The 254158-nt window shown below is 39.6% G+C and overlaps 5 protein-coding genes across 14 annotated transcripts in view; 3 read left to right on the top strand and 2 right to left on the bottom strand.

The window, feature by feature from the left end:
• The window catches only part of scn4bb (sodium channel, voltage-gated, type IV, beta b), a 32307-nt gene extending 24227 nt beyond the window's left edge, over positions 1 to 8080 (top strand). For all 3 annotated transcript variants that reach the window (XM_061962183.2, XM_061962182.2, XM_061962184.1), the window contains 2 exons: positions 1844 to 1973; positions 2112 to 8080. In XM_061962183.2, the coding sequence (XP_061818167.1) occupies positions 1844 to 1973; positions 2112 to 2223 (242 nt within the window). In that variant the 3' untranslated portion in view covers positions 2224 to 8080. The remainder of the gene's footprint in view (positions 1 to 1843; positions 1974 to 2111) is intronic.
• A 10821-nt stretch (positions 8081 to 18901) lies between these two features.
• LOC133607068 (cell adhesion molecule DSCAML1-like) lies at positions 18902 to 154036 on the top strand. 2 transcript variants are annotated; one of them, XM_061961527.2, is made up of 33 exons: positions 18902 to 19084; positions 32797 to 33117; positions 50514 to 50660; positions 102153 to 102299; positions 106479 to 106757; positions 108849 to 109124; positions 109192 to 109488; positions 112472 to 112744; positions 115990 to 116274; positions 116407 to 116526; positions 116806 to 116982; positions 117533 to 117732; positions 119147 to 119243; positions 119340 to 119468; positions 119546 to 119713; positions 119782 to 119852; positions 126558 to 126798; positions 127659 to 127844; positions 132240 to 132395; positions 133861 to 134000; positions 136119 to 136272; positions 136741 to 136858; positions 138191 to 138354; positions 138427 to 138525; positions 138743 to 138931; positions 140111 to 140398; positions 140473 to 140628; positions 140703 to 140733; positions 143611 to 143729; positions 145788 to 145940; positions 146042 to 146242; positions 146465 to 146776; positions 149079 to 154036. In XM_061961527.2, the coding sequence occupies exons 1-33, from the start codon at positions 19042 to 19044 to the stop codon at positions 149504 to 149506; spliced, it is 6165 nt and encodes a 2054-aa protein (XP_061817511.2). In that variant the 5' UTR covers positions 18902 to 19041; the 3' UTR covers positions 149507 to 154036. The 2 variants fall into 2 exon arrangements, with proteins under 2 accessions (XP_061817511.2, XP_072769916.1); XM_072913815.1 differs by lacking the exons at positions 18902 to 19084; positions 32797 to 33117; positions 50514 to 50660; positions 102153 to 102299; positions 106479 to 106757 and having other exon boundaries at positions 108936 to 109124; positions 109192 to 109481.
• Positions 154037 to 155666: 1630 nt separating this feature from the next.
• arhgap35b (Rho GTPase activating protein 35b) lies at positions 155667 to 171227 on the bottom strand. Of its 2 annotated transcripts, none has more exons than XM_061962197.2 (7): positions 170708 to 171227; positions 162020 to 165908; positions 161771 to 161912; positions 159884 to 159961; positions 159677 to 159808; positions 159407 to 159512; positions 155667 to 157389 (listed from the first exon to the last, which is right to left on the bottom strand). In XM_061962197.2, the coding sequence occupies exons 2-7, from the start codon at positions 165737 to 165739 to the stop codon at positions 156975 to 156977; spliced, it is 4593 nt and encodes a 1530-aa protein (XP_061818181.1). In that variant the 5' UTR covers positions 165740 to 165908; positions 170708 to 171227; the 3' UTR covers positions 155667 to 156974. The 2 variants fall into 2 exon arrangements, with proteins under 2 accessions (XP_061818181.1, XP_061818180.1); XM_061962196.2 differs by having other exon boundaries at positions 170718 to 171227.
• Positions 171228 to 179304: 8077 nt separating this feature from the next.
• LOC133607502 (unconventional myosin-Ic-like) lies at positions 179305 to 241500 on the top strand. Of its 6 annotated transcripts, none has more exons than XM_072913813.1 (35): positions 179305 to 179429; positions 196800 to 197010; positions 203562 to 203720; positions 203801 to 203916; positions 211484 to 211682; positions 211780 to 211860; positions 213289 to 213468; positions 213541 to 213639; positions 213728 to 213841; positions 213914 to 213985; positions 214060 to 214179; positions 214261 to 214343; positions 214421 to 214526; positions 215608 to 215688; positions 215761 to 215852; positions 215941 to 216035; positions 221003 to 221049; positions 221099 to 221194; positions 221592 to 221697; positions 225198 to 225315; positions 225400 to 225513; positions 225595 to 225671; positions 225760 to 225828; positions 226951 to 227035; positions 227172 to 227331; positions 228966 to 229049; positions 229141 to 229234; positions 229300 to 229355; positions 229424 to 229559; positions 231549 to 231619; positions 231695 to 231792; positions 231863 to 231962; positions 232067 to 237975; positions 240304 to 240515; positions 240608 to 241500. In XM_072913813.1, the coding sequence occupies exons 2-33, from the start codon at positions 196993 to 196995 to the stop codon at positions 232091 to 232093; spliced, it is 3153 nt and encodes a 1050-aa protein (XP_072769914.1). In that variant the 5' UTR covers positions 179305 to 179429; positions 196800 to 196992; the 3' UTR covers positions 232094 to 237975; positions 240304 to 240515; positions 240608 to 241500. The 6 variants fall into 6 exon arrangements, with proteins under 6 accessions (XP_072769914.1, XP_072769915.1, XP_061818170.1 ...); XM_072913814.1 differs by lacking the exon at positions 179305 to 179429 and adding an exon at positions 184055 to 184166; XM_061962186.2 differs by lacking the exon at positions 179305 to 179429 and having other exon boundaries at positions 196533 to 197010; positions 232067 to 237563; positions 237814 to 237975.
• Positions 237113 to 237956, bottom strand: LOC133607069 (uncharacterized). Its single transcript, XM_061961529.1, has 4 exons — positions 237799 to 237956; positions 237617 to 237718; positions 237366 to 237545; positions 237113 to 237286 (listed from the first exon to the last, which is right to left on the bottom strand). The coding sequence occupies exons 1-4, from the start codon at positions 237916 to 237918 to the stop codon at positions 237113 to 237115; spliced, it is 576 nt and encodes a 191-aa protein (XP_061817513.1). The 5' UTR covers positions 237919 to 237956.
• Positions 241501 to 254158: the final 12658 nt, after the last annotated feature.

The raw sequence follows: 254158 nt of genomic DNA, 5'->3' as shown, positions 1-254158 counted from the left end.
TGTTTCTACCTGAGTTGTAGGGAGAGTCATGGTCATAGTCATGGTCGGACACCATGGCAATGAGATGACTGCCATCTGCCTGGGCTGTAAGGTCTGGAACGTCTTTAGTAGCTGAAGGTATTGTCATAGCGGCGAGATGGAGATGATGGGAGTGTTGGTGAGTGTTGGAGATCACGGTGGTCAGGCAAACGTCTGGCATAGCTGTAGTCACCATTAAAGTCATCGTTACAATAACCACGAATATAAAGTAAAGTGTTTTTCTGACACGTAGTAATCAGTTGTGGACAGACGAAGCCCCAGTACTGCAGGTTTCGCGAGCGTGCTCGCTCATGCGGCAGCGGAAATAATAGATTTAACTTACAGTTGTGTAGATATCACGATTGATGACTTGCCTGCTGAAGGCATCAATGTGATACCAGTAAGAATTAAATGTGTCCTCTTCACTTTATCGCAACATATTACGATGTGGAACATGATTTACGTTTACATTTTGGTTTTGGTTTTTGCAGTGACTTCCTTATCTCAAAAAGATAAGCATTGATTGGCTGTGCTTCATAACTAATTGCCACCTCTCTTTCTTAACTACGCTGTTAAAGAGCTTTGATTGGAGATATTCCAAACTTGTCCCACCCATCGACAAGACAAGAGTTTTCGTTTCTGTCAACATGTTCGTCTCTTTTTTACCCTTAACTAAAATGTCAGTTAATTGTTTTAGCGTCTTAGTCAACGTGCCTTTGTTTTGATTAAATATTGTATTATTTTTACCTGCTCAGATTTAAAAATAAATAAATTAAATTAAACAGCTTTCAGCCCAGGGCGGACACGGCTGACTCTGTGGGCGGGGATGGCAACAACAACAACAACAACAACAAAAAAAACAGACTTATGTCAGCAAGTATGAAAAATACAAATATGATAACAAAACGTTTAAAGAAGAGCCAGTTACTAAAGTAGATAACACCAAAATGACAATTAACATCAGTGCACTACAAATGGAACTGGGGGTGGGGGAGGACAAGTTAATATATGTTTGATGACGTGTAATTGCATGCATGAGTGTATGTATGTATGTATGTATAGTATATGTGTATGTATGTATGCAGGTATGTATGTATGTATGTATGTATGTTTACAGTGAATTATGAAAAAACTATATAATAAGTGTCAATGTTGTCAGCCTTAGAGGGGCCCTTTAAGGGGGAGCGCTGCAGATTGTGAAAATAAAGAAAACACAATGAATTTTCAGTTTTTACGTTGTGAATAAACACGAGAAACCACGCTAAAAATACTGAATGCTAAAAATACTGCTTTTAGTGAGTAGGGGAGCCCCCAGCTTTATCATGTTGTGTGACGGGCTACTCACTATGCCACAAAAATAGATATCAGAATAATTTTCCACAAAATGTGAACTATTTTTGTACATAAAGTGTAATCCAACACTTAAAAACTCTTATTTGCATAATACATATATTGTGGTAAATAACTGTTGGCCAGTTGATGCTTAAAAAGTATTCCAATAGTACAATCAGTAATATTATTCGTATTCTTAATATTAACCTTATTTACATGGCCACTTGTTGCCAGTAAGAATTTGTAGGGCTCAACAAAATTACCCCATAGATCAATGACAAGTGTACCAACTATTAGGGGCAGAGACAGGAAGTCAGAAAAACACTAGAAAATTACTAAGAATTATCACTATAAAGATAATGAGACACATTTTATACATTGTAATACATAGAAAGTAGCAGGCCCCACGAAGGCTTCTTGTGACACAATCCAGAACATGTCATTAATTTTGTTAAGGATGTTGCCTGTGCAGTGACTCCTGTGTTGTTTTCAGTGAGGGAGGTGGACAACACGCTGACCATCATCATTGCCTCAGCAGTGGGCGGAGCCATCGCACTGCTCATGGGCTTCATGCTGCTGAAGAACTTCACTCTCTTTGTTCTTTCCAAGCTTGAGGAGAAAAAGTGAGTGGTCGCCAAACATTTACGTCATTTCCTGACAAGGTATGACGTAAGCCAAGTTCCTGAAGTTAGAGATACTGCTAATGGGTTTTTTTCTGCATCCTTTTACCTCTTTATCCTCCTCCTTAAACCCGCGAGAAGTAAGGAGTGCCTTGTAACTTCATCAGGGATCGACAACACAGACAACGGCCTCTCAGGATCCAAAGTGGATTCGAAACCCAAAACACCAAAACAACCAAACACCAAGAAATGAGGACGCGCACGTATTCTAAACCATAGGAGTGCTTTTATTTATGCGCCTTCATCAATAGAATTCTACTGTACAAGCCCACCAGGTATGCACAGGAATAATGTCATAGTGTTTGAAAAACATGCTTTTGTCTTATGCGCACTAAAAAAATAACCAAAGACACTTAACTTACTATTTTTCACCTTTAATATTTAATTCTATTAGCAATTATCCTACTTTTATTATACACAAATGTATTTAATTTTTTACACACATTTAATTGATACCATGAGCACCAAAGTGCATCTTTGATTTGTGCCTTTTCTGTGTGCGGCACAAATCAAATCAAATCATTTTGGTTCCATTTTTCTCCCCAAAAATTACTATATTGACCCAAATAGGAGACGACAGTTAATATAAGATGTTTTTCAAAATAATATTCATAAAGACACAAATAATGCAACAAGATTATTCGTGCAAGCAATAGCCAAGTAGAAACTTGATAACGTACTCAAAGACAAACTTGTCACAGAGTGAAATTAACTGGGTGGGTCACTAAACAGAACACTAACTTGACTTACGGTGTGAACAAGAATGACACAACACAACGTGTAACAGGTAAGTTGAACACACAAAAGGCCTGATCTACTAAGATCCCAAATAACAAGTGCTACAAAATTGAGCGTACTATTAGTGGCCGTGTTTGGGGTGATCTACTCAGACTGCATGTACAATTGATAACAAGAGCAAAGGTGGTGCAGACCGCTTTGTCACCATGGAGACACTAATTTCCTGTATGAGCTGGTATTGTGCTCCAACTTGTGATATTTTTCTATGCTGCGGAAAATTTAGCACACAAATATATGTTCTACCTTTTCTGGCAATATAGAAGTGCAATCGAGACAACAGAACCTATTTTTAGCATGCCGAGGGTGTCCTCTGGTGCTGTGCCCAAAACACCGCCAAGTGATGCAGATGCAAGAAAATACATGTTTTAAGAGATTATTTCATTTTCATATAAAACGAACGCCATTTATTTGACAAAATGCCAGTAGGCCCCAAAGCAAATCAATTTAATTTTGTTTGGTGTGTACTGGCTCCCATCAGCCCCTGAAGTCATTGAGCCGTTAAAAAATGATATTGCTAAATAGACAGTATGTTTGATACTGTAAGTTCTGACAGTCCAAATATGTCAGCACGCATACAGATGGATTCTCTCTTCATCGTCTGTTATTGCAGCCCAATCTCTTCCTTTCTCACAGCCATTTGTGCGTAACTGTGCCAGTTTGCACGTACCTTCCAAAAAATAAAGACATAACAGTGTCCGCAAACACTTTAAGGCTTGATAAATCACACTGATAGCGCTAAATGATTATGTTTGCATCACCTCCTGTGTTCTGATAATCAGCACATACATGAAGACAGACACGCTAAATGGATTGCACTCTCTATTTTGTTCATTTAACAAACACAATCCTCGGCGCAGAAGCTTAGTAGATCAGCTTTGCGTGTGCTATCAAGTTTGCACGTCTTTTAGTACATCTAAACCATTAGTAGATCAAGCCCACGGAGAAACTACTACTACCATGGGGAATAACAAGCAACAACTTAGCACAACAATCCTGTTATTTACTAAAGCTGTGCTACTTGTGCTTTCATCCTTTAGTCTGGTCAAACAAATATACATAAATTAATCAGACTAAGGCTTCACGGTGGCAGAGGGGTTAGTGCATCTGCCTCACAATACGAAGGTCCTGAGTAGTCTTGGGTTCAATCCCGGGCTCGGGATCTTTCTGTGTGGAGTTTGCATTTTCTCCCCGTGACTGCGTGGGTTCCCTCCGGGTACTCCGGCTTCCTCCCACCTCCAAAGACATACACCTGGGGATAAGTTGATTGGCAACACTAAATTGGCCCTAGTGTGTGGATGTGAGTGTGAATGTTGTCTGTCTATCTGTGTTGGCCCTGCGATGAGGTGGCGACTTGTCCAGGGTGTACCCCGCCTTCCGCCCGATTGTAGCTGAGATAGGCTCCAGCGCCCCCCGCAACCCCAAAGGGAATAAGCGGTAGAAAATGGATGGATGGATGGATAATCAGACTAAAGGCTGCACAGGGAAAACCATATGCGTAAAGTAAGGACATGATCGAATGACAGAATGTCTGCAAGGTTGAATACATTGATTATTTTTATTTTCTACTATTTTAACCAGCTCAGATTTAAGGAAAAGCCTCTAAAACATAGTTTTAAAGAGCAAGTTGACTGCAAGGCACCCATTTTTGAATGCTACACAAACTGAAGACACTGGCCAGCATTAAAATTACAACAAAAAGCCTACTGAAATTTTAAATATATAAACAAATTGTTTCTGAAGGGCTGTCTCTGCGCCACTCACTCTCTGTTAGTGTGACTGATTTATTCATACACTATGGAAACTTATTGGTTTGAACTGTATAAACCTGTATAGACCTGTCTTTTTCAGAGGACTTTTCAAGGGAAACATTTTGAGGTTAATATACCATCTAAAATTCAGGTCAATATGGAACTTCAGTAGCTTAATATGAACACTGAGTGATTCCCCCTGTCAAAAACTATTTAATCAGTCTTTTATTGTGTGAGCTATCACATTGTCTAAATTCTTGTTGTACAGTTAATGGGCCATTCCAACAAATCACTTCAATTTGCTTGTTGGGACTTTCAAAATAATCAGATTTTGTCTTTTATGACCTCTAAATGTAATAATACTCATATTGAATTACTTAAATATGTATTTGCCCATCTAAAGCAACTTTACTTCATTTTTTTGCAAGGTTCCTAAGCTCAAAATGACTCATTTGTGTAACAGGACTGAAAGTAACAAGAGTGAGTTTTTAACTTAGAATTTGCAAATACATGAAATATAGCTACACGGCATTTATGCAATTAGCTTGTTGACACTAAATAACATTAGTATTGGTTTATGCAGATTATATTAATTCTAAAAAAAAAAGTATTTCAAAAATTAACTAATAAAAGTAATGTAGGTAACAGGACTGGGCTAATATATTAACCCCCAGTCGTAGTGAAATATAACTGAATATACAGAGAGATGAATGAGTGAACTATACTTTTGGCCGTCTCATGGCCTGTTGAGCATAGGTGTTTTTTGAGGGCCACATCACAATTATGGCTGCCCTTAGAGGGCCATCAATGATGTGGCAGACCATTGACTACATTGAATGATGTGACGGCCACGTTAAATGATGTGGAAGACCACTTTATATGATATAGAAGACCAAATTAATTGATGTGGCGCACCACATTAAATCATGTGGAAGACTACTTTAAATGATGTAGAAGACCACTTCAAATGACCCGGAAGACCACATTGAATGATGTCACGGCCACATTAAATAACATGGCGGACCACGTTAAATGATGTGCAAGTAGACCACCTTAAATGATGTGGCAGACATGTCCCGTGTACCATGTGACTTGTTTTTTTTTATTTGGGAAAGTTGAGATAAAGAATAACACAGATTTGTAAAAGACAGATATACATACTTCGTAGTAAAGTGTAATATTTTATTGAGTGGGGACAAGCCACACATGCTAGTTTAATTATATTTATTAAATATGCATTCAGATCAATGAACAGTTATTTTTTAATGCATTAATACATTTTATTTCCTGGAATGAATGATTCTGTGGAATGGCCCCTAAACATAAATAATTCACAGTCCTTGAAAGAGAACAAAAACAAAACAATGTAGTGTGGCTACAGCTTGGCTGAATCTTCCTTCTTTATAATCGTTTGTGTACATCTTCACACACAAAATAACCTAAATTACAACATAGCAGTCATTTTTGTACAAAGTGATATTTATAGCTCACCTCTAAACACATTCATTGTTCTTGTCTTTGCTTGATATAAAACATAAACGCTTGCTGTTACATCCGAGTTCCTCCGTAAGTGAGGTCGCAGTCCATGCAGTAAAACATGACAAAGATAATGATAATATATGAAGCTTCTCAAATGAAAAAGACAATCTTTCTTATCCATACAGAAAAAATATTGCTGCTTCAATGGAAAATAACCAATGCAATTTACGCATGAGCCAACAATTCGACAACGTTTTGAAATAAGGATGAGAGATTTTATATATATATATATATATATATATATATATATATATATATATATATATATATATATATTCTATGACTCTATGACGTAAGAAGCAACTGCTTTAGCTTGTAACCAATGTGTATGTGAATCATATTATATTTCTATATTATATACAGTATATTGTCTGTGCCCACTATATCATTCCATGCATAAAATAGGGATGCTAAAAATATGCTTTGTCCTCCCCATGAATTAGAACATGATTCTCGATCCATAACCATGTGACTAGGTCTTATATTACAGTGTTCAAGGAATCTACTGATCGTGCCAAGCAAGGATAATCATAAACTATCACGTCAGGAAATGAATGTATATGACATTTATAGTTTTGCACCTTCAAAATAATACCTCTGTGGAGTGGGACAAATGTGAATGTACATGCCTGCAACAGGTGTTCAACATACCATAGTAGTATTGTATGTCGTCGTGCCTCCATTCTTTAACCACTGACTAAGCAATACTGCGACTCTACTAATAGAGATTGTGTTCCGTTGCAGGTTTATCAATGTATTGATTGAAGTTGAGGTCAGGTTATCTTTGTAGCAGCACAACAAGCGATGTGATAAGGGTGGGTATAGCTGAAAACAATGCCAAGAGGCTGGAGTGGTACTGCAGAAAGTGGGTAATGACTTTATAATCTTATGTCAGGGTTCAGATTTTCAGGCACAGTATCTCACAAAAGTCAGTGAACCTCTTGCATTTCAGCTACCTTAAAGGGACAATACTGTAGAAGTGTAGATGAGTCATATTCAGGTCACAAGATGTCAATAGAGTATTGTTGGCAGTTTTTGGATGGTTATTTAAAGGGCTTTGTGGGCGGAATAGAGGAGCTCCCATTAACTTCATTGTTAGCTTACTTTTGCTAAGTTTTATTTACAATTTAAAATCCATAAGACAAAGAAAAATATGTGTTCTGGCCTGCCATAGTGATTTGGAATGATGGGAACCTTTCCAAAAAGCTGCAGTTCCCCTTTAAGAAACACTGCTTTAAGTTATTTCCAAGTTTACTTTCTGCAATATTGTCCCATGAGAAGATTGAATAAAATGGTAGCTAAAAATGCGGCCAATGGTGGAAAAAGTATCCTGTACAACAGCATAAAAAATTTAAATATATTGATGCTATTTACTGTATTAAAATGAAGAAACTGCAAGAATTTGATCTTTATTGACGCACCACGGAATATGCAAGTGGAACTAACATCTTAAATGAGAGGTAATCAACATGCACTAAGGATGACAAAATGAATGAATTGATTTGATTTGAATTTATTTTGCAGCACTGCTGTCTTATTGTACTGTAGGTGGAGTCCATGAAAGCAGGAGTGTTTTGTTGTTTGTGAATTTACTAAATAGATTTGGTTTTTGTGGTGAATGAGCAGGTGAGGGCAGCGTGATGATAACCAGTTCTATGCAAACGATAAATATAATTGCATGCTCTGACTAATTGTAACAATGATCCTCTGAGTCACTGTGATGATATTGCAAGCAATACAATTCAGTATGTTCCGTTTCCGGATGTTGGGATGCAGGGAGAATAAAGACAGAAGCATCTGGTGCGATTGGACCCCTTGTTTAGACTGCTGACTGAACAAGTCATTCTCCTCCTCTGCACGCTAGTATTCAGCTGTACTGTACATGCCTAGAGGTTCTCCCTCTATGTCAGCTCTTTATCTGTTTATTAATGAAACAATAAAAATAAAATCAAGTTTGGAGCAAAACGTGTCGTGTGTTGCTTCATGGATGCTCAATAAAATGCTGACTTTAATTACACTGTTTTCCTGTTAACTTGATCCATCATATTTTGTTAGTTGAACCCAAAAATATGAATTTAAACATACAAAATGAAGTTGTTGTGTGGAACTAAGAAGCAATGTGAGAATTGCCAACCAAGTCATTTCAAATATCATTGATACCAAAGGTGTTATCCGTATCGAATCAATATTGGCATGATGAGATATTTTTAAATTATCTTCTGTTTACCACAAAGATCTGTGTTTTTTGTTGTGTTCATATTGTTACAGTGCTGCTAAAGTTATATTGATTTATTGCAATATTCTTGATAAACTAGGAATATATATACATATACAGTATATATATATATATATATATATATATATATATATATATATATATATATACACACACATATGTTTCAGCAAAACAAAGTTAGTGCAAAATAAGTAAACAAAAGCAATATATATATATATATATACATATATATATATATATATATATATATATGACTTTGCTTTTGGCCTGCCAACTCCCCTGACCTGAACCCCACAGAGAATTTGTGGGGTATTGTGACGAAGAAGCTGAAAGACACCAGACCCAATAATGCAAATGAGCTAAAGGCCGCTATATATTGAAGCATCCTGGACATCCATAACACCTCAGTAATGCCACAGGCTGATTGCCTCCATGCCACGCCGCATTGATGCAGTAATCCGTGCAAAAGGATTCCCAACCAAGTACTGAGTGCATTAATTGACATTTTCAAATGTTTGATTTTGTTTTGCTGTTATAAATCTTTTTTTTTTTACTTGGTCTGAGGAAATATTCAAATTTTTTGAGATGCAATTTTTGAGTTTTCTTAAGCTGTATGCCATAATCGGCAATATTAAAATAATAAAAGGCTTGCAATATTTCAGTTGATGTGTAATGAATCCAGAATGTATGATATTTTTGTTTTTTTAATTGCATTACAGAAAATAAAGAACTTTATCACAATATTCTAATTTTCTGAGACAGTCTGCTATATATATATATATATATATATATATATATATATATATATATATATATATGTGACTTTGCTTTTATTTTGCACAAACTTTGATTTGCTGAAAGGGAGTCTGTCAATCTGTGTTGGCCCTACGATGAGGTGGCGACTTGTCTAAGATGTACACTGCCTTCTGCCCGAGTACATCCGGGATAGGCTCCGGCACCCCTTGCGACCCCGAAAGGGACAAGCGATAGAAAATGGATGGAGTACTTTAATTATTTTGATGATATTGTAACATTGTCTTGTATTGCGCTATGAAGTTTGCGGTTTCACTCCATTGTATATTATTCATGTTTTGGTCGGAATTAAGTGTTTTTAGGCATAAAAAATGCTACATGAACGAAAAATATCAATACTACAATCCTATTGGCCACGAAATGAGACTAAACCAATCAGAGGGTGTTGTTCAGTATTGTGGCCACTGATTTGCTTAGCCTCTGGCAGAATTCCTATATTGGTTTAAACATTATAAAGGGGATGCTGTTGTTGTTATCGCATGTCTGGATATGAGAAGCCGTTACAGACATTATTCAGAATTACTTCCTACACACAATACTGAAATGTTTTTACATAAACAACAGAAAAATTATTCTCACGCAGTACTGAAATCCTCTCATCCACACTACTGAAACGTTTTTCTCTCATTCTCACTACTGAAATCCTCTTACATACACTACTGAAATCCTCATATTAAGTAGCGTACTGCACGTTGTGTAAACAATACTCAAAATGCCGGACATTTGAGGCATTTAAGAAACTACGCCCGGACAGCTCCGCAAAAGAGGACATGTCCGGTGAAAAGAGGACGTATGGTCAGTCTATCGTAGCCCGTTAGCTGCTACCATACTAGCAAAAGAGGACATGTCCGGTGAAACCATGCTAGCAGCGACCGGGCTAGGATAGACTGACCATACGTCCTCTTTTTACCGGACATGTCCTCTTTTGCGGAGCTGTCCAGGCGGAGTTTCTTAAATGCCTCAAATGTCCGGCATTTTGAGTATTGTTTACACAACGTGCAGTACGCTACTTAATATGAGGATTTCAGTAGTGTATGTAAGAAGATTTCAGTAGTGTGAATGAGAGAAAAATGTTTCAGTAGTGTGGATGAGAGGATTTCAGTACTGCGTGAGAATAATTTTTCTGTTATTTATGTAAAAACATTTCAGTATTGTGTGTTGAGTTATGGTTGCGTGTATTAACAATGTACATTCAGGGTTAAGAACAAAACAAATTGTGCGCGCAGCAGCATTCGTGAGGGAGGGGCAGAGACAGAGAGAGCGAGAGAGTTATGATAAACGTGCATGCGTCGCCAGGCTCTGCTTTTTATCCATAGATTTATCAGATTTAATTTTTTATTATCTATAGCAGGGGTGTCAAAAGTGTGCCCCGAAGGCCATTTGCGGCCCACAGCTAATGTTTTAAAGGCCCACGGCACATTCTAAAAATACTATTAAAATAAACAAAAACATAACAAAAGTGAAATAAAAAAGCTTTAAGGTATAATGTAATTTAGAAAAAGTTGCAATGTTGACTAATAAAACAAAGCTGTTTTTTTTTTCTTTCAAACTGTCATTGCTCAAAACATAATATTGAATCAAAATCAATGTTATTAGGAATTATTGACCTATCCAAGGTTCCGATTACTTCACATCAAATATTCCACTAAGAAAAATATTTTTGGTGGAAGATTTTGCAAATTTGGTAAATAAATAACCCAAAACTTTATATTTTGTTGTTTTCGTACTGTACCGAAAATGAACCGAACCGTGACCTCTAAACTGAGGTATGTACCGAACCGAAATTTTTGTGTACCGTTACACCCCTAATATATATATATATATATATATATATATATATATATATATATATATATATATATATATATATATGAAGTGAATTATATTTATATAGCGCTTTTTCTCTACTGACTCAAAGCGCTTTACATAGTGAAACCCATTATCTAAGTTAGATTTAAACCAGTGTGGGTGGCACTGGGAGCAGGTGGGTAAAGTGTCTTGCCCAAGGACACAACGGCAGTGACTAGGATGGCGGAAGCGGGGATCGAACCTGGAAGCCTCAAGTTGCTGGCACGGCCGCTCTACCAACTGAGCCACGCCGCTCCAAAATATTAGCTTTTGCTAACTTTGTGTTAAATTATTTTTAAATATTTGAGAAATGTTCCGGTTTTCTCCCTGACAAAAACTTGGTATTTACATTGTTTGAATTGAAAAGTGTCTTCACAGCTGCAAAACTAGCAAGTGTATCCGACTCCTTAGTGTGTTTCAAAATATACAGTATAAACACATTCATATGTGTTATATTTTTGTTTGTAAATATATAAATAACTTTGTACAGCATTTAGTGTTTGAAAAACGCTTTGGTATTTACAGTTAGCTATATGGATACATTAGTCTCTTCCTGTATTTAGCGTCTACTTCCGGGTTACCAGTTTTTGTTATTTGTAACTCACCTGCTGGTTCCTGAAGTAACACAGTAAGCCTACTGGTAAGAAAACCACATTAGCTTTTTCTAACTTTGTGTTAAATTATTTTCAAATGTTTGAGGAATGGTCCGGTTTTCTCCCTGACATAAACTTGGTATTTACATTGTTCAAATGACAAAGTGTCTTCACACTCTGTTAGCATCGTCATGTAGCCTAGCTGCAAAACTAGCAACGGTGTTCTTGGTGTGTTTTAAATTGTATAAACATATTCATAGGTGTCTTATTTCTCTTTCAGTACAGAAAATGTAAATAACTTTGTACAGCATTCAATGTTTGAAATGTGCTTTGGAATTTACAGTTTGTTTAAACAGATAAGTAGGACACACTGTGAAGCATTTTATCCTCTTACTAGTTTTGAACTAGTAAGTAATACTGAACCGCTGCACACAAAATCATGAACATTTTGCTAAACATACACCCATATGTTACCTTTGCTATTATTTTTCAGACGAGAACATTTTCCCTTCTGTTCCTTTTTTTTAATGTTTATGTAATTTACTCAATATGAAATCAAAGTAATTTATACAAAAGTAAATTGTTAATGGAAAGGAGCAGAAAGAAGTCTAAACTTGATATCTTACACCTAAACGCCACACGGTGGAGCTGTTGTCAAACCCATCCATCCATCCAATTCCTACCGCTTGTCCCGTTCGGAGTCGCGGGGGTGCTGGAGCCTATCTCAGCTGCATTCGGGCGGAAGGCGGGGTACACCCTGGACAAGTCGCTACCTCATCACAGGGCCAACACAGATAGACAGACAACATTCACACTCACATTCACACAATAGGGCCAATTTAGTGTTGCCAATCAACCTATCCCCAGGTGCATGTTTTTGGAGGTGGGAGGAAGCCGGAGTACCCGGAGAGAACCCACGCAGTCACAGGGAGAACATGCAAACTCCACACAGAAAGATCCCGAGCGCAGGATCGAACACAGGACCTTAGTATTGTGATGCAGACGCACTAACCCCTCTTCCACCGTGCTGCCCCTGTTGTCAAACCAATAAGCGTTACTCCTGTTAGAACAGGGGTGTCCAAAGTTTGACCCTGGACCCAGGCGCCATTTTCAGCCAAAAGCTCAATTTTGATTGTCCCTCGGCATATTCTAAAAATAACTTTCATACATTATTGCTTATTATACCAATTTGCTTGTACCTACAACACAATTCTAAACATGTTCATATTTTGTTATATACACTATTTTGCCAAAAGTATTTGGCCACCCATCCAAATGATAAGAATCAGGTGTCCTAATCACTTGGCCCGGCCACAGGTGTATAAAATCAAGCACTTAGGCATGGAGACTGTTTCTACAAACATTTGTGAAAGAATGGGCCGCGCTTAGGAGCTCAGTGATTTCCAGCGTGCAACTGTCATAGGATGCCACCTGTGCAACAAATCCAGTCGTGAAATTTCCTCACTACTAAATATTCCAAAGTCAACTGTCGGCTTTATTATAAGAAAATGGAAGAGTTTGGGAACAACAGAAACTCAGCCATGAAGTGGTAGGCCAAGTAAACTGACAGAGAAGTGTCAGCGGATGCTGAAGTGCATCGTGCAAAGACTTTCTGCACAGTCAGTTGCTACAGAGCTCCAAACTTCATGTGACCTTCCAATTAGCCCACGTACAGTGCGCACAGAGCTTCATGGAATGGGTTTCTATGGCCGCGCAGCTGCATCTAAGCCAGTGGTTCTTAACCTTGTAACCCCACCAGTTTCATATGCGCATTCACCGAACCCTTCTTTAGTGAAAAATATATATATATATATATTTTTTTCAAATTCAAGACAAAGTTATATGTTTTTGGTAACACTTTAGTATGGGGAACATATTCTAAGTAACACAAACTTAATTTAGAGTTATTTGGACACTAGGGGAACATATTCTAAGTAATAAAGACTTAATTTAGAGTTATTTGGTTAGGGTTAGGGTCAGGGTTAGAGGGTTAGGGTTATAATAAGGCCATGCCGAATAAGGCATTAATAAGTACTTAATAATGACTAGTTAAGAGCCAATATGTTACTAATTTGCATGTTAATAAGCAACTAATTAATGGTGAATATGTTCCCCATACTAAAGTGTTACCATGTTTTTTTACTGGTGCATAAAATTAACCGTGCATGAACATCACCTTGTTCAAACAACAAAACCAACACAGTGCATAAACTCACAACAAATTACACACCTGCAAATCAGTCAGCTGTTGCCATATCCGTAATACGCCTATAGGGAGAAGTTTGTATTTACACGATGAGTCGATGTGTTTTGACCTCCGCCGAACCCCTGACCCCGACTCACCGAACCCCTAGGGTTCGATCAAACCCAGGTTAAGAACCACTGATCTAAGCCATTCATCACCAAGTCCAATGCAAAGTGTCGGTTGCAGTGGTGTAAAGCACTGGACTCTAGAGCAGTGGAGACGCGTTCTCTGGAGTGATGAATCACACTTTTCCATCTGGCAATCTGATGGACCAGTCTGGGTTTGGAGGTTGCCAGGAGAAAGGTACATTTTGGACTGCATTGTGCCGAGTGTGAAATTTGGTAAAGGAGGAATTATGGTGTGGGGTTGTTTTTCAGGAGTTGGGCTTGGCCCCTTAGTTCCAGTGAAAGGAACTTTGCATGCTCCAGGATACCAAAACATTTTGGACAATTCCATGCTCCCAACCTTGTGGGAACAGTTTGGAGCGGGCCCCTTCCTCTTCCAACATGACTGTGCACCAGTGCACAAAGCAAGGTCCATAAAAACATAGATGACAGAGTCTGGTGTGGATTAACCTGACTGGCCTGCACAGAATTCTGACCTGAACCCGATAGAACACCTTTGGGATGAATTAGAACAGAGACTGAGAGCCAGGCCTTCTCGACCAACATCAGCGTGTGACCTCACCAATGCGCTTTTGGAAGAATGGTCGAAAATTCCTATAAACACACTCCGCAACCTTGTGGACAGCCTTCCCAGAATAGTTGAAGCTGTATTTGCTGCAAAAGGTGGACCGACATCATATTGAACCCTATGATTTAGGAATGGGATGGCACTTCAAGTTCATATGTGAGTCAAGGCAGGTGGCCAAATATTTTTGGCAATATAGTGTATATTGACCTACATTGACTGGTTTTAGTGTTTTATTTTTTTTTATGCACAGAATGTATTAAATTTGCTGTTGCATTGTTTCCCAAAGGACTTCAATCCATCTGTGGCGTTGGTTTGGGAGAGTGTGTGTGAGACACTGTTGACTAATTTGCATAATTGGCCATGAACTTTGCGTGCTTTCATGTTAGTCTCTAAAAGTGTCCATCAAGACCAGAAAATGTTGCTATGTCGCTTTTTGTTGTTGTTGTTAAAAAAGACAATCTATAGAGGTCTAAAGAGTTTCAAGATTCTTTATTGTAAAATCACCATGGGTCCAAGCACATCGAGCATCAAAATGATGTTTCCCTCTCCCTCTTGCTCTTACAATGAAACAGTGTTAAAAAAGGCATCAGAGACATAGGCATTTATAATTATGCATTGATATAAACACCGATACGCCATTGTGGGTTTTGCCTCCAGCCATAACATTAGCAAGTTAGTTATTGTAAGCCATGTTTCAGAAAATATTTAAACACCACATTCTCCAACAGTCCAGTGTTTTCCATACATTCATTTAGTTGTAGTGTCCCAGTTGGTAAACAAACTTTTTAAACCATCTTTATCATGTTGTTAACATTTTTACATTGTGAGACCAAGACAACACCTAACAACTAATCAACAGTACCACATCATTGTAAGGCTTCAAACGGGAAGTACTCAGAGGAAGGTGGCCACTGAGTTTAGAGCTGGGCGATTATGGCAAAAATCTAAATCACGATTTATTAGGGGTGTAACGGTACGTGTATTTGTATTGAACCGTTTTGGTACGGGGGTTTCGGTTAGGTTCGAAGGTGTACCGAACAAGTTTCCACACGGACATATTAAGTAGCGTACCGCACGTTGTGTAAACAATGCACACCGAGGCACAACACACGGCATGCTAGCAGCGACCGGGCTACGACAACATGTAAAAGCCAGAGCTGGAAGACCCTCCTGCCTCGTTAAGATCTCCCGTTTGGGAACAGTTTGGCTGCGCGATACAACAATGGAGGACGGAGGTTTGCCGACATTGTTCAGCAGCTGCTTCTGACAACACGTCAAACATGCTAACCCATTTGAAGCGTCACCACTGCATTCAAGCAGCCTCTCCTCGGCGAGTCAGGCAGGGCTAAAGCAATAACAAATGTTTTTATAGCAGCAGATTTAAGACCATATTGCATTAAAAACTAGATTTTGACCCACTTCCTGGGTGGAAGAACAATGAGCCCATATATCCTCTTACTGCCAAGTTAGCCAGGATGGGGGGGGGGGAAAGAAAAGTTAATCTGAGGCTGAGTTGACTTGAAACTGTTTAATGTTGCACTTTTTATATGTAGAAGAAAAGTTTTGTCATTTTATTTAATCTGAGCAACAACTTGAGGCAGTTTAATGTTGATTAACGTGGACCCCGACTTAAACCAGTTGAAAAACTTATTCGGGTGTTACCATTTAGTGGTCAATTGTACGGAATATGTACTGTACTGTGCAATCTACTAATAAAAGTCTCAATCAATCAATCAAAAAAAGCACTTTATACGTAGAAAGGTTTTGTTAAGGACGGCGTGGCGCAGTGGGTGAGTGGCCGTGCGCAACCCGAGGGTCCCTGGTTCAATCCCCACCTAGTACCAACCTCGTCATGTCCGTTGTGTCCTGAGCAAGACACTTCACCCTTGCTCCTGATGGCTGCTGGTTAGCGCCTTGCATGGCAGCTCCCGCCATCAGTGTGTGAATGTGTGTGTGAATGGGTAAATGTGGAAGTAGTGTCAAAGCGCTTTGAGTACCTTGAAGGTAGAAAAGCGCTATACAAGTACAACCCATGTTAAGAAACCATTCTGAGCCTTATTTTATTTAGTTTTTATTTTATATATGTCGACCACATTAACCTTGGCAATGGACCCTGTGTGTATATGTATGTTATGCCATTGTTTACAAATTTGGTAAGTAAATAACCAAAAAATGTATATTTTGTTGTTTTCTTACTGTACCAAAAATTAACCGAACCGTGACCTCTAAACCGAGGTACGTACCGAACCGAAATTTTTGTGTACCGTTACACCCCTACGATTTATTGATCCTTCTACCTCGATTTGGATTAATGTGTAATTATACCACTATCAACAACTACTCTACTTTTAGGTTGACGTCATCCTTTTTGTAGTCCAAGTGCACCCAGACAACTAACACAAAATTAACTTCAGGTACAAGCTGCTCCCGTTGTGCTGTTGGATCTGTTTAAGTTTTCAATTTTCCCGGCACCTGAGAATCGGCAACGGTACTCAACGATACCAATGGGAGCCAATGAGAGGTCCTCTATTCCACCCATTAAATCCACTAAATAACCATCCAAAAAATGCCAATAATACTCCATTTACATTTTGTGACTTGAACATTAACCAAGTATTAGTGATATTGTTTTTATAAGCGCTAACGCAGACAAACTATTTATAGCTGCGCTGTGATAACAAGCTTGTGTACAACTTCAACATGATCGAATGGCAAGGTGTTTTCTGGCTTCCTTGCTCCCTGGAAGTGTATTGTAGATCATAAATCATGCCTTTTACCTGGAAAGTAGATGGCTGGGGACATACTTTGACAAGTTGGTAGACTTTGACAGCCATTTATGACCCGGAAATGGCGAGAACGACAGGAAAAACTCTTTAATTGTTTTAAATATTAGTTTGTACTGTAGCACTTTAAGATTTAGTTAAATGGAAAGTGTGTAAAAAATAAAATCTATTATTATTATCTATTATTTCTGGCGGGCTTTGTGGCGTCCTGCTCTGTTCAGCGGTCCTTAAACGCTCAGTAAAAACACCTCGGTATCATATTCCTCTGAGTACAGAACGATCAATCCGTTCTAACTTAAGAGAGTACAGGTTGTAGGTTCAATGTGCACCATTGAATAGCTTATTTGCTCAGACAGCAATGTGTACGTATATGTATATGTATGTGTGTGTGTGTGTGTGTGCGTGTGTGTTTGTGTGGGGTCATGCTTATAGGATAACTTTCATTAGCAATTCCGTCAACTAAATGTATAATTAGAGCGACAGAAAACCTCACCATGTCAATGTTGAAAAGTAATGAGAGAACTATGCATTTTAAAGAAGGCTTAGTATGGTCTAGTTTATACACTTTATCTGGAAGCCTGTCTGTATGAGAGGTGTGTAGAAAATGCTCACCCTCATGCTCTGTTGATCATTACTAAAGGCCTGTATGCATGTACAAATTCAACCAGCAGATGTCAGCAGTGAGCTTCATTTGACACCGTAGTGTCAATTGATCTTAAAGTTGTCCAACATAAAAGGCATATATTCCATAGATACACTGATAAGTAAGCACTGTAATACACTATAATACACATCAGCAATAATATAAAACTGTATATAAATTGGGCGCTTTTGAGAGGTTACAGGGTTTATTCAGTATTTTTGGCCAATTATTAGCTACATGAATTAAGACAAAGCACACTTCATATAAAGTATTTCATTGCAAATACCAGCATGTAAATGAAAAACAACCTCATCAATAACACAGTGGTATAGGATCCAATCATCTTTGAGCGCGTCATTGCACTTCCAGCTGAACGTTTGAGGATCATATTTCATACTGCATGCAGCAACTTTTTAATATGTATCAAGCGCCTTCACTTTAAATATTCAATGAGCTGCATGGGAGTGTCCTTGCATGTTGCTATGCATAAATGTATGCATGCAGACGCAGTGGACCATTTGGATTCAATTGAATGATTGTTTAAAAATGAATATTGGTTTTGGTTTACCATGCTTTATTTCCTCCAGTGCACACATATCCACTCATTTTGGGTTGTAGACAATGAAAAGTATTGTATATATCTGTAATTTATGTTTGATTGGCAAAAGTGTAGCGTTAGAGCCTCCGCGCGCCTTCCCTTGGTCCAGTGCGCAGAGACGCGGTCATTCCTGCCCTCACAGGTGGCTGCTGACCAAAAAAAAGAGCACCATGAAATGAACCCCCTTATACCGTGTTGGGTCCACTCTCTGTGGTGCGTATTGGGTGAGGGGATGTTGGATTTGTATACGCTCTAGTCCCGGGTAGAGAGGAGGGACATGGGCGGGGCTGAGGCTCTTCTCCTTTCCCCTCCATTCTTAGAGGGGCGGCAGGGCTGAAGAGACCTCCGGGGAGCACAGTCGCCAGTCCAGCACGGAGACCCACCTGGTGGAGGGGAAAAAAAAAAAAAAAAGCTGCCCCTCACACTTGCCAGGATTGTCAAATATTTCCGAAAAATATACCTGCTATTTATGGCATGTGGCTTGTAACTTTACTCCTGCTGTACTCTCTCCAAGAAGGTAAGACAAATGAAACATTGTCATTTTAGTGCGTGTTCTAGTGATAGTTTCCAACTTGATACATAATGACATTTTTCCAAAAAGAATTGAGGCTTCGACGCGTCGTCATGTGTTTTCTAATTGAGCGATACATGTCGCTTTATTTGTGCCTAAATATAAATGACTGATGAAAATATGGATCGTTTCAAGAAAGTGTGCATGAAAAGTATTTTTGTGGGTGTGTGTGATTGTGTGTGCGTTCAATCTTAAAGGCCACTGCAACGCCTGGATTGTTTTTCGCATTACCAGATATGAATATGTAAAATGGCTGAATGGGGAGAATGAGGTGCAAATACAGCGAGAGGCTGAGGGAGAAGTGAAAACATGCACATGATGCAAATGTATCAATGCATCCTCTTCTTTTGCAACGAATTTACTCCAAATGTGGCACTCTTTAAAGTTTTGAGCCTTTTGTGATTTTTAATGATTATTCCCCCTCTCGTGCACGTTTTGCTAATTGCAGCTGTTGTGATAGGAACCGTGTTGAAACGCTCCACCGCAAAGCCTGTCATTTTCAACATGATTATTTTAGATGGTTTTATATTTGTGACATTAGCGGCAATTTGTAACGAGTAGTAATTTGCTGGAAAACAATCGGCCTTTCTCTGACAACGGCCCCGTTCGTTAAATAGGTCTAAAGCTGCATAAAGGCCCTAATTGCTGCAATTAGTCGCTTCGACATTGCAGGGTTAAAATTGATGCATAAATGCAAAGGACGATGCGCTTGTTTTGAATACAATTTTCTTTCATATATCTGAGCCTGTTGAGTTGCCTTTTTAATAACCCTGCATCGAAAATGACAGAAATTAAACTCAGCAGCCAGGCCTATGAAATGAAAATTTAAAAAAGCCAGTTTGCTCCCTTTGCAAACGAAAAAAACATGTATTGAATTCACACAATTATTTCCTGCCTGCTTTTTTTAATTTTGTATATTTCTTCAAGCCACCGTGCAAAATGTCCCCTTTATTCATTTATACACTAAAAGGAGGAATTAATGAAGCCATGGTGTGTCTATGTGCATGTTTAATATATGCAAATGAGGGCGTCCAAAGGCGAGGGGGGCCAGATTGCAGACTTGCCCGGTCATGTTCCTCACTAATGGCGCACCTGGACCCCTCAGACGTGTTCGCGCCCTTGCCGGGACGTGCGCCTCTCGCTGGGTGCGCGCGCGCGTGCGTTATGAGGGAGGAGGATGGGTGGGTGGGGGACGCCCCATGCTTGTTATAAACACTTGGCTACAACACATTTGTAAACAGCAGAAGTAAGTTTGTGTCTCTCTTTTTGTCTTCATTGGCCTGTTTAATCGGAAACAACTATGGGAAAATGGCGGAAGCATGCACGAGAGGGAGCAATTAGCGGACAATTGGTTAAAAGGGCCTGGTCAATTACAACACAATGCACTCTAATTTGAAATATCCCACCAAACTGAATGTTTTTATAATGTCAAAGCATGGGAACGAATCAGAGGCAGTTTAACGTATAGAGAGAGGCCCGCTGAGCGCGCACCCTATTAAAATGTGATGCGTTCAAGTTAAAGGGAAATGTGCAGCTTGTGAAGCAATAAGGTGATCCTTCACCCTGGCACATTCGTATCTTCCACATATGCCGCTCAACCTCCACAAATAGAAATATGCTAAATTCGCCCTCCCTTCCCGCAATCCAATTCCCAGTGCTGTCTTTGCAAGGCTGCACAATTAAAGCTGCAATGTGAGCAGTAGGCACCGCTCAATGACAGAGCTGTGCAGGGGCTCCACTGGGGCAACATTATTAAGGCAGGCCTCAAATCCGTCAGCTTCTCCCTTTTTAAGTAGCAAATGTAATTGATATTGATCCAAAATCAGACCAGTCAACGATGAATTTACTCTGATAAATGATTCTCGCATAACTTTGAAGAAGTTACACATTGTTGCCTCTTGGCAAACAAAATGCTGTACTTTTAATGCTGCAAAGTTGGATGTGGCAGACTGTGTTGTGTCACATGCATCACCCTCCAGTCCATTAGTAATTAGACGTGAAGTAAAAATGAGCTCTTCATGCATATTTTGGGAGGATGCATTCGACAAATGTCAAATCTCGGAAGCAAGTGGTTGTTTTTGTTCAATCTCCCTCTCCATCGCTCCCTCCCGCCATCGCTTCCTCCTCTCTCAGCAACTCCCCTCCCTCTCTTTCCCTCATCACTAGGCAGAATTAAAGGCTGGGGGGGAGGGGCAGTTTATGCAGACTGTGCTGGGACTTGTGATCCACAGATTTGATATTCACATTAGGAGAGAAACTGGCTGCTTTGATGTGTCTGTGTGTGTGTGTGTGTGTGTGTGTGTGTGTGTGTGTGGGGATGGGGAGGGTGGGGGTATTGCAGGTCCCAGGGGACTGCTGAAGTAGCACACTTTTTTTTAACTGACACAGCACAAGCCGGAGGAGAGGAGGTTGGGTGGGTGGGGCCACGAGCAGATTGTTGGGGACAGGGTGTATAGGACTAGGTGGGGACCCCGTACCCCGCCGTTGATTAGATCTAACCCCAACCACCTACCCCTCCTACTCTCCACCTACTTACACGGACCCCTGAGGATTATGTACAAGCTTACACCTACCTTTATCTCCCTACATCCCGCCAATATTCAATTCACACCCCTATTCACTTTGCCCTCCTGCTGCAGCTTTTCACACAGGAGCTATCCTCTAAAGTCAACCCCCAACATTTTAGAGATGGCATACAGGACATCAGGGTATACACTTGACATCAAGCTAGAGACTTTGAATGTTTGAGAAATTCCATGCAATACACATAATAGCACTCAAAATGACACAGGCCTGCAAAAGAGACAACGTCCTCTGCAGTGGACATTTTAGTTTTGCCTCTGGCTTCCTCCCACCTCCAAAGACATGCACCTGGGGATAGACTGATTGGCATAAATGTGAGTGTGAATGTCCCAAATGCAGCTGAGCGAGGCTCCAGCACCCCCCGCAACCCCGTAAGGGACAAGCGGTATAAAATGGATGGATGGATGGATAGATAACAATAACATGGCAGTTTATTTTGAAACTTTGCAACTCTGACAAAAGAAACAGACCACAAACAAATGTCCACTGCAGAGGACACTGGTTCTTAGGAGACATATGCATGTCATTTCAGGAGTTTTTTGATGCACACCAACGCCTTGGCCCCTAATTAATTATCAATCATTTATTTAAATCAGTGGTCTCAAACTTGCAGCCCGCGAGGTATTTGCGGCTCGCCGACCCTTATTGTGTGGCCCGCTACCTAACGTCATAGTTTAGTGCTAAGGTATAGGCAGGGTACCCGCAGGGTCTTAAAGGGACCCTATTATGCAAAACCCTCGTTTCTTACCTATACCTGTTGGGTATTTGGGATCTGCACAAGTCCCCAAAAATTGAATAAAACCATGGAGGCATGGTGGAGATATTTACAAAATAATCCTGCCTTCCTTCATACTACCGCTGAACAATCCATTTGGAATTTGCCCCATTCGTGACGTTTTTCCCATTGGTGACTTCAGGGGATTTTCCATACATGGTAAAGTTTTACCTGAAGAGCTACCTGAAGTCCACCATTGTAGTCCGACGATGTAGTCGATAAGCATCTTCTTATATCCTCTTGTTTTGAGGCAGACTGGCTCGTAAATGCACATGCATCCTCTGCTGTTGCCATTTCTAATACAAAGTAGTGTATATTCTAACTTAAATCTGTCAATAGACTTGCAATGGAAACTCTAAAAACAACAACAAAATGGCGGGGAGAAGACGTTGTCAAAGTGGAGCAAAGTAAATAAGAGATGGTCAGAAAGCAGCTTAGCTTGAAAAAGGTCTGTAAAAATGTTTTTGCATTTTTTACATGTTATGTAGACCACAACAAAGTGTTTTAAATATAGAAAAAAAAATCACATGACCCCTTTAAAAAGTCTTAAAAAGTGTAACTCTAATTGTTTAAATTTTAGGACTTAAAATATCTTAGATTCTATTAAAATCTCATAGAAGGTTAGAAATGTAATTACGTTATGTCAGGTCAGTACCAGGATGTGGAGCCATCATCACAGAGGACAGTGTTTGTAAACCTTGTGGTAAAAGTGAAAGGGAGATAATGGAAAAAGAAGAAAATTCAGGAAGAGTCTGTTTCAAAGGTTGCTAAAACCCCTACACAGTTGTACAGGGATTGACTTGTACTGTTTGTCAGTACGGATGTGTTAATGGAAATTATTTTCATTATGATCTTAATAATGTCTTAAAAAGTCTTACATTTGACGTGTTGAAACTTGCACAAACCATGGGTAGGGAACCTGTAACCCAGGAGGCAGATTTGGCTCTTGTGATGACTGCATCTGTCTGGCAGATACATTTTAGTGCCTTAAAACAGGGTCTGCATCCAGCTACCTGCAAGGCAATCACAGCTACACGTGTTGTGAGGTCTAGAAGTTATCAAATATTCATCTCAATAGTTTATGTAGATAATACCCTTTTGAAAAGAAGATGGCGGAAAGAAAAAAAATGAACGGTACCGTACATTTTAGGACGACTGGACAGAGGAATTTGCCTTTGTGGAGAGAGCAGGTTCTGCAGTGTGTCTACTATGCAATGATAACATTTCCTCAATGACATGGTCAAATGTGAAGCGGCACTTTGACACACGTTGTATTAAAGGTAAGAAGTATTTATTCTTGGTCCGCTTCAGTATAACAACAATTTGTAAAAAATAAATTCAGACTTATAATGCTCTAAAATTGTTTGTCTTAAAACTGCAGGCATTTATTTGCATTCAGTGTTAAAGATAATCGTATGGCTCTCAAGGAAATACATTTAAAAATATTTGGGTTTCATGGCTCTGTCAGGCAAAAATGTTCCTTTGCCCCCAGCATTAGTGCAATGTGGCCCGCGCACTCTAGGCAGCTTATGACAGCAAACAAACGCTTGTTGGGCGACAAGGAGCAACTTCCTTTAACTCATGGAAATGTTCGTGACCATCTCCTGGGGAACGCAACAGTTTCAACAGTTTTTAAAATACAGTCGTTCCTCGTTTATTGCTGCTTATTGGTGGACATGACCACGATAAATGAATTCCCGCTAAGTAAGAATAATTCATTATAAATCAAATATTTGCAAAGCTAGAGCATAAAACTGTTTAGGACCGTCTGAATACTTTTTTCAACATTATGAGACCCCTCTGGACATGAATCACCACCGTTAAGTCACCTTTACACTCTCAATCCAATGCAGTGATGCTGCCTGAGGCTTAGCCAATCAGTGGCCAGGATACTGAACAGCCCACTCTGATTGGTCTTCTCTAGTGGCCAATACTACTTTACTTGAGATATTTTTAGTTTATTTGACATGTTTATGCTTGAAAAAGTGTAGAATATGCCTGAAAAACATGTATCTAGAGATGTCTGATAATATCGGCCTATCGGCCGATAAATGAGTTAATATGTAATATCGGAAATTATCGGTATCGTTTTTTTTATTATCGGTATCGGGTTTTTTTTTTGTTTGTTTTTTTTTAAAATTAAATCAACATAAAAAACACAAGATACACTTACAATTAGTGCAGCAACCCAAACAACCTTCCTCCCCCATTCACACTCATTCACACTCATTCACACAAAAGGGTTGTTTCTTTCTGTTATTAATATTCTGGTTCCTACATTATATATCAATATATATCAATACAGTCTGCAAGGGATACAGTCCGTAAGCACACATGATTGTGCGTGCTGCTGGTCCACTAATAGTACTAACCTTTAACAGTTAATTTTACTAATTTAGTAAAATTAGTTTCTATGTAACTGTTTTTATATTGTTTTACTTTCTTTTTTATTCAAGAAAATGTTTTAAATTTATTTATCTTATTTTATTTATTTATAAAAGTACCTTATCTTCACCATACCTGGTTGTCCAAATTAGGCATAATAATGTGTTAATTCCACGACTGTATATATCGGTTGATATCAGAATCGGTTGATATCGGTATCGGTAATTAAAGAGTTGGACAATATCGGAATATCGGATATCGGCAAAAAGCCATTATCGGACATCCCTACATGTATCCCCATAAAATTTGCAATGCGATGAACACGAACCGCAATATTTGAAGTGCGATGTGGCAAGGGACGGTTGTAAACAATTTTTACATAAAATTTTACATTTATAATGACTTAAAGCATACTAGAGCGCAGGGTCACTACTGTAGCTGCTTGTAGGAATAGTTTACAAATGTAATCTTTTGGGTAAAACGTGATTCTGAAGTAACCAGACTGTGCGTCCAGTGGCCCCCAGCTAAATTGAGTTTGAGACCACTGATTTAAATGTGCCAGGTTAAAAAATGCTGTTAAGTAAACACACCAACACAATTTCTGTTTTTACTTGAAATAAACAATCTAACGTAAACAACCTCTAAATTATTTCGAAATTAAGTTGTTTCAAAAAAGAGGGGATACGCATACATTGTGAAGGACGGCTACACCTGGCTTCCTGCATAAAACATCTCAATCAAGTTGGGTTGTGCCCGCTCTCCCTAGCCACCTCTATCGTCAACTCAAATGAAATATGCTGTGAAAATCACTTGTGGTTGGGTATTGGGGTGCGAGAATGTATGTATGTTGAAACATTGGTGGCTCTGGGGTTTGTTTATCTCGTCATCCCTGTTACAATTAAGTGTCGTGTGTGTGCATGCACACACATCCTGGAAAGGCGTAAATCAGCTGCATTATGCATGATGAAACCTTGCATAGGTTATGACTTCTACCTCTACGACATACATATTCATGCAGTGTTCTGGCACAATGTATAAAATAGTAGCTGGAGCTCTGATAGACCAAGCGGTAGCACAAGATTCTGTTAGTGATGTGAGGTGGGGTATATGCAGAGGTACCATGTCTGATAACAAATGGACAGTGTATAGGTATATAGGTGTTCATATCTGATTCAATTTGCCCCTGCCACCAGGTAAGGCGGCCGGCCAAAAATAATTTGGACCCCCACAAATAGATTTGGCACTACCTGTTCTCCCTCCCTCATAAACATATAATTACAATTCTGTATATGTAACATGTCTGCCAGGGAATACGAATACGTAGCAGGAGGGATCAGTGTTGCCAACTTAGTAACTTTGTCACTATATGTCGCGAATATTCAGACTCGTTAATAGACTCTTTTTCAAAAACGGGGGTACTTCACACCTGAAGTACCTGACAAATACAAAAAAGTTAGACAAATCCTGCTCAGTGGCCTTGGGGTTAGAGTGTCCGCCCTGAGATCGGTAGGTCATGGGTTCAAACCCCAGCTGAGTCATACCAAAGACTATAAAAATTACCTGGAATTGGGGGTTAAATCACCAAAATAATTCCCTTCTTACTGCTCCTCCTAGGGGGGTGAAACAAGGGGATAGGTCAAATGCAGAGGTTAATTTTGTGTTTGTGTGACTATCAGTGCTACTTTAACTTTAAGTTCAGCTGGTGGACTTTGACTAAAATGATAGTTAAATATATTTTTCACACACTTGTTAGCTGGCTAGCAAGGTACTGTATCAAGCTAGCTATTTTACCGAGTTGAGATTGCATCCTTCAGATGTCTGACATAGTGCCTCCGCTTCAAATGCTCCCATAACAAAGATGCACTGCCATAAAAAACAAGGTTTGATTTGCAAAATGAGCAAGGTATTCATGTTTTTAGGAAGACAAAGGTAAAAAGTACTCACACTTTGCATGTTTTCACCTGCAATGTTGTGGCGATTGGCTGCGCTGAACTGCTTCCGTCTGGAAAAAAACAAGTGATAACGTCACCGACTACTGTCGACAAATGAATTTGTCAGCAAAAATTTTTATTGCCGATATTTCTCAAATAAATTGATTAGTTTGATTAGAAAAAAGCTTTGATTTATATTCTGTTGCTTCGATTAATTGTTTAAGTGTATACAATTTGATCAAAAATATGCAACGCTGCAATAGAGCGTACATGAGAGCAGAAGTGTGTGGGTGCAGTGATCTGTGTGGCAAAAAGCGGAGATTTTTAAAAGGATTGTTTTTTTTGCACAAATGTTAAAAGTGCAATTTCAACAATAATGGTATGTATTATTGTTATTATATGGACTGGACTCTCACAATATTATGTCAGACCCACTCGACATCCATTGCTTTCGGTCTCCCCTAGAGGGGGGGGGGGGTTACCCACATATGCGGTCCTCTCCAAGGTTTCTCATAGTCATTCACATCGACGTCCCACTGGGGTGAGTTTTTCCTTGCCCTTATGTGGGCTTTGTACCGAGGATGTCGTTGTGGCTTGTGCAGCCCTTTGAGACACTTGTGATTTAGGGCTATATAAATAAACATTGATTGATTGATTGATTGATTTACTATAAAAATGGATAAAGGTTATGTCAAGCAGAAAAATATTTTCCCCTGAAATGCGCATTGAGACTATAAAGTGTGTTTTAGCAGATTACTCAATTAATCGAACACAATAATCGATAGATTACTCGATTGCTAAAATAATCGATCGGTGCAATGTATAAATTATACTTTATAAAGATAATAATGTTTGATTTTGATTGACATGGATTGATTTAACATTTAATGTTTGTTTTTGATCATATTTGTACTTTGCAGTGGTATATAATTCCACTATATCATTCTGAATGGTGTCTATGGATGTTCTGATTAATCCAGGTCATTGTATTCTCAGGGCATTCAAATAATGGCAACTGGACTGTTCAGTTTGTCTGAGAAGACATTTTGCCCCTAGTCTGAGCAGACTTCATCAATTCATGTTTATAGACATAGCTAAGTGACCAAGCTAAGTCACTTAGCTTGGTCAAAGTCTAGAATGAACTGCTGAAGCCTGTTTGGATGAGAGGCCAAATGTCTTCTAAGACAAACTGAACAGTCCAAAGAGTGAATGCCCTGAAATTCTGAATGCTGTTTCTTTTAGGGCAAAAAATTATGACGGATATATTTTTGTATTATCCGATCTTTGAAAATTTCACAATTTTTTATACTGTTTTTAACCTACCAGTTTTAAAGCATCTGTACAAAAATGTAAAAAAAAAAAAACAGAGATAAGTTATACTTTTTATTAACATACTGAGTAACTATCCAAGCAAACTAAATAAGATGAACATAGAAACATTTTTTTTTACTCAATAGTAAAAGAAATATAAAAAGATATATAAAATAACAGTGACAGATATATAAAATAAAAGCCTAAACGGCTAGCTAAACGGCTAATGTTACGTGTGCTGGCAGCAATAGCAAGCCTTGCAGACTCTGCTCGCATTTACATGCTTTCTGTATAATCACTTGGATGGTACTTTTTTAAAGGATTAAACAAATGTGTTCTGTTGTTGTTTGTGTTGTACACACAGCACACACAGCCGATGTTCAGTTCGCTATTTTCTACACAATAACCTCATCTTCGGAAGATAACTCCAAAATCACGGATGTCATTTTTTTACTGCTGTCAGCTGCGTGTTTAGCTCCAAGTTGGCTCACTCTCTTTACTTCTGCTGTAAACTGCAACCGGAAGTGGAGAGGGAAAATGCCAGCTCTGATTGGCTGTTGTCACGGACATTTCCACCATGTTTGATCAAGTTAATCACCGGGGTAATTTTGGTCACAATAACTGTGATGTGATATTTTCATACTGTTACACATGTAACAATCTGGTGTTTGTCTGGACTCCGAGATGCAGAAATGTCAGGCAAGTGCAGAAAACAAGGACTTGTTTTTAATAGAAAAAACACAGGTAACACAAAAAACTAAGATTTTCAGACAGGAGGCACAAAGACTTGTCTAAAGCACAAAGCAAACAAAGAAAAATGATCCAGCCCCGTCCTCTTAGCAACCAGGGACACAGGTGACCAGGGACCTGTCCCTGATTTGCAATCAGGAACAGGTGAGGGAGCCAATGCTTAGACCCGAGCTGTGGTAGCAAAGGTAGGAAAACAGGAAGTGGAACGAAATATAAAAGCGCTAGACAGGAAATAATACAAAATACCAGAAACTAGGGCTGCAACTAACGATTAATTTGATAATCGATTAATCTGTCGATTATTACTTCGATTAATCAAATAATAATCGGATAAAAGAGACAAACTACATTTCTATCCTTTCCAGTATTTTATTGAAAAAAAAACAGCATACTGGCACCATGTTCTGGACATTGGGGGTGCCGCATACACCAATAATAACACAGAAATGTAACTCATCAGATCAGAACTGAATCAGATATTGTATTGATTGATTGAGACTTTTATTAGTAGGTTGCACAGTGAAGTCCATTTTCCGTACAATTAACCACTAAATGGTAACACCCGAATACGTTTTTCAACTTGTTTAAGTCGGGGTCCATTTAAATTGATTCATGATGCAGATATATACTATCATATATACTATCATCATAATACAGTCATCACACAAGATAATCATCAGGGTGTATACATTGAATTATTTACATTATTTATACGTTTCTGTTGTGAATAATAAAGGATTCATTTTAGGCTGCCTCTGAATAATAGCATGAAATATTCCAGCACCTTCATAACGTTTAGTTATACTAAAGCGTCACTCAAATCAAAATATATTTATATAGCTTTATCGGGCCCGGCTACATTGATCCATTATGAAACCAACCTGAGATATTTCTGTCCGTTACGTTTATTTCCAAATTGGTAACCGTGCGTTTTCTCTCTCAAAACGGAGTCAAATGTGCCGGAGACACATTATCAGCCCCGCGTTGCAACAAAAGCATAACGTTAACGTTACTCACAAAAAAGCTGAACTCATGAATGCTTGTTGCGACTATGGACTTAAAAAGTTACGTACTGTGAGTTCTTCCCTTCATCCATGGCTCCAACATGTTTCCCTTTCAGGTGTTCCTGAAGCAATGTTGTACTTCCGTGCCATTTTGCAGGAAACGGTCTTCTTTGAAGTCTTTAAAATGAAGTGTTACCACACTTTTGACGACTTAGGTCGTACACTTTTCTCCATTGAAGCAATAACCTCAAGATGTTTTTCCGCTGAACTATCCGAACTGTTTTCCTGCGCCATTTTTTGAAAGTTTCTGCAAAGGAGACGACATCGTCACGTGAGCTGTACATGACACATCATTGGCTAGCTTACCTGCACTTCATGAGACATAGCCTCAGCACCGCCTTGGTGCTGTTTTGTACTGTTTTTGTACTTATTTTGATTATTGTTTCTCAGCTGTTTGTAAATGTTGCAGTTTATAAATAAAGGTTTATTTAAAAAAAAAAAATAATAATAATAAAAATAAAAAAATAAAAAAAAGCCTCCGCGCATGCGCATAGCATAGTTCCAAGGAATAGATGACTAAATTAATCGGCAACTATTTTTATAATCGATTAGTTGTTGCAGCCCTACCAGAAACTAATAATAACTGTCATGGAGCTCAAGAGAACATCCCTATACACAGTGCGGAAACTGAAATGAACAAGGACTTCTGCACACAGTACATAGAGAACGTCTCACATGCAACATTGTCATCCTGCACTCAATGTGATTGTTACAAGGTGCACTTTGACCTTCACTGACACCTGCTGTTCAAGTAAGGTCAACTTAATGACAGCTCACTGACATAATCTAGGAATAATAATGTAATTGTGAACTCTCACTGAATAGGCACCCGAGATGCTGTGTTACCTTTCTAAGTCATTTAAGCATTGTATAATGTGTAGGTTTGCACTTTGCAGATATGTGAGAGTGAGACACTGTGGCCCAATGTGCATGTTAGGGACTATAAGTACCTAAATTTAGAATTTTCACCCAGCTACTGTTTTCTTTCATGTTGCTGCTCTATTGTTTAGTTGGTTTTTGTAGTATGGTTTTTGGCACAGTCGATGCCAGCGCCATTATGACAACACACTGTCCCCTTGGATTGTGTATGCGTGTGTATAGCATGTTACACGTCTGTGGTGAGTGCATGCTTGCGTCACCTGCTTTTGACAGTGGTGGGAGTTTGCTCCGATGCCGCTTCTCTTCCACAGCCTGCTCCATCAGTCCCTGGTGCTCCCTCCCACCCCCCTTGTGCCCAGACCCCCAGGGCATATAATCTACTGTCAGAACCCTGCCCTCCCCCAAGCTCTCAGGGTGACCCCCACACTCCTCCACTTTAGTCCTGTCCCCCCATTGGGAGATTATAGATATTGCAATCTTTAATATGGGCTTTATGCTCAGGGGCCATTATCAGTAATCTGCAGTGGGGAGGGAGTCTGACCTGGATTTTTCAGCCCACCACTGGACTGCCAGACACATTTCATATACCATCTGTAACATTCTGCACAGCATTATCAGTCTCAAGCTTAGGGACACTCTCACTTCTTATGTATACTTCTCACTTAAAACGTTTACCCCCAGATAGAAAAAGTTGGACATCTTTGTGCTCCCCAGTGAGAGTTTCATACCAGCAGTATTGAAGATATATATATGCTTCACTTGTGTTGAGCGGGTGTTTAACCCATTTTGTTATAGTACATCCATTTTTAGCTTCCATGGATTTATTTGGGTTAAATCATAACCGAGCGGACATTTTTACTGCAACTACCTTCAACTTTTATGTTCCTCACATTAATCTCACACAGACAGACTTTTATGTATCCAGAATAGATGAAAGTGTCTGGTATAAAAACACTGTTAGACTATATTAACTGTAGTATACTGTGAGAATGAAGTGATTATATTATTATATACAAAACAAGCAGTATATAGCGGTTATGTCAGCAATGGATTGTCTGCCAACAGTGAGGATTACTGAGAGCTCGACCAACCAACATAACTGATTCATTTGAATTATGTAAACCTTTTTAAAAATATATATTAGTGTATCACATGTCAGGACAATCAGTTAAGTTAAAGTTAAAGTACCAATGATTGTCACACACACACTAGGTGTGATGAAATGTGTCCTCTGCATTTGACCCATCCCCTTGTTCACCCCCTGGGAGGTGAGGGGAGCAGTGAGCAGCAGCGGTGGCCGCGTCCGGTAATCATTTTTGGTGATTTAACCCCCAATTCCAACCCTTGTTGCTGAGTGCCAAGCAGGGAGGTAATGGGTCCCATTTTCATAGTCTTTGGTATGACTTGGCCGGGGTTTGAACTCACAACCTACCGATCTCAGGGCGGACACTCTAACCACTAGGCCACTGAGTAGTCCATGCTCTTACTTTTCTTGTCCAATCTTGACTATGATGACCCCAAATTACCAAAGCCACCCCTTCCACCCTTTCCTGTCTTCCCTCTCGCTCTGTTTTCTCTGTATGTGTTTAATCTGTGAGCCAATGAGGAGTATTCCTGTGTATCTGTCCTTGTGTGTGTCCGTGCGTGTGTGTGTTAAATATGTAAGGAGATTAAAAAGATTTAAATCTCTGCGTCTGGCATAGAAATTCCAATCACATAACCTATCATCAGTGTTCTCTCTCTTCCTCTTTGTTTGTGTATGTGTACAACTGTACGGAGGATGCAGGCTCCTCCCCCAGCGATCCACCTAAACCACCACAGGCTTTAGCCCAAATCCCTGGGTTTTTTGCGTCACATGACCGATGTGTGCAGCTGGACATTTGACATATATTTGTTATGATTATTTTTGCAATACATTTGAAGGACAGCTACACTCTTAGTGACCTCGGCCTGATGTTGTGTTGTGTTTGCCCCTTGCAGTACACAGTGAGGATGTGGGCTCTACCAGGCTGTACTTTGTGAACGCCTCCCTGCAGAGGGTAACCTACTCCAGCTCGGTGGGGGTGTCCCTACCCTGTCCAGCAGGGGGCACCCCCAGTGCCATTCTACGCTGGTACCTGGCCACCGGCGACGACATCTATGACGTGCCACACATCCGCCACGTGTATGCCAATGGCACCCTGCAACTGTACCCCTTCTCGCCCTCCGCCTACAACAGCTACATCCACGACAACGACTACTTCTGCACTGCCGAGAACCAGGCTGGCAAAATCCGCAGCCCCAACATCCGCATCAAAGCTGGTGAGTTGTGGGGGATGAGTCATATTACAAAGTAAGACAGAAGATCTGCAAAACAACTCAAAGGTCAAAATGAGACTGCATGATGAGGACTGGAGCAGACGTGATTGGCAGCTGAAAAAAGGCCAACCCGCACTGAGGATCGCCCGCCCTAAAATAGCTCGTCTGAGCCTGATCAGCAATTGACCTGGAAGACTCATATTTGACTGAACTGCGGCACATTATACAGTTATAACCTCTTTAACTCCATCTGCACTGCTGAGTGGCACCTTGCTGTCTAAGGCATAAAAGCACATAACACAACACAGCCCGCAGCACATAACATAACAAGTAGCACCTCGAGTGTGCTTTTTCGATGATTCACATCAGCTGTGGAAAAAAAAGTGTCACAACAGATCTAAGTGTACTAGCAAAAAATAACTGTTTTGTTTTTGGTGTTTGTGGGAAATATTTATTGCCGGTCACAGTGTGAATCAATGAGCAGAGATACTGTAGGAAGTTGTCTATTTTTGGAAAATCTGACCAGAAGATGTTTCTATTACCTCCATTTCTGTTTTCCCTCTCCGCCCATGTTCTGCAAACTGTCCTCCTGTGTCAGACTAAATATAGCCACAACACACTTCTTTAATTATCTCTCATTAACAACCCTAATTGGTGCTTTTCATTGATTAGACTGTGTGATGCTGCTCTAATAAGCCAGACCTCATCTCCTGCAAAATAGTGCATTTGGGGGTTTAGAGTCCTCCAGTTGGAGAACAAGCTGAGATACAAACGTTTGTACATGAGACTGAAATTACTAAACAAATAGTAGCCTTAGATCACCGCCAGAGTAAATCTGGATGATACAGTGGTTGCACTTTGTCTGTTCTCTGCGGTTCATTCAGTCCAGTCGGTACCCCCCCCGCCCCCTCCCCTTCCCCCCTGCCGTCAACATCTGCTTTCATATTCTGCCTCCCAACACCGACCTGAACTAATACTCATATTCATTCTAATACTAATACTAGCGCCAAGTTGCGGATTTGAGCCAGGACCCTGAGCTGCATGCCAGCCGGATGCTGCCTTCATTCCCACATGACCCAAAAGCCTGGCGGCAGGAGAGGAGGGATTAGCGTGAACCTAACATCCTGTAGCCAGCGGCCTCTGTTGGGCCCTGGCGTCTCTTGGAGTTTTTGCAAATGTTGATGAGGTTTCAGTTTTGGGTATAGACCACTAGGGCACTTTGGCCTACACAGCTGCATGAATCTGCGAAAAATGTGAATCTCCATTTTCTTGCTTTGAATTGAGATCACCATTCTCACACACATATGCATGCATACAGAAACAGGCTTTCATTTTTAATAATTTTTTTTAAAGAAAACACACAATTTTTATTATTGTTAAAACTGTCAGTGTCTTAAAAATGTCTAAGTAATTTCAAGAAACTTCCAGTTATTTTTCTTTATGGAAATTCCTGCAAGAACAGTTAACGGGGGACGTTTTTAAAAATGGAAATGAATAAAATAACAAAACAATCTCAAATTCGAAAAATGGTACGCTGGCTCACTCCACAATACAGTACAGTCGTCTCTCATTTATCGCATTTAATTTACCGTATTTTTCGGAGTATAAGTCGCACCGGAGTATAAGTCGCACCTGCCGAAAATGCTTAATAAAGAAGGAAAAGAACATATATAAGTCGCACTGGAGCCCCGGCCAAACTATGAAAAAAACTGCGACTTATAGTCCGAAAAATACGGTAGACCAGACATGACACCGTAAACCAAGGGTGTCAAACTAATTTTAGTTCATGGGCCACATGGGGGAAAATCTATTCCCACGTGAGCCGGACGGGTAAAATCATGGCATAATAATTTAAGAATATAACTACGGCAACTTCAAATTGTTTTCTTTGTTTTACTTTGGCCCAAGATAGAACAGGTACATTCTGAAAATGTACATACCACAAATACTGTAATACTCTTGACAAAAATCGGTGTAGTTTCAGAAACATCAGAACGGACATAAAGAATTTAGACTTAATGTCAGTGTATCTACAAAGCAATTAAACTTTCAGTCACAGCCAATCCAAGATTAAACAAGAAAACAAAATAAAGTATAAATAAAAACTCTTCTATGTATCAACTACCTAATTTGTCATTTTCACGTATTATTCCTGTGCTAACTCAACAAACCATACAAACTGAAGTAGAAACTATTCAAGAGGGTTGAGTTACTCCTTTCCTTCTGGGCATCAGTGTGTATTGATGGAAAAATAAAAGCTGTGCGAAGCGTGAACAATTTCAACAAATCAAAACTTAAAAGACTGACAGTGTTGCAGTAAATCACACACCGTTCACTTTCTTTAAATTTGACCATTTTTTACAGAACTATATCAATGTGCAGTGTCTCATGCAGCATCTTGAGTGGGGTTACCAATTTTTATTATACTCCTGTTTGTTTTACATTGCGTCGAGGGGGAGGAGTCGCAGCCCCGCTTAACCGTGTACCTCTTGCTTAGTGTACTTCCTCGGCCCTGTAAAAACTATTTGCTTGCCTAACAGAATTGCTATTGCGACACCCAGTGAACACATTTAGAACAGCAGTTTCAGTAATTAAAAAAATGCAGTTAAATTTTACACTTAGCAAACTCCTCTTGCGTGCCGGATTGAACCTGCTGGCGGGCCTGATCCGGCCCACGGGCCGCATGTTTGACATCACTGCCGTACACAAATTTCCGCGAAGTAGGATTATAGGTAAAAAAAAAAATATTTTCATAGTTAAAGCATAGAAAAACAGTTAACAACCTTCTGAATATATTTTTTTACATTATTAGAGCCCTCTACAGTATACATTAAAGGTTTTATTTGTTTATTTATATAAACAGTACAAAAGGTCACATTGGTAAAATACATAGAGACAAGAAATGAGTAATGAGAAATACATACAGTAATAAGAAATAAGTGCGAAAAGGGCTTTTGCAAGGTTCTCACCTAAAGCAGTAAATTAACAAACACTATTAAACATAGTATATAAAAAATAAGACAACGGCAAGTAGTCTACCTTGTGCGGATTGAGTATGTGTGTGTGTGTGTGTGTGTGTGTGTGTGTGTGTGTGTGTGTGTGTGTGTGTGTGTGAGGAAGTATAGGGCCACATTATAAGGTAGGAACAAATGGAGAATGTTGATTCACCAGGCTGGCCCTTAATCTATGTTTAAAGTTACTGAGTGAAGATGAGGAGTTTGCAATACATAAGTTCCATAGGTTACATAGATTCCAGAGTAAAGGACCTCTGTGTTTAATGGAAAACTGGCTAAGAGTGATACGACCAAAGATAGAACGGAGATTATCAGTTTGTCTGGTATTATGATCATGGACTTGCGAATTGGTCTTAAAATAATATTTGAAAGGTGTAGGAAGCGTATTAGGGAGGTAAGTACATTTATAGATAAAAGAAGAGGACTGAACTGTGTTGATATCATAAATAGATAGTACATTTACTTTCCTAAAAAGAGGAGAAGATGGAGCCAAATATTTAGAGGTACCTATTCTTACACATTTCTTATGCATAATGAGTAATTTGTGTAAATTTGATGGATATGTACTAGCCCAGATAATATTGCAGAAGATAAGATATGGATAAATTAAAGTGTAATAAAGAGTTAAGAAGCATGCCTGATGAACCAAACCCCTGATTATTCTGATGATACCAAGAGATCTTGACACTTTGTTGGTTACTGAACCTACAGTCGTGGTCAAAAGTTTACGTACACTTGTAAAGAACATAATGTCATGGCTGTCTTGAGTTTCCAATAATTTCTACAACTCTTATTTTTTTGTGATAGAGTGATTGGAGCACATACTTGTTTGTCACAAAAAAACATTCATGAAGTTTGGTTCTTTTATGAATTTATTATGGGTCTACTGAAAATGTGACCAAATCTGCTGGGTCAAAAGTATACATACAGCAATGTTAATATTTGGTTGCATGTCCCTTGGCAAGTTTCACTGCAATAAGGCGATTTTGGTAGCCATCCACAAGCTTCTGACAAGATTCTGGTTGAATTTTTGACCACTCCTCTTGACAAAATAAGTGCAGTTCAGCTAATATTGTTGGTTTTCTGACATGGACTTGTTTTTTCAGCATTGTCCACACGTTTAAGTCAGGACTTTGGGAAGGCCATTCTAAAACCTTAATTTTAGCCTGATTTAGCCATTCCTTTACAACTTTTGACATACACACACACGCACATATATATATATATATATATATATATATATATATATATATATATATAGACACACATACATATACTGTACATATACAGTACGGTCCGTCTCGCGTCTTGCCTTTTACTATCGCTCACGTCAAAGGCTCACCACTGTGGATGCATGTTACTGATTAGGCAGGCATTAAAGAGGAAGTCCATCAAAAAGTTGTTCTGCTAAGAGTTCCTCAATTTTAAATCGTAACGGTGAAGAGTAGCGCCAAGATAGCCGCCTGTTGTTTTTAGCTGTGTAACCCTTGAAAGGGAAGTCCCACCACATCATCACCACAATGGAATTCATAGACAATAAGACAATACTTCACTGTAATACATATAATATATAATTTAACACTTAGATTAGGCCAAAACATGGAGAATATGCTTTAAAAAAGTTATTTTTTTAAATTTGCAATGTTGTAGTAGTAGTGTAGTAGTAGAGTGCGATGTAGAGAGGGACGACTGAACATTTCGGCATGTAATATAGACACGTAATAAAGAAAAGTCAATTAATTAATGCGATCGCTTCTCCCGTGAGCTAATGAATTATAGCCGGAGCGCCTCGCTGGCCAGGGGTATGATCTAGTGCAGTGGTTCTCAAACTTTTTTTGTCATCCCCCACTTTGGACAAGGGGGAGTTTTCAAGCCCCACCTGCCCCCATCGCCACAACAGAACGCTAATGCCAAGCTTAACATTTTCAAATTTATTGAACATCAAGTAACATCAAGTTGTATACATTCAAACTCAATAACATAAAATAACATCAAGTTCAATAATGAATAAAATAACTGTGCAGCTGTGGTATAACTTGCATCAAGTTCAATAAGAAATAAAATAACTTGCATAAAGTTCAATAATAAATAAAACAAAAGTGTTATAACTTGCATCAAGTTCAATAATAAATCAAATACAAGTGTTATAACTTGCATCAAGTTCAATAATAAATCAAATAAAAGTGTTATAACTTGCATCAAGTTCAATAATAAATCAAATACAAGTGTTATAACTTGCATCAAGTTCAATAATAAATCAAAAACAGTGTTATAAATTGCATCAAGTTCAATAATAAATCAAATAAAAGTGTTATAACTTGCATCAAGTTCAATAATAAATCAAATAAAAGTGTTATAACTTGCATCAAGTTCAATAATAAATCAAATAACTTGCATCAAGTTCAATAATAAATCAAATAAAAGTGCCACTTTGCAATCTTTGCAAAAAAAAGAGGAGCTATGCATTTGGCAAGACAGGGCAAGTGACAGCACTTTGCCCCGGGAGAGCCACTTTGATTCACTGTGAAACAGCACGGCCGTATGATCAGCTCCCATTTCCTCACACAGTGCAGAGAACAGTCACGCTTTCAGTGGTCGTGTTTTGACGGAAAATTTACCGCGCTCACAACATGTTAAAACCTCATTGAGTTCGGGGCTGAGCTGCCTTGACGCGAGTGCTTCCCGGTGAATGACGCAGTGTGTCCAATGCGCATTTGGCGCAACCCTCTTTATTAAAGCCTACAGCCTGTTTTTTGACCCTGCCATGGTCTGTGCGCCATCAGAGCAAAAGCCCACACAGTTTTCCCATTTAAGGTCGTGTTCTTTGAGGAAACTGTCCATTATCTTGAACAGCTCATCAGCAGTGGCTCTATTTTTTATGTATTTGCAAAACAGCAAATCCTCGCACAGTGACTTGCCATTCACAAAGCGGACGTATGCGATGAACAGGCAGTCTTTATTGCTGTCAGTAGCTTCGTCCACTTGTAAAGCAAAACGACTTTCTTTTAATTTGTCTACGAGTTGTTCCTCAAGATCACTTGCAATGTCGCATATACGTCTCGTCACTGCGTCGTTTGACAGTGGGACAGCTTTTCATTTTGCTGCGCTTGTCTCGTCAAGTTTGTTCCGCTTAGCCCCGCCCCCATTAGTTACTGTTGCTATGTCTGTCAAACTTTCGCTCCTCCAGAAATGTAAAGCCTACAGGAAAAATAAGTAATTTACATGTATTTATATAGCAGATTTCACAGACAGAATCACAAAGTGATTTACAGTGTGTATAGAAAATGAAAGCATAGTAAAAAAAAAAATCTAAGAATATAATTAAAAAAAAAAATTAAAGTGAAATTTCCTCCCGTTCCTCGCGCCCCACCTGTCATGTCTCTATTCCCCACCAGTGGGGCGCGCCCCACACTTTGAGAAACGCTGATCTAGTGGATTGAGGGAGTGACAAAGGAAGTGTGGTGTGAGTCCTTGTGTAAAATGACACCATTAAAAAACAAAAAACGTTGCTATATAGAAATTAGATTGCAAGTTGTTATTATTTTTGTGCAGCCCTAGCTGTACCACCTATTTTGAATTTCCATTACTGTACATCATGAACATATCCCTTTCTGTGATCGTCAAGAAGGAAACGGCAGTTCCTTAGCAACCTTCAGACACATCCAAGATCATGGGACTTTACTAATGAGCTCATTGTCATTCAACACTTTGTTAAAAACTACATCACCTGCAAAAAAAGGAGCCTCAAAGTCTCAAATATATTTAAACCAATCTGTTGCCCTTACAAAGTTTGGGACAACGTGATTGCATCCCATTGCTTTAAAAACAATTCCTTGATTGTCTTGTCTAATGGCGGCTTGCTTAATTAATGTGAAGAGCAGGCAGGGATTAGACCCGTTCAAACAAAGTTCAAGAGCAGGTACATCATGTCTAGTAAATACAGCATATGCAGAGTGCAGTGGTGATTGATGAATAAACTGTATTTATTGTGGGCGGCGAAGCTCGGTTGGTAGAGCGGCCATGCCAATAACTTGAGGGTCCCGGGTTTGAGACCCAGCTTACGCCATCCTTGTCACTGCAAAAAAAATATATATTTTCACCAACATTTTCATAGATTTTGTCCTTGGGCAAGATACTTTACCCACCTGCTCCCAGTTACACCCACATTGTTTTAAAATGAACTTAGATAATGGGTTTCACTATGTAAAGCGCTTTGAGTGACGAGAGAAAAGCGCTATATAAATATAATTCAGTTCACATCTAAAGTACCATCTTGGTGTATTATGAAGTGAAATTTGCCAGCAGTCAAAGTCTTCTCACTCAGGGGTCGGCAACCCAAAATGTTGAAAGAGCCATACTGGACCAAAAAAACAAAAATCGAATCTGTCTGGAGCCGGAAAAAAATTAAAGCTTTATATTTAAGCCTTATAATTAAGGCGACACATTTTGAAGCGGAATGGTCTACCTCCTCTGCCAGCTGGTCCTCCTGCGATGTGCGCTTACTAGTAATGTGCGAATCGATACCAAAAAATCAATACGGTCCATACCATATCCTTATGCTATAATATCGATTCTCAAATTAAAATATCCATACTTTTTATACTCTAGGTATTTGAGATAATGTATCACCAACAGAAACACAGTGTAAAGTAACTTAAACTGAAACATGATTGGTGGGAACTACTTTTTCGTCCGCCTAGGTAAGTACGTAATGCGCAAGCATGAAAACAATTGACAATCAGAATGAGTCACTCAGTATTATAAAACATGTGTATCTTTACTTTTATTGGAGACACTACATACAGAGTTGAATTTGAATAAGACAACATTCAAAATAACGCCATTATTTTTTTTTCCCTCTGGTTTTTTTTTAGCGTTTGAAGATAATTCCCTAAGAGCAGCAACACTTGAAATACACTATTTTTTCAAATTTACCAGACACATTAGGTATATTTATACAAAGTATCGGTATCGGATTGCGGATACCAGCCTGAATTTTACTCGGTATAGGATCGGAAAGAAAATCTGTGGTATCTGTGGGACGATCCCAGGTGCCGAGAGGTCGCAATTTCAGGACCACTTCCTCCTGGCTTCTCCCGTGCAGCGAGATCAACGGGAGAACTCCTGCCAATGCCGACAAAACGGCCTTTACAGCCGCTCGCGATGGTCGCACCGGACTTGCACATTTTCCCGCGCTTTCCTTCCTGCTGCAGACGACGACATCTTTTGGACAGTGTTTCCTTTTAGTAAAGTACAAAAATTAAATTGTGAATATTATTTTATTTTTAGTAAAGTTTCTTGTTGTTTGAAGTGCAGCACTAACAGTTTTTGTTTTGTAGTATTATTGTTATGATCCGGTGCCGGATTATAGTTTATTTTGGGTTTTGATTCACCTGTTGTTTATGATCTGTTTCAGCACCCCTGTTTTGTGTTTTCTTGGTTGTCATGGGTACTGATTATGTTAGGCTGACCAAATTCTGAAATCCCAAAAAGAGGACACATACTGTATATGCGTGCCAAGGCGGGCAGCACGCCAAGGTCCGGACTAGGTGAAAATTTGCCAATGATACTCGAACTTGCTTTATAAATAATATATTTATTTAAATAAAGCATTTTTTCTCCCCTGTCGACAGCAGTGTTGGCGCTAGGAATTTTCAAAATGAGGTCCCAGGGACCCCATCAAGTCATAAAAATGGGGTCCCACAGTAAATTTTTGGGGTCCCACTTTTTTGTAAGCGTTTTGAAAACAAATGACAAATGTATGCATTATCCTGTTATATCTCACATTCTATATTGTGTTTTGGAAAACGGTTGTCATAAACGTTACTTAATTCATTAAAAAAATAATACAAAAGAAAACAAATGTGTAAGCATATGTAAATGTATTCAGTTATAAACATTCATTCACTTTCTTTCCTTCATGGATCTAAACTTTACCGCCGCTGGTAGTTTTTTCTATGTTTTTATTTAATAAGTTGTAGGTGTATTTATTTCAGTATAAAAGTGTAAAAAGTGTTTTGCTTCGGTCATGAAATGATGATAATGGTGTGCCAGGGCATACATACATTTTATATTTAACGCTTAAATCTCTAGAGTCTACATCAACTTCAGATCAATTCCTCATTTCAAAATATTTAATAAGTTTTTTAATGTTTTTTTTTTGTTTATTTTCCACCCTTTTTTGTCAAACAAAACTATATTTTTTATGGCAAACACACAAAATATGCAAAATCTTCCACCAAAAATAGTTTTCAAAGTGGAATATTTGATGTGAAGTAATTGACCTTTGATAGGTTTGATAGGTTGATAGAGCAATGACCGTTTGAAAAAAAAAAAAACAGCTTTGTTTTATTAGTCAACATTGCAACTGTTTCTAAATTACATTGTAATTTACATTGTAACTGTAAGCTTTTTTATTTAACTTTTGTTATGTTTTTGTTTATTTTAATAGTATTTTTAGAATGTGCCGTGGGCCTTTAAAACATTAGCTGTGGGACGCAAATGGTAAAAAAAAATCTGCGTCCTTTCTGATTTCAATGCGTTAAAAAGACACAAAAAGTGCGTTAAAGGGGAACATTATCACAATTTCAGAATTGTTAAAACCATTAAAAATCAGTTCCCAGTGACTTATTATATTTTTCGAAGTTTTTTTCAAAATTTTACCCATCATATTTAGCAATATCCCTAAAAAAAGCTTCAAAGTGCCTGATTTTAACCACCCGTCCATTTTCCTGTGACGTCACATAGTAAAGCCAACACAAACAAACATGGCGGAAAGAACAGCAAGCTATAGCGACATTAGCTCGGATTCAGACTCGGATTTCAGCGGCTTAAGCGATTCAACAGATTACGAATGTATTGAAACGGATGGTTGTAGTGTGGAGGCAGGTAGCGAAAACGAAATTGAAGAAGAAACTGAAGAAGAAACTGAAGCTATTGAGCCATATCGGTTTGAAACGTATGCAAGCGAAAACGACACGACAGCCAGCGACACGGGAGAAAGCGAGGACGAATTCGGCGATCGCCTTCTAACCAACGATTGCTATGTGTTTGTTTGGCATTAAAGGAAACTAACAACTATGAACTAGGTTTACAGCATATGAAATACATTTGGCAACAACATGCACTTTGAGAGTGCAGACAGCCCAGTTTTCATCAATTAATATATTCTGGAGACATACCCTCATGTCAGCAGGCCAGAGAAGCTAGGGTCGATATTCTTCTCTTGATCATCTTCGGGACGGTGTGAGCCAAGACATCCAGGGGGTTTAGCTCGCTCGTCTGCGGGAACAAACTGCCGCCATTGCTTGCCGTGCTACCGAGGCCCTTTGTCCCTGAATTGCTCACACACTCCGGCAGATTCAATGGGGGTCTGGCGGCAGATTTCTTTGACTTTATCGTTGGAAATGCATCTGCTTTGAGTGTCGCAGGATATCCACATATTCTTGCCATCTCTGTCGTAGCATAGCTTTCGTCGGTAAAGTGTGCGGAACAAACGTCCAATTTCTTGCCACTTTCGCATCTTTGGGCCACTGGTGCAACTTGAATTCATCCCTTTTCGTGTTGTTACACCCTCCGACACACCGACAAGGCATGATGTCTCCAAGGTACGGAAAACAGTCGAAAAAACGGAAAATAACAGAGCTGATTTGACTCAGTGTTTGAGAAAATGGCGGATTGCTTCCCGATCGCTCCGAGAGCGAATATTAGAAAGGCGTTTATTTCGCCAAAATTCACCCATTTAGAGTTCGGAAATCGGTTAAAAAAATATATGGTCTTTTTTCTGCAACATCAAGGTATATATTGACGCTTACATAGGTCTGGTGATAATGTTCCCCTTTAACGCCAACACTAGTTGACAGTCAGAGGTGGGTAGTAACGCGCTACATTTACTCCGTTACATCTACTTGAGTAACTTTTGGGATAAATTGTACTTCTAAGAGTAGTTTTAATGCAACATACTTTTACTTTTACTTAAGTATATTTATAGAGAAGGAACGCTACTTTTACTCCGCTACTTTTATCTACATTCAGCTCGCTACTCGCTACAAATTTTTATCGATCTGTTAATGCACGCTTTGTTTGTTTTGGTTTGTCAGACAGACCGTCAAAGTGCCTGCCTTACTGGTGACGTTTCACTTCGTTCCACCAATCAGATGCAGTCACTGGTGACGTTGGACCAATCAAACAGAGCCAGGTGGTCACATGACCTGACTTAAACAAGTTGAAAAACTTATTCGGGTGTTACCATTTAGTGGTCAATTGTACGGAATGTGTACTGTACTGTGCAATCTAATAATAAAAGTTCCAATCAATCAATCAAAAGTGTGAAGGAAAAAAGATACTTTTTTATTTCAACCGCACGAGGACGTTCCTGTCTTCACAATAAAAGTGCCGCTCCATCGCGCCTGCGCTTTCAAAACAAGAGTCTTCGAAAGCCAGCGCAAACAAGCTAGCAAGCTACGGAGTTTGACGCCAATATATTTCTTGTAAAGTGTATAAAAACGAATATGGAAGCTGGACAAATAAGATGCCAAAAACCCACCACTTTCATGTGGTATTAGACAGAAAGGAGGAACTTTTCTTCTCCTCCATTTGAAAACGTGGACGTTATCATCACAACTGTCTGATTACAATCAACGCAAGTCATCAGAATCAGGTAATACACCAACTTATATTGTCTTCATGAAAGAAAGGAATCTATATGTTAAACATGCATGTATATTCATTAAAACACCTTTAACATGTAAACAAAAACAGCAAAATAAATACATATAAATTATATACTGTATATATCAATGTATATGTATGTATGTATGTATATATATATATATATGATATGAGTGTGTATGTTACTCATCAGTTACTCAGTACTTGAGTAGTTTTTTCACAACATACTTTTTACTTTTACTCAAGTAAATATTTGGGTGACTACTCCTTACTTTTACTTGAGTAATAAATCTCTAAAGTAACAGTACTCTTACTTGAGTACAATTTCTGGCTACTCTACCCACCTCTGTTGACAGTATAAGAAAATACGGTAAGTGACACTTATATTCTGTAATATTCACAGTTTTGGAAAAAAGTGCAGAGGTAGAAATTATAAAATAACATTTTTGTATATAATCTAAACATAAATAATGCCTCAAAACAAGTTAATTAAATTTAAACAAAAAACAGCAGACGAGCTCTCGCCCTGCACAGCCGTTTTGTGCTTTGTAGTGTCGATATGGGCTTGTAGATCTTTGGCCCCTTTATTTGCCACATATATATACGTTCCTGCTTTGCACACAGTGCATTCTGCTTCCATGTGTCACGGCCAGGACGAAAACAAGAATACTTTTTCCGCAAATCATCCGTGAAGTTGCATTTACGTTTCGGCATTTCTTGTTTTCATGTCCATCTCTCCACTCACTAGATCTCTCGCTTTCTGTCTCGGCCCCTCCCTCACGAATGTTTCTGCGTGCGCACACCTTCACAGTTTGTTTTGTTTAACCACTTCTTAACCCTGGACGTACATTGAAAATACATGCAAACCTAACTCAAAATGCCGGACATTTGAGGCATTTAAGAAACTCCGCTCGGACACCCCGCACAGTTCCGCAAAAGTGTACATGTCGGGGGAAAAGAGGACGTATGGTCAGCCTAGATTATGTTCACCTGCCTCTGATTAGTGTTCGGGACACTCACCAATTCCCAAGCACTAATTAGAGAGCTATTGAGTCCTGCCTTTGCCCGTCACTCAGTCTGGTGCATTTGTTTGCTCAAATGCAACTGTCACGTTGGTTCCCTGTGGTCTTTTGTACGCTAAGTCCTGTCTTAGTATTTCCTGGTGAGCTATTCCGTTAGCTTCCCGTGTGCAGTCGGCACGCTCTCCTTGCGTTTACTTTTTTTTTTTTAATGATTTATGCAAAATAAATCATTGTCTTACCTACACGCTGTCTCCGGAGTTACGTCTGTAATCTTAGAAGATCATCATGCCTCCTCGTCCACGTTACAATTATGACTCTTTCCTGAACACACTATTTTTGTCCACCTGGATTTGTCTGTTTACATATTTCACAAGGAAGCGAAGTGTATTAGAACAGGAGATTTTAATGATGGAACATGGTGTCTATGATATTTTTCTTTGAAACTGGCTCTAGCCATGATTATCGCTGAACAAAGGCTGTCTTTGTCCGCCAAGAACTCTGCTTGCCTCACGTTTGCAACAGCTTTTAGGCACACTACTACCTGTGCTTGTGAAGGTGTGCAGCATCAAATGTACACTTCTTGTCCCTTTCTTCAAATGTGTACCGTGTGGAAATTCTGTACACAGTTGTATCAGTGGCCTAGTGGTTAGAGTGTCCGCCCTGAGATCGGTAGGTTGTGAGTTCAAACCCCGGCCGAGTCATACCAAAGACTATAAAAATGGGACCCATTACCTCCCTGCTTGGCACTCAGCATCAAGGGTTGGAATTGGGGGTTAAATCACCAAAATGATTCCCGGGCGCGGCCACCGCTGCTGCCCACTGCTCCCCTCACCTCCCAGGGGGTGATCAAGGGTGATGGGTCAAATGCAGAGAATAATCTCGCCACACCTAGTGTGTGTGTGACAATCATTGGTACTTTAACTTTAACTTTTTAAACCTAAGGCTTCATACTGATAAATCCAAGTACGCACACATGCATGGTTACACTACAAAAATAGCTGACAAAATACAAGATAAAAAGACAAGATTTTAGGGAAAACAATACTAAAAACCTGTGAAATTATGTGTCTATTCAGCTAGTTAATTTTACTTGATCAGACATCCTAAATTAAGATTTGTATACCGTATTTTTCAGACTATAAGTCGCAGTTTTTTTCATAGTTTGGCCGGGGGTGCGACTTATACTCAGGAGCGACCTATGTGTGAAATTATTAACACATTATCGTAAAATATCAAATAATATTATTTAGCTCATTCACGTAAGAGACTAGACATATAAGATTTCATGGGATTTAGCGATTAGGAGTGACAGATTGTTTGGTAAACGTATAGCATGTTCTATATGTTATAGTTATTTGAATGACTCTTACCATCAATGTTCCCTCTAATTTTTCATGTGTCTGAGCAAACGCTCAAATTCCCTGAGCATTCCTTGGACGACATGTGAGCAACATCAGACATGCACGCTGTCGCCACCCCAGCATCACACCTGTCCCAAAGCTGACATCATAACAAGTTCAATGTTTTATTAATCAAATAACAGCAGTTATTTCCATTATACTATTTTCTAATCTAAATGATTAATTAATCTAAATGGAAATTTAAAAAAAAGTTTTCAGGAGCTGTATGTTGTATGTCTTGGGGGTTGCTGTAAAATAATTTAAGACATGTACCCCTTCAGAGATCACGATTTGTTCCCCTTGAAATATTCACATTTAGCACAATGAGATGTGGGCTGTAGTACAAACATGGGATATAATGGATAACATTGTGTCTGTAAAATATATCATTACATACTTTTTATCAGCATTTATCTAATCTGGTAACTGCATTTTATGATTACTATGCTTAAATTAACATTCTTAATACAAAACCCAAAACCTGTGAAGTTTGCACGTTGTGTAAATGGTCAATAAAAACAGAATACAATGATTTGCAAATCTTTTTCAACCTATATTCAATTGAATAGATTGCAAAGACAAGATACTTAATGTTCGAACTGGAAAACGTTATTTTTTTGCAAATATTAGCTCATTTGGAATTTGATGCCTGCAACATGTTTAAAAAAAAGTGGCAAAAAAGACTGAGAAAGTTGAGGAATGCTCATCAAACACTTATTTGGAACATCCCACAGGTGAACAGGCTAATTGAAAACAGGTGGGTGTCATGATTGGGTATAAAAGCAGCTTCCATGAAATGCTCAGTCATTCACAAACAAGGATGAGGCAAGGATCACCACTTTGTCAACAAATGCGTGAGCAAATTGTCCAACAGTTATTGTCAGTTGTATCAGAAAACAAAGACTAAAACAAACTACAACCAACGCTAGCAATGGTTAAGCTGGTGAAAATAAGTAGATCATGCTTAGCAGCCTAATGTACGCCCAAAACTAAAGAGGAGACATTTTACCAAGGTATGCCTATTGGCAATGTTCCCTATAATTTTTCATGTGTGTGAGAAAACACACAAACACTCTGAGCATTCAGTGGAATACAGACGTGCACACTGTGGTCATACCAGCAGCATATTTGTCTCAAACCTGACATAACAATTTAAATGTCTTATTATTATAATCAAGTGACAGTAGTCTTTTTCAAGAGATTATTTTCTAATAAATGTGATTTGGCCCACTTAGATATAGTTTTTTTTTAATCAGCTATGCACTATAGTATTTTATGCCTGGGTGGGGGTCCTGCTTTGGAAAGATTGTGCACCCCTTTCAGAGATCACATTTAGTTCCCCTTAAAACATTCACATGTTGCATGAGATGAATTGTTTATTAACTTTCTGTCCGTAAAATAAATATTTTTATTAGCAATTCTGTAGTGCTGTAACATCATTTCATGATTAATATTAAAAAAATAACATTCTTAACAAATGACAGTAGAATAAGCACACTGATTGAGGAGTCATAGTAAAACGACTTGAAATTTACACTTAACGTGTAGTGTTGGAGTTGTCCAACATTGTGTGTGGCCATAAACGCACCAGTGGCTAATTGCCATAGTGTATGTGTTGGTGCAGGCGAGAGAGAGAGAGAGAGAGCAAGCGGCTGCTGTTCATATAACAGATGACAAAGAGTTGCTTTTGGCTTGGTTTGTACGGTAGACAATGACCAGTTTTGCTAGATAGAAGTATTTTACGCATTGTTTTGGTGTAGTTATGGCCGACAAACAATTTCGCTAAATAAAGGGACTGATGGAATTCCTGTCCTACTTAAAGTGTCTCCACAGACGTTATAATAATTTAACCGTGTTGACAAACATTGTTTATCTGTTGTGGCCGCCTTTCGTCACATGTTACTCACAGTTGCATTGATATATCATACAAAACAAATTATTTGTTTATTTTGCTTAGAGTGGGATTTGATTTTGTGCGTGGCATAGATTTGCTGTGCGCAGAGCGCAATTGCGCAGGTGCGCACCTTAGTTACGTTAACATACCAGGCACGTTCTCAGTTGGTTATTTATGCGTCATATAACGTACACTTATTCAGCCTGTTGTTCACTATTCTTTATTTATTTTAAATTGCCTTTCAAATGTCTATTCTTGGTGTTGGGTTTTATCAAATAAATGTCCCCAAAAAATGCGACTTATACTCCATTGCGACTTATATATGTTTTTTTCTTTCTTTGTTATGCATTTTCGGCCTGTGCGACTTATACTCCGGAGCGACTTATACTCCGAAAAATACAGTATTTAGAAATTATCAAGACTTTTAAACTATGTAGAAATAAGATACCTTATTCTGAAAACAACCATTTTCAAACTTGCAATTCTTAAATTATCAATCAATCAATCAATCAATCTTTATTTATATAGCCCTAAATCACAAGTGTCTCAAAGGGCTGCACAAGCCACAACGACATCCTCGGTACAAAGCCCACATACGGGCAAGGAAAAACTCACCCCAGTGGGACGTCGATGTGAATGACTATGAGAAACCTTGGAGAGGACCGCATATGTGGGTAACCCCCCCCCTCTAGGGGAGACCGAAAGCAATGGATGTCGAGTGGGTCTGACATAATATTGTGAGAGTCCAGTCCATAGTGGATCCAACATAATAGTAAGAGTCCAGTCCATAGTGGGGCCAGCAGGACACCATCCCGAGCGGAGACGGGTCAGCAGCGCAGAGATGTTCCCAGCCGATGCACAGGCGAGCGGTCCACCCCGGGTCCCGACTCTGGACAGCCAGCACTTCATCCATGGCCACCGGACCTGTGCCCCCCCCCCCCCTCAAGGAAAAGGGGAGCAGAGGAGAAAAGAAAAGAAACGGCAGATCAACTGGTCTAACAGGGGGGCTATTTAAAGGCTAGAGTATACAAATGAGTTTTAAGATGGGACTTAAATGCTTCTACTAAATTAAGCATCCTCGGGCTGTTGCAGTAAGTTTAAAAAATATTTTCTATGTCAGGAAAACCAAAATATCTTATTTGAATCAATATTTTCTCTGTTTTCACATTTTAAAACTAGAATGGACAAAATATAATTATTCATGCTCAAATTAAGGATTTGATGTAAAGACTGACTAAAATAGGTAAATAGCTCTTACAACAAGGGAACTTTCTAGAAATACAATTTTAAATCTTGGCAAGTAGCAATTAATTTGCATTTTACACTCACACTAATTAGTGTTTTTTGCTAATTGTGAAACAATTTTTAGTTACCGTAAGTATGGTATGTCTGTGTGTAGTTTTCAGGGAGCCCTACACCGTGCGGGTGGCGGACCAGCGCTCGATGCGGGGCAACGTAGCTGTGTTCAAGTGCCTCATCCCCACAGCTGTGCAGGAGTATGTCAGCGTTGTGTCCTGGGAGAGAGACACTGTCTCCATCGTCCCAGGTAAGACATATCAAATGATGGATGTGTGGCATGCCATGTTAAGGAATTGGGATTGTCTTTATCTAGTTTGTGTGTGAAAATGGTTGCTGTGTTTGACCAAATTATTCACTTGTTCTGTCCTTCTGTCTGCTCACTGTTCTGGATCACTGATCTGGCCTTCCTTCTCCTTTTAGCTCACCCTCCCTCCCTTACTCATCCTCGGTTTTGCCCTCCTTTGGGCAGATTATTCCATTTCTGAGATATCTCTCTGTTTATAGTACATATGTTACAAATGTCAAATCCTGACATTAACTGTAATTGACATCACATTGCGACCCACGGATGTCTTCATCAGGTCTCATAGGTTTACATTGGTGTACTTAAAGACAGAAGATGTCAATAGCAAAGTGTTCCCACATTCATCTTAATTAACCTAATTTGTGTGTGTGCACATGGAGGTGTCAACTTAGTATTATGTCTTTTGTACTCTCATTATGTGCGTTTTATTACGTGGTCACTGCTGTATGCGTGTGCTGTAGCTCTTGAAAAATGTTGGAGATATATGAGGGAAGGATAGGGAAAATTAAGCAAGGAGGGTAGTAGGGCAAGAATGGCCTCAGGTTCTGACAGATGGTGTTTTATATCTTATGTATGCAAAACAGTCAGACATTGTATCACACATACACAGGCATCAAGGTTGCAATCATTTATTCTGTGGCACTGCAGCAATGTTTACACATTCCATAAAAATGTTTAGGATTTTTTTTTTCTATCAACCTGTAGCCTGAGATGTTCGGTTGACGTTATTAAATTGACGTCACACAGTTCTCGATCACGAATACTTCAGGTTCATAAATGCAAGACTTTGTTGAGTTTATTTATGCTTTCCGTGTGTAGGTCGTTGCTGGGTATGCCGTCACAAGGTCGATGTGTGTAATTATGGATATATAGGTCACTTGATGAGCAGTGAGTGTGAAGATCAGATGCTGGACATGATGATCTGCTCACTGAACTCTGCAATCGTCTCGGTACGAACAGTAGATTGCTCGACGCTACAAGCCCTGACAGTGAAGTCTGCATCAACCTTGACCCTCTTTATCCTTGTGTGCCAGTCAAATCTTTACATATATGCAGCAAGTCACCTGTCAGCAAGACAACAACACTGCAATGACCTTGCTACGTGGCCCTACATAATAAGCAAACTAATAAGAAAGATTTTTTTTAATTGAAAAACAAATTTATGGTTGTATCCGTGTTGAAATACAATGACATTGGTACATTGCCCCATGAGCCAGATGTTCTGGAAGGGTGTAATAATGATCTGAAGCTTTAAATAGATTTTGTGACCAATAACTCGCTATGCGTGATTGAGTAGATGGTCTCTTGGTTTGCGTGTGCATTTTCTCCTGCTATCACACTCAAAAAAGGAGCTATAAGTGCACACATGCACAGGTATCCCAGGTGGATATTATTTACATCTGTATTCATTGCTGTCGTTTTTAAATTGGTGGCCAAGATCCAGGTAGCTTTGTACAACGAATGCCTAGTTTGGCTGTGCTGTAGCACGCTGTTAACCATCACTTTGCAACACATTAAATGACCAATAGTGTCCAGATGAACACAATTTCACTTGGAAGTTGTATTTTTTGCCCTTGTAAATTAATTTGGCAGTAATTTCCCAGAGTATCAATTAGTTTTTGAGTAATGGGTAGATAATTAACTGTACTTGGAGCACCTCCTTTCCATCGCCAGACTCGATATGTTGCCCCCTCTTGGTATGACGTCATCTACAGAACTGAAGCCCATTTCCCAGCATAGACAGTGTGGATAAAGGCTCGTAAAACTCATCACTTAATTGCAAGTTCCTGTTCTATGATTACTTCAAAACGGATTTGGTTAACATTATGAGCAAAAAATATATAAAATATAATGTATTATTGAATTTGTTTAAACAAACATGACTTGTTTGCAAGATAGATCTGATTCGAGTGCTGAGTCCGATATTTTACATTCGGATTCTTCCAAAGAAGAAGATGAAGAACGCCATAATTAGCCCACAATCACAGACTTCCACCAGAGGGCTGGGCCGATAAAACAATAACAGCATATATTCGACTATGTATATATATATATATATGTATATATATGTATATATATATATATATATATATATGTATATATATATATATATGTATATGTATATATATATATATATATATATATATATATATATATATATATATATATATATATATATGTATGTATATATATATATATATATATACATATATATATATATATATATATATATATATATGTGTGTGTGTGTGTGTGTGTATATATATATATGGTATATATATACATATATATATGTGTGCGTGCGTGTGTGTGTGTGTGTGTGTGTATATATATATATCTATCTGTGTGTGTGTATATATATATATGTGTGTATATATATATATATATATATATATATATATATATATATGTATGTATGTATGTGTGTGTGTGTGTATATATGTACATTTATATACAGTATATGTATATATACATATGTGTATATGTATATATATATATATGTGTGTGTGTAAATATGTATATACATGTAAATATATATATGTGTATGTAAAAGTGTATATGTATATATATATGTGTGTGTGTGTGTGTGTAAATATGTATATACATGTAAATACATATATATGTGCATGTATATATGTATATACATGTAATTTTATATATATGTATATGTGTATGCATATATGTATATACATGTAAATATGTATATGTGTATATGTATATATATATATATGTGTATATGTTTATACATATGTGTGTGTGTGTGTGTGTGTGTGTGTGTGTGTGTGTGTGTGTGTGTGTGTGTGTGTGTGTGTGTGTTTGCGTGTGTGTGTGTGTATGTATATGATAGATTAAATTTGTTTTTTTCCTCAAAATTCTATGGACAATACCCCATGTGAAAAGTAAATGTACAAAGACATCCCGGATGGAAACCAACACTTCCCATCCAGCCTGATGGTGCTTGAGAGGTGCTGCAAAGAGGAATGGGCAAAACTGCCCAAAGATAGGTGTGCCAAGCTGGTGGCCTCGTATTCAAAATGACTTGAGGCAGTAATTGCTGCCAAAGGTGCATCAACAAAGTATTAAGCAAAGGCTGTGAATACTTAAGTACATTCATCCATTTTCTACCGCTTATTCCCTTCGGGGTTGCGGGGGGCGCTGGAGCCTATCTCAGCTACAATCGGACAAGTCGCCTCCTCATCGCAGGGCCAACACAGATAGACAGTACATGTGATTATTATTATTATTATCATGTGATATATATATATATTTTTTATATCTTTGCAAAATTAAAAACATTTTTTTTTTTACATTGTCATTATGGAGTATTGTCTGTAGAATTTAGAGGACAAAAATTAACTAACTCCGTTCTGGAATAAGGCAATAACATAATAAAATGTGTAAAAAGTGAAGCGCTGTGTATACTTTCCGGATGCACTGTATGTATATATGTATATATATATATATATATATATATATATATATATATATATATATATATATATTGTGTATATATATATATATGTATATATATATATATATATACAGTGTTGGGACTAACGCGTTACTGTAACGCCGTTAGTTTCGGCGGTAACTAGTAATCTAACGCGTTATTTTTTATATTCAGTAACTCAGTTACCGTTACTACATGATACGTTACTGCGTTATTTTACGTTACTTTTGATGTAGTATCGGCTAGAAACAGAAGCGCTGCGGTGTCGTTCTTCTGAATCTTCCTCTGTCACAAGCCGGAGAGAAGAAAAGAGGCGCGGTCTATGTGTGTGTCTGGGTGTGGGGAGGAGAGGTACACACGTGATCCGCGGTTTGATATATGAAACAAACAAAAAAAAAGTTGGTGGTCATGGCAAGCGGAGTAACGGAGGAGCTTGAACGCCCCGCGCCATTGAATCAGTGTGTTTATTGGTGCAGACTCGGTTGTGCAAAACCAGGGTTTTAAACACATGCTGAACGTGCTTGAGCCACGTTACGACATCCCGTCGCGCACCCACTTCAGCGATAAGATTGTGCCAGATCTTTATGAGCAGGAGAAGAAAAAAGTTGTGGATGAACTATCCCGATCATCATCTGTTGCGCTCATGACAGACGGGTGGACGTCCAGGGGAACTATAAGCGCTCACTTCATCACAGCAGACTGGGAGATGAGAAGACACGCCCCCTCTACGAGAGTCACCTTGCGCAGGTACTGACACAAGCAGTGGAGGACTGGAAGATAAAGATATCCCAGTCACACGTGATAATGCCAACAATCAAATAATTACAGTGAATGAGGCAGGACTGGGACCACAGATAGGTGCTTTGCACATGTAGTGAATTTGGCATCACAGAAGGGAATCTCAGTCAATAGGATGGAGCGCCTCCTTGGGAGGATCAGGAAGGAGGTTTCCTACTTCCATCCAAGCACAACAGCTGCTCATGTGCTTAAGACAAAGCAAGAAATGCTAAAGCTGCCTACTCATAAGCTCATACATGATGTCCCAACGAGGTGGAACTCCACTTATGATATGTTGGAGCAGCAGGCAGCTATATACTCAGCATTGACCCACAACACCCTGAAGACAAATGTCACCCTGTCTGATGATGATGTGAGAGTGGCAGATGAGGTCCTCCAGGTGCTTAAACCCCTCAAAAGTGTTCCATCCCTACTGAGCACTGAAACTTCACCATCTGTGTCAATGATCCTGCCACTGAAAACAAGGATTCTGCAATCCATGGCTCCAAGTGTGGAAGACAGCAGCATCACTCCAGATGTCAGGCTTTATTTCACTACCTATGTTTCAAGGAAGATGATGTGCCTTCTTATGTTGCACTTTAACTTGTTTTTTATTAATGGTCATTGGTCCAAGTTTAAAGAAAGGAGGAATGCCTTTTTATGTTGCACTGTTTTTCATTAATTATGTTAAAAGGAAAATAAAAATGCATGTCAAGTTGATCAACAGATTGTATTATTCTCCAGTGCAATAACAGTATTGAAATGAAGGCTAAAAGGGCATTAATGGGAGCTTTAAAAAAAAAAGTTTAAAAAAAAAAGTAACTAAATAGTTACTTTTCACAGTAACGCATTGCTTTTTGGTGTAAGTAACTGAGTTAGTAACTGAGTGACTTTTGAAATAAAGTAACTAGTAACTGTAACTAGTTACTGGTTTTCAGTAACTAACCCAACACTGTATATATATATATATATATATATATATATATATATATATATATATATATATATATATATATATATATATATATATATATATATATATATATGTATATATATATAGTTATCAGGTTTCTCTGTTTACATTTTCACTCTTTGCACTATTTTGTTACACTTCATTAAGCATTTTTAAATATTCCTTATTTTTGCACCTTCATTTAAAGAGGTTATTGTTAAGTGTTTATTGTGATTTTAAAATGTTGTTTCCATTGATTGTTTGAGTGTTTTCAGGTTGTATACATATATATATATATATATATATATATATATATATATATATATATATATATATATATATATATATATATATATATATATATATATATATATATATATATATAAAACCTGAAAACAATCAATGGAAACAACATTTTAAAATCACAATATATATATATATATATATATATATATATATATATATATATATATTTTTTTTTTTATATATATATATATATATATATATATATATATATATATATATATATTTTATATATATGTATATATATATATACATATATATATATTTTTCGGACTATAAGTCGCAATTTTTTTCATAGTTTGGCCTGGCTCCAGTGCGACTTATTATTATTTTTTCTCCTTTTTTTATTATGCATTTTTGGCAGGTGCGACTTATACTCCGGTGCGACTTATACTCCGAAAAATACGGTGTGTATATTTATATATATATATATATATATATATATATATATAAAGAATGTTGAAAGATGGCACCTGATGGCCATAATATGTAACTGCGCTTTTTGTCTCTATAGAAAAATAGTGTTCATGTATGAGATATAGGGCTGCCAGTTATGGCCAAAGTAATAATTAAGATTATTTGTATCAATATTGAAATCATGAATACTGATTGTTAGGTAAAGCAGTGTTGGGGTGTGAACGTAGTACCATCATGTCATTTGTAATGTCTAATTAAAAGACATAGATAAACGTTATCCATACATCTAAAGACGCATATTAGTTTTTACTCTTCAATAATATCAACTTGTCAGCTTTGTGCCATTACATGATGCCTTTATCTCTATTTTTAAATTTTTAGAAGGGAGTTGTTTTTTTTAAGTTACATGCTGTATCGGGACAGATCCATTAAGAGTTTGAGCATAAATATGTTGTATAGGAATTAGGGATTTCTGATAATGGCTTTTTGCCGATATCCGATATTCCGATATTGTCCAACTCTTTAACTACCGATACCGATATCAACCGATATATACAGTCGTGGAATTAACACATTATTATGCCTAATTTGGACAACCAGTTATGGTGAAGATAAGGTACTTTAAAAAAAAATAAAATAATAAAAAATAAGATAAATAAATTAAAAACATTTTCTTGAATAAAAAAGAAAGTAAAACAATATAAAAACAGTTACATTGAAACTAGTAATTAATAAAAATGAGTACAATTAACTGTTAAAGGTTAGTACTATTAGTGGACCAGCAGCACGCACAATCATGTGTGCTTACGGATTGTATCCCTTGCAGACTGTATTGATATATATTGATATATAATGTGGGAACCAGAATATTAATAACAGAAAGAAACAACCCTTTTGTGTGAATGAGTGGAGGAAGGTTTTTTGGGTTGGTGCACTAATTGTAAGTGTATCTTGTGTTTTTTATGTTGATTTAATAAAAAAAATAAAAAATAAAAAAAACGATACCAATAATAAAAAAAACGATACCGATAATTTCCGATATTACATTTTAACGCATTTATCGGCAGGCCGATATTATCGGACATCTCTAATAATAGGAGAATGTGCCTGGTATGTTAACGTAACATATTATGGTAAGAGTCATTCAAATAACTATAACATATAGAACATGCTAAATGTTTTCCAAACAATCTGTCACTCCTGATCGCTAAATCCGATGAAATCTCCCTCCTCGGTGTCGCTCCTGGTATGCACCGCTAGCGTCCTTTCTTTCTGCTGCTCGATCGCCGTTTTCTGCTGCATATTTCACTTCGTCCAGCTTGTAATCTGCAGTATATGATTTCCTTTTCGGTGCCATTTTTGTTCAGCCCTTCTCAGTTTTTTTTAAATGATCCATTTTAATAGCTACGGCAGTAGCATATAGCATATAGCAGCTAGCATCCCATGACCCACAATGCACTTCTGCCATGACCCTGCCCCACCGAATTCTTATTGGTTGACGTGTGTGTGACGATTGTTGACATTTGCTTCGTCTCTTCCGTGAATTAGATAAATAATATTATTTGATATTTTACGGTAATGTGTTAATAATTTCACACATAAGTCGCTCCGGAGTATATGTCGCACCCACGGCCAAACTATGAAAAAAACTGCGATTTATAATCCGAAAAATACGGTAAGTCCTGCTGCTGTTTCATTCTTTTTTCTTTTTCCCCCCCGCTATCTGGAAGGGGATGGCAAAACATTTTAGCGAGTGTTGTTTTTACCTGAGAACACTGACACAGTTAGAAATGAAATAATGGACAAGTGACCATGCCAGAAATAAGATGACTTAACACTAAAGACATGGTTTCTAAATATGAAAATAACAAAACAGTATGACATTATAAACAAGCAATATTCATGGCACCGTTCTCAACAGACCTGTAGCCTTCAAGCCTGCTCGCGCTCTCTTTCTCCCGCCCCCACACTCAGAGTTGGTGAAGGAAGTCACATGATGCTATTGCGCTTTCAAAATAAAATGTATATATTTTTTGAGTGGGACAAATGCGTTTTTCTCCAATATTGGGGAGGATTCTGATCTCCCTGTTTCCTACGCTCCTGTTCCTGTGGGCTCAGCGTAGATTGTAGTTAGTGACTGAATGGGTGACTGGTATGCTTTAACTGTGTTTATGGTGTAGTAAATAAGGGTGTCACAATTCGGTATCGATGTTGGATATCAGTGTTAACAGTGTCTGCCAATAAGCACAGAAGTTTGATCTTTTATTTTATTTGAGTCAAGTCATTTATACAAAGGTAAACATGGTAAGCTATAAGCTACTAGGAGCTAGCAGCTACACAACAGCCAAGCACACATAATATACAAGGTAAAGATACGCAATTAGTGTCCTTAAATCAGTGCTTTTGTCGGGTTCTGTTGGTCTTGAATCCCAAGGTGCAGAGATAGCAGGCGTAGCGCAGGTAAACATGACTTTCATGTCAGAAAGGAAAGAGTGCCACTGGTAAGTGCACATGCAGGAAACACAGGAAACAGCAAACAGGCAACAGGAAACAATCATCGAGCTCTGACTGGAGGGCGAGGCAGGCATAAATAGCAGAAATAAATAATTGTCTCCAACATTGAAATTATCGAAGTGAAAACTTAAAATTCTATCTTAAATAAAGTACTTCTGTAAATAAAATTAATATACATTGTATGCACATAAATTATCAAGTAAAATATTGAGAAGACTATAGTTTCTGTAAGTCAAGTAGATAAACACAGGCTTTTTCATTCACACATCTTGGCGGTGTGCAGACCAACTGCTTCAGTGATCGTTCCCCACTCTGCTCCTTTGTCATCACACATGGTATCATTATCAGTGTTCAGAAAATTACTTAAAAAAAGTAATTCATTATTGTTCCTTGTTACTTTACCGAAGAAGTAATTTAATAACTAAAGGAGTTACTCTTTCATAAATGTAATTCATTACTAGGGAAAGTAATTAATGCAGTACTTTAAAAAAACAAACTTCTGTCTTATGCAGTTGAGAGGTGTTTCGTATTAGACCAGAGAGTGCATGTGTGCCTTTAAAATGCAGTGCCTATTGCCAAGTGACATGTGACGTCAGCGCCCAGACAGAGCAGCATTAGCTCAGTTGTGTTTGTTAGCTTAGCAGTGGAAGTTTGTCGGCAGTTACAGCAGCTCTGTTGAATGTTTCCACTTGATTGCGTTACTTCTGGATTTAATGTGCTTCCATGGCTTTTGGTCCAAAGAGGGTATTGTTTGGATAGCAGGCTGAAGCTTGTCACAAAAGCAACTATGCTCCGAGGGCGTCTGCTACTCTTCACCTATTGCTCCGAAGACAGCAAGAACTCGACTTGGTGAAAGAAACAACTTAGCAGAGGTGGGTAGAGTAGCCAGAAATTGTACTCAAGTAAGAGTACTGTTACTTTAGAGATTTATTACTCAAGTAAAAGTAAGGAGTAGTCACCCAAATATTTACTTGAGTAAAAGTAAAAAGTATGTTGTGAAAAAACTACTCAAGTACTGAGTAACTGATGAGTAACATACACACACATATCATATATATATATATATATATATATATATATATATATATATATATATATATATATATATATATATATATATATATATATATATATATATATATATATATGTATATACATATATACATATATATATACATATACATATACATATACATATATATACACACACATATATATATATACAGTATATAATTTATATTTATTTATTTTGCCGTTTTTGTTTACATGTTAAAGGTGTTTTAATGAATATACATGCATGTTTAACACATATAGATTCCTTTCTTTCATGAAGACAAGAATATAATTTGGTGTATTACCTGATTCTGATGACTTGCATTGATTGTAATCAGACCGTATTGCTGATAGCGTGCACGTTTTCAAATGGAGGAGAAAAAAAGTTCCTCCTTTCTGTCTACCGGTAATACCACATGAAAGTGGTTGGTTTTTGGCACCTTATTTGTCCAGCTTCCATATTCGTTTTTATACACTTTACAAGAAATACATTGGCGGCAAACTCCGTAGCTTGATAGCTTGTTTGCGCTGGCTTTCGGAGACTCTTGTTTTGAAAGCGCAGGCGCGATGGAGCGGCACTTTTATTGTGAAGACAGGAACTGTGCAGTCAGTCTTTATGCTTTTGACAGGATGTACGATTGAAATAAAAAAGGGTCTTTTTTCCTTCACACTTTTGATTGATTGATTGAAACTTTTATTAGTAGATTGCACAGTACAGTATATATTCCGTACAATTGACCACTAAATGGTAACACCCGAATAAGTTTTTCAACTTGTTTAAGTCAGGTCATGTGACCGCCTGGCTCTGTTTGATTGGTCCAACGTCACCAGTGACTGCATCTGATTGGTGGAACGGAGTGAACGTCACCAGTGACTGTATTTGTTGAAACGCAGGCACTATGACAGACCAAAACAAACAAAGCGTGCATTAACAGATCGATAAAAATTAGTAGCGAGTAGCGAGCTGAATGTAGATAAAAGTAGCGGAGTAAAAGTAGCGTTTCTTCTCTATAAATATACTCAAGTAAAAGTAAAAGTATGTTGCATTAAAACTACTCTTAGAAGTACAATTTATCCCAAAAGTTACTCAAGTAGATGTAACGGAGTAAATGTAGCGCGTTACTACCCACCTCTGCAACTTAGCTAGCTGCTAAGCTAACGAAGCTAAGCTCGTCGCAGTTGAAAGCAACTACGCTCCGAAGACATCTGCTCCCTTACGCTGCGGCCACTTCTCCGAAGACAGCAAGAACTCGACTCAGTGAACAAAACAACTAGGGCTGCGAATCTTTGGGTGTCCCACGATTCGATTCAATATCGATTCTTGGGGTCACGATTCGATTCAAAATCGATTTTTTTCGATTCAACGCGATTCTCGATTCAAAAACTATATTTTTCCGATTCAAAACGATTCTCTATTCATTCATTACATAGGATTTCAGCAGGATCTACCCCAGTCTGCTGACATGCAAGCAGAGTAGTAGATTTTTGTAAAAAGCTTTTATAATTGTAAAGGACAATGTTTTATCAACTGATTGCAATAATGTAAATTTGTTTTAACTATTAAATGAAACAAAAATATGACTTATTTTATCTTTGTGAAAATATTGGACACAGTGTGTTGTCAAGCTTATGAGATGTGATGCAAGTGTAAGCCACTGTGACACTATTGTTCTTTTTTTTTTTTTTTTGTATGAATGTCTAATGATAATGTCAATGAGGGATTTTCAATCACTTCTATGTTGAAATTGTAACTAATATTGATACTGTTGTTGATAATATTCATTTTTGTTTCACTACTTTTGGTTTGTTCTGTGTCGTGTTTGTGTCTCCTCTCAATTGCTCTGTTTATTGCAGTTCTGAGTGTTGCTGGGTCGGGTTTGGTTTTGGAATTTGATTGCATTGTTATGGTATTGCTGTGGATTGTTTTGTTGGATTGATTAATAAAAATAAAAAAATGAAAAAAATAAATACATTTAAAAAAATAGATTTTTGAAAAATGAGAATCAATTCTGAATCGCACAACGTGAGAATCGCGATTCGAATCGATTTTTTCCCACACCCCTTGAAACAACGTGAGTATGGCTCCCTGCTCTTCGTGCACCGTTCTCATGGATAGGTTGGCCCTACTGGAGGACCGTGTCCGTCAGTTAGAGCAGAGTAATTTTGTAACTTTAGACGCTGCAGACACATTTGCTAGCGTTAGCTGTAGAGAGCTGACAAGCCCAGCTTGATGCAGCCCTAAGCAGCCTACAAGCCACGGTGAACCAGTTGAGACGCATAATTGATTTAGCCCTTTCGCTAGTCCTACACCGCAGTCTACCAGGCACCACACCTTAGTTATAGGGGACTTCATCACCCGGAACATACAGTTTAGTAAATCAGCCCGAGCACCTAACATTGAAGCTAATCTTAGGGAGCTAATTTTCAACAGGTCTAGTAAACACATACGACAGGCTAATTGCACTACTAGCTACGCAAACAAAGTTGTACATGTCGGCTTCAATGGCACTAGGATGAGACAGTCAGAGACTACAAAGAGGAACATAGCTCGGACTTGTAATCTCGCTAGAAAGATTTCCCGGCATCGAGTACTTGTCTCTGGCCCCCTGCCTGCAAGAGGCAATGATGAGCGGTATTGCAGATTAGTCTCGCTTAACAAGTGGCTGGCTAGTTTTTGTAGAGAACAGGAACCAACGTTTATTGAAAATTGGCCCTCTTTCTGGGGCAAACTGGGCTTGCTGTGGAGGGAAGGCGCCATCTCTCTCTCCAGAAATATAGACCACTATTTGAGTCAAGCTTGACTAACTACACGAGAGCAAGCTCGGACACAGGCAATTACAGTGTCTGTTGGTCCGAGTGAGGAGTCAGTTAAGCTAGAACTAACCAGCGGCAGGCTCGAAAATTCCTGCACACAGCATCTCTCGTAGAATAATACACAACTCACATAATGTTTTTTCTGTAGTGACTGTGCCAGAGGTGAAGATGCATTCTACTGAGGTGGCAAATTATGACGCGTTCAATCTATCGCAGCACCAAGCAAATAATTTTAAGATCCCCACCATATCCATACCGACATGTGATCAAAATTATTTAAGGTGCACTACACAAAATAAACGTAACGTTATTAATGTCAGTACTACAGATACTTACCTTTGAAGGTTCTCATTCATCCAGGTTGTTGTCATCTCAGGGCGTTCAATCGTTCGCAACTGGACTACTTGGTTTGTCTTGGAAGACGTTTTGCCGCTCATCCAAGTAAGCTTCATCAGTTCTTTGATTGATTGATTGAAACTTTTATTAGTAGATTGCACAGTGAAGTACATATTCCGTACAATTGACCACTAAACTCCTGTTATTTGTTGGAGGCTAAATTGCAGAGTGTTTTAGGAATGGTTGAAAGGACGGTGTTGTATGTGGGAGACACCACCTCTCTCTGATTAAGGGCTGTATAAGAAAACTTTGATTGATTGTTTGATTGTCTTCATTCATTGATTTATTCCCTGGATAGTAGTAGTGTGTATGTGTGCGTGTTTGTTGTCTGCTGCGTGGGATTTTGCCTCTTTCAATTTGATATCAAGTTAATTTTTGTGTTTTGTGCTGATCCATCCATCCATTTTCTACCGCTTATTCCCTTCGGGGTTCCGGGGGGTGCTGGAGCCTATCTCAGCTACAATCAGGCGAAAGGCGGGGTACACCCTGGACAAGTCGCCACCTCATCGCAGGGCCAACACAGATAGACAGACGACATTCACACACTAGGGCCAATTTAGTTCTGCCAATCAACCTATCCTCAGGTGCATGTCTTTGGAGGTGGGAGGAAGCCAGAGTACCCGGAGGGAACCCACGCAGTCACGGGGAGAACATGCAAATTCCACACAGAAAGATCCCGAGGCCGGGATTGAACTCACGACTACTTAGGACCTTTGTATTGTGAGGCAGACACACTAGCCCCTCTTCCACCGTGCTGCCTGTTTTGTGCTGATTGTTAATTTAATTAGTAAAATGATATTACCTGCATTGAATTTGCTGTACTTCTGACGCTGTCATGTTTACTTAAAACCACATCAAATGTAGCGTGCCACATTACACCAGAACACTGATCATCATACATACCTAGTGTAAATGATTCCACCACAGTAAGCTGTTTTTAGCGGGAGTTTGTTTGTTGTTGCAGTCTTTTCGCCTCAATAACAGTTGTATTTCCCGCATTCCACTGGAAGTTTCGGTTTCAGATGCAGGAATTATATTTTTATAGCGCTTTTCTCTAGTCACTCAAAGCGCTTTACATAGTGAAACCCATTATCGAAGGTACATTTTTAAACCAGTGTGGGTGGTACTAGGAGCAGGTGGGTGAAGTGTCCTGCCCAAGGACACAACAGCTGTGACTAGGATGGCAGAAGCGAGGATCGAATCTAGAACCCTCAGGTACTGGCACGGCCGCTCTACCAACCGTGTACTGCTGCCTTTTTTAAACAGTTTGGCATGTGCAGTCATTTGTTCAACGCTTGTTGCCACAACACCAAAAACTGAAAACACTTTTCTTTTCTTTGGAGCAAACGTCTCGCTCTCATTAGCGTTAGCATTAACCATGTTTTGCTAGGTATGCCGTTAAGGAAGTAAGATGGATGACAGAAGCTCCTGAGGACAAAAAGTATGCGAGAGCAAGTGGAGAAAAAAAATATAATTTCTTTTAAATTGTCTGTGACAAAAAACGTGAATATATTGATAAAATCAACCAGGCATAATTGAACAATGAGCACAGTCTAACAAGTCAAATTCCTTGTGTGTTGAACATACTTGGCCATTAAATCTGATTCTGATTTTGAGTGCCTGATAATATTTATCTATTTTTTGGTACAAAAAACTCACCGGCACCTACATGCCACCAAGATAAAGAACTGTGTATTGTTTCCTCATGCCCCTCCTCTGCTTATATCAGTGGTTCTCAATTATTTTCAGTCATCCCTCAAGGAGACAAAAAATGTTTTCATACAACCCCTGGTTTGAAATCTTAATAAGAACCTGACAATATTTACTTATTTAAATATATCCTTATTACCAGTAAACTGTATCATACCTGGTAATTTTTTCGGATTGAGCCTGTTGATTAATTTGAGCAGTGCTGCCACCTACCTGGAGGCTTGTGTATCGTTCAAGAATGAAAAAAGACGGTAACACTGTAAGTCCCTTGCCTCTCAGGCCCCCCCAACACCTCACCATGCCCCTCCAGGGGGTTCCATCCCACTATTTGAGAAGGACCGACTTAATTGAACAATATTGTAGTCTAAAACACCAGATTTGTCAATATAAAGTGGTGTCAAAGAGTAGTAGCATATTACTTACAAATACAAAGTCAAAGGCTGAAGGGGATTAGAAAGTATCCAGCAACAAATGTGTCCGTATCATTCAACTTACTGTGTCATGATTTTGACTTAATTAATTATTGTTTGTGACCATTAGGTGTTGCCAGAAAACAATTACCACTCTACCTTCACTTAAAGACAGTACAAGTCCATTCCTGATGGTTAATGATAAATAGGTTAGTGTTTTCATACCTACCATTGTGCTCTGAGGACTTTCACTTGATCAAGCCTTTTCTAACACTCCACACTACATAATTTAAGTATGATTTGTGCTGATATCACATCGGTATTGGCCAGTACTCAAGGTTTCAATATCCGTATTGTATTGTAAGTGAACAATTCGTATTAGGACACCCATAGTAGCAAGTGAACAGCGCCCCGTTGTCCCATTGATGTTTGTTTAGATTCTTGCTGAACTGTCCTTTGTATGCACTGATTTAACTGCAAAAATAAATACATTGTCTTCTTTTCACTACTTGTGCCTTTGGAGGGACACTTCAATTACTAGTAGGACAATCACATGTTGGTCGAAAGTTAGGTTGAAGACATAACATCATGCTGCTGTGCCCTCTTAAGTCCAACAGGTTCCATTCTGACAGTCGAATGTTTTCCATCTGTGTGTGTGTGTGTGTGTGTGTGTGTGAGTGTGTGTGTATATAATATTATAAGTGTGAGTGTTTTAATATGTGTGCGTGTCCCCTTGTCTGCCCCACTTTCCTGTCCAGCCAGGACAGTGAGGGGGTTTTAAGTGGGGAGGGGTGCAGGCAGACAGACCTATTTCCCTCTCACTTGCCTGTCCTGTACCGTCCTTGTAGTGTGAATGCGTGCATGCCCGAGTAAATATGCGATCTGACGTGGGAGTGTTGGAGTAGTGACAGAGAGACGGGGAGTTTGTGGACAGCTATTAAAAAAACACCATGAACACAGATTTAAGCTGTCAGTGTAACCAGCAGAGAGCTAATGAGTGGCACCGATGCATGCAGACTGGACCAGCAGATGGCTGCGGCCAAATGGATGGCCCACAAAAGATTCCCAACTATGCTCCACCTGCCACACAGTTTGCCTTTGTTTGTTTACTGGCACACTCATTTTACGCACATCATAATGAAAACGACTTTAAAATATTAGTAGCATGAAGAAAACAACATTTATTGTAATTAAAGTTATTAGCTGGGTGCAATTGAGCAAATCAAAACGGTTGCTGGTGAACTAGTGTATATTTATTTTGTTAACGAATAATGTTCAATATGATAACCTATGAAAATGTAATCTATCAGATTATAAATCTGATTTACCAAGTGTGGATACTAATGGATGTCACTGAGTGGCAAGGTCACTTACAGGCTACATTATTGATCAATTCTCTGCCCCTGGCATCCTTGTTGGAGTCAGGCAGTTCAACACGCACACACACTTACACACGCGCACACACACAAACACAATTTGAGAACAGCTAGATATTGCAGTTACGGTCCCTTTGCAAGCTTACCAAGTTATTGTATGAAATCTAGACATATTTGTTTTGCAGAGTTTTGTCAGTTTGATGATAATCTCAGCTATATCATTTGGTCACTATACATCCATCCATTTTCTACCGCTTGTCCCTTTCGGGGTCGCGGGGGGGGGGGGGGGGGGGGGGGGGGTTTGTCTCTGTGCGATATAGAAAATGACTATATCATGATATTCGAGTATACGTACTCACGCAGTTACTTTTAGCTGCGGGCATTACACTACAGGCGTTTCTCACTCTTTCTTGTCTCTGCTTCTTACGGAGAATTCAAACAAGCGCACCTTCTTACATACGTCACATACTGTCGCGCGTGCAATGTCACATGCCCTCACCGAGCAGAGAGGTAGCGACACGGGTAACGTTAGCAGTGGTGCTAACGGAGCGGTGCGAGTGGTAATACGAGAGAAAGAAGGTGCAAATCTGGTAACAAATGAAGGAATAATTAATTCCCAAGAACAACAGCACGAGGTCCATCAATGTGACATCATCATGAAATTTGCATAATTGACAATGACAGATGTATTTTTTGTAAAAAAGCTAAAAAAAATTATAAATAGATTTAAAGACGAATCTTTATCTTGTCCCGCTAGCTTAATGCTAACATACAATAGACAAGCCAATGACACGCTAACAAACATTAGCATTGCGATAATTTTAAACTTGTACAAATGTATAACAAATGAGATTTTAACAGAACAAAATTGACATGAATCAGCAAGTACGTTTTTACACACAGGTATACTGTCACCAAACTCTTTGGAAACAAATATTGATGCTAACTTTGTACTACTACTAGGCCTGTCTGCTCCTCATTGTACTCTGCGCACTGTGCATGTGTGCGTGGTCAGCTATGGAATCCTGTTGCTCAAATCTCAAACTCTAATTTTAAACACATAACGTAGCCACATTTACTATGTAACCTGGATTGTCAAGTGCTACTTTCCTGTATTGCAAAATATAAAAAAAATTAAGAAAATACATTTGATTTTGTTGTTTTTTAATTTCGTCTTTGCGGCCCTAAATTTACTTGTGGCAGCCTGCCACAAGTAAATGAATGTATTGGAAACACTGCCTACTATAGTTATTGCCTAGGTTGCTAAAAATCTCATACTGCTTTCCTAAGATCCAAATTATGGGGATGATCAGTGAGTGCGGACACACACGCACACACACACACACACACACACACACACACACACACACACACACACACACACACACACACACACACACACACACACACACACACACACACGTAGCGTGTTGGTAAATCTGTTGCCTGTGCACGCAGAACAAGAATACATTAATAGAAACACTTGTCTAGGACGCCGCATACTCATGTAAACACCGGTCTTACAAAGGCACTCACTTCTAGGGAGAACAAATGTTCAAGCCAGCCAGCGCACAATCTAACACAATAAAGCCATTTCCAGATTTCACATGAACCTGCTTGAATAGGGAGAAGTCATTAAACATTAACTCGGGGTACATTAAGGCTGCTCTCGGTTCTGCGGCAGCAAACCGCCCTGGTGCAGGACGTGGTGTGACAGGGGAGGCCGGGGAGCACATGCGGTCCCCCAAGGCTCATGGGACACAACCCCTGATATCACATGTTCCCTCCAAAGCCCCTGTCCCATGTGGCACACAGCAGGCATGGCATGTGTGTGTGTGTGTGTGTGTGTGTGTGTGTGTGTGTGTGTGTGTGTGTGTGTGTGTGTGTGTGTGTGTGTGTGTGTGTGTGTGTGTGCGTGCTGCAATTGTGCAGCTGATATCATGTATGCAAGCACACGCAGCAAAACCTAATCTCAGTCTTTAAAAAAATCGATTTGTACCTACCATAATATTCCACTTGCTGTGCAACTGCATAATATTTTGCATCGTGTTCGCCTGACAGTGTGTGCGCTTCCTTCCCTGATTGCGTCTCTCTCATTTGCCTCTGTGTGCTAAGACCCAGTGAGAGCGAGGCAGAAACAGATGGGGTGCTGGCAGCCATCTTTTACTCAGGTTGAGTAGGCACGAGGTAGAGTGTGTTAATTAGCACGAACAAGCGTGTGTGTGTGCGCGCGTGCATGTCGTCTGTGTGTGCGCACGAGCCACAATAGGCATAATTATTTCTGCTTGAGAGGCCAGTTTGGGGCGGGTGAGGTGGGCATTGACAGGCGGAGTACAACAATAGTCCAAGCACAGGCTTTGTGTGTACGGAGTAGAGGGCTGACAAGTGTCTGCTATTATTGACTATTTACACACCACCCCACACGCCCGCTCGCGTGCACTTAACACAGAACCCTCCGCTTTCCCCCACTCTTGTGTCTGCATCAAGCACACACCCTAAAGACACACACACACAGTGAGTAACACACATGCAGCACAAGCCTGTTTTGTCGCGCGTCAGTGTATCAGTGTCAATCAGTGTAAGAGGGAGAGATGGGAAAGTCCCTGCGAGCACATCACTCTGACACAAATCTGGCCACCACCTCGCCCTTCAAGCCAGGCTTAGTGACAGTACAACTGACACAGAGGGAGACCTACCTCACACTGCTTCTCATATGCAGAGTTAGAAAACAACATTTCAATTAATAATTGAAACTATTATCAAAAAATTCGAACAAACCAAAACTAACTAGAAATGTAACAAGATGGCTAGCTTCCATTTGGTTTTAAAGTATAATTGTATACTGCAGCTATTATTTATTACAATGAATTATCTTCGATTTTAGGTGATGTTTACATTCCTATATACTTGTGGTTTTTCTACTTTATATTTATACTCCATTTTATTCAATGAATTTTATTTTTTAGTTTAAATTAAATAGATTTTGACCTTAAAGGACCCATAGCGTCCAAATGACTAAAATTTCACTACTTCTTCATCTATATTTTGCTCCTGTAAATGAATCTGGCAGCCATTTCCCATAATGTCTATTAGTTTTTGATAGTAATGTGTAGATAACTAACTGTACTTGGAACGCCCCCTTTACATCACCAGACTCAATATACTCTATCGATGTGATGCCATCTACAGAACTGGAGCCCCTTTCCCCTCACAGACAGTGTGGACATAAGCATGTGAAACTATTATTATGACCACGTAATTGCAAGTTTTTGTCGCCCTGGTCCATGATTACTTCAACATTGATATGGTTAACAATATGAGCAAAAAATACATCTAAAATAACCTGGAAATATAATGTGTGTGCCTATGTTTACATCATCTGCTGGTGAGCTGCTTTCTCGCGTCAGAGCTTGTGCAAGTTTAATCTACAGATCATAAATAATGCATCTTACCTTGGTAGTAGAAGGACAAGGACATAATCCGACAAGTTAGTACACTTTGACTGCCAATTTAGAACAGGAAATGGTGAGAAAGACACGAAATGACGCTTGTTTCCACCCCTCTATTCTTTGCAAGGATTATGAGGTTTTTTTTTCATCCAAACGGGACTTTATACATCTAATTATACATGTGCCTGTAAATACTTTACATATATACTTACATTGTATATATAAAACCTTAATCGAGGTGTTTGGATGTTTTTAAGGGCTTTTAAAGGCAGAATAGAGCGACTCCCATAGGCTCCATTGTAAGTGGACTTTCAATAGCATTTTGTTAATATTTAGAATGCATGAAAATTATAAATATATGTGTTCTTGTCCCAACTAAGGATTGTGAATGATAGGCAAAATTCCAGTTCCCCTTTAAGTTCAAAGTTGACAAACTAAAAGACGTAGAAACCCTAGGGGCTAGTACCACATACCCCACATAGTACCTTTATATTGTAGAACAAAAGCATTTTGTTCATGGTAAAAAAAAAATCTGGGCCAGGTCTATATTACGGTTCTTTGGTCTTAACCTTACGATATACTTTAAACACTTACTAATACTGACTTTCACCTAAGCTATTTCCATCACTGCGTTTATTAATGTTTGTCATGTCTGTGTAATCATGTTTTTGTTTTAAGTCATGTTTTTGTTTAGTTATAGGAATCTTTGGTTTCTGGCTTTTCACTCCCTTGTCTTGTTTGCATGATTACCCATTAGTTTCACCTGTTCCACGTTTGGACTCATTGTGCACTCTTGATTGTCACCATAGCAACCCATTAGTTTTCACCTGTCACGTCACGCACCTGTTTCACGTCTTGAGTCACGCACCTGTTTTCGTTAATCATGTCTGTAGTATTTAAGTTCAGTGTTTTTCAGTTTGTCTTTCTGACGACCTCGCACCACATTTATGCTCTGTCCATTCCTCTATGATCCTGCTTCATGTCCCTTGTCAAAGTAAGTTTTGGTTCCATGTTTATAGTCTTTTTGTTTTTCATAGTTTATTCTCCGCCACTGTGCGCGCTTTCATTTATTCCTTTTTTTTTATATAAATAAATCATGTACCTTAATTCCCGTCTCGCCCGTGCCAACTTTCCGTTGCATCCTGGAAAAGCACACACCCCGGACCAAGTCATGACAGTAGGTCGTCAGCAGACTCGCTTTTCCGCACGAGAGTTGGACATTTTTGACGAGGCTTCTTGGGCGGTCCTGTGCGCGATGGAGGAGGAAACTCGGCGCTACTCCTCCGTGGAGTACAGAAACTCCATTTGGTCCCAGGAATGGGAGGACGCAGCGCAGCAGTGCCGGAAGCGCCGCTCCCGACGAAGGACGTCGGGTAGAACTTCCGCGAGCCTGCAGGACACGCCGCTCCCACATGCCCCTCCCCCTCCGGGCGGAAGCAAGCAGCAGCCCTAATGACGTCAAAAATCATGATTTTTTTTTTCTGAATTCTTTTTCTTTTGATTCCCCGCCCCCCAAGACTCATGCTCCGCCCCCCAAGACTCAAGTCCCGCCCCCGTCACAATTTTTTTATTTTTTCCCGCCCACACAACCCCAGGTGGGGGATAAAAAACAAAAACATTGTGGACAACTTAAAGGGGAAATTTCAGCCCCCCTCCAGACCTCCCTCCGCCCACCCCTAGAGGGAGTTCCAGACCGCAGGGAGCGCGTCTGGTATCCGCCCCTTGAGGGGGGGGCTGGGGTCGGGAGCTGTGTTGGTGGGGTGGCTCGGCATCACCATGTCAAGCCACAGCCTCCCTCACGGCCGCCACCACCAGTCTACCGACCTGTCAAGCCACAGCCTCCAGCACGACCGCCCTCACCAGTCTTCCGACCTGCCAAGCCGCAACCCCCAGCTAGGTCACCTCCACCTGCTCCAAAGCTAGCACTACGGCTAGCTGCTCCAAGGCTAGTACCACGGCTAGCTGCTCCAAGGCTATCTCCATGGCTAGCACCTGTCGCCGCACCAAGGCTAGCACCAGCTCCTCCACTTCAAGACCAAGACCCTCCACGCCAAGACCAAGACCCTCCACGCCAAGTCCAAGACCAAGACCCTCCACGCCAAGTCCAAGACCAAGACCCTCCACGCCAAGTCCAAGACCAAGACCCTCCACGCCAAGTCCAAGACCAAGACCCTCCACGCCAAGCCCAAGACCAAGACCCTCCACGCCAAGCCCAAGACCAAGACCCTCCACGCCAAGCCCAAGACCAAGACCCTCCACGCCAAGCCCAAGACCAAGACCCTCCACGCCAAGCTCCGGTACCAGCTCCACGACGCCAAGTGCCGCCAGTCGCAGCTCCACGACGCCAAGTGCCGCCAGTCGCAGCTCCACGACGTCAAGTGCCGCCAGTCGCAGCTTCACGACGCCAAGACCCGCCATGCCAAGACCAAGACCCACCATGCCAAGACCAAGATCCGCCATGCCAAGACCAAGACCCGCCATGCCAAGACCCGCCATGCCAAGACCCGCCATGCCAAGACCCGCCATGCCAAGACCAAGACCAAGACCAAGACCCGCCATGCCAAGACCAAGACCGGCCATGCCAAGACCAAGACCCGCCATGCCAAGACCAAGACCCACGCCGAGCTTCGCCGCCTGACGCGCCACGCCGAGCTTCGCCGCCTGACGCGCCACGCCAAGCTTCGCCGCCTGACTCACCACGCCGAGCTTCCACGCCTGCCACGATGACGACGCGCCCTCCTCCTCGTCGGCCACGGATATGGCCGCTACCTGGTCGCCCGCCACGCCAAGTGTGCCCACCTCCCAGTCGGCCACGAATGTGGCCATTCCCTGGGCGTCCGCCTCGCCTGCTGCAGCGGCGTTCCACTCGCCGCCGCCACCTAACTCTGCCCCGATGGATACGGGGACACGTGGTCTGGCGACCCACCGCCATGTCCCCCTCCCGCCCTCCCATGACTCTTGTTAATTTTTTTTATGGACATCTGGTATCTGTCCTTAAGGGAGGGGCTCTGTCATGTCTGTGTAATCATGTTTTTGTTTTAAGTCATGTTTTTGTTTAGTTATAGGAATCTTTGGTTTCTGGCTTTTCACTCCCTTGTCTTGTTTGCATGATTACCCATTAGTTTCACCTGTTCCACGTTTGGACTCATTGTGCACTCTTGATTGTCACCATAGCAACCCATTAGTTTTCACCTGTCACGTCACGCACCTGTTTCACGTCTTGAGTCACGCACCTGTTTTCGTTAATCATGTCTGTAGTATTTAAGTTCAGTGTTTTTCAGTTTGTCTTTCTGACGACCTCGCACCACATTTATGCTCTGTCCATTCCTCTATGATCCTGCTTCATGTCCCTTGTCAAAGTAAGTTTTGGTTCCATGTTTATAGTCTTTTTGTTTTTCATAGTTTATTCTCCGCCACTGTGCGCGCTTTCATTTATTCCTTTTTTTTTATATAAATAAATCATGTACCTTAATTCCCGTCTCGCCCGTGCCAACTTTCCGTTGCATCCTGGAAAAGCACACACCCCGGACCAAGTCATGACAATGTTAAGTTACACGTCTCATTTTCCAAGTCATCTGATTCACTTAAGACAAGTGAAAGCAACGAGGCTTGTGCCAAGCCTTAGTGAAAATAAGTGAAGTAGTTATCTGGCCTGGATTGGGTTAAGAAATAGGATTTAAGTAAAGAGGTTTTACCCCCTTTTCTCCTGCTTTTCATCCATTGTGTTGTTTAGACCAGTTGAAGATGGATTAGAGCATGGGGATTACGGCACGCGTTACCAAGAAATTGTCTTTAAGGAAACACTTGTTAAGAAGTTTGGTGCTGATTTGCTTCTCCGTCTTTGTTGGGGCCCATTTCTGTCTGACTTCTTATTGACAGCAATCATTTTCCTTTTAATCCATGCTTATCCTTTCATAACAGCTTTTTACTTGTTACTAGTCGGTTTAACTCTGCTGAGATGAGGGCGCAAAATTATCTACATGTTAGGAGTTTTATGACCTTGTTTTATGTTTGAAGTGATTGTTACAAATGATTAACATGTCACATGGTCTTGTGGCAGAATTGATTATGATGGAGTGTGCAAGCAGAAGTTTCTCTCGGGTTTATAATAGAATCTGGGTAAAAGATTTGCTATATGCCTCTGAGAACGAGTGTCCTCTACAGTGGACATTTGTTTTTAGTCTTATTTCTAAAATAAAATAAAAAATAGCCCTGAAATGTAAAATGGTGAAATGGTTTTCAAGGGGTTTTAGAAATATGTTTCTCTACTTCATTGTATTGACAACACAATTTCCCTTGTTGTAGATAACAAAAATAAAGCATGGAGAGAATACAATTAAATTCCACTATACGTAACAATTAATAGATTTATTGCACCAGCCTATTTTATGATGAACAGTACTAGTCATACAAGGCCCAGTGGGGTCATGAGGAGACATAATCAAGAATCAAATGGAATCCCTGGTGGTCCTCCAAGTGTCATGTTCCTACATGACCTCTCAATCAGACCTATTGATTTGCCTCTCTATTTGCTGACCAAACACACACAAAGGCCACATAAACATTGCACACACTTATTGAACCGATTCTGGATGGAAGGCTGAAAATAAAACATGAAAAAAACAAAACAGCGTGACTTAGGGCTGGGCGATATGGCCTTTTTTTTTAGGCCATATCGCGATACACGATATATATCTCCATATTTTGCCTTAGCCTTGAATGAACACTTGATGCATATAATCACAGCAGTATGATGATTCTATGTGTCTACATTAAAACATTCTTGTTCATACTGAGTTAATATATGCTCATTTTAAACTTTCATGCAGAGAAAGAAATCACAACTAAGTCAATTGACCAACACTGTATTAAACAGTTTTTAAGCGGTGGCACAAACATTCACGTCATTTCCAAAACAGAAAGTGCAAAATTGTCAGTCATTTTAAAACAAGCTATTAGTGCACTTTTGTGCATGAGGTCTCCAAGATGACAAATCCAAACAACACTAAATTAAAGTGCACTTTTTGTACAGGACGCCACTACAATAGTTTAAAACAAATTAAGTGCACTTTTGTACATGATGTCACACAAGATATTTCAATAACTGTCAAATAAAAATTAGCTGCTTAATAGGAAATCAAATTGTGTACGTCCTTCGCTATGTGGTAGGTTCCTGCGGACGTTATCTCTTTTGTTGTTGACTGTTTTTTTCATATGGTGTTGATCTGGAAATGTTTGCTTTGGCATTTTGATGGTGTGGGCGTGTGGCACCGAACGGAGATGTTGACATGCGGAGTAAGCACTCTACATTCTCTAGCAGGTGACTTTTCAAATGATGCTACATATTAGCAGTAATGCTACTTTTTGTAGCAATGCTTTTTCCCCACACTTAACAAATTACGGTTGTCTGTTCGACATATTCCCACTTGAAGCCAAACCACCGCCAGACGATGGACCCCGTGCTGTTTTTTTTGGGAATTAATTCTTCCTTCATTTGTTACCAGATTCGCACCTTCTTTCTCTCGTATTACAACTCGCACCACAGCTAACTTTAGCCGTGCTGCTACCTCTCTGCTGCGCGAGGGCATATACGTATGTGACGTATGTCGTGACAGTATGTGACGTGTGTAAGAAGGTGTGTTCGCTGTCTGTGAGAAGGACAGACAAGAAAGAGTGGGAAGAGCCTGCAGTGTAATGTCCGCAGCTAAAAGCAACTGCGTGAGAACGTATACTCGAATATCACAATATAGTCATTTTCTATATCGCACAGAGACAAACCCGCGATATATCGCGTATATCGATATATTGCCCAGCCCTAGCGTGACGTCTATGTTGTTGCTAGTCCTCCATAACAAGAACTAGTAAAGTAGTAGGGAATTTTGGCTCAGCTCCCTAAAAAGAGGCCGGCTCCTCAGATGTTGCTTAAGTTATTTATTACTGAGATACAAATAAAACTATTTCGAATATAAAAATATAAGTATATCAATCCATCCATCCATCCATCCATCTTCTTCCGCTTATCCGAGGTCGGGTCGCGGGGGCAGCAGCCTAAGCAGGGAAGCCCAGACTTCCCTCTCCCCAGCCACTTCGTCCAGCTCTTTCTGTGGGACCCCGAGGCGTTCCCAGGCCAGCCGGGAGACATAGTCTTTCCAACGTGTCCTGGGTCTTCCCCGCGGCCTCCTACCGGTCGGACGTGCCCTAAACACCTCCCTAGGGAGGCGTTCGGGTGGCATCCTGACCAGATGCCCGAACCACCTCATCTGGCTCCTCTCGATGTGGAGGAGTAGCGGCTTTACTTTGAGCTCCCCCCGGATGGCACAGCTTCTCACCCTATCTCTAAGGGAGAGCCCCGCCACCCGGCGAAGGAAACTCATTTCGGCCGCTTGTACCCGTGATCGTGTCCTTTCGGTCATAACCCAAAGCTCATGACCATAGGTGAGGATGGGTACGTAGATCGACCAGTAAATTGAGAGCTTTGCCTTCCGGCTCAGCTCCTTCTTCACCACAACGGATCGATACAGCCTGTCGATCTCACGATCCACTCTTCCTTCACTCGTGAACAAGACTCCGAGGTACTTGAACTCCTCCACTTGGGGCAAGATCTCCTCCCCAACCCGGAGATGGCACTCCACCCTTTTACGGGCGAGAACCAGTATATCAAATGTTTATTAATTATATGGCTTCATTTAAATGCTCAACATGGAACAGATTTTTACAAAAAACAAACAGACTCATCTCCATCCATTCATCCATCCATTTTTTACCGCTTGTCCTTTTTGGGGTTGCGGGGGGTGCTGGAGACTATCTCAGCTGCATTAGGGCGGAAGGCGGCGTACACCCTGGACAAGTCGCCACCTCATCGCAGGGCCAACACAGATAGACAGACAACATTCACACTCACATTCACACACTCAGGACAATTTAGTGTTGCCAATCAACCTATCCCCAGGTACATGTCTTTGGAGGTGGGAGAAAGCTGGATTACCCTGCAGTCACAGGGACAACATGCAAACTCCACACAGAAAGACCAGAGGCCAGAGGATCGAACCAAGGACCTTTGTATTGTGAAGCACATGTTAAGTTAAGTTAAAGTACCAATGATTGTCACACACACACTAGGTGTGTGTGACCCATCCCCTTGTTCACCCCCTGGGAGGTGAGGGTAGCAGTGAGCAGCAGCAATGGCCGCGCTCGGGAATAATTTTGGTGATTTAACCTCCAATTCCAACCCTTGATGCTGAGTGCCAAGCAGGGAGGTAATGGGTCCCATTTTTAAAGTCTTTGGTATGACTCGGCCGGGGTTTGAACTCACGACCTACCGATCTCAGGGCGGACACTCTAACCACTAGGCCACTGAGCAATCATGTGCCACCGTGCTGCCCATAGATTTTACTTGTAAATTTTAACAACACAATATCAAAACAATACACAAGAATATATGTCTTCAGTTTCTTTTATTCAGACAACTTTTAGGTATAATAGATTGAGCTTTTTTTGTTACCTAGGTGATAATAGATTAATAGTTTATTATACCCAAAACTTATAAGAAACTGAACACCTATTTAATTAGAAGACATAGTCAGCATTTAATTCAAAACAATAAAAAAGCAACATCCAGGTAATTTTTTTTAGTGAAGATTGGCATTCAGAAACACATAGGGTTTGAGCTTTTGATTCCCGCTGCTCCATTGTCCTCACCTTTCCAGCCGGTAGTCTCGGATTCTGTAGCTACGTTTTCTCACTCTCTCGTCTCCCTGTTCCTCCTCACTGTTTAGTAAGTGTAACCCCTCTGTCCCCCTTCTACTCAGTGTCGACACATACAGCACTACACATTTTGACCGATCATGCGTACCCTGTAAAGAGAAAAAAACTTTACTAGTTCAATTCTAAGAGCCATCTCCTGGGTTATGTTCACACTGCAAGTTAATTCCGATTTTTTAGCCCATATGTGACATTATGATTTTTTTTAAATGTCCAAGAACAGTACTATCCCGATATTTTCAATTCCGACCCAGGCCTTTTTTGTATGTGGATATAAGTCCGACATTTATCGGATGCAACGGCAGTCTGAACAATCAGGTGGTGTTCACCTGACCATCGAATGGTGACAAATGTCCCATTTCTTTGCCAAAACAGTGGACAAAGGAGCAAAGAACAGTAAGTGGTGAAAATATGTATTAGAAGTGACAAGTGCCCCGCAGCCCCATAAACTACCATAACTAAAATGATTGCCTGCTTCCCTAGTCTCATACATGAAATAATTATCGTTGACTCCAGTTGCATAAACTTCTTGAAATTGTCATAAATGTGCCAGGACTTACACCAACACGAATCGAGGCCATGTTTACTTCCGTAAACACAAGGCTCCCTGTGTGACGTCATGTTTTGATTGCATGCGCGTCAGTTCTCGAACGCATTTGGTTCACATTAGACATGTATGAAAGTTGCATATTTTTTGGGGTAATGTGATCGACTACATAAGAAAATCAGATTCTACAAAAAAATCCAAATTGGCCATCATACCCTCCAGGGTGAATGTAGACCTGTTGTTCACGATAAAGAGCTGAATTATTCGTTGATAAAATTACTCTATTGACAAACTTATTAAGGACACTTGGACAACAGACGTAATTTGAAATCCAGAAAACACAAATAAAAATTCAGGTGTATTAAAGCATTTGCACACAAATCCAAGCACATTTCTTTGCTACATTGCAATCTACTTGGAGACTGTCACAGACATGTGCGTGGCCCCGTACGCCCCCTCATAGATACAATTTTTTTAATATTTTAAATGTGCTCTATAAATAAAGTTGATTTGATTTGATTTGATTAATATAAATTGTTCATAAGTCTTTGATGAGCCCATCAATCAGTCTAAGGAGTAAAGGTTGGCACTTTTTTTATGTGAACTGTTACCCAGCATCACCTCTGTGTGTAGCTAAATTATCCACAGCCTGTAGAAATGTACGTATGGCAGCTATGGAGTTGGCGTGAGGCAGCGCACATTTCCACGTCAACGTCGGTTGTTTTTATATCTCTACTTTGCTGTGAAAAATGGCGTACGGCAGGTTTTTTGTGCGTACGCAAGCTTGTCACATGACGCCCCTGGCCATTACTCTGACAAAGAAGTAACAATGAAAGAACATTGGATGTCTTTTTTTAATGGCCGTTCATCCAGAAGAACATTTGTGAGGTCAGAGGTCAATGCTGTTGGACCTGAGAAAAGTGCCTTCGAATCTCTATTCCAGTTCAAGTTTGTTGACACCAAACTCAACCATGTCAGGTTGGGTTATTTGTTTTCATTGCTGCCTGGAATTTTACCTGTGCTCGCTGGTAAACATTGCTGATTTATGTGAGTGTGTGTGTGATTGTGATTCTGCAGCAGTTAAACCCCGTCTCTCTCCACACTGGGCAGTGACACTCCTCTGCCACCAGCACTCTAATGGGTGGGTGTTGGGGGGGACGGAGGGGGATGTACCGGGCAGCTCACTCAGCACCGCTAATGCAGCTCACGGCCTCAGGCCATGGGCTAAGCTAGAGTGCACCTCACCACACACACACACACACACACACACACACACACACACACACACACACACACACACACACACACACACACACACACACACACACACACACGCACACACACACACACACACACACACCATATTTTCAACTCTGTTGTTTATCTACTGTTCAACCAAAACAACTTTGTCGGGGATAAAGATCATCCACTGCATATTTTTTTAAGATGATTTAACCACTTGGTTTTGGAAAGAGCCGATTTAATGATTGATTGATGCTTCAAAGTCAGTGGAGGCTCGGTGACCGTAGGTTAGCATATTCATCCAAACCGCGTTTTGTGTGTGTACGTGGTTTTGGTCTCTCGGGACCCTCATTATCACTGCTGTCCCAGATGTCACCAAGCACATGAAACACACATCATGAATAATGGAGCCCTATTTCTACATCTCTCTCCACTTTCCTCAACTCCCACCCTCCATCACACGTTTCCTCAGATTCTTCTACTGATGCCCTAATCTGCGGCCTGTTTCCTTCTCTCTGTGACGGTCCATTTAGTTTTATGCAGCATCGTCTGCCTTGTCCGCTCCTAATGCGTTTATGGAGGAGGAGCATGGCTCTGTGGTGAGGAGTTGTATCTATGGAAACTACATCCTTTTGCAAAAGAAGACTTTTACGAGGGTCCCCACTGTCCATTCAGCACCATACATGTTCTCCCCACCCACCCATCGTTCAACCTCCCATCCCCCCCTGTGTTTACTGTTTAAAGTCACACAGGGTAATTTGGGACAGAGCAGTCAGCGGAGCAGAAGAGCAATGGAAACTGGACTTTCACTCTGTCTGCTCTGCCCCTCCTCTCTTCTACCTCCATTCTTCTTCACCTTTGTGTCCTCTTGTCATGTCTGTCCCGCGACTGTCCGACATTAGCAGTGGCAAAGAGAAAACATGATTGAAAGACGAGGTAAGCCCCCTGAATTGCTCGGGAAAGGGCGCAGCGGTTTGGATTACACAGTGAAGCGTAGCTTTTTAATGAAAACATGACATATCTGCGGCTGCCCCCCCCCCCCCATCCAACATCTACGAGAAAATGAACAGATAGGAGGCGAAAGCGAAAAGTCCGATATTGCTCATGCAGCATGGTCTTAACTGGCAGCGTGACTTCTGCTCCATCTGAGCAGTTCGGTCGCCTGAACAAAGTCTCTTTTATGGAGGAGATGCAGCGGGGTGGGCTCCCATTGCACGATTACTTGTTATACATCGGTTGGGCCAATAAAACCTGCTTTGAATGTGAATTGAAGGAGTTAAGAGGACGCCATTCATGGATGTTAAGTAAGTGTGAAGCAGAATAAAAGCCAGAAAAGTGTATATATTTAATAGCCTGACACCTGCTTCTACTCGTGCTTTTAATCTACACCACTAGAGAGAGGGAGCAATGTTAGGGTGAAGTGGGTGTGCACTTTGAATACAGATGCAACACCCTCTTTTTTATGCATAAGCTTTGAAAGGATGATGCACACACAGACATGGGCTGTTACCTCCTCTGCGGTTTTCACTTCTTTCCTTTAGCCTTCCCCCCTCTCAATCAAGTCTTTCAGTCCAATGCTGCTGCTTTAGCTACAAGTTCCACAACTCCCTTCGTTGTGCTAAGTTTATAGCATGCTTTATGTTTTGTTCTTACAGAGAAACAAAAGTTGTCTTATTTTAAGCCTGGTTGTTGATGGCTCTGCGTGTATTGTGATGTGCTTATAGCAGTACCTCAGAGAGTCGCGACACAATACAGCGTTTTTTCTTCTTTCCATGACAGTCTCACTTCTCTGATCCATTCCTCACCTTTTTTCTTCTCACCTTCTTTCAGCGACAGAATACAGTTTTTCCGAATGTCAAACTCAGAAGATTGTCTGCACTTGTCCAATCACACTGTTGTACATGTCCACTGTATGCTTGTTGATGTTCTCCTCTCATCAATGGTTGGTTGGTTGGTTGGTTGTTTTATTTCAAACATGTATGCAATATTACATTGATACATCACATATTTTCCATTTCTTTTAACATGTCCGAAAGGGAAGAAGCAAATCCTATTTAATCCTACCCCTTTCCCACTTCATAGCAACGGCTAACACATTTGTTCATTTCCTGTTCTCAATTTTTAACACAATTTACATCAATGAGTTCAACATTTCTTTTACAGGAATAAATAGTTGAATCGGTTATAATTTACTCAATGACATGAATATCCTTGTTTCAATAAGTTCAAGAAGATTATCATAATTCTTTTTCATTGTAATTTGATAACACTTGTTGTTTGAACAACCTCTTAAACTGCACCAAGTTAGCACACGTTTTAAGTTGCATTTTTCTGTAACGTTATATTTTTCCTCTTGTTTAGAAGAATTGTTGTACATTCTTGGGTAGCAGGTTATTGTTTGCTCTGTACATAATTTTTGCTGTATGCAAATGCACCAAATCATTAATTTTCACTATTTTTGATTTAATAAATGAAGGGTTGGTATGTTCTCTATATCCAACATTATATATTATTTTAACAGACCTCTTTTGTAACACGGTTAGTGAATGAAGTGTACTTTTGTTGTTATTTACCCATATTTCTACACAATAACTCAGATATGGTAACCCAAGCGAGTAGTAACGATTTTGTAGTGATTTTTGGTCCAGTACATATTTTGCTTTATTTATTATACAACTATTTCTTGCCACCTTACGTTGTATATTTTTTAAACAAGATTTCCATTTCATTTTAGCATCTATTATTGTAGAAATAAACCAAATATTTAAAAGATGTGTATGCAAAAACATGCATTCTATATAAATACACTTAGCGGCCTGACCTACTAAGATCCAAATAACACATGGTAAATAATGTATGCAAGCTATACAATTGCATGTACTATTAGTGGGCATGTTGCAGGTGATCTACAAAGACTGCGTGTACAATTAAACTGTTTTACACCAAAAGTTCAGAAACTTTGAACCTTTAAACCTTTGAAGCTAAGGTTTAAACGTTAAGTTCCTGTAACAAAAGGTTCCTGTTGACTTGTGTAATTTGTGTTTCCACCGCATTTCACAGTTTAAGGTAGGGTTGTCCCGATGCCAATATTTTGGTAGGAATGGACATTGTAGAAAAAGTTGTATTGGCACCGAAACCAGTTTTGGCAACAAATAAGTCGCTCTTTTCTATCCGCGTGGAAATGTAACAAAGTATTGTTCCATACAAAGTTTCGCCAAATATCACGGCTATATCGAGACAAACATGGATAATATAAAAATACATAAACAATTTCTGTACCGCTTATACTACATCCTCACAGTATGGCTAGGTTATCACAAAGGTATCATATAACTTTTAAACTTGATTTAGACCCATACGAAGGTCCTCGGTTCGATCCCGGGCTCAGGATCTTTCTTTGTGGAGTTTGCATGTTCTCCCTGTGACTGCGTGGTTTCCCTCCGGGTACTCCGGTTTCCTCCCACCTCCAAAGACATGCACCTGGGGATAGGTTGATTGGCAACACTAAATTGGCCGTAGTGTGTGAGTGTTGTCTGTCTATCTGTGTTGGCCCTGTGATGAGGTGGCGACTTGTCCAGGGTGTATCCCGTCTTCCGCCCGAATGCGTCCCCGCGACCCCGTAAGGGACACGCAGTAGAAAATGGATGGATGGATGGATGGATGGATGGATGGATGGATGGATGGTCCGCCTTTCTTCTTCTACAGTGTTGTTAGAGTCCAGTAAAACTGCTTCCGGGTAAACTTGTTATAAGCCCAGCCCACAGGCCCCCACCCCTCATGCTAAAACACTGTCATTATTTTGTTACCGTAAAAAAAAAGAAGCAAAACCGAAAAAAAGAAACAAAATCGTAAAAAGAGAGGCAATCATAAAAACTTCAAAACATCAAAAACATCCACCAAAAAGATTGTATTTTTTCAATGTTTGTATTTATGCCAAATTTTTGCCAAAGCTTGTTTCGGTGCCTTTCTGTCTTGCCTCTGGTGAGGGTGGTCGCATTTTTCTCCGCTCCCTCCTTTCCTGCTTGCTCTCTTCGTTTTTGTCTTGTCTGAACTTTTTTGAAGCCTCTTTCTTTGCGCTGTCCTCAAATCTAAACATCAAACATGGATATGATCAGCTGGACTCTCGACGTAATTGACAAAGTCTTTTCGACAAGGAAAAGAGGTTCGGGGGAGCCTGGCTGCACCCAAGTTAATTGGGCATACATGCACGCACCCGCCCCTTCCTCAACCAACGCCTTCACCACTGCTTGTTTCTTCCAACTCCCCCTCCCTCTGTTGCGAGTTTGTTGTGACTAAATGTAACGTGTTCATGTTTGCATTGCAAATGAGTTTTTTTCCCTTGGACTCAGTCTAGACCCCCTCTTGTGGATCCGGCCTTTGACTGATATTTTTTTACTCTTCCCCCCCTTTCCCAATATCACCTTTTTCTCACCTTTTTTTAAGGAGGGCCGTAAAAATGGCTGCGCCGTCGGTGGTCTCGTCTTGTCTCCCTGTAACGTATGTCTGCTCTTAGTGGGACTGTGCCGAAAATATACTTTTCAGTTCTTATGTGTCTTGTGCATGTTAAGAATTGACAATAAATCATCTTGAATCTTGAATACAACTTTTTCTACGATGTAAAAAAAAATTTCCGATACCAAATCTTAGTGACAGAGTTCTCCCTTTTCTGTCTACACACCGTGTCTACTTTTAAGTACTCCGTGCGTGAGCGTTGCCGAACATGCTCCTCTGCTCGTAAAACCAGCAATGTCACGGTGTGACGACGGCGCGCCATCATGCCGTAAAAAAAATAAAAATAAAAAGGGAACCGGTATTTTTTAGCGGCGGTATAGTACCATTTATGATTCATTACTACCGCGATACTTAATTAGTACCAGTATACCGTACAACCCTACTTCAAGGTATTTTATACAAATCAGGTTGATGAATGGTAAATTATTTTTCTACCCTGATACCATGTAAATAAACAGACAATGTTAGATCAAATTTATTTTACTTAAGTGTAAGTAAATGAAATACAAAGCAATGATATATAAAACGATATGATTTAAAAACAAAGTGTACCAGATTTTACAAGCAAATTCAGGCTTTTGTCCACAGTGTCCAACAGTCAGAAAGTCGTCCCCTCAGTAAATGATGAATTCATGAGGGTCAGGCGATTCCTAATGGTCTATTTCAGCTGTAAATAACAACAATACATAAATAATAAATGCCAGTGTTTATCTCATGGCAACAATATAAACACATCAGATTGAGCATTAGCCTGTTAGCATTAACATTCGGTTCACTCGGGTTGAGACAAAAAACTACACAAATAGCGTGTCACTGGCTACTTTTACAACATGTAAATTTTTTTACATGAGTCAAAAGTGAATATTTGATATTATTTACCTTTGTTCCACTCGTCGTTCAATACACAGTTCCCTTCAAACTACAATGTCGGTGTCCCAGTTATCAGTTCGCCTCGCCGCTTCGAAGTCCGGCTGAATACTTGATATTCCTCTTTAAATATGTTTAAAACAGTCACTCCACTTCCCGTAGTTTCACGTATTGAAATTAAGTTTGTAAAAATGAATAAACAGCATTAAACTGCATACTTCAAATTTAAGACTCCGACTGGGTATAAACACTGCAAGATACTTCCACTAATCAGTGTTCTTCAGCACACAGATGCCCTACAACAGTTCCTGCAAGCCCAAAGTTCCTTTTGTTCTTTTTTCTCTTCGTTGGTAAGAAACACACAATAAATCAGAAATAAACAAGTTGTCCTTCCATACTGTAATGGCGACTGAAATTCCGAATACAAATCTTAAACAATGCCCAAACAGTGTTCAACCAATTAGCGTTCGACAACACAGTACGCCCCTCTATGGTTCCTGGGAACCTCCAAAGGTTCCACCTCACTACTAGGTAATAAAAATAGTCCATGAGTAACTAGACCTAACCGGGCAGTTTTTAGTGGAAACACTGGGGTTACTTTATTTAACCGGGTAAATCAGAACGTTCCTGTAAAGGTTCCTGCGGTAGAAAAATACCTTCTGATAACAAGTGCAAAAGTGTTGCAGACATAATGCAGGACGTATTTTCATATAGGAGATATTTATTATATGAAAAAATTAACGTCAGCAAAACAATTAATCAGCCCATTAAGTCATTTAGCAGTTATAAAAGTATCAAATTATATTGCTAATATGATTTATTATGATTTATCATTATTATTATGATTTATTGATATCTAATATTTTTATTTCTGACACGTACACAGACGGAATATTGTCCCTGCCTTTTCAGCGCAATCGCTTTCTCTCTCACTGCCATTTCGAAACTGTGCCAGTTTGCACAAACACTGTACATAGAATAGAAAGTACTTTATTGATCCCTGGGGGAAATTCAGCACCACAGTTCACTCACAATAGACAATAAACACTTAGGTATTTTTACATGTAAATAATATAAATACAGTCTATTATACAGCATTATTCACATGTGAATAATCTGCTAAATATACACTCAAAACTGTTTTAGTCTTGATAACTCACAACGTGTGTGCTAAAATGATCATATTTGCATATTTTTCCCTCAGTATTGTGGCTGTTCTAATAATCAGCAAATATTCTGCATATGAAGTCTGACAGATACGCTAAATGGATTGTGCTATCTATTTTGCTCATTTGCAGCCCTTTGAGACACTTGTGATTTAGGGCTATATAAATAAACATTGATTGATTGATTTAAGAGACGCAATCCTCTGTGCACGAGCTTCGTAGATCAGCTTTGCGTGTGCCATCAAGTTTAGACGTGTTATATCACAAACAAACCTTTAGTAGATCAGGTGCATAGTCTTTTGTGCTATTTTCTTTCAATACACTCCAAAAGTGTTTTTGCAAATGCACACTTACGATTAATAATGCAGCGACTTTCACGCCTTGGGTAGAAGTTAGATATTTCATATTGATGTCTATGAAATAGACAGTGAGGAGTGCCTCCTACTCTATTACAGTCAACCGTGGCATAAAAAATCATTGGGCTAAAAGCAAACAACTAAATTAATTATATAAGTGAAGGTATCAATATTAGATTTTTATAGTCATACCCATACCTGTACCTTTTTGTTAAATCTTTATCAAAAATGTTTTGTTTTTTCTAGAGAGCCGAAGATGATTTTTATCAAATAGCCTGACATTGGCATACTTTCCCACATAACTACAGTCTATTTATAAATTACGTAATTTGCATAATTGGCTATGGTGTTTTTCAATCAATCAATCAAAGTTTAATTATGTAGCCCTCAATCACAAATGCCTAAAAGGGTTTTACAAACTACAACAACTTCCTCAGATCTGATCCCACATCCGGGCAAGAAAAGACAACCCAACAGGAAAAATTAGAAACCGTAGAAGGACCGCAGTTGGGTGGGTGACCGGTGCAATGGATGCCGAGTGGATACAGTTAATAATGTAAGAGCCTCGTCCATAGGGAGGTAAGCAAGGCGATCCTCTTGCATGTAGAAAAGTTGGCAGTGCAGAGGCATCACCAACTGATGCGCAGAGAAGTGGTCCACTCTGGATCCCGGCTTGGAACAGCTAATGTATCTTCCGTGGAAACTGATTCGTGGCCACCTGATAACCACGCAGAAGAGGGGGGCAGAGCAGAAAACAGAGGCGGCAGTTCAACTGGTCTAAAAAAGGGGCCTATTTAAAGGCTAGGGTGTATAAATTATTTGAAGATGGGACTTAAATGCTTCTACTGAGGTAGCATCTTTAACTGTTATAGGTAGGGCATTCCAGAGTACTGGAGCCCGAATAGAAAACACTCTATGGCCAGAAGACTTTTTTTGGGCTCTGGGAATCACTAATAAACCGGAGTTCTTTGAACACAGATTTCTGGCCGGGACATATGGTACAATACAATCAGCAAGATAGGGTAGAGCTAGACTGTTTAGTATTTTGTACGTAAGTAGTAAAACCTTAAAGTCACATCTTAAGTGCACATGAAGCCAGTGCAGGTGAGCCAGTATAGGAGTATTATGATCAAACTTTCTTGTCCTTGTCAGAAGTGTAGCAGTTGCATTTTGTGCCAACTGTAATCTTTTAATGCTAGATATAGAGGTACTCAAAAATAATACGTTACAGTAATCAAGACGAGACGTAACGGAGACATGAATAATGATCTCAGCATCGGTGGTGGACAAAATGGGACACATTTTAGCCATATTATGGAGATGAAAGAAGGCTGTTTTAGTGACAGTCTTAATGTGTGACTCAAACAAGAGAGTTGGGTCGAAGATAATACCCAGATTCTTTACCGAGTCGCTTTGTATAATTGTTTTGTTGACAAATGTTAAGGTGGTATTATTAAATAAGTGTCGGTGTCCAGCAGGACATTTCTGTTTTCTTAGCGTGAAGATACAAAACATTTTTGGACATTGATTGTTTAATTTCATTTAGACACGCCTCCAGATGACTACAAATTGGTGAGTTGGTCAGCTTTAGGGGCATGTGGAGTTGGGTGTCATCAGCATAACAGTGAAAGCTAACACCGTATTTGCATATGATGGCACAGAGAAGCAGCATATAAATGCTGAGGAGTGCAGGGCCAAGAACCAAATCCTGTGGAATTCTGCACGTTACCTTAACATACTCCGAGGTCACATTGTTATGGGAGACGCACTGCATCCTGTCAGTAAGATTGGAATTAAACCAAGAAAGGGCTAAGTCTGACATACCAATACATGTATTAACACGTGCTAATATAATGTTATGATCGACGGTATCTAAAGCAGCGCTGAGATCAAGTAGCAGCAACATGGATGACCAGTGTTGTGTTAGTTACTGAAAACCAGTAACTAGTTACAGTTACTAGTTACTTTATTTCAAAAGTAACTCAGCTACTAACTCAGTTACTTACACTAAAAAGTAATGCGTTACTGTGAAAAGTAACTATTTAGTTACTTCTTTTTTTTTTTTTTAAGGCTCCCATTAATGCCCTTTTAGCCTTCATTTCAGTACTGTTATTGCACTGGAGAATAATACAATCTGTTGATCAACTTGACATGCATTTGCATCACTGAACTCTGCTAAGCAATGTGGTCTACATACAACACACAAAGACAAAGATATGTTTCAAAGGGCCAATTTATTTTGGGCCAGAACAAATTGACAAAACTATTTTAAATAGCTGTAACATAACATACATAAGTAACAAACCGCATAATAACAACATGTCACAACATAGCTGTAAACTTGGCTTCACCCGAGGAAGGCACACATGACATGATTATATGTCATGTCACTATATACCGCACACATACTGCTATACACACGCCTAACCAGGTGTTTTTTTCTCTCAAGGAATTGTGAAATAAAATCATGTCTTCAGGAGATCAACACTGTACTGGAGCCCAGAACACTCTACGCATTTCCCCAGTTTTAGTTTAGAGATAAGGAAAGATTGGCCTGTCCCACTAGGATCCCTCTTTATGTATGTGAACTTTATAGTCTATACATTTAGAGTGATGTGATAATCAAACACTCTAGAAGTCTGGAATGAAAGAGTATATAAGAGAATTGACAGAGTGTGTGTACCTTCAGTGCTGAATAATGAGCAGAGGCAGAGTTTGGAGTGTCTTCTTTAGCTTGCTTTCCATGTTTATGTACTCACTGTCCAGGTACTTGGAACATGGTCTCCGTGCCATTTGCTGTTTGATGCCCGATATCATGCTAATTAGCTGCCTGAAAGCGGGTGACTCCACTGTAGAAATAGCCTGCATGTTTTCTAGCACATACGCTGCAATAGCTCTATCAATGTTGTCCTGGCTAGCAGTCCCTCCGTTAAAATCCTTAGGTGGTGGTGAAGTGGCATCGGAGTCTGTGTCTCTCTTTACTAGCTTCGTCGAAGCATGTTGCTTTTGTAGCTGTTTCAGCAGATTTGATTTGCTGTTTTGGGCAGTAGATAGGATCTTTGATCCAAGACACAACTTACATTTAACTAAAATGTTCTTTTCTTTGTGCTCGACAAAAGAAAAGTAGTGAGGATATCTCCATGTTAAGAAAATGGGCTTTGGAACCGCCATGATGTCTTGTTAGTAAACACAGACACGCCCCCCCCCCGCCCCACACACAGCGCCTCTTCTCTTCCTTGTGACACAGGAAGAATCAGAAGGACGACACCGCAGCTTTTCAATAAAACACACTCAGATCTTCTCCGTTTCTAGCCGATACTATATACAAAATAATGTAAAATAACGCAGTAACGCATCATGTAGTAACGGTAACCGAGCTACTGAATATAAAAAATAACGCGTTAGACTACTAGTTACCGCCGAAAATTACGCCGTTACAGTAACGCGTTACTTTATGACGCGTTAGTCCCAACTCTGTGGATGACACATCAGCATCTATAGTTAGCAATAGATCATTAGTCACTTTTGTGAGCGCTGTCTCCGTAAAGTGATTTTCCCTGAAACCGGACTGAAAGGGTTCACAGAGATTGTCGGACGCTAAGTGTTCATTTAGCTGCTGTGCAACAATTTGAAAAAAAGTCAATACAAAACAATCTTAGAACCGTAATTGAACTTTTCTTGAACTTTTCTTCTGCCACCAAACAAACTGCTTGTAAGTAGGGCTGGGCGTTATGGCCTTTTTTTAATATCTCAATATTTTTAGGCCATATCGCAATACACGATATATATCTCGATATTTTGCCTTAGCCTTGAATGAACACTTGATGCATATAATCACAGCAGTATGATGATTCTATGTGTCTACATTAAAACATTCTTCTTCATACTGCATTAATATATGCTCATTTTAAACTTTCATGCAGAGAGGGAAATCACAACTACCGGTAAGTCAATTTAGCAAAACTGTATTTATTAAACAGTTATTAGGCAGTGGCACAAACATTCATGTCATTTCAAAACAGAAAGTGCAAGATTGTCAGAGACATTTTAAAACAAGCTATAAGTGCACTTTTGTGCATGATGACACACAAGATATTTCAATAAGTGTCACATAAAAATGAGCTGCATATCAAATAGTATATGTCCTACGGTGTTGAAGTGGAAATAGTTGCTTCAGCATTTAGTTGGTGTGGCACCGAACGGAGATGTTGACATGATGTAAAGACATATTCCCGCTTGAAGCCAAACCACCGTCAGACGATGGACCCCGTGCTGTTTTTCTTGGGAATTAATTCTTCCTCCATTTCTCCATTTGTTACCAGATTTGCACTTTCTTTCTCTTGTATTACCACTCAAACCACACCGTTAGCTGTTAGCATCACAGCTAACGTTACCATGTTGCTACCTCTCGCTCCGCGGGAGCCTGTGACGTTGCTCACGTGACAGTATGTAAGAAGGTGCGCTTGTTTTAAAGTCTCTGTGAGAAGGAGAGACAGGAAAGAGTGAGAAACGCATGCAGTTTAATGCCCCGCAGCACCCTGATGATTATCTTGTGTGATGACTGTATTATGATGATAGTATATATGATAGTATATATCTATATATATCTGTATCATGAATCAATTTAAACAAGTTGAAAAACGTATTCGGGTGTTACCATTTAGTGGTCAATTGTATGGAATATGTACTTCACTGTGCAACCTACTAATAAAAGTCTCAAAAAGTCTCACGTACGTAACTTTGGGGACTTTGGGGAAATATATGTGCTGTATGAACTTTGGGGAGGTGAACGGTACTTTGGGCTGTGGGATTGAGTGTGTTGTGCAGGTGTTTGAGTTGTATTGGCGGGTTATATGATCAATGTCCACTCTCCGGTGACTGCTCATATCCAATATTCTATTGCTGAGTTCCTGCAACTCCGTTCTCGGTTGTTTCGTCCGCAGCCAATGACGCTTCATCGTCACCCTGACATAGCTTACCAGCCCTGCCGAAGGTACATCCACGGTGGGTCCCGCAGAAACCCCCAGCACAGTGACAACATGCCAATGAAATCTATTTGGTCAAAAACTTGCCGCCCGCCACGGAACATTGGCCTGGGAGTCAACCACAAAGTGTTAGCCTGCCTAGCTAGGTCAGCTAACCCAAGCCATTAAAATTACAGTGCTAGCGCCATCTTCGGTCTTCTTAACATCCGCTCACTCACAAGCAAAGGTCAGCTCATCCAGGATCTCCCTACTGACCATAAACTGGACTTAATTTGACTAACAGAAACATGCCAACACCTCAATGATTTCACAGACCTTAACGACGCAACTCCTCCCGAGTTTGTTAACACTTCCAAACCTCTCGATAATCTGTTGCGAGAAGTTGAAAGTCTCACTGGTCGGAGTCTTCTCCCACCTTCTGCTCCTTTGAATCCACAGTTTTGCAAATATCTGGACCTACTCCCACAATCATTGCTGCAGTGTACCGACCACCAAAATATAACAAAGATTTTATAAGTGATTTTTCTGCTTTTCTCAGTCATCTTTCTTCACTTCCCCCTATTATTGTACTGCTGGGGGATTTACATTTTCACATGGACAGCACTAGTAATACAATCTCCAGTGATTTTTCATCCTGTCTCCAAAGCTTTGGTCTGCAGCAGAACATCAACTTCCCCACTCACTGTAAAGGACACACGCTTATTAATATGGTTTGCTGTTCAGGTGTAAATGTTTTCAATGCAACTTCCAATTCACTACCCTACTCCGATCACCTGCTGGTATCTTTCACTGTCAAATTAAGTTTTTCTATAATTACCTTTCCCCGTAATATTTGTTCTCGCACAATCAAGGACATCAACTCTGACGCTCTTTCCACCACCATTGACAACCTCCCCAGGATAGACTCTCTTTCCTCTGCCGATGAACTGGTCACTTACTACAATAATTTTCATCATCTACTTGCTGGCTCCAGTGAAAGAGAGAACTGTCTCTTTCACCAACTCTGCACCCTGGTTTACTGCCACATTGCGCAAATTAAAAACCAAGAGACGCCAACTTGAACGTCGCTACAAAAAACTGGACCCACTATACACAAGGACATGTACATCCAATACCTTCAACATTACAAAGACTGTCTGAACAACACCAAATCATCCCACTATACATCTTTAATCAGTTCTAATGAAGGCAACTCCTTAATACTTTTTTCTCTTCTCGCCAAAATAACAAACCCACCGCATTCACTTTGCTCTCAAATGGACTCGTCCGTTTTTTGTTGTTCCCTTATGCAATTTTTCAATTCCAAAATTACCAAGATTCACCAGCAACTTCCTTTCCCTCAGCTACAGTACACCCTCCCTGCCTCCCTCATCCATTCATTTTCTCGTTTTCACTGGCTTCTCAGTTGGACATTACTGCACTTATCCATCGATCCAAGCCATCCGCCTGTCATTTAGATCCCCTCCCAACTTCTTTGGTGAAAGTCTGCCTCCCCTCACTGATCCACCTCATCACGAATATCATCCATTCTTCTCTCACCACTGGAATTGTTTCCTCAGCTTTCAAAACAGCAGCCATTTCACCAATTCTGACAAAACCTGACTTAGATCCAAATAATTGTAATAATCTTCGTCCCTTTTCAAATCTACCATTTAATTAAAAAATCCTTCAAAAAACTGTCTCCTCCCAGCTTCACTTCCACTTACTGTGAGATAACCTATATGAACAATTCCAGTTTGGTTTTCCGCCCCCTGCTCAGCACTGAAACAGCACTCGTAAAAATCACAAACTATCTCCTCCTGGCAGCTGATTCTGGTCTTCTCACTATCTTCATCCTTTTAGGTGTCACTGCAGCCTTCAATACCATTTCACACACTGTCCTCCCAAATAGACTTCACAATATTGGCATCACAAACACACCCCTTCATTGGTTTGGATCAGAGGTCGGGAAATATAATCTTAGAGAAAAATGTAATTTAAAACATTTGTACGCACGTACAACACTTAAAGTTAAAGTTAAAGTTAAAGTACCAATGATTGTCACACACACACTAGGTGTGGCGAAATTATTCTCTGCATTTGACCCATCACCCTTGATCACCCCCTGGGAGGTGAGGGGAGCAGTGGGCAGCAGCGGTGGCTGCGCCCGGGAATCATTTTTGGTGATTTAACCCCCAATTCCAACCCTTGATGCTGAGTGCCAAGCAGGGAGGTAATGGGTCCCATTTTTATAGTCTTTGGTATGACTCGGCCGGGGTTTGAACTCCCAACCTACCGATCTCAGGACGGACACTCTAGCCACTAGGCCACTGAGTAGACCTTCAGTATATCAGTATGTGGAATTAAATTATGGAATGGATTAAGCAAAGCAATCAAACAATGTACTAATGTCCTCTCCAAGGTTTCTCATAGTCATTCACATCGACGTCCCACTGGGGTGAGTTTTTCCTTGCCCTTATGTGGGCTCTGTACCGAGGATGTCGTTGTGGCTTGTGCAGCCCTTTGAGACACTTGTGATTTAGGGCTATATAAATAAACATTGATTGATTGATTAATTGATTGATTGATAATATGATCCACTTCAAGAAACTCTTCAAACTTGAAGTGTTTACAAATTACAAAGAAGAAGAACCATGATAATCCATTCTTTCACTCTCAAAATAATCTTACTTATCTCATCATATGAAATATAACTTACTTCACCAATTATTATTTATTTATTTATTTTTATTGTGATTACTTATGGAGTATATTGTGAATAAATTGAGAACAGGAAGTGAACAAAAGTTTTAGCAACTGTTATGCAAAAGAAAAGGGGTAGGATTAAATAAGCTCTGCTTCTTCCTACTCCTTTTCCAACATGTTGAAAAGAGAAACTGGAAATTGTGATGTATCATGTATGCTTGCATGTTCGAAATAAACTCAAACTCAAACTCAAACTCAAACCCTTTTTGGCTGAGAGAGCCATGAAAGCTGAATATTTTAAAATGTATTTCCGTGAGAGCCATATAATAATTTTTAACACTGAATACAACTAAATGCGTGCATTTTTAAGTAAGACCAACATTTTTAGTATTTTTAGTAGTATAACAAGTCTCTTATTCTTTTTAATAACATTGTTATTCTGAAGCTAACCAATAATAAATAAAATACCTCTTACCATTAATGCGACTTCTTGAACAGGTGCGGTAGAAAACAGATGGATGGATTAAATTGCATGAGAATGTTTTATATTTTGAACGTTATTTTTAACACTGTGATTACCAGTGAATTATTCATTACTTATCGTGTTAAGCAATGTCAGCTAAGATTTATCTGAGAGCCAGATGCAGTCATCAAAAGAGCCACATCTGGCTCTAGAGCCATAGGTTCCCTACTCCTGGTTTAGATCATATCTCTCCGACCGCACTCACTTGTTAAACTATGTTCATCCAAATACCCTGTGTCTCCCGTTTCCTCTGGTGTGCACCAGGGCTCTGTACTGTGTCCTCTATTTTTCATAATCTACTATCTACCTTTTGGCAACATTTTCTGTAAATTTAAAATAGATTTTCACTGTTATGTGGATGATACCCATACCTCTCTACCCAACCCACTACTTCTCTTCCTCCTTCCTCCCTTACAGACTGCCTCAATGAACTCAAGCAGTGGTTCTCATCAAATTTCATCCAACTCAACAGTAATAAAATCAAAATCTTACTTGTAGGTACAAAAGCCATTGTAGCCAAAACCAACAGCTTGTCCATCACTCTCGGCAATTCCTCCGTCTCACCCTCCACCCAAGTTAAGAGTCTGGGTGTCATCCTCGACAGCACACTCCCTTTTCAAGCCCACATAAACAACATTACCGGGTCTGCTTAATTTCATCCACGCAATATTAAAGTTAAAGTTAAAAAGTTAAAGTACCAATGATTGTCACACACACACTAGGTGTGGCAAAATTATTCTCTGCATTTGACCCATCACCCTTGATCACCCCCTGGGAGGTGAGGGGAGCAGTGGGCAGCAGCGGTGGCTGCGCCCGGGAATCATTTTGGTGATTTAACCCCCAATTCCAACCCTTGATGCTGAGTGCCAAGCAGGGAGGTAATGGGTCCCATTTTTATAGTCTTTGGTATGACTCGGCCGGGATTTGAACTCCCAACCTACCGATCTCAGGACGGACACTCTAACCACTAGGCCACTGAGTAGTAGTAATGACCTTAGCTCATCCCTGATCCCACATACTGCTGCCATACTGGTTCATAGTCTTGTCACCTCTCGCCTGGACTATAGCAAATCTCTCCTGTTTGGTCTCCCTCAAAAGTTACTTTACAAACTTCCGCTTCTCCAGAACTCTGCTGCCCAGATAATCACCAGAACCCCTTCAATTCAGCACATCACCCCTGTTCTGCAGCAACTCCACTGGCTACCCATCAAACGCCGTATCCAATTTTGAATAATTCTCCTCACTTTCAAAGCTATCTATAACATTTCCCCATCATATCTTTCTGACCTGCTCCACGTCGCCATGCCCTCACGTTCCCTAAGATCTTCGTCATTCCTCCATCTCACTGTCCCCTTATATAGACTATCCACCATGGGGGCCCGAGCCTTCAGCCGCTCAGCCCCTCATCTTTGGAGCTCACTACCACCAGAACTTTGCAATATGGACTCAATTTCCCTTTTTAAATCAAGACTCAAAGCACACCTATTCCTGACTGCTTAGCCACTGTAAATGTTATGTCTTTGTTGTTGTTGTTATTTTGATTTTATTATTTTGTTTTTGTAAGGTGTCCTTGGGTGCCTCGTAAGGCGCCCTATAGGTCAAATGTATTATTATTCTCCTTAATGCTGGGGTTCTTTGCCCACTACTGCAAACCTGTGGTAAAGAATCAGGGTGTTAATCTGGACAACAATCTGAATATTGCCAAACAAATTGACTTTGTTGTTAGAGAGAGTTTTTGTCAGTTGTGCTTTCTGACTGAAAAAAAGCCATTTGTCAACAAACGAGATCTTGAAATGGATACCCATGCTTTAATCAGTTCTCACTCTGTATGTTGGTCTTACCCAGTTTTCCATAAATCGTCTTCAGCTGGTACAAAATGCTGCACACTCGACACATAACTCCAGTTTTGCAATCTATGCACTAGCTTCTAGTCTGTTTTAGAGTTGATTTTAAACTTTTAATGTCTTTAAGGCAGTTAATGGTACTGCTCCAGTTCTCTATTTTACTTGTGGGAACTCTTAAACGTCCATCGCCCCGTTTGAGATGTATGGTCTGTCAACCAACAACAGCTGGAGGTTCTTCGGTCCAGATATAAACTCTAGGTCTTTTTCTGTAGTTGGTCCCAGACTTTGGAATAGTATGAACCATCACATATGTACATTTGTTCAAGACTAAACTTAAAACATACTGTATTTGGTACTTAAAATTACGATGACACTTTCATGAATTTTAACTTAGTTTTCTATTGTGTTATTATATTTATTATGTCCTCCTATTTTAAGCTCTGTCTTTTTTGCACTGCCGTCTAGCACTTTGGGTCAGCTGTAGCTGATGTAAGGGGCTTTACAAATAACGTTTGATTAATTTATAGTTTTCATAGTGTGTCAGTGTTCTACAGTGCAAGCAAGAGCAATAAATGCATTGTGGACATCTGTAAAATAAGCGTAAACTCTTTAATAGACCAGAGTATTTACAACTGGCCTGTCAGCCAAAGTGCACTTGTTCGACAAGTATGGACATCTGAATAATTTGTAGCTTGAAATAGCTTCTTACATTGTTCAGTCAAAGGTACAGAAGCTGTCAATTGTACCACAAATTTGCTTGTACTCATACTCCTGGTAATTGTAAGTACTTTAAAATGTTTTTTTTATCTGAGACATAAAGGTTTGGCTAAACGTTATGCACCAACAAAAATAAAAAAAAATAGGACTGCATGTTTGTTTGAATGGTTACGAAATAGGAAATACCTTGTTATTATTTAGCAACTAAATATTAATAGTTTTTGTTTTTTTTAATTTCCAGTAAACTTCCTTTACTTCATACCTTACCACCTTGCAGCTACACAATGTGTGCTTTCCCTGTTTTGTCTCTGATAACGTAGAACGTTGAGCTTTAATAATTGCTGAAATCACACCAAAACAGAATGAGGACGGCAGTGAGAAGACCCTAGCAACAGGGACAGGATGGAGAACGTGTGAAGGAAGGAGGGAGGGAATGAGGGAGGGAGGAAGCGTGGGGGAAAGATGCAGAACATCAATAAATAATGGGCTCACAGAGGAGGTGGAAATATGGGCCTCGTTATCTTTGCGCCGACGCCTTCATTTGCATGTGGAAAAATGTGGCTGCTGCTAACGCTCGTGCTCACATTCAGTGCACACACAGACACACAATCGTGGACTAAAAGGGGCTACTGTGTGCATCCTATTTATAGACACTGGTTGGATTTTTTCCATTGTTTTCCTCTTACAGATTCATAATTCAATTTACCTTGTTACTATTATTATTTGTCCCTGTGGCAGTGCGTGTGTGTGGGGTCACGGGCATGTAAAATGAACTGGAAGACCTCTTATAGCACAGTGGTAATTTTTTAAATGTAATTTAATGATTATTTAGCTGTTTTCCTTCAAGTGCCTGATAGGTTTAGTCAACAACAGAGTTTGTAAAACAAAGAAATTCAACTGCATTTTTGGCGATGAAAAGGAGAAAATAACAATCAATTTACAATTAAAGTGCTGTACTTGTAATATGATTACAAATTCCGATATTTCCCCTTTAGAAATGTTTTCTTTGCCACTAATGGGTTTTATTATAGCTCAAGTAGACCTCTTGCTAAATTGCAACAATGTCCGCGCTCCTAGAGGCAAAAGAGCTTCTTTCTGGATGGATGGACTCTTTCAAGAGCCATTTATGTTGTTTAAAAATGTGTGCAGTAAACCAAAGTAAGCCTTAATAGTTCAGAGTTTTATGTAGATGAACACATGTTGTAATTTTTGCCACGTTTGGGTCTTAATTCTCTGTGCTATGAAAAGCACAACAATCCTGATGGCTGTTGTCCTCTGATGGACATGATACCAAGATCATGTTTACTTTATTTAAATTCACTAAAAGAAGACATTTGGGATGTTTTCTTACAGAAAATTTAAGTGAGTCACATTGCAGGTCAGACTAGACATTGCAAAAAACAGCTGACAAAATAAAAGATAAAAAGACAAAATTTTTGATTTTTTTTTTTAAATGTGTGAAATTATCTGTCCATGCAGCTAGTCAATTTTACTTGATAAGAAATCCTGATTTAAGATTTGTTTATCTAGCAATCTGCAGGAATTTTAAGATAGAAATAAGTATTTTATTCTGAAAACAAACATTATTCAACTTGCAATTCTTAAATTAAGCATCTTCAAGATGTTGCAGAATCTTTAAACAAGATTTTCTATGTAGGGAAAGCCAACATATCTCTGTATTTGAATAGTTAGTTTCTATTTTTTAACAGTTTTTAACTAGAATAGACAAAATAAATATTCATGCTAAAATTAAGATTATGATGTAAAGTCAACACCTAAAAATAAATAACTCTTTAAACTAGGGAAATTTCTCAAATTAAAAATGTTCATCTTTGTGAGTGGCAAATAATTTGCAGTGCGTGTATTTATGATAGCATGCAGAGATTGTCGCAGTGTAATGTAACAATGTAAAATTATGCAACATTTTAAAAAGCCTACTTTTTGTGCTGCATGTAATGCTGCAGCTAAAGTGTGTGTGCATGTGTGTGTCTGTGCATAATATGTGTGTAACAGTATCTGTATACATATTTTTTGGCGCTTTTGCCAAGGAGAAACCAGAGCTGGAAAACCCTCTCTTCTCAATATTATCCTTTGATACTTCACCTCCTGGTGAAATACGCAAATGGACAAATACAAGTGAATAAGTATTGCGCCGCCATTGTTCAGTAGAGCTAGAGAACAAGGCTACCACCTATAAGGACGTATCATTTACTGAAAATAAAATAATACAAACTGTTACTCGTGCACTTTCCTAAAAATCAGGCATATCCACCGGTGGTTTCTTTTTGGCTTGTGGTTTATTCTTGAAATAAAATGTTATTAATGAGATATAATATTAGATATTATACTAATTTGCTTTGTCCCCAATAACACATAACATATATAGCTAATAATATAGCATTTTTGCCTACAGCAGATTAGTTTTAACATCTGAAATGCACAAAACACATCGAAGTGGCCGCCACATCTTTCATTTTTTCTGTATGCTATATTATTTTATTATCAGAGAATCATCTGCCACAGACTGCAATTATTTCATGCTTCATTTTCAAAACTATAAAACACAAAAACTAAGTACTGTAGTTGTTTTGCATTTTTTTCCTTTACTGGACTGAAACTGAACCTAATCGTGACTTTAAAACCAAAGTACACAGCCTGACTAAATTTGGACCCCAAACTAAATTTCATTTTGAACCCCCATAGTCCCATTACAAAAATGTGTTACACTTTTTTTTTTTTTATGTGAAACAATTTTTTGACTTTTTAAAATCAAACTTGAATTTAATTTTATACTACTAAAGTAATACATAGGAAATAAATTGTCAATATATTTTGTGCGCAAAACAACAAATTTAACAAAGTTGAAACATTAATTTACACATTTTAACACCTGTCCGGCTGGAATTCTAACCCAGTACTTGCGCTTACAAGCCCAGCAGTAACACAGCATGCCACGGGGGACTTTGTGAATTGCAGGGGGAAATTTGCCATTGTATTCTTATCAGGGACGGAGCAGAAATATGCTAGGAGTATGTTCGCTGTAAGATTTCATATGAAGCGCCGTGTTATTAATTCATTGAAATTTTACAGGTTTTTATTCACACAAAACAGTGCACCCCATGGAGCGCGGGGTCCTATTGACAGTGATCATAGCATACCTTTACACCACTGATGTGTGTGTCTGTCCGTGTTTGTGCTTTTAACATATGCTGTCTCTATTTCTCGTTAGCTTGTCAAGTAAGCAGGAATAAAAGCTGAGGGAGCACAGTGATTTAGTAATTAATATTTTACTCAGTCTGCCACTTTGCTTGGAGACTGCGAGGTGGAGGAGGCTGTGGTGCGAGAGAAGTGAGCTGAGACAGCTCAGATGACGGGCGACAGTTGACTAATGAGAGTTGACTATAAAATAGATTGATTCCATGCACAGGCCACTCGCTGGAGATGGACAGACAGCGCGGTGAAATCATGTGATTGAATCAGCAGATCGGATGAATTCAGTCTGCTGCGAAAGACAGAAATTGTGGTTTTGACACATCCTGCTGATCTCGCCATCTATCTGCCTGTGTCAAAGTGTTGTGACAGGCCACTTGTCAATGTTGTGGGAGTAGCGCTCTTAAAGTACTCATTATCCTGTAAGGCTTCTTTGCAGGGGGCAAACAAAGGCTGCGGTGAAATTGCAACATTTACATCCTCTCGTACTTTGTGGTGAATGCAAAAGCGTGCAGTGAATAAGTGCAGCATGTTTGCGCAGCCTTTTATTGGAACTCAATAATTATGGCACTTGTTACTAAAACATCAATTCTGATAAATACCAGGTGTACATGCTGGTCATCTAGTTGTTGGGTCTAGTGCAGAAAGCACAGCTCAGAGTTAACATGAGGATAGATGCTATATGTCAGGGATTTTCAACTAAATAGTTTTGGGGGCCACATTTCCAGGAAGCTAAGGACCGGGGTAGACATTTGATTTTGAGCTATTTATTCTGTCAGTGTTACAGGAGCGCTCTGCTGTTTTTAGGGACCTTCTTCAAGAATGTGAGCCTCTCACAAGTTTTTGAACTGAATTCATGGGCGACCAGTTGAATAGCCCACATGATGAAAAATATGTAACAGCCAAAAAGGAGAGGATTTAAAGGAGTGTCTAGAGGAACACCTCAGTTATGTTCTCAGTGTTCTATGTTTGCTAGCAAAGTTAAAATGTCAATGCAAGGATCGGCCAATGTGTTTACAGTGGTCCAAGTTCCTCTATACAACAGGAGCACTCTAGTGTTTTTAGGAATTTGCTGCAAAAAATGTTGTCTCCCAAATATTGAACTGAACTCATGGGCCAGTTCAATGGTGTCATTGCCAGGACGGATGGCCTTCAGGCCGCCAGTGGAATCCCTCTGCTATGTGTTATTGCAAACATGTTATTTCTGTCCTAATGCTAACCTATGAAATGTCTGCTGTAGCTCCTTGTAAGCATTTCACTTCACCTGTGAATGGTGCAAGTGCCGCTGTCACCTCCACATCTTTAGAAGGTTCCAGTTTTGGACAGCATTGTTATATACAATGTTAAGCTTTCTGTCCCTCCTTTTCTAATGTTTTTTTTTTTTACTGATTTCCTTAGGTAACAGGTTCTTGCTGACCTCCTTTGGCGCTCTTTACATCTCAGATGTTCAAAAGGAGGATGCCCTCTCCACATACCGGTGCATTACCAGGCATAAATACAGCGGGGAGACGCGCCAAAGCAATGGAGCCAGGCTCTCTGTAATGGGTAAGATTTTCTCTTTTTCTTTGTGGAATCTATTCAAGGGAATTTATTGGATCCGTAATCAGTGCTGCATACTTTTGAGGTGAAGAAGGCCTAAAAGGGTATCTCATTCTTTAATTAGAATTAAGGGTCCCACATTAGGCTATTTTTCAAGAATTATGTCTCAGGTGTCCTACAATAGTACAGTAGTACCTCAACTTACGAGTTGAATTGGTTCTATGATGTAGCTCATAACTCAAAACATTTGCTTGCCCCTTCCAAAACACAACAACTTTAATATGTGCAGTAACATGCTGTTTAGAAAAAACAAAAAACTTGTATATATTGTCTAAAAACAATACAATAGATTGAATGTACTACAAACAACTACAGTAGTTTTATGTAGTAGTAATGCACATGTTATTGTACCACATCGTTGGGGTTGTTGGCCCGATCCCAGGATGCAGAGAAGGTAGGCAATGAGCAGACAGAAGGTCCCTTCTATTAGGTACTAGGCAATATTATAAAAAACGGGGAGCACAGACGTGGCTGAAGTGGCAGTCGACAGATGGAGAAACTGAAAGCTTACATTTAAGCAGCTACCAAATGAACATTAAAGAATAAACCAGTGCCGAAAGGCAGGCAACACTGGTTCATAAACCCTTCTAATTAGTCCTCCCGGCAGGTGAGTCTCCTAATCACCGCATCGTGGCAGGTGCACTCAATCAGTGCTCACAGCAAAACGTGTCAAAAAAGGAAGGGAGGAGCCATGAAAGAGAAACAAACTAAAAACAGGAAAACAAATATACAAAGTCTGACCTGTCATTACAGTGCAGGATTTCTACAGTATCTCCTTCGAGCTGCTTCTCCGTCAAACACACCCCCAGTAGCATCTCCATATTTTTATGCATAAATGTCCGCCAATTTACGTTCCTACCCTCACCTGTAGTCAGGAACTTTGGTTAGTGACCTAGGGACACAATAAGGAGCTTGTCATCCGGGCCGACTTCAGCGTAGAGTCGCTGCTCCTTCGCATCGATAGTAGCCTTTTAAGGTGACTCTAGGATCTAGTCCTCTTGAACGCCTTCCAATGAGTTGTTTCTTGCATGCCCAGCCTGAAAAAGGCCCTGGAGTAGACCCAGGACACGCTGGAGGGATTATATCTCGCAGCTGATCTGGGAACACCTTAATGTTGCTCCAGTAGAACTGGAATAGGTTGACGGACACCGGAAAGTCTGGGCTTACTTACTGAGGCTGCTACCCCCATGACCCAGATAAGCAGATGAAAATGAATGGATGGAAATGTTTGCCGTTTGGAAATAACTTCTAAATCCTTAGTTGGTGTTATGTACTCCTCCTCCTTCTGTATGGTGCAGACTAGCACTGCTACACTCAAATTGCTTTTCCTAGTTCAATACACAGTCGATCCGACTATTTATTTTTTTAATTTTATGAATATTAACACTTTTGTTTTTGCTCGCATCTTTCATGAGTTGGACTCAAAGATCTAAAACTTTTACTATAAACACAAAACACCTATTCCTCTCAAATATTGTTTACAAATCTGTCTAAATCTGTGTTAGTGAGCACTTCTTCTTTGCCAAGATAATCCATCCCACCTCATAGTTGTGGCATATCAAGATGCTGATTAAAGAGCATGATTATTGCACATGTGTTCCTTAGGCTGCCCACAATAAAAGGCCACTCAAATGTACAGTTTTGCTTTATTGGGGATCAGGGGTTGGGGGTGGGGGGTTCAGAAAAGCAGTCAGTATCTGGTGTGACCACCATTTGTCTCACACAGTGCAACACATCTCCTTCGCATAGAGTTGATCAGGTTGTTGATTGTGGCCTGAGGAATGTTAGTCCACTCCTTCAATAGCTGTGCAAAGTTGTTGGATAATGGCAGTAACTGGAACACACTGTCATATACGCCAATCCACAGCATCCCAAACATTCTCAATGGGTGACATGTCCGGTGAGTATGCTGGCCATGCAAGAACTGGGATGTTTTCAGTTTCCTGGAATTGTGTACAGATTATTGCAACATGGGGCCGTGCATTGTCATGCTGCAACATCGGGTCATGGTCTCTCTTAAAAGTTTTACATCTTTGAGATCAAATCATGAAAAATGGGAGCTAAAACAAGTGTTGCATATATATATTTTTGTTCAATATAGCAATAAGCTATTGCTAGTGAGTAAGACCGGATGGTTTATTCTGACAATCGCTATGCCAACTAGCGATAGTGTTTAGCCCAAAATGTAGCCTTAATAGTGAAATGTAGCTGTGCTTTTAGTAAAGCTTACTGGGAAGCAGCCATTTTTATGTGTCTATAGCTTTAATGCAAATGAGCTGTGTTTGTCACATTTTACACACACCATTTAACTTGGCAGTGCTAATATTACTCACATTTCAACAGCAACATTATGCTTTGTTAGCTTATTTGCTAAAGAAAAATTAAAACGATCAAACTAACAGCTTTCACACCTGTAGCTAGCTGACTGACTGATAATTGGCAGCTCTGGAGGCTTTACTTTGAGATGAGTAGTGAAGCCATTTTTGTGACACAGCTGTCTTTAATTGGTGGGCTTATACACTGAGTGGGCTCCTTTTGCTTTAGGTGGTCAGTGATACCCCCTTTAAAAGTGGACCAAGCATGTGAAGAAAATAATAGATTTTACTTTTCAACTTTGGTTCGCATAAACATGGTCTGTACGGACACATATTACTACCATATTTTTCAGACTATAAGGCGCACTTAAAATCCAAACATTTTCTCAAAAATGGACAGTGTGCCTTATAAACCAATGCATCTAATGTACGTAATAATTCTGGTTGTGCTTACCGACCTCAAAGCAATTTTATTTGGTACATAGTGTAATGATAAGTGTGACCAGTAGATGGCAGTCACGCATAAGCAATATGTGTGGACTGGAGGTTGATGCCTGTTCAAATAAATTACGCTAGCATGTACCTCCCCGTGACTGCGTGGGTTCCCTCCGGGTACTCCGGCTTCCTCCCACTTCCAAAGACATGCACCTAGGGATAAGTTGATTGGTAACACTAAATTGGCCCTAGTGTGTGGATGTGAGTGTGAATGTTGTCTGTCTATCTGTGTTGGCCCTGCGATGAGGTGGCGACTTGTCCAGGGTGTACCCCGCCTTCCTCCCGATTGTAGCTGAGATAGGCTCCAGCGCCCCCCGCGACCCCAAAGGGAATAAGCGGTAGAAAATGGATGGATGGATGTACCTGTCAGCATGCAACACCAAAACTTTGATGTTTCATTGAGAATATAGAGGACTACACACGGCGCTCTAAAATCTGTCAAAATGTTTTAGTACGTCTTTGGTAAGCTACGAAGCCGTACTGCTTGATGGATTGTCGAGTATTACTGCTACCATAGTCAGACCTACTGTGCTTCAACTTAAGGGTATTATCATAGTGTGTATACCCATAATGGCACCCATTAAGAGACATATTATCTGCTGTTTTGTTTTGCAATATTATGCAAAACCAACTTTTCTTACCTACTGGTAACTGCTGATGTGCAAAAGTCCCACATTTTTGCACATCCACCATTGTAGTCCGTGTTGAGTCAATAAGATCCTTCTTTTTCTCTATACTCTTGTTGTGGGACATTCATCCTTCGCTGTTGCCATTTCTAATACAAAGTAACATACAGTTCTAACTTATATCTGTCAGTAGACTTGCTATGGAAGCGCTAAAAACTCGGCACGTAAATAAGAACGCCCACAAATCGGCGCAACATGACGAGATGGTCAGAAAGCGGCTTGAAGGCGGTCTGTAAAACATAGTCTGTGCAACATTTTGACCAAAGAACCACCATTGCATGGTATGTAGCCCAAAAGGACATGTTCTAAATATAGAAAAAATATATATATTACTACTTAAATGTGCATTATAATCCTTTTGTATGAAAATAGACCTGACTTGACCCGCTTATTAGCAGTGCGCCTTATTATCTGTTGCGCCATATGGTCCAGAAAATACAGTATTTCAACTTACGCTGGTCGATCACTAAACAGTTTCAGTTGAGCTTACCTCATTAATCGAACCTGATTATTTCATTGATTATCATTGATTATCTTTTACAGCACATATTGTGTACACTATCATATATAATGGTTATACATTGTGTTTATAACAACTGTAGTCGTAATTTTTACTTCTTCTTTCCCAGACCCCAATGAGTCCTCACCCACCATCCTGGACAGTTTCCAAGGAGGGGAAGTGTATGCAGGCCAGAGTATCGAGCTCCCCTGCATAGCGGGAGGTTACCCCAGCCCTACTGTGCGCTGGCTAAAAGATGGCCGCCCACTGCCCTCAGACGCCCGCTGGACACGGCGTTTGACAGGCCTGACCATCAGTGACCTGCGACAGGAAGACAGCGGCAACTATGCATGTGAAGTCACCAACAGCTTCGGCTCAAAGGAAGTGTCTGGACAGCTTCACATAATAGGTGTGTGAACACTATCCACACACACACACACACACACACACACACACACACACACACACACACACACACTGGGAGACTACGACACTGTCTCTTCTGGCTGGCAGACGAACACATTCACGTACTCCTCTACTATTGGTTTCACACATACACACACACGAGTGTCAGTAACAAACGTGTGAGTGTAGCTGTACATGATGCCCCAACATGTCAGCTCTCAAAATGGGCGACAGGGCTGTAATTCACTGAGACTGAAGCCATAACACAGCTGCCTGCACCACTCAGCATCACTGAGGAGGAGGCTGAAGAAGATGAAGGTAGACCAGAGACCAAGGGTCAAAGACAGGGTGACCAGACATCCCACCAAGACTGGACTAGAATGTCATTATGAACAAAGTAACACAATAATACAAGTTGGGAAGGACGATACAGTAAAAGTGAAAGTGTGTAAGTATACAAGTAAATAAAGATGAGATGGGAAGAGACTAGCAAAGAGGTCAGTGTTGCCAGTGGGCACATCATGGTAGCCCACTCGGTGACTTTGACAGGATGGGGCGGTGCTTGGAAGGCACAGTGATGCCCCCCAGCACACACCACCAGCTGCCATATTGCTCACTGACATTCGTACACAATCATACACACCCATGCACACACACACACACACGCACATACACGCACAAATGGACATAGATGTGAAGAGATATTTCCAGCTGCTTTTTTAAATGAGTGTGTCCAACTGATTGAGTCACCACCGTTGATTGTTCTCTCACTTCCTTTTTTGCCTCCACTATGAATTTAAATACACATTGTGTGTTACTCCACGGTCAAATGGTAATTAGAACGTTGGTGTCACGTTAAAGTGCAGAATCATTCTAGGATATTTTTTTAATGACACACTAAAAACAACATAAAGAAAGCAAGTCAAGCATTCCCATGGATGATTTTAGTCTATCCAATAATGGCAACTTTCAACTTCCAAAGGACATAACATTTTAATCCCACATATTCTATGTCTCTAAGGATCCTTTACTTTTTGGTAGGAATGGATCAAACTAAATGACGCCTCAGTGAGTGTATGGCACTCTTACGAGCTATATTGACACTGCACTGATACTGTGTTGCTGTTTCATAACGGTCATCCACCATCTACTAACTACATTTGACCTGCAAAAGTTGCACAAAAAGGAATATAAAATATGCAACTCCAGCCAGTGAGACAAATAGCATACAGGAAAGAAGAACATTTACCTTATTTGGTGCTGTTACATCAAAGTTATGTTACACTTCTGATTTTTTTTTTATGTTCTGTTTAGATCAATGATGGTGACAAAAAAAAACTATGTCAAACGCGGCACGCCACTCTTTCGACTTCATTTACAATGAGCTGTCACCTGTGAGCCGAAAAGAGTGTTTTCTGATAAACACAGTTTGGCGCATCGCAGCCGAGTGATACAGCAGTTGTGTCAGTCACTTGTTTTTTTATCTTAAAGTGACACACATCAAGACATCAAGGGACTCGGTATCACTCTCTTTTTTTAATATAAAAAAATTACGGTAATAATGTTTCAGTATCGTTTGAGAATTAGAGTTACGTGAATAATGTGATGTACACTTCACTGGGGACGTGTTATTTTATTCACACTTGCTCATTCGCTCGTCCTCCATTTGAGAAAAGTTGCGTCCTTGAGTGTTTATGAGGGAACTATAACCAAAATCTCCAATTTGACACCTTTTGTAAATAAAAAATCATGAAACCACTCTTTTTCTGTATTTCTAAATAGACTGAATGTACATTTGCTTGTAAGATAAACATTGCTTTAGTGAAATATTAAATTAATGAGGTTCAGCATTACTCTATTTTGCAGTGTTGCAAAACCTTTTCCACAAAAACACTATATTCATATATTAAATTACAATGAGATGGGTTTTTTCAATTTGCATATGTGCATGTATATATCCTCCCGTCCTAATTGCAGACTACTGAATGGAATTACTTAAAAATGCTACTGTATACAATACTGTGTTAATATCACTCTGTTGAATTATCTGTGATTTATGTCTCTAATTTTTCTTCGTGATACATTCTTCTTTCAGATCCACTTCGAGTGACTTTGTCCCCCAAGAACCTGAAAACTGGCATCAGCAGCACCCTGTTCTTCACCTGCACTGTAGAAGGTTCGCCCGAGTACACCATCAGCTGGTACCGAAACACAGAATCCATCTTCCCCGACCAGCACATCTCCATCCAGGGGCAACACAATGACACACTACAGATCACTGCAGCGCAGAAGTTCCATTCTGGAGCCTACCAATGCTTTGCTTCTCGCAAGGGTCACACAGCGCAGGACTTTTCCATCATTCTGCTCGAGGGTATGTAGGAAAGAGACAATAACTAGGACAAAATACATGACAAATCATACATTTGTCTTTCTCTCAGATGGTACACCTCGTATCATGACGTCCTTCAGCGAGCGGGTGGTGAACCCCGGCGAGCCTTTCTCCCTCGTGTGCGAGGCCAAAGGAGCCCCGCCTCCCTCCATCACCTGGACGCTAGACGACGAGCCTGTAGTGAGAGACTCCACCTACAAGACCAGCCAGTACACCCAGTCGGACGGCCTGACCGTGTCCCACGTCAACGTCAGCAACCCGCTCATCCGCGATGGAGGAGTCTACCGTTGCGTCGCACGCAACTCGGCCGGCAGCGCCGAGTACCAAGCGCGCATAAACGTAAGAGGTGCCTGTCTGCTTTTCAATATAAATGCACTCTACACCTGACTCTACACAAATACAATAGACATATATCAATTTACAATACATATGAACTTAAATCTACAATCTACAGTATGTAAATATAGACAACAGGCGAGTGCAAAATTCTAATTTGAATTGAGAATGTCTCCCAATTTCAATTTCAACCGAGGTTGCAAACATAAAGTCAAATTACAATTCCAGTTTGTATTGAAGGAAGTAGAATTGAAATTACATGAAATTCCAGTTGAGAATGTTGGTGTATTCCAGAATCTAAATTTACAGTTTATTCCACACATAACTATTTTACATATTTAGTCCCTCAAGGATTTCGCAATGTCGCAATCGCGCCAGGCCTTGCAACTATGTCTAAAGCCTGCAACTTCCTTGCTTATTTTTCGCCAATCAAATTTGTCTCTGAGCAGTGTTCTAACTTGCACTTCAACTGCCTAATCACAACGTATGTTTGTTTCCTGGGTAGACAAAGCAAGAACAGCAACATGTAACAATATATCAATTATTTATTGCTCATACATCCTAATTGTGGTCCTCCTGCTTTGCCTACTTCCTGTCCTTGTCTATTGCACTGTCACTAAGTGTTCTGGGTAGTGTAGTATATAAACATGTACTTCCTAGTTTACATGTATTTATTTACTCTTTATTTAACCAGTGTAAAACAATTAAAAGCAGATTTTCATTTGCAATGCTGACTAAGCAAAGAGGCAATATTTACATGGGATATATTGAAGTGTAATGATAATCTTTCAATATCTCTCATTTACCAACAAAAATCAGCACTAGCGCTATAGATTGCTCTCAACAGTTCACAAATGATCCCAACATGCAGGGATTAATGTGTTGAAACATAATTGAATGTTTAAGATGGACAAACACTTTCCAAGCATAAAACATACACTGAGAATGTCTGCAACTTCTCGATGACAGAGCAGACAGTGGAAAACAAGGAAGTCGTTTCTTTCTATAATTGTAATTCATTGTTACTATTATTATTTGTGATTACCATAATTTCCGGGCTATAGAGCACACCGGTATTTACATCACATCCACCAAATTTTAGTAGAAGTACTGTAGATATTTTTACATATATTAGCCACACCGTCATAGGATCAAGGGTGATGGGTCAAATGCAGAGAATAATTTTGCTACACCTAGTGTGTGTGACAATCATTGGTACTTTAACTTAATAAGCTGCAGATGGAGTATTGACCGGTATGAAATGTTTAGTAAATGTTTATTTACATTCCTTAATTGTTTCCAAACGTTGCCTGTCACACGGCAGTAAAACAGCTGATCAAACAAAACACAAGTCATTGTTATGGACCCATCTAGCTCACTAATCTGCCTAGCAGACTCAAAACTCCACGGTCACGTTTTGGTGAATGCCCGTAACTGAAACAACACAAAAAGAGTGCCGTTTTAAGTTAATAATACTAACACAGACACTTGTAAACGTGTTAGCATACTCGCTAATGCTAACGACGCTAGCTTGGTTACATTACGATAGCGCGTACAAATATGCATGAAAACACTCCTACAGACATCACACATGGGACGGTTTTGTAAGTATTCATTGTTTTAGTTACATTGTAAAACTTACTTACGTTGCTTGGAGTGATGAATGAAGAATTATTTCGAGCAGAAACGCTATGGACAAATATACTTCTGACACGAAACAGGAAGTATATTGTCAACCCGCAGCACCTGCATTGAGCAAACTCGTCTAAAAGATGGCTCCCTAGAACAAACAGTAACACCTTTTCAGTGTCTCTGTCGGCATAATATGAAAACTAAGTGTTGAATACAAAACATTATTACCGCACCGTTTGATAAGCTGCAGGGTTTAAAGCGTTACAAAAAATACCGTAATTAATACAGTGCAGTAAATTGGACAATGAGCTCTGCGTATGTGCTTTTTCTGCCATCTAATGTCCACAATACTTTTAATTGTGTGTATGTGGTATAACATGAATAAAACATCGATACAGTTTTTGTTTTCCATTTGTTGAAGTCCTCTACTTTTTGTAGTTAAGGTCACAAAGAAGACTTAAAACATTTATAACAAATAAAATCACAATTTGACTTAATGTTAGTGAAAAAATGTTTTTTTTTGCTGCAACATACCAAAAAAGCTGCCGCAAATTCAGGCATTTTAGGCTGCGACAACCACACAAAAAAAAAAAAATTCAGAAGGGACTTCATATTTCACATAGATAATAGTACTGTAAACATCATGTACACATAACATTTTAATTAGTAGAAATACAAGCATCTTATTTTAAACCTATAATTAAATATAATGTTTTGTAGAAAATACTACATTTCCCAGAATTCGTAACTATATCCAAGTATTCAAAATGGAGGGAATTTGTGTTCAATTTTATTCGAATTTGCTGTATGTCACGGTAAAGTGGATGCTTAGAAGGAACTTAGGTTCAAAAGAGTTATGAATTGGTAAGAATCGTCCTCTTCCTGGTTCAAACCATCAAAGATACGCCCTAACTATGCTCACGCACGGAGAAAAATAGTGTTTGGACTGATTTATCGTCTTGTGCACCTATTTATTAGCAACAATACGGTATCTTTTGTTTACCAATATCTCTCCTGTGGGTATGAGACAGCCCTGATTGACAACCAAGTTGGTGATTTTGCACAAGCCTTGTCCTCATATACAAACTTTGATCTACAGAATAGCGTACAGTATCTGTAGGGTTAAAATAAGAAATAAATACAAATATCCTCAGTCATATTTTAGCAAAGGGAGCATAACTAACCTCCCTCTCTACCTCTCAACTTGCCCCAATCACTCTGTCCATCGACCTGTATCGCTTCACCTTCTGTTTCCATGGCTGCTCCCTCGCTCTGCCATGACCTCCCTCACCTCATCGGCCCGTCTCTCCAACCACTGTGTCTGCCCCGCCACCCCCTCCCGCTCGTCCCCGTGTCTCCAGGTCCACCCCGAATCAGACCCATGCGCGACATGACCGCAGTGGCGGGCAGGAACACGTACATAACGTGCCGCGTCATTGGGTACCCATACTACTCCATCAAGTGGCTGAAGGACGGCATGCAGCTGCCCGATAATCACCGTCAAGTGTTGTTCGACAATGGCACCCTAAGACTGACGGACGTGCAGAAGGGCGCCGATGAGGGGACCTACTTGTGTAGTGTTCTGATCCAGCCCCAGGTGTCAATCAACCAGACCGTTCATGTCACTGTCAAAGGTAAGTGGAATGAATCAATTCAAGTGGTCTACATACAGATACAATTATAACTGTAGTTTTCTACAATTCAGTGTGTTGGGTAGCATTAGTAATAGACTGCAATGATAATAGTCCAATTTAGATCATCAAGTATCATTATACTATGCATATTTTATATTCAATACAGATTAGTGATTAGTCTTCTATTAAAAAAAAATTCTCATAATACTGGCTGTAATAAAAGAGTGTTTAAAATTGTGTTTGTATTAGTGCTGTCAAACAATCCAATTTTTTTAATCAGATTGATCACACTTTTTGCAAAGTAAATTATTTGAGTGCACCTTTGAAAATCACCCCAATATTTTGACACAAAAGCAATTGTATTGTCAGGATGTCATACATGATTGTATTTTTACTTAAATGTAATTTTTTTATTTGTTCAAAACTTGAAAACAGTGACATTTTTTAGCAAGCAGTCTCCTCACTCATCTTTGCACTGTTGTTTGCATTGACCTGATCACTGACCACAAACCAATGTGCTCCACCTTTCAGGTAACCATTGGTGGTCCAGGTAAAGGAGCGTGTGCGGCCAAAATAAATTAATTGATTAATCAGCGTTTATACATGAATAATCCAATAATGTTTTGCGATTAATCCTATGAGTGGCAACTTTGACAGCCCGAGTTTATATGCCAATTATGTTATTGGTTTTATGGAGCACAAATGACAGAACCAGAATAATTCTGGCCGGCAACAAATGGTCACTGGTGCCCTGCATGGTACATCTGCAACCTAAAATGTTATTAATCTCATGAAGGATTTTGTGGTCCAAGCATGCTGTGTTGTAGCTGTTGGAGAAAAAAACCTCTAATACAGTAGTGCCTCAACTTACGAGCTTAATTAGTTTTGTGATGGAGCGCCTAACTCAAAACACTTGTGTCTGAAATAAATTTAAATTCTTGCCAATCTTGTTTGTGTGTGTGTGTGTGTGTGTGTGTGTGTGTGTGTGTGTGTGTGTGTGTGTGTGTGTGTGTGCGTGCGTGCGTGCGTGCGTGCGTGCGTGCGTGCGTGCGTGCGTGCGTGTGTGTGTGTGCGCATATACTGTATATGTATGTATGTATATTAGGGCTGTGAATCTTTGGGCACCACCCGGTTCAATTCGATTTTTGGGTGTAAGGATTCGATACAGAATAGATTCTCGATTCAAAATCAATACTTTTTCAATAACATTAGGTGCCTGTTCTATGATTAACTACGTTCCTCCAAACATTAGGTAAACAGCTCAAATACATTACTTTATTACTTTAAAAAAAGCTGGTTGTGTTAAAAAAAAAAGTTCTACCCTAACATTTAATAAAGGCAAATACAAATAAGGCAAGAGAAGTATACAACACTTCTCTTTTCTAGCAGATATGATCATCTACATCAACAATGTGATTTGCCTGAGTGGCTGGACAGGACAAATTAAAAAAAAGGAAGACATTTTTTTTAATCGATTAAAGATCATTACAAATAAGAATTGCGATTAATTCTAAAATCAATTTTTTGACACCCCTAGTAGTCAGATATTTCTGTGTATTGATGACTGACTGATGATTGTGTGACGATATTCACAGTTTTTTTTCCAGATTATTGACATAAACATGGCATTGTGACTTTGTCTTTGTGTACCGTTTTTGGACACTGTATTTTAGCTGTAAAAAGTGTCACCCAACCTGCTGTATGTGTCCCTTTTTAAGGAACACTTTAAACACGTGGAGGTTGCTTTGCATTAGTGAAGAAAAATCCTAAAATGCCGTAAAATGGGATAAACGCTGATCACACACATACAAAAAAATCACACAATAATGCCTGATAAAATGCCAAAACGTTATGACAGAACACCTCCAAAAACTGAATGGAATTTTTCATTATTTTTACTGAATAAAAATCAAGAATGTACATTAAAACAAAGAATGTGGGTTTTACAATATTAACTATGAATGACAAAACACTTTAAATAGACCAAAAAAGACTATATGAGCGTCACTCCCAGACCACCTACTCAATTGATTGATCTTTTGCAATAAAGCAAAATGCAATGAAGATGCAACAAACATGGCAAAAGATGAATGCAAAAAATAAAAAAGATCCACATACCTGGTATGATATAAATTTTCTGCAGAACAGAACTTTGTTGTAGAAATCTGCTTGCGCGTCTGTCGCTCACATCCGCGTCCCTCGCTGGCTGCTCTGTAAAGAAACCCTGCTTACTCTGCTTCATGCCTTGTCTGCCTGGAGCTTCTGTAACGTAGTCCCTATGATTACTTTAATGACTCAAAAGCGCAGAGTCCAACCATTGGAATACTTCTATAATTAAGGACTTAGGGTAATTTGAAAACGGCACTTCACATTATATTGTTAAAGTTAAAAGTTAAAGTACCAATGATTGTCACACACACACTAGGTGTGGTAAAATTTGTCCTCTGCATTTGACCCCTCCCCTTGTTCACCCCCTGGGAGGTGAGGGGAGCAGTGAGCAGCAGCAGTGGCCGCGCCCGGGGATCATTTTTGGTGATTTAGACCCCCAATTTGATGCTGAGTGTCAAGCAGGGAGGTAATGGGTCCCATTTTTATTGTCTTTGGTATGACTCGGCCGGTGTTTGATCTCAAGGTGGACACTCTAACCACTAGGCCACTGAGCAGGTTATTGGTAGCTACAGTTTTGATGTTAAAATTTAAAAAAAAATATTTTGAAATGTCTGCCAGGCCGCGGGACGCATTTTGCCCAGGTCTGGCTTATAGGGAGGTGCAGCCCTGGGTGTAGTCTGCCAAAGTTGCAAGTGCACCACCATTTTTTTTCCTAATATACCACTGGTCCAAAGTTATATTTTGTATATTAGGGTAAACTGATAGATTTATTCCGCTGTCAGTGACGTAACGATGGTAGCAGGACAGCTGCAGAGGTGTTTAAGGGTGTGTGCATGCGCCTGCGTGTGTCTGATTTAATTAGATGAATAATAATGAAGCCTAGATTAAATCCCCTAGATGTCTCAGCTGTAGTACCCCCACCCCAACCTCCATTACTATGGCAACGGAATGACTTCCTCCTGCCAATTGGATCCAAACCAGAGCAGCTATTATGGGCTACAGGAGATGGTGGTTAAAGGGGGGCAAAGAAGAGGGGCCCTACTGGCCAATGACCTTCTCTCTCAGCATCGCTGCAGATGGCCTGAATGCCACTTCTACAAACTACCATTATTCATCCCAACCTCTCTCTTCCTTAGTGCCACCTCTCATCCAGCCCTTCGACATTCCCTCTACCTCAGTGGGGAAGCTCATCTACATCGCTTGTGTGGTGTCATCCGGGGACATGCCTATACGTATAACCTGGCACAAAGACGGCCAGCTCATCGTGCCGGGCCCCATCTCTGGCGTTGCGATCGAAACCAAAGAGTTCATGAGCTCCCTGCAGATCTCCAAGGTGACGCTCAAGCACAACGGAAACTACACCTGCATCGCCAGCAATGCCGCCGCTACTGTCAGCTGGGAGCGGCAGTTGATCGTTACCGGTGAGGATGACGTGACTATTAATTGAGTCATAATAGCTGTATTATTTGCTCATTTGCATAGGAATTCTGTAAGCTATTTCAAAAACGCTCTGTTTTTATTCAAGGAGTTGATTGCGATATTGTGTCTCTCAGTGCCCCCGCGTTTTGTGGTGCAGCCCAACAACCAGGACTGCATCTACGGTAAAGCTGGTGTGCTCAACTGCTCTGTAGAGGGTTACCCACCTCCGAAGGTCATGTGGAAACATGCAAAAGGTAAAATAATCACTGCATTAAACACGGAATATGATAAATAAGTTATAGCTTTAACATGTATTTACGTTGATTGGCAACACTAAATTGGCCCTAGTGTGTGAATGTGAGTGTAAATGTTATCTATCTGTGTTGGCCCTGTGATAATGTGGCGACTTGTCCAGGGTGTACCCCGCCTACTGCCCGAATGCAGCTGAGATAGGCTCCAGCACCCTCCACGACCCCTGAGAGGGACAAGCGGTGGAAAATGGATGGATGTATTTACGTTGTGTTGTCCAACAGGCGTAGGAAACCCGCAGCAGTACCACCCAGTCCCCCTAACTGGTCGGATCCAGATCATGTCAAATGGATCTCTGTTGATCCGACATGTGCTTGAGGATGACCGCGGATACTACCTTTGTCAGGCCTCCAATGGAGTAGGCTCCGACATCAGTAAGAGCATGATCCTTACTGTCAAGAGTAAGTGTCAATCATTTTTTACTGCATTGAAATTGGTTCTTTTTATGACTATCCCAAAGTGTGCATAGTGTATGTTACGCGCTGAGATTTTTGGTTGGGAATCAACTCTTGCAAAATGCATTTTTTGCCCCAGGGTAGTACTAGACTGTACCAAACCTAATAAAAACACGCCTCTGTCCTTAACTGGGGGTAGATTTACTATTGATGGATGGGTTCCATCTGACAGTCTGTGTGCTGTCCAATGTTTTGGTGTGGAAAAGGGCTGATGAATTAGTGATGAAAACAAAACCACGGGAACCCCTACGATCAATAATCTATGTCTGAGCGCAGTGGAGAGAGAAGACCTGCGGAAGGAGACGCACAGCAAAAATGCAGCAAAACATGGCCAGCAGGGCTTCAAGCGTGAAATGTAAATGGAGAAAGAAGGAATAGAGATGTCTATACATTTGTAATATATCCTCTGTTTCCATCAGCTCATTCCCGCTCCCTTGTCCCATTACGTCATATAATGCTGTTTGTCACACTGACTCGTGTCAATGATTACTCTCAGTTCCTGCCATGATCACCAGCCACCCCAACACCACAATGGCGAGAAAGGGCCAAACCAAGGAGTTGAACTGCACAGCTCGTGGCGAGCAGCCCATCATCATCCGTTGGGAAAGAGGGGACACGGTCATCGACGCTGAGAGAAACCCACGTTACTCAATCACCATCAACAAGAAGGGAGACGAAGTCATCTCCACCCTAAAGGTTAGACACGGAAGGGTTATTTTATGTCCAATAAGACTATCCTATAATGTTGTCCTCTGATCTGAGGTGACCTAAGAGTGAACTTATCAAATTGGAAATCAAACCAAAAATCTTCATGTCTGTGTGGAAAGCCGATGACTACCGAGTCACCTGAGTCTCAGCATAATACAAATTAATTGCTGTAACACAATTAGGGCTGCCGCTATTGATTAGTACTTGAGTGATCTATTGATTTGTTTGTTCGATTAATTCGAGTAATCGGATAAAACACACCTTATAGCCTCAATGCAAATTTTTTTCTGCTTGCCATAACCTAAATTCATTATTTTTTCTAATAAATGCAAACCTCTATCTTGTTCAGTAAATTATCAAGTCTGTGATAACACTTTCTCCAGGATTTTTCCAGTCTTTTTTTAAGTTAAGTTTTTTTTATATTAACAATAGAAAAAAAAAACACCATCATTTCCTCCTCTTGTATGTCCTCTTCCATGTTGCAGGTTGTGTATCTTTGTTGTTGCTATAATAGTTGCTATTTTTCATTTTTTTCTTAATTTTTTTAGCTTGCATTTGATCACACGACTCACACAACTATCAAAATTGTTCAATGCCTGATATTTTTATCATCTTGGGTGGGGTCTAAAACAAATAATACACATCAGATTTAGAACATTTTAATGTGTGTACCCCGTTTAATGAACATGACTTGTCTGATGTCTTTAGGAGCAATATGGCTGAAGCCAGGGCCGCTCCTGACTAAACTGGGGCCCTAAGCAGAAATGTATTTTGAGACCTCCCCCATCCCTTTACAAAAAATGTTAGCATTTTTTTTTTCATGTGAAAAATAATATTTTACTTGCGTTTATTCACATAAAACAGAGTCGCGGGGCCCTACCACAGAGCATGATCGGAAAGGCGGCCCTGGCCATATTTACAATATGTGCTGAACTTTATTCAAAAGGCCAGGTCAGATGGATTTATACTTGGCTGTATTGTTTGTATCCTGTATATAAGGATGTATTGCTAAGCTTGAAATTGGCATAATGAGATAAACATAACTAGCATTTGTAGTATTTTACACTAAATACCACCAAACTACCTCATACCTTTGCACGCAACATAACACAATTGTTTAATACACAACACCCTGCTCAATGTGACTTATTTTTCCCTTTGTTTTGGGATTAATTTTTACCGGTGGAGCAATATTCTTGTTTACTTGCACTATTTATTATTTATGGCTGGCTGCTACCTGGCCCTCGGTAACCAATTTTGTTCCAAGCATGTAAGTGTTTTTTATTGGGATGACAAATGAACACCTTGAACCTTTTAGTCAGTGAGCCTTTTTGACGTATGGTTTTTATTTATACATCTGAATTTATTTATTTAATATTTTTGTGTTCATTGCTCCTTGTAGCTTAACCCAGCTGAAAGAGGAGATTCTGTCTTCTTCTCCTGCCATGCAATCAACTCCTATGGAGAAGGCAGAGGACTTATCCAACTCACTGTGCAAGGTATCGTGCGTAGCGACCACTTACAAACCAGCATCTAATGAAGCTCTGGGGGAAGATATGTGATCGCTCCTATTTTGCATACACACACAACCACAGAACCACCGGATCCCCCTGAGCTGGAAGTGAGGGAGGTGAAAGACCGGAGTATGAACCTGCGCTGGATCCAAAGATTTGATGGGAACAGCATCATAACAAGCTATGACATTGAGTACAAGAACAAATCCGGTAGGTAACTAAAATCAAAACATTACTTGTTTTCATGATCTATGTCATTTAAAACGTCAAATGGCTCCACTTTTCAGACTCCTGGGACCACATGTATACAACCAGGAACATCTCACCCACCAACAACCAAGCCAACATTGTGGAGTTGCACCCGGCCTGCGTTTACAGCATCCGCATGTATTCCTACAATAAGATTGGGCGTAGCCTTCCAAGCAAAGAGCTGACCATCAGTACAGAAGAAGCTCGTAAGTAAACAAAATGTAATCTAGGAATTGTGACAGTCATGATTCACTGGTTGTTTTTCCATCGCCAGCACCCGACGGGCCGCCGATGGATGTAATTCTGCAGCCTATGACATCACAGAGCATTCGGGTCACATGGAAGGTAAATCAAGTCTTTTGGAATATTCCCGTTTTTGAAGAGTGTTAATGCTCAGCAAGAAAACGAGTAATGGATGATATCGGCTTGCATCTAAAATATCAAATATAAGCTCCGATACAAAACAAATCAAACTTTATCTATAAAGCACTTTCCATACATAAAAGAAATGCAACGCAAAGTGCTTTACAGACTCAAAAACAATACCCCGATGACCCAGATCCCCCATTATCGCACACACGTGCACGCACACAAATACCAAACACACACACACATATGCAAATATATGAACAAATTAATGCATGGCTGAGTACAGAGGAAACATGTGAGTAAACACTATCACATGAGCCATCTGCATCAGTAGGTCATCAGACCACGGCCACCAGGATGTTGACACAAAGCGCTCCCACAGGACGGCCGATAACCCCTGATGCAGATGGCTCCCTCTGAGGAATGCTGAAAAGTAGGAATAATAAAACCTGTAAAATAGTATGAACCATGAGTGGAGATAATGGATATAATACGAGTAATACATATGAAGATTAAAAAAAAAAAAAATATATATATATATATATATATATATATATATATATATATATATATATATATATATATATGTCTTAATAAGGTTATCCAAAAAATAGTGCTCGATACCGTAGTAGAGCGCAATATATGTATGTGTGGGAAAAAAATCACAAGACTACTTCATCTCTACAGGCCTGTTTCATGAGGGGGTTCCCTCAATCATCAGGAGATTTTAATGGGAGCATTCACATACCATGGTTTATATAGGGCACAGAGTGGGTGGGTACAGGCTGGTGTAGGGGCGTGGTGATTGGCTCATGTGTTACCTAGGAGGTGTTTCCGTCTGTGGCGGCATGCTGATACAATTTCGCTGCGCTTGTTGAGGGATGACAGGTCTGGACGGTATATGATAAACAGTTTCTCTTTCAAGCATAGGTTGCATCTTTTATTACCACTATATATATATACACAATAGTGGTAATAAAAGATGCAACCTATGCTTGAAAGAGAAACTGTTTATCATATACCGTCCAGACCTGTCATCCCTCAACAGGCCTCATGAAACAGGCCTGTAGAGATGAAGTAGTCTTGTGATTTTTTTCCCACACATACATATATATATATATATATATATATATATATATATATATATATACACAATAGTGGTAATAAAAGATGCAACCTATGCTTGAAAGAGAAACTGTTTATCATATACCGTCCAGACCTGTCATCCCTCAACAAGCGCAGCGAAATTGTATCAGCATGCCGCCACAGACGGAAACACCTCCTAGGTAACACATGAGCCAATCACCACGCCCCTACACCAGCCTGTACCCACCCACTCTGTGCCCTATATAAACCATGGTATGTGAATGCTCCCATTAAAATCTCCTGATGATTGAGGGAACCCCCTCATGAAACAGGCCTGTAGAGATGAAGTAGTCTTGTGATTTTTTTCCCCACACATACATATATATATATATATATATATATACATACAGTAAATATATAATAAATAAATAGAACTAAATAAAATATTGCATAACTAATAAGATAAAAAGTAAAAGTACAATAGGCTTCAAGATATTTAATTAATATTATGTAAAAGCCAAATCAAAAAGGTGGGTCCGAAGCCTGCTCTTAAAAACATGAACGTTCCCTGCAGCCCTGAGGTCTTCCGGCAAGCCGTTCCATAGAAGGGGGCCATAATAGTGGAAAAATGCCATCCCGTGACTTTGTGTCTTGACTTTTGGAATAATTAGGAGATGAGTGCTGGTGGATCTCAGGGCCTACGAAGGTTCGTAGGGTAAAAGCAAATTTGAAAGATAAAAAGGCCCAATACCATAAAAACTTGTATAAACCATAAGAAGAACCTTAAAATCGATCCTGAAACATACCAATGCACAGATTTTAAAACTGGTATAATGTGAGCTCGCCTTCTGAGTCTTAGCCAGGACATGTGCCGCTGAATTTTGGAGTAGTTGGAAATGTGCAATAACCTTTATAGGAAGACCAAAAGCAGGGCGTTACAATAATCTATACGACTTGCAATAAAATCATGCATTAGCGTCTCCGTGTTGCCCTGAGAGAGAATTGGGCAAACTCTGGCTATATTCTTAAGATGATAAACTATTTTTGTTATATTTTTTATATTTGGTATAAAGTTCAGAGTAGAAAACCTGCCCAGATCTTTCACTTGGAGTGATGGATTTAAAGAAAATGTTTGTAGTTTTGATTTGTGTTTCTCTCTCAGGGCCTCAGGGTCAATGACTAAAACTTCAGTCTTGTCCTGGTTAAGCTGTAAAAAGTTATCTGCCATCCAGGATTTCATATCTAAAATGCAATTAAAGAGTATCAGTTAGTCTTGTGTCATCAGGAGGCATGGAAATATACAACTGTGTGTCCTCAGCATAACTGTGGAAATTAATTTCATGTCTCCTGATAACACTGCCAATTGCAATCATGTAAATATTAAAAATAATAGGACCTAAAATTGATCCTTGAGGAACACCACATGTGATTTCATGGGTCTTTGAGGAGCATGTATCCATACAAGCAGTCCTGCAGTATGTTTACCTTTGCAAAGCTGGACAGCCAATTAACATCTAAATGTCCTCTAATAAGCACACAAAGTTGGTATTTTCTTGTATTTTAGTGAAGTCATTTACAAAATGTAAACATTGTAGGCTGTAGGCTACTTGCAGACAGCAGCTACACAACAGCCAAGCACACACAGCACAGCACCCATGCTTAACATACAGCATGTAATAAGTGATCTTAATTGAACAGTATTGCAGTCTAAAACAGCCCATTAATCAATATTAACAAGTATCAAATAATTATATATAGGGACGGTGTGGCGCAGTGGGAGAGTGGCCGTGCGCAACCCAAGGGTCCCTGGTTCAATCCCCACCTAGTACCAACCTCGTCATGTCCGTTGTGTCCTGAGCAAGACACTTCACCCTTGCTCCTGATGGGTGCTGGTTAGCGCCTTGCATGGCAGCTACCTCCATCAGTGTGTGAATGTGTGTGTGAATGGGTAAATGTGGAAGTAGTGTCAAAGCGCTTTGAGTACCTTGAAGGTAGAAAAGCGCTATACAAGTACAACCCATCCATCCATCCATCCATCCATCTTCTTCCGCTTATCCGAGGTCGGGTCGCGGGGGCAGCAGCCTAAGCAGGGAAGCCCAGACTTCCCTCTCCCCAGCCACTTCGTCCAGCTCTTCCCGTGGGACCCCGAGGCGTTCCCAGGCCAGCCGGGAGACATAGTCTTCCCAACGTGTCCTGGGTCTTCCCCGCGGCCTCCTACCGGTCGGACGTGCCCTAAACACCTCCCTAGGGAGGCGTTCGGATGGCATCCTGACCAGATGCCCGAACCACCTCATCTGGCTCCTCTCGATGTGGAGGAGCAGCGGCTTTACTTTGAGCTCCTCCCGGATGGCAGAGCTTCTCACCCTATCTCTAAGGGAGAGCCCCGCCACCCGGCGGAGGAAACTCATTTCGGCCGCTTGTACCCGTGATCTTGTCCTTTCGGTCATAACCCAAAGCTCATGACCATAGGTGAGGATGGGAACATAGATCGACCGGTAAATTGAGAGCTTTGCCTTCCGGCTCAGCTCCTTCTTCACCACAACGGATCGATACAGCGTCCGCATTACTGAAGACGCCGCACCGATCCGCCTGTCGATCTCACGATCCACTCTTCCCCCACTCGTGAACAAGACTCCGAGGTACTTGAACTCCTCCACTTGGGGCAAGATCTCCTCCCCAACCCGGAGATGGCACTCCACCCTTTTCCGGGCGAGAACCATGGACTCGGACTTGGAGGTGCTGATTCTCATCCCAGTCGCTTCACACTCAGCTGCGAACCGATCCAGTGAGAGCTGAAGATCCTGGCCAGATGAAGCCATCAGGACCACATCATCTGCAAAAAGCAGAGACCTAATCCTGCAGCCACCAAACCAGATCCCCTCAACGCCTTGACTGCGCCTAGAAATTCTGTCCATAAAAGTTATGAACAGAATCGGTGACAAAGGGCAGCCTTGGCGGAGTCCAACCCTCACTGGAAACGTGTCCGACTTTCTACCGGCCATGCGGACCAAGCTCTGGCACTGATCATACAGGGAGCGGACTGCCACAATCAGATACCCCGTACTCTCTGAGCACTCCCCACAGGACTTCCCGAGGTACACGGTCGAATGCCTTCTCCAAGTCTACAAAACACATGTAGACTGGTTGGGCAAACTCCCATGCACCCTCAAGGACCCTGCCGAGAATATAGAGCTGGTCCACAGTTCCACGACCAGGACAAAAACCACACTGTTCCTCCTGAATCCGAGGTTCGACTATCCGGCGTAGCCTCCTCTCCAGTATACCTGAATAGACCTTACCGGGAAGGCTGAGGAGTGTGATCCCACGATAGTTAGAACACACCCTCCGGTTCCCCTTCTTAAAGAGAGGAACCACCACCCCGGTCTGCCAATCCAGTGGTACAGCCCCCGATGTCCACGCGATGCTGCAGAGTCTTGTCAACCAAGACAGCCCCACAGCATCCAGAGCCTTAAGGAACTCCGGGCGGATCTCATCTACCCCCGGGGCCTTGCCACCGAGGAGCTTTTTAACTACCTCAGCAACTTCAGCCCCAGAAATAGGAGAGCCCACCACAGACTCCCCAGGCACTGCTTCCTCATAGGAAGACGTGTTGGTGGGATTGAGGAGGTCTTCGAAGTATTCCCTCCACCGATCCACAACATCCGCAGTCGAGGTCAGCAGAACACCATCCCCGCCATACACGGTGTTGATAGTGCACTGCTTCCCCTTCCTGAGGCGGCGGATGGTGGTCCAGAATTGCTTCGAAGCCGTCCGGAAGTCGTTTTCCATGGCCTCACCGAACTCCTCCCATGTCCGAGTTTTTGCCTCTGCGACCGCTGAAGCCGCACACCGCTTGGCCTGTCGGTACTTGTCCGCTGCTTCAGGAGTCCTATGAGCCAAAAGAACCCGATAGGACTCCTTCTTCAGCTTGACGGCATCCCTCACCGCCGGTGTCCACCAACGGGTTCTAGGATTACCGCCACGACAGGCACCAACTACCTTGCGGCCACAGCTCCAATCAGCCGCCTCGACAATAGAGGCGCGGAACATGGTCCATTCGGATTCAATGTCCAGCACCTCCCTCGTGACATGTTCAAAGTTCTTCTGGAGGTGGGAATTGAAACTCTCTCTGACAGGAGACTCTGCCAGACGTTCCCAGCAAACCCTCACAATGCGTTTGGGCCTGCCAGGTCTGTCCGGCATCCTCCCCCACCATCGCAGCCAACTCACCACCAGGTGGTGATCGGTAGAAAGCTCCGCCCCTCTCTTCACCCGAGTGTCCAAAACATGAGGCCGCAAATCCGATGACACAACTACAAAGTCGATCATGGAACTGCGGCCTAGGGTGTCCTGGTGCCAAGTGCACATATGGACACCCTTATGTTTGAACATGGTGTTCGTTATGGACAATCTGTGACGGGCACAAAAGTCCAATAACAAAACACCACTTGGGTTCAGATCCGGGCAGCCATTCTTCCCAATCACGCCTCTCCAGGTTTCACTGTCGCTGCCAACATGAGCATTGAAGTCCCCCAGTAGAACGAGGGAATCACCCGGGGGAGCACTCTCAAGTACAACCCATTTATCATTTATTTATATTAGCATACTACTTACACATTTATGGAGTCCGAGGCAGAAGCATATTATAAAGTATACAGTAACAAACGTGTTTGCGTCATTCAATTTACTGCGTCATGAGTAGAGATGTATACCGAGTACCAGTATTTTTTGGTACTGATTCATAATTGGGTCAGTCTAGGAGGACCGTTAAGATTCTAGACATTCGATATGGCTATCGGTATTTTTTTCGTCCAGCTGACCTTTGTAATTATGACGCACTGTCACATTCAGTTCAGGTGCTGCTGGTACACATAAGAATTTAGCTTGGAATAATCACAAATAAGGAAGCAACACTACACAAAAGTTTGTAACACAACTATATATCATCCTTTAAAGTCCCATCAAAGTCACGGACGCTAAGAGTTAGTGTCGCGATTGATTTGAAACTGCCTCTGCCGTGCTTCATCAACCGTACTCCTCGCGATCCTGATTGATATTAATCCACTTAAAAAGTGAAAAATGTAAGTAATATAATAATCTATTAAGTTGCTTTAAAGAAATACAGCATCCTCTGAAAGGCTTCCATTCTTCAATGTGTTTCAGTTTGTTTTGTCTCTTGACTCTACAAACTCGACAATTGCTCACTGAGTCTTTTTATTGATATAATACACACTACACAGACACATACATCAGTCGGTAGCTGTCAACACTTAATATAGCCTACTGTCCGTCACTCAAATACATCACCTACCTAAAATACTAAGTGATTGTATTGATTTATGTGATATATTTTATATGACATTAAAGGGACGTTCCCTGCACATGAACGCCATACCTAAATATTATTTCCAACTGAGGGTAATTGTAATGAATAGAAACACAGTGATGGATCTGTGTGTTTTTTTCAGGATGATGACATAACTGCAATAGCAAACTTGTTAGAGACATAAATAAATCTTCCATGTTAAATTAACCCTTTGAATCCATTGTACATCAGTGTTTATTCTGTTATTTTTATCAACAAATCTCTTCAAGGCTCCAAAGAAAGAGCTGCAAAACGGTGTGATCCGCGGCTACCAGATCGGCTACAGAGAAAACGGGCCAGGCAGCAATGGCCAGTACAGTATTGTGGAGATGAAGGCTACGGGAGACAGTGAAGTGTACACCTTGGACAACCTCAAAAAGTACGCCCAGTACGGAGTGGTGGTCCAGGCCTTCAACAGAGCTGGAACAGGCCCTTCTAGTACTGAAATCAATGCTACCACTCTGGAAGATGGTAAGGGGGCAGCTTAAGGTGACAAGATGATGAGGGAGTAGAAAAGAGTGTATAAGATGCTACAAAATATGTATTAGCTTTCCTTGTTGAGTAAAGTAGCAATGGGGCAGCAGCACATTAGTCAAACATCCATCTGTAGACACACACGCACACATACGTACACTAAAAATGGTTAAATTAGATTTGCAGCACATCCCCTTGTGAAGCTTTCTACTTTAATTAGCACCCTCATTAGGCTGGTAGAGGCCCAGGGAGGAACAAGGAACCTTATTACGCTCATTTTTTGCCTCCCTTTTCTTGTCCTCCTGTTGCTTTTGGGTCCATCTTTGTCCAACACAGCCAATCCATGAATGTGTTCTTTTTTCATCCTCTCACTTGTTATGGTTGCTTGTTTCACATGCTTGTGACTGACCAGATAGGTCACCTAACTCTGTCATTACAACACCGATTGCATTAACGATGAACATAGTTGTCTTTCTATATATTTCATCCTCCATATTGCATCCCAGCACACCCTCATTTGCATATGAACCCCTAAAGGTGTAGCTCTGTTACTATGTACTCAGCTGTCTTGATGCTTTTCAATACCCCCCACGCCCCATCAACGCCTCCTCACAAAGACACCTTTCCCCCATTTCTCTAAAAGCTTGTAGAGAACAAGAAGCCATTGAGAGCTAATTGGAGTTTATTGGATGGATTAATTTGTGCAGTGATTGTGGTGTTGAGTAGTTCTTCAAATCTCAGCAAAGCTGGATTCGTCGGGTCGTTTTAATGACAGCAATAACGCAAGCGACTGATAACCTAAAAAGTCACATATTTGCCAGATGAAGCACTAACACTCCACCCATCTGTCTCCTCAGTTCCCAGTGAACCCCCACAGAATGTGAGAGCCATCTCTGTGACTTCGGACGAAGCGGTGATCACATGGGCGGAGCCTCCGCGGCTGACACTACACGGTGTGCTGAAAGGCTACCGGGTTGTGTTTTGGTCCCTCTTCCCCGACGGAGGTGGGTGCTGTGGGGGCCGGGCCCAATGGCCAATGCAGAGTAATTATCATCTATCTCATTCTAAACTTCACCAGCCCTCCCACCTCATTGTCAATGTTGTTAACGTGTATGTCTTATCTCATCAAGCACTTCCTATTTTTGTGTACTTACGATTTGTTTACTGTAATTAAATGTTTTGTCTGTTCTTGTTGTATTATTTAAAGATGTTTGCAGTGGAAAGGTGGCAGCATAAAGTGCGCTCAAGTTAAAATGCGCTGCTTGCATTGTAAACTGCACTCTTACTGGTAGGAATGGGTACTGAATTCGGTACTTTTATGGGTACTAACCAAAGTCCTTCGTTACTTACGGCTCCCGATTCACATAAAATCAAACAGTGCCATATTTCGATACCTTTGTGGCACTTGACGTCACATCCGGTTAAAAACTCGGGACCATTCGAGTACTTGGCCAGCAAACAAGCAGTTAAGCACTCACGACACACAAAGCAAAAATAAGGCGCTCAAAAAGGCCTGTGACGATACTTGATAAGTCAATTAACCAAACGATAAATGAACATTTTGTCTGTAACTTTTCCACCGTTTGTAATTGACATATGCACATGTTGTTGCTGTTGCAAGAGGCAGAGTGATCACTCTTAGCAGCAGCTGTGGGCGCGTGTACTACATGTACATAAACAGTAATGATAACCGCTGTAAAACTCCCGACGTTTCGTATTACTGTATTGAATTAAAATGATCGGAAAACCATGATTGCTTGCTAACTAGCCTAAAAGCTAACATGAATAAGATAAATTAACGTATTTTCCCGTTAGGAAATGTTATACTCATATGAACACATTACTGTCCAAACAACTAAGATAAGAAGCAAGAGTACTAGTTGTCAAAGTCATCAAGGATCTGGACAAATATTGAAACTCCGAGAGCAACCAAAACAACAATGACGATAACGGAGTCTGACGGAAAACAAACATCGACATTCAATTACAAAATTGCAATGTTCCAAGGGATTACGGAACAAGAAGATTTGTACTCAGGTGCACATTCATCTACACTTATGGACACTCATAGAGCAAAAAAAACATTGCTGAACAGGAATATATGGAACTGAAAACCTTCAGCAGCATAGATCACAATAGTCCGGAATTAGATAAGGATGTAGATCCATCCATACATTACAATTTTTTCTTTCATACTAGGAGTAATTGTTTTTATTATACAGACGAACAATATAACGATTATTCATTTAAACACCCGAAGTTTGTATGCAAACTACAACAATGTGACAAACACCAGTTTACAAACAACAGACCTGTTTCTTTACTTCCATAATTTTATAAAATTATTGAAAAATTGTTTAACAACAAATTGGACAAATTCATGAACAAAAATGAAACACTCACACACAACTAATACAGATACAGAGTCAACATTTCAACATCAATGGCATTAGTCTAAATAACAGAATAGATTACTAATGTAATAGATAGTAAACAGTGCACAGCTGCAGTGTTTATGGATTTAACAAAAGCATTTGACACAATCAATCATAATATCTTAATGAACAAAGCAGAACGGTATAGCATCAGAGGGTTGGTCTTGAACTGGGTAAAAAGCTACTTAACCATCAGGAAGCAATACGTAAAGATAGGAGAACAAACGTCTACAGAGCGGAAAATATCTTGTGGCGTACCTCAGGGATCAATACTTGGACCAAAATTGTTCAATCTTTATATAAACGACATATGTAAAGTTACAAGGGACTTAAAGTTAGTATTATTTGCAGTTGACACGACTGTGTTTTGTTCAGGAGAGAACACACAGAAAGTAATACAAAAAATAAGAGAAGAAATGAGCAAATTAAAAAGATGGTTTGCCCCGTGATCCAACCTCGGATAAGCGGAAGAAGATGGATGTATGGATGGATGGTTTGACAAAAACAAACTTTCTTTGAATCTCAGCAAAACTAAAATAACTTTTGGGTTATATAACAGATCATAAAATGAACTGGAAACCTTGTGTAAAAAATATACAACATAATGTAGCAAGAAACATGTCAATAAATAAAGCAAAATATTTTCTGGATCAAAAAATCACTCCATTTTCTCTACTGCTCACTAGTGTTACTATATCTGAGTCATTGTGTTGAATTATGGGGAAATAACTACAAATGTGAGCTTCATTCACTAACGGTGTTACAAAAAATATCAATTAGAATAGTACATAATGTTGGATATAGACAATAATACAAACCCTTTATTTATTGAAACAAAAACATTGAAATTGAAAGTCTTGGTGGATTTGCAATCAGCTTAAATTATGTACAAAGCAAACTACAACCTACTACCCAAGAATGTACAACATTTTTTCGCAACAAAAGAGGAGAAATATAACCTTATAAGAAAATCTAATTTAAAACATTTGTATGCAAGTACAACACTTAAAACTTTTAGCATATTCGTGTGTGGAATTAAATTATGGAATGAATTAAGCAAGGAATATAAACAAAGCACTAATATGATTCAGTTTAAGAAACTGTTCAAACTACAAGTGTTCATAAAGTACAAAGAAGAACATTTATGATGAACAGTCCCCCCGCCCCTCCTTAACAGAGACAGAACATATGTTGTTGCGTTTAGTTGTGGTCTTTTATTCAAGTGCAACATTTTGCTGGCAGAGTATATTTTATTTTTATTATGTTTGTTTTATTTAACTTGGATATTTAAAAGTTTACATTCCAATAAAGTGTTAAAATATAGCAGATATACAAGTGTATTGCATTTGAAAGGGTATACTTGCATTATAATTATGTATTATCATTTCATCAGTGGTTACTTTAGTCTCCAAAAAATAATGGCAATCGTTTATTGTAGGTCAATATATCGTCAAGCAAAATTTGCTATCAGCCTAGGTCTGCACTCTAAAGTACAGTAAGGCTCCACTTTTTAAAATACGCTCAATGTTAATTTACATTGGATTTTCCATAGACATGCTACTGATTAGCATTAGCGATCTTACGTGGCGATTTCAACACCTCCAAATTAGGTAATAAAAACTACAACTAAGACATAAGTTACAATCAAACAGCTGATGTGTAATAATTACATTGCTTACAATACAAACACTTTGTAGGGCTCAACAAAAGAAAAGACTAACCTATTCAACGTAATGGCAGAGACTACTTTGTGGCTCAAGCAACACATCACAGTCTAGGGTTTTTTGGGTGGTTTTCTGGGAATTACCGTTTTATGTCCATCTTCCCTTTTCCGTTTCTTTTGCTCTCCATGTAAAAAAATACTCACCAATACTGCCGCTACTACAGCAAACAAGCTAATTCGAGCTTCGGCAAGACTCGGCATAACTCGGGGAAACATCTGCATATCACATGCCCCGAAAGGGACAACCGGTAGAAAATGGATGGATGAATGTTACGTAAGTCAAACAAATCATGAAAAATTGTCTAAACCACAACTGCTGTGAAGGAACCCAGAAATTGCTTTTATTTTCATTTGTGCAATGTTATTGAGTTCCTCATATATATATATATATATGTGTGTGTGTGTGTATATATATATATGTGTGTGTGTGTGTGTGTGTGTGTATATATATACATGTGTGTGTGTGTGTGTGTGTATACACATATATATATGTGTGTGTGTGTATATATATATATATATATATATATATATATATATATATATATATATATATATATATATATATATGTATATGTATATATATGTGTGTGTGTATAAATATATGTGTGTGTATATATATATATATATATATATATATATATATATATACATATATATGTATATATATATATATATATATATGTGTGTGTATGTGTGTGTGCGTGTATATATGTAATATTAGTCTCGCTAACAGCCTGAGGCATCTGATAAAGTAGATAGTGCAGTAGTTATAGACACTGTTGTGGTATAAGGGACATATTGTAGGCCTTTTTTTCTTATTCTCTTCATTGATTCAACAGCAATTTGTCATAAATTCCTTATAATTACCCATTTTTCTGGGAAATTTCCCATTTATTGAAATGCAAATGTTGACAGGTATAATGACCACCAGCCATTTTATTTGGGCCGAATGGCAAGTTTAGTTTAACCTGTTATTGTGACAAATATATACATTCATTGTTAAATCTGTTCTCTTAAACCACTATTGGTAACATATATTAGTCGTTCATATATTTTTGGGGAAAAATATATATATAAGTTTGGAGCCCGCTGCAAACTGCTCCTTGGCAATTGTCTTTTCTTAATACTGTTAATATTGTCCATGCAAAGAAGTGAGTGGGTTGGATATAGTTGTATTTTTGTTGGTGTCTCGTAATTTATGTTTTCATGATTATGACAGAGTAAAACACAGTCCAAGTTATGATGAACATTTCTGAAATGTCCTCCATTATTTTGCACAGAGTGGGGAGAGATGCAGAACATCACCACCACACGTGAACAGGTGGAGCTGCGAGGGCTGGAGAAATTCACCAACTACAGTGTTCAGGTGCTGGCCTACACCCAGGCTGGCGATGGGGTCCGCAGCAACGTCCTGTACATCCAAACCCGCGAGGATCGTGAGTATCCACGCTTAAGGAATCCCCATATTCATTTTGCTAAAAATCCGAAAAGAAAAATGTATAGGTTGTGCTTGTTGGTACAAAAGATCAGGGAGTAGATAAATGGGTGCTTGGTGTATCTCAAACCCGTGACAAAAGCTCATTTATGCTAGGAAGCTCCATTAGCAGTGCTAATGAGAATTAAGAGGCTTTGGGTACACGGCTCAGGGCTGAGTGAGGCCTGTTGGGAGACGCTGTGGGGGAGGGATGCGCACTCTCGCACAGCGTATAGCGCGCAGGAGTCAACCATCATCCCGAGCCTACATCCTTTCCACCAGCCGTCTTGCCATAGGCGGAGGGATTAACTCCTCTTGGATTAGAAATAATTAATTTTGTGCTTACACCATTGGTGGCAGGATTACAGTCAGATCCATGTCTCTTTATAAAGGAGGGGTCCTGGGTGGCAAACAAGCACCGAAGATATGATGATAGAAGCATTATACAGCCTATTGTGTGTCTTGATGAGTGTATTACACCTTATACTGTCACTTGTCCCCCTCTTATCAGTGCAATAGATCATAATGGACCGATTGTGTAGTTGGCTCTGTTATCTTTGCACCATTGTGCTGCTCCTCTACATTATGACACAGGCCGCACTGATTGGACTGCAGGCTGTTTGTCTGCCTGGAGTCCTGGGCAGATTTTGGGCACCAGATGGGGCTTAAATCCCGCCCCACCCCTTTCCCCACTACACGGTTGTGCCACAGAGGTTCCGTTATGATAATGACAAGTGCTTCCCTTCAACCACAGCCACCCATCATCATTCACCCTTTGCCTCTCTTGTAAAAGCTACCCTGCTTCATCCTATCTGAGAACTGAGGCTGAATGACGGGATCAGGGGTCCTTGAATTTAGAGGAAAAAAAGGAATGTGGAGAAGGATTTACCAAGGCTTGATATTACACTGCAGTGGAGCCCTGAGATGAGGCCCACTGTCAGCTGCACCTAATATTTATGTCAGGTCTTGAATAGGTTTGACACGGTGAATCCCACACTGTATAGCTCAGCACACAAAAGCCTCTCATGCCATCCAGTGCCCTGCTGTGTTTACTCTGAAGTGAGCATGCATTCTAAACTCTCCTAAGGCTTTAGCTTGGTTACTTACAATGGGGCGTATTAGGTGGCATCCAGTGTCAAGCTGAAGTGGCTGACAGAGGATCAGGCGCTAGCGTCTAATCTGTTTGCGAGTTAGGAGAACGCTGGGTGTCACAGCGTCAGAACTGCTGACCAAGGTCTGAACAAACATATGTCACCACTGGCCATGCAAAAAGCACTTCTTTCAAGTCCTCCCGGAGCGGCTTAGTGCAGGATAAGACTGGAAATCTGCAAACAAGCCTGATCACTTTAATAGGCATCCGCCACAACAACACGCATGAATGTACAGTACATGCCTGCTTTTTTGATCTGCTTGTTTGTTTTCCGTAGTTCCTGGTCCTCCGGCTGGCATCAAGGCAGTTCCCTCTTCTTTGAGTAGCGTGGTCGTGTCCTGGTTGCCTCCCCAGAAACCAAACGGTGTCATCCGCAAGTACACCATTTACTGCTCCAGTCCAGGATCTGGACAGCCGGTGAGCACGTCCGTTCTTTGTGGTCACTGATTCAAACATTATTAACTCAACCTTTGTGCACAAATGTGCAGTTGTTTTTTGTCACTCTTTTACTGTGTTTGCGCCATCGCCTTATTTCCTGCCCTCCCAGATGAACAGATGAGGTTGTCTTGGCAACGTGATGAGACGTAGATATGCAAATGAGGCCGAGAACAAGCTCACACATGCACACTGCCGCATCAGAGAGGCGCACAGACATCACATTTCAGCCATTTGCTATTTATACACCCGTGTGTGGCGTTTCACTTTTGGTTATATCACGTGCACACAAGCAGCATCACACAATGAATTCTGATATCTCCCCCTTTGTTGTTATTCCAAAAAATGCTCCTCAATTTCTGTGCATGAGTGCCATGTAAATGAGCATGGTCTGGAAAGACGGGTAGGGAGGGAGGCTGAAAGAAAGACACCATTAGAGGTAGGCACAGACCGAGGGGGAATGGGGGGTGGGGGGTAAGAGAAGGGGAGAGAGTGACAGACGGGCAGGGAAGGAGGGAGGAGCAGAGGCGGGTATCAGTCACATCGAGATGAGAGTGCTTTTGTCTGTCTTTTCATTATCTCCCTGTATCACTCCCTGGATCACCACAACACTGCCGCTATTCTGGTGGAATGTTCGCACCCCCTTCACACACACACACACACACACACACACACACAGACACGTCCTCCCTCTCTCAATCCCTCCATCCTCTTCGCCGATTTAGACAGAGAGGAAAAGGGGAAAGCAAACGCTGAAGGAGCCGGAGATGAGCACTAAAGAGATAAACAGATTAAAAAGGCAGAACAGGGGATGGACCTGAGAGAATGTTGTGTTTTTGTGCGTGTTTTTTGTGTGCCTGCAAGTGTAGAAATCTTTTACAGAAATATTTGTAGGAATTTGAGACATTTACTAAACGGATAAATTATTTAATTTGATTACCCCGAGAAGGACAAGCGGTAGAAAATGGATGGATGGATATATGACATACTACAAATAGAATGGTTTCATTTACAGCAAATAATTGTGATTAATGATTTGTTTTTGTTGTAGAACTGCACTATTTATTATTAAGGGTTGTTTTTAATACTTTCATTACCTATAAAGAAATTACAAAAATTTGTATGAGGTTTTTTTCTACCGTAACACATATGACACCCAAAATAATATTTCTGTTTATGAATATTAGAATCAATATTTAATTTGATGTGAATCAGTTTCTAAAGTCAAAGGAAGGATTTTTTTTTTATATTCTTAAAATGATTTTCTAAAATATGGCACCATAGCATAACAATCTGAAGTAAAAATCTAGAACAGTGGCGTCAAACTCCTTTTCATTGAGGGCCACATCACAGTTATGGTGACCCTCAGAGGGCGGCTTGTAACAGTAATTATCTATGAATATTAATGTGTAATCGCATCATGATATTACATGATTGCCTATGCATTTGATGACATTATTATATGTATTTTACATACAAATTGATGGATAACTTGTTTTGAAATCATAAGTCAAGGTGACAAGCAAATATTTAAATATTTATTTTTATTTTAACACCATCCATCCATCCATTTTCTACCGCTTGTCCCGTTCGGGGTATGTTTAAAATATATGTTAGTATATTTGTTGCATAAGCACATAATATTAAAGGTAAAGCCATGCAAATGCATGCACTGCATGCATTTTTTTCTGTTAAAATTAAAAGAGCAAATACATTTAGTTAGAAAGATTAAGTGTTTTTTTGACGAACATGATTTCAAGGTTTCTGCGGATAAAACAATGTGACTGAAAATGTAACAAAATATATATGTACAAAATAGATTAAAAATGGTTAAAATAATCAAAAACAGAAAAAAATGAAAAAGAGAAAGAAGAGAAAAAAAATAGAGGTGATGTTCAAGATTTTAACTATACAAAGAAAAAACATGAGACATTTATATATTAATTAGTGTTAATTAAAGAAAGTAACATAACATTTACTACCTGCAGGTTTGAAGGACGTAACTTCATTGTGAGTGCATGTTTGATAGGAGTGTACTCAATCGATCTAAAATAATCTCTTGTGTAAATTGTTATAGAAGATTCATTTTCACTCCATCAGGCGCCTAGCGAGTACGAGGCCAACCCAGAGATGCTCTTCTACCACATAACACACCTGAGTCGAGGCAAACAATACCACATCTGGGCTGCAGCCGTGACGACCGCCGGACGGGGCAACATGAGTTCAAAGGTCATCGTGGAGCCGGCCGGGAAAGGTGAGTCCCGAGGACAAGCCTTGTGGAGGTTATGAGGCAGTGCGTCTTTAAAGATGGCTATTAAACAGCAACATGATCTGTTCACACATCACTTTCATCACGCGCCCTCCTTCTCGCACTGTCTGCGCTCCGGTTATTGATTGACAGCCGTAGTATTGATTGAAGTGCCAGCTATGTTGCAAGAAACGCTTTTGTTAATTATGTGGTGATGAACAGGGCCTATCTCGTAAAATGACCCATGGGGAGAGAGGTAGCAAGCTAGAATCAATAGAGGGGAGGATCTATGGGTTGAAGATAGACTAGAGAGACTAGGAGGTCGAAGGAGGGGCGAATTAAGGCCTTCCTCTCAGACAAACTGGGCCACTTGTATAGTAAACAAAAGATGGGGGCTACGACATCATGAAGGTTAAGAGTTTGTTTGGGTGTATCTGTCAAATACTCAGCTGCTTTTGTGCCATTTTTTTGCAGTCCCAGCCAAAATCTTGTCCTTTGGGGGTACTGTGACCACGCCCTGGATGAAGGAAGTACGTCTTCCCTGCAAGTCTGTGGGAGAGCCAGCACCAACCATCAAATGGACAAAAGACAGGTCAGAGTTGGCCATGTACAGTACAAGTCTCAGCTTAATGACTCGTTGTGGGTCTAGCATCAATAAACTAAGAGCGCAAAACCCAGCTAAGACCCAAACACAAAGATATGTCATAAACCTGTCAAATGTTTTTCGCGTTAAGTTATAATAATAATATTTCTATTTTTATTATTTTGTTTTTTTTAAATGAAAATAAAATGTATTCATATTTCATTATTTGTACAGTAAACCCTTGTTTATTGCTGTTAATTGGTCCCGGTCCTGACGGTGGTAAATACATTCATTATAAATCGAATATTTTCATAGCTATAGCATAAAAACTATTTACCATCTTTTAAATACCCTTTTAACATTATGAGAGCCCTTTAGACACAAAATAATACCCACATAGTCACCTTTTACATTGGTTTAATCCAATCGTTAATGCTGCCTGAGGCTAAGCCAATCAGTGGCCACAATATTGAACAGCACACTTTGATTGGTTTTAGCTCATCTACTGACAAACACTACTGTAGTATTGATATTTTTACTACATGTAGCCATTTGTATGCTTATAAATTTAGGCCAAAAATACATAAAATATTCTTCAGAAACAAGCCCCAAAAAAGTTATGACAGAGTGAAGCCGCAATATGCAAAGCACAATGAGGCGAGGGATGACTGTGTCACATTTTAATGCTATTTTTATCCAAAATTTTGACTTTTTTACTATGCACAAGCTACCTTTTTGCTTGATTCTTTTTCATCTCCTTCTTTTTACACTGGAAGTGTACAACATTTTAATGACAAAATGCAAGCAAACTTAATATTGTGTCAATATGTAAAACATATGAATGATCGATAATAGACATTAAGAAGGTTTAGGATTAAATAAGCTCTGTCTCTTCCTACTTCTTTTCAGACATGTTGAATTGTACAAACGGAACCATGTAATTCATTTTCTTTAAAGTAACCATACCAAGTTAATTTGACAGATTTCCTGTTTTTGTACATTTTCACCTTGTTTAAAATGTTTAGAAATAGATTTTAGGAAATAATATATACATTTCCAATTTTATGGAAATATAGAATAGACTGCTTTTTATTGTTACTATACTGTACACATAGACAATGAGAATGAAGCAGCGCCTTTTACTGTGCAAACATGTACACAGAATATTTACAGTAAGACAAATGAAAAAAAAAGTGCTGAAGCATAAAATGTATAAAAAATAAAAAAAAAACAGTAAACATCCTTAAAGGTACACTTCACAACCACAACAAACAAGCCTCTCTAGATTCGCTTAACTTCCTTGGGAAAGTAAACATTTGTAACATGTGTATTCCTTGCCAGTGAGGACTCGGCCATCCCGGTGACAGCTGACAGTCAGCGGCAAATCTTATCTAATGGCACACTCGCGCTGCGCTCCGTCAAAGCAGAAGATTCGGGCTACTACACCTGCACGGCCACCAACACCCTTGGATTTGACACCATCATAGTCAATCTTGTAGTGCAAGGTAAAGACAAACAGAATGCAGTCTTTTTTCCTTACTTATTTTTTAAGTCGCTGTCCATGTGTTGCCATCCAGTTCCTCCAGACCAACCCCGTCTGACTGTCTCCACCACTTCCACCTCCTCCATCACCCTGGCTTGGATCCCAGGGGACAACGGCGGAAGCTCCATAAGAGGTATTCTTTCATGCATCTGTGACACATCATAAAAAACATATTTTGTGTGACAAATTGTTTACACTACCTACCTCAATTCAGAAAAGGAATTCTGACTAAAAAGTAGGCAGATCCAGCTTACTGCTGCTACCTGGTGGTTAAAGGATGTACCAGCACATCCTTTTCCTGTTACAAGTACATTGAGTCTAACAGAAATATGTGGTATGTGATCCTGCAGGATTCGTGTTGCAGTATTCAGTGGACAACACAGAGGAGTGGAGGGATGTTTTTATCAGCTCCAGTGAGCGTTCCTTCAGGCTGGACAATCTGCGTTGTGGAACGTGGTACAAGGTCAAGTTGGCGGCCAAAAACAGCGTTGGCTCAGGGCGCATCAGTGAGATCATTGAAGCTAAAACGCATGGCAGAGGTAATTAGCGGTGTCAAATGATTGCGTTAATTGCGATTATTTCATTAAAGTCGTATTTACAGCGTTATGTTTTTTAATCGCAAATTTTTAATGTCTAACGCTACTGTGTCGGTATGCCTGCGAGTTGCCTCACCCTCTTATTGTGTTTGACTGAGAGCAACACCAGCACCGTCATGCAGCATAAAGATAGTATGGAGCCACGGCAGCGTAGAGTAGACAATGCTTTTTTTTTTTTTTTGCGAAGCGCGCATCCTTCTATTACACAAGCAATGGAGAAATGGCATATTTTCCAGATGTGTTTTATCCCACATTCAAATGACCTTAAACGCCTATAACACATCTGTGCATCAATATAGTGGTATATGACATGTACAGCGATGGGAACATTATATTTAAAATCAGAGCGAACCTACATGGAGAAGAATGTTGTTTTAATTGCCCGTGCGTCATAAATGGCACACTCGTGTCTGCCTCTGGTCGAAAAAATTAAACCGTAATTCATAAGTAAATAACTTCATGTTATGTAGTTAAATAAGTTTAAAATATGAACTGATAAGTTTAAAATATTAAACAATCTTGCACATTGATGTATGTGTAAGAGACAACTGTGACCGACAGTCAGGAAAGCCTTTCAAAGTCCACATTTCATTCCGTTTTACAAAGTTTAACATGTAATTGTGACATATATACATTGATTTGTTCCTACCATTGGTAACATATTTTAGCACTGTGTATGATGGATCTGTTTTATTTATTTTATATTCTCTAAAGCAGAGGAAAGCAAAAAGTTCAAAATTCAATACTTATTTGTCAGAACACTGTTTTTACCATTTTTGATGTATTAACTTTAACACTTTATATGGACCTGAAGTTTTATTTCATTAAATAGAACAAAATGTATCTGTTTAAATCTGATGCAACAATAAATGGCTTAATAAAGCCACCTGTTTTGTTTAAATATCTACATTTAAAATAATGTAAAGAATTTTAATGAAACATTACTTTTCCCAGCATTTTTTAGGTGAGATTAAAAAAGAGATTCATTATTTTAATTAATTACAGATCTTAATTAGTTTATACATTGCTCATTTTTTTGTAATCGCTTGTGGAATATTAACATTATTAAAATGTTTTTTGGATGATTGGATATCATGCCTATGTTTCTGATGTGATCCACAGAGCCCGTGTTCAACAAGGACCAGCCACTACTCACGCACATCAACTCCACCCATGCAGGCCTCAACCTGCAAGGCTGGACCAGCGGTGGCTGCCCTATCACTGATATGATGCTGGACTTTAGGCCCAAAGGCACTTGGGCCTGGCAGAGCTTGAAGGCCAACTCCACCACTCAGCTCTTCCTCAGTGAGCTGCGGGAGGCAACCTGGTATGAGCTCAAAATGAAGGCCTGCAACAGCGCTGGCTGCGGCAACCAGAGCTCCCAGTTTGCCACCACCGACTACGATGGGAGTAAGTGTGCCAAATATATTGTCAACATTCTCTTGTCATTCCATTTGATTTCAAACTAATCCTGCTTACAACAGGCACAATCCCTCCCATTAAATCTGCCCGTGGGGAGGGGGATGATGTCAAAAAGCTGTTCTCCATCGGTTCCCCTGTCATCCTGGTCACCATCGGTGTCGCTTTACTCTTCATCATCCGCAAGAAACGCAAAGAGAAGCGGCTGAAACGCCTAAGGGGTGAGATGAACGAGTCTCTAACAGCTGCATCCAACTCTTATATATGCATCTAATAAAATTGTGTCTTCATGCAGATGCAAAGAGCCTTGCTGAGATGCTCATCAGGTGAGAACAATCTTTATTTCTCATGTATTTTCTAGCAGAGCTGTCAAAGGTAACTGCTGCAGCAGGAAGTATAATGACTGGCTCACAGCCTACAGACCCACACTAGTAAATATAAAAAGGCCCACAAGAGGAACAAAATACTTTAATATAAACCTTCTTATTTTGTCATCGAAACAATCTGAATTGTTTCAGTCAAAATATTTTAACCATAAAGGGCATGATTTACTAAAGGTTTGCGTGTTCAAAAACATGTGCAAACCCAATAGCACACGCAAAGCTGATCTACTAAACGTGTGCAAAGTGGATTGTGCGATCATCAAAACAGTCACAATACTGGGGGGAGAGAAAATATAAATATCATACATCTTGCGCAATGGGATTTAGCTACACTCATCCCTGTTTCAGGAGCACTATCTTGCATTTTATTTAGCATGTTTGCAAAAGACGCGCAAACTTACAGTTCCACACACCGCTAAGAGAGAGGAGTGCTCGCGCTGCAAAGACACACGATGGACAGAAAATCCATTGTCTATATTGGGAGAGTGGCCGTGCCAGCAACCTGAGGGTTCCTGGTTCGATCCCCAGCTTCTACCAACCTAGTCACGTCCGTTGTGTCCTTGAGCAAGACACTTCACCCTTGCTCCTGATGGGTCGTGGTTAGCGTTTTGCATGGCAGCTCCCGCCACCAGTGTGTGAATGTGTGTGTGAATGGGTGAATGTGGAAATAGTGTCAAAGCGCTTTGAGTACCTTAAAGGTAGAAAAGCGCTATACAAGTATAACCCATTTACCATTTATATTTGGACGGTCAGAAATAAAAAATATTAGACATCATCATCATAGTACTATTCTTTCATAATTTCATAGCTGCTGGATAACTTAAGGGCCAGATTAAAACAAATTAAATTTATATGTTTTGGGGTAATTTAATATTTTTTAATGACGTTTGTTTTTTCACATAGGAAATATATTACTAACATATATCCTATATGATAAAAGCGTCTTGAAGTATGCATTTTTTGCATCTTGAGGACAGTATAGCAGCCTCCCTCCCATGAACCTTCAGCGTTAAAAAAAAAAGGGAAAAAAAGTTGTGTAAATGTAGATGCACTGCACGACTGCTTCTAAAATGCCCATAAAAAGTGGTGCATGCCTGCTGCATGTTTGAAATCATAGCTAAACCCACAGGAAGGAGCATGATAACATGAATGTGCAGTAAATGAGTGTCATGGTGATACCCCGTTTAGTACCGGTACACGCAAAAATCTCATTTAAATAAGGCGGTCTGAACCACTTTTTAATTGCACACCCAGTGTTAGTAGATCACATGCAACACACCCACTGAGAGTACACACTATTTAATAGATTGCACGCGCTGTTTAGCATGAGGTATTTGGATCTTAGTTAATGAGGCACCAAATGTGCTAAAGTCTTACAGATGATTATTTTTACAATACAGGTGCAGTGAGGTGTAAGGAAAACATTAATTTCTTAGTCACATATTTTGAATTTCTCATTACAACATGTCTGAAAAGGAGTGTGAATAAAACACAGCGTATTTCAACCTACCCCTTTCCCATTCCACAGTATTTCCTACACATGTATTTGTTTCTCTCCTGTGCACTATTTGTAACACAAACAAACTGAATAAATACATAATCAATACAGTTCTCATGTGTGAATAATGTCATACATGAGAACTGTATTGATTCTCATGTCTTTCCAAAATTTGGAACAGCCTGTCGTAGGTCTTCAGGGCTGCTGAGAATGTTACAATTTTTAAAAACAAGATCAAGACCTACCTTTTTAACTTGCCGTTTAATACATTTTCTTATTCATCTCATAATTGCATTATATTATTAACCCCTTGTTTATCTAGTATTTATTAGCTTTTATATACGACATCAATTGATTTAATTGTATCTAGTTTTTACTTACATATTTATGCAATATTGATACATTTTACAAATGACATATTTTATTCATTTTATCTTATCCTCTTATACTTGAGTTATTTCCAGCGTTTCCTCAGCAGGAGCCTTCTGCACTGGGAGCTTTGATGTGCCGTGGCTGCTGTGGCTCTGGCTCATGGGTTCCTCGCTCTGTGCCCTAGGTCAGAGTCATTGCGGTTGTGGCCCGTCATCATGCAGCTCCTGGTGCACTCGGCTGTGTTTTCTCACCTGGTTCCTCCTTGCTCAGCCAGATATGTTCTCACGTGACTTTTATTATGTGTGTATGTGGGTCGTGGAGGGAAATGGGGTTTGGGGGAGGACTGTTTGAGACTGGAATTATTTGGTTTTTAAATGTTTTTGAATGTATAGCACTTTGTGCTACATTTTATATGTATGAACATTGCTATATAAATAAAATTTGATTGATTTATTGATTGATATTTAAATAAATATGCACGGTGAAGAAAATGTAATTTAAATTGAAAATTATATTTTAGCAAAATACAAAGAATTGCAAACCGACTTAACACCATTGGCTATCACATCATTCTAATAAAATATATTGGTTAATGTTCTCAAACCCGCAGGTGTGAGGCATGAAAAGAGTGTTTATGTCCATTTTGTGTTGGGCTTTTTAAAAATCCGTTATGTTTCATTTCACAAACATTTGCATGCAGCAGACAAATTGTCCAGTCTCATGTTGATAGTGTTGAAAACATTTGTCTAAGGTAGACCTATTCAAGATTTTTTTAAATTCTGTCAGCGATTATTCGTAATTAATTACAAGTTAACAGCGGACAAAGCTATTAATTGCGATTAAATATCTTCATTTTTTGACAGCCCCAATTTTTAAGAATATTACTTTCTACATTGAAGAAGCATGTAAAAATATATAGATTGATAAACTGCTTGTGTTTGTGTGCGCAGCAAGAACAATCGCAGCATCGACACCCCTGTGAAAGGTCCTCCTCAGGGTCCGAGGCTACACATCGACATCCCTCGAGTTCAGCTGCTAATTGAAGACAAGGAAGGCATCAAACAGATCGGTGCGTACTTGACACAAAGGCGATCATCCATTGTCATCATTAGAATTCTACACAATGTCATGGGCACACAGGAAGATGGGTACCACCCTGGAAACAATGGACGGGCTTGAGAAAATATAGTAATAAATAATTGTTACCCTGTTTACGACGACGCCGTCGGACTGCCTAACTAACATGAACATAAGCTGTTTTCGACATAATGGACATTGAAACTAGCCATTGCTTGCACAACTACTTGTGACTTTGACAAGAGACTTAAGAAAAACGGCCTCTTGGTGGCATTGTTTTTCTCCATTTGTGCTTATTTTTATTCCTATTCATTTGTTTTGATATGAGATTGTCTACTCTAAAACAGAGGTGTCAAACTCGGTTTCTTTAGAGGCCACATTGCAGTTATGACTGCCCTCAGAAGACCACATGTAATAGTGACGAATTTATGAGTATAAATGCGTTAGAATTTGCCTCATAATATTGTTACACAATTGCCTATGCATTTATTATTATATATATAATATATATAATTCTGCAGATTTTGCAGTACAAAACTAGCAACTCAGCCGCCAGAATTTTACGGTTTTACATTTTCCAGCATACTGCTTTAAATGGAAAAATTGTACCATGGTCTTCCATCCATCCATTTTCTACCGCTTGTATCATGTTCTTTTCCCGTAAAATTCTAGCGACTGAGCTGCAGTTTTTTATTTTTTACCATAAAATCTACAGTTGATTTTTTTACTGTGTATTACTTTAAATGGAAAGACAGTACAACAGTGTTTTATGGTAAAATTCTGGCGACTGACCTGCCAGTTTTTTACAGTGAAATCATAATCTCATACTGTACGATTTCACAGATAACTTGCTTTAAAATCATAAGTCAAGCAAATATTTAAGTGTTTCTTTTTATTTTAACAACAATGTTTAGAATGTATGATAACATAATTGTTGCTTTAATAAATAATTTTAACGTTTAAAAGATATGCAATATATATTTTTTTCTGTCAAAATGGAGAGAAAAAAAAGTACATAATTGGTTCTTGAACAGGGTTCGTGAATCAAAAGGATTGTATAGTGAAGCAAGTTTCTCCATAAGAAACAATGTAAATATGAAAAATGGGTTTCAGCTTTGACAAAAGTCCCTATTTTAGTTAAGGTTTGTACACTTTGAACACAATATAAAATGAGTATTAGGGCTGGAGGATTTTTGAAAAAATAATAATCACGATTATTTTGATTGATATTGTAATCACGATTAATAACACGATTATTCATTAATTTGAAAACATCAGTATTTATTGTACCGCCAAAACTGAACTTTAAATATAGTTTTAAAAATCGGATATGAATTAGTAACTAATAAACCAAAACAAGTAAAATAATAGTGATAAAAATAAATTCAAAAAACAATAGCAATAAAAAAACATTAAAATTCAGTTTTTCCATTTTAATTGTTTTTATTTCCATTTTTTACCTTTTACATTTATTTTACCACCATATACTGTGTGCTTTTTGTCTCATACAAAATTTAATAAAATCCTCACATTTATTGCTGCAATACATAAAATACATACAATTTCCACGCTTTTACGGGTCATATAAAATTATGTGGTGGGCAAGATCTGGCTCCCTGGGCCTTTAGTTTGACACCTGTGCTCTTACAGAACTGCTGCAGTAATTGTGTTGTATGTCTTGACTGCAACATCCATAAATCACTAGTACATGCACAAAACCTTTAAGTGGGTAACAATCGTTAAAAAAAAAATGTAAATGAGTTATTTTTGTTAGTTGCTGTGGTAAAATCCAGGTTAATACTGCAGTGCTTTTTTTTTGGAGCTTAATTTTCACTGAACATGCTGTGTAAAAAGACAATAGTTATGGTGCTGTTGTTAATAATAAATGTAGCGTATAGGAAACAAGATGTATGTCAAAATGGACTTGATAGGTCTGTTTTTTGTAATAAGAACACAATGACTTTGATGGTTTGGTCCTTAAGCAGGGTCTGTTGTACAAGCCTCTACATGACTCTAACCATCACATGTTGTCATGGTCTGTCTGTAACAGGAGAAGACAAGGCAGCAGTGCCAGTGACAGACACAGAGTTCAGCCAATCAGTGAATCCACAGAACTTCTGCACAGGCGTGTCTCTTCATCATCAAGCCCTAATCCAGAATTCCGGACCTTTGATTGACATGTCGGACATCCGTCCTGGCACAAGTAAGTTATGATGGTGTCCCGCGCATTCTTCAAAAGATACACGCTAAAAAATAAAAAACACATACCTAGCTGTTCTCTGAGCTTCCGGACTTTTTCCCCAGACCCTGTGTCCAGGAAGAGCATCAAGTCAGCACACAGCTCCAGAAACCGATACTCAAGTCAGTGGACCCTGAGCCGGCCCAGTCAGAGCCAGTCCACAGCCTCCGCACGAACTCTGACCTCAGACTGGCGGACTATGGGCTCTCACGGCATCACTGCCACTGAGAGCGACAGCTACAGCGCCAGCCTCTCCCAAGACACAGGTGAAGAACATGCAAGGCCGCCTTAAAGCACTGGCTTACCTGGGCTGAAGCCCAGGGGCCCCACCAATCAGGGGGCTTAAGTTTTATGGGGGCCCCCAAAACCCTCAGCCCTAGTGCTCCCCCTTAGGTTAAGTTGTCCCTGGGCCCATGGACACACTTTGAACGCAACTCGGCGCACAAGTTTCATCACTTGACGTGATACACTTTTTTGTGTGTTGACAGATAAGGGTCGCAACAGCATGGTGTCTACAGAGAGCGCCTCATCCACTTACGAGGAGCTGGCGAGGGCGTACGAGCACGCCAAGCTGGAGGAGCACCTGCAGCACGCCAAGTTTACCATCACAGAGTGTTTCATCTCTGACAGCTCCTCCGACCAAATGACCACAGGCACCAACGACCCGGCGGACAGCATGACCTCCCTCAGCACGCCGTCTGAGCCTGGCATATGCCGCTTCACAGCTTCACCGCCTAAACCGCAGGACTACGACCGCGGTAAAAACGTGGCTGTGCCTATTCCTCACCGCGCAAACAAAAGTAAGTAACATGCTTAGACCTGCACTTCCTGCTTGTTGACCTACTAGGATAAGCCGTCGTTTTGCTCATTGACGACGAAAGACAGTAGATCCCCGCTATTCACTGGGGTTACATTCTGAGACCAACCGCAAACAGCAAATAATTACAAGTTATTTGTGTCACTGTAATCAAGCCTAGATTATGCTGTTGTATCAAGGCACCACCATTAACACGCCGGGGTCACCTCCACTTCCCATCAAAACCCACCTCCTTGCTTGACTTTCTTCCCTGGAACCCAATCCACATTTGCAATAATGGTCTATGGAAGTATTATTGTAGCAAAACTATTTGCAAATGCGTATCTCAATCCTTGCATCTGTAATCTGATTCACATGTCCGTGTACTAACGTGTGTGTCTGCATCTCAATTTGTGTGTGTATAATCAGATCCACGTGTGCGCATTTTTAATTTGTATTTCCATTTGTGCATATAAAAATAATATATATATATATATATATATATGTATATATACATTTGTATATATATATATATATATATATATATATATATATATATATATATATATATATATATATGTACTGTATATATATATATATATATATATATATATATATATATATATATATATATATATATATATATGTCTTAATAAGGTTATCCAAAAAATAGTGCTCGATACCGTAGTAGAGCGCAATATATGTATGTGTGGGGAAAAAAAATCACAAGACTATTTCATCTCTACAGGCCTGTTTCATGAGGGGGGTACCCTCAATCGTCAGGAGCCCTCATGAAACAGGCCTGTAGAGATGAAATAGTCTTGTGATTTTTTTTCCCCACACATACATATATATATATATATATATATATATATATATATATATATATATATATATATATATATATATATATATATATATATATATATATGTATATATATATATGTCTGTCTGATAGGGGTGTACAAATTAATCCGTACAATCAGATATATGATTTTAACTTTAGAGATATGAATACATCGTTTGGCGAGCATCTGGATCGATCTATATGTACTATGGATCCAGTTGGAAAGTCATGAATTGGTTGATTATACATCGGATACAAAATATGGCCCCTCTAATCTTTCAAGATTTATGTGATGACGTAATTCGAGAGTTCGACACAATGTAAGCCATTCAGAAGCAACCTAAGGCGGGCCTTTGCGTCTTTATTTTCACACACACTTCAGCCCAGTCTTTTCAACTTGGTGACTTTCTGTAAAACACTCTCTCCACATGTATCCATGTTTGGTGCATTTTAGCTGCTTGATATTTTTGATTGATTACAAAACTTTAAGAAGGTCGTCACGGAAGTAAACAAATCAAACTTTTACATCCTCTTAATATCAATGATATTATTTATATATCCATTTTATTAAATATATATTTATAACATTAATTTTATATATATATATATATATATATATATATATATATATATATATATATATATATATATATATATATATATATATATATATATGTGTGTGTGTGTATATATATACATATACCGTACATATATATATATATATATATATATATATATATATATATATATATATATATATATATATATATATATATATATATATATATATATATATATATATGTATATATATATATATATATGTATATATATATATATTACATACTGCAGTCGCCTGTCGGCCCTCGGATAAATTATTCAGCCCAATGCGGCCCCCAAGTCAAAAAGTTTAGACAGCCCTGATATAGTCTATACACTACTGCTAATGTCTTGGAGTTGCAACTGCATACAAAGTCTACTATATAATACTTGCAAATGAGACACAGAGGTGTAAGAAAACAACACCTGGACAGCATAACTCAGTGTTAAATGTTAAATAAAAAATAGCTGTCTTATAAACAATTGACATTTATTAAGACATTTGAGCACACACAAAAATACCAAAAATTGGTAATGTTGAGTATCGATTCCCTGGTAACAGGATTTGCGTATCGATTCTAATGTGAAAGGATAGATAACGGTGCACAATAATGCATCACATCTCTGGAACTGTCTGGCGAGCTAATCGGAAAGGCATGAATGACGGGTTGCAGACCCCTGGTTTAGACCCTGAATATAAGTCAACCAGCCTTGTTTAGAAATGCAAAAAAATATCTTGTCAATACAGTAGCAACTTTATAATTGTGTGGTTTTGCATTTGACACTTTGTAGACGAGTTTAGGTAGAAATCTGCACCCCAAAAACATGTCAGTTTTTCAACTCCACTTGTGCTCTCCTCAGGTGAATTCTGCAACCTACCCCTTTACATGAAGACAGACCCATTCTTCCGCAAGCAGGGCGAGTTGCACGATCCGTGCCCGGCCGTGCCGCCGCGGGAAGCCTCCATCCGCAGCCTGGCGCAGCGTGCGTATCACACGCAGGGCCGCCACAAGACTCTAGACTCTGCCAAGCAGCAGGCCCTGACGATGGGCCACTCTGGACTGGGCAGCTTGGGCGCCGGCTCGGGCACAGCCACCTTGCCCCAGAGGACTCTCACTATGCCCGGCTCCAACGCGGCGGCGACCGCCTCCACGTCCAGCACGAGCAGCAACAGCGGCAACAAGATGGGCGGCTCCAGAGACTCGCTGCTGGAGAGCAGCTCCTCCGCTCTGGGCCGGCTGCAGAAACAGAGCGTGGGCGCTTACTCCAAGTCGTACACGCTGGTCTAGTACAGTCAGTGCCATCCTTGCCACTTTGGTACCCTCAAAGGGCACCTTTTGTACCCAGCTGAAGGTGAGCTGCCCGCTGCCCTCTCCATAGGTGTCCTCCACCACAGAGACCCAGCTAACTTTTGCTTTTTAATCCTCACACGGGACTCTTAAAGAACTACTAACTCCAACTAACAGTTCCAGCCGGCTGGTGCTCAGCTCCGCCCAGAGCAATTTATTGATCATACGTGCGGAGCAAAAAGCTCTATGAGGTCTACAGATGCCCTCACCTCTCATATGCACACACTGTCCTTCATACAGTAGGAAAGGGATTCATATGACTTCACTCGTCGCGGTTTACCTGACACATGAAACGTGACAAATTTGGGGGTGCACTACTCACTTTAGCCGCCAGATGGCAGTAAAGTGTTCAATCCCTTAAAATGTGTTTTGTGGCAATTCCAACTTTGACCACAGCATCAGTTGCTATGTAGAGTGGCGCTTTCCATCATTTTCAGCACACTGCATTGTAAAATTATTAACCCCCGCCCTCCCTCTTCCTCTCACATGAGATCCACTCAGGAATGGGGCCATATGAATCCCTTCCCTACTTTAGTTTGAGTATTACTGACAATTTAGAGGGCTTCAGTTCTTTATTCTTATTGTATCTTTTACCCTATGTGTGTCTCCCTAATCACGTTTGGCAAACTTCCTCAAAAAAATATATAAGAAATTAAAGCATCTGCAATTTCCCACCCCCGCCCCAGCCCCCACATTGCAAATAGCTATTATAAAGAATGCACATTTATATTTCTATGTAGGTTTATTGACTTCTAATTATGACAAAGCATAAATGCTACGTGTCGTATTTAAAGAAATTTAATGACAAATTTAAGAAGAACGAGACAATCGCTCAATCAATACAAAATAAAGACATTTAATAGAAGAAAGTGTGGATGCTTGGGATGACTAAGAAGTGTTAAAGTAAGCTAGATATTCTTAAAATATATTGAGTGAATGGTACCTCCGTCCTTTGAGTGCATTTCATGAATAAATCAAATATTTACCCAGTGGTTATCTAATTGTGCAAAGTGGCCACACCCACAAGCTGATTTGTAGCCGCTGATTCATCGTCATGACGACCAAAAGCTCCCAGGAATGATGAGAATGAGACGAAACATTTTAATGTCAGGGATTTAAGTTGTGAAAGTGATCAATTAATATGTTTGTCGTGTCCTGTCTGAAGTACTGTAAATGTCCCTCTGATATGTGCACTCACTACTGGGATGTCTCTCTCAAGCGTCTCTGTTCTAGCGTTTTGTGCTTTATATTTATTTGTTATATTGTTTATGGGAGGGTGTTTGTCTGTTTTTCATTGCATTTTTTTTATTGGAAGCGTAGGTTGTAGACTAAAGTCAAGTATGTGGCCTGTGGCTTCAACCAGTTCAGCCAAACCAAATCAGGGACTTGTAGCTCTTTTGGTGACACAAACTAATATTATATTATGTATATATACATACTGGAGTGGGAATGTAAAAGTGACACATTCAGGCTCCTGTGCTCATACCCCCCGCCCTCCTTAAGTTACAAATATCCTTAGCCCAAACATACTACAAGCAGAATGGCTACCTTTGTCAGTGTTGTTTATAGATCAAGTCTTGTACATAAAACAGTTTTTGTATGAAGAGCTATTTTCGTCAGAATGCTTCAAGGGACACATCGCATTGAATCCCCCAAGAAATCGGTATCAACAATACAATATTTGACTTCTGAATGGGCAAAACACATTTATCTCCCTTTATTTTGATACTAATGTGTTGATTTTTTTTTACATTATTTTCTGAAGATCTCTTTGATGTTGTCATTTGTCCCATTAATTTGAATTTTTATTTTTGTCGATCCTCTAAAAAGTCATTGCATGCTTGCTAAAAGGGAAAAACATTTGAAGGAAAAATATGTATGAAAATCCAAAACCTACAAAAAAAAAAAAAAAAAAAAAAAAAAACGCCGAGGGTATCCCAAACATTTGTTTGAGTTGCTTGTTATAGAAATTGCTTGTGTTCAAAAATACATTTTCTATGAAAAGAAAGCAAAAACTAAAAAAATCATTCTAACACCTTGTGCAATAAAGCTATCTTTCATACGTCATGGTTTCTCTGTGTTTCACACACACGTCATCAAGGCTTTAATTATATATAAATACAGGAAATAAAACAAAATGCATGCAATTGATGGATTTCACAACTGTTGAGTAAATGTTATGTAATAGTTTATGATAAGCATTTTTTTTTTCAAATTTCATTTTTTACAGGGGAGGAAGTTGTCCACCCACACTTCATGTCTCCCTACAAGAGTGCACCCTTTTTAATTTTCCTGAGGGAACTCTCCTGAAGGAATCAATAAAGTACTATCTATCTATCTAAATCTTTATTGGTGCACAATTGGACCAGCGTTTGTAGATGATTCCCCTCTTTGCACAATCACTTGCAAAAATTGCTTAATGTACAATAATTTGACTCCTTGAACTCATTATATGAGCAAATACGCACTGTATGGAGGGCTAAATGGGACACAATTAAACAAGTACATATCTAAATTAAGTAACACAATTCATCAACATTAAAAATTGGCATTGAATCATTTTTATTTGAATTAAATACATATATGTGTCAATTTATCAAATGTAAAATTGCATTTAATATTTTAATCAATTAGATATTGATTTCATTATTTCATGATGTATTTAATTATTTCATGTTGTATTTAATTATATTGATAATTAATTACTTATTTAATTATTATTTAAAGATGTATTCATTTATTTAATGTAGCCCTCCATAGCCCATAGCACAGGGCAGATTTTTATTTAGTGTCTCATTGTGCCTCTTCACAGCCAAGTGGGGGCGCCAGAAGCAGCTTTTTATCCAGCAGTGCTGTTATTTTTTTAATTTAAAATTAAAACTGCACTAGAAGCAGCTATTCAATGCATGGTCTGGGTCTGTGGAATTTTTTTTACTGTAATATATGGCCTAAGTTCCGAAAAATCGGGTATGTTTGGTAATTTCCTCAAAATATGATATTATCTTCCGGTACGATCATTTGTCATTCCCCATCTGGCAACGCTAAACCCACTCCATGTTACCTTACCTGCTAAAACGCACACAAATAGAAACTCTGGTAAATACCAAAAAAATCCAGGTACAGTGAACGCACCACTCAAAATGAGCCAAGCTAGCAAACAGCCGGTTAATTAACTGGGTCGGTTATTTATTTATTTGTTTTACTTCTCACAAAGACAATGTTGGTCATGCTAATTGAAAACGAGACAACAAGAAAAAGTAAAGACCATATCGCCACAGCGATAAAGCAAAACAACGCGGTAAGCTAACGTTAGCATGTTTTTTTTAAATCTCTCGCCCTTTCTTGCACTGACTTACAAAGTTCTTCTCGACCATTGAGTAAACAGCAATGTTTGACGTCATCTTTATAGTACAGTAAAGAAATGCTAAGGCACAAGTGTCATAAAAGACAGCCAAGTAGTGTGGTAGTAATGGAAAAGGGAAGGATGATGTCATTATTGAACACTGTAAGTGTGATAGAACTACTGTCAGTACACAATCAGTCCTCTCTGTATTTGTCTTCTTGGGTTTTACAAAACTCTTAAAAAGTCTTAAATATATAGTTTTGATTGTTGTTAAGTAGCTAAATAGCTTGACGCAGCCTTGTTGGGGTTGTTTTGGCATGTATATTCATACATATGACTACACAGTAACCTGGCCTGATGATGTGTTTACTGCTCAATTTGTGTTAAGTTGCAATTAATTCTACATCCATTTGTGCTTAAAAGTAGTCTTTTAAAGTCCCAAACACCACCTCTCAATACCAGTGGTGGGCCATGCGTTTCTCCCGCGACCCCGAAGGGAATAAGCGGTAGAAAATGGATGGATGGATGGATGCAGGGCCGGCCCGTGGCATAGGCCGTATAGGCAAATGCTAAGGGCGCCGTCCATCAGGGAGCGCCACGCCAGTGCCACAAATGTTGGAGAAAAAAACCCAAAAAGTTGGTACTATTATTTCTAAATACAAAAAATAATCCCACGTTAATTAAAATGCAAAGTAAAGCCTATATAATAGAAATATTATTTGTTACAACATTACGCCCCCCCCCCGGACGGTGCGCTCCCTCCCTTCCCGTATCATGACTCTTTTTGGACGTCACCACATCAAAAAATCAACACAAGATGTCAAAACGGCCAAAACTGTCAGGTGCCCAGGGAAGAAAAAAGAGAAAAGAAGAGCAGGAGAAACGAGAAAAAGACAGAGGTAGCAGGTAGGTAACGTTAGCCTACATGAAATTATTTGTCTGTTACAGAATGTGATAGTAACCTGGCTTTTTAGCATTAAGCTAATGTTACATGATTCGGCAATTGCTAATCAATAAATAGCTAGTTCTGTTTTAACGTCGGGTTAATATTGTGGAGGGGGCTAAATTGTTATGGAAAATAATAATGTAACGTTAGGTAATTACAGTACTCCCACCTTACATTCCTCAGGGACATTTGTATTAGATCTTTTAAGCAGGTGTTTTTTGTTTACATTGTTATTGCCTTCTGGTTAGCTAATGTTTGCCCTGCAGGTAATAGTCACTTTTCCACCCCTTTATATATTAGGTATAGTTGTAAGCCTAGTTGTTAAAGTGCACATCATTAATGTTAATTAAGCAATATGTATGTAAAAAATATTGTATTTCATATATTAATTTTTTATTTTTTGCATTCATTTATTTATTCATATTTTTTTTTATCTTGTTAACTATTCTGATTGTTAATTTGCTTTCTTTAAGTAAAAAAAAGGTCAAAGACAAAGCTATTCGGTTTCTTGTGAGTATATACACTTCACTGCCGATGTGGGGGGGCGCCACCTAAAATCTTGCCAAGGGCGCCAGATTGGTTAGGGCCGGTCCTGGATGGATGGATGGATGGATGGGTTTTCAGTGATGTCCGACTTCAATGATTACCTCTCAAAATACCATAATTGATGTCACCACATGACCATTGCTGGAGAAATACTATACAGAAACACATTCACGCACTACTAGGTATTATACAAAACAGGTTATTTTCTGGCGCATTTAAAAATCAATAGACCTGCATCAGCAACTAAAACATATCTTATGTGGTACTGTCAAAATTGAAAATTGCAAAAAACATTTTAAACGTGAAAAAATAAAGAAATAAAATATCTGAACTCACATTTCATCGACAGCTGAGCTAGCTTCCGGGGTTGGCCGAGATGATCTCACAAGATGTAGTTTCTCTTTAGATATCCTTCTTGAAAATGGCCTTGCAAATGTATGTGTTGTCTTGTCTAATCATAAAAGATGCAGACGAGGCGTGTTGGCTGAGTTCTTAAAGTTTACTCCACAGCGTGCTCATCAAAAACATCCTGCTGCCGCCATGTCTACATTTAACCTAAACGGGGCTAAAGCGCATGCTCTTCACTACTGTGGCATGCTGGGTAATGGAGTTCTTATGTTACCTGGCTCATAACATCACAATATATATCTGCCTTAGGCCATCTAGAAGGCCTTACTGACAACAACTCGTGATCTGACTGGCGATCGCAACTGTCTATCACTGTATGTCCCCGTTCACTTACAGTGCATAGACGCCTGCATTGCTGAATCTGAAGGCTTCTGGCAGATTGGGTACAGCAAGGCAACATAAGCTAGCTGGATTCTGATTGGATAAAAACTCTATAACCTAAAAACAACAGCGCTGGAAGGAGCATAATATGACATGAAGAGAATATGAATACTTATATATTTAGGGAAAGTAAATTAAAAATTACTTTTATCTGTAATCATGATCAGGATTTCTGGTTATGTTAGGCCAGCAGAGAAGTCCTTGCTGGCCCTGACGGCACACCACTGCTCAATACTGTGTACTGACCGTAGTTCTATGCTAAATCACAGTTACAGTGCTCAAAATCCAAATACAGAGATGACTATGTAAGCGAGCATGTATCCCAATTTCTGTAATTTTCCATACCACAATTTCAGAAACAGCGCCCACTGGTGGTGAGATGTGAGTGTGACAACCATTCCCAATCTCCCCCGTTACTTACACAATGAAAATACGTACAGTGGTTACCTCATCAATAAAGCACAGGAAAGCTGAGGACAATTTTACAAGATTTAATTTATTAACTATCATACAGTTCACATAAGGCCTTCATCTTTAAACATGATTTATTTGTCAGACCAATTCCACGGTTTCCTCTTGGTGCGCAGTACGTTATAAGCTATTTGTATTTTTTTTTATTTTTTTTTTAAGTTCCATACTTGGACTAATTTCATATTTTCAAAACTGGAAGAGGCTTTTCATTCCGCCCTCCTGTGGTGTCTTTTTTTTTTTTTTAAATCATGCACTAAGTGGCCTTGAACCATTCACAAAAAATGGTAAAAATGGACTTTCAATCCTTGAAAATACACACTAGAAATGTTTCCTACCACTAACTTGATGCGTGTCGTTCATTCCACAGCGTACAAATGAACAAGCAGTACACACTCCTTGCTCAAGGTGGCGTGTTTAGAGATGATGCAGGTAAGATGATGCAGTATATTTTCATGACAGATTGTTGTGTGTACTTTACAGCTTTTAGTTAAAGCATTGTGATTCCTTGAAAAGAAAAAATTAGATCCAGTGATTGACACACTTGGGAAAGTTTAACACATTCAGCTCTTCAGTAATAATGAACAATATGCTAAAGTACGTAAACATGTGGTGGCGCTGTCCACGCATCATTTCTAGCATATGGTTTAAGAGTGTGGACACCACACATTGGGATTGGATGGGAATTTTACACCTTCAAGCATATCAGATCTGCCAAATAGGGCTGCCATAATTAAACCTGAAACATCCGAATGGGATCAACCAACGGCTAGAAAGGAGAAACAGGTCTAAAACTCTGACGGAATCAATGAAAGTTTTTACATAAGGGGAATCCTGTTTGCACTAAACGCCACACACACTCAACCACTAAATATGGACGATTCAAAAAATGTAATGCTACACTATCAAAAAGTGCTTCAGATAATTTTGTGGATACAAAAAAAAAGTATGTAAACAAAGTTTGATCTGCCAGAGCTCTGTTCTGAAGAGGCAATGGGTATGGCTGAGAAAATTAAAAACACAGTATGCCAAAATAAAAAAAAACATTAAAGTGCATCCCTGGATGTGTGAGCCCCACCCCATTGAAATAAATCCCCAAGGCCTCCATTAGAGGGCGCAATTTGCAGTGGACAAATCCAGTGGCAGTACTTCCATGAAGAAAAAGGAATAACAGATACAAACATGGTGGTCTTCCAGCTTACAGCTGTTCAGGCAACACTAGCAGGCCCCTCCTCTTGCCGTCGTAAAATGGTGTGCAAGTGCTCGTGTTTGCGTTGAGGTCCGGCGTCATCCTGGGCACACGCGGCTTTGTGGTCTCACAGTGTCTCCTGCTCAGTGGGGGAGTGGTGGGGGTGAGCATGCTGGTGCAAAGGAGGCAGCAGGGACTGCAGGGGCGACTGCGGGGTGGTGGGCGGCGACTGCTGCTGTAGGGGGCTGAAGTGTGCGCCCATGTGCGGCGGCGAAGAGCGGTAACAGGAGTAGGCCGAGGTGCCTCCCAGCGTGGTGGTGGGCGAGGCGGGGAGCCCCCCGAGGCCCGTGGGGGAGTCGATGAGGGGCTGGTTGTAGAAGAAGAATGCACACTGGTGGATGAAGGTCTCGATGATTGTCTGGTAGGTACGCGTGGCAGTCAGGGCGTCCATGGTGGTGAAATCTGGTCGCATGAGGGTGGGCCAGAAGCAGATGGACAAGTTCTCGCTGGTCATCAGGTTAAGCCTGTTCAGCTGGCTCACCCTGACAATCACACACATTTATTTGGTCACAAATTTTAAAAGAATATCCCTAAGCTGGAAAAAAGGTGAAAATAAACTAAAATGTATCTTCTTATTACATTTCCAAACCTCATTTGCAAGTCTTATTGTAGTAGACTTTGCATGCAGTTACAAATCCAACATTTTATGTGCCAGTCTAGTCTAATGTTTTGCCCTACAGTTTATATTTTAGGTATCGTACTTACACACACTTTTTTATTGTAATGTGCATCTTAGTTGTATTATAATTTTAGTTATACTACAGTTTGCAATTTTTTCACCCTTTTTTCCTGTCTGTGGTATACCTGAGGGAGGGGCTTGGACTATTTAAGGGAGGCTCTTCATTTAGTCAAGGTGGGAGTAGGTTTAACAGGTTGGTTGTGGAGAGTTGGAGTATAGTGCAAACAATGATTGGTGATTTTTGAGTGGCACATGTTTTTTTCATTCCTGCATTTTGTAAATACTTTTTTTTTGTATTCACTTTTCATTTTCACTAATTTTTGCACTGCATATATTTTTGCACCCGATGTACTGCTGTACTTGAGTTGGTGCAATAAACATCACCAACTCGAAATCTGCGATTTATCCATCATTGGTTGCATGGTTATATATCTTTTTGAGCGAACCCGCTCGATACTTTTCAAAATAAAGGGAACCACAAAAAATGTCATTATTGGCTTAATTTGAACAGAAAATATGTTTCTTATTGCAGTCAAATAACAATTTTTGCATTTAATAACAGTGAGAATACTAAACAACTTCTCTTTTAGTAGTAAATTGTAAGTAAGCAAATTGGTTACAAAGGCTCCTAATTTGGCTGCTGACGTATGCAGTAACATGTCATTTCCCATTGTAATATTTTGTCAAAATTATGAGGTACAAGTGGTAGTAAATAGATGGATGGATTATTAATCTACTTATTTATTTATTGTTAATATCTGATTACTTTTTATTATAACATATTCTATCTACACTTCTGTTAAAATGTATTAAAAACTTTGTATAATTTACTTAAGTTTTGGGTAATACTACAAATTTGGGTATCAATCCAATACCAAGTCAAGTCAGGGTCATACATTGGTCATACTTAAAGATCTCATGTGTCCAGGAACTTATTCCTGCATTTCTATACAAGAAAAAAAGACAGATTTTGTGATAATAAAAAATATTAAACTAATCCTTGTAGTATCGACTATATGTGGCTCTTGTACTTGCTATCGTTACAGTCGATATTTGTATAGCTCCACCCATTTGTTTACATTGAGGAACACTAGCTTGCTGTTAGCTATTGTGTCCTCCTACAGTGTGTAGTGAAGCATGTTTTGCTATTCCTCCTCCTGCAGGGATGATACTTGTAAGAAACGTAGTTTGTCGCCATAGAGGCGAAATCTAATGATTTAGAAATAGATAAAACATTGGGTGGACGGACGTTAGCTGCTAGCTAGCAAAGCAGCGCTTCAGTGTTTATAGCTCCACAACTATTGTTAGTTTTAAGCCAAAATAAATCCATTCTCCCCTCTGTCTCTACATTGTTTCTGCTTGCAAGTGGTCTGTGCATGTGTTGACTGGCGACATGTGCCTCGGCTCATATTACCAGTAATGTCACCACGGTGAGTCGTCATGTCCATGGAAAAAAAAAAGTACTGGTATTTTTCAAAGCCTTTATAATACCTTTTTTTAATGGATTAGTACCGTCGTACTAAATTAGTATTGCTATACCGTACAGTACAACCTTACTAAAGTATTTAGATTCTTAGTTTTTGTGTAACCCTATTGACTGACCAAGCGCTTCTGGGGGATGGTGAAGTGATTGCGCAGGAACATCATCTAGTCTAGTTTTATGACAAAAATAAATAAAATTGCCTTTTAATGCGTGTGTGTTGAAAACTCTGAGATAAAAATGTGAAAAATGCACTACCAATCCCCACAGTTTTAAAGAAATGTTTGTTAGTTATAAACAAAAACTACTTGAGCTAAGAGGTAATAAATAAGGAACTTACTTGTGTAAGTGGCTCACAACATATTTGAAGGCATCGTAATTCTCCCGGGGGAACCTCCTCAGGACATCCTTCATTGTGTACAGCCTCTGTTCTCTGTCATTGATTTCTGCGTTCACAGCAACAAGCCAGCATTAAAACCTTCTTCATCATGGCGGCGTCAACATTGATTTGATTCCAAGACGCCATAATGAAAATATGTCAAAACCCGCCCCACCCTTTTAGCTCCTTGAGCGAATCATCCCCCTTCCAAACCCAGCAGTGTTTGCTTACTGAAAGCATCCAGTAGGTCCACCTGCAGAGCACAAGGCACCAGGGGCTCAGGCAGCTCGGAGAAGAAGCTCTTAAGGGCTCCAGCCACAGTGTTTATGGAGAAGTCTTTCTCCACTAGGTCTAATCCATGGTCTGTACGAGCAGAAAAAAAGGTTCAAAGGTGCAAAAGGAGCTGGACTGAAAGATCACTTTGCTTTGTTAACTTACCCTGTTCAAACTGCCTCTGCATGCTTTCCATCTCGGACTTGTTCCCACTAACACGGTACAACCCTTCTGTGTTCAGACCTGAGGAACGAAGGGAAAATGAGTCATAGATGATCATACATTAACAAACGTTTGTTTTTACTGAAGCACTGATTGAAAGGGAATGTTTATTATTGCGGTTGTAGTTTTCAATGGTGTAGAACTGCACTGCATTTGAGTTTTGGCCAATACCAATATTAATCCGATATGATATCAGCATAAATATTAGTACATACTTTTATTATTTTTAATGTGGAACGTTAGAAAAGGCTTGATCAAGTGAAATTTCTCAGAAAACAATTGTAGGTATGAAAAACACAAACCTTATGATGGATTTAAGCTTTTGAAGTGGAGTGTTAATTTGTTTTTGGTGACACCGAGTGGTCACAATAATGTATTAAATTAAGGTCATGACGCAGGAAGTTGAATGATGCGAACCAGTTTGTTACTGGATACTTTCTAATACGCTTCTGTCTTGGAGACTTTGTATATGTACAGTAACTATAATTATTTGATACTTGTTATATTAACATAAAATTTGTTTTAGACTGCAATATTGTTCAATTAAGGACACCTACTACATATGTCTAGCTTGTGTGCTTAGCTGTTGTGTAGCTGCTAGCTCCTAGTAGCCTGTTTACATTTTGACTTCACTAAAATACAAGAAAATATCAAACTTGTGTGCTTATTGGAGGATATTTAGATGTTAACTGTTAGTCCAGCTTTGCACGAGTAATCACGCTGCAGGACTGCTTGTATCGGAGATTTTATCTGAGGTTTTAGATGCAAGCCGATATTTTTTGATACTTGTTATTTTGCTAATATCGGACCTATATCCGATATCTATATTGGATCGGGACATCCCTAATTTGTGCGCGTGCCTGCGTGTCTCTGAATTAGAGATCGAATGATATGTTTGTTTTTTCAGGGCAAATACCGATTATTAGTAGTTAAGGAGGCCGATAACCGATATTTGGAGACGATAGTTATTTGCATTAAACGTGATTTAAACATGAATAGTATATGTCAGTAAACAGCTGGACAAGGCTTTAAATTGTTTTTTTATACATAATTTTTGAGGAAACGTGAGACCTGTGGCAACATAATGTTTAATGCAGCACTAATGTTGAGGTTAATTTAGCACCAAACCTTTAATACATGTGTCTAATGCTGCGGGTCAGAGGAGCATCAACAATTGCATTGGAAAATATGGGCAATCTCCTGAAAAAATTGGTAAAAATATGGGATTCTTCTACATCACAATAACTCGCCATTTACTTAATTTTATAGCGGTTTATGGATGTAATACATTGTAAGGTTTTCTTGTGAGGACCCCTGAAATATTGCAAACATTTCAATAAAACAATTCTTAGCTCCTTCGCGTAGCTTATAGTTGAGACATTTGGGATCATAGCTGCGTAAGCTCTGCAATGGAAAAACGGCAACTCTTCACACGCAGGGCAAACAAACGGGCTCGTGCTTCAGCAGTGGTTAGAATTATCTACTTGGCTATTTATTTTTTTAAATAATGGTATGGGGGTGTATATGCTGATGTAGTTCTGTTGTAGTTTAAAAAAAAAGAGACTGATACCGATAAAAAAGAGGCAGATACCAATATACGTCAAAATGCAAAATATCGGCTGAATCTCTAGACTGATATCCTGACATAACACAGACTTTTTCAGACTTTTTTTGCTGGGTGAAAAAACATTTAAACACAGTAAAACCTCTTTTACAGTGATTTGTTTCAAACTTTTGATACAGCTCTTGCACTGCTTTTAATTGAGTTGTGAAAGCCACTGATTGTAAAGTAAAGCAACAAAAAAAATGATACACATTTAAAACACCCACCTGTGGTCTCGATAAAACGAACACACTTCTCAATGAAAAGTGGAATAGGTCTGTCTGGGGACACCACGTTGACTAAGGGGACCCCAAAATAAATACTCTCCACAGGCTTGGGGATAGCTGGACGTGGCTTTGCTCTTGTTTTCTAAAAGAAAAGACGGAAAGGTAATGAACTAGTATGCGGCATGAAGATTGTATTGTTCCTCATCGGAAACAGATTAAGATAACTTCTTATTACGGAAAAGGACCCACCTTGGCTGTTCGTCGCAGACTCTTCAGAATATTCCTCTTTTTGGGGTCCTCGTTCTCCTCATTCACCAGACTTTCACCTTTCAGCGTCCCGAAGTCATCTTCCTTTGACTTTGGAAGCGCTCCCATCTCGTCGTCGCTGCCAATGAAGCTCGTGCGGAAGCTGCTGAACTTGCCAAGCCTCTTAGATCGGTCGCGATAGAGTCGAGGCTTCACGGCAGCCGCTGAAAATTTCCTCCTGCGCTCTAGAGAGCTGCTGTCTGCTTCGCTGTCAGATCCATTGCCATTAGAGTGCCTCCTGTTGGAGTTACGTATAGTTATGATCTTTCCTTGCGTGCTGTCGTGTGGCACGGAGTAGATGATCTCTTCGTTGCTGGGGCGGGGTTTGGAGACAGCGTCTATTGGTTCGGCGTAGTCTGAGGGATCGTAGCCTACGTCGCCTCCAGGAACCCAGGTGACAGCAGATGGCAGGGATCGACGGTGGCCAAGTGTGTCGATGTACGGGTTTCGGCTGACTTTTCGAAAGTCGAAAGTTACGCCAGGTTTAACTCTCACGTGGGGTTGCACTTTGTTGTTGAGTTTGCTCTCAAAGTCTCTAATATCAGAGATAAGAGAGATGTCACTGGAGTCCAAGTCAGGCAGGTTGAAGCCCACACTATGAGATGTGAGAGTGCCATCATAGTACGGTGGCGATGGCTCAACATCATCCTCTGAATCCAGGAACATGGTGACAGGGCTGGGAGAATTACAACGTGGGGAGTACATGTTTTCATTGGTGCACGCTTCAGCAACATTATCGTACATGTGCGTGGCTTCCACAATGTTTCGCTTCTCCACTACCTCCATGAGAAACGGGTGGAACATTTCTATTCTGTGCAGGCCTCCCACAACACCACCAGATCCACAGACCACACTATTGAAACGCCCTTCGATCTCATGGGCAAGTTCCTCTCCTTGAATCTGCTGTTCACGGGCGTAGTCGCTTTCAGCAAGCTCGGCCTGGCTATCTCCCACTGCCAACAGCTGGACTGGGATGATGTCCTGAACCTCACACAAGAATGCACACAGGGTCTCCAGGGAGGCCTTTCGGGACACAGAATATACTGCCATGTAACCGTGTACCAGTCTACTCTTCCGTAAAGTAAAGGAGGCGTGGTATGAGAGAAGAGAGAGCTCTATAGCCAGCTTATGTCCTGCAATAGTCTGCTCGACCAACACAGAGGTGCCGCTGTTTGACATGGGCCTGCAGTGCTGATGCATCAGAAAGGGAAATAAGAGCTGCTCAATGTCGTAGGAGTCACCACACATCAAACACATGACAATGCGAAGATCTGCCTCTGGAACCGGCTGATGGGGAGAGTCTCTCAGACCTGGGGGCTCAGGGAGGTGAGGTGGGGAGCTGCTATTGAACGATGTGCTCCTCCGAATATCCAGAAGCCCCCTTAGTACTTGGTTGATTTGTGACTCACTGACATTATGCCCATAACCTACACCTGGAGAGGCAGGATCTAGAAAGCTACACTGCAGCCTCCTTGCAACCTGCTGTCCCTGCGTTATTAAATTTAAGGCAGTTTCTCCTCCGATGTCCACATATGAGCCTACACCTCTTTTAGTGACTAAGAGCAGTGATGTCTGCAGCTGTGCCAGCTGGCTGTCTCTCCGACCTAGTGTTGATTCCCTAAGACGCTCAAGGCTTTCAATCACGTAGGAGAGGGACTCTTTTGAATTATACAGACACAGACATCCGTGAGGGGTGAAAGTCGGGGTGTGGAAAGAATTTACAGGCAGGCGTACATTTCCTTCAATGGGCCGCAGTGTCAGCTCATACATCTTCCCGTCGAGGATGTACCAGTCATCATTTGTGCAGAGAGCTCTAATCTCGTTGGCAAATTCCCTGGCCAGCCCATCCTTCCCCAGAATGACAAGATTGATTCTGTCAGCCTTTGTGTCCCCGAAATGAGCTTTCACATCAAAAAATGGGTAACATGTAGGGAATCGTGATGCAAGGAGTTGTTCGATCTTTGAGTCTCCACAGTGGGGACTGTTAGGACAGGTCTCTTTAGTAGGGTGATATACAAAATGGATATGCTTCAATACCAGGGCATCTCTTTCAGCTGGGAGCTTTTGCAGCGCTTTAAATCTCTGCTCCTCTCCTAACACTTCTTGAATTGCCCCCATCTTTTCCTTACTTGGCTTGGCATCCACTTCAAGTTCATAAAAAAGCTCAGAGTACTCCAGTAAGAGCTCCTGGAAATCTTCTTTAGCGCGATCAATAATCTCCTTCTGATGGCGGTTGTAAAGCTCCAAGTACTCTGGTTCCTCTAGCCACTGGTAGAACTCTTCATTCATGATGAAGCTACGAGCCTCCTCCCACGGTCTACCAGGTGTGACAAAGGGAGAAGAGGACAGTTTCTGTTTAAACTCAAGCCTCATCTCTGCACGGCGGCTTTCATTACGCAAATGCTCCAGGTGGGCATTAAATAATTCCTCTGCTTCATCAGTTTCCAGAAGATCTGATGGGATCCGCTCATCCTTCATGTTGTCGATATGAGATGTGTCTTCCCAAGGAGAGTCCTCCAAAACAACAAACCAGTGGGCAAAGTGCTGCTTAGACTCAAGCACCTTCTGTACGCCAGACCAGCTCAGCTGGTCTATTTCATCGAGATCAGGCACCAAAGAGCTGAGTGCAAGAGGGAGAGTGCTTAGATATATTTTACGACGCCTCTCAATGTGCTCCTGCTTTAGACGATAAACATGCTGTTGAAAAAGCTTCTTGCATTTAGCCGTCCCCTCCAAGAAGACATATTCCTTGTATTCCGGAGAGGTATTCATGCGTAGACTGGTGTTAAGCCAGGTTTCGTTATGATTCTTCACTATCCGGTTGATTAACCATTCATAACGATCCTTGGCAGAAGCGATCTGCTGACTCTGGAGCTTTAGTGCTTCAAAATAAGGGATGATCTTGGGCTTGCCTCTACTTTTATCAATCAGCTGAACCAATGTGAGGTAGGCCAGGTCTACGTTTATGTTTGAACGAGCAGATGTCTCAACTACTGGTAGACTCTTTTTAGTGATAGCAAAGGTATGTGCATCTTTGATATAGCGCTCAACTCCTTCATCACACTTGGTGAGGACTAACACTATGGGTTTCTTAGTCTTGCTAAGCTGACCATAGAGGTTTGTGACAAACTTCAGCTGGTCATCAAAGTTGCGGTTCATGCCCCGGCTAACGTCGACACACAGCAGGAAACCGTCAACCTGCAGTTTACCTTCAGGCATTTGCTTTTGCTCAAAGTCCTGCTCGAGACCCAATTGATCTGTACAGAAGTACATGAGCTTCTCTGCTGATGCCAGCTTGGTGGCGGCCGCCCGTTTGATGTAGGGCTGCATAGCGGTGCTACGATGGGGCTGAAATGTTTGGTCATCAATGAATTCCGTTTGCTCCACAACATGCATTCTACACTCAGGCCCTTCCTCCAGGAGGCGTGAGACTTCCCCCCAAAAGAGAAAGTGATCATTATTAACCACTCGACCCCCAAAGTCACTGGTGCTCAACACTGACGTGTGGTCCAGGTAGAAGTCATCTGCGCTGGGCCGTACGTACCTATTACAAAGGCAGGACTTTCCTACCCCACATTGTCCTTTCTCTTTCTCCGTACCCGATAAACCCACCACAATAAGGTTGTAAATGGGGGGTCGGACATCTTGCTTTTTCGCCATCATAATTGACTGACGATCATTTTGCCATAAATAGCCACTGTGTAAAAGTTTTGCTTAAATGTTTGCCCATAAAGTTGCTGAAGGGCTCAAATTTCAATTTCTTCTCTACTTTTAATTTAAACAGTGGTGGAATATGTGGTGAAGGTTCTTTTATTCATCCGCTATGCAAGTCCTGCAACAAAAAACACAAGAGAAATATATGTTAGACAATATGCTCTTATTACATGAGAGTATCAATAGGTTCAGACTATGGCAAACACTCAGCAAATACTAAGGAAATAGACACGTCTAGTAATACAGGCAAAGGAAATTGCGTATGATCAGCCAATGTAATGGTTGATGACATGTTAGAGGTAGATTTACAGTGAATATTAAAAAAATATTAGTTGATTTGTTTTCCATTAAACCATCATAAACAAGTACTCCCATCGTAGATGTCCAAAAATATGCCATTTTATCACATCAATTTCCTATTTTGCCTGATCATATCTTGTCACATTAAATCAAGGTCAAAGTGATTGACTGTGAAGGACCCTGGTGGGAGTGTGTGCTCTTTAAATGACATTTTTGTCATCTTAAAAATCCTTGTGCTGCAACTATAAAATGACTTATAATACCAGAGTACCTCATTACAGACTCTCTTAACCAAAGGAATACAACGCTCATATGGCCCTTTTCTGTAAGAAAAGACTGGACACAAATGAAAAATATAATGGCCCATAAAATAAGGGGTTATTAATTTGACATAATTCTGATGGTGTCATGGTTTAACACACCCATACGCGTAAACATATTCAGTTGGACAGGCCAAACCAATCAATGCATCCATGGTGCATTGCTGAGCTATGTAAAAGTAAAAGTGATCCATCACCGTGGCAATAACATACAGTAGCCACTGAGCTCCTCAAGTCAGTGTTACAGCTTGTTGAAGTACACTAACACATTTTGTGAATTTGTTGAATGTGTACCTTTTTAGCGAGGATTGGGAATAACAAAAAGTGGCAGAAGACTGTAAAACGCTATACTTTCTCAAAACAGCAATATTCTAATTTGTATAGTTATTTGGAATATAAAGCCTAAGCATTAGATTTTTCTATAAATAAATCTGATATCTTCAATTGCCACAATTTTACTGTAAAAGTTATGGTGGTTTTAAGGCTTATTACTGTAAATGGAAAAATGGTTCTGTTGTTAACAGTGAAATGGCAACTGAGCTGCCAGTTTGATTTTTACCGTAAAATTTACAGTTGTTATATTTACAGTGTATTCCTGTAAATAGAAAACGGTACAACTGCTAGTTTTTTTACTTTAAAATCTTTTGTAATCGGTGTACAATTTGATGGATAACTTGCTTTAAAATTATAAGTCGAGCAGATAGATAGCAGAAGTATTTATTTTTATTTTAACAAAAATGTTTGGAATGAATGGTAATATAATTTTTATTTGCATTATTTTTTTTTAATATGCAACTGCACTGTGTTTTTTGTTTCAGATACACATTATTTCCAGGCTATTGCAGGCCACATACGTGTGGCGGGCCAGATCTGGCCCCCGGGCCTTAACCTTGACATCTGTGGTCTGAATGATATCAATTAATTTATATTTGGCCATTTGTGACAGACTTAATCCTTCATGTATCACATGTGACTGTCTTCATATGCAAAATACATCATTTGAGATTTTATATCGGAGGTTGCCCTTTTAAAACTGTACCTGTAGGGGTACAATTCCTTGCCACTGAGGTTGCCTTGTTCACTTGACACTTAAATTAGAGCTGCAACGATTAATTCCATTAGAAAAAAGCTTTGATTTATATTATGTTGCTTCGATTAATTGTTTAATGAATGTAATTTATAAACATTTATTGTCCAGAATTTTAAATGTGAACATAGCTTCGCACGGCCGCTACAATAGAGCGCACATGAGAGCGATGGTGTGTTAGTGCCATAATCTGTGTGGTGGCAAACAGCAAAGAGTTTGAATCTTTTTTTAAATCAATGCACAAATGTTAAAAGTGCAATTTCAATGTTAATGATGTGCATTTATTAGTATAAAGAATAATCTTTGTTTATTTAATCTATTTTCTCTCAAATACACATTGAAACGATAAATGTATGTTTCATCCGATTACTTGATTAATCTAACAAACTAATCGATTATTCGATTACTAAAATAATCGATAGCTGCAGCCCTAATCCCAATCGCCATTTTATAATGATTTTATGTGCAGCCCCAACTAATACACTCTTTTTTTTTTTTTAAAGCCATTCATAGTATTGTCTTATGAAAAGTACACTTCTGTGTGCAATTTATTTTTCTAACAGCTGTATTTTGTCAAGTGTTCAAGAATTCCTTAAATGAGGATTTCCAAATTAGGTATTAGGACTAAATCTGTTATTTTATTCAGGAAAAAAAATAACAAAGCAAAATACAGGCCACTAAACTCAAAGTTTGATATAACGTGGTTGTTGGGGTGGGTAAAATACCGATCGCTTTATATAAAAGTCCTTATTTTTTACCCTTTTCTTTTCGAAAAAGTTATGCACATAGCTCGCCTGCCTAAACCTGTTTGTCTATTTGTGACGTGAATGGTGGATTGTGCTCCCACAACACAGAATGGGGCGAGCACTATCCAGCCACCAGTTGGTTTGGACATCACTGGGTTGATATTTAGTTTTTTTATTAATTTTTTTTTTTTTTTTTTTTTAATTCTATTTTTGGAGACTTTTATGAAGATTTATTGTGTAAATTTGTAAAATATGCGATAATTTGGTGTTTAACTCTGGTGGAAAAAAACGGGCGGAAATTTAAGCTCCACGGCACATCGCGTTATATGGAACATTGCGTTATATACTGTAGAACCGGACTATATCGAACTTTGAGTGTACCGTATTTTTCAGATCATAGAGTGTGTCAGATTATAAGGCGCACTGCCGATAAGCGGGCCTATTTACATACAAGAGGTGCAACAATTATAAGGCGCATTAAAGGGCTCATCTTATGATTTGATTTCTACATTTAAAACACTTATTTGTGGTCTACATAACATGTAATGGTGGTTCTTTGGTCAAAATGTCGCCGATATTATGTTTTACAGACTGTCTTCAAGCCAATTTCTTAACGTTTATTCATGATGCACCCTTTTGTGGGCGGTCCTATTTACACGGCTCCACTTTGACAGTCTTCTTTCCATCATCTTTGTTATACCGGTAGTTTTTAGCGCTTCCAAAGCGAGTCTACTGACAGATATGAATTAGAACTGTACGCTACTCTTTATTATAAATGGCAAAAGCGGAGGATGAATGCCCCACAAGAGGATAGAGAAAAAGAAAGAGCTTATTGACTGCGGCGCGGACTACAATGGCAGACACACGCAAATTTTTGGTACTTATGCAGATCCCAAATACACATCAGCAGGTACCAAAATGGAAGAAAAATTAGTTTTGCATAATATTGCGAAACAAAACGCAAAATAATAGGTTTCCTAATAGGTGCCATTTTGGGGTCCTTATACACACACCATAATAATCCCCTTATGTTGAAGCACAGTACGTCTGACTACGGTAGCTTAAATGCTTCACGTTCCATCAAGCGGTGTGGCTTCATAGCTTACCAAAGTCATACTGCAACATTTTGACAGATTTTTGAGTGCCGTGAGTAATGTTCTAAATTCTAAATGAAACATCAAAGTTTTTGTGTTTTTATTTGCTTGCAGGTACGTGCTAGCGTCATTTATTGAACAGGCGTCAGTTAACTTGCAGTCCACAAATATCTCTTATGTGTGATGGGTCACACTTATCATTACACCTAGTACCACATAAAATTGATTAGGTCAGTAAGCACAACAACAATTAATACATACATTAGGTGCACCAGGTTATAGGGCCCACTGTTCATTTTTGATAAAATTAAAGGATATCAGGTGCGCCTTAAAGTCTGAAAAATACTGTACATGCAGGAAAAATAAGGAATACTAAAAGGCTAACGTTGAAATGCTATTTTAGAATAAAGTCATAGTACCAAAATAAAAAGCACAATTTTATGAGAATAACATTGTAATGACAAAAAAAGTTTTTACAAGAATAAAATCGGAAATTCAAGGTAAATAAAGTTGCATCATAAGATGTCATACATTTAGTTGTAATTCATGAACATGTGGTATGTTTAAAAACAATCTTAATGTGTAGTAAATAGCACAGCAACACCATCGCTAGGATTGTATATTGTTTATTACAACTATTTTAAAAAGTATGTTTTATCCGATCAATCAAACAAACTAATCGACAGACTCGAATACTAAAACTAATCGATACCAGCAGCCCTAATTTGTATAGCTTGATGTCAAAAAGGTACCAACAATTGGAGCGCATAACATGATTAACAATAGCGTGTCCGTATTGCAATAGGAGACATTGGAATTTATCTTGACAATTCTAAATAAGGAGAAGTAAATAAGCAGACACATTTAGCTGGGGTCAGAACCCACTTGTACTAGCAGTCCACATTTCTCAGCTGGGCTAGGCCTGACATCCCAAATAAATTCCCTGCTGCTTCCTGAAAGCAACCTGGGGGCTCATGCAAACAAAGTCACTACCTTAATCGACTTAAAACGTTACATACTACTCTCTTATCATTTTGCAAAAGGATTACCAAGGGGGGCAGTCAGTCACAAGAGGGTCTGACCACGCCAGGCCTGCTGCTGTCTATGATGAGATTGCAGAATAATGTGTTTTCACTATCACTTCTACTGTTCAAACAGTGCTTTATGGAGACAATAAAGCCATAAATACAGTAAGAGGGCGTGCATGCCATTGCACATATCTGCCCTTCTCCTGCTGCATCTGTCAACCTTGCCGCAGCCCAGCCGCCTGATGTGCAGCCGCATAAAGCCATACAAAACACACCTTGGCTGGGGCCGGTGAGCTACAGCTAACATTCAATATGTGATTGTTAATAATAAACAACAGTTACCATTGCTTACCATCTCCTCTTCGGCATCGCTTGTTTTTGTTGTTGATGTTTTTTGTTGGGTTTTTTTTTTTGCACCGATGCAACTGAAAAACACTGTAAAGGCAATAAATATCCCCAAAAAGACAAAAACAATCCACTTTTCAAAATAAATCCCCGGTGTGCAAAACAACAACAAAAAAGCCTGAAAGCCGTCCTCTTCTTCGCTTCACCACGTTGCTGGCTTTTCACTCATTATTGTGTCCATTGTTGTGCACATTTAAAGCTGGGCCGGCCGCACACGCCTCACACAAAACGGGCCACTTTGTTGCAATCGTCTCGCTGCAAAACATCCACCGTTGCGTTCAAGTGTCCGAGCGAGATCGCCTGCGTGAAAGTGAGATTTGAGCCAGCTTTTCCCGATAATGGCGGCGGTAGCGGTGGTTGTAGCAGTGGGGGCCCTCCTCCTTCCCTGGACCCAGTCCTTCTCTTCTTTTCTTCGGGAGAGCGAAGCGGTGCAGGCAGAGGCGGCGGAGAGAGGGACTCACCCAGCGGCGCCCGCACACTACTGCAGCACAGCTAGATCAGAAGGCTGGGCGGGTCGACACAAACATCGACCGCGTCGATACCGAGGGTGGTACCCGTGACAAACTTTTTGACTCGGGAGGCCTCATTCGGAGTTAGCAGAGGTGGGTAGAGAAGCCAGAAATTGTACTCAAGTAAGAGTACTGTTACTTTAGAGATTTATTACTCAAGTAAAAGTAAGGAGTAGTCTCCCAAATATTTACTTGAGTAAAAGTAAAAAGTATGTTGTAAAAAAACTACTCAAGTACTGAGTAACATACACACACATATCATATATATATATATATATATATATATATATATATATATATATATATGCTTGCTTGCTTATGGTTGTCCATCGATTCGATGATGACCATCTTCTTTTATTTATGAGTCTGCTGATGTTTGAAAAGTCCGATCTTTTGAGGTCAGAGACTCAGGTAAAGAAGATACCTGCGCAATGATGGTTTTTAGAGTGGCATGAGGGGTGCGCTTTTCCCAACGCCACTACCTTGATTGTAAGAAGATCGTTCCAGTGGCAAGGGAGACCCTAGACGACCGGCATCTTCTTACAACTGCAGGAAGCTGCCGGAATCCAGGTTTTTGGGAAACCGCCTCAAAGCTTGCCGCCACCAGCTTGCTTTTCTGTCAGGGTGTGCTCCCTTAGCTTTCGTCCGCTTTTACAGCCATTGTGGTGCTTCTCACTGCTACCATCTTCTGCCTGCTCCACCGTTGAGGTCTTCGGGATCACTCTTAGTCTGGACTCTACCCTTCGACCTGTTCGGCTTGGGTAACCCTGCCAGGAGTACAAGACTCCAGCCGACATAGCTCTAGGGGTCATGGAGACGCGCAAAGTGCCCCACCACGATAAGGTGGTGATCCCGTCGGGACACATATATATATATATATACACACACACACACACACACATACATACATATATATATATATATATACACACACACACACACATATATATATATATATATATATATATATATATATATATATATATATATATATATACACATAGATATATACAGTATATAATTTATATTTATTTTTTTTGCCGTTTTTGTTTACATGTTAATAGTGTTTTAATGAATATACATGCATGTTTAACACATAGAGATTCCTTTCTTTCATGAAGACAAGAATATAAGTTGGTGTATTACCTGATTCTGATGACTTGCATTGATTGGAATCAGACAGTAGTGATGACAAACGTCCACGTTTTCAAATGGAGGAGAAAAAAAGTTCCTCCTTTCTGTCTAATACCACATGAAAGTGGTTGGTTTTTGGCATCTTATATGTCCAGCTTCCATATTCGTTTTTATACACTTTACAAGAAATACATTGGCGGCAAACTCCGTAGCTTGCTAGCTTGTTTGCGCAGGCTTTCGGAGACTCTTATTTTGAAAGCGCAGGCGCGATGGAGCGGCACTTTTATTGTGAAGACAGGAACTGTGCAGTCAGTCTTTAGGCTTTTGACGGGGTGTACGGTTGAAATAAAAATTGTCTTTTTTCCTTCACACTTTTGATTGATTGATTGGAACTTGTATTAGTAGATTGCACAGTACAGTACATATTCCGTACAATTGACCACTAAATGGTAACACCCCAATAAGTTTTTCAACTTGTTTAAGTCAGGTCATGTGACCCCTGGCTCTGTTTGATTGGTCCAACGTCACCAGTGACTGCATCTGATTGGTGGAACGGAGTGAACGTCACCAGTGACAGTATTTGTTGAAACGCAGGCACTATGAAGGTCTGTCTGACAGACCAAAACAAACAAAGCGTGCATTAACAGATCGATAAAAATTAGTAGCGAGTAGCGAGCTGAATGTAGATAAAAGTAGCGGAGTAAAAGTAGCGGAGTAAAAGTAGCGTTTCTTCTCTATAAATATACTCAAGTAAAAGTAAAAGTATGTTGCATTAAAACTACTCTTAGAAGTACAATTTATCCCAAAAGTTACTCAAGTAGATGTAACGGAGTAAATGTAGCGCGTTACTACCCACCTCTGGGAGTTAGTGCAGGGGTCCTCAAACTTTTTGACTCGATATACAGTATAAATACGCATATGAATATGTAGAAATATATATATTTAAGTTAAAGTTAAAGTACCCATGATTGTCACACACACACTAGATGTGGCGAAATTATTCTCTGCATTTGACATCACCCTTGATTACACAGGGGAGCAGTGAGCAGCAGCGGTGGCCACGCCCGGGATTAATTTTTGGTGATTTAACCCCCAATTCCAACCCTTGATGCTGAGTGTCAGGCAATGGTTCCCATTTTTATAGTCTTTGGTATGACTCTGCCGGGGTTTGAACTCACGACCTACCTATCTGAAGGAAAGGATTCCAGATCCCGGGTCAGTTGAGGACTTGAATTACATCATAGATAGAAATCCTCCATAATGTGGCAAAAGAGGAAATAATTGTAAAGGAATGAAAATCCAAGACCCCAACTGACTGTCACAGAATGATATGAAAGTGAAAAAAAAGTTATTAAAGAAACGTCAGAACCTTAAACATATATCAACAATCTATCATTTCAAACAGGCACATTCCCAAACAAAATGCAAATAAAAAAAGTTGTACATTTATAAGACTGGAGACAAACACCAGAACAACAAAATACTTGAAAAAGTATTCAGTAACACATTGGATAAATTCATAAATAAAAGTGGACCACTTGCAGAGAACCAATACGGACCCAGAGCCAACATTTAATCATCAATGGCATTAATCAAAACAAAAGAGGAAATTACCAATGCAATAGATGGTAAACAGTGTGCAGCTGCAGTATTTATGGATCTAACTAAAGCATTTGTCACAATTATTCATAATATCTTAATTAACAAATTAAAACGGTCAAATTAGAATCAGAGGGTTGTGTCCTGAACTGGGTAAGAAGCTACTTAATCAACAGGAGGCAATACCTAAAGATAGGTGAAAATATGTCAACACACTATAGATATTATGCAGCGTACCCCAGGGATCAATACCGGGACCACAATTGTTCAATCTTCATACAAGTGACATGACTTGAAGTTAGTCCTATTTGCAGATGTTTTGTTCAGGAGAGAACACACAAAAGCTAATACAAATAATAACAGAAGAAATTAACAAATTAAAAAGATGGTTTGACAAAAACAGACTACCTTTGAATTTCAATAAAAGAAAAATAATGCTATTCAGTAACAATAGAAGAGAAAGTCAAACACAAATACAAATATAGTAAACATTGAAAGGGTGAAATAAATCTAGTTTTTGGGAGTGATAATAGATGATACAATGAAATAGAATTCTATTATCAAATGTATACAACATAAGGTGGCAAGAAATATTTATTTAACCAAAATATGTTCTAGACCAAAAATCACTCCAGTTCGCTAGTGTTTCCATATCTGAGTTATTGTGTAGAAATATGGGGAAATAATTACAAAAGTACACTTCATTCACTAACTGTGTTACAAAAAAGATCTATTTGAATAATACATAATGTTGGCTATAGAAAACATACAGACCCTTTCTTTATTTATTGAATAAAAAATATTAGAATTCAATGATTTGGTGCATTTGCAAACAGCTAAAATGATGTACAAAGCAAACTATAACCTGCTATCCAAGAACGTGCAACAATTCTTTTCAACAAAAGAGGTGAAATACAACCTCAGAGAAAAAAAGTAATTAACAACATTGGTATGCACGTACAACACTTAACACCATTAGCATGTCAGTATGTGGAATTATAAATTATGGAATGGATAAAGCAAACAAGATCCAGGTTTAGAAATTGTTCACAATGTTTACAAAGTACAAGAAAGAAGAATTATTATACTTAATGAAAATAAGATATTATTCATCTCATTAAATGAATCACAACTGACTTAACTATTAAGAGAATGTGTGTATATGTATGTATATGTGTGTATGTGTATGTATGTATGTATATGTATGTATATATGTATATATTTGTATGTATGTGTATGTATATGTAAAAATGTGTATGTGTGTGTATGTGTACATATATATATGTATGTGTATGTATATGTATATATGTATGTATGTATATTTCTGGGGTTACGCTCTGGGCCTGCTTGTCAGGCGGGGGTCGGCGCCTCAGGCTACTGCATCCGGACTGCGTGTCTGGAGCTCCTGGGTCCCACCGTCCATCCCTTCCGGGGGCCTGCTGGGTCTAGTCCCTGCGTCTATTGTGGTAGCTTGGTGCTGCAAGGTATTCCGAGGTGCTGCGAGCCGGCCAGCTGCTGGGGGGGTAGTGACCTTGTGTGTCAGCATGTCCGTGATCTTCTTTTAATTCTTTTTTTTTTTTTTTTTTTTTTTTTTTTTTTTTAATATATATAATAATGATAATTATATATATCAAATAAAACAAATAAAACAAATGGTTTATCGATAAGCCATTTTTTATTTATTTATTTATTACAACGCCGAAATAGGCCTAACAACGCCAATGGTTGTAATTCTGTAGCACTTTGAGATTTGGAATCAAATGTAAAGTAGATTACAAATACAATCTATGATATGAATAAATACTATATATTATATATATTATATATATATATATATATATATATATATATATATATATATATATATATATATATATATATATATATATATATATATATATATATATATATAATGGTTGTAATTCTGTAGCACTTTGAGATTTGGAATCAAATGTAAAGTAGATTACAAATACAATCTATTATATAAATAAATACTATATATATATATATATATATATATATATATATATATATATATATATATATATATATATATATATAGTATTTATTTATATAAATAAATACTATATATATATATATAGTATTTATTTATATAAATACTATATATAGTATTTATATAAATAAATACTATATATATATATAGTATTTATTTATATAAATAAATACTATATATATATGTATATATATATATATATATATATATATATATATATATAGTATTTATTTATATAAATAAATACTATATATATATATAGTATGTATTTATATAATAGATTGTATTTGTAATCTACTTTACATTTGATTCCAAATCTCAAAGTGCTACAGAATTACAACCATTATATATATATATATATATATATATGTATATGTATATATGTCCTTATGTAACATCACCAGAATGATTGACAATTAGGAGGACCAATAGTCAACATGATCCACCCAGAAATAAATAAAACAAATGGCTTATCGATAAGCCATTTAAAAAAAAAAAAGTTTTAATATTTATTCATATGTATCATTATTCTCCTACTCACCTTTCCAGTAGAGGCCTCTCCCCTCTCACTTTCAGTGCTCCTCTGCCCTAACTCCTACAGGTCAATAGGGGTTGTGGAGTGATTATTATTATTATCTAACGATGATAGTCATACGTGAATGAGCTCAGCTCTTCTTCTCCTCCATGTGTAAAGTGAGAAACACAGCTCGATGCTCCAGAAGGAAGTAACCCCAAAGATAGCAAATGGTAAAAAAGAGTGCACATTTAACTTCATAAATAACCAGGACCTTCATGATGCATTTCAGGCTAACCAGCTAACTTAGTAGCAGCATTGTTTTAGAGCGGGAATGTAACTTTTTGTCAAACACAGACCTGGTGTAAAGTGGAGCTAAACCATTTTACTACAAGCAGTGATGAATACTTACTTTCTTGAAAAAGTTTCTTATGTCCATTTTGCATCCGTTCACGTTCTTGTTCTGCAGTGCTGTGTGCTAATGTGCTTCGTACACCTGCAGGACCGCAAGCAAGGTCGCACAGAAAATGCGGACTGGATTTTGAGTGATGTGGGCATTTTCTATATGAACAAGTGGAATGGATAGGATACCGACGCACTAAAGGGGCTCTCTACCTTACGCTATGAAGAGAGGAAACATATTCGGGCCACTTTATAATGAATATGTTGGCATGTATTTGTAAAAAAAAAATATATATATATATATATAACACCAAATTATTTAAGGGGGCTTGAGCCCCCCTAAAATAGGCCTAACAACGCCAATGCTAAGCCATAATTTCGCATATCGTGGTTAAAGGTATAAAATGTCTATTTGTGTGTAATTGTTTAGTTAAAATGCACCAAACAATTAATCATTTAAAAAAAACAAGTAATTATGCACTAAGGCAGGGGTGTCCATTTGGTCGATCACGAGCTACCGATCTATCGCGGAGGATGTGTCAGTCATCCGAGGCATAAAAAAAAAATAGACACACAAATTACCGATCATCAAGCGTCATTATACCATGAATAGATTTAAGTGGACCCCGACTTAAACAAGTTGAAAAACTTATTCGGGTGTTACCATTTAGTGGTCAATTGTACGGAATATGTACTGTACTGTGCAATCTACTAATACAAGTCTCAATCAATCAATCAATCAATCAATTATGACGTCACTTGATTGACATTCACGGCACCCGAGAATCTTATGAGATCACACTGGCTGCTGCGAGCTCAGTATGAAGGTAAAAAAAACCAGCAGGAATGAGAGAGGCACTTTTTATCTCAACAGACTCTCTCGCCTTACCGGTCGATCAAAATGTAAAGACCGACAGCACAGTTCCTGTCTTCACAATTAAAGTGCTGATCCATCCTTCCTTCGCTAACAAAATAAGAGTCTCAGAAAACTAGCACTAACAGGCTCGCGAGCTACGGTGTTAAGTCCAATGTATTTATTGTAAAGAGTATACAAACGAGTATGGAAGCATGACAAATGAGGAGCTAACAGCCTGTCACTTTCATATGGTATTGGAAAGAGAGGAGGACTTTTTTTTTCTTTCACTATGTAAATTTGAAGTTGTGGAACAATGTGAATCTTGTCTGATTATAATCAATGCAAGTCATCAGAATAAGGTAATACACCAACTTATGTTCTTGTCTACATGAAAGAAGGGAATCCTTATGTATTAAACATGTTTTTATTTTATAGTATTTTTCATTGAATTTAAAAAAATATTAAACACCTTTAACATGTTAACAAAAACATCTATTATATAATAGATAGTATATAATCTATATCACACACACACACACATATATATATATATATATATATATATATATATATATATATATATATATATATATATATATATATAAAGTTAAAGTTAAAGTACCAATGATTGTCACACACACACTAGGTGTGGCGAAATTATTCTCTGCATTTGACCCATCACCCTTGATCACCCCCTGGGAGGTGAGGGGAGCAGTGGGCAGCAGCGGTGGCTGCGCCCGGGAATCATTTTTGGTGATTTAACCCCTAATTCCAACCCTTGATGCTGAGTGCCAAGCAGGGAGGTAATGGGTCCCATTTTTATAGTCTTTGGTATGACTCGGCCGGGATTTGAACTCCCAACCTACGGACACTCTAACCACTAGGCCACTGAGTAGTAGTAGTATATATATATATATATATATACATATATATATATATATATATATATATATGTATGTGGTATAGGGTAGATCACCTCGACTTGTTCATTTGATAAGTAGATCTCCTGCTGAAAAAGTGTGGGCACCCTTGCGTTATTTTGCGGTCTTATTAATGCTTCACCAATTATCCATGAGAGGGCAGCATCTACTGTCAAATTTACTACCCTCTCACTGACTGGCAGTAAATGAAAAATATATATCAGGTTTTTAAATACTGTACAATAAATTCCATTCCTAACAATTGCAACTATTGGGCCATTCTAGTTGTACACTGGCAGGCATCATGTGCAAAAATGCAGCTGTTACACATAAACGCATTAAAGTACAATTGTATTTTCTGATATAGATTTAACACATTCAGATGTATAACTATGATGCATGGTGTCATCATCAGCAGCTCAGATTACTGCTTGCAGTGTTGCCGCCCCCTCTTGTACTCTTTTTAACCTATTAGCCACCTAAAAGTATCTATTTGCTTTGCAATGTAGGTTTAAACGTTGCAGGTTTTGTTTAAAGGGTAACTCTATTGTGCATTCATTTTATATTTTTGTATTCTGCAGCTTCAGAGCGTGTGGGCTGCCAGGTGAAGAAACATCTGGGAATGGAATGTAAAGTACGTCCAAGTTGACTCACTTTCTGCTGTCAGTGAATAGAACCAGACTGCTGCTGAGGAGGAATACTGGATAAAGAGTATGTATTCTCACATCTTTGTATTTGAAATATGATTAACATGTTTATTTTTTCACAAGATTAATACATCCACTTGATGTACTTATTGGACCTACATAAAAACTAATATTGTCCGTACTGTACACATACGAAAACTTATGTACTATCTATTCAAAATATAATGTAACAGGGTATCCATGGGCTCTTAAAAAGTCTTAAATACAACAATTAGAATTTAAGCCCTTAACAGGTCTAAAATTCTCCTAAGATTTCATAAAAGGTCTTAAGTACGATTTTAAAGGTGTTAAAAATCTATTAACATTACTTCAGTCTTGCTTTTAAATCTTTAGATTTTTGAGGACGCTGTAACATAACTACAAAATGGAACTAAAGTAGACCTGTGCTGCCCGGTCAGCTGTGCCACCTCCTAGTGTGTTGTTACAGCTTAGCATAGCAGCAGAGAAAACTAAAGGAAAGCCCACAGCAAAGCCGAATTACTTGGATAAGATAGGTAAGTGCAAGTTCAACGATTTGTGGCTCCAGAACGATCAATTTAATGCATGTTTGAAGCCAGTGGATGAAAACGTATTAAGTGTCTAGGACCCAGATGTGGAGCCATCGAAGAGAGAAGTGTTCTTAAAAATGGTGGTGAAAGTGAATGGAATGATAACGTAAAAGTAAAACATCTGGGATAAGTCTGCGTCAAAAGATGCAGAAACGCTACAAACACTTGCCCAACTATACAAGGATCATATTAACCCCCACAAACGAGTGTTATGTGGATAAAGTAGCACCAATTGCCGAAGAAGCTCAATTTTGAGATGTTTACTAGTGAAATTATACTATTACATACAGTAAACACAAGCTAATTTATCTGTGCTAGCAGTGTACTCACAGCAGTAGAACTATAAAAAAAACAATTCTCTTATATTAATTATATTATTTATTCCAATCATTTGTCTATCTGTGTTGGTCCTGTGATGAGGTGGCGACTTGTCCAGGGTGTACGCCGCCTTCCGCCCGATTGTAGCTGAGATAGGCTCCAGCGCCCCCCGCGACCCCGAAGGGATTAAGCGGTAGAAAATGGATGGATGGATTTTAGGTCAGCTTCTTATGTCTGATATTTTCTCCAAGTTTATACAGCAACTGACATTGAACGCTATAAAGGTTGTCTGTTTAGTGTTTAACACTCAGTTTATGGTTGGGTGAGGAAAGCAAGGAAGATTTGCGAATATCATCTTGTCATGCTTGTGGTATTTTAGGCTTCATATTGCTCCACACATTTTCAATGGGAGACAGGTCTGGACTACAGGCAGGCCAGTCTAGTACTAGCACTCTTTTACTATGATGCCACGCTGTTGTAACACGTGGCTTGGCATTGTCTTGCTGAAATAAGCATATGTTGCTCCAAAACCTGTATGTACATTTCAGCATTAATGGTTCCTTCACAGATGTGTAAGTTACCACAGATGCTGGCTTTTGAACTTTGCGCCTATAACAATCCGGATGGTTCTTTTCCTCTTTGTTCCGGAGGACACGACGTCCACAGTTTCCAAAAACAATTTGAAATGTGGACTCGTCAGACCACAGAACACTTTTCCACTTTGCATCAGTCCATCTTAGATGAGCTCGGGCCCAGCGGAGCCGGCAGCGTTTCTGGGTGTTGTTGATAAATGGCTTTCGCTTTACATAGTAGAGTTTCAACTTGCACGCACAGGTGTAGCGACAAACTGTAATTACTGACAGTGGTTTTCTGAAGTGTTCCTGAGACCATGTAGTGATATCCTTTACACAATGATGCAGTACCGCCTGAGGGATCGCGGTCCGTAATATCATCGCTTACGTGCAGTGATTTCTCCAGATTCTCTGATCCTTTTGATGATATTACGGACCTTAGATGGTGAAATCCCTAAATTCCTTGCAATAGCTCGTTGAGAAATGTTGTTCTTAAACTGTTTGACAATTTGCTCACGCATTTGTTGACAAAGTGGTGACCCTCACCCCATTCTTGTTTGTGAATGACTGAGCATTTCATTGAAGCTGCTTTTATACCCAATCATGACACCCACCTCTTCCCAATTAGCCTGTTCGCCTGTGGGATGTTCCAAATAAGTGTTTGATGAACATTCCTCAACTTTCTCAGTCTTTTTTGCCATTTGTGCCAGCTTTTTTGAAACATGTTGCAGGCATTAAATTCCAAATGAGCTAGTATTGGCAAAAAATAATAATGTTTTCCAGTTCGAGCGTTAAGTATCTGGTCTTTGTAGTCTATTCAATTGAATATAGGTTGAAAAAGATTTGCAAATCATTGTATTCTGTTTTTATTTACGAATTACACAACGTGCCAACTTCACTGGTTTTGGGTTTTGTACATCAACAATCCGATTTGCCTGAATGGCTGGATAGGACAGATAAAAAAAAAAAAGATTTTAGATTTTTTTTAAATCAATTATGAATCATTACAAATGAGAATTTTTTTGGATACCCTTAGAAAGTATACATGTTTTATTTTTTTGTATCTCAGATAGCAGCAAAATTACCAAAGTGTAAAATGTAATAACATTCAAGTAAAACAAGTTAAGGGGTCGCCAACAGGTAGCAGGTGGGCTAGTACGAGTTCGCCAAGGGTAAAAAAAAAAAGTTCATAATGTCTATTACAGGTTTTTTTTTTATATCTGTTCAATTTACTGTTCACTGCACTATTTGAGCAGACGTCTGCTTCGTAATTAACATTAATGCTGCACTCTGCTTCTTTCTACTCCTTTTCAAACATGTTGAAAATAGAAACTTGAAATTGTGATGTATCCTTTTGTAACTGTATGCATGTTCGAAATAAACCTGAACCATAAACTTTTTGTATTATTTTATTTATAATTAGAAGGTGACAATAAAACACAGAAGGTGAACAAACTTTAAATGACAGAATGTTACCAAAGTTATTATTACACAGCAAGGGCCTGATTATATAAAGGTTTGCGCGTGATAAAAAACATGTGCAAACCTGATAGCACACACAAAGCTTATCTACTAAACATGTGCAAAGTGGATTGCGTCTCTTAGGTGAGCAGAATACGGTGCACAATCCATTTTGTTTCTGTCTTCATTAATATGCAAAATATATGCTTATCATCAAAACAGCTACAATGCTCGGAGGAGAAAATGCATATATAATTATTTAGCCTGCACAATGTGATTTATCAACACTCGTCACCGTTTTGCGAGCACTATTTAGCGTTTTATTTAGCACCACTGAAAAGTATGTGTGTTCAATATGACACAATCACACACACGGCTGCAGGATAGGTGCTCGTGCTGCAAAGACAGACGAGGAACAGAGAATGTGTGTGTGTTTCAACATATTTGCATGGTCGGTAAGAAATGAAAAATATTAGACATATCGTCTATTCAGCAACATCCTTAACAATGTTTTACTGCATGCTGGGTGACTTAAGAGGCTGATTACAACAAATTCAATTGATGCGTTTTGGTGTCTCCCAGCATTTTTTGAATCGCACGCAACACGCCCACTAATAGTAAATACCATTTCTTTAGATTTAGCACATGGTATTTGGATCTTAGTAAATCAGGTCCTAAGTGTAAACATGTAAAAGGCACGTCATGGCCTGCAAATAGTCCGGATCTCAGTCCAATTGAAGATCTGTGGTATAAATTGAAGAAAAAGGTCCTTGAAAAATCTCCAACCTGCAAAGCAATCAAACAAAGTTGGAGAAAGATTGACAAAGGGTAATGTTTGTCACTGGTTAAGTCCATGTCTCAGAGACTACAAGCTTACATACTGTAAAAGCCAAGTGTGTGTGTTTGTTTGTTTGTTTGATTGTTTGTTTGTTTTTCATGATTTTTTATTTTCCCTCAGAATTGAGTGATTCCATAACTATTTTCACTCTGCTTAATATAAAAATGAAATTGTTACTGACTACCACAATTTATATTCTTGATTTATGTTTGTGTTTCTTAAAGTCAGAAAGTTGCCATTTGAAAATTACTATAGTTTTCTGTCATGTCTGTTACCTTTTTCCCCCCCTAATATTTAAAAAAAACTAATTGAACATCCTCCAAGACTGGTGTTTCCATAATTTTTGCCATGGGTTTTATATGTGTGTTCTTCAAATTAAGTCCAATAAAGTTCAAGACAAATGTGTGAATTTAAGTGACTTTTAGTGTACATTTGCTATAATATTCTCACAATAGATTAAAGTCTTTTGATCAGCGATGACGGTTTGAAATACAAAAAAACAGTAGATTTTTTGCCGTGTTATTGATTAGACCCCCAACTTGTACAACCTTTGAGACTGCTGTAACCGATATTACCTCCACTAGGCGGAGCCATTACCCTCCACTTAATTTAAGTCAATGTTTGCCTTAGTGGTCAAGACAGAACTGAAACTTCAATTAATGTTTTTGTCTCTTCTTTCCACATTAAAACGTAACATTCTAATCCACACCTCATACATAGTTTATTTGTTGTGCGCCTGTATCTATTAACCAAGAGGGCTTTGTGCCTGTAACAGGGATCTGGGGCGATGAGAGCCGGGCAAAGGTGAAGACGGGGTGAAAGTGACAGCAGATGGTTTGCTGAGCACAGATGCACAATAGGCTGCTAGCGGTTTGTCCATCAGGGCCATAATGCTCGGTGGTGGAGGCTCAATAATAGCTGCACATTGAAGCGTATAGTCTGCAACACGATAGGCTGAAGGGACAGGAAGAAAGACGGGGATAGTTTGACAACTACAAAAAGAGGTAGGAATCCCTCCATTTTCCACCCCGCCTTAAAAAGTCATCCCTGCATGATATATTATATGGTGAGTCATACAAACTTTGGAGACTAAAATAAGACAAAACCACCTAGCTGACAGTTTACAACACGATTATGCTTGGATTTCTGGTTTCCTTCAATAACACGTCACATGTTGAGAATTACTTTAAGGATTCTGATACAATTGTGCGGAAATTAAAGTCACACAGACATGTTTATTTGCAAAATCTATGATTAACTCAATTTGAGATTGAGTCCTCCCAAGTTTTTTTTTTAAAGAATCATGCAAAAATAGTTTTTTCTTTTTAGACATCACATGCCCACACATTATAGTGGCGTTTAAGAAGGAGTAGTTAAGGTTAAGGAAGGAAAATCTTGAACAAGGAAGGAAATTGCTCTTACAGGATGTGCTGGACAGAAATAGGAGCGCATTCTTTTTGCGTTCGATATGGAAAACAACACTGAATGATGCAACTTGCAGATATGATATGTTTTGTGCTGTAGCGATATAAAGGAGCACATTTATGTCTTTAACATGTAAGTGGACACACATGTTGCTGTGATTTATGAAGGCCCACAGTGAGATTGTCATCCTTGTGCTGGAAAATCCGTCTGAGCACTTGGAACTCTTAAATGTGCACAATGACGACAACAATTTAAAATACAGAACTATTGTTCAGATACAGAACTAAGTTTCTAATAAGACATGATGGATATAAAAAAGATTCTTCTCTGTCAAAACTGTAGCTTGGGATAGGCGATATCGCCTCAAATCTGTATTGTGATAAATATTGCAGTCTCCTGCGATAACAGTATATATCACAATAAATTATTTGTATATTAGAACCATTTTTAAACGGGTTACAAGGGCTCCTCATTTAGCTGCTGATGAATGCAGTAACATATTTCCTCATTTCCGGTTGTATTAATTTCTCAAAACTTTTGTTTATCTACTTAGTAATTTACTGTCACTTTTTGGTTAGCTGCCTGTTGTAACATGGTTCTAACATTAAATTATACATTTTTTCATCACAATTATAATCAGACCAAAACACAGGATGGCAGTGCAACAATATCAATTAAAATATTTAATACATCATTTTTTCATTATTGGCTCTGATTTGAATTCTTTTTTTTTTTGCCCTGTAAGGCTTCTTGTTTCCAGGAAATTATTTTCTGAGTTTGTAAACAATGAAATAAAAAATACCAAATGACAAAAGATTTTTTGAGAATAAAAAATATCAATCCAACCACTGCAGTATCAATCCATACACTTGGTATCGTTTATATTCAAGATCTCTAGCTTGCATGCTTAGCTATTCCTCATTTTCCAGTGATAATGATACTTGTAGGAAACATAGTTTATTTTCTGTAATGGATTGCTGACTTACAATTGGCTTTGCACTGTGGAGGGACATTAGCCTCTAACAAGAGTGCTCCATTGCATTGAGGACACGTTCACATTTGTGGGACAGAGCTACATTGTGTCATCAACATGTATTTTCATGATTTAATGATAGTAATAAAAGCTCTTTCGCCAGCCAGATTAATATCATTTATATCGGATATATCGTCTTTATCGCACAACACTAAATGTAGAAATAATTTGTTATCTGTAAAGAAAATTTAAGTAACATTTTACAATTCTTCTCCGTCTTAACTGTTCAGGCTAGTACTGCAGTAGCCACGCAACAAAGGGCGCTGCCATCTTGCACTGATGTCACGTCGTTATGTATACTGGACTGTATGCTGTATTGTTATGCATTTTCTTATTATGTATTTGTTCAATAAATGACAGAATTAGAAGGAATCAGATGTGTTTTCCATGGAAACACTATTTTTGGATTTTACAAAATACAGGTTAAGAAAATGTATACCGTATTTTTCGGATTATAAGTCGCTCTGAGTATACGTCGCACCGGCCGAAAATGCATAATAAAGAAGGAAAAAAACATATATACGTCGCACTCGAGCACAAGTCGCATTTTTGGGGGAAATTTATTTGATAAAACCCAACACCAAGAATAGACATTTGAAAGGCAATTTAAAATAAATAAAGAATAGTGAACAACAGGCTGAATAAGTGTACGTTATATGAGGCATAAATAACCAACTGAGAACGTGCCTGGTATGTTAACGCAACACATCATGGCAAGAGTCATTCAAATAACTATAACATATAGAACATGCTATACGTTTACCAAACAATCTGTCACTCCCGACTGCTAAATCCGATGAAATCTTATTCCTCGTTGTCGCTCCTGGTATGCGCCGCTAGCGTCCATTCTTTCTGCTGCTCGATCGCCGTTCTCTGCTGCATATTTCACTACGTCCAGCTTGTAATCTGCAGTATATGATTTCCTTTTTGGTGCCATTTTAGTTCAGTCCTTCTCAGTTTTTATAAGTTACGGCAATGTTGATGTGATCCATTTTAATAGCTACGGTAGTAGCATATGTGACGATTGCGGACATTTGCTTCGTCTCTTACGCGAATGAGATAAATAATATTATTTGATATTTTACGGTAATGTGTTAATAATTTCACACATAAATCACTCCGGAGTATATGTCGCACCCACGGCCAAACTATGAAAAAAACTGCGATTTATAATCCGAAAAATACGGTAAATATTTTTCGACCAAAAATTTGTCATGATCTCACGTGACGGTTTGGACTTTATTGTTAGTTTCCTGAGTTGTTGTATTATTTCCTGTCAAGCGCTCTAATTTTTGTTTTCCACTTACTGTTTTAATTCACCCGTTGTATGAGTGCCCGCTACCTCCCCTGTCAATCAGGACACACCTGTCCTTGGTTGAAAATCAGTATGCTCTCGATGTGGCTGAATCCTTTTGCGTTATAAATCAACGTGTTACTTTGTGTTTTGTGCTTCCTGCGCTTCCTTGTAGCACGTCCTGGTTTTTGTCAGTAAATCCATTTTTTCCTGCGTTATGTCTGCCGTCTCTGCATTCTGGGGTTCCAGACCTACAGAAACATAACACAAGTAGTTAATTTGCAAGGGCTAAATCATAAATATGCAAAGATCCAATGTATATTTTTTTCTCTCCTCTCACATTATTTCTTGTCTTAGCACCTCTTATTCAGTCAGGTATTTATTTCAGAAAATGTTGCCGAAAGTACCGGTAAAAAAATAAAAAATAAAAAAAAAAAGCAAACCAAGAAGTGCTGAATGGAACTCTTGGGCAGGAGCCTTAGATCTTGCTTGTTTTGTTGAGTTCAGCGATTCAAGCTTCAAAGTTTGGTGAGGCTTAATAGGCATTATTTTTCCAAAATGTTAGTTCATTTCTAAACAGTATGCATAGAGGCAATCATCTTAAATGGTGTGGCTGTATTGTATTGTTTTGTATTGTCATTGTCTCAGACAATGCATCATCTTCTGAACTCACATTAGTTTATTTAAATGTGTCAACAGGAACACCTATTATGCAAAGGAATGTGAACACAATGTTTGCTGCGTACATTTGGGCCTAAATCATAGCTCACATAATCGCCTATCCAGAAATGTTCCTCAGGGGACTGCATGGCTTTGATAGGAAGACAAAACAATACCAATCACTTTTTTACCCTCTATGAAAACAAATTATCAACTATTGTCTCATTGTATGAGTTTCTATTGAATGGAAAATTGAGAGTGGCTGAAACAAGTAAGGCTAGTAGGACCATGTAATAAAATGACTGATTCAAACATATCTTTTACGCTGCACTTTGATTAACAGTTTCGAGGATGTATGCACAGCATATGCACTTGTAATGTTTTCATTGCTCAGTAGAAAAAAATATTCTTACAGGAAATAAGTAAATTGATGAATGCTGCTCTGCTTTTTCTTTACCGCTTGTTCTAATTAGGGTGACGAGTGAGGTGGAGCCTATGCAGCCCCAACCCCAGATGACTTCGTTATCACATGACACATATTGACAATTCATTAATTTTAGCTATGGGCCACAAAGGTACTTGCCAAGAGGGCGTCGCAAGGATAAGGTGTTGATTGGATATAGCTCTGCGCTCTTTAGGTCATAATACGTGTGTCATATGGGCTCCCTTTACAGCAGAGGTGTTAAACGTATGGCCCGCGGGCCGGATCTTGAGCGTGAACAGGTTTTATCCGGCCCGCGAGATGAGTTTGCTATGTATAGAAATAAGCTTACATTTTTGAATGAAAGAAGCTGCTGATCTAAATGTGTGCACTGGATGTCACAATAGCAATTGCTAGAGCGTGCATGACTTCAGAGGGGGCGCAGCTATGCGCCCTGTTAAGATAGAGGACTGGGGCCACATTATCTAGGCGCACAAAAATATGCTGAAATGCTGTAATTTGATTTTGATATTATCATTCTATTTTCTGATAGATTAAAATTTAACTCCATCAGAGCATTTTAAAACTCTGCCAAACTCAATTCCACCTAATTGACTGGTAAACATTATCGCATAATTTATTCAGAACGTTTAAAATACGACAAATGAAGATGGAATACTATTAACCTCAACATGTAAGTGTAAAAAAACATTATCATTTGTATATTTTCTGATTTTGCTTGTTCTATTTAAAAAAAAAGAAAACAATATGAAGTTGTTTTTATTTTTAAGTTATCATGCCATGATTTTACCAGTCTGGCCCACTTGGGAATAAAATTTCTTCTGTGTAGCCTGAGCTATAATGAGTTTTGCACCCTTGCTCTACAGCAGGGGTCACCAACGCTGTGCCCGCAGGCACCAGGTTGCCCGTAAGGACCAGATGAGTCGCCCGCTGGCCTGTTCTAAAAATAGCTCAAATATCAGCACTTACCAGTAAGCTGTCTCTATTTTTTAAATTGTATTTATTTACTAGCAAGCTGGTCTCGCTTTGCTCGACATTTTTAATTCTAAGAGAGACAAAACTCAAATAGAATTTGCAAATCCAAGAAAATATTTTAAAGACTTGGTCTTCACTTGTTTAAATAAATTCATTTATTTTTTTACTTTGCTTCTTATAACTTTCAGAAAGACAATTTTAGAGAAAAACTACAACCTTAAAAATGATTTTAGGATTTTTAAACACATATACCTTTTTACCTTTTAAATTCCTTCCTCTTCTTTGCTGACAATTTAAATCAATGTTCAAGTAAATTTTTTTTTTTTTTATTGTAAAGAATAATAAATACATTTTTAATTTAATTCTTCATTTTAGCTTTTGTTTTTTCGACGAAGAATATTTGTGAAATATTTCTTCAAACTTATTATGATTAAAATTCAAAAAAATTATTCTGGCAAATCTAGAAAATCTGTAGAATCAAATGTAAATCTTATTTCAAAGTATTTTGAATTAAAAAAAAAAAATTTGTTCTGGAAAATCTAGACGAAATAATGACTTGTCTTTGTTAGAAACGATCCGCTCTTCTCTGTGCGGAATTGATGTGCCGTGCTCAATTGATGCGCCGTGCCCCGACGTCCGGCAAAAACAGAAACTGACACATTGAATTATAGAATAATAATACAGCCTTTTTCTGAAATATGACCCATATTAGATGCTGAATAGGTGAACGGCGACTAGACCATAACTCACAGGTTCAATTTGATCCACTGTCACGTGACGTCTCCTGAGGGGCGCAATTGGCTCTCTCTCCTCTCACTTACTCACTCACTCGCCCTCTCTCTCTCTCTCTGGCAGAAGCGGCAGGCTCAAACAACCCGGTATTACAAGAAAACGTGGAGTTTTTGTAACGCTGTTTTTTTTACATCCCTGACAGGAATTTATTAATGTTATTTAAAGGAAAGAAAAAAAAACACACACAGGCAGAGGGCACTTTTTAAGACGAGGCAAAAAAGGGCAGGGGCTCAAGCACCCATAGGGCCCTATGTGTGCACGTGCCTGCCTCTATGTCAGTGGTTCTTAACCTTATTGGAGGTACCGAACCCCACCAGTTTCATATGCGCATTCACCGAACCCTTCTTTCGTGAAAAATAAAAAATTTTAGTTTTTTTCAAATTCAAGACAGTTATCTGTTTTTTTACTGGTGAACAAAATGAACCGTGCAGCTTGTTCAAAGAACAAAACCAACACAGTGCATGAACTCACAACAAATGACACAACTGCAAATCAGTGTGACTTCTACTGTTGCCTTTGAGAGACCAGTTCAGATATGCGTGGCTTCACCTTGGCAAGTGCCCCTCTCCTTTTTATCTCAGGCAGTCTGTTCCTTTTCTTCGTTTTCCACCCAGACATACAATACTATCACACAGCTCATGAAAAACAATATTTTTTGTTATTGTCATTGTAAGTGGGCCAAAACACTTATTTTAGAAAATAATCTCATTGAAATGACTGCTGTCATTTGATTATAAGAGTAAAACATTGAACTTGTTATTTAGTCAGGTTTGGGACAGGTGTGCTGCTGGTGTGGCCACAGTGCATGTGCACGTCTGACGTCACTCACATGTGCTCCACTGAATGCTCAAGGAGTTTTTGTGTTTGCTCACCCTTTATTACCAGTAGGCTAGACTATTGTAATGGTCTCCTTGCAGGTCTTCCCAAAAAAACTGTCAGGCAGCTACAGCTTGTTCAGAACCCTCTGCTAGAGTTCTAACAAAGACCAAACAATGTGAGCACATTACACCAATTCTTAAATCCTTACATTGGCTTCCTGTACATCAGAGAATTGATTTCAAAATCCTCCTGCTCACATATAAATCACTACATGGTCTAGGGCTGAAGTATATCACCGATATGCTCCCACTATATAAGCCCTCTAGATCACTAAGATCTTCTGAGACCAATCTGTTAGCAGTTCCCAGAGTAAACTCAAATCAAGGGAGAGCATCATTCAGTCACTATGCAACAAATAGCTGGAATAAACTTCCTGAAGATGTCAGACTTTCCCCAACTCTGACTACTTTTAAAACTAGACTGAAAACTTTTATGTTCACCTTAGCTTTCAGCTAAATCTTTTTATCTTTTAACTTTTAACGTCTGCACTGTTTTTATTTTTTATTGTCTGCATTTTAATTTTGCTTTTATTTTCTTTCATTTCACTTTGTTGTACCACATGTTGTGCTGTGAAGCACTTTGAGTCTGCCTTGTGTATGAAAAGTGCTATACAAATACAGTTGCCTTGCCTATGGAAAATTAGAGGGAACATTGTTTGGGGGTATCCATAATACGCAGATAGGGAGACGTTTTTATTTACACGATGAGTCGGGTGTGTCTTGACCTCCGCGGCGAAGGCGCCGCCGAACCCCTGAGGCCGACTCACCGAACCCCTAGGGTTCGATCGAACCCAGGTTAAGAACCACTGCTCTATGTCTAATAATTTTCATTTCTGACAGACCATGCAAATAGGTTCACACAAACACACACACACACACACACACACACACACACACACACACACACACACACACACACACACACACACACACACACACACACACACACACACACACACCTTCTCTTCTTTGTTTCTCATCTATTTTTGCAGCTCAAGCACCGACCTCACAGCTGTGTGTGTCACTGTGTCAGTTTGCACTTACTTTTCAGAGATGCTAATTAAAAAGCTAAATAGTGCTCGCAAAACACTGATGAGTGTTGATGAATCACATTGCGCGTGCTGTACAATATATTTGCATCTTCATCTTCACCTGGTTGTTTTTTACTCAGCATATAATTTTGCATATTAATGAAGAAAGAGACGCAAAATGGATCGCACGCTTGCTCATCCTGCTCACCTAACAGACGCAATCTACTTTGCACACGTTTAGTAGACCCATTTTGCGTGTGCTATCACGTTTGCACGTATAATAGGACGAGCAAACCTTTCATAAATCAGGCCCTTAGTGCAAAAAAAACCTCATTACCACCTTCTAAATGTTTGTCACCTTTACACTCGTTTTACTCAGTATAGTAGCCTTGAGTGTGTTCGACCTGCTGATACCATAGAATTCTCAAAGCATCACGGTCACTACGTAAAAATGCCTCGTCACATCCTGGGTAATTTCTCTGTTAGAACTTGGTCAACTTGAGAGTTGCAGCGAAGTTAGCCACCAACATTAGCCGCGTCATTCATTGCGTGTTTTGTAATCCCACATTGCTCACGTCTTCGGCTCACCAATGTCATGTAGCGCTATGTTATTGATGTTGGTGTTTGTCTCCACTTAGCAATGCGTGACATTAGAAATATTGTTAGCATGAAATGGCACGCCGCGTACCATCGAGTCCTGCAGTGTTAATCCCGCCGTTGTCTTTTGAAATCGCTCACATCAGAGGCCCACTATTATGGAGAAGTTTTATGAATGAGGCAGGAGTTGAAAATGAAAAACACAAATAGTTGTATTGTACTTGCCGCTTAACTTGAGATAAACAAGTCCAGTTTGGTGACTATCTTTTATCGTTCGCCACAGCATAATAGTTGAAAATTCTGTAATACATATAAGACATAAATAAGACTTAAAGGGACTTTAAGGAAAGATTATTTTATTCCCGCCGTCTGTTTTGAAAAATAACCTTTTTAAAATACTAACACAACAGAAACTATTATCTGCCTGTGTAGAACACATACACGCAAACAAGGTTAGGTTTCGGAAAAAGCAATGATAAAAGCATGGGAATGGTTGGAAGTCTAAAAGCACTAACAAAGTCACACTACACGTAAACATTGTAAAACCAAGAAGCAGTGTTGACTTGCAGCTTTTCATTTAATTCAATTGCGTTGTATTGTTGTACAATGACAATAAAGCTTCTAATTGTTTCTTCTAAAAAATCCCTGAAATTGATCAAAAATACACTTATATTGCAACTTTAATTCACGATATGTATGTTAAACATGTGAACAGTACAAAAAGAAGAAAACTATTAATATTACTACAATGTAGTGACAGGCAATCAAAAACATTGTGTTAAATATTTAAAAAAAAAGTGGATTAAACATTAACTGTTTTTACACAAAGCATTTATCAAAACTCTTGTAATATGGAAAATAAACTAAATATATTTTCCTGAAAATCTTACAATGATAAAAAGTATAAATTTAACGTTTTAAAGAAACATGGGAAGATTTTAAAAACTTTAGCATTATTAGCTCTAAACATTTACCATTCATATGAATTGTTCATATTTTTTAACTGCATGATGTGGCTAAAATAACTAAATTAAACCATTCCATCAACGACATGACTGGAGTATAATTTGTAGTGTTGTTAAAACTATTGTTGCATAGTTCATTTTGATGTTGGTCAAAAAATGTATACACTATATGTTGGTGGTATTTAAAATAAATATATATTTTAGAAACAAAGAAAGATTTATTTTTAACTTTCTTAGTTTGACTAAGATATAGTAAGATTAAATAGAGCATTATAAAACAGATATTGTTACAACATTTTCTTGAAAAAAGTGGACAGTGTTAGGATTAGGTAGAAACTGACGAATTGTTGAGATGCCATTGTATAATCAGCTGTCTCAGCATCATCCAACGATGGGGAGCGTGCTTACATTCAATCATGAAGGATGTAACTATTCTGATTCCTATGACAGAGCAAATTTGATTTAATTAAAGAAATAATATTAAACATACATTGTGTTAAATACAATGCTCTCAAACTGCACTGTCACCGAGGGGATGACTGAGGTTGGGTCCTGGTGCAGTTAAAATCTGACAAAATGCCGTGATGTTGTAATCCACTGTCTCAGTATTCGTCCAATGATAAAGAGCGTGGCTGTATTCAATGATCAAGGGAAATAACAACATTTTATTTCATTAACTGGATTAAACATATATTAACTCTATCATAAATATATATTTTGTCATTTATAATGCTCTCAAACTTACAGTTGCTGCCGGAGTTACAACTCTTGGTCCTGTGACGACTGAAGGTTGCATTGATGCTGTTATATGGGTAACCCCTCCATGGGCTACAAACCTTTCATTGTTTATCTCAATCAACAGCTGTCAACATTGGTTTTAAACTGCAACAGACAAGGGGGTGAAGACCCCCACAACCCCCATTGTAGAGCTTTGATAACAGGTCATCGTTATCTCAATCCACTGAAAATGTTATAAAACAGGGAGGGAGGGGCACCCCCACCTTCCTGTTAAAACCACTTAAACCCTAACTAGGGACAGGAGACCCCCTTCAAGTCTACATTTAAAACACACAGTGACTATAGCTGCAATAACTTTCCTGTTAAATTAAATATAGTAAATATATGGATTATTTGTAAATCTTTCGAAGACCTGTCAAATTAATTACCGGTATATTAATTATATATATGACACAGAGACATCTTTCATACATTTTCAAAACAACTGACATCTGACAAATTATACTGTTAGTATCAGACTGTCTGTAAAATACATGATCATCTGTAATAGATTGATCCGTCTAAACATAGCCTGATGTCAGAAAGCAGGACATACACATCGAAAGCCAGGGGGCGTGACTTTAGTTTTTAATTATTAATTTTTCGTATTAAATGTATATAACGTCATTACTTAGATTAACAGTTTAACAAAAAGTGGGTCCTATAATCTCTAGTATTATTTCCATTTAACCTTGGCATGGGCATAATATCACTGTTACATGCCGTAACATAACTGCTGCTTAAAGCCTGAATCGATCAGGGAGTGTGCAGTTGTACCTAATGTTGTGATCGGGTGAATCGATATAATGTTTATTAAGTTTATTTTCGGCCGTGTTTGGAAAAAAAATAACAGCAAAGACTTCAAGATATATACTCAAACAGTGCACCTTTTCAAAAAATAAATTATAATACTTTTGGAGAGGGTGGGGCGTGGTTTTATTTGCAATCTGGGATCGCCTCCAGAATCTAACATCTTGCAAACAGACTAAAAAACTGGTTCTAAAAGTGACTTTGGAGCAAAATCTAAGCAAATTTTACACAAAAGCATATTCAATTCTTATTATTTAGACCGAGCAGCACGGTGTACAGCGGTTAGTGCATGTGCCTCACAATATGAAGGTCCTGGGTTCAATCCCCGGGCTCGGGGTCTCTCCGTTTGGAGTTTGCATGTTCTCCCTGTGACTGCGTGGGTTCCCTCCGGGTACTCCGGCTTCCTCCCACCTCCAAAGACATGCACCTGGGGATAGGTTGATTGGCAACACTCAAATTGACCCCAGTGTGTGAATGTGAGTGTGAATGTTGTCTGTCTATCTGTGTTGGCCCTGCGATGAGTTGGAGACTTGTCCAGGGTGTACCCCGCCTTCCGCCTGATTGCAGCTGAGATAGGCTCCAACCCCCCCGCGACACCGAAAGGAACAAGCGGTAGAAAATGGATGGATTGTTTAGACCACAAAAAAGTGTTTTAAATGTAGAGTAAAATCATCCTAGGTCGTCTTTAATTCAGTACTTAATTTAGGGAAAAATATTTAGGGGCGTCCTGGTTTGGTTGGTACAGCGGCCGTGCCAGCAACTTGAGGGTTCCAGGTTCGATCCCCGCTTCCGTCATCCTAATCACTGCCGTTGTGTCCTTGGGTAAGACACTTCACCCACCTGCTCCCAGTGCCACCCAGACTGGTTTAAATGTAACTTAGATAATGGGGTTCACTATATAATAGCGCTTTGAGTCACTCGAGAAAAGCGCTATATAATTCACTTCACTACAATGTGATTTTTTTTTTTTAAGTGTATTTTCTAAAAGCAGCACTGTAAACACTAACACAGCACAAAAGAACACGAAGGTCACCAGCTCAAACCACTATCCCACTCACAGTGGGATCAACACAAGCACAAAGCATGACGAGGGTCTTGCAGAGGGCGCCACTAAAGCGCCTCCGACACTCACTCACTCCCATGAGACAACTCTATGAGCCTAACATGCATTTTTTCTGGATGTATCCGGAGAAAAGCCATACAAGCACAGGGAGAACATGCAAAGTGAAAGAGTAAAATATCTATCTATCTATCTATCTATTGTTCGAGTGTTATTAATGTGGATTTATTGTTGCTTGTACCCTCCTACGTTGCAGTAAATTGTGATGCTATGGTCATCATCACACGTTTCCTTGTTCTCATCACTTGCATGCATATAGTGACATAACAAAAATGCTGTAAAATAAATAAAAAGGCAAAATAAAACAAAAAAGCACAGGAATAGGTGTTACTCTGGTCGTGTTTTTCAAAGTGAAGGCATTAAAAATTATAAAAGGTTTTATTGTGATCAATTAGTAACAGAAATCTGTAGGAAGCTTACATCCTACCTAAAGTACTGGAAGGAGCCTATAAGCCACATCCTATTTGAATCTGTCTCAGCTTGTGGGAGAAAAGGGAGGGAGCAAACTAAACTGGGAGGGAAAGAATGTTTTAGGATCTTCTAAGTTTTTTCAATGTTTTGTTACTCTCTCATTTGGAGCTGCTCGCAACATTTTCCACTCTGTTTCTTTGGCACAGCGTTTGCATTATCCACGGCAGCATACTTTCCCATGTTTTTTTTCTTTTTTTTCAAGCTACTTGTGACGTGTTCGTGGAGTTCCTGCCCTTGTTTCATGCAGCTCAGTTTAGAGAGAGGCTGAAGGGGCTTTGGAGAGGCAGACATATATTTGAGCCCTTAAAGGGGAAGGCGAATCCAAGATTTTTAAACAAGAGGAGTGTTTTTGTATCCTTACATGCAGGGGATTGCCAAGCAGGACGTGGAGAAAGGCTGAGAGAAGGTGAAATAGGAGAGAGAAGCTGTCTTGCTCTGTCGCCCTCGGGCAACGTTGAATGAAAGGTTGCCGTTAAGGGGTCTGCCTGACACGAGAGGAGGAGCTGCAGCCCAGGGGGGGAACCTACACTTCATCCTTCTTCAAGCAACTACCGCACAGTATGAGGTACCAAGGCAAGGTAAGAGCCACAACCATGATGCCCCTTGTGTAGTTTTGGATTAAAAAAAAACAATGCTTCCACAGTAAATGGTTTTGGGTGGGGGGTGGGTATGGTCCAGCTGTAGCACCAAACTGCCTAGGAACAACAGCGTGGCGGGGCTGACCAAATATGGAAGATTATCTGGAAGGAGTCAGCCCAGGCAGAGTTTAGTCATGAGGCCATAACCCAAGTCGTTCTGTGAGGTATCGGGAAAAACCCAGCACATTTCACCACATGAAAGCCACATCATGCACTATGTTGCATTGCTGGCCTCGCATGTACTTCAAAAGTTGCAGGGGCTTCATTACATTTGTATGTATGTATTTGTATTTACATGTTGTCGTCAAGTACTTCTATTTAGGAAGTTTACATGAAATATGTAATAAGTAGGGATGTGCTGATCGATCAACTATTTGGACAATTTTCGTAAAAAAAATAATGTGATCGGCCAATGCCGATTAATGCCTTTTAATGGCGATCACTAATGCTGATCCTCTCTGGATGACAAGCCGCTAGCAGCTAATCATTTGTCTCCATACACAGTGTGGAGACGCTTCCCTAAACCAGGGATTTGCTACCGGCTGCTTTTTAACCCTGGGGTGAGAAAGGTTTGCATTTTTAAAAAGAGTTCTATAATTTCAGACGGTCTGTGAGGCCATGAATGCGCACAGGCTGATGTTCTGAAGCGCAAGGAAGGCAAGTAAAAGTGACTGAAAGCCTGTTTGTTCAGGTTAGGTACACCAGTGAGCAACCCCTTGGGTTAGCTAACAATGAATACTAGTCAAAAAAGAAAACAGAAAAGAAAAAAAAGAGTTACATTTTACATAAACAGATTGCTTTTCCTGTGAAATAAAAAAAGATGAAAACTTAAAAGTTTATAAGCTGTGATACCTTTTGCGGCTCAATACTATTTTTCTTATTCTAAAAAATGTCTATTTTAATAGTTAAGGTTGCAGTCCCCTGCCCTCAACCAAAAATAATCACCTCCATTACGGCAAATAAACTGTATTTCTTAGTATCTTAAGTATCATTACCATGTACTATTATGACTGGAAGGCTAGGGTAAACATGTTACACACCGTGAAAAAGAGGCATGCTAGTAGCCGAGCTAAGTTAAGCAAATAAATAAGTGCTTAGTAAAGTTTAAGAAGTGCAGATGGAAGCAGGTTGCAGCAGAAAGTCAGCAGATATTAACAAGAAATGAACAAGTAGATTAAAAAAAGTTAGAGAGAAGATAATAACTGTAGGTGTGTCAGCATCGTCACAGTCAGTACACGACATGAAAGAGGAGGATCGGCTCAATCCATATATTGGTGGTGTCGATATTAAAGGTAGTATCATTATATGATCGGTACAAGGATGATCAAATCAATATTTTTAATTTCTCAAAATCATTTTTGGTTGTTTTTGTTAATGTTTACCAACTCCCTGGACACAAGAGCACTTTGAGGACAAAAACCAAAGGATTTACAGTAAATGAGTAGTACATAGTAGTTTTTGCTTTTGTTTAGTTATTGTTTACTATTGACTTTGTTGTGTTCAAACAATTGTATGCAATAAAAGAGAATAAGGAATTAGTTTAAATATTGTGTAGATACTGTAAATAGCGCTCACAATAAATAAAGTGAAAAATATACAAATAATACATGTGATTGGTATCGGTATTAGTATCGGCCAATCTCACTCATGGATGATCAGCATAAGCATAAAACCTTGACCGGATATCCCTAGTAATAACCTGACAAAAGAAAATGTCCAATGCGGAGGACATTAGTTTTAACAAACAGTTTTGCAACTTGCAGTGAGCGTGACGAAAGTAAAATGTTGAACTTGTGACTGCACAGCAGCTCAAAACAATGTTTGCTGTGTTGTGTGATGACACAAAATAGTCTAGTTGCCTGGAGACCCTTGATGTTTATCAGGCAAAGCCCTTTTTAAGTTAGTACGAAAAAAAACAAGAGTTTATTGCAGAAACATTGAGGAATGACGTTATGGTGCAAACACACTGATAGCTTGACAGCTGATGCCCGTCTGCAAAAAGCATGTGTGACTAAGTTTAAAGGAGGAATGAGTGATTACGTTCAAAGGAGGGGCCAGGTTGTTCTTGCCAATGACTATCTGGCTCTGTGCAGTCTTGTACTGAGGTATGTCTCATCAGGATAGGTATGCCTACCTGTACCTTTGTGAGTTTTTTGGTGTCAAATTCAAGGTAAAAGATGAGGGTTCTTAACTATAATCCTATATCTTGCGTCCTGAATTGTTTGATTGAAAATCATGCACCGCTGTTGCCACACAGCAACTAAAGATTCAGTTGCTTCATCTGACCGCTTGCCCCAAGCCCGACCCGAACATTCTTTCCTTGTGTTCTTTGGAAAATCTGAGGGCCAACTGGTGATCACATCTGTAGGGAACCCACCTGCAGGAATGAGAGAACAATGCCCCAAAGTGAAGCCACGAGGAGTGGTGACTTTCCTTTGCTCTCACCCCTTGGCTACCTTCCACTGTTGTCCTCTTGTTTTCGCAAGGATTTCCCTGCAAATGCTGCAGTCAAGGGGAAAGGCCTTTCACCGACACGGAGCGAGCAAATGAGCCCCCTGGGAGACGCTTTTGTATGGAGAAGAAATGTTGTGGAAGTGTAGCCCCTTTGTTCCACTCTCAACTTTGCTGTTTATCTTTTATAGCTGTGTACACAAAAACTGCAGGGGTTGCAGATAGAAGTAAAACATGGAAAGAAGAAGAGTGTTCCTTGTCAGAAAGGAGTCTATTTTGGTTCCTTTAGGTACATTCTACATCTACACCATGGGTGTCCAAGCTTTTCCCCACTAGGCCGGATACTGAAAAATCTAAGAATGCCCATCGTGCCACATTGATACTTTATATTTTGTAAATCAACCCATTTTCTCCACGTGACTGCGTGGGTTCCCTCCGGGTACTCCGGCTTCCTCCCACCTCCAAAGACATGCACCTGGGGATAGGCTGATTGGCAACACTAAATTGGCCCTAGTGTGTGAATGTGATTGTGAATGTTGTCTATCTGTGTTGGCCCTGCGATGAGGTGGCGACTTGTCCACGGTTTACCCCGCCTTCCACCCGAATGCAGCTGAGATAGGCTCCAGCGCCCCCCGTGACTCCGAAAGGGACAAGCGGTAGAAAATGGATGGATGGATGGAACCCATGTAGATATGATAACAAGTTAACTATACTGTAAAAGGGACCTATCATTAATCAACATTTAAAACACTTCCTTGTTGTCTAGATCAGGGGGTTCTTAACCTTTGCAACCTCGAGGCCCAACTCTTCCACTACAGAGGGGTCAGGGCCCTTTCAAATACAAACACTGAAATAGTAATCTTACTTTTGATTGTAATCATATTTAATAATTATACCTAACCTACTTACAGTTTACAACCTTGTCAAATGATATGAAGGCACGTGTTAATCACAGAGATTATTATTTATTTAACACTTAAACAAACCTCAGGTTTAGGTCAGGCTGATTAGAAAAATAAGTACTAACCAAATATAATGCATAGGAAAAGACTCATAAACAACTGACATAAATAACTGACGAAAAAAGTATTTACATACAATTATGATGTGCGAGAATAAATAAACTAAATCAATAATGAATATGTTTATTAACTAAACTGTCAATAAAATTAAAGTGCAAAGAAAAATAGAGCTTCACCAATTTAGTCATATTTTTTGCGCTTAAGTAATTCTCTATGACTTTAGCTCCAGATTTCTTATGTTTATTTGATATTGTCATTACTGCCACTAGTGTCGAAAAAGTGTATTACAACTGAGTACGCTGCGGCTCATATGGACCACAGCTGAGTAAAATAAATATTTTTGACGGCCCTCTAGGGGGCTTATGGTTAAGAAACACTGGTCTAAATAACCTGTATTGGATACAGTATGTTTTGGTTTGAATTTTGCGCAAATTTTGCTCCACAGTCAAGATTTTCCACGTGTTCCCAGATTGTAAATAAAACCATGTCCCAATCCTCTCAAAAAGTATAATTATTTATCTTTTGAGAATGTACATCGTTTAGGTATATATACTGTATATATATATATATATATATATATATATATATATATATATATATATGTCTTTAAAAAATAAATAAACTTCATAAACATTATACACCTGCAAACTCTGATCGATTCAGCATTAAAAAAACAGCTGCTTTTAACAGCATTTATGTCACTACATGATGCACGTCTGTATAATTATCAAATTAGATTAGATTAGGTTAGATGAAAAAATAACTTTATTCACCTTTTTTTCTGTTTCCTCATGATTTTCAATACATACCAGAATGAGGGTTTTTAACAGTCGGACTGTGTTTACATTATTATTTTACTATTGTTATTATTATTATTATTATTATTTACATTATTATTATTATTAGGGTATTTATTAACTTATTATTTGTTGATGTTATCGTTACTTAGTAACAATATTTGTAATAAAGGATAGGATAGGATAGATTTTTTTATCCCACAATTGGGAAATTCTGTGGTTGCGGTACAGATTTTACATACAGTAAGAAAAGTAAAACGTAACAATATATATCTTCCTTTTGTGTGTGTGTGTGTATATATATATATATATATATATATATATATATATATATATATATATATATATACATAAATATATTTTAAACTATTGCACTATGTATAAATAATAACACCAAAACACTTATCTTAACACCTATATTGCACACTAAACAAGTTGTGCACACCAAGAAAAAAAAAAAGCAGATCACATATGTATATGTATACTCCTATATGTATACTTACATATATGCATAAATACAAAAATGGTTCATGCACAAGATAAATAAATATTTGTAATATATTAAATTAAGACCGGTAAATTAATAATGTTATAGATAATAATGACAAGAAAGCTAGGTAGTTGATTTATGTATAACGGGGGGGGGGGGGGGGGGGGGGGGGGGGGGGGGATAAATAAGTTTCACTTCTTCCCACTCCTTTTTGGATTAGAAAAACCTAATCATTATCCATCCATCCATTTTCTACCGCTTACCCCTTTTGGGGTCGCGGGGGGTGCTGGAGCCTATCTAGCTGCATTCGGGCGGAAGGCGTGGTACACCCTGGACAAGTCGCCACCTCATCGCAGGGCCAACACAGATAGACAGACAACATTCACACTCACATTCACACACTAGGGCCAATTTAATGTTGCCAATCAACCTATCCCCAGGCGCATGTCTTTGGAAGTGGGAGGAAGCCGGCGTATCCGGAGGGAACCCACTCAGTTATTAGATACTTTTTTTTTTTTTTTATTATTTAGTTTTTATATCTGCACTTTATTTGATGAACAATATTATTTGAATATTTTTCTTTTTATTATTTAGTTCATTTTGTTTAAAAAAAACAAAACTACTACTATTAAATTTTATTTTACAAATGTAAAAAAAACAAAAAGCATGTATCTTATTTATTTTATTTATTCCCCGAATTAAAAAAATCACCACTTTATTATGTGCTTTGTTTGTTTCTCTTAATAACGTGACTGGGGGGGGGGGTATCCAATCCAAATGTTCCCCTCATTTTGAGACTATTTTCAATAAAAAAATTATTAAGATTACAGCATTTTACTTTTAATATTATGACTTTATTCTCTTAATGTTTTGACCTTATTCTTGTGAAATTACTGCTCTTTTACCTCCATTTTGGCAGGTTTATTTTGTATTTTAGAATGTGCAGAGTGCTTATGGAAAAACAGCTGCTGGCTGCAAATAATGTACCTAAATACACTCAAATACCCCAAGGTGCATGTTGTGTACCTTTGTACCATATGTAGATATGTTAAAGAAAAAAACCAACCGAATTGACAATCTTTTTCAGTGTGAGTCATCAATAAGGACTGCAAAGTGACGAATGTTTCCCTTTTAGCTGCGTGCATGAATGTTGCTGTGGTTGTGTGTGCGTGTGATATTTTACACAGCGGCCAGAGAGAATGTCACCGCAGCCCACCAAATTCTACCCATGTGCAGCGTTAGGTTTGCCATCACATTAAGGTTGACATGTACACAGACACACATTGTTTTGTCATTAGTGTTATCAACATTGTTTGTATATGGTGCACATCATCATCATCTCCCCATAGATAAGCCTGTCCAATATTGTTTATCATTTGGATTCTTTGGATGTTGTAACCGTTTGTTCTTGCCAACGGTCTGCAGAACTGTGGAGTGTTGTTTACAAATTTAGTCAGTAAGTGTTGAGTCATTGACAGTTTTGTAACATGTTGTGTGTCCTGGAATGTTGAGCACCAGACACTACAAACAGGACGTTTTGTGTGTTTGTCAAGCTTTTAGTATATCCAAAATATATACCCATCACAAGTAAATCTTATGAAATAATCGATTTACAGTGAGCTTTACCAACAATTTTTGGGGTAGTATTGATGCCTCAAATGAAATGGCAGCAGTCTTGCAGCGCCACTTAGTGTCAAATCTGTGTAACTGCAACAAATATTCTCTCTGCAGGAGGTGGACATTGAAGGAAGGGTGCGTTTGGTGATGGAGAGCACCCTTACGGCCCGTGACAGGGTTGGTGTGCAGGACTTTCTCTTGCTGGAGAACCACAACAGTGAGGCAGCCTTTATAGAGAACCTGCGGCGGCGCTTCGGAGAAAACCTCATTTATGTAATAAAGCCCAGACCATCTGCTCTGAAGCGACTTTTTTAATGTATGATCTAATTCTTTCTGTGACTGTTTTGGCTCAGACATACATCGGATCAGTGTTGGTGTCAGTCAACCCTTACAAAGAGCTGGAGATTTACTCCAAGCCACAGATGGAACGCTACAGAGGAGTCAGCTTCTATGAAATATCACCTCACATGTGAGTCTGATGTCAAACTTTTTTGTGATTTTTTTTCTCTACTGCCTGTACAAAGATTATTATTTTAAGTTTTGAAAACAGCTGATGCATATTTATACCACTACAGACTACAACCGCAATTGTGCCAGTTTAGGTAATTTTTGGCCTGGGAATTTTTTTAGGACAAAATGTATATTTTAAGTCTTTGAGGAACCTAATTGTCACACCAGCTCACATTTACACAATATATTTAGTTCCCATTAGGTACCAAAAAGAGAATATTTGTATGTAATATTGTTAAAAAAAACATACACGAAAAAGGCGTATTTACAAAATAAAAAAAATAAAAAAACAAACCTGGAAATAATGTGCGTCAATAAAGTACTTCATCTTTCTTACTAAAAGTATCCGTTACATCACGGTGGTGCATGTCGGCTGATGGCATGACACTGGGATCAACATTTTTTATTATTTACTTAAAAAGCAAATGACAGCAGAAACAAAAGGCTAGTGCATGGCAGCAGAATAATCCAGCACTGACAAGTAGCAACAGGTGAACCTATACAGACTTGATTAGAAATGGAAAACTAAAACTAAAACAAAGTGAAAGTACAGCAAAACAAGTGGTGCAACATGAAGCACAACCAAAATAAGAGCACCAGGACAGAAAATTATACAAAACACAGGATAATAACTAACAATGTCCAAACAGTCACATAAGGTCATGACATGTTCTTTCCATTTTGACAGAAAAAATAATTGCACTGAATGCAATTGCATATCTTTTAAACTTTAATATGATCTATTAGCTTCCTCCCACTTCCAAAGACATGCACCTGGGGATAAGTTGATTGGCAACACTAAATTGGCCCTAGTGTGTGGATGTGAGTGTGAATGTTGTCTGTCTATCTGTGTTGGCCCTGCGATGAGGTGGCGACTTGTCCAGGGTGTACCCCGCCTTCCGCCCGATTGTAGCTGAGATAGGCTCCAGCGCCCCCCGCGACCCCAAAAGGAATAAGCGGTAGAAAATGGATGGATGGATGATCTATTATTGTAACAAATATGTTATCATATATTCCAAAAAATTAAAACAAATTCTTAAATATCTGCTTGACTTATGTGTTAAAAGCAAGTTATCCATCAAATTATACATAATAAAATGATCAAATGTGTAGGTAACTAGATGAGGCAATTCCTGAAGGAATTGCGTGTGAATGCTCCAATGCTGAAGTTGAACTGAAATGCTGATAGAATGTAGTATAAATGTAAGAATAGTTTGAATGTGGAAATGGTTTTAATGATGAAGACCTGACGCTGAACTGAAATGCTAATGGAATGTAGGAGGAATTGAAATTGAAATTGTTTAAATGCTGAAATTGTTTTAATCTTGAAATGCTTTGAAAGTTGAAAAGCTGACACTAAACTGAAATGATAATGGAACGCAAGGTGAATGTAGAAATGGTTTGAATGTTGAAATTGTTTAATCAATCAATCTCAATCAATCTTTATTTATATAGCCCTAAATCACAAGTGTCTCAAAGGGCTGCACAAGCCACAACGACATCCTCGGTACAAAGCCCACATAAGGGCAAGGAAAAACTCACCCCAGTGGGACGTCGATGTGAATGACTATGAGAAACCTTGGAGAGGACCGCATATGTGGGTAACCCCCCCCTCTAGGGGAGACCGAAAGCAATGGATGTCGAGTGGGTCTGACATAATATTGTGAGAGTCCAGTCCATAGTGGATCCAACATAATAGTAAGAGTCCAGTCCATAGTGGAGCCAGCAGGACACCATCCCGAGCGGAGACGGGTCAGCAGCGCAGAGATGTTCCCAGCCGATGCACAGGCGAGCGGTCCACCCCGGGTCCCGACTCTGGACAGCCAGCACTTCATCCATGGCCACCGGACCTGTGCCCCCCCCCTCAAGGAAAAGGGGAGCAGAGGAGAAAAGAAAAGAAACGGCAGATCAACTGATCCAACAGGGGGGCTATTTAAAGGCTAGAGTATACAAATGAGTTTTAAGATGGGACTTAAATGCTTCTACTGAGGTAGCATCTCTAATTGTTACCGGGAGGGCATTCCATAGTACTGGAGCCCGAATAGAAAACGCTCTATAGCCCGCAGACTTTTTTTGGGCTCTGGGAATCACTAATAAGCCGGAGTTCTTTGAACGCAGATTTCTTGCCGGGACATATGGTACAATGCAATCGACAAGATAGGACGGAGCTAGACCGTGTAGTATTTTATACGTAAGTAGTAAAACCTTAAAGTCACATCTTAAGTGCACAGGAAGCCAGTGCAGGTGAGCCAGTATAGGCGTAATATGATCAAACTTTCTTGTTCTTGTCAAAAGTCTAGCAGCCGCATTTTGTACCAACTGTAATTTTTTAATGCTAGACATAGGGAGACCCGAAAATAATACGTTACAGTAGTCGAGACGAGACGTAACGAACGCATGAATAATGATCTCAGCGTCGCTAGTGGATAAAATAGAACGGATTTTAGCGATATTACGGAGATGAAAGAAGGCCGTTTTAGTAACACTCTTAATGTGTGATTCAAACGAGAGAGTTGGGTCGAAGATAATACCCAGATTCTTTACTGATTCGCCTTGTGTAATTGTTTGGTTGTCAAATGTTAAGGTGGTATTATTAAATAAATGTCGGTGTTTAGCAGGACCGATAATCAGCATTTCCGTTTTCTTGGCGTTGAGTTGCAAGAAGTTAGCGGACATCCATTGTTTAATTTCATTAAGACATGCCTCCAGCTGACTACAATCCGGCGTGTTGGTCAGCTTTAGGGGCATGTAGAGTTGGGTGTCATCAGCATAACAATGAAAGCTAACACCGTATTTGCGTATGATGTCGCCTAGCGGCAGCATGTAAATACTAAAGAGTGCAGGGCCAAGAACCGAACCCTGAGGAACTCCGCACGTTACCTTAACATAGTCCGAAGTCACATTATTATGGGAGACACATTGCATCCTGTCAGTAAGATAAGAGTTAAACCACGACAAAGCTAAGTCTGACATACCAATACGTGTTTTGATACGCTCTAATAAAATATTATGATCGACGGTATCGAAAGCAGCGCTAAGATCAAGAAGCAGCAACATAGATGACGCATCAGAATCCATCGTTAGCAGTAGATCATTAGTCATTTTTGCGAGGGCTGTCTCCGTAGAGTGATTTGCCCTGAAACCGGATTGAAAAGGTTCACAGAGATTGTTAGACACTAAGTGTTCATTTAGCTGCTGTGCGACAATTTTTTCGAGGATTTTCGAAATAAAGGGAAGGTGGGACACCGGTCGGTAGTTTACCATGAGGTCAGGATCAAGGTTAGGTCTTTTGAGCAGAGGATGAATAACCGCTTTCTTGAATGCTAGGGGAACAGTGCCAGAGGAAAGTGATAAGTTTATAATATTTAGCACTGATGGACCTAATAATACAAAAAGCTCCTTGATAAGTTTCCCAGGAAGTGGGTCGAGTAAACATGTTGTTTGTTTTATCCCACTTACACGCTGTAATAGTTCCTCTAATGTTATTTCATCAAAAAGAGAGAGACTATTTTGTATTGCAGTATCCGTCGTAGATACAGTTGTATCTGTGTTCATAGAACCCAGTTGTAGCTGGGATGCGTTGTCTTTAATCTCCTTTCTAATGAGTTCAATTTTCTTATTAAAGAAATTCATAAAGTCATCTGCCGAGTGGGTGGAGCTATTGGGAGGAGTCCCTTGTTGGGTTAGCGATGCTACTGTACTAAACAAAAATTTAGGGTCGTTTTTGTTGAGGCGGATGAGATTTGAGTAATATTTAGCTTTAGCTAAGGTAAGCATGCGTTTATACGATATTAAACTATCACTCCATGCTTGATGGAAAACCTCAAGCTTGGTCGCGCGCCATTTGCGTTCCAACTTTCTACATGATAATTTATGAGCTCTGGTTTCTTCTGTAAACCATGGGGTGCGCCTTTTAGGGGCCCTTTTTTGTTTTAGCGGTGCTATACTATCAATGGTTTTGCGCAGGGCATTGTCAAAGTTGTTAGTGAGGTTATCAATAGAGCCGACATAATTTGGGAATGGTGCCTTTACCGAAGGCAGTAGGTCAGCAAGAGTCATCGTTGTGGCAGCATTAATGTTGCGGCTGCTATAGCAGTTATTATTATTATTAGTTTGTTGACAATGAGTCAGAACTTCGAATTTTATAAGGTAATGATCGGACATTACTTTAGTATACGGGAGTACCATAACTTTGGAGGTGGTGACACCCCTGACCAGCACTAGATCTATCGTATTGCCGTTGCGATGCGTAGGTTCATTTATTATTTGTGTAAGACCACAGCTATCAATTATAGTCTGGAGCGCCACGCACTGAGGGTCCGATGGGGTATTCATATGGATATTAAAGTCCCCCATTATGATTATATTGTCTGCGTGCGTCACTAGATCAGCAACGAACTCTGAGAATTCATTAATAAAGTCCGAGTAGGGCCCTGGGGGGCGGTAGATAACAGCCATATCGAGAGGCAGCGGTGCGACAGACCTCATAGTAAGCACCTCAAACGATTTGTATTTATTATTTAGGTTAGGGGTAAGGTTAAAGTTTTCATTGTATATTAGTGCGACCCCCCCACCCCTTTTAAGGGGACGGGCAATATGCGCATTCGTATAGTTAGGAGGAGATGCCTCATTTAGCGCAAAAAATTCGTCTGGTTTGAGCCAGGTTTCGCTAAGACCAATGACGTTAAGATTGTTGTCTCTAATGACCTCATTAACTAATAACGTTTTGGGAGACAATGATCTTATGTTTAAAAAGCCCAGATTATAAGTATTGGGCTGTTTTGACGTGTTTTTGTTTAAATTATCCGTAGTAGAAATATTAATAATGTTGCGTTTATTATACGTAGTGCACTTTAAATAGTTTCGACCATATCTAGGAATTGATACGACGGGAATTTTCAGATTGTTTGCTTGATGCAGCGATCGACTGAACGCATCATGATTTGCCACCTCAGTAGAATGCATATCTACCCCTGACACATTCACAACAGAAAACACATTATGTGAGTTGTGTGTTATTCTAAGAAAATTGCTATGCGTACAGGAATTATCCAGCCTGGCGCTGGCTAGTTCTAGCTTAACTGACTCCTCACCCGGACTAGCAGGCTCTGTAATTGCCTGTGACCGGGCTTGCTCTAGTGTAGTTAGTCAAATGCTGAAATTGTTTGAAAGTTGATAAGGTGACGTTAAACTGAAATACTAGTGAAATATAGAAATGGTTTGAAAGTTGAAATAGAAGGTTAAAGTGGTTTGAGAGGTGACGAGCAGAAGCTGTTCTGAAATGTAGTATAAATCTTGGTATAGTTCGGAAAGTTAGCATATTTCAAGAAGTTACAAAGTAACATAATCTATATATTTTAGCTGTAGATGTATCACATTTGCTAAATTGCTGGCATAAAAACTCAGCATGCTAAAAGGGTAACAGCTAGCATAATTGTAACATGGCCCCAAGTAACAAAATACATTATTATTAGGTTTACAATGTACAATATTTGCTAAAAAGCGTGAACATTTTTTTTTAGCTTGCTAACATTCACATGTTAACATTAACATTCTAACAGATGAACTGCTAACATACGTCTAAGATGGTTGCAAGTAACAAAATACATGTTTTTTAGGTTAAAAATACAAAACTAGGTAAAAATGCTAGCATAAAACATTAACATGTTAACATTAGTGAGGTAACAGTGAAACAGCTAGCATACTTTTAATATGGCACCAAATAATGGAATCCATGGTTATTATGTTAAAAATTACGAAATTAGCTAAAATGCTAGCATAAAATGTTAGCATGCCAACATTAGCATGGTAACAGGGGAACAGCTAGCATACTTTTAAGATGGCACCAAGTAACGGAATCCATGATTATTAGGTTTAAAATGTACAAAATTAGCTAAAATGCTAGCATAAAACATTAGCGTGCTAATATTAACATGACAAAATTAGCATACTAATAGGTGAAAGGCTAGCATACCTTTTAAGATGGCGCCAAGTAACGAAATCCATTACTATTGGGTTAAAAAGTATAAAATTAGCTGAAATGCTAGCATAAACTGTTTGCATTATAACAGTAGCATGATAACAGGGGAATAGCTAACATACTTCTAAGAAGGCACCAAGTAACAAAATCCATGATAATTAGATTTAAAACGTAAAAAAAATTCTAAAATGTTAGCATGCTAATATTAGCACACTAATAAAAGCATGCTAACAATTGAAAGACATACTTTTAAGATGGTGCCAAGGGACGGAATCCATGACTATTAGGTTAAAAAGTAAGAAATTAGCTAAAATGCCAAAATGGCGCTACCGCCACGAAATAAAATTCATGAGCTGAACATGTTGTTGTTAGAACTAATTAAACCGGTTGAGAAATGTGGGAATTGTGGAACTTGGAAAAATATCTGACTAATTTCAGTGAGAATTTCCTGGTAATTTGAGATTTTCAGAAAAAGCGTGAATTTCTTGCAGGCGATAAATAGCATGAATGTCCTAAATGAGCTGAATTGGTTAGTGTTGGAATGGTTTGAATCGGTGAAGAAATGTGTTAGTAGTGACAATTTATAAATGAATATTAAATAGTGTTACAGAATTTCAGGAATTTGTCAATTTCAGAAAAACATGAAATTGGTTGAGAACTTGGGAAAGTGTTAGTTTGAATTTCCAGGAGGAGTGGAATGTGTTGATGTTGGCATGGTTTAAATAGGTTGAAAAATGTGGGAATTGTGCAACTTGGAAAAATTTCCAATTAATTTCCATGAGAACTTCCTGGAAATTTAGGAATTTCTGGAAAAGTGGTATTTTTTTGAAAATGATTAAGGGCATTAATGTCCTGAATGAGCTGAATTGGTTGGTGTTGGAATTGTTTAAATCGGTCCAAAAATGTTGAAGTAGTAACACTTTTTAATTGAATAATGGTTTTATGGAACTCTTGAAATTTATGGAAAACCGCAAATATTTTTAGTTCCTAAACCAACTTGGTTTTCTGTTCAGTTCAGTTTCAGTTTATTTCGAACATGCATAGGATACAATGTAATTCATCACATATTTCCAGTTGTTTCATTACAGCACGTCCGAAAAGGAGTAGGAAGAAGCTGAGCTTATTCAATCCTACCCCTTTTCATACCATAGCAATTTTATCCTTTTTCCTTGTTCTCTGTAACATAACAGTGAACAAATAAATAATATACCATAGTAAGTAAACAAATATTAAATATATAAATAATCTTTGTCTCTGGCTCGTTTGGGGCGGGGGATCATTTGAATGAAGGGTTTTCTTTTCAACATGTAAGACACAATACAGATACAATTCTGAAAACAGCACATCTGGAAAGGTTTGCATGTATTAATCTCTACACACCAACTATAAGACGGTTTCATACTTTACTCCAAAGGAAAATGAATGTAAAGAATTATTTGTTGTTAGTAATTAGTTCTTTGTTCCTCTTTTTGTTTGATGCATTATTATGTCTCGTCACTGTTAGTAATCAGAATACTGACCTGAGTCTTACGTTGTTTTCATTCAGCTACGCGGTGTCAGACAACACCTACCGGGCCATGAAGATCACATGGAGGGATCAATGTATTCTTATATCAGGTGAGAGTGGCTCGGGAAAAACGGAAGCTTCCAAGAAGATCCTCCTCTACTATGCTGTTACCTGTCCCACTCATGATCACATGACCACCCTTGGAGACCGCCTACTTCAGTCTAACCCTGTTCTGGAGGTATTTCATGCTGTTATATCAAACTGTTCAATGCTTAATTAAGGTACTGTAATACATAGGTTGCCTTTCTATCATTATACTCTCTTGTTTTGCACAGGCATTCGGCAATGCAAAAACACTAAGGAATGACAACTCTAGTCGGTTTGGAAAATATATGGATGTTCAGTTTGACTTCAAGGTAAACAGTTATTTTAGCCTTTTTGCACCATACCAGAAACATTGAGCCACCATTATAACCATAATTATAATAATAACATGGATTTGCACAAAGTTCTAAGACTGATGTCACAAAAAATATATTTCAAACTACAAGTAATTCTCCTGGAGTCTAACGCACTTTCCCAGCCATCTCTGCCACACCTTGATACACTCCTGGAAGGATTCTTATGGGATCCTGCATGCGTAGCTCCGTCCTCCCGGCCAAAATTGATGTCATCCAAGTTTTTAAAACGGGTCTCCTTAATAATTCCCTTGAGCTTGGAATAAAGGAAAAAAGTCACAGCTAATCAGGGGAGGTTGCTTCTGCATGGCGACGTTCTTTTCAGGCAGGAACCGGCGGATGCTGAGAGCATTGTGAGCAGGCCTGCCACCAGGGATGAAATTGGGATTCCATAAGCGGGAGGGACACAACTGGCTTGCATACAGGGGGCCTGGCTTCAAGGGAGTAGATGCATGTTTTGGAGTAATATGAATGGGGAATCAACAGTTCAGTTTGGGTTGGGGTTAGAAGGTTAGAGGGTTAGGTTTGAATTTGTGGTTAAGGTTAGGGCATTGTTAGTGGGATAAAGCAAAAGATCAAATGCTTAGGGTTAGGGTTAGACCCCCTAACCCCAACCCTACCCCTAACCCTGGCTGGGAATCGAACAAAACTAAACAAAAGACTGATATTCAAGCCACTGCGCTATCAAGAATAGCAAACGTTTCAACTGAAATTTACATTCTTATTCTATTAGCGCAAGTTTTCGTCAACAACATAAGTACCTTGGAGTGGAGCACTAGATTCCTGTTGTGTGGCTTTTTATTTGGCTTATACCTGTATGTTTGTGATCCATATTGCTGTGTGGAGGCTAACTCGCTCTTATCTGCTGATTGGTCAGCTGCTGCGTGTTGTCAATTAGTGTCACGCTGGCAAGAAAACAGCTCCAGAAAGCCAATCAACAAGCTTGTGGGCGGCCTAAAGAGACAAGTTTCAGCCTGAGTAGCCGTTTTCTGCCTGGTGCTAGTGTCTCCATTCAATAGCAAAACACTATCTTTGGACGTTTTGGACAAAGTGCAGGGGACAAAAACAGCCTTTTGGAAAAGGGCAGGGCCCTGTCCCCCTGCTTCCAAATTACATATTTTCCTGCCACAACTCTCACCTCTTCCTGCACACCAAACGCTGCAGGACGTTTAAACAATAATAATGATAATAATGCTAATGCACTTTTATGAGACTCAAGGCACTTTACAATAAGAAGTGAGAACCCATCATTCATTCATTCCACATTCACACATAGTGGTGGTAAACTACATTTGTACTGACGGAACATCAACCAGTCCTGGAGCATTTCTGACACACATTGTATACCGCTGTTCAAGGAAGCTCTAATATCTATTTCCATTTTAGGGAGCACCAGTTGGTGGCCACATCCTTAATTACCTGCTGGAGAAATCTCGGGTAGTCCACCAAAATCACGGAGAAAGAAACTTCCACATCTTCTACCAGCTTCTAGATGGTGGGAGCAATGACCTGCTTCAGACGCTTGATCTTGAACGAAACCCTCAGAACTACCAATATCTGGTTAAGGTGCGTAGTGCCAAAGTGTCCTCGGTTTAGCCTGGGATTGTGGTGTGTGTGATGCTGAGTCATCTTGATCAGGGAAGCTGTTCCAGAGTCAGCTCCGCGAGTGACAAGAATAATTGGAAAGTCGTGATGAATGCCCTGCCTGTTATTGGCTTCACTGAGGAAGACATACAGGTTAGTCAAAATGTTCTGTACACTGTCTTCATCCAGACTATGTTTCTTAGACCTTGTTTGATTTCAATATTATTTGTCCTCATTTCAGAATGTGTTGAACATCATTGCCAGCATTCTCCATCTGGGAAACACTCAGTTTGGAGAAGGAGAGGAAGGCGAGGCGCACATTACCACTGAGACGCCATTAGCGAATGTTGCAAAGGTCAGTATGTTTTCACAAGTATTAGTAATATGCGCAAAGAATTGGAGGAACAGATGTGTTCTTGTTTTTCAGCTGCTGGGTGTTGATGCCTCATCTTTGAGCAATGCTCTTACTCACAAGAAGCTCATCACCAAGGAGGAGGAGGTAAAGGTCCTATTGTTCTTGGTCTGAGCGTTTGGCCTGTGGTTTTATAGTTTAATACCTTTCTTGCATTACAGGTGATCATCCCACTGAATTTTGAGCAGGCAATGTCAGCCCGAGACGCCTTAGCCAAAGCCGTCTATGGTCGTACTTTCACTTGGTTGGTGGAGAAGATTAACCAATCGCTTGCTCTGAAGGTGCAGTCATTGCTCCCACAGCAACACAAAGACAGCGGTGACCATTCCCTGATGTCCATTGTTAACTTTATTGTTATGCAGGATGACATGTACCACAGCAATAAAGCCTTCCCAGTCATAGGGCTTCTAGACATCTATGGCTTTGAGGTCCTAGAGCACAACAGGTCTGAGTAACGTTCATTTCTCGTTCATCTGTTCTTCGGCACTATTTTGTCACATTTTCTCTCTTCTTTCTCTATAGTTTCGAGCAGTTCTGCATCAACTACTGCAGTGAGAAGCTCCAGCAGCTCTTTATCGAGCTCACTCTCAGATCTGAGCAAGAGGAATACACAACAGAGGGGATAGCAGTGAGTACATCTTTTGATCTGTCATTGGAAAGCCATAAGGCTCGAAAGGCCACGTGATTTTGCAATGCATTGTGGGGCTAGGGTAGTCATACTTGTTGGACAAAGGCTTTGTTTACAATGCTGTTCAATTCTGTCTACAGAGCCCCTAAAAACATCCAAACACTTCCATTTGGGTTTTATATACATGATGTTTTTATATATGTAATGTAGTAACAGGCACATTAATACTAACATTTAATATTTACGTATTTTTTACTCATTTTAAGCATACATAGTGCTTTAATTTGAAAAACGCATCACGATGTTTGCTTTTTTTTTCTTCATCACTGGTTATTACTCACTGCAGACTTTATGAAAGTCAACAAACATAATAAGCAAGGTCTGCTGTCATTAATGCCGACTGCTAGGATTTTCATATATTCCCATTTAGATAAAACATGTCTCATAATCCTCCAAAGGAGAAGGGTGGGTGGGCGAAGAAACTAGCGCTTTTCGTGTCTTTCTTGCCAGTTCCAGATCCTAAATGGCTGTGAAAGTGTCCCAACTTGTTGCATTACAAGACGTCCCATGTCCAGGTGAGATGCATGACTCATGATCTAGAGTAAACTTACAGGGAGCAAAGAAGCGAGAAAGTAGCAGACCACTTGATGTTAACAAAGGGACCCACGGAAGTGACTGTTTGTCTGCGTTAGCGCTTATGACAACAATATCACTATTACTTGGTTATTATTCACGTCACAAAATGTAAATGGAGTATTGTTTGTGCTTTTTCAATGGTTATTATTGGATTTTATGAGTGAAATAGTGGAGCCCCCATTGGCTCCGCTGTAAGTGGACCGTTATTTTAATATTGATTGAATATTTCGAATGCATTAAAAAAAATCCATCCGTCGTTATGTCTTTCAAAATAATTGTGAACGATAGGCAAAATAAAAATAAAAAAGCCCATTTCCCCTTTAAGCTCAGTCTTCCATTCAGCCATATAAATAAGCAAGTCAGAGTCCAGCAAGACCCACAATGCAATGCATTTTCAAGCCCTATACGTTTGACATATTTCCATGCTAATATAATATTCCTTCAGTGGGAGATGGTGCCATACTTTGACAACAAGATCATTTGTGACCTGATAGAGGAGAAGCACAAGGGTATCATCTCCATTTTGGTGTGTATCTAATCTCCCTTTCTAAATGTTGTGTCTCATTGTCATCAGTTAAGTAGTGTTTGCGTCTTGCAGAACGAAGAGTGCCTGAGACCCGGAGAGACGAGTGATGCCTCATTTTTAGAGAAATTGGAGGACACACTTGGCAACCATCCCCATTTTGTCACGTATGATTGAACATTATCAAAGTACTACTACCTCCGATATCTACAGGAGACTCAATATGTACAGTATGTATTTCTGTGTGTCTTGCAGTCATAAGCTGGCAAATGGGAAAACTCGGAAGGTAATGAGTAGAGAGGAGTTCAGGCTGCTGCACTATGCTGGGGAAGTCAACTACAATGTCAACGGTAAGCATCCCCTCACACATTAAGACATTTTTCACCTGATGTACTCAACGTTTGCGTGTATTAAAACACGTGCAAACTTGATAGCACACGCAAAGCTGATCTACAAGACGTGCAAAGTGGATTGCGACTTATAAGTAAGCAGAATAAGACGTGCAATACATTTTGCGTCTCTCCATCCAGCCATCCTTTTTTTTCCGCTTATCCAAAGTCGGGTCGCGGGAGCAGCAGCCTCAGCAGAGAAGCCCAGACTTCGCTCTCCCCAGCTACTTCGTCCAGCTTTTCCCTGGGGATCTCGAGGCGTTCCCGGGCCAGCTGGGAGACATAGTCTTTTTACAGTGTCCTGGGTCTTCCTCATGGTCTCCTACCGGTCGGATGTGCCCTAAACACCTCCTCAAGGAGGCGTTCAGGGGGCATTCTGACTAGATGCCCTCATCTAGCTCCTCTCAATATAGAGGAGCAGCGGCTTTACTGTGAGTTCCTCACAAATGACAGAGCTTCTCACCCTATCTCTAAGAAAGAGCCTGGCCACCTGAAGGAGGAAACTCATTTCGGCCGCTTGTACCGTGATCTTGTCCTTTCAGTCATAAACTAAAGCTCATGACCATAGGTGAGAATAGGGACGTAAATCGACTGGTAAATTGAGAGCTTTGCTTTCCGGCTCAGCTCTTTCTTCACCACGACAGATCGATGCAAGGTCCGCATCACTGTAAACGCCGCACCGATCCACTTGTCGATCCCACGAACCACTCTTCCCTCACTTGTGAACAAGATCCTGAGGTACTTGAACTCCTCCACTTGGGGCAGGATCTCCTCCCCAACCCGGAGATGGCACGCCACCCTTTTCCAGGCAAGAACCATCGACTAGCACCTGGAAGTAATGATTTTCACCCCAGTCGCTTTACATCCTGGCCAGATGAAGCCATCAGGATCACATCATCTGCAAAAAGTAGAGACCTAATCCTGCAGCCACTAAACCGGATCCCCTCAATGCCCTGACGGCATGATAATTCTGTTCATAAATGTTGTAAACAGAATCGGTGACAAAGGGCATCCCTGGCGGAATCCAACCCTCACTGGAAACGGGTCGGACCAAGCTCTGACACTAATCTAAAGAGAAATCATGCCTCTTCAATACAGCCATTACTTGCCTGTCTTGATGACATCAAGGCCTGGATGGCCCTAAACTTCTTAAATTTCAATGAAAAGAAGACAGAAGTAATAGTGTTTGGACCTAGTGGTACCTGTGAGCTCCCCCCTGTTGACTTTGGCCCCTTGGCTTTGCAGGTTAAGCCCATGGTCACCAACCTGAGCTTTCGTATTGACTGTGATTTTAAATTGGACCGTCAGATTGGCACAGTGGTGAAAGCCAGCTTTTTTTATTTACGTCAGCTGGCCAAGGTTAAAAACCTTCTTTCTAGGCAACAGTTAGAGACAGTAATCCATGCCTTTATCACATCTCAGCTGGATTACTGTAACTCTTTGTATTTTGGAATTAGTCAATCCTCCCTCTCACGTCTGCAGCTGGTCCAAAATGCAGCTGCCCGACTTTTAACAAACACAAGAAAAAGAGAGCACGTTACTCCTGTTTTAGCCTCCCTTCACTGGCTGTCTGTCTTTTAGAGTCCATTTTAAAATTATCTTACTCGTTTTTAAATCCTTACGTGGTCTTGCCCCACCGTACCTCTCTGAGATGCTCCATCTCTATGCCCCCACCCGGTCCCTCAGGTCAGCTGATCAGCTGATCCTGGAGGTACCCAAAACAAAGCGCAAGCTCAGAGGGGACAGAGCCTTCTCTGTTGCGGGTCCCAAACTCTGGAACGATCTCCCTCTCCATGTGAGATAGGCCCCTTTTTTGGCTATTTTTAAGACGCTTCTTAAAACCCATTTTTATTCACTGGCTTTTAACCCAGCATGAGACTTTGAACTGTTTTTAGCTTTTAATTTTTTGATCTGTTTTTAACTTTTAAACTGTTTTTATCTAACAAACTGTTCTTAGGGTAATTTATATTTGCTTTTTAAATGTGTATTTTTATTTCTGTTTTAAATGTTATTTTTTAGTCTGTCCTTTGCCTCTATTTCTTTGTGGTGTACAGCCCTTTGTTTTTCAACTGTGCTTGTTTTTAAAGGGCTTTATAAATAAAGTTGGTATGGTATGGTATGGTAATCATACAGGGATCAGACCGCCACAATCAGGCGGTCCGATAACCCATACCCTCTGAACACTCTCCACAGGACTTCCCGAGGGACACGGTCAAATGCCTTCTCGAAGTCCACAAAACAAATGTAGACTGGTTGGGCAAACTCCCATGCTCCCTCAGGGTTCTTACAGAGAGTATACAGTATAGTTGGTGCACAGTTCAACAACCAGTACGAAAACCACACTGCTCCTCCTAAATCCAATGTTCGAGTATCCGGCGTAGCCTCCTCTCCAGTACACCTGAATAAACCTTACAGGGAAGGCTGAGGAGTGTGATCCCACAATTGTTGGAATACACTCTCTGGTTCCCCTTTTTAAATAGAAGAACCACCACCCCAGTCTGCCAATCCAGAGGGACAGCTACCATTGTCCACGCAATGCTGCAGAGTCTTGTCATTCAAGACAGCCCCACAGCATCCAGAGCCTTAAGGAACTCCAGGCGGATCTCATCTAACCCTGAGGCCCTGCAACGAAGAAGCTTCTTAACTACCTCGGCAACCTCAGCCCCAGAAATAGGAGAGCCCACCACAGAGTCCCCAGGCACTGCTTCCTGATGGGAAGATGTGTAGGTGGGATTGAGGAGGTCTTCAAAGTATTACTTCCACCAATCCACAACATCCCCAGTCGACATCAGCAGCACACGGTCCCCACATGGTGGGGTTACCACATGGTGGGGGTACATGGTGTTGACAGTGCACTGCTTCTCCCTTATGAGGTGGCGGATGGTGGTACAGAATCACTTTGAAGCCTTACGGAAGTCGTTCTCTATGGCTTCTCCGAACTCCTCCCATGTCTGAGTTTTTGCCTCTGCAACCACCAAAGCTGCACACCGCTTGGCCTGTCGGTACCTGTTTTCTCCCGCCGGCGTCCCATGAGCCAAAAATACCCGATAGGACTCCTTCTGGACTACTTCAGCTTGACGGCATCTCTTACCATACCTGGGATTATCGCCACGGCAATCACCGACCACCTTGCGGCCACAGCTCCGATTGGCTGCCTCGACAATAGAGGCATGGAACATGGTCCACTCGGACTCAATGTCCAGCGCCTGCCTAGTAACATGTTTGTTATTCTGGAGGTGGAAATTTAAACTCTCTGACGGGAGACTCTGCCAGACCTTCCCAGCAGACCTGCCAGGTCTGTCCGGCATCTTCCCCCACCATCGGAGCCAACTCACCACCAGGTGGTGATCAGTTGAAAGCTCTGAGCGCCCCTCACACGTTTGTTTCCAGAAACAGGAAGTACGTTGCTATGGGAACCGAAATCAAAGTGCTGAGGAAATTAGCTCCGGTAATGCTTGGAATGTCCAAAATAGGGTTAATATTTTACATATTACAAATTGTTATGAACCTGTCTGTTACTAAATATATATATACTTGCATTGTGTATACAAAACGTTGATGGAGGGTTTTGAAGTTGTTTCAGAGGGGGGTTTTTTACAGGCGTTTTTTATCATCTTTAGAATCCTAAAAAAAAAAGAACCGTGTTCTCTCTCATAATGATTGTGAACGATAGGCAAACATTTTTTTTTTGCAGTTCCCCTTTAAGGGGCTTATTTAAACAAATTCAATTAATGCGTTTTGATGTCATTCAATATTTTTTAAGGACTTAAGTTTTTTCCACACATAATATATATTACTAACATATATCCTATGTGATAAAAGCATGCATTTTTTTGCATTTTAAGCACCTTCAGTGGGATATGTCTCCTGCTTGTTTGAAAACATAGCAAAACGCCACAGGTATGAGCATGATAACATTGATCTGCAGTAAATGAGAGTGCCTCCCTGGTGATACCCCGTATAGTACACACAAAATCCTCATTTCAATAAGATGGTCTGCACCACTTTTCCAATGTGCAGTCTTAGTAGATCGCTCGCAAGAAGCCCACTAATGGTACACACTATTTTATAGATTGCATGCGCTGTTTAGCACAAGGTATTAGATCTTAGTAAAACAGGCCCCTATCTTTACACTGCAGACACTACTCACAAAAAGTTAGGGATGTTCAGCTTTTAGGTGAAATTTCAGGATGAACCTAAAATGCACTAAAACTCCCGAAGAAGAAGCAAATATTTTGTGCCCCCATCACTCTCCACCGTGACTATAAATAGTTTAATTCGTCTATAATATTGTTATACCAAATACCTCTGCGTAACATCCATCCATCCATCCATTTTCTACCGCTTATTCCCTTCGGGGTCGCGGGGGGCGCTGGAGCCTATCTCAGCTACAATCGGGCGGAAGGCGGGGTACACCCTGAACAAGTCGCCACCTCATCGCAGGGCCAACACAGATAGACAGACAACATTCACACTCACATTCACACACTAGGGCCAATTTAGTGTTGCCAATCAACTTCTCTGCATAACATTGTAAGATTATTAACATAAAAGGAAACAACACAATGGTCTTTCCTCATCTCCCATTGTGCTTCCAGTGAAGCAAAGTGCTATATACGTTTCATCATATTCTGGTAGAGCAATAAAAGATGTTCCCCGAGGTGACACGTACCCCCTTCCCTGGCACCGCGCTCCCCACTATTTGAGAAGAACTGCAAAAGCACATAAACTAGACATAAGTGTACTTAATTGAACAATAGTGCAGTCTAAAACACCACATTTGTCAATATTAACAAATATAAATTCATATATATATGTATATATGTATAAACAGGTATATGTTTTAAATTAATGTCAGAATGATTGCCCACCTTTGATATATTACAACCTACTGTATCCATGAAAAACTGTATTTATATCCTCTTTAGGTTTCCTCGACAAGAACAATGACTCTATGAACAGGAACCTAAAAGAGGTAACAACATTCCAAGTGGTTAGAACTGTGTCGACATGGTTGAATGAAGTTGGCGTGTGTTCAGGTCATGTGCCAGTCAGACAACCAGATCATAAGTCGCTGCTTCTCCAGAGAGGAAGTGACGGACCAGAAACGCCCACAGATGGTATCAACAATTCTCACTTTCCTCTCTCTCTCTCTCTCTCTCTCTCTCTCTCTCTCTCTCTCTCTCTCTCTCTCTCTCTCTCTCTCTCTCTCTCTCTCTCTCTCAACAATTCTCTCTCTCTCTCTCAACAATTCTCTCTCTCTCTCTCTCTCTCTCTCTCTCTCTCTCTCTCTCTCTCTCTCTCTCTTTCGCTCTCTCTCTCTCTTTCTTTCTCTCTCTCTCTTTCTCTCGCTCTCTCTCTCTCTCTCTCTCTGTCTCTCTCTCTCTCTCTCTTTCTCATTCTGTCTCTCTCTCTGTCTTGCAAATGCTTTGTTTTTGTGAGGTGATTTGGAAAGTGAAACAATTATGTTTATAAACAGTGATACCAGTGGCTTAACCATTGTTATCGTTTCTTCAGGCTGCCACTCACTTTAAAAACAGCCTGTTGAAACTCATGGAGATCCTCATGACCAAAGAGCCATCATATGTGCGCTGTATTAAACCTAATGACGCCAAGCAGCCAGGTAAAGTTATACTATATACACTCTACATAGTATCATGAGATCATAGACAAGAGCTATAATAAATGCCTTTACTAAGATAACACTTATTTAGATTAACAATAAATGTGTTAAGAAACAGGCCGTCATACTTAGTGGTATTTGTACTATTTGTTTATTATATAGCTACATACATAAAAAGGGCTAACTGTTAGAATTTCTTAAAGGGGAACTGCACTTTTTTGGAATTTTACCTATCATCCACAACCCTTATGTGAGACAAGAACACATGTCTTTTCCTTTTCTGTACATTCTGAATAATGAAAACTGCTAGTAAGAGGCGGCTAACAATACAGGTGATGGAGATGTGATCTAAAAACTTCTGACACTGTTTTTATACATGCTGTAAGTATGTATGTAATATAGTAACAGGCATATTCATGATAATATTTACAGTATTACATTTTAAGCATTACCAAAACTATCCTGGGCTCACTGGTTTCACGTAACAAACTCTATTTGTGTCAACAACAACAACACTGTCAATCAATCAAAGTTTACTTATATAGCCCTTAATCACAAGTGTCTCAAAGGGCTGCACAAGCCACAACGGCATTCTCGGCTCAGATGTTTGCTACTGTCTATGTTTGCTACTACTAATGGCAGACTTCATGAGAACCTTGGCGTTATCACGTAACACTATTGCTAAAGGTTTCAAATAAAACATAAAACAGTGACTTACAATGTGTCAAGTTCTGTTGGTCTTGAAACCCAAGATGCCGAGATGGCAGGCGTAGCGCAGGTAAACATGACTTTAATGCCAAAAAGAAATAGGGCCACTGGTAAGCGCACATGCAGGAAATACAGGAAACAGGAAACAATCAACGAGCCCTGACTGGAGGGCAAGGCAGGCATAAATAGCAGTCAGCTGATTGACAACAGGTGTGGCCAGGCTGCCAACCAGTGTCAGGTGAGGGGAAATAGCGCTCAGGGAGACAAGAAGGAAGTGGAACTAAAATAAGAGCGCTGACAGAAAATAAACACCAAGTAAGGAAACATAACAAGACGTGAATGTGACAGATGACACACAATGTTCGCTTTCACTGGGATGCCGACTGATAGGATGTTTGTATCTTTCAGCACTTGTGCGCTCCTTGAGCTGCTGAATTCAGAATAATCCTCACTCATAAAAATTCTGTATCATAGTGATGTTGCGATGGTTTTATGCTGTGTTCCATTTGTAGAAGAGCCATACAGTATTAAGTTGATAGTGTGTGGATTTTCAAAGTTTACCAACTTCCCAGCTTGGTCCCACAAACTTCTACTATGCAGGTGAGATTAATGATTTATAATCTAGCATTACTTTTACTAACTCATAGGCAATACAGCAGCAGCTCCTCCTTTATGTTATGGCGGGCTGCAACTTACCTGACTAGCAGCTCAAGCTAGCTAGTAGCTAGTAACTGGTTACTTGTTAGTGGTCAGAGGAGCAGTGTGATCAAGGCTATATGTCACTGTGCCAGAAAAGTAGTTCCTCTGTGTTAGATCTTAAAATAATAATGTTGCCATAGCTTGGTTAATATGCAGTAAATGGAGCATTATTGGCAATTTTTGGATGTTTTTTAGAGCGGCAGGGTAATAGATCCCATTACCTGCATTGTTAGCTGCCTATATACAGTTTTTACCATTTTGAATGCACATAAAAGGTAAAAGAGGTGTGTCATAGGGATTGTAGGACAAATTCTAAGAAACATTACGGTACCCCTTTAAACATATCCACACCAAACAAAACAGGGTTATTTTTCGATCATGTCCTACCACGCCACCAAGTTTCCCAGGAATTAGTTCTTTTTGTGTTATCATGCTTATCAATCAAAGCTCCTTTCAGTGTCAGACTCCTCCACCCCAAAGTGTGTGAAGAAGAGGTCTTTTTGCTGTTTTAATATGTAAATAATATGTACATTACAGTCATTCACTCAAGTATAAATGTCACTCCACTGCTGTTAGTATAGCTTGTGTATTCACTCACAATATTGCATGCGTATTTACTGCATAAAGGTATAGTTTTTTACCAACAAGATACGTACAAGTAAAGTAGCTATATTCATCTGTATATTTGTTTTTTATTTCATTATGTACAGACACCATCTGCATAAATCCTCTTAAGAACCAGTGTCCTCTGCAGTGGACATTTCATTGACATTCTGTCTTTTTCTGATACTGACACATTCATGTGTGCTGCTAATGTGAAACTTGAATATCCCCAACGCAGAACTAACATAGGTTTATTCTGTGCTATTCTATGACAACATAACCTCCTTGGTTGAGGCTAAGTAATCCACTTACATAAATCGTGTATAATCTGCAATCTGCAGATCCGCTTCACTTTTTCAACATTTTGTTATGTTACTGCCTTATTCCAAAATGGAATAAATTCAATACCTAATAATGACAATGTGAAAAGGTTTAAATAGATTAGCAAATTTATTAAAATAAAAAAATGACAAATAAAAAATGACATGTACATGAGTATTCACAGTTTTTGCTCAATATGTTGTTGATGCACCTGTGGCAGCAATTACAGCCGTAAGTCTTTTTGAATACAAAGCCACAAGCTTGGTACAGTTATCTTTGGGCAGTTTCGCCCATTCCTCTTTGTCCTTTCCTCTTTACAACACCTCTCAAATTCCATCAGATTGAATGGGAAGAGTTGGTTTTCATCCAGGATGTCTCTGTATATTACTGCATTCATATTTCCCTCTATCCTGACTAGTCTCCTAGTTCCTGCCACTAAAAAAAATATCCACAGCATGATGCTGCCACCACCATGCTTCACTGTAGGGATGGTATTGGCCTGGTGATGAGCGGTGCCTGGTTTCCTCCAAACATGATGCCTGGCATTCACGCCAAAGAGTTCAATCTTTGTCTCATCAGACCAGAGAATTTTGTTTCTCATGGTCTGGGAGTCTTTCAGATGCATTTTGGCAAATTTTTTAAGAAGAAATGGGTTCTGTCTGGCCACTACTATACAGGCCTGATTGGTGGATTGCTGCAGAGATGGTTGTCTTTCTGGAAGGTTCTCCTTTCCCCACAGAGGAATGCTGGAGCTCTGTTAGAGTGACCATCGGGTTCTTCTGACTAGACTAAGATAAATGCAGCAATGTACAGAGACATCCTTGATGAAAACCAGCACTTCCCATCCATTCTGATGGAGCTTGAGAGGTGCTAAAAGAGGAATGGGTGAAACTGCCCAAAGGTAGGTGCATCAACACAGTATTGAGCAAAGGGTGTGAATACTTATGTACATGTAATTTTTCAGTTGTAAGAAATTAGCAAAATAAAAACAAATAGCTTTTCATATTGTCATTATGTTGAATTTTGAAGACCAAAATGTATTTATTCTATTTTGGTGTAAGTTTGTAACATAATAAAATGTGTAAAAAGTGATATATGTGTATACTTTCCAGATGCACTGTATCACAAGCACAATATCTCACACAAACTGATATGATTTCCACCTGCAGGGCACTTTGATGAAGTTCTTGTCAGACATCAGGTGAGGTACCTAGGCCTGATGGAAAACCTGAGGGTTAGAAGAGCTGGCTTTGCCTACAGACGCAGCTTTGAAGCCTTCCTGCAAAGGTGACTCACTCACTTCAGTCGCAGGTCTTCTGGATATTCTGAGTTTGTCCTTCTGTCGTCATGTTTACGTGGTAACACCTTCAGGTACAAGCCTCTGTGTCCTGAGACGTGGCCCAACTGGGATGGTAGGCTTGAAGATGGTGTGGCCACACTGGTAAACTACCTGGGCTACCAACCAGAGGAGTACAAACTTGGCAGGTAATGTTTGCTCTCAAGGGAATCTTTAATCATTTTTCATGTCTTCTAGTTTACAATTTTTTTTACTAAAATTCTCGGCAGGTCCAAAATATTCATCCATTTGCCCAAAACTCTTTTTCTAACTGAAGATGCACTTCAAGCCAAAAAACCAGAGATAGGTGTGTGACAGGATTACAAGCAGAGGTTAAAAAAATTATTATTATTTTTTTTAATAATTCCTTCCTAACTTCATGTTCTCTGTCTTAGCTTTGACCCTGCAGACATCGTGGAGAGGCTACAGAGAGAGAGCCAAATACAAACGCATCAGACATGCAAGTCAGTACACCTTCCACATTACTCTAATCGCAATCGTTGTTGAAATTGTGAAACTATACATGTTTTTTTTTCTTTAATGTAAGTTAAAATTACATTAGAAATATACACATAAAAAAATTATAAAATGCATTTCTTTACCACAGATTTGCAAAAACTGAATTCAAATTCAACTCTTTTAAAAATATTAATGTTAGCTCACCTTACATGTCACCATCGAGTGCATAGCACCAAATTCTAAGCCCCCTTACACAAGAGTCCTAAACACATAGGTTGTTTCCTCATGCTATTTAAGCATTTTCTCTAGCATCTTGAGGAAAACAACAGTAGAAGAGGACGCAAAATAGAATACTAGCGGCTTATCTTCTTTTTCTCTCGTTTTCGAGCGCCGTTTAACTGTTTTTTCACAGGTTCTGACTTTTCCCCCTGAGGATGCTCTTGATTTTAGAGCTAGCATTTGACTTGGGTCATTTAAATGTTTTCCATTCAAACTCCAACCAAAACACTTTTGGTTTTTAGTCGGAATTATTCAAATGATTGCTACAAATTACACTCCTCCTTCTTGGTCAATTCCATTTGGTGCTAGTCAATTAGACTGGAGAGGTCCATACTTTCCTCATATTCCCATAATTTAGAAATGTATGCAGGCTGACCCCTTCTTTAGTTGTATGGCTACAACCTGCAACATTATATTATATTATATTTTGCGTAAAGATATCGTGATTCGGGATGAAGATGCTCTCAAAACACATACTACACAGTATGAAATTGTTTTGCAGGGAATTTGAGCTACAGATATATTTTTTAGGTCCAGAACTATAAAGTAAGTGTAAATGTTGTCAGCAGTAGATGGGTCCTTTAATATGCTTTGTGCAACTAATAGTGCCATATGGTGGTGTATTAAAACACTTTGTAATAATTTACATAGATTTGACTGTTAAATTGTTTTTATAATTTTTTGGTAAATTGTAAAGAAACTTTACAATATCCTGTATATACAGATGTTTCGGTATATATTTATTATTTTTTATGGCGAATTAAAAAAAACTCAGTCATGCATGCTATTAATGTCATTTTATACCCATATTTAATGTATATCCTAACATATTGTACGTGCCTGTATAGTCATAGTGATTCAGTCTGCGTGGCGAGGGATGAAAGGACGCCGGAGGGCAAGGAGGCGCAGACAGGCTGCTGAGTTGATACGCAGGTGCCTAACTGTCTTCGTTATACATTTTTAAATTACACTCACAAGATTAGGTGCACATGTACTGTACATAATCATATTTCAGATGTACCTAAAGACTTGTCTGGTTAGTTTGTCCTTGTGTCTATTTAACTGTCAGGTTCATAAAAGGCTTCATCTATCGTCATGAGGACTACTGCCCGGAAAATGAATACTTCCTGGATCATGTGCGCTACTCCTTCCTCATTAAGCTTAGCAAAAACCTACCCACAAGTGTTTTGGACAAAAGCTGGCTGGCATCTCCTCCCTCTGTGACTGAGGTAAATTCAGTTATTGTGTACAGAAACATCTCCAGGAAACCTTGAGTGTCATTAATAGTGTTAGTTTTAGCAATGGGCCACATTGGCATTTCCGCACAGCAGCATTCTATACAGGGGTCCTGCCCATTGAAGCTAAAACCGCCACAAGTCATAAATAGTAGGTCATGGTTATGGTTATGATATTAGTTAGTTTCGAACATACATACAGTTACAGTATGATGCATCACGTATTTCCAGTTTCTCATTAGAAAATGACCGAAAAGGAGTAGGAAGAAGCAGAGCATATTTAATCCAACATCTTTTCTGTTTCATAGCAATTTCTAACAATTTTTTTCACTTCCTGCGCTCAATTTGTCATTCAAAACATTTATAATAATTAATAAATCATTAATAAAATTGTCATGAATAAATACTTAAGTAAGTTGTGATTGACATAGTAAGATGAATAAGATTGGCTTGTTTTTTGATAAGGTTCAATATGTTTATCAGGACTTTTTTGCTTAATCCATTCCATAATTTAATTCCACATGTCGATATACTAAAGGTCTTAAGTGTTGTACGTGCATAGAAATTATTTAAGTTACATTTTTCTGTAAGGTTATATTTCTCCTCTTTTGTTGAGAAGAATTGTTGTACATTATTGGGTAGCAGGTTATAGTTTGCCATGTACATTTAGCTGTTTGCGAATGCACCAAGTCATTGAATTTCAATATTTTTGATTCAATAAATAAAAGGGTTTCAATGTTCTCATTATATATTATCCTAACTTACTTTTTTTTTTTAAACAGTGACTGAATAAACTGTACTTTTGTAGTTATTTCCCCATATTTCTACACAATAAAATACAAATATGGTAACATATATGGGAACACTTGCGAGCAGTAGAAAATTTGGAGTGATTTTTGGTCCAGTACTTATTTTGCTATGTTCATTATTAAAGTATTTATTGCCACCGTATATTATATAATTTTGTATATTTCCAGTTAATTTTATCATCTATTAATTACAACTAAAACAATTTTTTATTTTACCATGTCAATGTCTACATTGTGTATTTGTATTTGTGTTTGACTTTCTCTTTTGCTGTTACGAAATAGCATTATTTTAGTTTTACTGAGATTCAAAGATTTTCATAAAACTCTCTCTTTATTTTAATAATTTCTTATGTTATCATTTGTATTAGATGATGTGTGTTATCTCCTTAACAAAATGTGAATGTATCAACTAATATCAAATAGTACCAACTTTAAATCCGTTGTAACTTTACAAATGTCGTTTATATACAGGAGAGATTGAACAATTTTGGTCGCAGTATTGATCCCTGCGGTACGCCGCAAGATATATTTAGAGCTGCAGACAGTAGTGAGGAACATCAAGTTGTTTTTTCTTTCTATGGTATTATTCAAGTCCTCAACTGACAAATAATCTGTAATCTTTTCTTATGGATTTGGTCCAATATTTACAAAGAAGTTATTGAAGCCTTCAACTACTCTCGTTCATATTGTCATTTTTTACGTTTCCATCTGAGAAGTATCGAGAGTAATCCTTCTTAGAGCCATTCTTAATGATACTATGTTGCCCCACATTGCTCTGTAAATAGAAATGTGGATTGTATATTTTGCTGTCACCTGCAGGCTTCAGAGCACCTCTGGAAACTGCACATGCAAAACATGGTCACGAAGTATTGCAACAGGATCCAGCCCGAATGGAAAAATCAAGTTTGTGTGACAAATTGAAATAATGCATGCTCTCACTGAATCAAAACAATGCGAATTCGACAAGTTTGCGTGATGGCTTTCTCTCGGCTAGATGACGCAAAAGGTGGTTGCCAGTGAGATCTTCAAGGATCAGAAAGACAACTATCCTCAGAGCGTTGGCAGGCTGTTTTTGGACACCAGGATTGGTGCGTGTTGACACCCTATCTAATTACAAATATACAGTATCTAATTTTCCTGGTGCTTTTTATAGAACGTGATCAGATCAATCTCAAAGTTCTCCAAACACTCGGCAGTGACAAAGTGCAGGTGAGACAGTTAAAATGTTTGGATGGATATTCGAGCTGCAACACAGTACATTTGCTTGTGCTCCTCAGTATGGCGCCCCAGTCACAAAGTACGACAGAAGAGGTTTCAAGCCTCGACCTCGGCAGCTGCTGCTCTCTAACACCTTTGCTGTGCTGGTTGACAAGACCAAGATCAAGCAGAAGATCGACTACGCTTCTCTCGGAGGTCTTAATTACCATCATTGTAGTATAACAAGGTTAAAGAATGTCTACTGTGCAACATTTTAAGGCCAATTCTAATTATGTTGATTTAATGATATTTTTCACAACAGTCTTTTTACACTTAAAAATGGCAAATACTGTAATAGGACTGACACCGTAAGATTGCACAAAGAAGTAGCTTAGAGGGTGGCAAATGGGCTAATACGTTACATTTTGGTGAGGATCTGGATAAAGGTGCTTATAAACTTATTGTTATATCAGTCACTAGGGCACCCCCGCATCTGTTTGTCATTCTCCACGAACCAGGAAGTAGCTTGCTCTCTCACTTTTTTGAATGACATTACAAACATAAATTCACTTTTTTTTACCATACCATATCAACTTTATTTATAAAGCCCTTTTAAATGGTAACAATCCAGTGTTGGCAGAGAAGTCGCGCTCTAAAAAATGTCATTGTAGTTCTTTGTGCACATTAAAACAACATATTTAATGGTGACTTAAAACTTTTGCAAAGTGTTGTATAATTTTATGAGCAATGCTGAAAGTGTTTTAGCAATCCCAGCTGAGCAATTGTTCAACAATTGGCGTTTGCCCTCAACAACAGCACTCTCAGCATTTTTGTAGGGGATTACAACCATCCAAATACAGTTAGTTGTACCTCTGTTTTTGTTAGAAATCCGTTCCAAAAAGATAGAAAAAGACAAAATCGTAAACAACTGAAGCATTTTTTTCTGATAAGAAATTATTTAAATTTGAAAAAGTATTAGCACAAAACACATTTTACAGAGAATAATTATTGTTTTACATGCAGAAAACAATGTGATATACATTTAATGACAAATGAAATGAATAAGTGAACATTTAACATCACTTTATTGAAGACTCTTGAGCCAGGTGAGGAGGGTGATAGCCAATCTTAAATTAAATTGTGTTTCTCATCTTATTTATCAAAGTGCTGCCACTTTCACTTTTCTATCTATTACTTCTGCTTATTGTGTTGCTTTTGTTTCTTGTCTTATGTTGAGTGCATTATGTTTTACTGAGGAGGCTGTGGTTTGCAGCTGTTTGTAATTAGTGCCACCTCTGGCTAAACATGATTGTATTTTCAGGGTACCGCACATAAAAAAAACAACAACGATTTTTATACTTTTTTAATCAAACTTGAATTAAAATTAATGCATGTTTTATTCTAAAATTAATTTATGGGAAATAAATTGTTCAATAATTATTTTTTTCAGTGCAATTTAATAAATGTAACATAATTTAAAGATATATTTTCATATCTTCCTGACCCATCTTCAACCGGTATTCGATCTCAGTATGAGTGTTTACTCTCAGCACAGTATGGCTGTTTATTATATAAGCCCAGCATTAATGTTGCGTGCCATCGGGATGATGAGAATTGTAGGGGAAATGTATCTTTATATTCTTATTGGTAACAGAGCAGGAGGTGGCCAAGGATACATGTGGGGTAAAATTTCATATGAAGCCCCATGTTATTCATTGACATTTTACATCAAGCTTCTTCACGCAAAATGGGGCCCTCCAGGGATCGTGGGGCCCTATGCACAGCAAACTCGTGCATAGGGAAGGGCGGCTCAGTTTGTAATCACTAATTAGGAGAGATTCTTCAGCACAGGGTATTACCAATGTAAGTGTAAATTGTATATTAGATGCATTCTGTTGCCTTTTTCCTCGTATTTGTTTTTGTACTTTGTGTTTTGCATGTGGATTCACTCAGTGTGAGTGGGATTTAGGACAGATATTTCTGCACATTACTGCTGTCCTTATAGCCTGGGTGTCCAAAACTAACAAATCATGGCATGTTTGGCCCCATGGTGGGTTTTTTTGGTTGGAGACTGAGTCACACAAAAAACTAAATCAAACAAAACTGACAGACATACAAAAACTAAGCTAATGCTGTACTGTTACTGCATTTTTTTGTGTCCACTTCCTGCTAAGCGACTCAAGATGTTCTCAATTCAACACTTAGGTATCTCTGTGAGCTCTCTCAGTGATGGAATGGTCGTTCTGCACATGCCCACTGAGGACAACAAGCAAAAGGTAGAGCAGTAAATATTTGTTTATTTGTGTGTAAACATGGGGTCACCCTCAATCTGCATGTATCTCCCCCATCAGGGTGATGTGCTGCTGCACTGCAACCATGTGATAGAGCTAGTGACAAAACTAGCCCTTATAGCCCGCATGTTAAACTATATCAACATCAAGCCTGGCAGGTGAGACTCTCTCCAACTGCTGCAGCAGAGGTCCACAAAGGGTGTTCTAACAGAGCTGTCTTTTTATTAGTATTAGGTATGCAGGGGCTCGAGGCACCGAGGGAATTGTAGATTTCGTCAGGGGCTCAGAGCTGAAGGTGGCCAAAGGCAAAAGAGGACATCTGTTAGTGGTGAGTTAGCAGATGCTCACATGTAGAGTCAAATCATAATCATTGTGGATTATATATATTCAAAAAAGCCTAATTACTGCATTCAATTTGACTTTGTGCCATAGACTGCTCCTCGGATCAACACCACATGAAGAAGCACAATTCAACCAAATGTTAACTAACACTTTTTGCTTACTGAAGGGTTAAGCTTTACTGTCACCACAAATGCAGCATGTGTATTGTAAAACCCTCATACACTCATACCATATTTCCTCATATAGTGACCAGGGGTTTACCGTGTGTCTATTTGAGATGGGGCAATTTAAAAAGGGGAGACCAATATATAGTATTTTGTTAATATTGAAATGTTTTTTACAAATTCGATATCATCAAACATCAAGGATTCAAATAATCTCAGCAATTGCGACAGCGCTCTTCCTAATGTCACAAGATAGAGCCGCCAGTGCTAATAAATGGGGGAGCCTAGAAGAATAACACATGCTCCCATTTCAGAGTTTTCCAAAAGTCTCCACTATATTTGTTGATAAAAACTAATGATTCTTCCCAGTGAAGCCTCCCACTCTCCGGCTTGAGCGTTATAATGGGTTCATGAGCAAGGGCGAACACGCAGCGCCAAATATTTTTGCCACAACCAATCATGTAAAAGTAACTCACTAGCTTTCTTCAGATCACCCTTCTGCAAGGAAAAATGCACTTATTTTGCCCGTCATCTATAATCCTTATGTGAGACAAGAACACACATGTCTTTCCTTTTTCTGTGAGTTCTAAGTCATTAAAAACTGCTAATACAAGGCGGCTAAGAATACGGATAATTGGAATTAATCGTTTCCAAAAGGCCAACAACGCTCCATTTACATGCTGTGACCTGCATATTAACCAAGCTGCCGCGACATTATTGTAAGAGATAACACAGAGGAACTACTTTTGTAGTGTCGCGACAAATCTCCTTGCTCACACTGCTCCTCTGACCACGAGCAAGTAGCCAGCTATTACCTAATACCTAGCTTGAGCTGCTAAGAGCGTTAGTTGCGACCCGCGACCTGCTGCTCTACTGCTTTTGAGTTAGTAAAATGTAATGCATGATTACAAATCATGCATCTCACCTGTATAGTAGAAGAAGGTTGTGGCACCAAGCTGGGAAGTTGGTCAACTTTGAAAATCCACACGCTACTAACTTGATACTATGTGGTCCTAAACTTAAATCTCAACAAACGGAACACAGCATAAGACCAACGCAACATTACTAGGAAGCAATTTTTATCCGAGGGGTGAGGATTATTCTGAATTAAGTATCTCAAGGTTAACGTAAGTGCTGAAAAATACAACCATTCCATTAGTCGGCATCCCAGTGAGAGCGAACATTGTAAGTCACTGTTTTATGTTCTTATTTGAAACGTTTAGCAATAGTGTTGCAAGGGCTGCATGATTTAGGCCAAAAATAAAATCACATCTTTTTTCTCTGAAAACTCGATTTTCTATAACGATTTAAATGTTTTGGTAAAAACTACAAAGGACAACAGAAGTTGTTGCTGAAATCATCATCTTATTTCAAATGAAACTGTCTAATACAATGTTATACATACTGTATATCTAAATACAAATATTGGTGTCTTTATTAGTTTTTAATATTAACATTTTAGCTTTTCCACATTACACTACGCCTTTTTGCTGGGGTTTCAATTGTATTTCTACAATGTGCTGCCAGTCCATAAAAACACTGTTTCCCACAAATGGTCCAAGAGCCACATAATTGGTTTAATTATTTCACCAAGAGGGCAAAGTGTTGCCAAATAACAGAATGGCGTCTCCAAGCTGCGTGTTCAAGTTCTTGGCACTCATGGAAGTGATTTGCTTCTAGCAGGTTTTCTGTGTGGTGGTACTTGTAGAGTAACTGCATTACCCAGAAGTCTTTGCAGTAGAGTGTAACCGGAAGTGTGGACAAAAGTACTAGTACAAATACGAGCAAGGAGCAAGTACGAATATCCTGGAGATCTGAAAATAAGTTCATATTTTACTTAAAGCTGTTGCCTTTGCGTTACTGACTGAAACAAGCAAAAAACTTAACTTTCTGCATGCCTCGCAACATATTTGTATGCACACTCTCTAGGCTTGTGGAGGTGGATCTCCGCTGACGCGGAAAATACTTCACCTTTGATGACCACTTTCATTTGATTACCAAATAAATGCACGACGCAAGACACACTTCTCTCTTTTACTTTATTTCATCCATCCATCTACAGTATGTTGTACCGCATGTTGTAAATGTTACATTTGCAAAATTGACGCCACAGATTCTTCTGCTGCATCTTCTCTGGCAAGGCAGGTGTGTATGAGGTGTGTTTTGAGGTGGATTTACAATACATTTGCCATACTTCCATAAATTGTTTATGATTGAGGGCGAATTTGGAAGCACCAGTGAGTTTATGTGTGCCCACAAATAAATAAAACACTGACGTGTGTGTGTGTGTGTGTGTGTGTGTGTGTGTGTGTGTGTGTGTGTGCGCGCACACTGCAAAAAAGAGCTGACAAAAACTGAGAAAAAAAGACTAGATTTTAGGGAAAGAAAATACTAAAACCTAGTGAAATTATCCGTCAATGCAGCTAGTTAATTTTACTTATTAAGACTTACTAAATTAAGATTTGTATATCAGAAAACTAGCAGGATTTTTAGGATATAAATAGGCATTTTATTCTGAAAACAAGCATTATTCAACCTGTAATTCCTAAATTAAACATCCTCGGGATGTTGTTAAACCTTTAAACGAGATTTTCTGTGTCTGGAAAACCATAATATCTTATTTGAATAGTTGTTTTCTCAATTTTAAAATGTTTAGACCAGAATAGAAAAAATATAATTATTCATGTTAAAATCAAGATTATGATGTTACATGACTAAAAATAGGTAAATAACTCTTAAATCTAGAGATATCTATTAAAATACAATTTTGAATCTTAGCAAGTGGCAAATAATTTGCATTGTGCATATGTGAGTGGTGTGTATGTGTGTGTGCGTGTGTGGGTGAAGCGTGCTCTTGCAGGGAGAAGGAGCCTCACTTGGAGGAGCAAAACATGATAGAGAGGAACTTTGATTTCAACCATTTTTTTTGTTATTTAACAATGTCATAATTATTTTTGTGGATTACGATGCGTGGGTTCCCTCCGGGTACTCCGGCTTCCTTCCACCTCTAAAAACATGCACCTGGGGATAGGTTGATTGGCAACACTAAATTGGCCCTAGTGTGTGAATGTTGTCTATCTGTTTTGGCCCTGCGATGAGGTGGCGACTTGTCCAGGGTGTACCCCGCCTTCCACCCGAATGCAGCTGAGATAGGCTCCAGGATCCCCCGCAACATGCTTGCCAACCTTGAGACCTCCGAATTCTGGAGAGGAGGGGGGGTTTGGTGGTAGCAGGGGTGTATAGTGTAGCCAGGAAGAGTTAGGGCTGCTAGGGATTCTGGGTTTTCGGTCTGTTGTGTTTATGTTGTGTTACGGTGCGGATGTTCTCCCGAAATGTGTTTGTCATTCTTGTTTGGTGTGGGTTCACAGTGTGGCGCATATTAGTAAGAGTGTTAAAGTTGTTTATACGGCCACCCTTAGTGTGACCTGTATGGCTATTGATCAAGTATATCTTGCAGTCACTCACGTGTGTCTGTAGAAGCCGCATACAACATGTGACTGGGCCGGCACACTGTTTATATGGAGAAAAAGCGTACGCCAGACAGGTTGTAGAGGACGCTAAAGGCAGGGCCATCACGGCACGCCTTCAATATTGTTGTCCGGGTGAAAATCAGGAGAAATTCAGGAGAATGGTTGCCCCGGGAGATTTTCGGGAGGGGCACTGAAATTCGGGAGTCTCCCAGAAAAATCGGGAGGGTTGGCAAGTATGACCCGCAACCCCAAAAGGGACAAGCTGTAGAAAATGGATGGATGGATGATTAAAACCAAATAATCATGCAGTTTTAAGTGTAACATGATAATGCTCCTAGGCTTGCATGAAGTCTGCCATTAGTTGTAGCAAACACAGAAAGTGCTTTCCATGTTCTTGTTGTTGACGGAAGTAGCGTTCGTTGCTATGCACTCTGTGAACTTACACAGGGAAATAAATTATCGTAATGCTTTTAATGATCAAAATACTGTAAATATGACATGTTATTCTGAATGTTGCCACATTACATACTGTACATACTTACAAGATGTACCGGTATCTAAAACGGTGTTGGAGGTTTTTTAGAGCGCTTTATAGGCGGAGTACTGTAGATCAGTGGTTCTCAAACTTTTTTCACCAAGTACCACCTCAGAAAAAAATGTGGTTCTCCAAGTACCACCATAATAACCAACATTAAAATAAAGTAGCAAAGTAGTAGGAGTATTCATTAAGTAAGTATAGTATGTGTATTAGGTATGTTTAATATTTTGGCCACTGCAACACCACACACAGTTTGAACAGTAACACAGTTCTTTAATCAGTCACTTCTGTAGATCGTATCACCATTACCTGCATCGTACTAGCAGTTTTTTACTATTTAAAATGCACAGAAAAGGATTGTGGATAATGGGCAAAATACCTAAAAAAGTGCAGTTTCACTTTAAATGTTTACTTGCTTTTTCTTTTTTAGTACCATTATACAGTTTAGCTTTACAAATGCCACTTGTGCTCTGCAGGTGGTAAAAGTAAGTATATCGTGACTGCGTCAGTTGTATGTTGGGGTACACGATTATTTGAGGCGTCTGTAGGAGTGAAGGCCACTATTTGAGGAAATTACATAATTGTGTTTAGAATAATACATGAAGTCATCAGATGTTTTATCTTTTTATTGACAGCCTTATACAAACATATGTTTACTCTATAAAATAATAAATATGCAAAACACTATCTCTGTGTCTCTGTAAGAGAAATAAAACAACCGTTATACAAGTCAAGGTAATAAATAAGTCAAATAAATAGCATTAATCTATATTTGGAAAGTCCAGTGGATTAAGGATTTGACAAACAAAACAGGATGTTGTTATGTTTTGTGTTGTGGGATTTTAGGCAAGACAGAAACTGTGGGAAATACCCAGAAAAGCCCTTTGAGTTGTGTCTGACAAACCGACTTCAATGATGTAAGGCCACTATGTTCCTCCAAAGCTCATGTTTTTGTCCAGTGTTACTATTTTTTAAAAGCCAGAATGAGGAAGTCACGGGCCAGCCTTGTGAGGTAACGGTCAAAATCCCGTAGAATGATGTAACCTTCCACTCGGCTTTCCCACATAGTTTTAGAGGCGTGGCTCGAAGGCGACCGAGAGGTGGGAAAAGTGACTTTCCTGCCCTTAATGTGGCTCATCTAGAACAGTAAGCAAAATGTCAGCATTTTCTTTGCATGTGCACAATGTGAAAGAGAACAAAGATTTGTGGGAGCGTACCTGACTGCTGATTTGTCTCATCAGGTCCCTTAAGTCCAGCTCAATGTGTTTGATGCTCTCACATAAAGTGCTGTGGACCCCTTTATCTTTGTCATTCGTTTCCAGACTTTTCCTCTTCCACTCCAGCATATTCCTGTAGGTTTGGATGTCTGACAGAGCGGCATGTAGTCGTTCCCAATCCTGGATGCACAACAAAATGTAAGAAGTCTAATAAAGGTAACTTATTTTTTCTTTTAAATAATGTCACTGACCGTAAGCTGTAGCCAGCTGTTGAAGTCTATAGAAAGCACAGGTAGCTCCTCTAAATACCCACCTCTGTCCTCAAAGTGCTTGTTTCCTAACTGCTGCTCCTTCTGATGAAGACAATCAAAAATCCACAGTTAAAGCTGAGCAGGCACAAGGCGGCGATTTGTTGGAAGTGTTCACCACTTACATATTTATTCAGCAGCTGCTGGACACGGCTTCGGGTAGACCTTGCGAGGAGGAAGGCGTCGCTGTATTTTGCCTGGTGGAGGCCGAAGGATGGATCTGATGACTCGGCACAGTTCCACATGCAGCAAAGAATAACAAGCGCGCAGCACCAAAGAGTCTTCATCTGCAAATAAAACGGGTATGAACACTTTTTAACTTCTCACTAATGAACACAGTAAGGATGAACACACGTTTGCATTAAAAGGAGTACATTTTGATCACTTTTATGGATTAGGGATGTGCCAATTCACCGGCCACCAATCAATATCGGACAATTTTCTTTTTAAAAAAAAGTAAATGATTGCAATTGCTGATGAATGCCTTTCAATGCCGATCACAAATGTCGAACTCCTCTGGCTAATATTGTATTTATTTTTGTGTTGTAGATAATTCAATTAGCAGCTAGCTTGTTAGCTACATCATAGTTTATCGATCACCATATACAGCGTGAAGCCGCTCCCCTAAGTTAATGCAAATCACCCCCATCACGGCAAATAAACTACATTTCTTATATCTTAAATATCAGTATCATCTACCATTATCACTGGAGGACAAGTCTAAACATGTTAAACACAGAGAGCAAGCAGGAGCAGGCATGTTAACAACAGAAGAAATAAGTGTTTTGTTAAGTTTAGAAAATTTAGATGTAAGCATGTTACAGCAGAAAGTAAGCAATTATTAAAAAAAGATTAGCAAGTAGATTAATAAGAGTTAGAGAGAGGATAATATAACAACAACTGTTGGTGTGTCAGCATTGTCACAGTCGGCACAGATCTATCCATAAATTGATGGTGTCGATACCAAGAGTAGTATCAGTACATGATCGATGTGCAGCTCGTGGTCGTATACAATCGTCCCTAAAATCAAAAAGATTGCTGCCTTTCGTCCATCATCATTCAAGAGAATCCAAATGCCAACATACAGTAGACTCGCTCAATTGCATCTGTCACAATCTGTTTGCTGTGGTCTGACACAATAATACACTCAAACATCACAAATAAACAGTATATTCCAGGTGATTGATGAACATACCTTGCAGGAGCAGTAGAAAAAGCACTCAGCAACTGTGGGTGTGGGGCTGCGCATTCACTTTATATTAAGTGACATGTTTTCGGTTTCTGAGAGATCCGGAGTTTTGTTTCTTTTTTTTTTTAATTCTTTCTCCCCCGTATATTGTGGCATCATCTCGCGGTTCGAAACATGAGTAATGCAAAAGAGGGGAAGTGACACAATCGGAAACTTCAAAGTCTTAATTGCCTTCCATTGTCGAGAACATTTTGGTTGAGATTGTGTTGTCCAAGTCTGCAAGTCTTGGTGTTTTAAAGATTGATACTATCTGTTTTTTATTAACATACCTTGTTTATCTATCCTTTCCTTGCTAAGACTATTTCATATAAATATCTTTAACAAGTATCTAAACCTTTAAAATAAATGTTTTTCACAACAATAAATCAATACAACAGTGAATCTGTTGTAATTGACATAAAAAACAAAAAACTAATTTATTTCATCAGGCATTAAACTTAACTGTGCACCTAAACAGAATATTGCAGAAGTCTTTTGATACAGATGACTAATAACTGGAGGATGGTTTCGGTAAATTTCAAAGGGGAAAAAACTGATTAAATTTAATGTTGTAATGTAATGTAAAGGTGATTAGATTATTGTCTCGAGAACAATATTAACTTCTAAATTTAAATGTGAAAACTTTTTACTTTCTTTCTTCTTTTTATTTTGCATATATATACAGTACACAGTATATACTGTACATATACCTATATACGTGTGTGTGTGTGTGTGTGTGTGTGTGTGTGTGTGTGTGTGTGTATGTATGTGTGTGTGTGTTGTGTGTGTGTGCGTGCGTGAGTGTGTGCGTATACATGTATATGCAGTATATATACATACACAGACACACACGCATATATATACAGGTATATATATATATATATATATATATATATATATATATATATATATATATATATATATATATATATACATACACATATGTACAGCCTTATTCCGAAATGGAATAAATTATTTTTGCCCTCAAAATTCTGCAGACTATACCCCGTAATGAAAAACTGAAATGTTTTTTTTGTTGTAAATGTTGCAAATTCATTAAAAATAAAAAAATCACATTAGTATTCACAGCCTTTGCTCAATACTTTGTTAATACACCTTTGGAAGCAACCATCAGCCTCAAATATTTTTGAATATGATGCCACAAGCTTGGCACACCTATCTTTGGGCAGTTTAGCACATTCCTTCTTGCAGCACCTCTCAACTCCATCAGGTTGGATGGGCAGCATCGGATTTCATCCAGGCTTTTTTTTTTTTTTCGAGACGACATAGATGTATTCCATTTTGGAATAAGGCTGTGACATATCAAAATGTGGAAAACGTTTTATATATATACTTATGTATGTATATATACTGTATATATATTGTTACGGCGCACGCGCAGTCTGCTTCTTCCTCCTCTGCGGGAGCACTTGGAGGATCCGCTGACAGCGCGCTCGGACACGCCCCTGCTCGTGCTGAGCGCAGCACGCACACGAAGCTACAAGCCTGCAGACGATTGGCAATCTACACACCTGGAATTGATGAGGGCGAGCTGCTTAAAGGACCAGTGGACCCAGGGATCCTTGCGGGAACTTAGTTTCTCTATGGTGAACCGTAAGCGACAAGCTTTATGCTCTCTTTTGCGCTCTCTCAGTCATTCTTCCCCGTGCTTGATTTGTCTCCTGTCGTCTTCCTTGTGTCCGCAGTGTTTTCCTTCTGTTGCCTTGGTTTCGAGCTGTGCGTCTCGCTCCCTTGGACTTTCCCCCACCTGGATCTCGACTGCCTTCCCGTTCCTCGACTCCTCGCTCGACCCTGGACTCTGACGCCTCTCTCTCGCCCCGGATCACCTGCCTGCCCCATGGACTGCCTCGTTCGCTCTCGCCAACACTTGGTAACACACACTTCCGCTAACTACACACATAGTCTTACACCACACACTCTTGTATTTTGGTCACACACTCCATTCTTTAGTTTAGTAGTATTGTTTGTTATTATTATATATACATTGACTATATATATATAACAAATGTATGAACATTACTGCCTTCTGGTGTCTGAGCCGTCACCTACCCTTAGTAAACCCATCCATCCATCCATTTTCTACCGCTTATTCCCTTCGGGGTCGCGGGGGGCGCTGGAGCCTATCTCAGCTACAATCGGGCGGAAGGCGGGGTACACCCTGGACAAGTCGCCACCTCATCGCAGGGCCAACACAGATAGACAGACAACATTCACACTCACATTCACACACTATGGCCAATTTAGTGTTGCCAATCAACCTATCCCCAGGTGCATGTCTTTGGAGGTGGGAGGAAGCCGGAGTACCCGGAGGGAACCCATGCAGTCACGGGGAGAACATGCAAACTCCACACAGAAAGGTCCCGAGCCCGGGATTGAACTCAGGGCTAGTCTGGACCTTCGTATTGTGAGGCAGATGCACTAACCCCTCTGCCACCGTGCTGACTCCCCTTAGTAAACCCATCCATCCATCCATCTTCTTCCGCTTATCCGAGGTCGGGTTGCGGGGGCAGCAGCCTAAGCAGGGAAGCCCAGACTTCCCTCTCCCCAGCCACTTCGTCCAGCTCCTCCCGGGGGATCCCGAGGCGTTCCCAGGCCAGCCGGGAGACATAGTCTTCCCAACGTGTCCTGGGTCTTCCCCGTGGCCTCCTACCGGTCGGACGTGCCCTAAACACCTCCCGAGGGAGGCGATCGGGTGGCATCCTGACCAGATGCCCGAACCACCTCATCTGGCTCCTCTCGATGTGGAGGAGCAGCGGCTTTACTTTGAGCTCCCCCCGGATGACAGAGCTTCTCACCCTATCTCTAAGGGAGAGCCCTGCCACCCGGCGGAGGAAACTCATTTCGGCCGCTTGTACCCGTGATCTTGTCCTTTCAGTCATAACCCAAAGCTCATGACCATAGGTGAGGATGGGAACGTAGATCGACCGGTAAATTGAGAGCTTTGCCTTCCGGCTCAGCTCTTTCTACACCACAACGGATCGATACAGCGTCCGCATTACTGAAGACGCCGCACCGATCCGCCTGTCGATCTCACGATCCACTCTTCCCTCACTCGTGAACAAGACTCCGAGGTACTTGAACTCCTCCACTTGGGGCAGGGTCTCCTCCCCAACCCGAAGATGGCATTCCACCCTTTTCCGGGCGAGAACCATGGACTCGGACTTGGAGGTGCTGATTCTCATCCCAGTCGCTTCACACTCGGCTGCAAACCGATCCAGCGAGAGCTGGAGATCCTGGCCAGATGAAGCCATCAGGACCACATCATCTGCAAAAAGCAGAGACCTAATCCTGTAGCCACCAAACCAGATCCCCTCAACGCCTTGACTGCGCCTAGAAATTCTGTCCATAAAAGTTATGAACAGAATCGGTGACAAAGGGCAGCCTTGGCGGAGTCCAACCCTCACTGGAAACGTGTCCGACTTACTGCCGGCAATGCGGACCAAGCTCTGACACTGATCATACAGGGAGCGGACCGCCAAAATCAGACAGTCCGATACCCCATACTCTCTGAGCACTCCCCACAGGACTTCCCGAGGGACACGGTCGAATGCCTTCTCCAAGTCCACAAAACACATGTAGACTGGTTGGGCAAACTCCCATGCACCCTCAAGGACCCTGCCGAGAGTATAGAGCTGGTCCACAGTTCCACGACCAGGACGAAAACCACACTGTTCCTCCTGAATCCAAGGTTCGACTATCCGGCGTAGCCTCCTCTCCAGTACACCTGAATAGACCTTACCGGGAAGGCTGAGAAGTGTGATCCCACGATAGTTAGAACACACCCTCCGGTTCCCCTTCTTAAAGAGAGGAACCACCACCCCGGTCTGCCAATCCAGAGGTACCGCCCCCGATGTCCACGCGATGCTGCAGAGTCTTGTCAACCAAGACAGCCCCACAGCATCCAGAGCCTTAAGGAACTCTGGGCGGATCTCATCCACCCCCGGGGCCTTGCCACCGAGGAGCTTTTTAACTACCTCGGCAACCTCAGCCCCAGAAATAGAAGAGCCCACCACAGACTCCCCAGGCACTGCTTCCTCATAGGAAGACGTGTTGGTGGGATTGAGGAGGTCTTCGAAGTATTCCCTCCACCGATCCACAACATCCGCAGTCGAGGTCAGCAGAACACCATCCTCACCATACACGGTGTTGATAGTGCACTGCTTCCCTTTCCTGAGGCGGCGGATGGTGGTCCAGAATCGCTTCGAAGCCGTCCGGAAGTCGTTTTCCATGGCTTCCCCGAACTCCTCCCATGTCCGAGTTTTTGCCTCCGCAACCGCTGAAGCCGCACACCGCTTGGCCTGTCGGTACCTGTCCGCTGCCTCAGGAGTCCTATGAGCCAAAAGAACCCGATAGGACTCCTTCTTCAGCTTGACCGAAGAAGGCCTCCATGACGATTAAAAATAAAGGACCCAGATTTCCCTCGCCCGGACGCGGGTCACCGGGGCCCCCCTCTGGAGCCAGGCCCGGAGGTGGGGCACGATGGCGAGTGCCTGGTGGCCGGGCCTGTCCCCATGGGGCCCGGCCGGGCACAGCCCGAAGAGGCAACGTGGGTCCCCCCTCCAATGGGCTCACCACCCATAGGAGGGGCCATAGAGGTCGGGTGCATTGTGAGCTGGGCGGAAGCCGACGGCAGGGCACTTGGCGGTCCGATCCTCGGCTACAGAAGCTAGCTCTTGGGACGTGGAACGTCACCTCGCTGGGGGGGAAGGAGCCTGAGCTAGTGCGCGAGGTTGAGAAGTTCCGGCTAGATATAGTCGGACTCACTTCGACGCACAGCAAGGGCTCTGGAACCAGTTCTCTCGAGAGGGGCTGGACTCTCTTCCACTCTGGCGTTGCCGGCAATGGGAGGCGACGGGCTGGGGTGGCAATTCTTGTTGCCCCCCGGCTCAGAGCCTGCACGTTGGAGTTCAACCCGGTGGACGAGAGGGTAGCTTCCCTCCGCCTTCGGGTGGGGGGACGGGTCCTGACTGTGGTTTGCGCTTACGCGCCAAACCGCAGCTCAGAGTACCCACCATTTTTGGATTCGCTCGAGGGAGTACTTGAGAGTGCTCCCCCGGGTGATTCCCTCGTTCTACTGGGGGACTTCAATGCTCATGTTGGCAGCGACAGTGAAACCTGGACAGGCGTGATTGGGAAGAATGGCCGCCCGGATCTGAACCCGAGTGGTGTTCTGTTATTGGACTTTTGTGCCCGTCACAGATTGTCCATAATGAACACCATGTTCGAACATAAGGGTGTCCATATGTGCACTTGGCACCAGGACACCCTAGGCCGCAGTTCCATGATCGACTTTGTAGTTGTGTCATCGGATTTGCGGCCTCATGTTTTGGACACTCGGGTGAAGAGAGGGGCGGAGCTTTCAACCGATCACCACCTGGTGGTGAGTTGGCTGCGATGGTGGGGGAGGATGCCGGACAGACCTGGCAGGCCCAAACGCATTGTGAGGGTTTGCTGGGAACGTCTGGCAGAGTCTCCTGTCAGAGAGAGTTTCAATTCCCACCTCCGGAAGAACTTTGAACATGTCACGAGGGAGGTGCTGGACATTGAGTCCGAGTGGACCATGTTCCGCGCCTCTATTGTCGAGGCAGCTGATTGGAGCTGTGGCCGCAAGGTAGTTGGTGCCTGTCGTGGCGGTAATCCTAGAACCCGTTGGTGGACACCGGCGGTGAGGGATGCCCTTAGTAAACCATTATACATATATATATATATATATATATATATATATATATACACTTTTACATAACTGAGGCGTTCCTCAAGGCACCTCTGTAAGTCATCTCTTTTTTGGCAGTTACATAAAATGTTTGTAATGTGATTTATGCTTGCTTACTTCAGATGCAGTCAGTAGTCATTTGTTTAACTTCTTTAGTTATACTAGTAGTGTTTCTCAAGGTTCCGTTTCAGGTTCTCTCTTTTTTATCATTTGGGCTATTCAACAGGGTCTTATAAACAGAAGAGCGCTCCTGTAGCTCTGACAAAATAAGTAGACTAAAATCAATTGTAGAGGATGCTGGCTCTCCAGCATATACAAAATAGTACTAATAGTGAGGGGAGAAGTCCAGTCCCCTGGTTCTTAGCTTTTAGAAAAAGTGGGCCCCCACAACAACTTTGTTGTCACTTCATACTGTACACTTAACCGAAAACCTTAATATAACCTGCATGTTTTATAATTTTTTTATTGATAAATAATTGCTAATTATGAAGAGGTGAATCCTTAACTTGGCACTGGTACACTTTGTTCACTGTGGGAATTTACCGACATTCATTGGAATGACACAATGATGAACAGCTAGTAACAGCTTTTATGTATACATAATTACATCCAAATGAGCACCATGCGGTTGTGTTGCTTTCTTTTTCTCTGTGTGTGTTTTCATCTGTTTATTGCGCAATTTATAATTTATCGGATTGTGAAAGCCAATTTTGTTACATAATAGCTGCAGCTTTACACACGTCAGAAACAAAAACAAGAACTTTCACTAGATGTCATTTGACTAAAATATTTTTTAAATGTTCTCAACAATTTCAAAACATCAGAAAATTTGCATGAAACCCCTGGAAAACTCTTCAGTCAACAACAAACCAGCAGAGGTTTTGACCTACCTCTTTGTGGCAGGTTCACTTTGACAAATCAGTTGCTAGGAAGGAAGTCTGAGCATGTTCTTTGTACTTGACATTGAGATAGGTTTTCTGTGGACATGAAGTGTTCAAAAGCTTCAAAGTTCACTCTTCCTTCAGCCTTAAATATTATAATTAAATATCTGCCAAGGCAATCATCTTCAGTTATTGTCAAATAGATTAATCAAAACTGTTGTTTGCCACTTTTGCTCAGTTACATTTTTCTAAGCAAAACATATTACAGAAACACTCTTGGCTATCTTATGTTACCATTAATGGTTTAACAGAATACATGTGTTTTAAAACTGTCTATATTTTTCACAATTACGAAGTTTATGTAATACATTTTTTTTACAGGCCCTTATAAAATAATTGTTATTTTGTCCCTATCTCGTCCACACGTATGCGCATCTACACATACAAAAACAGTCCAAGAGAAGCAACGAACAATTTGCAATCAATGGCAGCTAACGCTAGCTATCCAAATCCCTATCATTAGGTAACAAGCTAATGCGCATGCATGCGTTATGTACGTAGTTACGTTATTATGTCCCAGAAGCCAAAAGAAGGTGGGATATGCTCGGTAAAATACATTGGAAAGTTAGCACCCTCTAGACATCAGTGTAAATGTTGCCAACATCCCCTTTAAGTGAGTTATACAATTTTGCAGGCTCTTTTTGTGAAAGAAGCTACTGTACAGTACTTGTTTATGGTTTTCCACAGCTTTAATTGAGGTGTCCCACAAGGATCAATACAAGGGCCCCTGACAGTTACAAAATAAATGTTAACGTTTACTGCACTCCATTGATGTATATTTGTGAACAGTCCAAAAACTACCATATTTCGCATTTATTTCCCGTCACTAGGGGCTTGGCACCAAATTCCGGGCCTCCATACACAAGACTCCTAAAGGGCCTTCCTATCCCACCCCATACACACACACTTTAAATGCACAAAACAAAATAGTTATTGCATGGATTTGGTTGAAACCAGCCTAAATGGGTTTTTGACTTTTTAAAAATGGGATTAAGATAACATATCTAGAACATATCTAGATAAACCCCACAAAATAATGTTGTTTTGTCTATTTCAGTTATATTTGGCAATATAGTAGGATCTTTGCACAAAACGACAAACTATGACGACTTCATGTCATGCAGAAAGTATCACATGTGGTGATTTTGTCAAAAAAGGGCTTCCCTCATTTTCATAATCCCTGCCCTCAAAACCTCTTAATAGGTAATTTCCCTTGTGAGTATTCTGCTCAGCACTGACTCTTCTCAGTCTCACTCTCGGTTTTGCTATGCATTTCCTTCCCCTTTTCCCATTTCATTGTGCAGAAACTCTTGCTGTGACAATGTTGTCATTCAACACATGGTGAGGAAAATAGCAATAACTCACATGAACACTGCCAAAATCCCTGCATTAGTACTTTTCTAATAATCACATTTTACTGCAACTCCAAGATCTATTTATAGATCTAATTATTCAGGCTACCAAAAATGAAGAATACCTACAGTGCCATATCGGTAATGGCGTAATATCCCTGGTGGTGTAATGGTAAGGCAGAAGCTTGCACGGAGGGCATGGTTTAAGTTCCCGTGCCAGTGTTGCGTTGGGAAAGAAAACAAAGCCTAAACCAGTTTTTACGATTGACTCATTGTGATGACCTCTGACAGGGAAAAGCCAAAAGTCAAAATAGTAAAAGAAAATAGCTAATGGTCTAATCCAATCCTTCTCAAATAGTGGGGGTGCGTGTGACCTTGGGGAACATGCATTTTTTGCCGTACCGAAATATGATGAAGTGTGTGTAGATCTTGGCTTCACTGTAACCAGGGTGGGAGCCTAGGAAAGACCTGTGTGTTGTTTCCTTTAATATTAATAAGCTTACAATGTTATGCAGAGGTGTAGTTATAACAATTTTATACGCAATATATACTATTTATACTATAAATAGTATAAATTGTATCCCCCGCACTCTCAATTGTGACTATAAATTTTATAGTCACAGTTGAGAGTGGGTGGGGGATATTTTTTTCTTCCAAAGGGGGCATAACAGAAAATAATGGATTAATTGATTGATTGATTGAGACTTTTATTAGTAGATTGCACAGTGAAGTACATATTCCGTACAATTGACCACTAAATGGTAACACCCGAATAAGTTTTTCAACCTGTTTAAGTCGGGGTCCACTTAAATTGATTCATGATACAGATATAAGCTATTTTCATAATACAGTCATCACACAAGATAATCACCACAGTATATAAATTGAATTATTTACATTATTTACAATCCGGGGTGTGGGATATGGAGGGGGGGGGGTTAAGTTTGGTTGGAATCAACACTTCAGTCATCAACAATTGCATCATCAGAGAAATTGACATTGGAACAGTGTAGGTCTGACTTGGTACATATGTACAGCAAGTATTGGACACGGAGAGAGGGATCAGAAATTATAAGAAAAAGTGACTACATTTGATTGTTTACATTTGATTATTTACAATCCGAGGAGGTATGATGAGGAAGGGAGGGTGTTAGTTTAGGGTTGAAGTTGCAGAAGCACTGATCTAATCTAATGGCTCTTTTTTTCCTACATAATATTACTTTCCTGTTTTTATAGTATTCTCTTCTGTTTTCTTGCACGGTAATTCTCTATTTTTAACTAATGCTTTAAGTACAGTGGTACCTCAACTTAAGAGTATCCCAACTAAAGAGTGTTTTGAGATATGAGCTGTCTATTGGCTAATAAGTTGCAAGCAAAAATTTGAGATTCAAGCATCCCCGCCATTAGTTGAAGCAGTAAATGTCACAGTGAACCCCATAAGAGCCGACCAAAACATCTGGTCTTACTCTCCAGCATTACCGTTCAGCAAGAGATCGTACCAGACTCAGCAAAACAGTTGGAGCGCAGCATTGCTAGTCTGCACCACAGCCAAGAATGTTAAAATAATATATTTGAAAATATGGTAAAGCTGCTGATGGAAGGAGATACTGTAGTCCACTCTCCAAGGGAAATGCTGCACGTTATTACATTACTTCATAAAACTACTGTAGTTGTTTGTGTTACATTTTAGTGTATTGTTTTTATAAAATATTTATTTTTAAAAGGCATGTTACATTACATTGTGCTGTTTAATAAGATCACAGTCAAAATGTAAAATCAGCCAAACAATGCAAAGGGCAGATTATTCAAATTGTATTGGAACGATAACGTTGATTAAATGCAGGACACGTTAGCTAAAGAAGTGCACTGACTAGTTGGCTGAGCCGAGTAGAAACAGGGACATTAAGTAGAGCAGAATAACAAACGACAGCTGCACCAACTTTGGAAAACAACACATTCCCGACTCGACTTGTTCGGTTGGTGGGGAGGAAATGGTTCTTCTTTGTCTTACCACAACAAAAAGAAAAACATTCCGTACCAATCACAGCATTGGCTCCTTGTGATACTTAAAATTGATTTTAGAATACTTGGATTGTTTTTTTGAAGCCATGATGGGTTTAACCGCCTGTTTATTTATCATTATTTGTATTAACATAATCTTCTCAAACGCTCAGATCCGCTAATCTTTCAACGACCCGAAAAGTCTTGACTGAAAACTTAATTGCAAAATACGCCATCAGGCTAGCGAATCAGACCATATATTTGGGTTGGATCTTACACGGTTCACTGTGACAATAAAGAACAAGCATGGCCAGCAACACTTGTGTCCTTATAATAATTTTAATATAAACTGTGCAGGCGCTACCAAACACAGACTGGTTTCGGCAATGTCTTCGTCAGTGTGCAATTTTCAACAGGAAGTGATGCATTTAAATAATAACAGCTGTGGTCAATCAATTGATATAGTAAATCAAGAACAACTTCAAAAATGAAAGTGCACAAATTAAAGACAAAATGGAAAATTGTACAAAGTAAATCAAAGACTCCGTATAGTATCATAGGAAAATAAATAAAGCAATAAAAAATTGTTTGGACAACCACTATAATAAAAGGAGACATAGCTCATCAGCACAGTGAAAACAATAAATAAAGCGCTAGAATAACTATAGCTCCCTCTATATATAATATAATACCAGTGGCGTGAGGTGAGGTTGATGGCTGGTGAGGCACTGACTTCATCACAGTCAGATTTACAAACATATGAACCCTAAAGAGTATCTTATTCACCATTTGATTGGCAGCAGTTAACGTGTTTTGTTTAAAAGCTCATACCAACATTCTTCCGTGCTTGGCACTCAGCATCAAGGGTTGGAATTGGGGGTTAAATCACCAAAAATGATTCCCGGGCGCGGCGCCGCTGCTGCCCACTGCTCCCCTCACCTCCCAGGGGGTGATCAAGGGGATGGGTCAAATGCAGAGGACAAATTTCACCACACCTAGTGTGTGTGTGACAATCATTGGTACTTTAACTTAACTTTAACTTTACACATACAAACTGTAGCACACAAAAAAGCACATTTAATAAAAAAACGTTATTATGGTCTTACCTTTACTTATAAATGAAGTCCATGCGCCGCTCCTTCTGAACAAAAGCATCGATAACTTGTTTACAGAAGTCTTCCTTATCTTTCTTCAGTTTTAAAAGTCTGTCTGTCTCGATGGAGATCTTCCTTTAATTATTACCTCCTGCTTCGATTGAAAGTCCAGTTTAGAAAACTGTTTTTTTTTTAGATATGTAATCCTCCCTGTTAAAAGTCCAGGCGAGAGGAAAAAATAAACGATCGCTAACTGTTGCTGCTTGTTGTCACTTCTTCTGCAGCCGAGTAGTCGCAAAAATTATCCCTGGGATCACTAGCGCCCTCTACCACAATGATTCGGGATTACTGTGAGCCTCAGCCAGTGCGTCTTCGCAGCCGTTTTATGATTGCTCAGCACAGTTGTTGACAAAATACACTGTACATTATATACCTCAGCTAACTAAACTATGGAAATGTATAATATAATTCATATAGCAATACGGTCTCACTGCACAGCAGGCCAGCAGTTAGCCGAGTCATTGCGCAATCCAAGGTGAGGCTCAGCTCAGTGACGTGCCTCAACTGGCTGTTGATCACCGCAAGTCTCTTCTCAGTATTTGAACGGCAAATGTGAAAATTCAGCGATTTTGAATAAAAATAATCTAAAACTGGTGAAGTTAAATGGAAAATAACTTTATAGTATAATCACTGCATACATATAACAATTTAATAAATTTTCTTTCTTTTTACATTTTTTTTCTTTCCATGATGGCACGTGAGGCCCTGCCTCACCTGCCTCCCCTGACTGCACGTCACTGTATAATACCTATAAAGTACCAAAATGAAGCACCAACCTGAAGCCCTGCATCAAGCCACAAAAAAATCTATATGAAGTACATGATATACATAGAGACAACTTCATGGAAAACCATTATAGAAAACATCAGTAAAGCAACTCCTCGTTCATCCCTTTAGGGTACTCAGTTTGTAACACGTGTATCCAAAATGCTTCACGTTGCCCCCTATCCTCAAAGGTTTCACTTCTTCCAAACCCCGAAACCTCAATGAACATATATCATGTCCAGCACTATTAAAGTGTCTTGCTACAGAGGATTTTATATCACAATTCCTAATGCTACTTTTATGTTCTGAAATGCGAATTTTGAGCTCTCTCTTAGTCTTTCCAACATAACAAAGGCCACATGGACACTTGAGAAGACACACAACAAATTTGGTTTTACAGGAAATTCTGCTTTTTATAGGGAATTTATAACCTGAATGAGGATGGGAGAAATATTTACCTTCAATCATAGCATTACATAGCGTGACATTAGCCTCGTCAACTAATGACAGGGATGCTTGTAACTCACATTGTTGCTCGCAACTTAAAGCATTCAGACAGCTCTTATCTAAAAACACTTTTAACTTCAGGTACCACCATACTTGCCAACCTTGAGACCTCCGAATTCGGGAGATGGGGGGGAGAATGTTTAAGAGAAACCAATTAGGTGCTGGCGGTCTGTGAAAGGTTTCATGATGTTTACTCCTTTTCTAACATGTACATTTCTGACACTGTAATATGGTAATTAGTGTGCATCACTGCCACCTTCTGAAGTGGTGTCTGGATCAAGATGTTAAACCATTTTAAAGTCTTTGGTTTGAACTTTTCTTCCTTGAGACATTTACGAGTAGCATGTTTTCCCCGTCTTTGTCAAAATATAACTACAGATGTCAACATTGTGTATGTGCTGAAAGCTTCATGTATGAGTGCTGCCATTGGTAAAAGTTAAACTTTTTTTAGGTTTTTCTAACATTTGCTCTCTTTTATTTAGACTCACCGAGTTGGTGCTTTACAATACACTCGTAGCAAAAATGTGTTTTAAGAAATACAAATACAATCAAGATAATACTTAAATGGGAAATAATAAACGTTAAAAGTATATCAAACAAACCTTTAAAGAAATGATCGCTGCAAACTTGTGCATTCTTCAACTCTGCTCCCTTGGACTGGACTGCATACCGCTTTTCTCGTCGTCTTTCGTAAATTCTTTCACTCTTACGATTTCTTCTTCAAGGAACTCTGAGGAAGCGTTCATCCTTTTCGTAATTTGAACAGTTCTTACAGCCGAAAACAACGCAAGCATAGGGCATTTTTCTTCAAGAAAGGTTAAATGGCGCTTAGTACCCATTGAGAACAGAGCTAGCTTGACCGCCACACATATATAATGAGCCAGACGTGACGTCACATAATTCCAAGCAATAGGTAATGTTTGTTTTTACCATTTCTTTTAACAAAACAATAAACATCAAAATGGCCCCTGCATACTTGGACCTTTTAGTATGCGGTCCTTGGTGAAAAGGTTTTACATATATTTGACATTTTTTTTGTTAGAACAAAATGCTTGTTCCGCCAACTTATGATTTTTAAAAAGCAAGCACGTTAACCATCAATTTGTACGTAAAAAAAAAAAATCTAATGCATAGACAATTGTGTATTAATATAATGAGGAGATGATTGATTATTATTCATATATATTCACAGCCCTCTGAGGGCTGCCATAACTGCGATGTGGCCCTCAATGAAAAGCCCTATGGCATTATAATGATCGGTCGCATGAGAGTTGTTATACGGTCAGTGTGTGACGACCGGGTCGCATCGTGATGCGGGGTTTGTTCTCCCAGGATGCAAACGGACTTCGGACACAGCGTGCAGGTAGGAAATGATTTATTTTTAAAAATAAATCAAACGGGAACAAAGAAAAATGTGCTCATAGCACGGAAGGCAAAACTAAAGGGGCTAGCGTGGAAGCTAGCAAGTCAAAGGGCCTAGCGTGGAAGCTAGGAGGTACAGAGCAGGAATCAAAAACTATCATCGACTGTTGCAAAAAGCCAATTAGGAAGCCAGACTGACTGACGGGAAAAGGCAGTATTAAATAGTGCTACTGATTAGTGCTTGGGGAACAGGTGAGCTTCCCGAACACCAATCAGAGACAGGTAGAAACAATAAGCACCAATGGAAACAGAAAACAACCCCAGGGGTGCACAAAAACGGGAACTGAGGGAGTCCAAAAACCAAACTGAACATGATCCCGGCAGCGGATCATAACACAGTGATCAGATCAAAGCTTATGTCGGTGCAAAAATGAGTGAGGAAACTCCGACTGTTGTCCTTGCTGGCAAATTTCACTTCAAGATACACCCGGACTTGACTTTAGATTAAACGGTTACAAAATTTTTAGCAAATAATTGCAGTGCTTTCAAGTAAAACATTTGAAAATGTTCCTGGATGACATTATGACAATAACATTGGTGTCAACATTTTATTTAATTTTTATATATATATTTTTTTAGCAAATATATTTTTTTGAATTTTACAGTTAAAATCCCATTTGACCGTCATACTTTGCTCACTCAGACCCTTCATACATGCACACATCCACTCATACACACTCACATGCACACTTGAGGAGAGAGAAACTCAAGGTTTACAGTGTAGACATTATTAGGAAAAAATACCCAGATATTGTATATATCCATCCATCCTGCACTGGCTCAGGATCAGCAGACGATCCAGACCATAGCAAGATGGATAAACGTTCCTCGACATCAAGGATCCTCAGGAAGTGATCACCAGATCACCACCCGGGAACCTCTCCACTGTTCTTGTGTCAACATTTTAAGATCATTTCAATTATGCAAGCGAGTAATAACCTGTGATTAATTATGATTAGGGATGTCCGATATTATCGGCCTGCCGATATTATCGGCCGATAAATGCGTTAAAATGTAATATTGGAAATTATTGGTATCGGTTTTTTTATTATCGGTGTCGTTTTTTTTTTTTTGTTTGTTTTTTTTTAATTAAATCAACATAAAAAACACAAGATACACTTACAATTAGTGCACCAACCCAAAAAACCTCCCTCCCCCCTTTACACTCATTCACACAAAAGGGTTGTTTCTTTCTGTTATTAATATTCTGGTTCCTACATTATATATCAATATATATCAATACAGTCTGCAAGGGATGCAGTCCGTAAGCACACATGATTGTGCGTGCTGCTGGTCCACTAATAGTACTAACCTTTAACAGTTAATTTGACTAATTTTCATTAATTACTAGTTTCTATGTAACTGTTTTTATATTGTTTTA

This window comes from Nerophis lumbriciformis, linkage group LG09 (genome assembly GCF_033978685.3).
Source record: "Nerophis lumbriciformis linkage group LG09, RoL_Nlum_v2.1, whole genome shotgun sequence".
In the NCBI taxonomy this organism is placed as follows: Eukaryota; Metazoa; Chordata; class Actinopteri; order Syngnathiformes; family Syngnathidae; genus Nerophis; species Nerophis lumbriciformis.
This window is presented reverse-complemented; position numbering and strand designations above follow the sequence as displayed.

Excerpts from the sequence above, each read along its gene's own strand:
- LOC133607069 (XM_061961529.1), bottom strand. The coding sequence starts at position 237,918 with ATGTGGAACTGTGCCGAGTCATCAGATCCATCCTTCGGCCTCCACCAG. Across the intron at positions 237,546-237,616 it reads ACAGCTGGCTACAGCTTACG|GATTGGGAACGACTACATGC; the intron begins GTCAGTGACATT and ends TTGTGCATCCAG. Across the intron at positions 237,287-237,365 it reads TGAGACAAATCAGCAGTCAG|ATGAGCCACATTAAGGGCAG; the intron begins GTACGCTCCCAC and ends TTACTGTTCTAG.
- LOC133607502 (XM_072913813.1), top strand. Across the intron at positions 215,853-215,940 it reads AACCATCCCCATTTTGTCAC|TCATAAGCTGGCAAATGGGA; the intron begins GTATGATTGAAC and ends TGTGTCTTGCAG. Across the intron at positions 229,050-229,140 it reads AGCCCGAATGGAAAAATCAA|ATGACGCAAAAGGTGGTTGC; the intron begins GTTTGTGTGACA and ends TCTCTCGGCTAG.
- arhgap35b (XM_061962197.2), bottom strand. The coding sequence starts at position 165,739 with ATGATGGCGAAAAAGCAAGATGTCCGACCCCCCATTTACAACCTTATT. Across the intron at positions 161,913-162,019 it reads GTCTGCGACGAACAGCCAAG|AAAACAAGAGCAAAGCCACG; the intron begins GTGGGTCCTTTT and ends CTTTTCTTTTAG. Across the intron at positions 159,809-159,883 it reads GCAGAGGCAGTTTGAACAGG|ACCATGGATTAGACCTAGTG; the intron begins GTAAGTTAACAA and ends CTGCTCGTACAG.
- LOC133607068 (XM_061961527.2), top strand. The coding sequence starts at position 19,042 with ATGTGGCTTGTAACTTTACTCCTGCTGTACTCTCTCCAAGAAG. Across the intron at positions 19,085-32,796 it reads GCTGTACTCTCTCCAAGAAG|TACACAGTGAGGATGTGGGC; the intron begins GTAAGACAAATG and ends TGCCCCTTGCAG. Across the intron at positions 140,399-140,472 it reads CACCACCGACTACGATGGGA|GCACAATCCCTCCCATTAAA; the intron begins GTAAGTGTGCCA and ends TGCTTACAACAG.